The sequence below is a fragment of the Cryptomeria japonica genome, chromosome 5 (genome assembly GCF_030272615.1).
Source record: "Cryptomeria japonica chromosome 5, Sugi_1.0, whole genome shotgun sequence".
Lineage (NCBI taxonomy): Eukaryota > Viridiplantae > Streptophyta > Pinopsida > Cupressales > Cupressaceae > Cryptomeria > Cryptomeria japonica.
This window is the reverse complement of record NC_081409.1, coordinates 67,187,592-67,475,949: the sequence shown is the minus strand read 5'-3', so window position 1 is coordinate 67,475,949 and position 288,358 is coordinate 67,187,592.

Here is a 288,358-nt window from a genome sequence, read left to right as displayed (position 1 = left end):
ATGTAGGATGTTAAAACAATCTAAAACATCAAGATCTCATCATTGTCTGACTCAGTAGAGTTGCCCATTGAATAACTTATCCCTTTATTCATCATATTCTTTCCTGTGTCTTTACCGACTTCTTTATAATCTTCATATCATATTTCTTAAGATATGGCAACATCATACTGAATTAGAAAATCAATTTCTTGACATCAATGACAAAATAATAATATCAAGACAGTAAAACATCTTTAATCAGTTATGTCCATAATCATCAACAACCTTCTCAATATCCTTGTTATATTGCCAACAATCTCCCCCTTTGGCATTGATGGCAAAACCAATTGATTTGACCATTAAGAATTCGGATTGTTGTGATTCTGAAATGCTGAAATGCTCTCCCCCATACATCAGACTTCTCTTCTGGTTTTCTCTCAATCTGCTCAGGTCTTCTCCTCCTTGGGTAGGTCTTCTCCCCCTGGTAGTCTTCTCCCCCTTTAACAACAATGCCAAAAATAAAAGAACTAAAACATAAGTTGTTTCTGTAAGAAGTTATTCCCTGCTGTTGTGTATCAACTGAGTCTCGTTCAGAGCATTTGTTTACTATTCCTATCCCCTGTATCATTTTCTATATTATCTCAATATTGTTCCAATACACTTTTAGAAAAGCATTCTTAAAGTGTATCACTCCAGCATCAGCTCCCTAAAAGATATTCAATAGATATATCAAAGTGATGCTTTCACTGAACTTGTTCAATGAGTAAGAGATAGGGGTAGGACCCCTAACTTACTTCTGAGATATTCAAAAGTGTCCTTTGGTAGTGGCTTGGTGAAGATATCAGCTATTTGTTCCTTTGTGTTAACATATTCCAACACCACTTTCTTTTCATGAGCTTCTTCTCTAAGATAATGATATTTGATAGATATGTGCTTTGTCTTAGAGTTCATAACAGGGTTCTTTGAAATATTAATGGCACTAGTATTGTCACAGAATATAGTTACTGGCTCGGTAACTTTCTCATTTATACCTTCCAACAATTGTTTGATCCATGCAATGTTGGTACAATTAAGTGCTGCAACAACATATTCAGCTTCGGCTATTGACTGAGAAACACATCCTTGTTTCTTGCTAAGCCAACTCACTAGTCTTTCTCCTAAGAAGAAAGCTCCTCCACTTGTGCTTTTTCTGTCATCAATGTTGCCTGCCCAATCAGCATCAGTAAAGACTTTCAAATCAAAATCATTTCCTTTCTGATATACTAAACCATAATCTTCAGTGCCTTTCAAGTATCTGAAAATTCTTTTGATTGCTGTCATGTGTATTTCCTTAGGATCTGCAGAGAATCTTGCAACAATACCTACTGCATGTGCTATATTAGGCCTGTTGTGAACAACATATTGTAGTTTTCCAATCATGGATCGGTAGAGTGTCTCATCAACAGATGCAGATTCATCATTCTTTGATAGTTTGCAGTTTGTAGTCATAGGAGTACTTACTGGCTTTGAATCCTCCATTCCAAATTTCTTCAAGATTTCCTTTATGTATTTGGATTGAGTAATGAAAATTTCATTTTTCATTTGCAGTATCTATAAGCCTATAAAATACTTTATCTCACTGATTAATGATATCTCAAATTCTTTGCTCATTTCATTACCAAAGTTTTTGCATAAAGAGTCATTTCCACAAAATATAATATCATCAACAAATATGGCTGAGATTAGTATTCCATTTTCATCATTCTTCATGTACATGTTGCTGCTCTCACTTGTCCTTATAAAACCAATCTTAATCAAATAAGAGTGTAGTCTTTCATACCATGCTCTAGGTGCTTGTTTCAGACCATATAAAGCTTTGTTCAATTTACATACCTGATCTTTATTATTGTCTTCAACAAATCCTTTAGGTTGTTCAATGAAAACCTCTTCTTCTAATATTCCATTCAGAAATGCAGATTTGACATCCATTTGATATACCTTGAAATTTTTGAAAGCAGCATATGCCAACAATGTTCTAACTCCTTCAAGTCTGGCAATAGGTGCAAAAGTCTCACCATAATCAATTCCTTCTTCTTGGGCAAAACCTTTGCAAACCAATCTTGCTTTGTTCCGAATGACCTCTCCTTTCTCATTTAGCTTGTTTCTGAAGATCCACTTTGTACCGATTACATTTTTGTCCTTAGGTCTTGGGACTAGTGTCCATGTGTCATTCTTCTTGATTTGATCAATCTCTTCAGTCATAGCATTTATCCAATCTTCACTGTTGAATGCCTCTTTTACTATTCTTGGTTCAAATTCAGATATCAAACATGTGTTCTGTCTCAGTTTGTTCCTTGTCATCACTGGATCATCCTTATCTCCTATAATCTGACTTGGTGCATGATGTCTTCTGACATATTTGGCTAATACAGGCTCGGTAGGTTCTGTATGATCCTCTTCAATACTTGGTAACTGGATATCTTCCTCATTTCCTTCAACAGTTATCTCGGTAGGACTTTTCAGTTGCACATAGACAAATTCATCATAGTCTTCTGGTTCTGTGGAATCCCTGTCATCAATTCTTTCTGCAAATTCATCAATTTTCACATTTGCACTTTCTACTATTTTGTTAGATGATTTGATCAGACATTTAAATGCTTTTCTTCTAGAGGAATATCCTAGAAATGTTCCTTCTTCACTTTTCTGATCAAACTTCCCATTTCTATCATCTTTATGAACATAGCATTTGCTTCCAAAGATCTTAAAATAACTTACATTAGGTTTCTTGCCATACCAGATTTCATAAGGTGTCTTCAATTGAACTCGGTTCAAGGTGTAAACAACTGTGCTTATTGCTTCTCTCCAAAATTTTTGTGGAACCTTCTTCTCAATCATCAGTGTTCTAGCACAATCCACAATAGATCCATTTCTTCTTTCAGCTATTCCATTCTGCTGTGGAGTCCTCGGTCCAGAGACTTGTCTTTTAATACCATGATCATTGCAAAATAGGTTGAACTCATTAGATGTGAACTCTCCTCCTCTATCTGATCTAAGACATTTCAGTTGTCTTCCTGTTTCATTTTCAACTCTAGCCTTGTACCACTTAAACATTTGAAAAGCTTCTGATTTTTCTTTTAAAAACATTACTGACATCATCCTTGAATAATCATCCACAAATAATATGAAATACTTATCACCATAATAACTTTAAACTTTCATAGGACCACAAAGATCAGTGTGCACAAGATCTAAAATTCCCTTAGAAGTGTAGGACTTACTTGTAAAGCTGGATCTTGTCATCTTGCCCATTTGGCATCCTCGACACATAACATTCTCAGGTTTTTCAAGACTCGATAGACCTCTTACTCTGTGCTTCTTACTTATCTTGATCAGATTATCAAAATTAACATGACAAAACCTTTTATGCTATAACCAGGTGTTATCAATCTTTGCATGCAAGCACTTGTTGTGAGTAGAGTCAAGGTGAAATGTATTACCTTTTGTTTGTGTCCCAGTAGCAGCTAACTTTCCATTTTTGTCATGAACTTTGACAATTCCTTTCTGAAATTCTATTCGGTAACCTGTGTTGTTTAGCTGTAATACACTCAACAAATTATATTTCAAACCTTCAACCCAATAAACATCATTGCATCTTTCTTTATCAAGAAGTGTTATGGATCCTTTACCTCTTACCGGACATGGTGCATCATTACCAAATCTAACATAGCCTCCATCATAATCTTCTAACATAACAAACTTGTGTTTATCTCCTGTCATATGATGTGAGCATCCACTATCTATAATCCAAGAATCATTAGTGTTTATGTGAGATATTAGGGCTTTTTATTCATACCTTTCTTCATTTGATCCATCCTTGATAGCCACATAAACAACTTCCTCTGTATCAGTCTCATCTGATTTATCATCTTCAGATTCCTCATCAGCAATTAAGTAGATCGTTCTATCTCTTCTTCTGAAGTCTCGGTGACCTCTGTAATGATTATCTTTCTGTCTGTCATCTCAGTAATCTCTCTTTTCAGTGAAATCTTTGTCAGGACAGTTAGAAGCCATGTGTCCAATCTTATCACAATTGAAACATTTCAAGGGTAGTTTTCCCTTATACTTACCTTTGCCTCTTGGTAACCTTTTGGCCAATAGTGCTTCAAACTCTTCTTGCTTTTTTATTTCTTCACATAGTTTGTGTACCTCCTCCATGTTCTTCCGAAATCTTTCACTTGCTCCACTATGATCTCCTCCAGAGTACGTATACTTTCTTTCATTGTAATCATTAGATTCATTTAGATGAAAAGAACTAAATGCAGATTCAACTTTATTTACCGATGACCCACTGTTATCAAAATTACTTAACTCAAATGCATGTAGCTTACCAATAGTAGCATCCAAGGAAACTAGCATATTAGGTATAGACCTCAATTCATTGATTGCAGAGACTCGAATTGCATAAGCAGGTAGAAGGGTTCTTAACAACTTACTTGTCACATCCTTTTCTTCAACAATTCCTCCTACTCCCTTGATTTGATTTACAATCTCCTTTAGTCTTGTACTATATTGGGTTATGTTCTCACCTTCATTCATCCTCATAGATTCAATTTGTCCTCTTAGACTATCAACTTTTTCTCTTTGAACATGTTCATCTCCTCCATATACAAATATGAGCTTAGTCCACATAGCCTTCGCATCATTGTAGCCTTCTAGATCATTAAACTCAGAATCAGTCAATGCAGATGTTATTTCAATCATTGCTTGAATGTGTTCTTGCTTTGCCTTTATCTCTTCCATAGTCAATGGATAGGTGCTCGGTGTAACAAAATCATTCTCCAGATAGTATATAGCATATTCTCCAATTCCTGATAGATGTAGCTTCATCCTTTTCTACCATGTAGAGAAACTTGACTTATTCAGCTTGGGTGAATCCCTCTTATACATCTTTGGATCTTTAACTCAAGTGCCTTTAAACTTTCCTTTCAGAGTCCAAAGCTCTGATACCAATTGATAGTTCTGATACTTAATATAAGTACAGATCCAATAGCCAACAAGATGAGGGGGGGGGGTGAATCATACAAACTTAATCATCAATGAAATCATCAGATTCAACCTCGGTAACATATATCAGTCATAGAATAAAAACTGTCAAACATGCAAACTCAAAAGCATATGAACAATATAAGCCTCATAACACCAGATTTAATGTGGAAACCCAAATAGGGAAAAACCACTATGGGATTTCAGACCCACTAAGAAATATACTCTTCTAGAGTATGCTTGGTTAAAAGCCAATCCTGTTAAAGATTACAAAACACATTGCTAGATGTGACCCGGTTAAGGGATTTCCCTCAGATCTATTAGGACCTTCACTTTGTTAGAAGTGACCTTCTCAAAGGATTTCAAACACTCATTTAGAATGTCACCTTGTTAGAGGATTTACTTATAAGACTGTTAAGTCCACTCGGTTAAGAGATTTCCTGTTACTTTCACAAGCTAACAGTAATACAATCTATCTGCAACTTTACATCTAAAATGCTAAAGCAGATTCTTATTTGTTCAACACAATCTAGACATAGAACTAATCTTGTCTATCTGCTGGGCATCAATACTCTATTATTCCAACAGGTCTTCAAGCTTCTGTGCTCGGTGATCACTATGTAGCATCCCTGTGCATACACTTGCCTGCATACACTGTTTATCAACAGTTCCTTATTTATAAACAATCATCTAACCGCTTAATCTCCTTGATCACATTTCCTATGATCAATCATAGCCATCAGATCTTCAATCTTGTCTAGGTTCATTGTATCTTACGATCTGAAAAATGTTTTACCCTGCCTCGAAACTTGCACAATCATCTTGGAACTTGTGTTAGGGTAATGCGGTTCAATCTGAGTTGTAGATCTTCTTGCCGACTTTCCATTGCCTTAGATTTGTTAACAAACTTCTTCCATAGCTTGCCAATCATTGATCCGCTCCACTCATCAGCTTCTTTCATTAAATATCACATGTAAACATTTAATGCATTATGTTATAGCTCGGTTACAACTCGGTGAATACTAAACTTTCTCGATAGACATTCTGTCTTCATTAACCGACTACAATAACCTTAGGGTTTACCGACTAGGTTCCTTAAGGTTTACCAACTAGGTTCTTTGCCTGATAACATAGTGTAGTATTAACCTTTACATTTTACAACATATGTAGGATGTTAAAACAATCTAAAACATCAAGATCTCATCATTGTCTGACTCGATAGAGTTGCCCATTGAATAACTTATCCCTTTATTCATCATACTCTTTCCTGTGTCTTTACCGACTTCTTTATAATCTTCATATCATATTTCTTAAGATATGGCAACATCATACTGAATTAGAAAATCAATTTCTTGACATCAATGACAAAATAATAATATCAAGACAGCAAAATACCTTTAATCAGTTATGTCCATAATCATCAACAACCTTCTCAATATCCTTGTTATATTGCCAACAACCCAGGCATAGGAGATGCTATCTTTTGTAGTTCAACACTTCTCTGGATTGTAGTATGGATTTCTATGTAGTCAGTGAGGCTCCTTTTGTGATGAGCTGTGCACTCTAGGCTGTTGGCCTTCCTGCAAGTGCAGGCCCCTCAATTGCAATTCACATACTTACTGTAAAAGTATTATTTGACTATGGGTAGGCTTCCCACCGTGGTTTTTCCCTTTACCAGGTTTTCCACATATAAATCTTGGTGTCATGTGGATGGTATTTATTCTATGATTATTGTTTATGCTTAATTGTTTAAACTGTTATTCTGGTATTAATGTTTTCGGTTCCGATATTAAAGTTTTAATTGCCAATGGTTCTAGTAATCAGTGACAACTGATTCACCCCCCCCCATCTCAGTTGTCTTCCGATTATTTGAGCTATCTAACATGGGTTCCCCCCCTTAAGATGTCAACATAGGGCTATGTTGGCATCTTAAGGGGGGGCCACCCAGATTTCTCCCTGTGTACCATATTGTACTATATTTTTGCATGTCTTAAACGGGGTGTTCATTCTCAGAACTGGAGTAAATAAACTCTTAGAGTGAGATGCTTCACACCCAAAACCAAATGCAACATTGATATATGTCTTAAGTCGGGTTACACATCATTGAAAACAAAGTAAAAAATCTTACACAAGATGTCCTTGAAAATAGGCATGTATCTGTTTCAATCAGGGTTACACATTCTTGAAATGAGAGGAAATTCTTAGAGTGAGATGATCCCGAAGCCAAAGATTCACCCCTTGGAATTTACGCATTCACCACTCGGCATTTGCATTTACATTACATGTCTTAAACATGTTGATGCACACTTGAAACTATAGGAAACAAACTCTTAAACGAGGTGCCATATACTTGAAACTAGACATCACTTGCACACACGTACGCGGATGAGTGGAACTAGCTAAAAATAGCTAGACTGTTCCTACTCTCCTCTCCAGCATGAATCACCTAGATAAAAATTTCTAGGGGCAAGGTATCTATTTCCTTTTTCATCATTCTTCTCATGGATCACCTAGAAAAACACATCTAGTGTGTATTAATGCTCCAACTTCTTCTTCTCATGAACTTGTAGCTTTGCTATTGATATTTCATGGATGATGCTTTCTTTACTCTTTTATGTGATCACTTGCATTCTTGAGATGACATTTTTCAATGATGATATTAGTGGTTGAGACATTTTTATATCGAGGTCTCTTTAGCTAGCTGAATTGAGGTCTTGTTTTGGTTCTTAGCATTTGTGTGTTGTGTGTCTTTTGTCTCTTTTGCCTTTGTTTGTCCTTTTGTCTTTATTTACTTGTTTTTTTTTGTCTTTCTTTTGCGTGCCCTTGCATATGTTTGAGTGAGTTAAGATCCTAATATTGCGGGCTTGGTTCCTCAAAATTAGAGATGTCTTATACTAGACTTGTTATTTTTCTCCTCAATGCTCCTCTTCTTCATCTATCTTTCATCTACTTTACCGTGAGCATTTGTGTAATCTCATACTCCTATTAATGTGGGGGATAAATATAGCATCCTACATTTTACTCCTTTTAATTTAGTCCACACTTTGGGTCCTCACCTTAGTGTGTGTCCCCCAATTCTTAACTAAGGTTTGATTATTCTTATACCATGCAAATTTGGCCTTGTCTTCACTTCATTCACTACATGGCCCCTTGTCTCGGCCCCAAAATAGGTTAGGACTAGAGAATGGTGCTTTAGTCCTCATTGGAACTAGAGTGCCACGCTTTGGTCCCCCTTAATTGGGCCCCTATTTGACCCCCTCTTGCATTCTCAAATTTGGGAGGGAAACCCCTCCCTGTGTTGGCTTATGCTAAAAAAATAATACATTTCTTGACAAGAAAGTATATAAGGAGGTTTCCCCCTCTCATTTGAGGACATCATAAGCATATAGGGGCAAAATTATAATCATCAAGAATTCAAGCATTGGAGTGTTCATCATCAAGCATGTCTAGAGGTCTTCAAGGTTGTATTATTCATTCATTAATTGTGGAGAAACATTACATCATTCATATGCAAGTATGTGTGTGTGATTAGAGTTTTGTCATGTGCATGTCATTCATACAACATATGTGATTACATTTAAGAAACAAAGCATCATTATTAGTCACTGCATATATGAGGTATATCTTTCTATTATTTATTTCAGTATTTTCCATATTTCAATCAAGGTTAATTCCTAAACCAGGGTTTGACTTAGGCAAACCCCTATTCCCAACCTATTTCCCTTTCTTTCCGTGTGAATGAAGTAGGTATGGAGATGGGATCTTCATAATAGGCATTATTTATAGTGACGAATCAATCCCACTTTGGTGTGCAAAAAGTTCAGAGGACTTGAGCGATGGGCATTTTGGTCTCTACATTTTTGGAGATTTTTTAGGGATCAAATTCGAATCTTCTTATATTGCTCATATCTAGGTGTGTGCCTCAATCCAATGATTTTAGCTTAATGTTTCTGCATTTTTACCTTCATTTTAAGCATTTAACCCTAATTTCAGCAATTCAACTCACAAAAGATTTCAAACAAATTCAGCACTTTGCATCCAATTAGTATTTAGTCCTTATCATTATGGATTTGTGACTAAATCTATTGGATCTCACCCATGTTTTGAATGTAATGGTAAATTAGTGGTTTTCATACATCTTATGGTGGAAATCCTAATTTTTCACCATGACACTTGGATTAAGTACATTTAAGAATTATAGTGAGTTCGCATTGCAATAGAAAAAAAATAATTTTTTTGGTTACCTTGTATTTTTTTTTTATTGCAAGTATCTTGTATCCTTTTAGGGATTAGGATGATGTGGGACTTTGATTTCCTTCAAATTAATGGCTTTTACCACATCAATTCCAATATTTAAAAAAAAAATAGTGGGAGCTCCTGATTAAGCCACATCAACTTTACATCCAATGACCCATGCTAATTTTAATAGTCATAGATAGATTTACCATTGACAAATATTGTCATTTGATCCAAGCACACTCTTGCACATCTTTATGCATTGGCTTAGTATTGATCATTTCATCTAATACAACAACATTCTCTTGTGTACTCATAGTTTTGAGGCACATGGTTTTATATTACCACTTGATTATTTTGTGTGAGCTTGATTCTATAAAAGCAAAACCATGTTTAATGGTTTATGCTGGTTGGTTGGTTGTTTAGCTTGGTTGCCATTTATATTGAGCTCTCTTGTTAAGTGCATATGTGAAGCATGTAATGGGATGTGTGGTAACATGGTTGGACACATGGCAAATTTATTGACCCCAACAATTACTTTTCAGTACTAAGTTTTCCAATATTAAATATTTTTCCATGTGAAACCCACACATTAAATATCTAACCAACATCGCTTACAAATTTACAAGTGAAACCTAAATAAATATTTAATGTGTTTAAACATGCTACTAAAGATGCACCACAAATAAAAATTATTTTGCATAATCAAAATATTTTTTTCTTGTGCAGTGCATGCAATAAATTTTTCCTAGCATTCTCTCATTTGTTGTATACATCATCAGAGGGTTGATTGATGAAATTAATAAACATAGCCATCCATGAGACCACATAAATATTTAACATGGTCTCATGCAGCGTAAATGTACCTACACTAACATTCAAGATGTCCACCATGTCAAGCACATCATGCAACATGTCACCTATGAAATAAAGGGAACACATCAAGGTGAAGATGCATCAATCCAATAAATAAAATAAAAAATTACAAGCGATAATAAGGCTCCAAACTATTTCCAAATGAAAAAAACCTACATACTAGAATTAACAACCATAAAAAATGCTAATCCATCCAATCATCTATACCTCAAAGGTATACAAATATCAATATAAATTATGCTAGATCAGATACATTTCCAACCCATAAATTACAACCATAAGTTCCATGCATAAAAAATTGTCCATGAAGAACATACACATCTAAGAATTCACACTACATAGGTAATGTCAAATCTTAAAAAATAGATAATAGCATATTGAGTCTATAAAAGTTAATCTTATACCAAGGTATGTATAATAATCAAACTATGTAGCAACAAAGAATAATACAATGATATAACCATGCAACCAAAACTATTGCATACTCTCCCTCAACATGTACCATAAATATTTAAATACTACCACACTAAAACATGTGAACATGAACCTCAAAGAAGTAGACATTGAACAAAGAGAGAAAATAGGAAATGTTTAAAATCTCTTCAATATTGTCATTCTTCAACTTTGCATCATATTTTATCATACAAGAGTTAAAAAACATGGGAGATCTCCTTTCACAAGCACAATTATGACTCTTATACCACTTGTTAGGAATACTATGCTAGGTTAATCAAACCATTTCCTACATAAACCCATGAGGTTAAAGCATGCATACAAGTTTATAGGATAACCATATTGCAAAGATAAAAAATATAATTGAAGATTACTCAAGGTATACCCTAGGAAAACCCTTGAGAGGGAAAAAAAACACCGTCCAAAAGCATCCAAACTCAATGCATTATTCAATAATAAAAATATTATATTACACTCACAAAGTCTCCTTGAATAATATAAAACATCAAAGTCCTCCTATGCATTCTCTATGAGTCCAGGCTTGTACCCACACATACCATGCTATGTTTCACATATGCACTCAACAAAATGACTCAATACAAATGACAACCAATCTAAATGACCAATCAACCAACCTTAAGCACTAAGAATGCATTTGATTTTATAAAATTAACATCACACAAAATAATCAAGTGGTAAGGTACAACCATGTGCTTCAAAACCACAAGTTCACAAAACCATTGACCCCAAAATTTACATTTTAACACTTAGTTTCACAAGATTATGGAAATTGTGGACCAAAGCCAAGAGCCTAAAGCATGGAGAGAATAAAAGGTGACTCATGTAGTTGTAGGCCTTGGATTTTTTTTAGGCTTTTGCTTGACAATGTCAAGGCCACTCTAGGAGGACCTAACCACCTTGTTGGCTACCATAGAGGACTTAGTTGCCTTCTTGGCTACTAGTTGTTAATTTAGGCCTAAATAAACTATAAGGATCTTTCGCACCTTCTCAAAACCATCCATGATATTTAAAAATATTTTTCTATGTTAGACCACTTTATTTAATTACTTCGAGTGTATTTTTAATGGGAATGTAATTATTTATGTTTACAAAAGGTTTCTAGGTCTAACCTATAGGATGAAAGCTAAAAAAAATGAGTGGCTTTCTTATGGTTCTACTAACATCCTTTTTAGTCATAGGCCTCCATCAACCAAGGTAAACTTTAAGAGGTGGCCCCTATAAAATTATATAGATATCTTGGTGAAATTTCTATGTAGAGACAAAATCCTTTTGGTGGTTTTGTTGTAAAATTTACCGAAATGATAGAGTGGGTGGTTGTTTTACATTAAAATATTAAATTAATAATAAATGGTAGGTGATTGAAAAATCAAAAGTAATTCTTATTTTTAATTAATTTGGTGATTGAGGACCTAATTTTTTTAACAAAATATTAATTAAGGTGATAAAAAAAGACCAATTTTTTTATAATTTTACAATTGACATGATAAATAAAAGCTAATTTTTTAATTTATTTTTAATTGAGTTGATAAATTGAGCCTAAATTTATTATAAACTTTTAACTAAGGTGGTGAATTAATGTTGCATTACTCATAAAATTTTAAATGAGGTGACAAATTTAGCCTACATTTTAATAAATTTACAATTAAGAGGTTGAATTAAAACCTGTTAATGAAAATTTGTAATTGTTGTAAATTTACAAGTTAAGCGACAAACTATTAAAAAAAAAAACATTTGTACATATCTTACATACTATCCTTTTCACTTAATGTAAACAAACACCTTGAGAATTATAAATATTTTGATTTAATTTAACATTATTTGAGTGAAAATACTATTTTTTTGAATTAATAAATTTTTGTTTAAGTTAGTTGTGAAAAGATAATTGTCATCATGAATAACATTTTCATTAAATTTAGAAAATTAAAAAATATTGTATAAGTGACTTTTAAGATATGTATTAACATTATTTGGGCTTAGATAATGATTTATTGGGTCTATTTCATATAATTCACAAAGCATTTGCAATGTTTTCATTTTGACCCCTAACATGTGGAAATTTTAAAATTTATAGATATTTGATTGAGTGAAATTACATTATTTTGTATTAATTCTCTTAAAATAGAAATTGACATAATAATGTTTATTGGTGAAGATATAACGTAGGACTTCCTTTCTGAAAAGTTCAACAAAATCCCAATTTGGGTTCGGCTTCCTTATCTTCCTATCCATTTATGGGTTGATTCTCTCTTTGAGGAAATCGATGATGCTATAGGGAGTTTCATTATGGTGGATAATGAATCCTATGAGCTTTATCACACTACTTTTGCTTGCATTCTAGTGGAGCTTCATGTGTCTAAGGGACTACCAGCTGAGATTGTCATTAACTCCTCTTTTGGTAGCTAGGTCCCAACTTTGGATTATGAGGGTATTCCTTTCAGGTGTCAAAAATGATTTAAAGGCGGCCATGGAGTTGGGAATTGTGGGCTTGAGAAGAAAAATGTTCCAGCTTCATGGTGGTCGGGGGCCTCTTACATGCATTATACGGTTAAGAAATCTCTGTGCTCTTCTAATGATTTGTTGGATGTTGGGGTTTTGAAGGGTGATTCGGATGCCATTGAGGATGGCTCAATGATTAAAAATGTTGGGATATAGGATGCTACTATCTCTTCTGCTGAAAAAAGTTTGTTGTCTCTTATCCTGCCAACATCTTCTCTGTGTGTTGTTACTTCTCCTGTCCCATTTGCTGATGGTGGCCATGCACCTACGATGGTCATAGCTCCCTCTCCTCTCGCTCCTTCTTCCAATCTGGGCTCTTTGGATTGGTCTGTTGCAGCAACTAAAGTTGAAGAGGGTTGGATTACTCTAAAGGGGAAACATTCAAAGACATTCAAGCCTTCTTTCGATATGAGTCTTCATTCCCATAAGGCTAGTTGTAAATCTTGAGGGCCCTCGTAGTGGGTTGTTTGGGCTGTTTTTTTTTCCCTGTCTTAGGATGGGTTGTCTGTTGTCTTTCGGGGTAGACTCTTTTTTTTGGTTGTGGCTCTCTCTTATTTGTTGAGAAGTCAAGTTCTTGATTTGTAAAGGTTTTGGGTCCCTTCAAAACCTGTTTTTCACTTAATAAAAAACGTAGGACTTCCATCCAAATAATTTACTCCTAGTAATATTGCCTCCTGTTTATCTAACATCATGGATATAATTCAAGATGAAGGTTTGGTCAAATTCAAATTCCTAGCTCTAGATAAAAAAATTAATGTTGTTCTGGAAGATTATGGTAGGGATGATATATGTGGGATTTTGATGATTACTTTCCAATGGAGTAGGTTCAAAAACTATCTATTACAACTTTTATCCTCTAGTCTACTAGGGATGACATTCACCATGAGCTATTGGATGTTTACTAAACTACTCTCCATTACAAAAAAGGATATTTGCACTTGTTGTGTGGAAAAATCAAAGATGGTGATGAGTGAGGTCTGCTTTCTATGTAGCCTAACTTAAGCTAGGGTAGGTCTTTGAAAATTTTGATGTACTTTTTAGATGTCTTTCCTTTTTGTGTTCAAACTTCTATTTTTAAATGGCTCCAAATTTTACTAGAGCTTTTTGTTTTCAAATTCTAGTATAAATGATGCGACTTTTTAAAGTCAATTTATTCTAATAAATTTTAATTGATAAGCTAATTAAAGCTTATAGTAATTTAAATTTCTAATTGTAGAAATCAATTAAAGTGTAAATTAATATGAATTTGTAAATTATGTGTTATATTATTTTAAATAAAATATTTACATACATCTTATATAAAAAAATTGTGATATTTTATGTGAAAAGATAGCCTTGAACATCATTAACATTTTAATTTAATTTAGAAATACTTAAGTATAAAGATGGCATTTGTCATCAATAACATTTTCATATAACTAAGCACAATAGAAGTATTGCACAAATGGAATTTAAGATATGCATTAATATTATTTAGATATCTATAATATATAATTACTATGTGCTAAATTAAATAAAAATGGTAGTAATTATTAAGGTTGTTCTTTCACTCAAAATACCATATGGATTTCATTTAAGATAGTTGGTGCAAAAATATCATCTATGGAATTATTTAATAAAGAGGTAACTCATTGCATCCTTGCACTTGAACCATTATAATATTTTTTGAACCATTATAATATTTTCCCACATTTTCTCTCTTTATTTGGTGGAAATATCATTGTTATCTACAAATATTGGCCTTGAGACCATGAAGATGTTCTCTTGTGTGTTATTCATAAAGAGATGGTTTTCCAAGGACCCACCCAGCAAATCCACTTACATATTATCTCTCCTTCATAAAAGATAACAATGGCCATTAAAGAGGTCAATTGTACATCAATTAACTACAACTTGGTATCAAGAGTCATGTAAGTTCTAAGGTAGCATCTTATTTCCTATTCAATTTTCTATGAATTACTCAATCCATGGTAGCAATTGCACTGATTGTAGATATATTTTTCTATCCATTATTTAGACTTGGCTTGTATGTATGTCATGTACCTTTCCCAAAAATAGCATTTACTATTTTTAGTAAGTTTAGTTATCCAAAAAGTAAATTAGGAGTTACAGATAAATTGAGAAATAATATCCTTTGTGGTTAAATAATAAAATTAGAATTAATGGAAAACTAATAAATGATATTTCAAATGAGGATTTCAATTCAACAATTACTTAACCTTTATGAGGTCCAATCACAAGTCGAATAAATGGCATCCCTCATCGGAAATTTGAATTGAAATAGTAAGATACTTGGAGTGGTAGTTTCCAATCTTGATTTGCAAGATCCTCTTCCATTTTTCATGGGAGTTTAGGCCCAAAGATGCATTTTGAATGTTTTCGCGTTAAGTAAGATTGCAGTTTTTATTTCAAACATTACATGTGTACACATTTTATTTCTATTTCTTTTGGATAAAAAAAAATTTCTCATGTGGTTTTCTCCTTTTCTCCAATTCCGAGAGATTGCATTGGTTTATTCATGGGTACCTCATCAAGCCTTGTATCCTTGACCCATCCATTCATGCTTTCATCATTAGCCTTTTAGCTTCTCCCTAAGTTAATCTTAAGGGGGGCATTGGAATAATTAGAATAACTACCTAATTAATAATATCTAAAATTTAAGTCTTTTTATTACTTCATTACACTTAAGTTAAACTTAGGAGATAATATTTTTTATTAGATTGAGCTACATATAGAACATGTTGTCTCATTGCATAGGATGTAGACACTTGTCATAGGTTGATTTAATCTTCACCTAGTGTTTGGATCTAGGGTTTGTATCTCTTTTCTATAAGGATTTGATAATTCAATGTAATCATTTTTTATGGTTTGTGCATTAATATAATTATTAGATTGTTGAGAAAATCTATCTTTCTTGATATCCATTTGTGACAAGTATTTTGATTATAAGTGATTATTGGGACTTGTGGGGTTAGATGAGCAATTCCAATAGGAAAGCTTTGAAAATGTGAGGCAATTAGAGTATAGACCTAAAAACATTAAATAATGAAGCCTTAAACCTTAAGTGAAACCCTTAATTGTTGTAAGATTATACAAGTAACAAAAAAAATTAGATAATTTTGGAAATGATTGAAGATAAATCTTTAGTGATATAGATGCTCTAGAGTGGCGATGTAGATTTATATTTCTTATAGTGCTCCAAATCAAAAGATTCCTATATTGATTCTCTTTTTAATGCATAAGATTTTTAATGATTTTTGAATGATAAATTAATGAACATTAAATGCATTAAAATATAAGTGCCAGTGAGAAGTAAAATTGATACATTATTTCAATTTTTAAATCTTAAGGGCTAGTTCTATGTAATGTAAGATTTTCCATAACACAAGATTAATTGAGGAAAAAGGTGTTGTAATTTTGATTCAACATGAATAATGAATATCTAGACATGGGGAGAACAATGCAAATGCATATGAATATATGTGAATATAGATAAAACATGATTAAAAATATATGAGAGAGATTGAGGAAGAGTAGATTGAAGAAGATCCCAATTTTATACAGTTGTGTATCATTTGTAAATTCCTAGTTATATCAAACCATTCCATCAATATGGACCCAAAACCAAATGGGAAATGGGATAAGTATGCAAATTTCACCATTGCAATAAACTCTTCTTTATATTTTTCTTTTTTTTTTAGCTTGCATTAATATATAATTTGATATTAGTAAACAACAAAATATTTTGTGGTTATATTTTAAATGTTAGGAATTGTTGTATAGCTAAATTGATTTTAAAAATTGTTTCTTACTTATCATTCATAAATATCTATAATCATTATTATTAATTAAACTTAAATTATACATTATCTAAAAAATATGATATTTTGTTTGTTGAAGGCTTTTTTTTGTTTTTGTTGTTGATGAACACAACTTTATTGCATTTTGTAAACTGAAAAAATAATATCATACTATTCACAAAAAAAAGTGGGCGATTAAAGACATACTCCCAAAATCTAAGTGGAACCCAAAATCCAAAACAAAAGATGAAAAAAGTCTAAACAAGGTCAAATCGAAACCTCAAGAAACAACAAAGTTGCTAAAAAGTGAGACCAACACCATCAAAGAGAGGATCACGGTCTTCTGATTTACAATCAATGACAACACCATTTTACTTTAGAACTATATTATCTACTATCTACATACATGAACACATAAATAAGTAAAATAAAAATATATATTTATTTTATTTTATATATTTTATTTCCATATTTAGTCTGTATTATATTGAGAGATGTGGCAAACATTTTGACGTTACAATTCCCTGCCCTCTCTTATCTTGACATGACTTAATGCCTATTGTCGTTTGCCCAATATCTTTGGCTCAAAAGCGCAACATTAAAGAAGAAATATTCTGGATCTGCATGACTTTAAATTTCTGTTGTCTCTTGCTCTACACTCTTATTTACTCTCTCTGCAAGCCAGCCTTTCAAAACTATCATTAGCCATTCAATTCTGATGTCTCAAAAATACGTGTCCTTTAAAAAGTACAACAAGCTCCTGAAGGATTTAAATCTGCCAGATGGATGTTAAATCTACTTTTCTTAATGGCATCCTTGAGGAAGAAGTGTACATAGAACAACCAGATGGATTTTCTTTAACTGAAGATAAAGATATGGTTTGCAAGTTACATAAGGCATTGTATGGAAGGAATCAGGCACCAAGGGCATGGTTTGAAAGATTGCATGCACACCTGATCAAGATAGGATTCCAACATACCAGTGAGGATAGTATCATATATCTTAAGACTGATGGAGACAGAGTGTTGATATCTAAAGTATTTGTAGATGATAGAATTTTTGGAGGTGATGATGATTTATATATGGAATTTTCTGAGGAGATGAAGAAAGAATTTGAGATGTCTCTTATTGGTGAGATTAAGTTTGTCATTGGGTTGCAGGTCCAGGAATTGGATGGTCGAATATTTATCCATCAGAGTAAGTATGTAAAGGAAGTGTTGAAAACATTTGGCATGGAGGATTGTAAACCAGTTGGTACTCTAATGGTGACAGGTTGTAAACTATCTAAACAAGATGATTCACTCTCTGTTGATGAAAAAGAATATAGGTCCATGATTGGTAATTTGCGTTATGTTGTTCATAGTAGGCCTGATATTGCACATGATGTTGGTTTGGTTGCTACATTTCAGAAGGATCCCAAGCAGACTCAATTGGTAGCGGTGAAAAGGATATTCTGGTACTTGAAAGGAACAATAGATTATGGTTTATGGTATCCTTATAAAAATGATTTTTCTTTGGAAGTCTTTAGTGATGCAGATTGGGCAGACAATATTGATGATCGAAAAAGCACTATGGGTGGGGCTTTTCTTCTTGGAGGTAGATTGGTTGCTTGGACAAGTAAGAAGCAAACATGTGTATCACAATCAACAACAGAGGCAGAGTATGTTGCAACATTATTGAATTGCATGTAGGCAATCTGGATGAGACATGTATTAGAAGGTTTTAAACATGATATGTCTAAACCGGTAACTATTTATTGTGACAATACAAGTGCAATTAATATTTCAAAAAATCATGTGTTACATGCAAGGACAAAGCACATAGAATTGAAATATCATTTTCTAAGGAAGAGAGTGTACAAGAGAGACAAGTCAGAATGGAGTATGTGACAAGCAAAGAGTAACTAGCAGACATTTTCACAAAACCATTACCAAAGACTACCTTTGAGTACCTCAGAGGTAAATTAGGGGTCGGACCCCTACATAAGAAGAACTAAGATGTAGAAGATGCATCAATCCAGTGGGCTAATTGAATATTTTTCATTGAGGATTGATGAAAGGGTGGCTACTTCACAGAGGGAGCAACATTCTTACTCCTTCCAATATTGCCACTAGTGCAAAGGTTTCTCCATAGTCTTCTCCTTCTTCTTGTGCATAGCCTTTGCATACCAACCTTGCTTTATTCCTCACAACCTTGCCTTCTTCATTCAACTTGTTTCTAAAGACCCATTTAGTGTCGATCACATTCTTGTCTTCTGGTCTAGGAACAAGTATCCATGTCTTGTTCTTCTCTATCCGATCCTATTCCTCATTCATTGCATTAATCCAATCATCATCCGTCAATTCCTCTCTTACTGTTTTAGGATCTATATTTGAAATTAGACAGGAGTTTTCTCTGATTTTCCTTGTTGTTTGTATAGCAGCATTTTTATCTTCTATAATTTATTCTTCTGAATGATTCAGTCTGACATATCTTGGTATTACCGGTTTCAATGTTGTGCCTTCTACTTCATGTTCTTCATCTTCTTCATTGCTCTCTTCATTTACTAGTTGAGCACCTATTTCTGCATTTTCACACTCATCATTATTTTGTACTTCCAGTTCAATGAACACAATTTTTTCCTAATCTTTCTCAGGTATAGATCTGTTGGTCTTATTAGATTTCTCAGAGAGTTCATTTACCTTCACATTTGCATTCTCAATGATCCTTTTTGTTCTCTTTTTATAACATTTGAAAGCCTTACTCTTTGTAGAGTAACCAAGAAAATACCTTCATCACACTTTGCATCAAAGTTTCCAGTGTAATCATCACGTTTAATGAAATGTCTACTCCCAAAATTTTTAAAGTAAATTACATTAGGATTATTTACATGCCATAATTCATAAGGTGTTTTGTTGTTACCTCTCTTGACAAGTACCTGATTCAAAGTGTCGACAGCAGTTCTAACTGATTCTCTCCAAAACATTTTCGGTACTTCACCTTAAATCAACATGGTTCTAGCAACTTCAACAATTTTTCTATTCATTCTCTATGTTATCCCATTCTATTGTGGAGTTCTCAGAGCTGAGATCTGCCTCTTTATTCCCTATTCATCACAAAACTTCACAAACTCATCAAAAGTAAATTCTCCTCCCTAGTTAGATCTCAAACATTTCAAATTCTTCCCAGTTTCTTTCTCAACTAAAGCTTTGAATGCTTTGAATTTACTGAATGCCTCAGACTTTTCATTTAGAAAAGTTACCCACATCAGCTTGGAAAAATCATTAGTGAAAATAATGAAAATCTATCACCAAAATAGCTCTTAGTCCTCATAGGACCACAAAGATCAGTATGAACCAAATCTAGAATATTTTCTGAAGAGAAAGACTTACTCTTGGAAGATACAGAAGTCATCTTACCCATCTGATAATCCTTACATAATACATTACCTAGTTTAACAAACAGGGGCAAACCTCTCACAACACTTGATTTACTAACCTTTATCAAATTATCAAAATTAACATGACAAAACCTCTTGTTCCATAACCAGTTGTCTTCAATCTTTGCCACCAAACAAATATTCACATTAGTATTCAGATGAAATAGATTACCTCTTGTCCGCTTTCCAGTAGCAATCAATTCTTCATTACTTCCAAGAATCCTGTACATTCCACTTTTAAATTCTAGAAGATATCCCTTATCATTTAATTTACCAACACTCAAAAGGTTATGTTTTAATCCATCAACCCAAAAGACATCATCTTCATTGCTTTTTCCATTTAATGAAATAGTTTCTTTACCTTAATCATGCAAGGTGTGTTGTTACCAAATCTTACCACACCACCATCAAATTCTTCAAGGGATAAGAACTTGTTTCTATCACTGGTCATGTGGTGTGAGAAACCATTATCTATTATCCATTCATCACTACTATCCATGTAAGACACCAATGCCTTTTCATCATCTAGATCTTCCTTCACAGCAACAAACACTATCTCCTCCTTATCATCATCTTCTGATTCTTCATCAGTTACTCCTTCATCAACTACAACATAGCAATGTTTATGTCCTTTTCCTTTGAATTTCCTGAACTTTTATTTTCTATCACCATTAGGACAATTTGCATCAATGTGTCCAGTCTTATTGCAGGAAAAATACTTCAAGGGTAATTTACCTTTATACTTACCGATGCCTCTAGGAAATATTTTAGCCAATAGTGCCTCAAGTTCCATCAGATGATCTTCATTATCATCCTCAGCTTTGCTACTGCCATGACTAGACCTGCAGTCAAGATTATGACAGATATCCTTTCATTTCCTAACAGATGTACCGGTTACAGAAGTTTAAAAGAATATTCAGATGGTTTTAAAACACTATTATCAAAATTTTTTAACTCAAACGCAATCAACTTTCCAATAAGAGAATCAACAGTGACTTTATATTTAGAGATAGATCTTAGTTCTTGAGTTGCAGAAACTCTAATAGCATACTATGGTAGGAGAGTTCTAATCATTTTACTAACAACAATATCATCATCAATCTTACCTCCAACACTCTTAATGGCACCTACAACTTCTTTAATCCTTTGACCATATTGTGCAATGTTCTCACCATCAGCCATTTTCATGTCATCAAATTTGCCTCTTAAACTTTCTTCTTTTTCTCTTTGAACATGTTCATCTCCTCTATAAATCAATTCTAATTTCTCCCATACCTCAAATGTAGTTTATAATCCATGAACATATATATACTTAGAATCAAATAAGGTACTTACAATTGCTTCCAAGGCTTGAATTTTTTCTTGTTCTTTATGCTCATTCGGTGTCAAGGGGTTGTTAGTAGGAGCAACATACTTAGTTAACACATGATTCCAATATTGAGCACCCAATCCTTTAATGTATATCTTCATCCAGTCTTTCCATATCCGGTAGTTTTCCTTGGTAAACTTGGGACCCTCCTTCTTCATCATCTTTCTTCAGGATCTTTCCCTCAAGCTGTTAAGCTTTCTGCACACAGAGCACCAAAGCTCTAATACCAATTGTTAATCTTAGAGGATCCGGTTAATACTGAGAGGGGGGTGAATCAATATTAACAATAATTTCAAACTCAAAACTTGAACTTATTCAACTTCTTCAGATCAAACATAAACCAATAATAAACTCCTTACCATTACTGATATTCACTAATAACCAACTGTTAAACCGGTTTATCAAATTAGCTCATTAAGTGTTCATCAATATGCAATTGGTACCCACAAAAATTGTGCACTCTTTCGGAATGCACCATGTTAGGAGCCTAGCCTAGTTAGAAGCTTACAATGATGCCTTTTTAGGAGTAGACCCTTTTAGGAATCACCTGGTTAAGGGATTTAGATGATGAGTCCTGTTAGGAGCTTTTAACTGTTAGGCTAAACCTCACAAGAGGATTTAACACTCTGATATAGAGCTACCCGCTTAAGGGATTTACAATGTAAGGCATGTTAGGACCTACCCAGTTAAGGGATTTTGACTACTGCTATTGTTAGAGAACAATATTGAATGATTTGGGTACAACACTTCACTGCTTGCTTGATCAGATCTAATTAAGCTCCAAATCTGCTACTCTCTAGCAGATCTCATACTTTGGTTTGGCTTCACACTTTTCTCAAAACCACTAACACAACAAACATCAACTGTATCAACATAAATAACCTTTTCAACTTATTCAGTTACAAAACCCTAAGAATTACAACATAGATCATCACAGATCTTTTACAACTCATTACAGATCACTATTGATCATCATATGGAACATTACAATCAATTATAATCAATTATAACCGTTGAATGATCATCACATCTCAATCTGATACAAAGTCATACCCTTAAAACACTCTGCTAAGCACTTTGCATATTCCCAAGAAATTCGCTCTCCAAATGTGCCAAAACATCTTTCAAACACTTCACACGGTTTGTGCTATGTCATCACCAATATTTTAAATTGATGTAGATCTCTGCCAAACCAAAAATCATTATCGGTTAAGATAATTCTTTATCGGTCCTTAAACCCTTCTTAAACCCTAGGAAAAATACAACAAAAATCATAAACATGATTTACGATAACCAAAACATGATGCGGTTCCGGTCAGACACATATTACAATGATACAAGCTCACATTCCAAACCGCAATAATTCAATCATCACCAATCGCCAGATCAAATCAAAACATTCCTCGTTTACCGGTTAAGGTCCTAATTCGATAGACCAAAAAGACTTAGATGACAAAATACAACATAGTAAACATAAGTTGCCATCAATGACAACACAAATAACTGATCAAAGTCATCCAATCATGGAATCTCAATCTCTTCATCACAATGAAATCACAAATAGTCCTTTATCGGTTCAATCACCATTCTTCATTTGCATTAGTTATGCCAATCATGCCAACAACAAATATCAATAGAAATTATACTCGATCAGTTACATTTCCAACCCATAAATTACAACCACAAACTTCGTTCATAAAATTTATCCATGAAGAACATACACATCCAAGAACTTGCATAGAATATCGATTCTATTAATCAAAACTTCTACAAAGGTGTGGGTAGCAACAAATAATAATACAATGATCCAACCATGCAACCAAAACTATTGCTTACTCTCTCTCAACATGTACCATAACTCTCCAAATTCTACCACACTAAAACATTCAAACATGAATATCCATGAATTAGCCATTGCAAAGAGAGAAAATAGGAAATGTTTAAAATCTCTTCAATATTTCCATGCTTCTACTTTGCATCATATTTTCTCATACAAGAGTTAAAAAACATAGGAGATCACCTTCCACAAGCACAAATACATGACTCTTATACCACTTGGTAGGAATACTATGCTAGGTTAATCAAACCATTTCCTACATAAACCCACGAGGTTAAAGAATGCATATGATTTTATAGGATAACCATAATGTAAAGATAAAAATATAACTCAAGATTACACAAGGTATACTCTAGGAAAACCCTTAAGAGGGAAAAAATCACCTTTCAAAAGCATCCAAACTCAATGCATTATTCAATAATAAATATATTATCATACACTTACAAAGACTTCGTAAATGCTTCTAAAACATCAAGCTCCTCCTTTGCATTTTCCATGAGTCCAAGCATGTAACCACACATACCATGCCATGCTTCACATATGCACTCAACAAGATAGTTCAATACACATGACAACCAATCCAAACAACCAATCAACCAGCCTCAAGCACTAAACATGTGTTCAATTTTATATAATTAACATCAAATAAAATAATCAAGTGGTATGGAATGTGCACCAAGATAGTGAACAAAAAAGTGGCCACTCACCAAAAAAAACCCAAAAATGCATGTAACACATTTAGACTATTAGATTTTTCAAATAACCCAAACGCATTCCAGTTTTGAAAATCTGAGCCTTAACGCGTAGGGGGGTTTAAAATTAAAACCTCGTATGTGTTAAAATTAAAATAAAATCTTGATTAGGTTTTTAAAACAAAAGTAACCTAGTCACATTTTTATAATTATAAATTTAAAAAAAAAACCGTTTGGGTCATTCTAAACTGTGGCCACAATGATTTTCCTCAAAACCCTTCCAAAAAAAGTGATCGAAACTTGTACTTGTTCTTCTTGTTATCAACAATTAATCATGCTACAAAATTGCATGGGTAAGTCATCATTCCTTTTTCATATTTTTAGTTGTTTTTTATTTAAAATTTCTTTGTTTTTGATTAATTTTGTTTTATTTTTAAAAATTGTTATAAGATGCTCAAAACAATGCCCCTAAACAAAATTTGCCTTCTGATAACCCTAAATAAAACCTGGATGATATCCCTTAAATGGGAAACCCTCTGAATCCTCCAATACACCCTTCTCAAAATACATAATAGGAATTATTAGGTCATCTAGTACAAAATATAATGATCATATCTCAATTAGTGTCTAGGCTGAAGGCCTAAAAACATCATCACCATACACCCCTTGCCACAGCCTTAGAAACAATGATGACACCTGTGTAGATAAAACTTCCAACCATGTAATTGATTAGAAAACATATCGGGATTCATGTCACAACTATTATGCAAATGGTCTGACGTGTGATGAAGTAAAAAATAAAGAAATAAGCAAAGCACAAATATGTGCTCTTTTCATTGATCCCTGAACCAATGAGACTCTACCTCTTAAATCAAAGAGGTTTCCTATACATTGGTGTAATCATGCGCCTATGAAAACTGATTTTTGGGATAGGTGGTAGATGGTCTTTGACCAACCTCCTTGCAATAGTTTTGAGGTACCTTCATATTTTTTGAGAAAACTATATTGTGAGTTCATCCTTAATCGAATACTCCGTTATTTTGTGTAATAGATGAAAAATTAAGGTTTCACAAGTTATGGTTTGTAAACTAGGAAATGATCTAAATCTCACATGCATTACATTAAAAGGAGGATGAACTCAATAGATCCAACCTCAATTCTATTAAAAAAAGGGTTGAATGTTGTTAGAGTCTTATTTCCTTTTATTTGAGTTGAAAATGTAATTGAAAGGATGTAAATTAAATGCCAAATCTAGGGTAAGAAGGTACGTGCATGAACTAGCAACTTGGATTGGTTATGCTAACTGGTAGTAAAATAGAAACTTTACAACAGGTAAAAAAATCGATAGGTAATTTAACTATGCACCTGTAGTCAAAATATGAAGTTGAATTGATAGGACTAGGGTGCCCAGTGCCTTGGTCTTCTAAGATGCTATCGGAGAATTTGGAATGTAAAATTGTCTTGAATCCACCTATGAAATATAATACATAATATTGAGGACCATAAAACCCCATTTCCCTAGTCCTGGGACAGGGGTACCCTAACGGCCTAGGCCAAAAAATCAGGTCCAAATTCTAGTAACAAGTCTGTACTAGGCTCTCGATGTTGTTCAAGGTCTTTCAATTTTGTTGGGTACTTGTAGTTGCACACAAGGGGAAAAAAAGAATAGGGTTGTGTATGGTGGTTTGCCTTAGGTTGAACCTTTGGTTTAGAATTAACCCTAGTTGAAATAGAAATTGAATGGGAAAAGATTGCCTTTTGAGGGAAAGGCTAGATCTCTAATTGAAATGCTTGAATGTAGATGATTATACCTTCAATAGGTGGTGCAATGCTCTTAGGATAAGTCCTCCATGTGTTGATGCAATAACATGATAAATCATGTAAAATCCATCATGAAATCATAGATAAAATATAACATCAAGATGCCTTGATGTAATTTTCTGCTCCTTGAATCAAATTTGCTCTTAAGGAAGAACGATTTCTCTTCAATTGATGATAATGCTAGCATAGTATAAGATGATAAAAATGAATTGAAAGGGAATATGCCTTATATAGGGATTTCATAAGTAAAATCACCTTTAGGTTCCTTATGTTCCAAAACCATATCCTTCATTGCTTCCATCCATCTTGGGTCCTTACATCTCTCCATCCACCACTTTGTCACCTCAACTAATTCCTAAGAAAGATCAACAAAGGCACATATCTTTAAATTCTTTCCAACATTTTCCCTCCATCATCCCATCCATAAAACCTCCAAGTCATCCATCCTCATACACCCATACCATTTCAATTGGAAGAAATTTGGATGCCAAATCTAAAATCCATAAAGACATAAATCCACAAAAATTCAAGGATCAACATGTCTCCTCAAAAAGACATGCTCAAGAAAAGAAAAATATGATCCAAAAGAAAGAAAAATTCAAAATCCTACAAAGGCCCAAAAAGACAAAATCAAAAAACTATGTATTCCCAAACCACTCATAGAAGAAATGCATCACAAAGAAAAATCCAAATCGGTATCCAAACTTGATAATCCAAAATATCTCTCCACTCATAAGTCCTTCAATAGTCAATCTAACAATCCTCCATCTTCAAAATCCATTTTGGGTCCTTATGTCCCAAAAACCACCATCCCAAGTCCATCATCCCCTTCATGTATTTTGGGTTGTCATGTCCCAAAATCCACACTTTATCCACCATCTAATTCAAAACCCTCCCTTCCACAACTTCGCCGCCCTTCAAGGTGTGTGCCAATGTTGATCTTCCCAACATCCCCATCCATTATCCAACATCCATTTTCTATAATCCCATTCCTTTAATTAAATATTTTACATAAACCATTATCCCCCTCCATCTTCCATCTATTCTATCTCCACATCTATTTCTAGCAACATCTATTCAAGCATACCTCTAGTTATCTTGGTTCAATATAGCACATCTTCAAGGGATACAATCAATGTAACTAGACTATTGAGTCCTTCCGTCATCTCCCTTTCATCCATCCACTACCTTTTACATCCCCCTATCCACATCCTCATCCTAACTCGTATCCATCCAAACTATTTCGAAGAAAAAAATGTAAAGAGAAAAAAAATCCATCCAATGGTGAAAACCACTTCTTGTGGCACCTTGGGTAAGTATCATGATGGAAACTTGGTAAAAAAGAATCGTGTGTAATCCCCTCATCCTCTTGCACTCTACACTTGGGAGAAAGCTTCATCCATGTCATCCTACCATCCACATCTTCCATATCCTTTATCCACTATCCACATCCTATCTAAGCTCATTCTCCTTTCCTATCTTTGATCTTGACTATCCTATCCATATCCTCCATCTCATATCCCTCATCCTATCCAAATGCTTCTTCCATTCATACCTTTGATCTTGATCAATATAAAGGCAAAATAATATCCATGCATGCTTTGGAAAATGCAAGCCTTAATTCCTCCACCATTTGTACCCCTTACCCATTATCTTTTCATCTCATACATCTTTATCCACCATTCTTAATTGCACTATCTTCTAATGTTTGGGCATTGCTCTCCTTTACAATGTAGTACTTGGATCTCCATTCTCCTATCTTTCATCCTTTAGTCCTCCATCACCTATGACTATCCATTTACTTGATCCATCTATCTCCTACCCAAGGAATCTCTCCATCCATTCCATCCTTTTACCAAGCCTTGGTTCTTCGGCCCCTGTCATTGGTCACACTCCCTTTATCCTATATCCCCAATATAATCCCAACATATCCCTCCCATCTTATGCAATTTATTTGTGATCCCCATCGTACTGTACTTCCCATCTATCTGAGCTTTTATCCCATCACACTAGGGTTTTCTCATCTATCTGAGCTTATATTGACTTGTGTGTAATCCAAACACCTATCCATGATGTATTAACCAAATCCAAGAAGAGATCCTCTTGACTAGAATCTGTAGAAACTTAAAAATAATTATTTTAATTATTTTTTAATTCCTCACATGATTAATTAATTAATTATGTTAATTAAAATTCTTCTCAATATTAATTAAATATAATTAATATTGTCACTATAGCATATGATTGATTTATTTAATAAATCAATCCCTTTCTTTATTCTTCTAAAAAATCAAATCCTCACAAATCTTCCTCTTAGCTATTTCAATTAATTAGTTAACCTACATGATTCCTACAAATCATCTTTTTAATTCATCATTAACCTAATAAATTCTTCTAGAAACTCCCTAAACTCACTTAACATTATTCTTTTAGTCAAATTCTCCTACAAATATAAATCCCACCTAACATTTCCTCTAATTCCCCTCCTAATGAGTCGTTAATGGCTAATCATCATGATTAGCCACAAAGTCAACTCTTTGTCCTTTCATCCAGCCACTAGCTTTAAATGCTCTTTTTCTAGATGAATGTAAGATTTTCGAAATCTTACATTCCTCTAGGCATTTCCCTCTCCCAAGGAATTTTTAATTCCTTTTTATTCTTCTAATCCCCATAATATCCATTTTTGGAGAATTTTTAATTCCTCCAATGCATCTTGTAGAGTGTGGAGATACGAAATGCCTTTAAGGCATATTTCTTGGTCTCCACACCCTTTCTTGGACCTTGTGTGACCTCACAAGTAAATCTTAGCCTTTCATCTCGAATTCATCCTAGCCATCCGTTTTCCTCTCCTCTTCCTATAAAATAGGGTTCCATCCCTTCATTCAAGACATCTTGAAATTTAGTAAGCTTATGCTGCCCTTTTGAGCCTAGGAAATCATCTTGGCAACTTGATCATCTCATCCTTATCATTTGTACACAATATTGGAGAGCCATCCACATCTAGCAATCAAAGGAGCACATCAAGTGGAGCATTAGCAAAGGGCGCCTTCACTTCATCAAGCTCAATCCGAAGGAGAAGGTAAAATAGCAAGGTGAAATGGTCTTTTTTATGATATTTTAGCATTCTGCATGTTTATTTCGTTATGTTTTGATCAGTTTACCTTTCAAATCTATTTTTCCCTCTTCATTTTGGCACGCCCAGTGGGACTCACGTCCCTAAGAACTAATGTTATTGTTTTTTTTAAAGGTTTTTGTGAGTTGTGAGATGCAGGTTCCAAAATAGCGCGATGGTAGAAAAAATAAAAAATAAAAAAATATATATATCTTTTTCGTAGGTTCCAGAATCGTGGCTCTGCATTTCTGTACGATAGCTCCTCCTTATTCTGTTCTGTTTCTTTCTTTTTTTTTTCCATTTCTATTGCAGCACGACAGCTCTGTTATCTGATTTGTTATTTGATTTGTTGTCTGTTCTGTTTTAGTATAATCTGTGCGAAAGTAGGAGAGTATGCTCTTGTCTATATAGACAATCAGAAATCCAGACTTTTCACTTTTCTATTCTGTTTAGCACGACTGTATGCTCTGACCGCAGGAAAGTGTGAAAATAGGAGAGTATGCTCTTGTCTATCTAGACAATCAAAAATCCGGACCTTTGACACTTTTCTATCTGTGTAGTGCTACTGTCTGTTTTGTTAATCTGTCTGAAAATTGTAGGCGCTAACTGTAGTCTGCATTTAATTTATTTATTTCCTGTTATCTGCTCTGTTTAAATATAATCTGTCCACCTGCAAGAAAGTGTGAAAGTAGGAGAGTATGCTCTTGTCTATCTGGACAATCAGAAATCCGGACCTTTGACATTTTTATTCTATTCTGTTTAGTGCGACAATTTGCTCTATTAAATCTAGAGTTTCTGTCTACTCTGTTAAATCTAGGGTTTTTGTTTTGTTAAATTTAGGATTTCTGCTCTATTAAATCTAGGGTTTCTGTCTGCTCTGTTAAATCTAGGGTTTCTGTTTTGTTAAATTTAGGGTTTCTGTTCTGTTAAATTTAGGGTTTCTGTTCCGTTAAATCTAGGGTTTTAAAAAAGAGAGTAAATTTTTTTCTATTTTTTCACCATATCTTCTTTATCTTGACTCCATTTCCCTTCAAACTTCACCATATTCTCTACATTGCCATTTTCCACATTTTCTTCCTTGGAGGCCTTATCTCAAAAATCCACTTTTTGAAGCCCAAAATCTCATATTTATCTATTTTTAGGGTTTGCCATAACTTCTTCCCTTTTCATCCAATCACCTCCAAATTTTTCCCATATTATCCATCTTCAACTTTTGCTTCTTTGTCCCTCTTGGACAAATTTTCCCATTCCTTCATCTCTCCTCCAAAATCCCCATTTTTTTCACTTGCATATCCATTAGAAAGTGGTAAAAACCTAGTCAAACCCCATTTACCCATCAAAGCTTTCTTCAAATCCACATTTGTCATTAGTAAAAAAGTTTTTATTCATGTTTTTCTATTTATTCCCAAAAAATTAAAAAAATTAATATTTTTGTCATTTTGTTGATTTTTTGCAGGACGCTTGTTGAAGGCTATTTTTTCCAAACTACTAATCAAGTTGTTTTGCAGGACACTTTTTGAAGACTCCATTTTTCAAACTACTAATCAAGTGGTTTTGCAGGTTGCCTAGCTGATTCAACCAAATATTGTGCATTTATTTAAATTAGGCACCTAGATATTTAATTAAAATGGAATGAACCATTGTCTTATGTGTCTTTAAGAAAAGCGTAAAGGTAGGAAAGTATGCTCTCGTCTTATTAGATGATCAGAAATCTAGACCCTCCAACCTTTTCTTGTTTGATTGTGTGTTTATCTCTAGCGGGTCTGCCCTCCCAACTTGCTCTTTGAGAAGGTAAGAGGGGAACGACCCAAGTGAGTACACCCGGACCTAGGGTTCCCAACTCACTATAATAAATAGGCCATTGACTACGAAAGGGTTAATGGTTGGGGTTATATGAGAGTTCACTCTCACATTGGGTGCTTAGTAGGATCCTAGAGATCTCAATCATGCTTGCGTGACTACTAAGTTCTTGGTGCTTCGTTGGGCTATAGGCCTCAATTGCGCTTGTGCAACTTTGAAGGGTAGCTCCTAACAGGAAGACTTACTAAACACCTTGTTCATAGTGGCCAAAAACCCTCTAGTCATTGGTGCAGGAGGTCGGACCTCTGAAGCAACCCATATTCTTACAGCCCTTAGTAGAGACACAAAGTTCACCATGAGGAGTTTTCATGGGAATTGATGCTTGGCTGCCCCGAGAAGTGAGTGCCATGGAGGGGAGCCAGTGGGGTCAAGCATCTAAGTGTCCGCTCTGGGTAAGCGTAGATGGGAAACCAATTGGGATTCAATGACTATTGTCCTTACCAGCCTTAAGAATGTTGTATATGAGCATGAGTGTCTTTGAGATAATATGCATTTAATCATTGTGTTTGCTTTGTTTGATACATACTTGCCAAGAGTAGACTAAAAACACATCACTATCCCCAAAAAACTTTGCAAAAATATTTGTCAAGACACAAACAAATTGTCCAAGTTATTACCCACACCAAGTTCAAAATTGCGTCAAAACTCCATCCTTCCCATTTTTCATAAGCCTAAGAGAGAAGCTAAGATTTTATCCTCTACGTCAACATTCAAGTTTGTCCCTTGAAACACCTACTATCATCCAAATCAGGGTGGTCATATCCCTTCATACAACTTTCCATTTAAATAGATCCTTCATGTTCATGTCAAAGACAACCTAGTCATCAAGTTTTCTTCTAAACCATCACTACCATACCTTCTTCATCAATCATCCTCAAATTTCTTATGTCCTTTCATCCTCAAATTTCTTAAGTCCTTTCATCACAAATTTCTTAAGTTCTTTCATCCACAAATTTCTTAAGTCCTTTCATCCTCAAATTTCTTAAGTCCTTTCATCACAAATTTCTTAAGTCCTTTCATCACAAATTTCTTAAGTCCTTTCATCCTCAAATTTCTTAATTCTTTTCATCCTCAAATTTCTTAAGTCCTTTCATCACAAATTTCTTAAGTTCTTTCATCCACAAATTTCTTAAGTCCTTTCATCACAAATTTCTTAAGTCCTTTCATCCTCAAATTTCTTAAGTCTTTTCATCACAAATTTCTTAATTCTTTTCATCCTCAAATTTCTTAAGTTCTTTCATCCACAAATTTCTTAAGTCCTTTCATCCTCAAATTTCTTAAGTCCTTTCATCACAAATTTCTTAAGTCCTTTCATCCTCAAATTTCTTAAGTCCTTTCATCACAAATTTCTTAAGTCCTTTCATCCTCAAATTTCTTAATTCTTTTTATCCTCAAATTTCTTAAGTCCTTTCATCACAAATTTCTTAAGTCCTTTCATCCACAAATTTCTTAAGTCCTTTCATCACAAATTTCCTAAGTCCTTTCATCCTCAAGTTGCTTAAGTCTTTTCATCACAAATTTCTTAATTCTTTTCATCCTCAAATTTCTTAAGTTCTGTCATCCACAAATTTCTTAAGTCCTTTCATCCTCAAATTTCTTAAGTCCTTTCATCACAAATTTCTTAAGTCCTTTCATCACAAATTTCTTAATTCTTTTCATCCTCAAATTTTTTAAGTCCTTTCATCACAAATTTCTTAAGTCCTTTCATCCTCAAATTTCTTAAGTCCTTTCATCACAAATTTCTTAAGTCCTTTCATTCTCAAATTTCTTAAGTCCTTTCATCACAAGTTTCTAAAATCCTTCCATCACAAAATTTTCTAAGTCATTTCATCACATTTTTCCTAAGTCTTTTCATCACAAATATCGTGTATGGTCACAAATTGATCCCAAAAGAAAAAGATGGCTGATCAACAATATGGCATGCCAGACATTGGTGTCCTATATGAAGATCCCACGCAAGATCATACACAAAGTGGGCAACCAAGCGATCAAGATCAAAGCCAAAATCTTGACATGGTTAACCAAGATGAACTTTGTCTGGAAGTGCAAACTTTCCTAGCGGATTCTTATAACCAAGAGATGATAGAAAAGTTTATTAAACACAATCCTACTGCACTTCTGAAAACTCTTCTTGAACATGGAGCTCAACTTCCACCTGAATTTAATAGATCCGCTCTTGTCCAACAACCACAAGGAGACCTCGCTCCCACACAAAGTGCTGCACCTACTATTCAAACTCAATCAATTGCAGCCCCATCAATCATCGAAGCCCAATCAATGCCACCCGCGACACCTCCCACCACGATCTCCATCCCACCTTCTTCCTCCTTACCATCCATACCACTATCAAATCCAATCTCATCCATTCTCCAACAAACTTCTATACCACCTCCTTCTATTCAACCACATATTTCTATTCCACAAACTTCCCTTTCTCCCAACAATATCGCAAATTTTATCCAGACCGCATTCAATCCCATCACAACAGTTGGCAGATCACAACCAACTATCACACGAACCCCAGCAACATCGCTCATCACATCCCACATTCCCACTTCCTCATCATATCAATATATTGGTGGTGGTGCACCTTCTTTAGTTCATCCAATGCTTGGGGCAGATACAATTCATCAATATCAAAGTCCATAACAAGACCTCATCAAGGAAATTCAAGACATGAAGAATATCATCAAAAACATGAAAGAAAAGACTAATAAAAGGAAAGCTTACTAATTCGAAGAGTTTTGCCCTTGTCCTTATGACCCATCTATATCAGTTGCACCGTATCCCCCAGGATTTGAGATCCCTAAATTCACCAAGTATGAAGGCAAAGGAGACCCCCGCGACCATGTCCGCGAATTCCACATCTTATGCCAAGAAGTCTCCTATAGTGACCTTTATCTTCGTAGACTCTTTCCCAAGAGTCTCACGGGAGACGCCCTGGCATGGTTCTCATCTTTACCACGAGGTTCCATTGTCTCTTTTCCAAACTTGGCAGAAAAATTTGTGGCCCACTATGCATACAACATGGGTAATGATGTTTCTATGATGGACCTATGTAATACAAAACAAAGGCCTGGAGAAACCTTCGCCAATTTCCTACAAAGATGGCGACATCTTATCAAAAAATTCCAGTGGGACATGCCAGAACAACATCAAATTGAACTATTTCAAAAGAACTTGGTGCCTGAACTTTCAAGACCTTTAATATCTCAATGTATCAAATCCTTCCAAAAATTGACCGATAAGGGCCTTGCCCTCGAACGTGTCTTGTTGGAGGAAGGAACCTTGAAACATTACCAGAAGTCATCACAAAGTTCTTCCTCTTATCATAACGACAAGCCAAAATTCTGGGCTAAAAATAAAAACATGGTCAATGATGGTGTAACTCATGTGAAGAGGGTCCAAACCATGGCCACTCCCCCAAAATCCACCACCAATATTCATCAATTCAACAATCAAAATAATTCAAATCAATCTCAAAATCCTCACAACAATGTCTCAATCCAAGGACGACCACCTCGATCGAATAACAGGACTCCAAGAGATTTCACTCCTCTTGCTGAGCCTATTTGAAGTGGTGTTTCAAAAACTTGTCCAAGCAGGTATAGTGGTTTTTCCAATCACTCCCTCGTTTGATCCCAATCAAACTAAACCAAGATGGTATAATGAAAATGAGTATTGTGAATACCATCGTATCAAGGGACATGATACATGAAAGTGTATGAAACTGAAGATCTACATACAAGATCTCATTGATAGAGGTGAGATTGAGGTAGCAAATGCAAAACCTGGTAATAACAATGACAAACTCAAAATGTACCAAGAACCCTTCCCAAAGCATGATAAAGGAAAAGGCTCATCATCTAACGTAATGGATTATGACTATGCTAATCACGTAACCGGTTTTGATTTTTTAGTAAGTCGCATTGAACCTGCAGACAATCATGTCAATGTCATAACCATCCAAGGAGTTAATCCTCCTTCTTCCCAAAGCAGACCAAACCCGGCTAGAATAGTCATTCAAGGTGCCACGCCTTCCACCTCCCATTTCTAGAATGACTATAATGCAACTACACGCTGAGAAAGAGTCACCATCCAAGGAGTTCCTCCCCCACCAAAACCTCCACCCATGTCTTCCACCCGCCGATATGACCTCCTTGATCAACTTGGGAAGACACCCGTGCAGATCTCCATTTTGGAACTTCTCAAGACTTCTCCAGTCCATAAAGAAATTTTGGAACAAGCCCTTCTCCAATCACGCGTTCCTGATAACATCAATGCCACCCAATTTCAAACCCTCATTGGAAACCTTGTTGCCCAACAACACATTGTATTTAACTCCAAAGATACTCCCGCAGATGAGGACCATAACAAACCTTTGCACATCAAAGCTCTCATCCACAAGCACAAGGTCAAACGAATCCTGATAGACAGTGGATCCGGGCTTAATCTGTGTACATACAAATTGATAAAACAATTGGGACTTTCTGAGGATCTGATAGACATATCAGGAAGGATCATAATAAAGGCATATGATGATGCAGAAAGAATTTCAAAGGGCATGATCACCTTACCTCTTCAAGTGGGCCCCATTACAATTGAAACCCCTTGCCAAGTACTAGATCTTGATCTCCCCTACAACATTCTCCTCGGGAGGCCATGGATTCATTCCTTGCAGGCCGTGCCCTCCACCTATCACCAATGCATCAAATTCCCCTATAATGGAAGACTGATCACTATCAAAGGTGATCCCCAACCTTTTCAATATTCCAACTATTAGAGGGGAAGCATCTGTATCATTGCCCACTAAGTAGACCTTCGCCAACACTTCCATTTGACACATCAAATGTTGCCTCCACATCATCCCAACCAAATAATCAAATCAAGATCTTGGATAATGGTTGTGGAGAATACAAATTGGAGGACATTGTATTAATAGGAAACCTCCCTCTCTCTCCTAAGTCATTTGGCAAACCAAAAGAGCTAAAAAAGGACCCGAAACTAGTCATGCAATGCCAAAGAACCACCTTCCAGCAATGGGGCCCACTTGATAATGAGAACCTCAAAGCAAATATCTCTTCATGGCTGTACCGGGAAGAGGACGATGATCCAACAAGAATATCCAAAGAAATGTATCCAAAAGCATTTGCCATAGTTGAAAAAATGGGTTACAAAGGACACGGTCTGGGACTAGAGGAGAAAGGAAGAAAAGCACCCATAAATCCTATCTCCTATAGATACAACAGAGGCTTGGGGTACACCTCGGTGCCTAAGATTACTATCGCTGGTGCCCCTTCTAGTCCTTCTTTGGATATCGAAAGCGCTGACGAAGAGGAATTCCATGAAATGCCTTATGAATACGAGAAAGATACCTTCTTTGATGCTTACATCAATACCATCACCCCCGTAACCCCTCCCACTTCACAAGAGCTACATCTTGTCCATCCTGAACTCATTGACTGGGGCCAACGAGACAAACCCAATTTAGATATTTGCGTCGACGATAATGCTCTCATTGCTCTCCTAACAACGTAAAATATGGAAGATGGTAATAGAATTGAGGGTATTCAACTACATGAAAAGGGATACTTTGGTAGTCAAGTCAATGCCCTTATCCACAAAAAAGATAATAAAAGAAAAAGATATGATTTCCTAGGTGAAAACCTCCCTGAGGCCCCTTTGGATGAACAAGAAATAAAAACAAAGGGCATATCTGAAAGTAAAAACTTGGAAAAGGCACTTGATGATGAGGGATTTGACCTCCCTACCATTGGTTACCTTCCACAGGACAAATCAAATTTGTTGATAGAAGAAACAGACAGCATCAACATGGGCACTGAAGTCATTCCAAAAAATGTGCTCATTGCCAAATCCCTCACCGAAATCGAGAAACAGGACTTCATCAACTTCCTTACAGAGGTTAAAATCAATTTTGCATGGTCCTATTCCGATATGCCAGGGTTGGATCTTGCCTTGGTGGTTCACAATCTCGCCATCCGCCCAGATGCAAAACCTGTAAAACAAAAACTCTGCAAAATGCACCCGCATATTGCTCTCTTGGTCAAGGCAGAACTTCAAAAGTTGTTAGACGCAGAATTTATCAAACCCATAGACTATGCTGAATGGGTCTCCAACATTGTGCCTCTTGGCAAACCTGCTGGGGGCATCCGCATTTGCACAGATTTTCGAGATCTAAATATAGCTTGTCCTAAAGACGATTTCCTGCTCCCAAACATAGATATGATTGTGGATCTTACAGCAGGACATGAAATGCTATCGCTAATGGATGGGTTTTTTGGATACAACCAAATCAGGGTAGCAGATGAGGATTAGCATAAAACCGCATTCACAACACCATGGGGTACTTTCTGTTACCGGGTCATGCCTTTTGGCCTTAAAAATGCTGGAGCAACATATCAACGGGCCATGACAACAATTTTTCATGGCCTCTTGCACAAAATTATGGAGGACTATGTGGATGATCTACTAGGCAAATCCAAGACAAGACAAGAGCACATCCCTATTCTAAAACAGATTTTTGAAAGATTGGAAAAATACAAGCTGCACCTAAATCCTAAAAAGTGTGTGTTTGGCGTCACATCGGGAAAACTACTAGGATTCATTGTTTCCCGCAGAGGCATTGAGGTTGATCCTGCAAAAGTAAAAGCTATTATGGAAATGCCTCCGCCAAAAACTCTCAGACAACTACGCAGTCTCCAAGGAAAACTCCAGTCTGTCAGGCGTTTCATTTCACAGCTAGCCGACAAGTGCCATCCATTTGCACATTTGTTACGTAAAGACACAAAATTCAAATGGGATTGCCTCTGTCAAAAGGCCTTTGAAAAATTAAAAGAATATCTAGCATCACCTCTAGTTTTGATGCCACCTACGCCTGGAAAACCCCTCATTTTGTACATATGTGCTACTACAGTGGCATTGGGGGCATTGCTGGCGCAAACAGATAATCAAGGGAAGGAACACGCCATTTACTACATCAGTCGGACGCTAGTAGGATATGAACTCAACTACACTCCCATTGAAAGAGCATGTTTGGCATTAGTATTCAACACACAGAAACTACGACACTATATGCTAAACAACAAGACAAAATTAATTGCTAAAATTGATCCACTTAAATATCTCCTGTCAAAAGCTGCTCTCATTGGCAGAATGGCTAAATGGGTCATGCTCTTAAGAGAGTTTGACATTGAATATGTGGACAGAAAGGAAATCAAGGGACAAGTCATTGCAGATCAACTGGTTGAAGCTCCACTTCCAGGTGACCATCCTCTTCTCACAGAATTACCAGATGAGTTCATTATGACTGTTACCACATCCTCCACATGGAAATTGTATTTTGATGGCTCCTACACTCAAAATGGATCGGGGGCAGGAATATTATTGGTCACACCTCAAGGAGATGGCATCCCCAAATCATATAAGATAGCCTTTGCATGTACTAATAACATAGCAGAATATGAGGCCCTCATCACAGGTTTACGCTTGGCTATCCATTGGAAAATAAAGGAATTACAAGTCTATGGCGATTCCCAGCTTGTCATAAAACAAGTCAATGATGAATACCAGACAAAAGATGATAAACTCCTTCCCTACCATACCATGGTTGAAGATCTTAAGCAACATTCATGGCAATCAAGTTTGATCAAATCCCACGAACAAACAATAGGGCTGCAGATGCAATGGCCACCATTGGCTCCCTCCTTCAAATGCCAGCACATAGTCAGAAGTGCGAGTTCTTAATCGAGCAATTGTTTATACCGGCATACGACCTACCAGAATCTGAAATGGTGTGTGTTCTCGTTGGTCTAGAGTCCCCTTGGTACCAAGAAACCTTCGCTTTCCTCAAAGACAACACCATTCCCCCACATCTCACCAAAACCCAACAACAAACTTTCATCCGCCGATGCGCCCGTTACACCATCCTTGCAAACACCTTGTTCAGAAGGCATTTTGATGGTTCCCTCCTAAGGTGTTTAGATAAACAAGAATCCAAATGGGCATTACACGAAGTACATGAGGGCATCTATGGGGCACACTCAAGTGGACTCACATTGGCTAAATTTTTTTTGAGAACAGGATACTATTGGCCTAAAATAGAAGAAGATGCATACAACTATGTGAAGAAATGCATCCCTTGCCAGCAACATGGTGACAAGATTCATGCACCATCACAAGAATTGCAACCATTCATTACACCATGACCCTTCTCGCAGTGGGGGCTCGATCTCATTGGGAAAATCCACCCTTCATCTTCCAACGGACATAAATTCATTATCACCGCCACCGAATACTTCACCAAGTGGGTAGAGGCTATCCCTCTTACTTTCACCACCGGTAAGCAAATATCCAAATTCATCTTGAACTACCTAATCTGCCGATATGACATCCCAAAAGTTATCATCACAGATAATGGTAAACAATTTAAAAACCAGGATGTCAAAGAACTCTACCAAAAATTCAACATCCAACACTGCTTCTCCACTCCATATTATCCCCAAGGTAATGGCCAAGCTGAGGTTTCTAATAAAACCCTAATAAAAATCCTCAAAAAGATAGTCAATGAAGCGGGCCATGATTGGCACCTCCAGATCCATCCTGCATTGTGGGCCTACCACACCTCCATCCGCACCCCCACAGGTGCCACTCCTTATTCCCTAGTATTTGGTTCTGAAGCTATCATTCCCCTTGAGATCGAGATCCCCTCTCTAAGGGTATCGCTGCAAAACATCCTACTAGAGGAAGAATACAGAATTGCCCGCTTACAAGAGCTAGAATTGTTAGATGAAAGGCGCCTCAAGGCCTTGAATCATCTCCGGGTATATCAAAACCGTATGCGCATGAGTTATCATAAAAAAGTCAGAACCCGAGAATTCCAAGTTGGTGATCTTGTCCTCATGGAGAATTAGAAAAATCTACAAGAACGAGAAAAGAAAGGCAAGTTCGAGCCTAACTGGCTTGGATCATATGTAATTACAGCAAAATATGGATCAAGAGCTTATCAGTTGGCTACTCCTGAAGGCGATCCTTTGGATGATCCGATGAATATCATGCACCTCAAAAGGTTGTATGCTTAGTCCTCAGAAAGTCTTAAATTGTCAAAAAAAATAAAAATAAATAAATAAATAAATAAAAAAAGAGATCCTGAAAAAATTGTCACTTTGGTACAAACCTAGCAAACAGGCACCTTATGATACAAAAAAAAAGTAAAGAAGAAAAAAAATCAGAAAAAAAAAAGAAAAGAAAGAAAAACAATTCGTGGCACTATGGGCAAGTATCTTGGTGAAAACCTCTGTGCGGGTGCCAAGGTAAATAACTGGATCCACTGTCTATCAGGTCGATACTACAAATCATCTGCCATCCAGCCCACCCATGCACAACATTCCTTCTTTTCCGCCTCCCAATAAAACATGCGTATGATGATGAGTCTTCGCCTAAGTCATGAACAAGAAATGTCCCAGTGAAACTAAGCTTTCATGCCTCTGTATAAGCTTCAAGAAGTCTTGAGAAACAATCCCAAGTCCATCCTAGTTCTACTCTTGGCAAGAGGTATCATTTAGTCGCAAGGAAGAGACTTGTTAGATTTTTGTTAGATTTTTTTCATATAGGCTTGCATCTTTTGCCCTACAAATGCCATTATTTACGACTGCCTGGGTTCTTCCATATCCAGGTATGTTCTGATAGGTGCTTACTGGGGCATATTTCATAGTATGGCATGTTTCAGATCCTTCTTGTATAAACCGGTGACTTGGTACTAGTGTTTATCAACACTTACCTTCTCGTATACAAGAGGTATCGGTGTGTTTGAGGGTTTCCTTGCACAAAACCCACAACTTTGGATTAGTGTTTCTTAACACTTGCATCGTTGTGTGCAAGAAATTCCTGTTTGTCTACAGAGTCAGTCCACGCCCTAGGTTTCTCATGGCATCCTGATTTCTATAAGAAGTGGTGCAAGTCACTCAGGGCAACATCAAACTAGGTTGGCTTTCCACATTTGTTGTGCACAAAATCTCACCATCATTCCATCAAATCCTAAACTCAATAATCTCATGGAGTTCTCAATTGCTCCCATTTTCCTCTGCGGTCTCGCATCTCTTATTCTTCTTTCCAAATACCTCACGACTACTTCATATATCTTCCTCATTTATCCCTTCCACCCTAATTTTTCTTCTTCTATTTTTTTTTCCTCACATAATCAATTCTGATTCTAATCATGTCTTAAACAGGATGAATCCTTCCTGAAACCAGACGTTGTAATCTGATCATGTCTTATACAGGATGAATCCTTCCTGAAACCAGACATTGTGATCTGATCATGTCTTATACAGGATGAATCCTTCCTAAAACCAAACGTTGTGATCTGATCATGTCTTATACAGGATGAATCCTTCTTGAAACCAGACGAGCTGATCATGTCTTATACAGGATGAATCCTTCCTGAAACCAAATGCTCTGATCATGTCTTATACAGGATGAATCCTTCCTGAAACCAGACATTCGTTGTGATCGATCATGTCTTATACAGGATGAATCCTTCCTGAAACCAGACATTGTGATCGATCATGTCTTATACAGGATGAATCCTTCCTAAAACCAGATGCTCTTATCATGTCTTATACACGATGAATCCTTTCTAAAACCAGACGTTGTGATCAATCATGTCTTATATAGGATGAATCCTTCCTGAAACCAGACACTTTGATCATCTTTGTCTTATATAGGATGAATTCTTCTTGAAACCAGACTGAATCTAGATCTTATCAATCGAATCAAATCAAATCTATCAGGATATCAATTTCGCAAAACTCCAAAGATCAAATACCTCACTTGATCTCTCGAGGGGGCATCACCATACCGTAATTTATAAATCAAGAGCTGGGGCATCCTATCAAACCAATATCAACATCAAAACAAGATTATTCTTTGAATCAATGCATCATCACACCTCGCTTCAAAGAGGGGCAAAATGTAGACACTTAAAAATAATTATTTTAATTATTTTTTAATTCCTCACATAATTAATTAATTAATTATGTAATTAAAATTCTTCTCAATATTAATTAAATATAATTAATATTGTCACTATATCATATGATTGATTTATTTAATAAATCAATCCCTTTCTTTATTCTTCTAAAAAATCAAATCCTCACAAATCTTCCTCTTAGCTAATTAATTTCAATTAATTAGTTAACCTACATGATTCCTACAAATCATCTTCTTAATTCATCATTAACCTAATAAATTCTTCTAGAAACTCCCTAAACTCACTTAACATTATTCTTTTAGTCAAATTCTCCTACAAATATAAATCCCACCTAACATTTCCTCTAATTCCCCTCCTAATGAGTCGTTAATGGCTAATCATCATGATTAGCCACAAAGTCAACTCTTTGTCCTTTCATCCAGCCACTAGCTTTAAATGCTCTTTTTCTAGATGAATGTAAGATTTTCGAAATCTTACATTCCTCTAGGCATTTCCCTCTCCCAAGGAATTTTAATTCCTTTTTATTCTTCTAATCCCCATAATATCCATTTTTGGAGAATTTTTAATTCCTCCAATGCATCTTGTAGAGTGTGGAGATAGGAAATGCCTTTAAGGCATATTTCTTGGTCTCCACACCCTCTCTTGGACCTTGTGTGACCTCACAAGTAAATCTTAGCCTTTCATCTCGAATTCATCCTAGCCATCCGTTTTCCTCTCCTCTTCCAATAAAATAGGGTTCCATCCCTTCATTCAAGTCATCTTGAAATTCAGTAAGCTTATACTGCCCTTTTGAGCTCAGGAAATCATCTTGGCAACTTGATCATCTCATCCTTATCATTCATCCTTATCATTTGTGCACAATATTGGAGAGCCATCCACATCCAGCAATCAAAGGAGCACATCAAGTGGAGCATTATCAAAGGGAGCCTTCACTTCATCAAGCTCAATCCGAAGGAGAAGGTAAAATAGCAAGGTGAAATGGTCTTTTTTATGATATTTTAGCATTCTGCATGTTTATTTCGTTATGTTTTGATTAGTTTACCTTTCAAATCTATTTTTCCCTCTTCAGAATCTCTCCCTGTCAGCTTATCTATTGCCTCCCATCAATCTATCCACATCCCACCCATTGGGATGCATCCTTCCCATGTTTGGTAGTTTATCCAAATCCATCTTCCTACTCTTCGAGATGTATCCTTCCCATGTTTGGCTTCCTATCCAAATCCACATCCTACTCTTGGAAAAATATATTAGCATGGATATCAATTGGCCATGTGCATTTTGTTTGCATGATTGAGATCTTTGCTTTGATTTTTATCTTGAGTCCCAAGACTATACCTATTTAGGGCTTCCTTGATCATCCTATATCTCAATATGTCTTGGTTGGTGTATAATGGGACATAGTTTTGTGGTATGACGTGTTTGATGGTTTCTCTTGTATGATCCAATAGTCTTGCATCTACAAGATCATTAGTGTTTGTGAACCTGTGTGCATTGAGATACCTATTGTTTAAGAGTCTAGTCCACACATCAGATATTCACAACATCCCGACTTCTATAGTTAGTGGTGTAGATAGTCCATTGCAAAATCAAAACTAGGTTTGCTCTCCACATATACACAACAATAAATCCCATCCACTTACCTCATTTCATCCATTCATCCATTTATTTTTGAGACTCCAATTCATTCATTCCCCTTCATCATCCTTATCCGTTTTACATTCTCTCTGTTAGGTCCCGGAGACAACTGAGAGGGGGGGTGAATCAGCTGTCTAATAAATTCAAATCAAAAACTTATTAACCAACTTAATGCTTAATACCGGTAAACTAGTTAAGTATGTCGGTAGACAGTGTTAACAGTAAATTGCTATACCGGTAAGGATTAATGCATGAAACATAAACATAAAGTCATCCACAACACATGACACCAATATTTGTATGTGGAAACCTTGTAAGGGGAAAAACCACGGTGGGAAACCTTACCCACAATCAGATGATACTACTGCAGATAGTAAGTGTACATAAATGGGATCTGCACATACAAAAAGGCCAACAGCCTAGAGCTCACTGCTCAATCACAAAATGGGAGTCACACTGACTACAGTTGGATGGTTAAATCCAATAAGAATGTACTGCACAAAATAGCATCTTCATATGCTGGATTCAGTACCGGTGTAATGCTGATATGCTTCTACAAAAACCTAACTTCACCTTTAAATGATGTCTTCATGTGTATCCCTGCTTGATCTCGCATATACCTTCACTTAATTCTTTTTCGCATTCCACACTTGATCTTACAAATAAGATCTTACATTTATACCATACCCTAAGACCAATTTAGTAGGTCGGCTCTACAAGATATTGCAACAAAACATTTTACAAACAATATAATATCCGATGCAATAACTGATTAAACATGTCGGCTTAATGCATTTACAACAATAATAAATCATCTCCATAGTGTGCCATGCTAATCTGGAAAAGATAAACCTGCCTGTGTAACCCTAGATAACCTAGACCTATTTACCGGTAAAAGAAAATATGCAAATATGAATATACCAATGATTAATTCTTCAAAACAAAGTGTCCACATGATGTCTTCGACATTACCAAGTGTCTTCCATATCATTCCAGGTACCGATGAATAATATATCTTGCCAGTGAACCATATAACAGTAACTGTTTGCATAGTTTACTTGCTTGCCGGTGAATGTTGCTGGATCTTCAGAGTAGGTGTTGACATCAATGACAAAACCATACCAAAATACCAACAATCTCCCCGTTTGGCATTGATAGCAACACAAGATGGAAAAACCATCAAAGTGCCAAAACAAAAATGCCAAATACAAAAACCAACAATCTCCATTTCTCCCCTTGGGAGTAACATGCGTTTATGCAAAGATTTATTTTCAATATCAATCTCTCATACTAATTTCTCATACCAATCTCTCCTTAAATGTGTTTTTCAAAATCTCTCCCCAAAAAGATAAAAGATATTTTTTTTCCATAGATATCTCTCCCCCTTTGACATCAAATGTCAAAGTCACAAAAAATATCAAGTTCATACAAAATACCAACCAATTCAATATACCAACTACTCCCCCTGAGAAGTAGCTTCCTCATCAAATACCGAAATAAAATATTTGTCTATTTAATTATGTCGGTTGATGACAATCATCAACTGTCTAAGTCTTACCAATGGTGGTATGACTCCAAACTGATCTCTGCGATACTCAAAAGTCTCCTTAGGCAAAGGTTATGTGAAAATATCTGCAAGCTATTCTTTAGTATTCACATAAACCAGTTTTATCTCCTTTTCTTCAACTTTTTCCCTTAAAAAATTCAGTTTGATAGAAACATGTTTTGTTTTAGAATGTAATACCAGATTCTTAGATATATCAATTGACACAGTGTTATCACAGTATATAGTAATGGGTTCCTTGCATTTTACCTTTATGTCCTTCAACATTTGTTTAAGCCATAATACCTGTGTACAGTTAGTTGCTCCTGCAACATATTCTGATTCTGCTGATGATAAAGATGTACAACTCTATTTCTTACTTAACCAAGAAACTAATCTTTTTCCAAGAAATAATGCTCCTCTAGTGGTGCTCTTTCTATCATCTATATCTCCTACCCAATTTGCATTTGTGTATGCACATAGATCAAAATTGTCATCTTTAGGATACCATAATCCAAGATTTGTTGTGCCTTGTAAGTACCGAAAAATCTTTTTTACTGTTGTTTCATGATTTTCCCTAGGATTACTCTGAAATCTAGAAACAATACATACTGCATTCATAATATCAGGCCTAGTTTGTGTCAAATACAGTAAACCTCCTATCATAGATTTGTATCTAGTTGGATTAACAGGTGTAGATTCATCCCTTTGAGATAATTTGTCATTTGTAGTCATAGGTGTGCTTACCAGTTTAGAGTTCTCCATCCCAAATTTCTTTAGTAATTCTTTCAAGTACTTGGATTGACTCAAAAATATACCTTCATTAGTCTGAGAAATCAGCAAACCTAAAAAGAATTTTATTTCTCCAATCATAGATGTTTCAAATTCTTGCTGCATTTCAAGAGAAAATTCCTTACATAATCCATCTTCTCCTCCAAAGATTATATCATCAACAAATACTTCAATAATCAAGATGTCATCATTAGTTATTTTGTAATATAAATTGCTATCTGCATTTCCTTTAGTAAAACCAATCTTCAAAAGATACTTATCCAACCTTTCATACCAAGCTCTTGGGGCTTGTTTCAATCCATACAGAGCTTTTCTTAACTTGCAAACCATATCATTGTCATTTGTCAAAGAAAATCCATCAGGTTGTTCAATATATACTTCTTCAAGATCTTTGTTAAAAAATGCACATTTAATATCCATTTGATAAACTTTGTAGTCCTTGTGAGCTGCAAAAGCCAAGAATAATCTAACTGCCTCAATTCTAGCTACTGGTGCAAAGGTTTCATTGTAATCAACTCCTTCTTTCTGAGAATATCCCTTACACACTAGTCTTGCTTTATTTCTGACAACCTTACCATCTTCATTAAGTTTGTTTCTAAATACTCATTTGGTTTCAATTACATTTTTATCTTTAGGTCGGGGAACTAATGTCCAAGTATTATTTTTCTCAATTTGTCCTAATTCTTCTTCCATAGTTTTAATCCAAAATTTATCTTCACATGCCTCATTAATAGATGATGGTTCAATTTGAGAAATAAGACATACCTCTTCATTTGCCAATCTTCCTCTTCTCATAACTCCTTTAAATTTGTTTCCAATTATTTGGTCCTCAGAATGATTCAATCTTACATACCGGGGTGTCTTAGTTTGCTGTTGATCTTCAATTATTGTGGAATCTTCTGATGATACTGGGGTAACTGGATCTTCATTATGTACCGGTGGATTCAGTATAGGTACATTTGTCACAATTTTTGTTGCCGGTTCAGAGTCTATATACCTTGAAGTTCCTCTGAATTGTTCATCAATCTTTACATTTGTACTCTCAACAATTTTCTGCAATCTTTTATTAAAACATCTATATGCCTTGCTCTTAAATGAATAACCAAGAAATATTCCTTCATCACTTCTAGGATCAAATTTGCCAATATACTCATCTCTTCTAATATAACATTTACTTCCAAAAATTTTGAAATATTTAAGAGTAGGAGTGTTACCTGTATATGGTGAAAATGGATAACAATAATAACAATATTGAAAGGCTAAATGAATTCAACCACCAAACCCTAGCCTAACAATGAACAAAGATCCACCATAACATATGGAGATTACCTAAGATAATGCAAATAACTCAAAATCACAAAGATTATACCATCACATGTCCAATAGGGTTTTGATCTCCATTCTTCCTATCTCCATTGATCTTGCTTGATATATTTGCTCTCAGATTTTTGTATGCACAAGAGCTCAACAAAGAACGGAATGTGGTTGCAAGTAGGATCGTAGTGTAGCCAAGTACTCCAAAATCAGTCATTAGGGTTTGACAATGAAGAAAGCATCTCCTTAAATAGAAGACACAATAGGAAATGGAGGGTTAAGATTGAGAGGTGTAAAAAGAGAGGTCGGCTAGGATTAGAGGGTAGGTAAAAGAAATACCAAAATAATGAAAGAGGTAGGTAGTGTATGAATTAAGAGATGAATGACATGTGTCATGTGTAGAAAAAGATAATGAATTAATTAAATAAATAAAGATTTATTTAATTAATAGAAGAAATAAGACAATTAAATAAATAAAATATTTATTTAATTTAGGAAAGGGATAATTTAAATAAATAAATGTATTTATTTAAATGAGAAATAAGGCTAGAAGAGGATAAATAAATTAATTAAATAAATAAAAATTTATTTAATTAATAGAAGAATTAGGCTTAGATAATTAAATAAATAAAATATTTATTTAATTAGACATGACAATTTTGAGTGTCTACATTTTGCCCCTCTTTGAGACAATGTGGCTTGTCGCGTTGTTTCAAAGAAGATAAGATGAACTGATACAGAGTTGCCCCAAGATAAGAATTATATGCCCCCTCGATAAGAAAGACGGGATAGAATGGACTGATCGGATAAAGTGACAAAGTCACGGGATAAGGAAGACTGACTTGGGAAATGAGAGCTAGGGCAATCTATAAGATAGACCACGGGGGAAAATACATCCTCATTGTCATCTACACCGTCACAAGAGCATAGTGCAAAGCGAAAATAAAGCAGCAACAGTCAGCAGCGATGGCTTTTGTTCACAGATTCGACCGTGTTCGTCGATTCCAGCGACCAGCAGATGCAGGAGAGCCGGTAAGTACCCGAAAACCTCCTTGTGCTTTCACGCATTTCAATTTTTGTCATTAATGCTCAATAGGTAGCAATAAATGCGCTAGGAATAGGGTAGTGAAAAAATGCAAAAACGTAGAACCGCGTCTGTGTCAGTGCTAGGCGCATCTGTGTCCAACAGGCGCGTCTGTGTCGGGTCCAGGCGCGTCTATGCCTGGGACCGCGTTTGTGATGAATGCGGGCGCGTTTGCAAATTTCAGACGCGTTTGTGCCCTTTTAGGGGCGTGTATGTTCCCTGGCCGCGTTTATGAAGGATTTAGGCACGTATGTGTTTAGAAAGCGCGTCTGTGTTGCAGAAGCACGTTTGTGCAGTCTATAAGCGCGTTTATGAGTTTAAAGCGCGTTTGTGTGTCAAAAATGCATGGTTTTGGTCTTTTAGGTCAAATCGACAGTTCTGTGATGAACATACGCTGTCGATTGGATAAGTTGCTGAGAGGATGCACTCAAGCAGGTCCTCTAGGAAGACTAGGATAGATCAAGGCACTTTGTGATGAACAGGGAGCACGAAGATAGGCAGCACTTTGTGATGAACAAGGAGTGCGAATGTGAGTAACATTTTGTGATGAACAGAGAATGTCACACACGTAGTACTTTGTGATGAACAGGGAGCACTACTAGGATAGATAGCAACACTTTGTGATGAACAGAGAGTGTTACTTAAGATAGATAACCAAATGCATTTAGATAGCAAGTAGCATTATGTGATAAACAGTGAATGCCACGATAACTGATATGATTGATTGGTTGACTGCAGGAGTATCTGCCTATGCTGGAGTCACGGGAGAGATTCCTGTCGACACAGAGATTGCGACCAGAGTTGTTGATTCAGGACAGGATTGCTATTGAGGAGATGGGTTTCAGACATATGCTATATGTGCCCGAGTTTCGGGCAAACATGGGTTTGTTGACTGCACTGGCGGAGAGATGGCACTCCGAGACTTGCACGTTTCACTTACCTATGGGGGAGATGACAGTGACGCTCGAGGATGTCTATAGGATACTGCACATACCGATCGATGGAGAGTTGATTCCATATGATCGAGATGGAGACAGGGAGGCGCTGAGACGGGTATTCCAGGATCTCGGGTTGGAGATGAGAGCAGGTCACGTGGCATGGGATACCATGACCGCGACAGGTTTAGCGTTACCAGCTGTTATTGGAGGAGCCATCAGTGGTTTCTTGTGTCCGGACAGGGCGACACGGGGGTTGGCAGTGGGCTGGGGAGGAGCACTGGAGATACTGGTGATTGAGCACACCAGATATGCATGGGGGCCATGCGTCTTGGCACATTTGTACTATGAGCTGCATCAGTTTGTCTATCACAGATCAGTAGGACTGGGTTGCGGAGTGACTCTGTTACAGGTGTGGGCATATGAGCACCTTCCTATCACACGGCCTATTCATTTTAGGGGCAGAGGACATGGGCGGAGCTTTGTACATTTGTATGATATGATTACGTCACAGCCTCGGATTGGTCGACTGGAGCACTGGAGGCGTGTTATAGATGATATTGACATAGTCATCTGGAGGCCGTACCTGGGGTGCGAGGAGTGGGAGGACAATGCCGTGGAGCTGCCCTATACATTCAGGAGCAGGTATCTGATTGGGCAGACGCCCTATATTTTGGAGAGGCAGTTGGTTGACAGCGTTGGCAGGCAGTTCGGTCGGATTCAGAGGATGCCACGAGGCTCGGGCATGTATGCCCGTACAGTCAGAGATCAGACATAGTTCGGACCGCTGTTATCGTATGATCAGGCCATGACACAGATGACAGAGATGATGCCACTACCTTGGGATATGTGGCCAGAGGTGGAGGATGTAGGGATGGATGCAGAGTATGCTGCGTATTGGGCAGAGTATCCATTTCCGAGGTTGACAGATCCTGGAGAGCTGCTGGAGGGAGAGGTTGGAGGGGATGATGATGATGATGGTGGAGGGGATGGAGGTAGGGGCCGACGGAGGCGGAGGGGAGTAGTGGGGGAGAGGCGGGTGGCACCTTGGAGGGAGGGAGGATAGGAGGGAGCAGCCCAGGTGGTGAGGGGTCAAGGTGGATTGCCCCTGCAGGTACCAGCAGCACAGGGACAGAGGCAGGGACAGGTGCAGAGACAGGTGCCAGTACAAGCACAGGTACAGGTTCCCTGGCATGTACAGAGACAGGCACCAGTTCAGGCACCTAGACAGGTACAGGGGGAGGCACAGGTGCAGGCACCTGTAGAGGAGGAGCCACAGGCAGAGGCTGAGGGTGGAGATCCTGAGGAGGATGAGCTGCTAGAGCTGAGAGAGATCTGCCAGGGCCAGGCAGATGAGATCCAGGAGTTGGAGCGGGAGAGGGATCGCCTCAGGATCAGGCTCCGAGATACAGAGCGAGAGAGGGACCAGGCCCTCCAGCGATATACTGAGGCCGAGACAGCTCTGAGGAAGGGAGGCAGGCGGCAGAGGACGCAGGGGCAGGCTACGCATATGTGCTGCGAGCCGGGGAGGAGATTGGGTACTGGAGGGACCTCTACTATGGTGTAGTGCCAGCGGATCAGCGGGCGAGGAGCTTCCATAGACCATCGCGTACAGCGATGGCTACGGGAGGGAGTCGTAAGAGGCAGGCATCTAGTGGTGGGGTCATGGGTCCTCCATCACCACCAGACAGGCAGGGTGATCCCGGAGTAGGTCCATCTACAGCTCAGCGTCCATCGAGGCCAGGCGGCTCCGAGGGAGGGAGTTCATCATAGCCATAGAGGGCTCCCTTGTATCAGTATTTGTACCATTTTTGTATTGTAGACACCCTCGGGTGATTTTGTAGCCATATGGTTTTTGACATCATTGTATCATGACACTTTTGATTATATATGAGATGATTCATCATTTTTTTGCGGCAGCTATATGCATGTGTACATTATGTGATGAGATGTTCTTATGTGATGCTTATGATATGGATGCAAATATGATGCAATGCAATATATTTTTGTTCTTTTATGTTGTATATGTGATGCATGATGCAAATGTGAATGTATGTAATGCAAATGAATATGAAAATGCAAATGATTATTTACATAATGAAAATGTGAGATGTGCTAACATGTGTTGTATGCAGGATGTGATGCAATTGTGATATCTATATGTATGTATGAAATGCTTATATGTGGTGATGTAGGTGTAACTATATGAAATGCAAATGTTTTTGGTGTGTCATTATACTCAGTCATGTGATAGCGGGCTACGCGGACTCGAGAAGGATGATGGAAGTCAATCAAGAAAGGGGGGATGAAAGACAGAAGATATGAAAGTGAAAGAGCTTCTTGTGCGTTATCATCATTGAGCTTTATTATGGCAAGATAGGTTATGACAATCAAGGCATTTGTTCGGCCCAGAAAGTCATTGTACCTGTTTGCATGGAGATAAGACAGTCACAAACAAGGAATGCCCCAGTTCATACTAGACTCACAGTGTCCTCATATCCTTGGACAAGTCATAGCATTACTAAAAGACAATCCACAGACATCAAATGCAAATAGGTGACGATACCCCATCCTCGCCTTTCTAATCAAAGACATCCTGGAGATAGAATCTCTAGTCAGAGACATCCTGGAAAAAGCTAAAAGACATGTCACCAAAAAGATGAAATCAAAAGAAAACCAAGACTCGACACCAACATCCACTGTAGTCCTCAAGTTTAGTGTCTCTTGTCACTTGTATAAGTCTTATTTGATTGTGGTCACAATGTTCACTTTCACAAAAAGGATAGATAGCACTGAACCATATGTTGTCTGAGTCTGTTGAAAGATTTGATTTTGTTGAAGCCCATTGTTGCTGCTGTGTCTCATCTGAAACTGACTGAATCCATGAAACTAATACTTTATTGCGGAGAAGATGAAACTTTATTGCGGATCTGTGATGCAAATGTTGCTTTATTGCGGATTGTGTGCGGATAGACTGAAGGAAGCTGGAAAAAACTATACTCCTCGAAACATGTGATGTTCTCAGTTCCACACCCATTACTAGACGTAGGATTTGACCGTAGTCACAGATAGGATCTGATTTATTATGGATGGAAAGGGAGTGAAAAGGGAGGGTTATGGATGGCTAACCAATCTTAGGTAGATCAATAACAAGCCATGATGGGAATGGGTAAGTTTATTGTGAACGAATAGGTTGTGAGTGTGTGCAAAGTGAAGGATGAAAGAGAATCCTGAAGGAGGGAGGAGCAAAGTCTCTACGCATGGCGCTGGTGACCCAGTTTTCACCATGGTACTTGCCCAGGGCGCCACCGAAGTGGTTTTCACCGTTGGACGAAATTATTTCTCTTTACTTTTTTCGATTTTTCAAATTTTTTTTTTTTTTTTTTTTTTTTTGATTTTTCAGTTTTTTTTGTTGTCACAAGGCGCCTGTTTGCCAGGTTTTCACCAAGTGATGATTTTTTTTGTTTTATAATTTTTTTTGTATTTTTGAATTAGGATGTTCCAAAGAGCTTATGTGTAGAACCTGCGAAGGTGCATGCTGTTGATAGGATCCTCCAAGGGTTCACCTTCTGTAGTTGAGAGCTGATATGCCCCAAATCCATATACCGCTGTGATGATGTAAGGACCAAGCCAGTTTGGTTTGAACTTGCCCTTCTTATCTTTGTCTTGCTGATTCTTGGGGTTCTCTCTGAGGACTAAGTCACCTACTTCAAATGTGCGAGGCTTAACTTTATGATTGTAACTGCGACTCATTCTTTGTTGGTAAGCCTTGAGATGATTAAAAGCAGTGTGTCTTCGTTCCTCCAGCAGTTCTAGTTCTTGTAAGCGAGAGACCCTGTAGTCTTCATCGTTGATTATGTTTCTCAAGGAGACCCTTAGAGAAGGTAACTCGACCTCAATAGGCAAGATGGCTTCAGCGCCGTAGACAAGTGAGTAGGGTGTAGCTCCTGTAGGTGTGCGAACACTTGTGCGGTAGGCCCAAAGTGCAGGATTAAGTTGGATATGCCAGTTACGGCCAGTGTCATCGACTGTCTTTTTAAGGATTTTAAGAATTGTTTTGTTAGACGCCTCAGCTTGGCCATTACCTTGGGGGTAATATGGTGTGGAGAAATGATGAGAGATATGGAAGCGCTCACAGAGTTCACGAACATCCTGATTTTTGAAGGGACGCCCGTTATCAGTAATAATGAAAGTAGGAATCCCGTATCGACAAATGATGTAGTTCAAAATGAAGGTAGCGATTTGTTTCCCAGTAACTTGTGTGAGAGGCACAGCTTCAATCCACTTTGTGAAATACTTTGTGGCTGTGATAATGAATTTATGACCATTGGAAGAAGGAGGGTGAATCTTGCCTATGAGATCGAGTCCCCACTGACAAAAAGGCCAAGGAGATGCAAGTGGTTGTAGTTCTTGTGCTGGTGCATGTATGAGGTCTCCATGAATTTGACACTGCTTACACTTCTTGACAAACTGATATGAGTCTTTTTCCATAGTAGGCCAGTAGTATCCAATCCTGATGAGTTTCTTGGCCAAGGTAGGACCACTAGTATGCGGACCGCATATCCCTTCATGCACTTCTCATAACGCAATCTGAGCTTCGTCACTCTCTAAACATCTAAGAAGGGTGCCATCTAGACCTCGTCGGTATAGGATATCAGCTAGAATGACGTATCGAGAGGATTGGCGAATGAAAGTGCGGCGTTGATTGTTCGATAGATCGGGAGGTAAGATATTGTCGCGAAGGTATGTGAATATGGAACCATATAATTGGGATTCAGGACCAACAACACATATCATTTCTGTAGGAGTGATCTCATATGAAGGAATCAACAAGTTATCTACCAGGAACTCATAGCAGGTCTCATTTTGCGACAGATCAATCAGCGAAGCAATTGTAGCCATGGCATCTGCAGCGCGATTCTGTTCTCTTGGTATCTACTCAAACTCTATCTTTGTGAAGTGTTGTTTTAAATCATCGACCAGTTGTTTGTAAGGCATTAGTTTTTCATCTTTTGTTTGGTAATCATCGGTTGCTTGCCGGATGACTAGTTGAGAGTCCCCAAAAACACGAAGTTCCTGGATCTTCCATTGAACTGCAATTCTTAATCTAGTTGTTAATGCCTCATATTCCGCTATATTGTTGGTGCAAGGAAATGATAAGCGGTATGACTTTGGTATAGAATCGCCTTGAGGAGTTATAAAGAGTATACCCGCTCCTGCCCCGTGCTGTGTATATGAGTCGTCAAAATATAATTGCCATGGCTTTGCAGGTGATATTGTTAGAATGGACTCATCTGGAAATTCTGACTGTAGAGGAACATCATCTATCATGGGAGCATCTGCTAATTGATCTGCAATTGCTTGTCCTTTTATAGCTTTTCTGTCTACATATTCGATGTCAAATTCACTCAGGATCATTACCCACTTGGCCAGCCGCCCAGTAAGCGTAGCTTTGTTGAGAAGATATTTTAGTGGATCAATTTGGCAATCAACTTAGTCTTGTGAGTGAGCATATAATGTCGTAATTTTTGTGAAGCAAAGACCACAGCGAGACATGCACGTTTGATTGGTGTGTAGTTTAGCTCATATCCCACCAATGTGCGACTGATATAGTATATTGCCTTTTCCTTGCCGTCAGCAACTTGTTGTGCTAGGAGTGCCCCCAATGCCATTGGAGTAGCTGATATGTAGAGTAGCAAAGGTTGATCTGGAATTGGTGGCATCAAAACTGGCGGATTCAAAAGATAGTCTTTGAGCGTCTGAAAAGCCTGTTGACAGTTCTCATCCCATTTGAACTTGATATTTTTATGTAGCAGGTGCTGAAAAGGATTACACTTATCTGCAAGTTGTGCTATGAATCTTCGTATGGACTGGAGTCTCCCTTGTAAAGATCGAAGTTGACTAATATTCTTGGGTGGCGGCATGTCCAAGATAGCCTTGACTTTCGCTGGATCGGCCTCGATTCCTCTTTTAGACACAATGAATCCTAGGAGCTTCCCAGAGGTTACTCCAAAGACACATTTCTTTGGATTTAGTCTTACCTTGTATTTTTCCAGCTGATCAAAGACAATTCCAAGTATGTCCAAGTGTGTATCTCTGTCTATTGATTTTCCCAAAAGATCGTCAACATAATCTTCCACGGTTATGTGCATGAGATCATGAAAGATAGTAGTCATCGCTCTTTGATAAGTAGCACCTGCATTTTTCAGCCCAAAGGGCATGACATTCTAACAGAAGGTTCCCCATGGACAAGTGAATGATGTTTTATGTTGATCTTCAGGGGCAATCCTGATTTGATTATATCCAGAAAATCCGTCCATTAAAGATAACATTTCATGACCTGCTGTGAGATCAACGATCAAGTCAATGTTTGGTAATGGGAAATCGTCCTTTGGACAAGCTTTGTTGATATCTCTGAAGTCTGTACATATTCGGATACTGCGATCTGGTTTACTGACAGGTACTAAATTGGAAATCCATTCGGGATAATCAATTGGGCGTATGAATCCGACATCCAATAATTTCTCCAGCTCTGCTTTGACTAGTAATGCCACTTGTGGGTGCATTTTCCTTAATTTCTGCTTTACTGGCTTTGCCCCCGGTTTGACTGTCAAATGATGCATTACCAAATCCAGATCCAATCCAGGCATATCAGCGTATGACCATGCAAAGTTGATTTGTCGTTCCTTAAAGAAGCTTATGAATTTTGCCTTTTCGGACTCTGTCAAAGATTGAGCTAAGAATATGATGTGTGGAACTTCTTTCATACCAATGTTTGTCTTTATAGTTTCCTCTATCAACATGGATGACTTTTCCTCATATGACGCTGGGAGAATGTCGAGCCTTCCATCTTCGGGTGCCTCAGAGAGGTTTTCACCCTCAGATACGTCCTTTCTTTTTACTTTTTTGGAGTCAGATAGCGCCACAGTGTGGTTTTCGCCATAAGACCCTTGTTTTGTTCTTATTTTCATATTTTTGCAACTAGAAGGCCCGACACCCTCACCGAAGTATGCCATGTTGTTGAGTTCTATGGTGTATCCTTCCTTATGGTCTCCAAGGGGAAGATCATCTCGAATGCCAAGATAGTCGACAATAGCTTTGTCATCTTGAAATGCATCAAATTGTGCTGGTCCTTCATGATCCCAGTCAATGAGTTGGGGGTGAACAAGGGGAAGGTCATTAGTGTTTTCAGAATTTGCTGGACAAAGAGTGAAGATGTGGTTATATTCAGGTATGTCAAGGCAATCGTCGAGGTCATCGATGGCACTCTCCTCATCAGTTTCGATCGTGAGTGAATCCAAATTGTCATCACTAGTAGCGCCTTCTGGGACAGGTGTCCTCATCCTATGCGATTTCAACCTAGGACCTTGAAACGAAGACTGTGCGGGATCCTTATGGGTTGGTTCTTGACCAACTCTGAACTTTTTGTAAAATTCCTCCTCCTCTGTAGGTTCATCTGGCTCTCTGAATGTCTCGGTGAGCTCATAGTCGTTGGAGGATTTATCTGAACCCCATTCCCACTCATTAGAATCTGTGGAATAATAATCCTCTTGTTGAACTTCGGCCACTTTGATTCGCCATGCCTCTTTTGTTCTTTTATTGTGAATCTTGGAATTCAGAAAACCAAGTCCCTTGGAGCATTCCCTTCTTGCAGTTAGCTCAGGTTGTAAGGGCTCCATGATACCTTCTTTGCGTAACCCGAGAGGGCTTTTCCCATCATACCCAAATCTTTGCAGAATTTTGAAGCCTTTGCCATAGTTCTCACAGGGTATAATAATTTGATCTTGTGTGTCCTCTTCAATGTCTCTATAGAGCATTTTATATAAATTTTCTTCTTCTAGTTCGCCCCATCTTTGAAAGATGGTAGGATCCCATTTGAGTATCATGATGGAGATTTGCTTGTTAGGATGTGGCCTCCCATATTCTTTTGGAGAGCTCATGACTTGTCGTAAAAACATTGTCTGATTCAAAGTGTATTCTCCCATGCCTTTGTCTTGAAACTTGCCTCTAAGTTCACCTTGTTTGGATGTCAAGGGTTTTAATGACTCAGGATCAATGTAAGTCGAAGAAGGAGTAGCCTCACGATTACTGGGAATGATAGTCTTAGTATGTGATCTCAAGTTATTGCAATATATGAACGGATTTGGATCACCGTTGACTGTTACCTCGACTTCATTATGAGGAAACTTAATGCATTGATGGTATGTTGATGGGACTGCCCTCATTTCATGAATCCAAGGACATCCTAGCAATATGTTATATGTGAGATCCAGGTCTAGGACTTGACAAACCACATCCTTTGTGACTGGCCCTATTCTTAGCGGTAAGGTAACTGTGCCCTTGGATGAATGCTCTTCATCATCATAAGCCTTGATGGTGATTTGGTTTGTAGAATTCACAGCTTTATCAGAATATCCCAATTGTCTGATGGTGCTCAATGTACAAATATTTAGACCTGCTCCTCCATCTATCAGGACTCGCTTTATTCGATGTTTATGTATGAAAGCTTCAACGTGTAAAGGTGCATTATGTGGCTGACTTATGGAGGCATCATCGGCTTCTGTGAACGTAAGGGAATGTGGAATGGAAAGGTATCCCACCATGGCTTGAAACTGGTCCACGTTCAGATCAGTAGGAATGGTAGTGTCTCTCAAGATTTTTTCAAGGATAGCTTTATGTGCAGGGGATATACGTAAGAGCTCAAGAATGGAGATGAGCGCGGGTGTCTTCCCTAACTGTTCTACAAGGTCGTACTCAGGCTTGATTGATAAAGGATTGGTATTCTTAGTGGAGGCACCTGGCAACGTGATCTTACCTCGACGGGTTGTAACATGACATTCAGAGGTAGATTCAAACGAAGATCCAACACCCTTTAGGACAATCTTGGGTCTCTGAGAAGGATTCTCAGGATTTTTGTTCTTGATAGTAATAGTAGAAATATGATTGTCCATTGAGATGTGATTGATAGTGGAATCATAATTGTAAGGTGCTCTAGTGTAATTGGCTTGATCATCTGTGACTTCGCCTTTTCCTTTGTCATGTTTTGGGAATGGTTCCTTAAACACCTCATGTTCTTGGTTAGATGAATGTCCCTCAATCTCAATATCACCTCTATCAATGAGATCTTGCACAATGTTTTTCAATCGATGGCAATTACCTGTTTTATGACCCTTACTCTTATGAAACTCACAATACTTATCATCATTCCACCAATTTGGTTTGACCTTTGGTTCATATGGAGGAAAATCTGGAACTGTGATCACTTTGTTTGCCACAAGCTTTTTGAATACTGATTCAAGTGGTTCTCCCAATGGAGTGTACTTCCTTCGTGGTTTAGAAGTTGTTTGAATGTTCACTTGATTGTTGGTAGAACTTGATCCAGAAAAAACAAACTTGGGTCTCACTGTGTTGGCATCAACAACACCATCATTAACTGTGTTCTTATTCTTGTTCCAAAATTTTGGTTTGTCCTTTCCTTTAAAGTCCTCTTTGTTTTCTTTGAATAGTTTGATAACTCCTTGTTCAATTAAGACTTTTTCTGTTGCTAGGCCCTTTTCAATAACATCCTTGAATGTAGACAAACAAGCTTTCCTGAGATCATATCCAATAGCCTTGTTAACATTTTGTGTGAACATTTCTACCATTTGTTTTTGTGGGATTTCACAAGAGCATCTGCTAGCTAGGTTTCTCCATCTTTGTAAAAATGTTGCAAAAGATTCTCCTTCCTTTTGTTTCATATTGCACAAGGTAGTAACTGAGACATCTGTTTCAATGTTGTAAGAGAAATGCTGAATGAATGCCTCTGCCAAGTCGCCCCATGACTTAATACCAGGAGGTAATTGAGAAAACCATTCCATAGCTTGATCGCCTAAGCTCTGTGGGAACAACCTCATCAAGTATGTTTCTTCTGCCGCTACCTCAATGCAAGCTGTGAAGAATTGTCTTATATGTGCCTTGGGGTCTCCTCTCCCTCTATATTTATCAAATTTTGGCGTCACAAAGTGTGCAGGAAATGGAGGCATTGGAATACTCTTATCAAAGGGATAAGGACATATATCTCTCATAGTGTATGTAGGTTTTGATGTACTCATGTCCTCCATTTTCTTTTGTAGATCCCTAATTTGTTGCTCCAAATTATTCTTGGGAGGAGATTGATTTCTTGTAGCATACCCCATGTTTGAAATGCCCATTTGAGGAGGAGCTTGTTGCATGTATGGATGATACTGATCGTAGACATGTCCATATGGAGGTCTATATTGTTGCGACATGTATGGAGCACTTGGCATAACTTCTTGTTGAGGGACCCCATATCTATTTTGTGCATATATACCATATTCAATAGGCCTTTCATTTTCCATTGTGTTGCCCCCAATTTTGACATGAGGTCTCCTTGTGTCAAAATTTTGAGGATGTCCTTGAGTATCCACTTGTTTTGATTGATCCATACCTTGAGCATGTGTTTGAGCATAGGCCTCCATGATGGTCTTTGAGTGTAAGTATCATATGTTTGAGCTTGTGTATGTGGGATTGCTGGCTTTTGAAGCAAAACTGATGGTGACTCAGGCATCATATTCGGTCCTCTATTTCCTCCACTATTTGGTATCCTTTGATCCATGTTGGGTTGAATTTGTTGTGAGGGTCGACTTTCTATAAGTTGAGATAAGTCAAAATCATGCGGTATTTTAGCTCCACTTTGTGCCATCATGTGTAAAAAGTATTGACAATCTCTCCTCATTATCTCTTCAACCAATCTATTGAAATGAGGATTCATTATGGATTCTTCTATGTCTGCTGATAGTATTGAAGAGTTGTCCACATTGTCATTGTGTGTAGTATTGTTGTTTATAGTGTTTGTGCTTTCCACATTTGGATTATGTCTATAAACATTCATGTCTGGTAATGTAGTGTGCTCAGGATTGTAGAATAGATCATTGTCATACTCATAAGAACTCATGTTTACGGATTCTTGAGCTTCTTTAGCTATTCTCCTAGATTTTTGAAGGCGGGTTTCAACCATGAACTAGGTGTTTGACCAATATGTGAGAGACTAGATGAAAAATGACAAGAGTATGGAAGACCAAGAGTTGTATGGAGTGTAAATGAATCTTAAGGTGTACTTGCAATGTCCAAAGTGTAAGACCAAGTATGTAAGTAGTAGAGTAGGTGTGACTTCCAAAGAGAGGATCCTTTCTCTTGATGAAGTAAGCTGACCTTGACTCTAAGTAAGACCAAATGAGACCCAAAGGTAAGAAACCTTGATGAGGGACCACTTAGCAAAGTGTAGTAGTATGTAGTGTGTTGACAAAGTATGATGAGGACAAGCAAGTGACCTTTTGACTCAAGTTCTGACAAGTATGAATGTAAAATGAGATGTGAAGCAATGATGGACTGTATGAAACCTTAGAACAAGCTAAATGCTAGATGAAACCTGAAGAGACAACCTAGGAAGCTCAAGTATTCTGAAACTGATTTTCTTTTGTTTGCTGGACTGTTAAAGTTTTCAATTCCTGACACAGACGCCTCTGTATACTTCACAGACGTGATTCCCAGACACAGACGCTTCTCTGTTTGACACAGACGCTGTTGAAAACACAGACGCTATTCTGTACTTCACAAACGCGCTTATATGATGCAGACGCGGTTAAAACAGACACAGACGCGTTTCTGTAACCTTAGTGCAATTTTTTCGATCTGTGAAGTTGTTTTGTTGTGACCAAATCCGACTGTTTGACTGCTTTTCGTGACAAGAGGACACAATGTTGATGACTCAATGTTTGCAAACTGTTTAGACTCCAAAAGTGTGTTGTTTGATGTAAAAAGTTTTGCATACACTTGAAGACACAAAAGACACAATGTTTTGTTGTTTTGTCTTGAATGTTTGAGTGTTTAGCATAAGACAAGCACAAATCTTAAGGCTGGCCAAGACAATAGTTGTTGATCCCACATAGGGTTTTACCCCCGAGGCTACGCTATTCAGAGCGGATACTTAGATGCTTGACCTCACTGGCTCCACCCTCAGCACCCACTTCTCGGGTCAGCCAAGCATCAGTCCCCATGAAAACTCCCCATGGTGAACTTTGTATCTCTACTAAGAACCGTATGTGTGTGGGCCGCTACCAGAGGTCCGACCTTCTGCCTCAACAACTAGAAGGATTTGGGCTTCTAAAACAAAAAGGTGCTAGTAAGGGCATCCGCTCCTGTGGCCATACATGCGGCACTTTCAGCTCTGTAAATACAGAAGGCTCCCAGCCGGTAGGGGTTACGCCCTACAAATGATCAAATAAATTTGATCAAACGGGTTTATGGGGAGACATAGTGTCGGTATGAACTAATCAGCACACGTTATCCATAGTTTTCACCATGAATACATTTGATTATAGTGGCTTGGAAGAAGATAGCTTTTCTTTTGCTACCACTTGGGTCGTTCTCTTCTCACTAGTAGTCCTAATGACCACACGGGAAGACAGGCCCTCTAAAGATTAAACAAAAAGAGCCTATTGCTCAAGACACAAAAGACAATGATTCAATTTTAGTGCACCAAAGGAAGTGTTTGCTAATCTATGAAAACAAGGCACACAACAAAACTACAAAACCCTAGCTAAGGCCCTGCAAGAAAGATTTATTAGTAGTTTGGATTGTTTCAAATGATCACCCCTTCCTACAAGCACACAAGTTAGGTAAATTTTAGATCCAAAAGACTTTGTGAAATAGGGGCCTTCAACAATGCGTTTTGTTGACCAATTCAAAGACTTGATTCATCATAAAAAAAGACCACTTGTAAAATTTTAAGAGATTTCCAGAAATGTAAGAAAATCCAAACAATTTGCTAATTTGCTCCAAAAATTAATTTTTTATGAAAAATCATAAAAAATTCATATAAAATACAAAATCGATCCAAAAAATCTCAAATTTTTATTGAAAAGTATTGATGGTCTTCCAAACCTGCACAAAAAATTTCCATCAACAAATCCAAGCAGTTTGTGAGATATGAGTAAAATAATGCAAAACCCTAATTTTCAAAGATCTGATTTTTGAAGAATGATTTTGCATCAAATTTAAAATCAAAAAGAACATATCCTGTGTATAATTCTGAGATATTTCCAAAAATGTAAGAAAATCCGAAAAATTCTCTAATTTTCTCTCAAAATTAATTTTTTATGAAAAATCATAAAAAATTCATATAAAATGCAAAATCGATCCAAAAAATCTGAAATTTTTATTGAATCTTTCTGATCCTTTTCTTGACTTGAAAAAATTTTTTTATGTCAAAATTCAAAGCCGTTTGTGAGATCTGATCAAAATAAAGAAAAACCCTAATTTTTAAGGATCCGACTTTTATGGAAATATTTTGCATCAAAATTAAAATCACAAAGAACAGATCCTGTGTATAATTATGAAAGATTTCTAAAAATGTAAGAAAATCCGAAAAATTCTCTCATTTGCTCTCAAAATTAATTTTTTATGAAAAATCATAAAAAATTCATAGAAAATGAAAATTTGCTCCAAAAATTCTAAATTTTGGATTGAGAGCTCTTGATACTTTCTTCAACCTGCAAAAACATTTTGGTGCAAAATTTCTTAGCCATTTATGAGATATGATCGAATCTCTCCAAGATCTTGATTTTGTGTCCAAAACCCTAGCTGCACAAGGTTATTCTCCAAATTGTTTTACAAAACAGCAATATAGGGTTAGAAAAATCTGCAAAAAAACATAGATTTAAGAAAAATCCATGTCCCACCGGGCGTGCCAAAATGTTTATGGTGAAAATGGATAACAATAATAACAATATTGAAAGGCTAAATGAATTCAACCACCAAACCCTAGCCTAACAATGAACAAAGATCCACCATAACATATGGAGATTACCTAAGACAATGCAAATAACTCAAAATCACAAAGATTATACCATCACATGTCCAACAGGGTTTTGATCTCCATTCTTCCTATCTCCATTGATCTTGCTTGATATATTTGCTCTCAGATTTTTGTATGCACAAGAGCTCAACAAAGAACGGAATGTGGTTGCAAGTAGGATCGTAGTGTAGCCAAGTACTCCAAAATCAGTCATTAGGGTTTGACAATGAAAAAAGCATCTCCTTAAATAGAAGACACAATAGGAAATGGAGGGTTAAGATTGAGAGGTGTAAAAAGAGAGGTCGGCTAGGATTAGAGGGTAGGTAAAAGAAATACCAAAATAATGAAAGAGGTAGGTAGTGTATGAATTAAGAGATGAATGACATGTGTCATGTGTAGAAAAAGATAATGAATTAATTAAATAAATAAAGATTTATTTAATTAATAGAAGAAATAGGACAATTAAATAAATAAAATATTTATTTAATTTAGGAAAGGGATAATTTAAATAAATAAATGTATTTATTTAAATGAGAAATAAGGCTAGAAGAGGATAAATGAATTAATTAAATAAATAAAAATTTATTTAATTAATAGAAGAATTAGGCTTAGATAATTAAATAAATAAAATATTTATTTAATTAGACATGACAATTTTGAGTGTCTACATTACCAAACCATAGTTAATGATGGGTCTTACCGGTTTCACCTTTGATGTGAACTTTATTGAATGTATAGACAGCAGTGCTAACTGCCTCTCTCCAATACACATGTGGTAGATTTGCTTCTGATAACATACTTCTAGCTGCATCCAAGATAGTTATGTTTTTCCTTTCAACAACTCCATTCTACTGTGGTGTCTGAGGTGCTGATAACTGTCTTCCGATTCCATTCACTTCACAGAATATATTAAAGTCCTTAGATGTGAATTCTCCTCCTTGATCTGATCTTAAACATTTGATTTTCTTACCGGTTTCATTTTCAACCATTGCTTTGAATAGTTTGAACTTTCCAAGTGCTTCTGATTTCTCTCTAAGAAAAGTAACCCAACACATTCTAAAATAATCATCAATAATTAGCATGAAATATCTATCACCTTGTAAGCTTCTAGTTCTAACTGGACCACATAAATCAGTGTGAATTAAATCAAGAGCATTATTGGATTTTTCTGGAATACTTTTGAAACTAGCTCTAACTTGTTTTCCAAATTGACATTCCTTACAAATTGTATTATGAGGTTTCACAATTTTAGGTAGATCTCTAACTGCCTTAGAAGTACTGATTTTTACCATGCAATCAAAGTTTACATGGCATAGTCTCTTATGCCACAACCAACTTTCATCTATATGTGCAATTAAGCATGCCTTTTCACTGTTATTCAAATGAAAGATATTGCCTCTAGTCTGATTACCGGTTGCAATTTCCAAACCAGTTCTATTCATGATTTTGCATTTTCCATTTTTAAATTGTAACTGAAATCCCTTCTCAACTAATTGACCAACACTTAAAAGGTTATGCTTTAATCCTTCAACATAGTAGACATTATTAGTGTTATGCTTACCATCAAGAGATATTGAACCTTTACCTTTGATTGAACATGCTTTGTCATCTCCAAATCTTACTAAACCTCCATTGTATTCTTGAAATTTCAAGAATTTACCTTTGTCTCCAGTCATATGATGTGAGCATCATGAGTCAATAATCCATTCATCCTTTGCTTCAACTTTAGCTGCTAGGGCTTGTTCTATCGATTGAGCAATAGGTGCCGGTTGATCTTCTATTATAGCAACAAAAACCCATCCATTTTCTGTTGGATCCTCATCATAATCATCAGTCACACCTTCATCAACAATGTAACAAGATTTATCTTTATTCTTTTTAAATCTGTATCTCTGATATTCAGGATTAGGCTTGTATGTTCTTCTAGCTTCTTCTCTTAGTCTAGCATGTCTATCAGGGAATCTTGAAGCCATATGACCAATCTTATTGCAGTTAAAACATTTAAAGGGTGCTTTACCTTCATACTTCCAATTGGACCTTTTGGCATTTTCCTTGCAAATAGTGCTTCAAGTTCTTCAAGCTCTTCATTCTCCTTTCTGGATTCTTCAAGTTCTCTTGCATAAAAGGCTCTCTAGTCTGATTTGTCAAATGATGGAGCAGATGATGTTGATGCTTTAAAGGCCAAATCAGTCTTTATAGTAGCAACAGGATCAAATTCCTCAATTTCAAAGATTGAAAGTTTTCCAATCAATGTATCCCTAGTTACTGATGTATTAGGCATTGTTCTTAACTCATTTATAGCAGTAACCTTCATTTTATATGCCGGTGGCAAACCTCTTAAGATTTTTGAAACAATTTCATCCTCACTCAAGGTTCCTGCACAACATTTCATACCCAAAACAATCTCATTTACTCTTTCCATAAAAGCAGAAATCCTTTCATCTTCTTCCATTTTCAGATGTTCATACCTAACTCGGAAGCTTTCAAGTTTTGCAATTTTGACTGTGGAATCTCCTTCATTCAGTGTTTCCAAGTGATCCCAAATAGCTTTAGCAATAGAGCTATATGATAATCCCATGATTTGTTGATTTGATAATGTGCTCAAAAGTGCTTCTCTTGCTTTGCAATCATTCTCTTCATCTTTGGCTAAAGTAGTTGGAGCAGTTTGACCAGCTACAACAGTAGTATAACCATTCTTAGTAACTTCCCAGATGTCTTTACCAATGCAATTCAAATGTGTCTCCATTCTGATCTTCCATATCCCATAGTTGGTTCCATCAAGTTTATGACTGTCCTTCCTGAAATAGTTAGTAGACATTAGATCTCCTCAAGTTGTTAAACTTCTGCAAAAGAGGACTAGGCTCTGATACCAATTGTTAGGTCCCGGAGACAACTGAGAGGCGGGGTGAATCAGTTGTCTAATAAATTCAAATCAAAAACTTATTAACCAATTTAATGCTTAATACCGGTAACTAGTTAAGTATCCTGGTAGACAATGTTAACAGTAAATTGCTATACCGGTAAGGATTAATGCATGAAATATAAACATAAAGTCATCCACAACAAATGACACCAATATTTGTACGTGGAAACCCTGTAAGGGGAAAAACCACAGTGGGAAACCTTACCTATAATAAGATGATACTACTGCAGATAGTAAGTGTACATAAATGGGGTCTGCACCTGTAGAAAGGCCAACAGCCTAGAGCTCACTTCTCAATCACAAAATGGGAGTCACATTGACTATAGTTGGATGGTTAAATCCAATAAGAATGTACTGCACAAAATAGCATCTTCATATGCTAGATTCAGTACCAGTGTAATGCTGATATGCTTCTACAAAAACCTAACTTCACCTTCAAATGATGTCTTCATGTATATCCCTGCTTGATCTCGCATATACCTTCACTTAATTCTTTTTCCCATTCCACACTTGATCTTACAAATAAGATCTTACATTTATACCATGCCCTAAGACCAATTTTAGTAGGTCGGCTCTACAAGATATTACAATAAAAAATTTACAAACAATATAATATCCGATGGAATAACCGATTAAACACGTCGACTTAATGCATTTACAACAATAATAAATCATCTCCATAGCATGCCATGCTGATCTGGAAAAGATAAACCTGTCGGTGTAACCCTAGATAACCTGGACCTATTTGCCGGTAAAAACAAATATGCAAATATGAATATACCAATGATTAATTCTTCAAAACAAAGTGTCCACATGATGTCTTCAACATTACCAAGTGTCTTCCATATCATTCCAGGTACCAGTGAACAATATATCCTGCCGGTGAACCATATACCAGTAACTGTTTGCACAGTTTACTTGCTTGCTGGTGAATGTTGTTGGATCTTCAAAGTAGGTGTTGACATCAATGACAAAACCATACCAAAATACCAACACTTTCATCCTCAATCTTCTAGTCCTCTAATCTATTTTGAGAGCACACTCATGTTCTTAGAACCTGCATGACATACCACAATCTTCTCATCATCCTTCCTCATCTCACTTATGACTGGGGCATTAGGCTACTAGTCCTTAACCTTTCCATCCACTATGTTTTATTCTTCTTTGATATAACATCACTTCATGACGCTATATCAAAGAGGGGAAAAATATAGACGTCTAAAATTAATTAAATTAATATGTAATTAATTTAAGCCATTCTAAATAATTAATTAATTTAATTATGTTTATCCTTATTCTTCTTTAAATTAATTAAATCAAATTTAATTAATTTTATCACTATAGCCTCATAATTAATTCATCAAAATTAATTATGCCTTATTCTTCAAAATCATCCCAACCTTCTTTATTTCTTCCAAAACCTTATTAGTTAATTAATTTTAATTAACAAAGCTAATTACTTGATTCCTACAAATCACTTTCTCTTATCTTCATATAGCCTAATTAATTCCTCTGTAATCATGCTTATCATTATCCTCCAATTTTATATTTCTCCACTCATTATCTCCCCTCATGTCTCATCCTCCTAACTTGCCCACTTGCATCATAATCCCTCATTAAGCCACCTAATCAATCCCCTAATCATTTTCACATCCCTAATCACTTTGATTAGGGATGAGTCAACTCTTTTCCATAAATGGCTTTCCCATCTCATCTTCCAACCTTAAATGCTACCCAATTTTGTCCTTCCAAGGAATTTCAAATTTCATGAGTCTCCCCATGCCTCCTCTTCCCAAGGAATTTTTAATTCTTTTTCTCATTTAGTCTTCCCACACATCTCTTCTTTTGGAATTTTTAATTCCTCCTCCCTTGCCCCAGGGAATTTAATATTCATTTTCTCTTCCCAATGTACTTGGGGAACTCTTCCCCGTGTACTTGAGAGGTGTGGAGGGAAGAAATTCCTTTATGACATATCTCTTGGATCCCACACCTTGTCCTCTCAATCCTCTCCCACTCTTTCTTTAAATCTTAACCCTTCATTCCAAATCAATCTTGGCCCTCCATTTTGGCCTCCTCCAATCTATAAATTGGAGTCTCCTCTCCTCACAAACCATCCATTTTCATCATAATCTTTTGTTGTATGTTTGATCCCATATCCACCTTTCATGCATTGTCTTGCTATCCATTTGAGAATCAAAATCCTTCATCATATTATCATAATGCCAAAATCTTGCCTCATCTAAGACAACCCATCTAATCATCACTCATCAGATTCAAATCCAATCCAATCTTGTTGTGTAGTGCAGAGCAATCCAATCTTGTTGTGTAGTAGAGAGCAATCCACAATCCCTCGTCCAAGGAGAAAATCAAGTGGAGCAACAAGGGTGCATATTCCACTTCATCAAACTCAATCAAAGGAAGAGTAGAAGCTAAGGTATAATGATTTGTTTGTGCATTTGAATGCTTTATTTATGTTTTATTTAATTTGTGCACAAACCATTAGGCATTAGATTTCCCCCTCTTCAATCCTACTTTACCACATTCAAAACATTTGAATGGTAATTTCCCTTTGTACTTGCCTGTTCCTCTTTTTAATCTCCTTACAAAGGTGGCCTCTCCATGGTCAATCTAAGAATCTTCCACCTCAATAGCCTTGAAAGTTTCTTCTCTCTTTGATATATCACCTTTTCCTATTCTCATTTCATATACAGAAAGAGATCTAAAAAAATAATCCATATAAAGTTTATCTATATCCTTAGCTTCTTCGATAGCAGAGACTTCTGAGTCATACTAGGTGGGTAGAGATCTTAACACCTTCTTCATGATCACATCATACTTAACCTATTCACCGAGTCCTCTAATAGCATTGACAACTTCATCCACTTTGAGCAAATACTCCACAATTTGTTCTTCTTCCTTCATCTTCAATTCTTTAAATTGAGCTCTATAAATCTACAATTTTATTTTCTTAACTATGCCATCACCTTCATAGATATTGTGAAGTTTGTCCCAAATCTCCTTTGTGGTTTTACAGTGCAATACCTTGACAAATTCTCAATTTGATAATCCACACAATATGGTGTTCTTTGCTTTTGTATTGTTCTCATATTCCTTATTCTCATCTAGAGTAGATGGAGGATTGTTAGGAGGTGTATACCCAATCACAATTGACTACTAAATATCAAATCCTAGAGAAGAAATGTAGGATTCCATTTTGATCATGGTCCCTTGTTAGATGAAGCTCCTACATTACTAGGCATGTGTTTGAAGACCAAGATATTCCTTGAGCAGTTAAGATTGTACCAAGGAACCTTGCTCATATACCAATTATTGAACACACAAATACACTGAGAAGGAGGTGATGAATTAGCGTATACTTTTGTAGCGTCGTAAATTGTACGCACTTGCTAGGCTGGTACAATTTCACACCTAGTTTAGCACCCGCCTTGGCGCATTTTGCATTTTGCATTGCATTTCCCCTTTAGTACTTAATTAATTAAATTAATTAGGTCTAGGGTCTTATTTTATCATCTCCCATATTATAAAGTTGGGCCCTTTTCATTAAAGTGTTCCCCTTTCATTTTATTCTTCCAATACATCATTTAATCAAAAACCCTGATTAGGTCCTATTTTGAACTTGGGGGCTTGATTTCGGGGGTCAAAACATCTCGAAATCACTTGTCACTTCGGGATTCTCTCTAAAATCATCATATCCGACGACCCTGAAAATTTGGTGAAAATTTGTCGGGACCATGGCGCCCGGAGTGCAACATGGTCCCGGACATTTTTCCCGAAATTTTAGGAGCGCGATCCAATCATAAAATAAAGCTTAACCCCAAGAAATTGGCAGGATATTCAATCTCTAGGTCGGCCAAAATACGAATTTATGATCTAGGGTTTCCTACATAAGAGCTCTCTTTCTTCATTTGAAGGGATCCGATTTTTGTTTTGAGGAACCTCATATGCAACGAAAGAGAAGATCTTTGAAGACTTCAACAACATTCAACATTCCTCTATCAAGCACTTATCAAATTCATTCATCCACTTAGGGCTTGGAAGACATTGAAGAACAATAGGAAATTACCGACTGAAGATTGGCTTGTACTCCTCCCTTGAGGGTTGGGTATGATTTCATGTTGTTTTCATGTCTTTGCATAAGCTTCAATATATGCTTTATTCATGCTTTAGATCACTTTGCATCTTGATTTAGAGCATTTACATTATCATTTACAAGCAATTAGGGTTTACTTTCTAGGTTGCTCTAGTTTGCTTTCTTGCATTTTAGGACCTTGCACACACACTAGGTCTGCACACACAAATACATTTTACAATACAACTTGGCTATTCGTGGAGGTGGAAATCACCGAAGCGGGGGTTTGACTAAGGCAAAACCCTATATAGCCGCCCAAACACCTTTTCAGATATAAGTGCAGGTTTCAGAATTCGGACGACACCGCAAGTTGCAGATCCGGAAGAAGCAGACTGAGACCGACCTTCCCACCAAATCTCAGAGCAAAAGGCCAGGACAGGGGCATGGGGCGCCCTGGTCCTGCCAGGACAGGGGTGCTGGGCGCCCTGGTCCCTGGGACAGGGGCACTGGGCGCCCTGGTCCTCCTGACAGACAGCAAGTTTCAGCATTTTGACAGCTTTTTCAGGTTGCAAAATAGCAGTTTTCGGAGCAGTTTCAGGGGCAGAATCAGGACAGTGGCGCCCGCGCCCCCGTCCCAAACATTTTTAGTCAGATTTTAACTCGGGGTACACATTTGCATTCTTGTCTTGTCCTTGTGTTTACAGCTTTCCATTGTTTAAGTTCAATTCTGCAATCTTGTTATTAGTTCATACTTGCACTTTGGGGTTAGGGATTGAACTTGCATCATTTCATCTTTCAATTGCAACAAAGGAATAGAAATCCTAATAGGTAGCCCGTGGCTCTCTCTTCCACAAGAAGAAGTAGCCAATTGTGTGATACCTCTAGGCTCTTTCGTATTCCACAAATGTGTGATTGAAAGTGAGATTAGGGCATGTTTGCTTAGTGTCACTTTTTCCCCACACATTTTGGTGAACCCGACGTGAACTCCAATCTTCTCTAATTCTGATTTATGTTTTCAAATTTGAGTGTTTATGCTATTTCAAATTCAAATTTGTATTTACAAGTTTTAATTTCTTGCAAGATTCAAAAATTTAGAGGAAATTTTTGCTAAAACCCTAATTTTTCAATTCAAAGTTGAACTTGTGGATAGCTCAATTGGGATCAATAATTTCAAATCTGATTTAGGAACTCATTTGAATCATAAATTTCATTTTCGTAATCTACATTCTAAGTTCTTGCATTGGTTAAACATTTCCTTCTATTTTGCATGTGTTATCATTTGAAAAAGGAAAATTGTTGTCATGATGCATTCATTTCATAGATGTGATAATGGGTTAGCTTCCCTTGTTTCAATTTTTCCTTCTCCTAAAGAACCTCCCCCTATCTATAACAACATTTTAGTGCCTAAAATAGTTTCTACCAATCCCTTTGAGACTCTCCCATTCTCTAAGGATGAAGACTTTAAGAGTGATCTTGACAATTCTCCTAAAATGTGCCCTTCCTATTTAGCTATCCTAGAGGAAGAGAATGATATCATAAACACCTTTCTTAATTTTACTTCACCTTCCCTACATTATGCCTCTCTAAGTGAAAAGGTATTGATGGACATTGACTTATTTTCTCCTAAAGTTGGTCCTTCCAATGGGGGCATGTTAGTGCAACAAGAGGTTATGAACACTTCTTTCAAAGATCTCCTTCCTAGGCATGAATCTTTGGAGAAATATGTTCATGTTCCTCCTAAAAAACACTCCCTTCATGAGGATCCTTTTGTGCAAGAAGATGACATTATCCCTACATTTCCTAGTGATGGCATTTCCTTTTCCAACAAAATTCCCACTAGAGATGATGAATTAATGATAAATGCTTACCCTTCTCCTAAAGTTTGTCTTACCCATAAGCATCCCTTAGAGAAAGAAGATGAAATAATAAGCAATTTCCTTAATTCTCTCTCCCCTAAAGATCATATTGAACATATTTTGAGGAAAGAGGATGAGTTTAACACATCTATTGATGCTTTCCCTCCTAAGGATGAGGAATTAATAAACAATGTTATCTCCTCTCCCAAAATTGACAATACTTCAAACATTCCTTTCAACAACTTCACTATTTGGGATGAACCATTAGAAGAAGGTGAAGATTATTCTCTACCCCATGAGAGAACCCTAGCCAAAGGGGATGAAATCAAGATTGAAAACTCCCTTGATAGTTTCTCACCTTCCTTGAATCTCAATTATTCTCCCTCTAAAAATAAAGCATCTCTCTCTCCTCAACTTGGTTCTACTCATGAGGATACCCTAGTTCAAAGCAAGATGGTTAACATCTCTTTCAAAGATCTCCCTCTCAAAAGTGAGACTTTAGAGAGTAATGTTGATCCTTCTCCTAGAGAGTTTATTCCCCATGTAGATCCTTTGATGATAGAGGATGATATGACCTTTCCTATTATTACTTTTCCTACTAGAACATCAATGCCTACCCCTTGTCTCTCTCCTAAAATTGATTTAATCCGTGATGAGATTTTAGTGCAAGAGAAGACTATCAATAATTCTTCCAACACTTTTGTTCATTCCTCTAAACCATCCTCAATCAATTTGATACATGTGAATGAAACACCTAACAAAACTCTCTTCACTGTCCAAGGTGCTTGTCCTTCTCAAAATTCTCAACCTTTAATAAGCCTATCTTAGTGGTTCAAGGTGGTTATGCTAATGATTCTTTTTGCACTCCTAACAAACCTATTATTACTGTGCAAGGAGGTTATTCTAAGAGCCCTTATGAGTATGCTAAGCAACTGACTAGAGAGAGTTATCATGCGGTTGCCCATACTTATAATACTAGAAATAATAGGCAGCCTAATCTTCCTCCTGTTACTCCTGTGTCTCTTCCTCCTTCCCAACCTATTCTTCCTCAAGCTCCACATATTTCACAAGTGCTTAGTAAGGACTATGATCTTATTGAACAACTTAAAACTACACCTGCTAAGATATCCCTTTGGGATTTGATCCAAACTTCTTCCGCTCATCATGGAATGTTACAAGATGCCTTGAAAGATTTGAATGTTCCTCCACCTAATACATCTAGTAATATAGTGTCTTTGGTTAACTCTGTGATGAATCCTAAAGCTCAAATTGTGTTTACTCAAGATGAGTTGCCTACTAGTGAAATTCAACATCAATATGATCCCTTGATGATTGTGGTTATCATAAATGACACTGCTACAAGACGAACACTGGTAGATAATGGCTCTGGCCTTAATGTGTGTAGCATTAATCTATTGCATAAGATGAATGTGGATACATCCCTTATTGAGCCTGACTCTCATCCCATTCGAGGCTTTGATAATGTGGCTAAGTCTTCATTAGGTATTATCACCTTACCCATCACAGTGGGACCTGTTACTTTGCCTACTCCTATCCATGTTATGTTGGGAAATCTAACATACAACTTGTTATTAGGGAGACCTTGGATTCACGGTATGCAAGTTGTCCCCTCTACATTGCATAGACAAGTTAAATTTATTTATAATAATAAGACATATACCTTGATAGGTGATACTAATTTTCAAACTTGTTTGCAAACATCTACTTCCAAAGGGAGTTCTTCTAAGCCTTCCTCTTCTAGTGATGACTCGTTAAACAAGATACCTATGGATGAATCATCACCCTCTGATAATCAAAATTCTTTGGATGGGTATGAAGTTCCTGAAGAATATTCTTCTCAACTTGAATCTATACATGAAAAGGCTTTTGATCCTGAGAAGGTTCTCATAGAAGACGATTGGGGATCTCTTGATTTCAATCCCACCTTTGTAGGTGAGTATAGGGTTCCTCCTAGAGAGCTTAAAGTTAAAAAGAAGGAAGAAACTAGAGATCAATCAGTCTTACCTGAACCTATGAGCAATAATTTTGTGGCCGCTTCTCAAACTTCTTCTCCTCACACCTCTAATTATGAAGAGTTTGATTCTTTGTCTTATGAAAAACCACCTTCTCTTCCTGAAATGGCTGATCGTTATGGTCGTGGTTTTCGCATTTTTGCTAAGCATGGGTATCATGGAAATGGTTGTGGCGCTCATGAACAAGGGATAAAAGTTCCTCTAGAGACTAATTTTCACAATTATGCCTTTGGACTCGGCTATAATCCCTGCAAACGTACCAAAGCATCTAAAAGACCATCTCTCAATGTGAATGCTATATTTAGTAGTGATGATGATCTCACTTCAACTAAATCATCTTCTACTTCTATCAACTCTCATTCCCCTCATAAGGAAATCTTGGCAATGAACAAATCTCTTTATGAATCCCCTCAAATTTCTAAATCCACTTATGAATCTTTATCTCCTATTCATCATAAAGTCCTTTTCCCCAGGGATAAGGCTCTAATAAATTATACTCATCCCTCTTCTAAGATTTCTTGTGACTTTTCTTCTTCAATTTTTATCACTTTATACATGTTTTTGATCTCACTTATAGTTGAGCATTTAACATGTCATATTCAAATACCTCATTTAGTCTATCATGTCTTTAAATAACATTAATGGCTATTATGTTGCTCATCATTATGTGACATTGGTAGCTCATTTACTGGGGGCTCATTGTCATTCATGATGGTACAATTTCAAGTGCAATCATATTTTTTGAAGCAACATAATAGCCTAATTTTCTTGTTCCTATGGGGACAAGAGTGATTTCATATATCTCTTCTTTTGCTTATGTCCAAATCTCTCCCTAGAAGATTGTGTAAGTCCTTCTCATTGAGGCAATGATCTTTCCTTATTTTGATCTAAGGATCCATTTTTTCCTATTTTGTGGATGGTGTGAACTTTATTACTTGATGTTATTCCTTGGAGGCATTTGTTGTTGTTTGTTCAAGGATTCTCTCTTACAAGAGGTGTAAGTCCTTGACTACAACCTCTTTTGCAGTTGGTAAAATACATCGATAATGAATTCACCCTTCCAATTGGGTTAAAAAGAGCGTCATCCTTCATTAAGAATCACTTTCACCTTGCAAAAGAAGGAAGTATTGCATTCTTATTCTCTTCTTTGTCTTATTCTAGAAGATGTTATATTTGTCTAAGACAATTCCTCTCAGGGATAGGTGTCTTTTGTACAAAGATCTCTTCTCCTCTAAGGATCTCCTTTACACATACTACAAGATATCCCTTTTCAACTATCTTATCCTTGCTTAAAGAGTGCAAAACTCTCTTGCTTGGATCTATGACATTGTTGCATTTTTGGGGTATCTTCTTTTGTGATGAAGGTAGGTATCCTTGTTCTACTTTACTTATGACATAAACATTACACTTTTTGAGCAATGGGTCATTCTTGGAACCAGAGCACAGACTCTTAGAGCGAGATGTCTCCATTTTTCTTTTATGCAAGGTGATTATTCTCGGAACCAGAGCACAGACTCTTAGAGCGAGATGTCATTCTTTTGTACTATACATATACAGGTTGTAGCATACTCAGGCATAGACTCCTATGAGGTGCTTCTAACCTCACTTACACACACATGCACGAGGTTGAGTGGAACTAGCGGCATAAGGCTAGACTTTCTCACTCTCCTCCCTTACATGGATCACCTAGACAGACTCTAGGGGCTAGTTTTCCATGTCCTTTGTCCCATGGATCACCTAGACAAGATCTAGGGGTGAGAAGTCCATGTTTTCTCTCTCACTATTCTTCTCATGGATCACCAATGTGTGTATTCATGCTTTTTTCCTTTCTTTTCTTCTCTTTGCATTTTGTTTCCATTTACATCCTTCATCTTGTGTTAGAGAACTCTCAAACCCTTGCACTCTTTGTTGTGTTGGAATTGAGATTTAGTCCTCTTTCTTACCAAATGACTCTCCATTAGTTTTTGATCTCATATCAAATCTTCTTGTAAGCATTTGTCATCAATATTCTTTAACAATTCGAAGTGGTAAACATGATACCCTGTTTCAACTCACTAAAATTAGCAAGCCGAAACAGGGGGGGGCATATAGCTACCCTCGAATTTTCATCACCTTCCTTAGTAAGCATTAGGTGATTTTGTGATCTACCGTGTGTTTTGTAGGGTGCGGTTCCTAACTGTGTACTGCAGATACCACTGGGGGCTTCGTTCGACAGACTTATGGATATATCCTTTTTCAAATAATGTTTACTTTTCTGTACTTTAGCTTGCATATGCACGTAGTGTTCATATGACCGCTAAAGTGGGGGCTAAATGTAGCGTCGTAAATTGTACGCACTTGCTAGGGTGGTACAATTTCACACCTAGTTTAGCACCCGCCTTGGCGCATTTTGCATTTTGCATTGCATTTCCCCTTTAGCACTTAATTAATTAAATTAATTAGGTCTAGGGTCTTATTTTATCATCTCCCATATCATAAACTTGGGCCCTTTTCATTAAAGTGTGCCCCTTTCATTTTATTCTTCCAATACATCATTTAATCAAAAACCCTGATTAGGTCCTATTTTGAACTTGGGGGCTTGATTTCGGGGGTCAAAACATCTCGAAATCACCTGTAACTTCAGGATTCTCTCTAAAATCATCATATCTGATGGCCCTGAAAATTTGGTGAAAAGTTGTCAGGACCATGGTGCCCGGAGTGCAACATGGTCCCGAACATTTTTCCCAAAATTTTAGGAGCACGATCCAATCATAAAATAAAGCTTAACCCCAAGAAATTGGCGGGATATTCAATCTCTAGGTCGGCCAAAATACGAATTTACGATCTAGGGTTTCCTACATAAGAGCTCTCTTTCTTCATTTGAAGGGATCCGATTTTTGTTTTGAGGAACCTCATATGCAGCGAAAGAGAAGATCTTTGAAGACTTCAACAACATTCAACATTCCTCTATCAAGCACTTATCAAATTCATTCATCCACTTAGGGCTTGGAAGACATTGAAGAACAATAGGAAATTACCGACTGAAGATTGGCTTGTACTCCTCCCTTGAGGGTTGGGTATGATTTCATGTTGTTTTCATGTCTTTGCATAAGCTTCAATATATCCTTTATTCATGCTTTAGATCACTTTGCATCTTGATTTAGAGCATTTACATTATCATTTACAAGCAATTAGGGTTTACTTTCTAGGTTGCTCTAGTTTGCTTTCTTGCATTTTAGAACCTTGCACACACACTAGGTCTGCACACACAATACATTTTACAATACAACTTGGCTATTCGTGGAGGTGGAAATCACCAAAGTGGGGGTTTGACTAAGGCAAAACCCTATATAGCCACCCAAACACCTTTTCAGATATAAGTGCAGGTTTCGGAATTCGGACGACACCGCAAGTTGCAGATCCAGAAGAAGCAGACTGAGACCGACCTTCCCACCAAATCTCATAGCAAAAGGCCAGGACAGGGGCATGGGGCGCCCTGGTCCTGCCAGGACAGGGGCGTTGGGCGCACTGGTCCCTGGGACAGGGGCGCTGGGCACCCTGGTCCTCCTGACAGACAACAAGTTTCAGCATTTTGACAGCTTTTTCAAGTTGCAAAACAGCAGTTTTCGGAGCAGTTTCAGGGGCAGAATCAGGACAGTGGCGCCCGCGCCCCCGTCCCGAACATTTTCAGTCAGATTTTAACTCCAGGTACGCATTTGCATTCTTGTCTTGTCCTTGTGTTTACAGCTTTCCATTGTTTAAGTTCAATTCTGCAATCTTGTTTTTCGTTCATACTTGCACTTTGGGGTTAGGGATTGAACTTGCATCATTTCATCTTTCAATTGCAACAAAGGAATAGAAATCCTAATAGGTAGCCCGTGGCTCTCTCTTCCACAAGAAGAAGTAGCCAATCGTGTGATACCTCTAGGCTCTTTCGTATTCCACAAATGTGTGATTGAAAGTGAGATTAGGGCATGTTTTCTTAGTGTCACTTTTTCCCCACACAACTTTAATACTTCTAAAACCTCTTTTCAGAAATCACAAGTAATTAACCATATAATGTACAGTAACATGAAGATCAATAATGCATCACATAACGCCAGGGTATACATGGAAAACCCAAGATGGGAAAAACCACGGTGAGAAAATGCTTCTTGGAGCTACTGTCCAAATCCAGCCTCATAAATGTATCAATTGATTACAATTAATTTGAAGGCACCAACCTTTAGGAGACACCAATCCCCTAGATTTTATGGACACCAATCCAAAGGAGCACCAACCCTTGCAGTTTATGGACACCAATCTAAAGTAGCACCAACCCCTACAATAGCTTACTTCATAATTTGGGACACCAATTCCTTTACAATCACTTGATTTGAAGGCACCAACCTTCAGGAGACACCAATCCACTATACTAACATATAAGGCTACAATATTGATGTAATAAAAGAAAAATGAATAAATATGAACCTCTGTAGTTCTTCTTTACCTCTTCATAAGTTTGGTTCACACTCTTTCAACTCTACAACTGACTCTCTTCTCAGTCCAACAACCACACAAAATGTGCCAATTTATATCTTATTTGTATGCTATGTTTTCACCTTGATAAGGCTAACCAAAACATAGTTCATCACACATAAAATAGAACATAGTTTGCATCCTTATCATATACCATGATCTATATAACTTTCTATGCTGCATTAGGATCACTCACTGAATTGGTTTGCATTCTTGTTCTCATAATAACAACATAGAGAATGTACCCCATTTTGTAATTATCCAATTGCATTCAATAGATAGTTGTTTAAGTCAATTTGTGCAATTTCCCAGAATGTTCTGTTATCATGCCAAAACAAGTTCTTCTCAATATTTAAATTTGGACCATTGATCCTCATGATTTGACTAAAAATATTTGGTCATTATTGTCATCGTGGTGATTCCATGGGCCACGTCACATTACTGTCAACATAATTTCCTTGGGTCTTTATCTATGTCACATTGTTAGGGACTCATGGCTATGGGCCACAACATCATGACATGACATTAGCATACATCATCAAAACCTGTGAGCCAACACTTTCATCACTTCTTTGGACACTTGGCAATTGATTGCTTCATCGCAAGCATTTCTAGGTTACATCACTTCTCCATGCAACACTACACTATCTTCTATCCTTATATCTCTATGGACCCCAACACAGCATGTGGCAGACTCACCACATCGCAGGCTAACACTCCACTGTTATTGAGCTAAATAGCGAGGATGCGGCTCAGCTATTACTATGATAATTTACGGTTGATTTCAACATCACATCCTCCTCTGCTGATCAACCAAAATCATTATGATCATGCGCCTGCAATTCATCACAGCATCACAACCTTAGTTGGCGGCCTGTCCTGACTGATGCGATCTCACGCCTAACACTTCTTAAAACCTCTATGCGCACTCCAAAATGAGGGCAAAAAGCATGTGTGCCATTATACACTTAACCAATACTCATCGATCTATATAGATACTTGATATCGTCATTGTACTACCAATGTGGCATAAATAGTCAAAACCATTGCACACATAGTCTGTTTCTTTTGTACACAATCTTTGTACTTTGCCTGAATGTCTCAAAGACATCTCTATCATGTCGACCCATCTCAATCTTGATTCCTTCCATCAACACATATTCTTTTGACATCATGTTTGTCTTCTCTGTCCAAATGCAACCTCCATGCTTTCTTGAACTTGCTCTCAAATTGTTCAACATAAACACAAACACGGATCTCATACACATCCACTCTGTCAACTTAGACTGCATCATCTCTGTCAAGTAGCACTTCATCTCTCTGACACTCATCTTTTCTATCAACAAGGCAATATGTTGACATCAATGAAAATCCAATGCCAACAATTAGTCTTTGACAAATGAGAAAGAGTTGCAAAACCATAAAATGATTAGCAAAAATTTAAATAAAATTGACCAATATAGAGACAACAAAGGACAAGCACAAATGTCAAAATGTTTGCCCAGATGATAGGATAGAGACGTCGATGCAAAGGTGCAAACATTGATTCAGTTGTTGCAGAGAAACAATTAGTCTTCAAATTCAAAATTTTGCTACATTTTTTTTCAAGAAAAACTAGAAACCTACAAATAAACAAGAATCAGAAAGCTAAAGATTGAAATATTTTTGTGATTTTTATAATGTTATATGTGATTTTTTTTATTTTACTGCTAAAAACTAGAAATCTGTACACAAAAAATGTTAGGCAAAGGCGTCAAAACTCCTATGCGCAGATGGTGATAGAGAGGCGTACACGTCATTCTACGGATGTAGATGATAGGATTCAGAACCTGCAAAATACTGTTAAATTTTAAAAAAGCAAGGCAGAGACGTCAATTCTATAGCAGAGGTGTCAAAAAGAAATCGTAGATGTTGATGTGAGGCAGAGACGTTGAATTAAGGCCTGTGCAAAGCTTCACAAGAAACTCACAAAAAATTTTAAATTGAGGGACTATGGGTCCCACCGAACGTGTCAAAATGAAGAGAGAAAAAGGGGGAAATGTTAATTGCATATATTAAAGCACAAAACATAATGAAACATCAAAACAAGCAACCTTTATACCTTCTTCTCACCTCCTTTGATTTAGTAGGAAGTGGAAATGTGCCCTTGATGTCCACTTGATTTTCTCCTTAGGATGAGGGATGTGGATTTCTCTCCACTACACAACAAGTGATGATATTTGTATAATGTGATGGATGAGGGACTATGGGTGTCAATATTTGGGCTTGGTATGGATGCGATGGATGATTCTTGGATTCAAAAGAGCAACATGATAATATGAATGAGATGGATATCATTGTGGAGGGTGGAAACTCTAATTTATAGATTGGAGGGGCCCAAAATGGATGGCCAAGATTGAAGAGGAATGGAGGGTTAGGATTGGAAGTGAGTAGGATAGGATTTGAGACGACAAGTGGGAGATCCAAGAGATTTTCCATAAAAGAATTTCTTGTCTCCACACTTCTCAAGTACATGGAGAAGAGTTCCCCAAGTACCTTAAAAAGAGAGGAAAGAAATTTAAAATTCCTTGGGAGAGGACAAGCGGAATTAAAAATTCCCAAGAAAGAGGAAGCATGGGGAGAATAAAGAATAAAGGAATTAATACTTCCTTAGGAGAGAAGGCATGGGGAGATGCAAGAGATTTGACATTCCTTGGATAAAATTTAAGGTTGGAGGATGAGATGGGAAAGCCATTTATGGCAAAGAGTTGACCCATCCCTAATCAAGATGATTAGGGATGTGCAAATGATTAAGGGAGATGAGAAGGGGGATTAATGAGGGGTTATGGGAGAAGGTAAGCGAGTTAGGAGGATGGGATATGAGGAGAGAGAATGAGTGGGGGAATATAAAATTGGAGGAAATGGTATTCATGATTAGGCGAGAATTAATTAGGCTAAGTGATGGGGTTGGTGATTTGTTGGAATCAATGTATTGGCTAATTAATTAGGATTAATTAGTCAATTAGGATTTAGAAGAAATATATTGGCTAAAGATGATAATTGAAATATTTTTAGAAGAATGGGATATAATTAATTTTGATAAATTAATTATAAGGCTATAGTGATAAAATTAATTAAAATATAATTACTGACATATAATTATGCAAAAAGGCTAAATTAATTAAATATTAAAATTTTATTAATTTTAGGTGTCTACAAATTACCACTCACAAAAATGATAGGTGGTAGAAGGCACACACCCAAAGTCTAAATGGAACCCAAGTCCAAAACAAAAGATGAGAAAGTATAAGAAATATCAAGCCCAAACATCAAGAAATGACTTATTTGTTAGGTGAGAATAGTAATGCTATTGAGAGGGGAGTTCCCAATATCTAGTTTACTCTATTTATTAATGGGTTGGAACCATCATCAATTAGTTCCTGGAATAATGAAGAATACCAATTTACTTTAAAACTATTTTATAAATTTACTACCTACATACAAGAACACACAAATTTTAATTCTTACTTAATACATATCATCATATATTTAACTGTTGGCATATATATTCATTTTGTTTTATATTGATATATTATATTTATGTATTTAATTTGTATTTTATTGGGAGATATGTGGCAAACATTGTGACACTACAATCCCATGCTCTCTTATCTTGACATGACTTAAACTCTTGTTGCCGCTTGCTCGATATCTCGGGCTTTGAACATCACTATTAAATATTCTCGTTGTTGAGAAATATTTTCCTTCCTCTCACATTGTAACGCCCACTTCCCTCCACTATTCTATTATTTTTAGCTTCTAAAAACATACACCATAATTTCCCTTTCTACTGTTACAAAAATAATTAATTAAAGATTCTAATTATCATCATAAACATGCAAGACAATAACTTATTTAAGGGATTCAATAAATATGTTATTTTATAATAATATAATTAGTAAACCAGGGTTATGACATTCTTCTCCTTGATAAATTGTATCATCTCATTACATCAAAATAATATACACTAGAGTCATCATTATATCAAATGCAGTGCTTGGACAAGATTTCATGCTCAAATTTATCATACCTTACTATTTGAATATATTGATCAGGGTGTATGTGGGATTGATTTACCTCAATCTAGTCAAGTAATATAGCATAAAGAATTGAAGAGACAAGAATGAGGCTTGCAGATTATGCAAGATCTTTTGGGGTACCGTTTGTGTGTCAAGCAATAGCAAGTAAATGGGAGGATGTAGGACCAGAATGTATTTCTTTGGAAGATGATCAAATTTTGATTGTAAATTGCATTTATAGGGTGAGAAATCTAATGGATAAAACATTGAATGTGGAGAGCCTAAAAACCATTGTGTTGAGCAAGATTAAAAGAATGAACCCTTACATTTTTGTTGAAGGTGTTGTGAATTGTTCATACAGTGCACCATTTTTATCACATTGTTCGAGGAGGCACTTTTTCACTATTATGCTCTATTTGTAGCATAGAATCTTGTCTTATCTATGCTTTTATTCTATATCTTTAATGTTTTATCCTTTGAGAATCATGGCTTGAATGTTTTATCCTTTAATCGTCTTCTACACCTTTTTCCCCCTTTCACTCCTCCTCGATCACCTGTAGGCTTAAGATGTTTTTGGGGAATTCAGATATATCTTTTAGGGATGCATAAAAGCATATTATAAGAGGCTCTTTATTTTCCTTTCAATGAAAAATAACACTAGGAGAAGAAATCTAGATGAGAAAAATTCCATAGAAACATTTCTTGTGGTTTAGGGAGACTTCTTCTTTGCAGTTACAAAAACCTGATACTTAAGAACATAATTGCCAATCATGTCTAGAATTGCTTCTAAAAGGATGTTTTATTATTACAATTGATGCAAAAGTACATATGTTATCTCTATTTGTATGTGGGAGGATGATCTCTCAAATGTGGCACCCTTGTTTTTTTTGTTGAAGTAACAAGCAAATGGTTTCATAAAAGAATATGATAATATCAAAAACATATTGCTACCAAACTAGACTAGAGTCCTAACCAAGTAACCAAATATGTGAGAGAATGCATCCATTTGGAAAGCCAAGTTGTATGTCACTTAAGCTAAATCTATTTCATACTTTTTACATTTTTACATATCTCACAAACTTTATTTTCCCATGTTTGTATTCTAGCTTAAACCACCTATCTCTGGGTATGTGCAGGATCATGGTGTGCCAAAACAGGCCCTTAAGTGGCAATGAAATTTCAAAAAATCAGAGTTATGCAACTTGACATGAAAAATTTAATAAGTTATGAATATTATTTTTAAAATATGTAAGAAGAGAATCTATAGAAAATTGAATGTAGTTTCTAAGCTACTAGTTATTTTTTGAAAAAAAAAATCCTATTTGATGAAAATTTCAAATTTCAATGCAGTGGTACAAAAATTTCAGGAAAAAGATAAGAAGTAGGTGTATGTCTGACCACCCTAATCACAATAAAAACATAATATTTTTTTATAAGATTTATAATATAAGTATTAGACTCATGTACGGATGTGACACATATTTTTTTATAAAGTAAATTATTATTTATGAATTTTTTACTATAGCTTTTCAGAAATTCAGAAACTCCTACGTCTGACCACCTTAACTTGGTAAAAACCTTATGAAATTCAATTTTTTTTAATTTTTCCCTATAGTAGACGAAGCATAGGATGTGACGCATGTTTCAGATTCAAAAAATGTTACGCGGTTTGAAAGTTATGAGTATTTTTCAATCAGTCTATCAATCAGGACTTTTGTCAGAATTCAATTAGAAAAATAAATAATAATTATTTATTAAAGTCGAAATAAGACAAGCCTTATATTGTTGGAAAGCTAAGAATGTCCTTAAAAAACCCTTTTCGTTTTATCAATTTTGGCTATAAAAAAAGTCGTCAGCCACCAATGTAAAGTCTGGAAAATCAAAGAATACTGAAAAACACATTTTTTTAGTTGACTTTCCAGGCTTGTCACTTCCAAGCCAAATCCCAAAGCAAACCCGAACCAAAATATGGAGGGAAAAATTTATGTTTTAAAATCGGATATCTGATTTTTGAAAAAATTAAAAAATATATTTTAGTAAATTGGGCATAACTTTTGCGTTTTATATCAAAATTTTGATTTTTTATAGGCATTGGAAAGGTAATTAAGAGCTCTATGATATGTAATAGGTATATTTTCAATTATTTATTTTAAAAAATAATTATAATTCATTTAAATTCATCCTTCATTTTTAAAACATAAAAAACTCATGACTTTTTCATATGATTTCCCTATTGCATGAATTTTTATAACAATCATCTCAAAATAAACTAAATAAGTAATTAATTAATAATAGAAAATTTATGAATTTTATTGAGTTCGATAAATTTTGATGAACCATGTTATCTATGTTTGTTCTTTTCTCCACCTCTCTCTCCTAAACCTATCACTCCACCTATTTGTTTCTTCCTCCCTCTCTTTTGTCCATATTCATATATCTCTCTCTAGACCTATATCTCTAACTATCAATGAATACCTCATTAAATCTCTCAAGCTCTACAAGGTGCTTATATTTCTACCTCTTCATAAGTTCCTCCTCTATTTCACTCTCTCTTCCCTAAGATCTAGACTAGTCTCTCTGCATTTCCTTCTCATCTCCAGCAACAAAATTCAGAGGGGACAAGGAGAGGTGTAGGGAAGTATCAAAAAAAGGAGAGGGGGAGAGAGGTGAGAAGGAGAGATTAATTGGGGGGAAGAGAGAGTGTGTGAGAGAGAGCTATAGGTAATTAGGTGGAAGGCGAAGAGAGGGAGGGAGGGGGTGATTTGGGTGAAGAGAGAATGAGAGGGAGAGTTTGAGATTGTGTATGGTGAAAATGGATAAGAACAATATTGAAAGACTAAATGAATTCAACCACAAAACCCTAGCCTAACAACAACAAAGATCCACCATAACATATGAAGATTACCTAAGACAATGCAAATCAAATGAAATCACAAAGATTATACCATCACATGTCCAATAGGGTTTGGATCTCCATTATTCCTATCTCCATTGATCTTGCTTGATATATTTGCTCTCAGATTTTATGTGCACAAGAGCTCAACAAAGAACGGAATGTGGTTGCAAGTAGGATCGCATATGTTCAAAAGCGTAGTGTAGTCAAGTAGTCAACGGGCTAAATGCATAGTGAGTTAGTCAGGGTGCATAGATTGATTAGGGTTGATAATGAAGGAAGCATCTCCTTATATAGAAGACACTATAAGAAGTGGAGGGATAAGATTGAGAGGTGTAAAAGAGGTCGGCTATGATTAGAGAGTAGGTAAAGAAAATAATAAAATAATGAAAGGGGTAGGTAGTGTAGGAATTAAGAGATAAATGACATGTGTCATAGGTAGAAAAGGCTAATGAATTAATTAAATAAATAAAGATTTAATTAAGTAATAGAAGAAGTGGGATCAATTAAATAAATAAGATATTTATTTAATTTAGGAAAAAGGGTAATTTAAATAAATAAATGTATTTATTTAAATGAGAAATAAGGCTAGAAGAGGATAAATGAATTAATTAAATAAATAAAGATTTATTTAATTAATAGAAGAATTAGGCTAAAGTAATTAAATAAATTAAACATTTATTTTATTAGACATGACAATTTTAGGTGTCTACATTTTGCCCCTCTTTGAGACAATGCAACTTGTCGTGTTGTTTCAAAGAAGATAATATGAACTAATACAAAGTTGCCCCAAGATGGGAATGATATGCCCCCTCGAGAGATTGGATGGAAATGTCTGGAAAGATTGCAGACAATCTCTCGATAAGAAAGAAAGGCTAGATTGGACTGACAAGATAGAATAGAGTGACAGAGTCACAGGATAATAAAGACTGACTCGGGAGATGAGGGCTAGGGCTAGGGCAGTCTATAAAATAGACCATGAGGGGAATACATCCTCATTGTCATCCACACATCCAAGAGATCAGAGTGCAGAGAGAGAATAGAGCAGCAGTAGTCAGCAGTGATGGCATTGGTTCACAGATTCGATCGCGTTTGCCGATTTCAGAGGCCAGCAAATGCAAGAGAGCCGGTAAGTACCACAAAACCTCCTTGTACTTTGTTGTAATAAATGTTGTCATAAATGCATGTTAGGTAGAGCATTAAATGCATGTTAGAATATGTCAAACAAGGTCAAAAAATGCCTAGGCGCGTCTATGCAATATGTAAGCAGGTTTATGTAATGAAGACGCGTTTATGTCTTCTAGGTCAAATTGGCAATTTTGTAATGAACATACGTTGTTGATTGGATAAGCTGCTGAGAGGATACACTCAAGCAGGTCCTCTAGGGAAGACTAGGATAGATCAAGGCACTTTGTGATGAACAGTGAGTACCAAGACATAGTACTTTGTGATGAATAGGGAGTACTAAAAGAGAGCAACACTTTGTGATGAACAGGGAGTGCAAAACACGTAGTACTTTGTGATGAACAGTGAGTGCCACTAGAAAAAAATAGCAACACTTTGTGATGAACAGTGAGTGTCACTAGGATAGAAGAAACACTTTGTGATGAACAGTGAGTGTCACTAGGATAGAAGCAACACTTTGTGATGAACAGGGAATGCCACTATGACTGACATGTTCAGTTTGCTTGACTATAGGAGTACCTACCTATGCTGGAGTCACGAGAGAGATTCCCGTCGACTCAGAGATTACGACCAGAGTTGACATTCGAGGAAAGGGTAGCGATTGAGGTTAGGGGCTTGCAACATATTCTGTATGTGCTTGAGTTTCAGGTGAACATGGGATTGCTGACTACACTGGCTGAGAGATGGCACTCAGAGACTTGTACTTTCCATTTGCCGATGGGTGAGATGACAGTCACCTTGGAGGATGTGTACAGGATATTGAGGATATCGATTGACGGGGAGCTAATACCCTATGATCAAGATGGAGACAAGGAGGCCCTGAGACGAGTGTTCCAGGATCCAGGATTGGAGATGAGGGCTAGACACATGGCATGGGACATGATGACATAGACAGGATTGGCGCTAGCAGCGGTGCTGGTAGGAGTGATCAGTGGGTTCATGTGTATCAGTTTTGTACCATTTTGTATGATGATGTAGACACCTTCGGGTGATTGTAGCCATATGATTTTGACATTATTGTATCATGACACTTATGATTTTGAGATATATGAGATGATTCATCTTTGCGGTAGCTATATGCATGTGTATCTATGTGATGAGATATGGATGCAAATATGTACATGAGGAAATGCAATATTTTTGTTCTTTTATGTTTTATATGTTATGCATATGTGAATGTGAATGTATGAAATGCAGATGGATATGACGATGCAAATAACTATTTACATGGTGAGAATATAAAATGTCCTAATATGTGTTGTGTGCAGGATGTGATGTGATTGTGATATCTATATGTATGTATGAAATGAGATATGTGGTAATGCAGGTGCAACTACATGAAATGTAAATGTTTTTGGTGTGTCATTATACTCAGTCATGTGATAGCAGGCTACACAGACTCAAGAAGGATGATGGAAGTCAATCAAGAAAGGGGGATGGAAGATAGAAGATATGAAAGTGAAAGAGCTTCTTGTGCGTTATCATCATTGAGCTTTATTATGGCAAGTAGGTTATGACAATCGAAACATATGTTTGACCCAGAAAGTCATTGTACCTGTTTGCATGGAGATCAGACAGTCTCAAACAAGGAATGCCCAAGTTCACACTAGACTCTTAGTGTCCTCATATCCTTGGACAAGTCATAGCATTACTAAGAGACAATCCACAGACAACAAAAGAAAAATAGGTGACGATACCCCATCCTCACCTTTCTAGTCAAAGACATCCTGGAGATAGAATCTCTAGTCAGAGACATCCTAGAAAAGCTAAAAGACATGTCACCAAAAAGATGAAATCAAAATAAAACCAAGACTCAACACCAACATCCACTGTAGTCCTCAAGTTTAGTGTCTCTTGTCACTTGTATAAGTCGTATTTGATTGTGGTCACAATGTTTATTTTCACAAAAGGATAGATAGCACTGAACCATATGTTGTTTGAGTCTGTTGAAATATTTGATTTGTTGAAGCCTATTGTTGCTGCTGTATCTCATCTAAAATTGACTGAATCCATGAAACTGATACTTTATTGTGGATTGGCGATGCAAATGTTTCGTTATTGCAAATTGTGTGCGGATGGACTGAAGAAAACTGGAAGAAACTGTAATCCTCGAAACATGTGATGCTCTCAGTTCCACACCCATCACTAGACGTAGGATTTGCCTTAGCCACAGATACGATTTGATTTATTATGGATGAAAGGGATGAAAAGGAATGTTTATTATGAATGGTGAACTAATCTTGGGTAGATCAATAACAAGCCATGATGGGAATGTGTAAGTTTATTATGAATGAATGGGTTGTGAGTGTGTGCAAAGTGAAGGATGAAATGGAATCCTGAAGGAGGGAGGAGCAATATCCCTACACATGGCATTAGTGACCCGGTTTTCACCATGGTACTTGCCCAGGGTGCCACCGAAGTGGTTTTCACCGTTGGATGAAATGTTTTTCTTTTTGTTTTTCAATTATTTTTTTTGTGTCACAAGGCGCCTGTTTACCAGGTTTTCACCAAGTAGCAATTTTTTTATGTTTTATGTTTTATGATTTTCTTTTTTTTTTGTATTTTGAATTTTTGAATTTATTTTTTTATTTTTTTATTTTGGTATTTTTGAAATTTTTGACTTTTTTTGTATTTTTGAATTAGGATACTCTGAAGAGCTATGTGTAAAACCTATGAAGGTGCATACTATTGATAGGATCCTCTAAATGTTCACCCTCTATGGTTGAGAGTTGATATGCACCAGATCCATATGCTACCGTGATGATGTATGGACCAAGCTAGTTTGGTTTGAATTTGCCCTTCTTCTCTCTGTCTTGCTGATTTTTAGGATTTTCTCTGAGAACCAAGGCACCCACCTCAAATGTGTGAGGCTTGACCTTATGATTGTAATTGCAATGTTCCTTGATTGAATGATGTGTAACTCGAGTGACTGTCTTCCTTGATGAAGAAACTGAGATAGATTGCTAGTGTGTAGACTACATAGGCTCGTATGCGTGTCACCTGAAGAAGTTTGGGCATCACTAATAACAAAGTCCTTCAAGGAAGCTCCATTAAAGGTCCATGATGTATCACTAGAAGGGAAAGGATGTGTGGAACAAGTGGATGAGTTATGAAGGCTTATGATTGTGAAAAGAAGTGAAAGTAGGATAGCATGATGGAGACTTAGGATCAACAAGTGTTCTTTTTTACTTGAAATTTTAGAACTTTTGCCCCCAGTTATTTTGATATTAGGGGAGATCATCTCTTGTTCTTTTTCTTTCATAGGATTTTTATCCTTGACCTTGATTTTTTCAGAGTCCAATAGCTTTTGATTTGGATTAGGACTAAAGGACTTTTCTTTATTATTGACTTTTAGATTTTTCTTTACAAAGCTTGATTTTTGATCCCCAATTAGTAAGGGCTTTTGTGATTCTTGTTGATCCAAGTCTGGGAGAGGAGTAGAAATGGAATGAGTGGATGAAATGGTAAGGCAATGTGAGTTCTCAAGAGGGTTGGCGATACACTCAATAGATTCTTCGTTGGAACCACTCTTAGGACTATTGATATCAAGAGATGCTTGCACCACTAGAGGAGATTTACATTCAGACTTAGTAGCCACAACACTAGATGGTTCATACCCAATTCCTTGGCATTGCAAATTTTTTGTAGACTGTTCCTGTTGACTGAATGTCTTAGGAGATAGTGGGAGTTGATCAACATGAAGATATACTCACCACATCCCATGTCTTTAATATTGAACTTTTTTTTGAGCTCTACTTGCTTTGATGTAGAAGGTTTCAAGGATTCTGGATCCACATATGCTAATGAAGGAATAGCTTCTCGATTGACTGGAATTATTATTTTTGATCTAGGTTGCAGGTTATTGCAATATATGAATGGATTTGGGTCAGCTTTGACAGTCACTTCAACTCCATTGTGTGGAAACTTGATGCATCGATGATATGTTGATGGTATTGTGTTCATCTCATGAATCCATGGACGTCCTAGCAATATGTTGTATGTGAGATCCAAGTCTAGGACTTGACAACCACATCTTTTGTAACTGGCCCAACCCTGAGAGGTAAGGTGACTATGCCTTTGGATGAATGCTCTTCATCATCATATGCCTTGATGGTAATTTTGTTTGTAGAATTCCCAGCTTTATCAGAATATCCCAATTGTTTAATAGTGCTCAATGTATAAATGTCTATACTTGCTCCTCCATCTATCAAGACTCATTTTATTCGATGTTTGTGTAGGAAGGATTCAATGTGTAAAGGTGCATTATGTGGCTGACTTACGGAGGCATCATCAGCTTTTGTGAATGTAAGGGAGTGTGGAATGGAAAGGTATCCCACCATGGCTTGAAATTGGTCCACGTTCAGATCAGTTTGGACAACAGTGTCTCTCAAGATTTTGTCAAGAATAGCTTTATGTGCGGGGGATATGTGTAAGAGCTCAAGGATGGAGATGAGCATGGGTGTCTTCCCTAACTATTCTACAAGGTCATACTCAGGCTTGGTCGATGAGGAAGTGGCATTTTTAGCTGGAGCACCTTGCAAAGTGAATTTATCTCGACGAGTTGTAACATTACATTCAGAGGTAGGTTCGGAAGAAGATCCAATGCCTTTTAGGACAATCTTGGGTCTTTGGGTAGAATTCTCAGGCGTTTTGTCCTTCATGATAATGGTAGAGACATAATTGTCCATCGAAATGTGATTGATAGCTGAATCATAGTTATAGGATGCTCTGGTATAGTTGGTTTGCTCATTTGTGGCTCTAGCTTTTCCCTTGTCATGTTTTGGGAATGGTTCCTTAAACATTTCATGTTCTTGATTGGATGAGTGTCCTTCAATCTCAATGTCACCTCTATCAATGAGATCTTGTATGATGTTCTTCAGTCGATGGCAATTTTCTATTTTATGACCTTTTCTCTTATGAAACTCATAATACTCTTCATCATTCCACCAATTTGGTTTAACCTTTGGTTCATATGGAGGAAAATCTGGAACTGTGATTACTTTGTTTGCCACTAGCTTTTTGAAAACAGACTCAAGTGGTTCTCCCAATGGAGTGTACTTCCTTCGTGATTTGGAAGTTGTTTGAGTATTCACTTGGTTGTTTGTAGAGCTTGATCCAGAAAAAATGATTTTGGGTCATACTGTATTGGCATCAACAACACCATCATTGACTGTGTTCTTGTTTTTATTCCAAAATCTTAGCTTGTTTTTTCCTTTATAATCCTCTTTGTTTTCTTTGAATATTTTGACAATGCCTTGCTCAATTAGGACCTTCTCTATTGCTAAGCCTTTTTCAATGACGTCCTTGAAGGTGGACAAACAAGATTTTCTCAGGTCATAACCAATATCCTTGTTAACATTCTGGATGAACATCTCTACCATTTGTTTTTGTGGAATTTCACAAGAGCATCTCCTGGCTAGATTCCTCCATCTTTGTAAAAATGATGAAAAAGATTCTTCGTCCTTTTGTTTGGTGTTGCACAAAGTAGTGACTGATTTGTTTGTCTCTATGTTGTAGGAGAAATGTTGGATAAATGCCTCTGCTAAGTCACCCCATGACTTAATTCTAGGTGGGAGTTGAGAGAACCATTCCATAGCTTGATCACCTAAGCTCTGTGGGAATAATCTCATCAAATACGTCTCTTCTCCTGCTACCTCAATGCAAGTTGTGAAAAACTATCTTATGTGTGCCTTAGGATCCCCTTTTCCTCTATACTTATCAAACTTAGGTGTCACAAAGTGTGTAGGAAATGGAGGCATTTGAATGCTTTTGTCAAATGGATAGGGACATATGTCTCTCATTGTGTAAGTTGGCTTTGGTGTATTTACGTCCTCCATTTTCTTTTGTAAGTCCTTGATTTGTTGCTCCAAATTTTTCTTTGGTGGAGACCGACTTCTTGGACCATACCCCATGCTTGAGGCACCAATTGGAGGAGGAGCATGTTGCATATATGGATGATATTGATCATACACATGTTCATATGGAGGAGGTCTATAATGATGTTGCGTATATGGACCACTTGGTATAGAGTCATGTTGAGGAATGACATATCTGCTTTGTCCATGTATACCATACTCTATAGGCATGTCATGAGTTTGTTCTAGTGTGTTGGCCCCAAATTTGACACAGGGTTTCCTTGTGTCCAAATTTTGAGCATGCCTTTGAGTATCCAATTGTTTTGGTGGTTGATCCTTAGCATTAGCATGTGATTGAGCATATTTTTCTGCATAAGACTTCCATAATGGTCTGCGAAGGTGAGTATCATATGCTTGACCATGTGTGTATGGGACCTCTAGTTTTTGAAACAAAGATGATGGTGATTCAGGCACCATATGTGGTCCTCTATTGCCTCCACTATTAGGCCTCCTTTGATCCATGTTGAGGTGAGTTTGTTGCAAAGGTCGATTTTCCATTATTTGAGACATGTTAAAATCATGAGGTATCTTGGCTCCACTTTGTGCCATCACCTGTAAGAAATATTGTCTATCTCTCCTCATTATTTCCTCAACCAATCGATTGAAACGAGGATCCATAATGGAGTCTGCCACTTCTGCTGAATGTATTGAAATGTTGTCCATATTGTCATTGTGTGTATCATTGTTGTTTGTAGTGTCAATGTTTTCAACATTTAGAATGTTTCTATAGGCATCCATGTCAGGTAATGTAGTATGATCAGAATTGAAAAAGATATCATTGTCATACTCATAGGAGCTCATGTTTGTGGACTCTTGAGCCTCTTTAGTTTCTCTCCTATATTTTTGGGAACAAGTTTCAACCATGAACTAGGTATTGACCGAGATGTTTGAGACTAGATGAAAATGGAAAGATATGAAAGACCAAGAGTTGGATGGAATGTAAATGAATCTAAGGTGTACTTGCAATGTCCAAAGTGTAAGACCAAGTATGTATGTAGTAGAGTAGGTGTGGCTTCCAAAGAGAGGATAGTTTCTCTTGATGAGGTAAATTGACCTTGACTCTAAGTAAGACCAAATGAGACCCAAAGGTGATAGACCTTGATGAGGGACCACTTAGCAAAATGTTGTTGTATGTAGTGTGTTGACAAAGTATGATGAGGACAAGCAAGTGACCTTTTGACTCAAGTTTAGACAAATGTGAATGTAATGTAAGGTGTAAACCAATGATGGACTTTGTGAGACCCAAAGACAGGTTGAATTCTAGATGAAAACCTGAAGAGATAGCTTAGGAAGCTCAAGAATTATGAAACTGATTGCTCTTGTTTGTTGGACTGTAAATTTTTCCAATTTGTGAAGTTGTTGTGACCAAATCTGAATGTTTGACTGGTTTTCGTGACAAGAGGACACAATGTTGATGAGGACTCAATGTTTGCAAGTGTTTAGACTCAAAATGACTCCAAGAAAAGTGTGTTGTTTGATGTAAGAATGTTTTGCATACACTTGAAGACACAAAAGACACAATGTTTTGCTATTTGGTCTTGAATGTTTGATTGTTCAAAATAAGACAAGCACAATTCTTATGGTTGGCCAGGACAATAGTTGTTGATCCCACATGGAGTTTTACCCCTGAGGCTACGCTATTTAGAGCAGATACTTAGATGCTTGACCTCACTGGCTCCACCCTCGGCACTCACTTCTCAGGTCAGCCAAGCATCAGTCCCCATGAAAGCTCCCCGAGAGGCCGGCTATGATTAGAGGGTAGGTAAAGAAAATAATAAAATAATGAAAGGGGTAGGTAGTGTAGGAATTAAGAGATGAATGACATGTGTCATATGTAGAAAAGGCTAATGAATTAATTAAATAAATAAAGATTTAATTAATTAATCGAAGAAGTGGGATCAATTAAATAAATAAGATATTTATTTAATTTAGGAAAAAGGGCAATTTAAATAAATAAATGTATTTATTTAAATGAGAAATAAGGCTAGAAGAGGATAAATGAATTAATTAAATAAATAAAGATTTATTTAATTAATAGAAGAATTAGGCTAAAGTAATTAAATAAATTAAACATTTATTTAATTAGACATGAAAATTTTAGGTGTCTACAGAGATTATTAGGGGGTAGGAGGAGAGGGGGAGAGGGGAAAGTATCAACAAAGAGAGAAGAGAGATGGGGATAGAGGTGAAGAGAGACATAGAGAGTAATTATGGGTTGGGTAGAGGGGGAGAGGGAAGTATTTATAAACCCATAGGAGGAGAGAGGTGATCGAGGGTAAATGAGGAAAAGAAATAATGTGAGAGAGAATATGGTGTCCTAAAGGGTCATATGGTGTCTCGTGAACCTTTAGGACACCATATGACACCTTAGGACACCATATGATGTTGTTATAAGTCTTATGGTGTCCTAAGGGGTCATATGGTGTTCTATGAGCCTTTAGGACACCATATGGTGTCATTAGGGGTCGTATGGTGTGTTAAGGGGTCATATGGTATCCTATGACCCCTTAGGACACCATATGACCCCTTAGGTATTGTTAGGGGTCATATTGTGTCTGAACAGGTCATATGGTGTCTTTGGGGGTTGTATGGTGTGTTAAGGGGTCATATTGTTTCCTAAGGGGTCACAAGACATCGTATGACCCCTTAGACATCATATGATCCATTAGGATTTTTTAGGGCTCATACTATGTCCTAAGAGGTCATAGGGTGTCCCATGACCCTTTAGGACACCATATGACCCCTTAGGACATCATATGGTGTCATTATGGGTCTTATGGTGTCCTAAGGGGTCATATGGTGTTCTATAACCCCTTAGGACACCATATGACCCCTTAGGACATTATATGACCCCTTAGAATACCATACGATACCTTGGGACACCATATAATGTCACAAGGAGTTGTATGGTGTCCTAAGGGGTCATATGGTGTCCTATGAACCCTTAGACACTATATGACCCATTAGGTGTCATCAGGGGTCTTATTGTGTCCTAATGGGTCATATGGTGTCGTATGACCCCTTAGGACACCATATGCTTGGAGACTATATGGTGCTATGGGCCGTATGGTGTCCTATGACACCTTAGGACACCATATGACCCCTTAGGATACCATTTAGTGTCGTTATGTGTCGTATGATTTTCTATGACCCCTTAGGTGTCATTAGGGTTTATTTTATGTCCTAAGGGGTTGTATTATGTCCTAAGGGGTCATACGGTGTCCTATGATCCCTTAGAACACTATATGATGTCATTAGGGGTCATATTATGTCCTAAGGGGTCATATTGTGTCTTATGACCCCTTAGGACACCACATCGTGACGTTATGGGTTGTATGGTGTTCTAAGGGGTCATATGGTGTTCTATGACCCCTTAGGACACCATTTTTATATTGTTATGGGTTGTATGGTCTCCTAAGGGGTCATATGGTGTCCTATGACCCCTTAGGACACCATATGGTTTCATTATGCGTCTTATCATTTCCTAAGGGGTCATATGGTGTTATATGACCCCTTAAGACATTGTATGGTGTCATTAAGGGTTGTATGGTGTGCTAAGGGGTCATATGGTGTCCTATGACCCTTTATAACACCATATGACCCCTTAGGTATCGTTAGGCATCATTTTATGTCGTTAGGGGTCATATGACCCCTTAGGACACAATATGACCCCTTAGGTGTTGTTAGGGGTCATATTGTGTCCTAACGGGTCATATAGTGTCCTACGACCCGTTAGGACACCATATGGTGTTGTTTGGGATTGTATGGTGTGCTAAGGGGTCATATCATGTCCTAAAGATTCCTAGGACATCATATAACCTCTCAGAACACCATATGACCCCTTAGATATCGTTAGGGGTCATATTATGTCCTAGGGGGTCATATGGTGTCTCATGACACCATATGACCCCTTAAGACACCATATCGTGTTGTTATGGGTCTTCTTGTGTTCTAAGAGTTCATATGGTGTTCTAAGGGGTCATATGATTTTATATGACCCCTTAGGATACCATATGACACCTTAGGACACCATATGGTATCGTAAAGGGTCGTATGGTGTTCTAAGGGGTCATATGGTTTTGTATGACCCCTTAGGACACTATATAACATCGTTAGAGGTCATATTGTGTCTTATGACCCCTTAGGACACCACATGGTGTTGTTATGGGTTGTATGGTGTTCTAAGGGGTCATATGGTGTTCTATGACCCTCTAGGACATCATATTATGTTGTTATGGGTTGTATGGTCTCCTAAGGAGTCATATAGTGTCCTATGACCCCTTAGGACACCATATGACCCCTTAGGACACAATATGGTGTCATTATGTGTCGTATGGTGTCCTAAGGGGTCATATGGTGTTATATGACCCCTTAGCATACCATATGATCTCTTAGGACACCATATGGTGTTTCTAGGGGTCGTATGGAGTGCTAAGGGGTCATATGGTGTCCTATGACCCCTTAGCACATAATATGACCCCTGAAGACACCATATAGTGTCGTTAGGGTTCATATGATGTCCTATGACCCCATACGACACAATATGACCCATTAGGTGTTGTTAGGGGTCATATTGTGTCCTAACGGGTCATATGGTGTCGTACGACCCCTTAGGACACCATATGGTGTCGTTAGGGGTTGTATGGTGTGCTAAAGGGTCATATTGTGTCCTAAAGGTTCCTAGGACATCATATAACCCCTTAGGACACCATATGACCCCTTAGGTATTGTTAGGGGTCATATTGTGTCCTAAGGAGTCATATGGTGTCTCATGACACCATATGACCTCTTAGGACATCATATCATGTGGTTATGGGTCTTCTTGTGTTCTAAGGGGTCATATGGTGTTATATGACTCATTAAGATACCATATGACCCCTTAGGAAACCATATGGTGTCGTAAAGGGTGGTATGGTGTCGCAAGGGGTCGTATGGTGTCCTAAGGGGTCATATGGTGTCTTATGACCCCTTAGGACACTATATGATGTTGTTAGGGGTCATATTATGTCATAAGGGGTAATATTGTGTCTTATGACCCCTTAAGACACCACATGGTGTCGTTATGGGTCGTATAGTGTTCTAAAGCGTCATATGGTGTTCTATTACCCTCTAAGACACTATATTATGTTGTTATGGGTTGTATAGTCCTCTAAGGGGTCATATGGTGTCCTATTACCCCTTAGGACACCATATAGTGTCATTATGCATTGTATGGTGTCCTAAGGGGTCATATGGTGTTCTATGACCACTTAGGACACCATATGACTCCTTAGGACACCATATGATTTCATTTGGTGTCATATGCTGTGCTAAGGGGTCAAATGGTGTCCTATGACTCCTTAAGACACCACATGGTGTCGTTATGGGTTGTATGGTGTTCTAAGGGGTCATATGGTGTTCTATGATTGTCTAAGACACCATATCACGTTGTTATGGGTTGTATGGTCCTCTAAGGGGGTCACATGGTGTCCTATGACCCCTTAGGACACCATATAGTGTCATTATGCATCATATGGTGTCCTAAGGGGTCATATGGTGTTCTATGACCCCTTAGGACACCATATGACTCCTTAGGAAACCATTTGGTGTCATTAGGGGTCATATGGTGTGCTCAGGGGTCAAATGGTGTCCTATGACCCTTTAGAACACCATATGCCCCCTTAGGTATCGTTAGGTATCATTTTGTGTCGTTAGGGGTCATATGGTGTCCTATGACCCCTTAGGACATAATATGACCCCTTAAGACACCATATAATGTTGTTAGGGGTCATATGATGTCCTATGACCCATTACAACACAATATGACCCCTTAGGTGTTGTTAGGGGTCATATTGTGTCCTAACGGGTCATATGGTGTCCTATGACCCCTTAGGACACCATATGGTGTCGGTAGGGGTTCTATGGTGTGCCATGGGGTCATATTGTGTCCTAAAGGTTCCTAGGACATCATATAACCCCTTAGGACACCATATGACCCCTTAGGACACCATATCATGTTGTTATGGGTTTTCTTATGTTATAAGGGGTCATATATTGTTATATGATCTCTTAGGATATGATATGACCCCTTAGGTGTTGTTAGGGGTCATATTGTGTCCTAACGGGTTATATGGTGCCCAACGACCCCTTAGGACACCATATGGTGTCATTAGGGGTTGTATGGTGTGCTAATGGGTCACATTGTGTCCTAAAGGTTCCTAGGACATCATATAACCCTTTAGGACACCATATGACCCCTTAGGTATTGTTAGGGGTCATATTGTTTCCTAAGGGGTCATATGGTGTCTCATGACACTATATGACCCCTTAGGACACCATATCATGTCATTATGGGTCTTCTTGTGTTCTAAGGGGTCATATGGTGTTATATGACCCCTTAGGATACCATATTCCCCCTTAGGACACCATATAGTGTCATAAAGGGTGGTATGATGTTGTATGGTGTCCTAAGGGGTCATATGGTGTCCTATGACCCATTGGGACACTATATGACATCGTTAAGGGTCATATTATGTCCTAAGGGGTAATATTGTGTCTTATGACCCCTTAAGACACTAGATGGCATCGTTATGGGTCTTATGGTGTTCTAAGGGGTCATATGGTGTTCTATGACCCTCTAGGACACCATTTTATGTTGTTATAGGTCATATGGTCTCCTAAGGGATCATATGGTGTCCTATGACCCCTTAGGACACCATATAGTATCAGTGTGCATCGTATGGTGTCTCAAGGGGTCATATGGTGTTCTATGACCCCTTAGGATACCATATGGTGTCATTAGGGGTTGTATGGTGTGCTAAGGGGTCGTATGGTGTCCTATGACCCCTTAGAACACCATATTGATCCCTTAGGTATTGTTAGGTGTCATTTTGTGTCGTTACAAGTCATATGGTCTCCTATGAACCCTTAGGACACAATATGACCCCTTAAGACACCATATAGTGTCGTTAGGGGTCATATGGTGTCCTATGACCCCTTAGGACAAACTATGACCCCTTAGGTGTTGTTAGGGGTCATATTGTGTCCTAACGGCTCATATGATGTCCTACGGCCCCTTAGGACACCATATGGTGTCATTAGGGGTTGTATGGTGTGCCAAGGGGTCATATTATGTCTTAAAGGTTCCTAGGACAACATATAACCCCTTAGGACACCATATGACCCCTTAGGTATCGCTAGGGGTCATATTGTGTCCTAAGGGGTCATATGGTGTCTCCTGACACCATATGACCCGTAAGGACACCATATCGTATCGTTATGGGTATTCTTGTGTTATAAAGGGTCATATGGTGTTATATGACCCCTTAGGACACCATATGGTGTCGTAAGGGATCGCATGGTGTTATAAGGGGTCATATGGTGTCCTATGACCCCTTAGGTGTTGTCATGGGTCGTATTGTGTCCTAATTGGTCATATGATGTTCTTTGACCCCTTAAGACACCATATGACCCCTTGGGACACTATATGGTGCTATGGGTCGTATGGTGTCTTAAGGGGCCATATGGTGTCCTATGACCCCTTAGGACACCATATGACCCCACATTGTGTCATTAGGGGTTGTATAGTGTCCTAAGGGGTCATTTGGCATCTTATGACCCATTAGGACACCATATGGTGTCATTAGGGGTCTTATTGTGTCTTAAGGGGTCATATGGTGTTTTATGACCCCTTATGACACCATATGACCCCTTAGGAGACCATATGGTGTCATTAGGGGTCATATTGTGTCCTAAGGGGTCATATGATGTTCTATGACCCCTTAGGACACGATATAACCCCTTAGGAGACCATATATACTAATTTTCAAATAAGGAGAGATATAAGGGTGAAGAGAGATGAAAAACTAAAGAGAGGGAAAAGAACTAAAGGACAAGGACATAAATAGAGATATAGATATTAAGGAGTATGAAGTGAGAGGGAGAAAAACTAAAGGACAAGGATGGATAGAAAGAGGTAGACACATCTAGATATTGAAAAGGAGAGAGGAAGATAGAGATAAAAAATGAAGATAAAGGGAGAGGGAGGTGAATAGATATAGAGAAAGAGAGAGGTAAAGACAAAGATAAATATATGAAGAGATGGAGAAAAATGGATAGAGAGGGGTAAAAAGAGAGATAAGAAAGGAAGAGATAGAGAGATATAAAGGAAAAGAAATATCGATAGACAAAGATATATAGATAGTGCAAGAGAGTGAGAAAGAGAGATAGGGATAGATAGAGAGGGAGAGAGAAAAAGAGGAAGATATAGAGATATATAAAGGCACTATAGAGAAGGATGTGGGGAGAGAGAAAAAGATATATAAAGATGGAGTAAATAAAGAGATAAAAGTAGAGAAAGGGAAATATACTTCAAGAGGGCCATAGAGGAAGAGACAGAGAAGTAGATTAATCATGTATAGAGGAATATATATAAAGATAAAGGAACATATAAAAATAGAGATTGGTAGGGAAAGAGATGGAGATGTGAAGATGGAGATAGAGATAGATATGGATAGAACGTGATAGAGAAAGTAAGACAAATGGAGGGAGAGATGGAGTGAATAAGTGAGATTTAGAGATAATGAGATATAAATATACATGAAGATATCTATCTATAGGGATAGAGAGAGAGAGAGGGGACAAGATAGGGAGAGAAAGGAGGTGATAGAGACAAGTAATATATAAGTATAGGTAGGATAAGGTAAAGGAGGGAGATAAATAGAGAGAAGAGAGATTATTAGAGAGAATTATAGAAATAAGGAGTGACAATGATGGAGTGGGAGAGGGAGAGATATGAATAGAAAGATGGAGATATATACAGAGATGCATGTAACTTGGGAATTTATTTATCTACATGGAATGAGAAAATAAGTGACATAAGTAGAGAAGAAGGAGATATATAAAATATATTATATAATTATAGATAGACAAGTGATAGATAAAGGAGGTGATAGGAAAAAAAATGAGACTTTGTATGCCAAATTTGTGAGTATTTAAAGTTTTAAAATTAAAGGACTAACTTTAAATGATTATAATTAATTTTTGGTCTATAATATCATCAAAATACCTCATCCATTTGATAGGTCTATGAATTACCTTTCCAACACCTATAAAAAATCAAAATTTCGATAAGAAACGCAAAAGTTATGCCCATTTTACTAAACTATATTTTTTATATTGATAAAATCGGATATCCGATTTGAAAAGTATCATATCACAATAGTGGCATCACAATGGTGACATCACAAATCGGATATCCGATTTGGTTTGGTATTACCAAACCAAATTTAAATTTAGCCCGACCCAAAAAAAAAGTCAAAGCGGATTTTGGCGTGTTTGGAAAGGTTGAAAACACATTTTTTTCTACATTACCACTTTTTGGCCCCCCATGATCTTGCACATACCCTTCTTTCTTATTTTAGTATATTTCCATCCTACAGGGAAAACTCATCTACAAGAGCATCAAAATTAGAGTGATATAGATCTTTGCACATACCATGTAATGCTATCTTCAATCGAACGACACAAGACCACCAAGGATATTTCATCCTCCAAAGATAAATGTATTTAATGTACCCAACTCAAATAACATAATGATCCAAATCTTAAATTGTATTTAAAATTGCAAAACTTTTAGCATATATTACTATCGACATTACCATTGTACCTCCATTTGGTGCAAGCGCTAGTGAAACTTAAATACATTGCCTAAAAAATATAATATTTTATTCATTTGAATTATTTTTAATGAATAAGACCTTACTATTTGTAAACTAAAAAGATAAAAAATAATATATAGCTCACAAAAAATGATGGGTGGTAGAAGGCATACACCCAAAGTCTAAGAGGAACTCAAGTCCAAAACAAAAGATGAGAAAAGTATAAGCAAGGTCAAGCCCAAACATCAAGAAACAATGCATTCGCTAAGCGACAAGAGTAATGCTATCAAGAAAAAAGTTCCCAATATTTAGTTTACTCTATTTATTAATTGGATGGAGCCATCATCAACTAGTTCCCGATCATCGAGAATACCAAATTACTTTAGAACTATTTTATTTACTACCTACTAATTAGAAACAAATTTGAACCTACTGATTAGAAACAAATTTCAAATATCAAAAAAATATTTTCATATTTTTTCTAGTTTTTTCTACATGTTGTAATTGGGTATTTTGAAGGCCTTCGGGGCATTTTCAACCCTTGGAAATTTGGCCTGTCCTTTAGAATGTTGTCGTAGGCACATTCTTTTAGGACTTTGCCTTCAACTCTTGGAGACCTTTCGAATGAGTTAAACGGCTCGCAATTTCGAGTCCTGAGTAGAAAGTTATGTCTAGTTAAAGTTAGGATAAAATTTCATATAGTTTTTTGAAAATTTCGTAGTTCTAGATTTTATTATGTAATAAACAAATATGACTATTGAGTTTCGATTCTCAAGGGGTTTTGGTGACCCTTAGAATCTCATGAACTGTTATATGTTGGATTTTCGAATTGAATGGATTACTTTTTGACTTGCTTCAATTCTTGTGTTTACCTTGTGAATGATGGGTTTGCTTGTCCTATAGTTAAATTGCTAATCTGCTAAACTAGCTTTCGATGTTTTCATAGTTTTTCGTAAAACTATCCTATAGTTAAATTGCTAATTGCTTTATAGTTTTTCGTAAACCTATCCTATTGTTAAATTGCTTTTCAGATGTTTTAATATATTGGTTAACCTCCTCCTCATACAAATATATGTCTACTCTGATTGGTGCTTTAATATATTGGTTAACCTTCTTTACATACATTATATGTCTACTCTGATTGTTCCTCAACCTTGGCTTCAATATATATAAACGACGTATTTCATACAACAAAATCAATCATAACATGGTCCCCCTCTCATAAATTTGGGGGCAATCTTCCACCTTTAATAACTGTTATTTATGAACACACACTGGAGGCTTCAAGCCAATATCACTCACCCTCGAACATTTGGCAAGTCAAATGATGTTATACCATCCTTTCATTCTTATATTTAATCTTTGATTTCTAGTTTATTTAGAGAATGGGCTATTTTTTGAGTCTCCACTCAATGCCAAGGGCAATAATTTAAAATATTTTTGTATATTTGACTAACGTGATTTTGTGTTTATCAATATTACAACAACACCAGACTTGTTGCAGAATGTTTGAAAGACTCGATTTTTAACCTAAATATTCAAGGCGTTTAGCAAGTAGAACCATATTGTCAGCCTATATAAAAGTAATATAATAATCCATTTGCTCAGAATAAACTCTACTTGTCCTCCTATTTGTAGATGTTTTCTAGTCTCTATTTAGATATGTCAGGGTAGGGGATAGATGAAAACTTATTTTAACTTTTTTATTGCACTGAATTTCTTTTGATCAATACTAGTCAATTTAAAGCTTGAAAACAACTAGCTCATATAATCTAAAAAGGTGAAATGGATGCTTGATTATATGCATAGTGCAACCAAGAGCCATGTAAGAACGCAACCAGAAGATAAGTTATTCGATATATCCATAGTACTCATGATCTAACGTCTAAGAAAAATTGATGTTTTGTTTGCATATCAAATGAAGTTCTAGTGAAAACAAGGGAAGGATATGCCTAGTGTTCCCATTGATGGCAACTTGTGCCCATCACAATCAATAGATAATCTTAGCAATTTACAGATTTCTTCCTGCTAAGGGATTCAAAATAATGTCAGTATTTTGATCTAGAAGGAATCTTTGTACTATGCATTTAGAGATTTACAAGCTGAAAAAGAAAAAGATGTATTATGAAAGTTGAAACAATTGAACTCACATGTAAAATCCTTCTCTTCTATTAGATTAAGACAAAAAGACAAATGTATATAATATTCGTTCATGATGTTAATAGTTCAAAATATTATACTTCTATACAAACAATGAAAAAATTTAACAAAATACATTATATAATGTTAATGTTAAATTTCATTTATGTCTTCTCCTATTTACCTATCGGCTTATCCCTTGCACCTATGGCTCCTATGGCTGCAAGTGCTAGTTTGTATTTGATTGGAAGATATGTGGCAAACATTGTGACAGTACGATGTCATGCTCTCTCTTATGTTGACATAGACTTAAATTCCAATTGTCGCATGCCCGATTTCTTGGGCTCTGATGGGCACCATTAAATATTCTCGTTGTTGAGAAATTTTTTGGAACTGCATGGTTTAAAATTACTGTTGTCTTTTGCCCTAAACTCTATCTGCAAGCCAGCCTTTCAAAATTATTGTTAGCCCTTCAATTCTAATGTCTGATAAATACGCGCCCTTAGTTATTTGGCCTTATTTGAGTACGACAAGCTCGTGAATAATTTGCTCAGATTTTATCTCTTTATAGCAACTTTTTGTGTTTTAAAAATAGTTCCGAACTGGGTAAAAAGCTCTATGGCTACGACTGCAGTACTAAAACAGAAGAGTTCCTCTTTTTCTCTATGGAAATTATACCCAACTCTCTGCAGATCAGAGGATAAGGATGTAGTTGAAGCAAAAACTAGTCACAATGTTTGCCACAGATCTCTCAATCACTCTGGTATGATTTGTATTTTATGCTTCTCTTCAACAGTTTTTTATATTGATATATTGATATGAATTGTTTTTAGATTTTACTGTGTGAGAAAAAGAACTTACAGAAAAGTTTAGAAACAATTCATCCCGATATTGTTTCTATTTTATTTTTCTCTTCAACTTCTTTTTTCACATATATCATTTGCACAGTTTATAATATTGGTATGAATTGTTTCTGGATTTCAATGTGCCAGTCAAATTTAGAAACAATTAGTTGTGCTATAGTTTTCATTTTATGTTTCTCGTCAATATATTTCTCTTTCTCTGTACTAGAAAAAGAACTTCCACAATTAAATTCAGAAACAATTCATTATTCAACATCTTTTTTAGCAGATATATCATTTCCACAATTTATGATATGGATATAAATTGTTTCTGAATTTCAATCTGAGAGAAAAAGAACTTACACAGTCAAATCTACAAACAATTCATTCTGATATAATTTACATTTTATGTTTCTCTACAATATTTTTGACAGATACATCATTTCCATAATTCATGATATTGATATTAATTATTTCTGAATTTCACTATTAAAAAACATACACAATTAAATCCAAAAACAATTCATCTCGATAGTTTTTTTTTCTGACAGAATTCAACCAACTCTTCATTGGCAGTGATTGCAACAGAGCTACCTCGTGGCAACTCATCTCGAACTAACTCTTCATTGGCAGTGATTGCAACAGAGCTACCTCGTGGCAATTCATCTCGCAAAATAGTAGAGATGATACTCAAATCAAGCTGGTTCAAGCCTCCAAAAATAAAGAATGTGAAAGTTGAAAGAGTTGTCAAGATAAATCACAGAGAAGACATTCTATGCAGATTTGAAGAATACAGAGAAATGACCAAGAGAAAAGCTGGTAAGGAATGTAGCCGTTGTATGGCTGATGGGAATGAAATGCTGAGATTTCATGGCTCCTCCATCATGTGTTCTCTGAATGTTATCAATGGAGTAGTGGAGCTTTGTTCATTAAAGGGTTGCAATGTCTGCAAAATTCTTAGAACTCTGTTCTACTACAAGCGTAGAACAAGTTTAAGTGTTTTATACACTACAGCTAGTAGTAGACTAGCTCATGATTGTATTCATATCCACAGTCATGATGATGCAGGTTCCACCATTGCTGTGAAAAGGAGGGTTATGCTGGTTTGTAGAGTGATAGCAGGGCACTTACATAACCATGAGTCATGTTGGATGCAGGTGGGGATTCATTCACATTGTATGACAGAAGAAGCATATTATTCAAATGTTAGAGCTTTTCTGCCCCGCTTTCTCATTGTATATTCCCTTAGAGAGTGATATCAGACATGATTCATTTTCAATAATGTGAGAAAGATGGGCTCATGTATCACCATTGCTGTAATAAAAATGTTTGCAAGTTATCTTGTGAGAGTGTTCTTTTCCTCTTGCTTTTATTTTTAGTGGCCATAGATTTGACTTGTATAGAGGTTTGGACACTAGAAAATATTTGGACCCTCGAAAGATCTGGCCTAGTTTTGGTTTGGAACCTAGAAAATATTGCAAGTAAAATTGTCTTGTATTGCAACATGACCCCTTCTCCTAATTATTGCAGGAATAATAGTTCAATTTTGCTTCAATTTGATATATATTTTTACAATCACATTTTAGAAATGAGTCCAACAACTAAAATTGATATCTGAAAAACAATTATATTATGTTAGTTTAAAGAATGACAATTTTGGTAGAACATGCATGCTATGGTGCTCAATTATAGGTAAAAGCCTATAAAGGTTTAGAGTTTCCACATCATCATCAAAGATAGTTGAGAATACAAGGATAAGTTCTTGTTGTATTGATGAAACGTTTGATTAAAGAGAAATAATTTTACATAAATAAAGACATCATTAATAGTTTGATGATTACGAAGTATATCTTACATAGTGTATTAGATTATATGATGTTTTATTAAATGGGGATTCAAGTGTATAGTTTTTTAGTCAAATTTGTTGATCCCTATTTCATGAGTAATGGTTCACACAAACACAACTCTCATTAAAAAAATGAATGGTCCACTTGATACTCATAAAAGTTATCCACCAAAAACTTTTTTTACTCAAAGCACTCTTAATAATAAAATTAGAATAAAAAATAAAATCAATGCACAACACCTTCTTTCACAAATGACACATATTCTAATAATAAACAAGTTACTCGAGCCATCTATTTAACCAGCATTATTTCAATCAAATTTGATTACAGAGACTAGTGTTCTAGCATAATGATCTACATTGTATGGTTTTCCTTTAGTATGCTCCCATGTTTATTGTTATGCCTTTTATGTTTTCCTTATTGCAATTTCAAGGTCATTGCATTAATTTTGTCTTTAGTCTAATGTTCGGATAGATTAAGGTTAGTGATATTGTTTTGATATATATCTTATAAACTTTTATAAGAATAAAAAGGAGATGGTACTAAATAAGTAAAAAATTATAATCATAATTTAAAAATATTAACATTTTATGTAAATGTTTTTATAGATATTTATTTTGAGTATTCATGGTATGAAAATTGTAGATTAATTATTAATGCTAATTGTATCCTCACATAATAATATTTGACTACTTGGATAATACATTTAAGAATTATAGTGAATTTTCACTACAATAGAAAAAAAAAACTATTTTTTTGTGTTACCTTGTATATTTTACTTATTACGAGTATCTTGGATCCTTTGAGGGATTAGGATGATGTGTTCCATTGATTTCTTTTAAATTAATGGCTTTCAAGAGTTTATCACATCAATTCCAAGTTTTTATTACGAATTAGTGGGAGCTATTGATTAAGTCACATCAACTTAACATCCAATGACCCATGATAATTTTAATTATCACGGAGAAGTTTGCTATTGACTCTAAATTTTAGTTTCGAAACAAAGAGCCTTATGGGAAATTCAGTGATGGAGGACTTATTGCGATAAATTCACTGAATGACCTCCGGATTTAAGAAGCCGACTCTTCCTTGTGATTGGGGAAGAGGGGAAGAAGAAACTTAAAGCAAAATGATCTAGACTATTTAGGTGATGCGCCAGAGAATTTTGGGAAAAACATAAACAGTATATAAAACCTAGAAACATCCAGTTTTAAAGCTCATTCAATAATCCATATATCTAAACAGAACCATAAACAAGACACAACCAAGATTCCTTTTAACATAAAGAAACATACATCATGCATCCACCAAATAACAAGTGCAAAACATAGTTTAATCGACAGAGTATTAGACATATATCTCCAAAGTCATCAGAATTGTAAGAATGCACAGAAAACTATTACAACATACTGAAAACAGATATCACAGAGGTCGTAGGCACAATTTGATTATCCTTTCCTTAGAAAACAACAACAGCTAAAAGGCTAAAAAATTTCTATCTAGAATACTTAATTGTCCTTTTTCATAAAAAGTTCTGAACCCCTAAAATAGGAAAGAAAACCCCATAAATAGAGCTCCCAGCTCGGCTAACAGTCCAAAGCATCCGCCATCCTCCCACAACTGCTTCTGAGCAGAAAAAATCATCGTGGCATCCTGCAGGAACACACTGAGCAAAACCGCTTCCGAGGTTGTTGCCTCCACCTTGTCGTATCATCTCCATACTTGCCCGAACAGAAAATATTTTGACGTGAATCGCAGCTAGAGAGATAGTACACCATGGGTAACACATGGTAACTCTGAGGACATCCAAAAAGGAACGTCTAAATAGAAAAAGGATGGGCAGTGCAGAGACGCCATGTGTCCCTATCTTCGCGCGATGTAGAGTGGGGTCCAACAGGATGCATAGACATCAAAACCTGAGCCATTTGGCAAATCCACGTTGCCCCTAACCTCAAACAGAAAAAGAAAGCCATCAGGAATAACGTTGAAAAGACACATGGCCTGTACGGTGAGCGTGGCTGGGAAGTCAAAAGAAAGGGTGCCGCCTGATTAAAATGCTGCCTACGGACAACGCCAAAATAATGTTAACATTTCTTGGTGACTAAAAGGGGACATTCTGCCTATAGAATGCTAGAACCCAAAAATGTTTGTTCGAAGACAAGACTTCATGTTAGAATAGGTCGGAGAAAATCAAAGACCTGCTGTAATGGAGTCCATTCTTCCTTGGAGGGCAGTGTTTGTGCTTCTAGACTCTGATAATGTTGATCTAGACAAATTATCTCATTGAATGGCAAGCCTACCAGTTCTTCATGGACTAGTTTCAGGAGCGTGTAGAGCTAGGCAAGGGGGTGCAAGAGATGCTCAACCTTTTCCGCAAAGATGGGATTGTTCAACCGCTGGAGGAAAGTTCTATCCCACTACAATTTCTTGACCTGATCTAAAATCTGCTCAACTTCTAGCATAGAACCATCTGCGAGGAAAGGAGAAGGTAGGCCTAACGAAACAAACCTCTCTACATGCTGCTTGATGTCTGGGATGAAGATCTGCAATGGCTCTAGTGTCACTGATACGTGCATGATCACTCTATGGTGGTTGATGAAAGCATTAGTTTTCTTGATAAGTTGTCAGTGGACTTCTATTCCCTTCACTCTCAACTCTTCATATACAACATCTGGATTAGGTCCTGAGCCACAAGGATCTTGGGACCAATGACAACCATAGAACTATTGACGAGGGCTCTCGCTTTGGCGCATAGGTATTGCGCTTCTCTGATGAACCTCAGCACGGATTGTAATGAGGGGTTGCACTTCTTAATTCTTTCCCAATGGGAAACATACAATTCCAATAGGATTGGAGAAAAGTCTTGAGAAACCTACATGGGGGGAGGAATACTTAGCAATCGTGAGACTTCCTCACTCTTTGTCATTATTTCATATTGTAGCTCCCTGCACCTATCTTTCTCGATGGCCACTTGGCTTTCCAGAGCGAGGACCCTAGAACTTCCATCCTGCACAGCCTGTTGGAGTTGCGATATACGATCTTGTCCTTGTTGTAACAAAACCTCTGCATCTAGAAATTCTCTCTCGGCTCGCTCTATGCCATTGTCTTTTTCATGCAACTCTGTTTCAAATCTCGCTTTCTCCTCCGAAAGAATGACATATGCGTCGCTCAGTTGTCGTGTGTACTCTTCTTTTAGACAAATCTCCTCATGCAGTTGTGCTTGCACTTGGGTGGCATCTCTAAAAGTTGCCTTTAGCTGTTGGATCTCTCGGTCCTTTTCCTACAGTTCCTTCAAAGCTACATTTTTTGTTGTCTCCTGGCCCTTCAATTGAGAACTCACATTATGAAGGGTGTCCTATAGCTTTCCTTTCTCTGAATTAGCCTATGTCAGCAATCCTTGCAGGGGATTCATCTCGGCATTCCGAGCTTTATCTTCTTTTCTCTGTTGGGCCAGAGATTCTTGGAGGTTCATATTCTTCGTTTGCAACTTCTCCAGGTGACAACTCTTTTTGGTGAAGTCTAAAGACACGGCCTTTGAATTTTCCTCCATCATTTCAACTTTGTTGGATGCTCTAGCATTTAGGAGGTTGACGCCAATAGCATGCAAAGTGTAATCGTTGGGTCTTATTTGGGCTTCCAGATTATCAACCTTGGGGAACATATTTTCAAAGAAAGGATAATCTTCTTCCTCGCTAAAATGTGTCTATAGGTGTGGATGGGTCGGCCTGGTACCTTCCTTTTCTTTCTGTTTCCCAATCCTGCCAATGCAGGTGGTCTTGGAATAGGCAACCTATTGCTGGAAATCATCCGGGTTGGCAATAACTTGGCCTGCAAAAGCAGCATCAAGGGGAACTGCAAAGGGAAACTGGGAAATGGGGCCACCAAAAGTAGTTTGGATAGGTTGTGCAAGTGTGGCTGGAGAAAACAATGGGACAAAAGGAGAGGCTCCTGGGGGGAACGGATCCGTAGATGCTGCTTTGACATTCTAGGGAGGAGTGGACTCTCCAAAACCAAGCCTACGCGAGATAGTGGCTACTTCAGACATCTGCGAAGAAAATGCTACGGGGACAAAAATAGAGGTCGGGAATGGAATAGAGGCCTGAACCGTGGAAGTCACCAACCGCTGAGGATTTGAGGGAAACCTTGGGGCTCGAGGAGATGAACTCTTCTTTGTGGAACTCAGATACTACCTTTTACTAGGAGGGAGGTCATGCGCCTATTTCTCAGCTTGTCTCTTGCTAGCCTTGGCACAGGGCTTGCGAGCAGAACCAGTGAGAGGAAGAAGGATCTGGGGTGTAGGATCTAGCTCTTTGATACTTATAACCTCTACGCCTTGTCGCTGGGCCACCTCGGGAGATGAGTACCCACGTGAGGAACTATCACCCATCTCTTCATCAGATTTATTGTGCTAACACCATTCTAGCTCGAAACGTTCGTCAAAGGGGGTGTTCCCGATGTTAGCCGTAAGCTGACATACTTCTTGCCAGTAGATCCAAAAATCCTCCCTCATCTTTCTAGGCGAGGAATCTATAGTCATGGCTTCTAGCATTGCCCAGGGAATGGGCTTTGCTAGGTTATAATTCTGCATGGTTGTGTAGAAGCTCAACCATGGGGGCCGCTTTAGGATGGAAAAATCGTTGAGACCCACATACAAACTTGGGTCATTCGCTTGTGGATTTGTGCGACCATCCCATGAGATTCGAGGCTTGTGTTTCACTACATTCTTTCTTCTGCTAAGACACCCATCCGGGTCGTAACTCCAATGATCATCAATCATCACTAGGCCGAGTTGCACCAGCTTGGATGTCAAGACTTCCTCACTCTTGTTTCTCTGGACTAGAGTAATGGGACCAATTGTCTTGTGGTCTTCAATGATGGAGGTGTCATGCTTTCCCGCCCCGATGGCTCTCTCAATTCTTACTAATTGTCGCGCAATTTCTAGAGCAAGGGTTCTCTCAGTCACATAGATAGGTAAGCAGAATGGTTCCTCAGAGAAACCATGCACTTGGACGAAAGAGAAATCGCTACCTATGAACCAGCCGCAGGGGGGCATTCATTACACATCCAGTTCATTTGAATCTGAGAGAAGCAGGCAAGCGGTTCATTAGGGATTGAACCAAAATCCCTAAGGACAGGAGTTAAGAAATAGTCAGAAAATTGATATGCATCATAGGAAGCTAGTAGAATGGGTGTCCAAGATGACACCGACATCTGGTTCCCTTACTCGTCGCAGATAGCCAACCGCATGTGTTCGCTGAAGAAGGCTTCATTATGGTGCAAGAACAGATGGACCAGGACCGAGGTGAATTTGAACCGCCACAACTGCTGAAATTTTGATAGCTTGCTTATCATGGCCTTGGCTATGAAAATAGAGAAATCAAAATCAAAAGACTCCCTCTGTTTACAGCATTTGAAAAGGAAACCCATCATAGCGGCCCCGATTTCCCAGTCATTTTTGTGACCGCATAGCCATGCAAGAGTAGATGAGATATCTTTTATTTCATCATGCTTCAGGTCATTGAAGGACAAATGGATCCTCAGAAGCCCACAGGATAGACTCAGATTAAGGACACTCTGGCAAAAAGATAAGGCATCCCTTCTAGTGTTCCAAAATGGAACAGCACATCATAGCCCTTATGGCTTCTAGGGAGATCACTACTCTTAAGGACGAGTCATTGATCGAGCAAGAAATGCGGTCGAACCTATCGGTGCACATGATCGCAAACTCTGGACAGTAAGGAACCATAGGGACCACAAATTGGGGTGCACCATTGCTCCAGAATCGAGCCACCATGGATTGTGGCTCTGCTTTGTGATGCAACATTCTACTGCATGCAGCCTCCCTGAGGCTTTTGGGTTGTTTGTGGAGCTCGGGCTCAGTAACATTTTCAAAAGAATCAATTACAACGGACGTATTGCGGGCAATTTTCTTTGGCCTAACCTTGGTTTTCAGATAATCCGCCCTAGGTGGCATGGCATGGGAAGAATAGGAGACTCTTCGAAAACATCAACCCACAGTCTCCCTCAAGTAGCACCTGAGGAAGAAGCCTCAGCTTCCATTTTCTACAAGAGGGCTTTTCTCTGTCAACCTTTCAAAATAAAATGGACACTTAGGTTATAGAAAGAGCAATAAGATGATCATTGGGTGACCCACTTCCTTTAGTGCATTGCGTGCCTAGATTTTCGTGATAGGGGACGCTTAAAAGCAAGTGTCCGTTTACATGCATGCCAACTCATTTTGTAGTTGCAATTAACCATGAAAAGGACAAGCGTCGTCATTCACGATTTCCAAAGAAAATTATTTAGCCCGCCAGTAATTAAAGCCACTTGAGACGAAAATCTCAGTCGGACGAATCTCCTCTCTTACCAAGAAAATCGACAGCCAGTGGGGTTTGCACAAGCTAAGACAGTCCTGCAGGAGTTGTGTTTTAAAACACGATGTACCTACACATGTGCATGGCATTTGTTTGCATCACCTCTTTCTTCAAGGTACCAGACAGGACATTGCCAATTCTAAATCAGACCTCGCTCTATCATGCAAATTAATTAAACATGATAGGAGCATTGGAAATCAGGAGCATTGGCGTATTTGTCACTTGTCACCCTGAACTGGGAACTTGTTATAAATATTTCTTTTCAGACATTCTTTTGTGTAGGTTCTGCTTCGACGACGAGGTTTCTTCAGGATATGGATACTCCTATTAGACTCATCAGTAGCAAATCTCAAGTCGCTTTCCTTGGCAACATTTATGACCGGAGGCTGCAGATGATGACAAGGCGGAAGAATCCCCTGATTGTTGCTGCTATCAAATGGGTGCTTGGTGAGGATTTTATAGATAACATGGACCAATGCCATGTGAACACGGACATTTGTTCGCATTTTGTTGCTTTGCTGTTGGATTCTTGATTGGCTGGTCTATTGACCTCGTAGATTACCAAGGCACTCTTCTCCCAAGACTATATGGGAGGGCTGGAAGATGTGGTGGCATACTACGTCCCTTTCAGGGGTCTTCCTCTAGCATCGGATCTGAGGTGCTTTATTTTTTCCGACGAGGAGGTGACTTGCCACCCGCTTATCGACGGTCTAAGGATGATGACACTATCAGCCCACCATTTTTTAGCAAAGCTCTCTACGGAGTTCCTCCTTCGTGTCCATCTTATGATTCCTACTCCAGATGGTACCGAATGGTACTCCGATTTCTAGGATACATTTTCCAGTGGGTCTTAACGTTGTACATTCAACCGAATCTGGTTGTTATCTCCATGGGTGGTGTCCCTGGTGGCACTTCTGACTATGAGTGATCAAAGGGAGAGGATACTTTAGATGATAGTGGAGACCCTAACTTTTAGATGGAGGATGATGAAGATGGAGAGAGTCTTTGAGAAAATGGCAGCCTGTTGCTGAGGGCTTTCATCTTGCAACTTTTGAGGAAGGCCAGGGGCCTATCCATGAATTGTATAACAACAAAACACCCATAATATAATGATTTTTCTTTTCTCTTGTTTAATTATGGCATATCTTGTGATTTCATTTTGCCTGCTTGGGAAATATGACTAGGAATAATTAAATAAATAAGGCGCACAAAAGCATTATTTACATTATATACATTTAGAGAGAAAATTCTAATGAAAAGGCTTAAGATGGAACCCGTTAACCGGGATCCAGAGAGAGTCCTCTTACATATCCTCAAGGTTGAATGAATTGAAACCTTTGCAACTTATGATGCGGAAAGGTCCCTCCCATAATCCATCGAACTTAGCATGCTAACCGAGCTTGGTTGCTCTTTCATTATACTTTAACACGAGGTCACCTTGTTTGAAACCCAGGTCAGAACTCTTTTTGCTATAGAACCACCTCTTGATAGTTTGCTGACAGTTCTGGAGAGTCGTGAAAGCCACTTCTCTAGCCTCTTCTAGTTCCATAATCTCCACCAATCTTATGTCCATAGGACCATTTTATTCTACTTCGATGGACTTGAGTAACGGTAAGGCTGGAATTTACAAGTAAATGGGAAAAAGTGCATCCTCACCATAGACCAGCTTGCAGGGGGAGTTCTTCAAGACCTGCTTGGGCGTTATCTGGTCAGCCCATAACATGCTCCTCAAGTGGTGGTGTCACTCCCTCTTGTACTTCAATCCTATCATTTTAAAGAGTCTAATAAGATTTTTATTAGTGAACTCGGTGAGCCCATTTCGCGATAAATAGTAGTTAGAGGAGGTTTTTAGGTAAATACCTTTGCTGAGGGAAAATTGGGTGATTCGTGAACCCATGAATGCACGCGTTATCTGATATTATGGTCTTTGGTGGACCATATCAGCACCTCGATCTTTGATGAATTCTTTAAGGGAACAGCTTCTAACCATCTGGTGAAGTAGTCGGTAGCAGTCAGGATCCACTTATGTCTGGTCAAGCTCGGGGGATAGAACATCCCTATAAAGTGGAGTCCCCATTGAGCAAAGGGTTGCTCCACCATTATGGGTCTAAGTGGCATTGCCACCTTTTTACATTTGAAACTCCTGTAAGATCTTGCCAACCTGGCATTGGCTCACATAGCGGAGTAGGACTCCATCAAAATTTCTTTTGAAAAGTATGTCATCCACCAAGTAGAAGTCGTTGTTCTGAAGCCTACAAAATCTCTTCTTTTCAGGGGGAAGATCTTTGGGGAATCTCCTCGTCTTCATGAAGTGTTTTTGGGCCTCCATCTAGCATGTCTTTGATGGCTCAAAGGTAACCATCACAACTCCTTATGTGGCCTTCTTCATTTTCTCGGGGTTGGCACTCCTGGGCTATATATTCGCACAAGCCTTTGTCACGGATTATTTTGGTCGTTCTGACGTCAATATCGTACTCTAGGATTTTAGTGATCCAGTTTTCCCTTTTTCTCGGTGATGTCACCTTCCATGATGTATTCTTTGACCGCTAGATGAGCAACATACACTGTAGTCTTATTGCAGGAGATGAAGTGCCTGAATTTTTCAGGCCCTTGACCACGGCCAAAGCTTATTTTTCAACGAATTTATACTTCACCTCGTATTCCTTCAGGTTGTTTGAATGAAAGGCTATAGGGTTCTCACTCCCCTTTTCTGCGTCTTTCTGGGTCAGGACCATAGCAATGCTATAGTGACTAGAGAAAACATACATTATGAAGTCTTTGGACATATTTGGGTTGGATAGCACAGGAGCTGAACAGATAGCCTCTTTGATCTTCTCAAAAGCTTTCTTAGCTTCGAGAGTCCATTTGAAATGTGTTTCCTTCTTGAGCATCAAGATGATAGGCCTTATCATCCCCGCAAAATCATAAATGAAGCGGCTGACAAAGTTAATCTTTCCTAAGAAAGACTAGACCCCCTTTTTATTCCTAGGGAGGGGAAACTCTTTTATTGCTTTAACTCAATCAGGGTCGATGGAGACCCCTTCCTTTGACACTATATGTCCTATTAGTTTCCCTTGAGGGACTCCGAAGATACATTTTTTTGGGTTTAAAGAGAATCCCAAATTCTAAACATTTTTGGAACACCAGCTCGAGATGATCAAAATGATCTTATTTGTTCTTTGAGAACACCATTAAGTCATCCAAATATATGAGGATGATCTTGTTGATGAGCTCCTTAAAGGCCAAGTCCATAGCTCTTTGAAAATTTGCACCGACATTTGACAACCCAAAAAGCATTTTTGGTAGGTGAATATTCCCCATTTGGTTGTGAAAGTCATCTTGTGTTGATCCTCTAGCTTCACCAAGACTTGATTGTAACCCAAGAAACCATCTAGCATTGAGAACATCTCTGATCCTAGCACCATGCTTAGCAATTGTTCTATTGATGGTAAAGGGTAGTGATCTTGTAAAGACACCTGGTTTAAGTCTCTGAAGTCCATGCAAAGCTAAATGTCTCTGTTCTTCTTCCTAACTGGTACCACGTTGGATACCCAGGTGTTGTGCTTGATGGGGTAGATGATTCTGGATTCTATCATATTTTTTATCTCTTGGGCCATGAGGGATTTGATCTTCAGATTGACTGGTCTCTGCTTTTGTTAGACCGGTTTGGCTCCATCAATGAGCTCGATGGTGTGTTGAATGATGTTGGGATTGTAACCTTTCAAATCTTCATAGAACCATTGCAGTACACCCATATATTCATCACAATATCGGGTCAATCTTTTTCAACCTTCTGGAGGAACCTCCTTCCCGACCTTGAGCATCCTTCCACCTCCTACCAGCATTTCGGTATAGTCTCCTTTATCGGTTGTAAGCTTTCGCTTATCATTTTTGGCATCATCATGATCAAACAAATTTTCTAGGGTGATCAACCCATTAGGAAGCTTGTTGGATCTCAACTGGATGATTTGGTTCCCATAAGCCTCTTTCACCTTATTTTGCAGTTGATCTACGAAATCCCCTGAGTTTTAAATGAACATGGTGATCTTCTCATCACTTTCAAAGGCTTATCAATGAGTGTTGTTATCAAGAATAGCTGGTCGAACAACCACACAGACTGTTTGGGAATTGGCAAGCAGGTCCGTTGCAGGGTCAAATTGCGATCCAATGGTGGCCATCTGGTCAGCCACAACATTTTCTTTTCGAGGAACTCTCTAGATATTGAAAGCATGGAAACTTTCAATCAGATCCCACATTCTGTGACTGTAGGATCTCATGCAGACATGTTTGGCACTAGAGATTCCTCAGACCTAGTGCACCACTAGCTTTGAATCACCCAACACTTTCAAATATTTGATACCCATCCTCTCCACCAAGATCAAACCCTGGATCAGTCCTTCATAGTCTACTTCATTATTTGAGCATGTGAATTATAGACGAAAAGACTTTAGAATCCGTTCACCTGAGGGTGAAGTGAGGCAAATCCCAGTTGCTAAACCTACTTTGCATCTTACACCATCAAAGTGCAGGGTCCGGAGTGCGGAGGACAACTCCTCTTCGGAAAATGGTTCCTTGATAACTTTAGGGATGACCTGGTTTTTGTCAAAGATGCAGTAAGTACCTAGGTCGATGGCATGGTAATTGGAGTATGGATCAGAGTCTATGAATTCATTTAAGAAAATCTCCTGATCGGGTGGAATGTCCTTGGTCACTTCTTCATCCTCCAGGAGCTCTATGGTTTTCCTTCTTCGTTTGAGATGGAAGTATGAGTGGGTTCAAAATTGACCATGGCCTGATCTGCTATGTGTTCAGTGTGGAGGGGTTATGAAAGGATTTTGAGTTTGGCACCGCACTAAGTGTGGAGGATAAGGTGGTACCAATCTAAGGACAAGTAGCCTCCTATTTTGGCGGTAAAATCTCAGGAAAGACAGAGCCCAAAAACAAGCGGGATGTCGATGAATACCACTTCTTGGGGGACGGTGACACTAGGACATGCGAATAATGTCAGCGAAAGATTCTTGATAAGACCTATAGTTTGGACTTTATTCTCGTCTAACTATATAACACCCCTATTTAAAGGCTCATATTTGATATTCAAGACCTCAGTGATTTGCTTAGGCGTGACATTGGTGCTGGCACCAGAATCTATCATAGAATTATGTAAGAGCTTATCCCCGACTATGAGGGTCGGGTAGAAAGGGTTTACTTTGTGCTTACCTTCCATTTGACACTTAGGAGGCGTGGCTTCATTAGTTATCATGGGTGGAGCGCATGGTCTGTCCATAGAGGGTGGAAACCTTTCCTCATTGATCTGTAGAGATTTGGTGGCATTCCCGGTTGCACTTTTCCCGATATCAGACAAGGCCTCTTTCAGTTGATTCTTTTTCTCTAGGATACTGAGGAGATCCCATAAGGAGATGTTGGTTGGAGCTTTCTTCAGTTATTCCACCACGTCTAGTATTGTTGGCATCGACGCTTTTGGCTCGCTTAGTTTATAGTTAATAAACTCTTTCCTTGGGTACGTGGAAGCAACCATGGGTTGTTCAGGAACTTTATCTATAGACATTCTTCCTGGGGTGTTTGTGTTTTCCCCAGTGAAGCACCTTTTTGAGCGGAGGTTATAATCTGATTGCATGATGGGGGACCCTTCCCTTGAGGTAGTTGCGCCATTGGTGAGTACGGCATCTTCGTCCTCCATCCAAGAGAATACTATGTGGTCTGGAGCTATCTCTACCTCTTGTTGCATCGACATACCCTGCATTTGGGCAATGAGAAATGCGTTATCCATGTCAGGAGACGCATAGGTTGACTCATCTAGTGTCATGACTAAGCTTCATTACTCTGCAATATTTTGCTGCAAATTACCTCTCATACAATTTCTGGGAGCGTGAGCATTATTGCATGGAAAACACCAAGAGTTAGTGTCATCCGCTAGATTATTTTGCCCCATTGTCAATTCCTTATTGGTGCTGGGGTAAACGGTCTACAAAGGATTGGGGACCAGGACTATTTGACCATTTATTTGGGTGGATTTATCAGCACGGTTGTTTGCATACTGGTTTTGATGGTACGAGGGTCTATTCCCTTGGAAATTTTGTTGGAAAGGGGGTCTAGCGAGTGAGATCTGGGCCCTTTTTAGATTGGCAATCTCATTGGAGAAGGTTCTCAACAAATTCTTCATGTCTCTGACTTCTGCAGCCAAAGACGACTATGGAGAGGCATATGCTTGTTGGGGGCCAGGGTACATATACATGGATTGAGGAGCAAATGTGTTGGGTGCTGCCTCCTTAGGGGCTTGGTTAGACAGCTTGGGAAAGACTGGGATGAGGGGGCGTGGCACGAGCTTCCCTGCATCGATCAAGTTATTCTCTTCTTGGACCGCTATCTCAAAAGCTTGCAGGAGGGTATTGCCTCCTAGCAACTAGATCATTATTGATATGTCAGAATTGAAGGCCTTCAGGTAAAAGACGAACGCCATATCCATAGGAGGGCAGCCGGATGAAGGAATTCTTTGCCAGGTCCTCTGAAATCTTAAATTGAATTCTGCCAATGCTTCTTGGGGGGCTCTTTTTATTGTAATCAACTGGTGCATCAACAATGATCTATCACCTTTGTAAGAGAACCTTTGAAAGAAACGGTCGCCTAGCTGGTCCCAGTCCGCTATAGTATTCGGACCCAGGGATTTGTACCAATCTAAATCTCTTCCTTTGAAAGAGGCCATGAGTAGTCTCAAGGCTACATGTTTCTCCTTGATATCGTCGATGGTTCAGACATTGGCTATGTCTTGTAGGTGTCCCCCGAGGGTTTTTTGACATTCTCCAGTAAATTTCGGGATGACTTTTAGCACGACCAAGGGAATTGGTCCTCATACAATAGGTGGAGTGGGGGGAATGAGAGGGCTTCTGTTATTCCATGTCATAAAATTTCTAAGAGCAACTTGTGCCATTACTATAAGGGCAGCTACAGGAAAGGTAGGTAAGCTCTGGGAAGAAGAGGCTATAGCCAAATGGACGTTTACCAAGGGTTGTAGGAGTAGACTGGGATTTAGGGTTGTTTGACTCCTAGTAATGGGCCTATGACTCATAAACTAACTTAGGCTTTTCAAAATTATGGTCCCACCGGGCATGCCAGAAAAAGAAATGTTGACTCTAAATTTTACTTTCGAAGCAAACAACCTTATGGGAAATTCAGTGACAGAGGACCTATTGTGCTAAATTCATTGAATGACCTCTGGATTTAAGAGTCGGCTCTTCCTTGTGATTGGGGAAAAGGGGAAGAACAAACATAAAGAAAAATGATCTATACTATTTAGGTGATGTGCTAGAGCATTTTGGGAAAAACATAAACAACATATAAAACCTAGAAACATCCAGTTTTAAAGCCCATTCAACAATCTATATATCTAAACAGAACCATAAACAAGACAAACAAGATTCCTTTTAACATAAAGAAACATACATCATGTATCCACTAGATAACAAGTACAAAACATAGTTTAATCGACAGAGTATTAGACATATATCTCAAAAGTCATCAGAATTATAAGAATGCACAGAAAACTATTACAACATACTGAAAATAGATATCACAGAGGTCATAGGCACAATTTGATTATCCTTTCCTTAGAAAACAATAACAACTAAAAGGCTAAAAAATTGCTATCTAGAATACTTAATTGTCCTTTTTCATAAAAACTTTTGAACCCCTAAAACAGGAAGGAAAACCCCATAAATGGAGCTCTCGGCTTGGCTAACAGTCCAAAGCATCTGCCATCCTCCCGCAACTGCTTCTGAGCAGAAAAAACCATTGTGGCATCATCCAAGAACACACCCAGGAAAACCTCTTCTGAGGTTGTTGCCTCCACCTTGTCGTATCATCTCCATACCTGCCCGAACAGAAAATATTTTGATGTGAATCACAACCAGAGAGACAGGTCACCACAGGTAACATGCGGCAGCTCCGAGGACATCCGAAAATGAATGTCTAAATAGAAAAAAGGACAGGCAGCATGGAGATGCCATGTGTCTCTATCTTCGCGTGATGCAGAGTGGGGTCCAACAAGATGCACAATCATCAAAACCTGATACATTTGGCTAATATGTGTTGCCCCTAACCTCAAATAGAAAAAGAAAGCCATCAGGAACAACACTGAAAAAATACCTAGCCTGTACGATGAGTGCAGTTGGGAAGTCAAAAGAAAGGGTGCCACCCGATTAAAATGCCGCCTACGGACAACCCCAAAATAAAGTTAACGTTTACCATTGATAAATTTTACAATTTGATCTAAGCACACTCTTGCACATCTTTATGTATTGGCTTAATATCATTTCTTCTAAAACTATAACATTCTTGTGTGCTTATATAGCCACAAGATGTCTCCTACATAGATGACTATCTAGTGATGACTACCTATATAAGCATCAAATTGAACAAAACTATGCCTCTCGGCACAAATAATGCATGCATGCACCTTACAAATGTACCTTGAATCTTTTAGGAATATTATACCACTATTATACCATGTTGAAAAGACCATTTTTTGCATAACCCTATGAGATGAAAGCATGTACATGAGCTTATAGAAGAATCATAATGCAAATATCAAAGGCACATCACAACAATATATACAATATCTTAAAATATTTGAGAAGAAATAATTGAGCCACCATTTAATGTTGGTCACAAATCACATGCACTCCGATCAACAAATGATTGAAGATCAAAATAGTGGAATTGAGAAAGAAATTTGAATGAAGCTATCACCGAAATAGTAAATTTAATAGGAGAGTAGAATATAGAAAAATAAGGGTATATACATTTTAAGAGGTACATTAATTCCTACTACCCATAAAAGGTGGGAGGTTTTAGCTACTTGTCAAATGCAATAACATGTGGCATAATCATCTTAGGTGAAAACAAAAAAGTAGTTATGATAGGTAGCACAAAAAGCCAAAAGAGGGTGAACACCCAACTACCCCATAACATACTTAGGTAAGAATAAAAATAGTGGTTATATGAGGTGGTACAATGAGCTAAAAGAGGGTGTGTAACTCAACTACCCAAGTGTGGGAGAGTGACACATGTAGCTGATGTATTTCGCCATGTATCCCCATATTAACCACTTTAATAAATCTTTAAAAAAAAACATAAATAATAGGTTTAGGAAAAATTAAATGCTCCCTAATATAATAAAAATAAAAAACCTACACTAACACCCTTCCTTAAGTGTAGCTTAGGTGGGTGAAAAAATGGTTCCCAACAAATAAAGCCATGTTAGGTTGCCCACATATGTATAGAGACCTCCCTCAAAAGAAGAAGCCACCCCAATGAGAGAAATATCCCCCCTAATAGAGAGAGGTTATATCGACCCAAAGTATAGAGAGAGAGAGAGGACTAAGAAGCCCCCTCTTGAAAGTAGATGCCTGTCACGTCCCTAGGAAAAAATCATAGATGAAAGAACTTGCTTTCAATGAAGTGTTTGGTGAAATGTTTGCAGATTGCTCTAATGTAGAACAATACTTAAGGTAAATGATGCCTTCTCAAATTAGCTATCAAATGTAATGCATATGTATCTCAATATGTTTTATCCTTTGGTGATGAATTAGATTTTTTGAGATATGTAACACACTTAGATTGTGATAAAAGATGACCATAGGCTTTCTAAATGTATGTTGAACTTTATATGAATATTTTGAATCCAAATAGCCTTTGTGGTGGCATTAACTAGTCCTCGATACTCAAGCTCTTTCAATAAAAGAGTGATTGTAGACTACTTGCACAACCAATGAATTGGACAAAAACCAAGTGAGAAGCAATACCCTAAAGAAGACTTGTAATCCTAAGAATTGTCTTCCCAAACTGAATTTGTGTGTCCCACCAAGTCAATATCCACACATATTGCATGCTAAATCTCATATTTGTGAGTACTCTGAATGTAGTGGAGGATCTACTTAGCTACTTTACAATAGTACGATTTTTATTTTAAATGTAATATGGAAGTTTTATTTAACATTCTTCAAGTTGAGGCAAATTTTGAAACAATTGGTATTGTTTCCAAGAAGGTTTATCTCAACAAATCAAAGGTAAAAGAGGTAATTATTTCTAAGTTGTGTAATTGTTTGTTGGTGTGAATAAGATTATTTTCTAACTAGTTCATAGATAGAGCCTATTCATATTGTTTAGTTTACTTAGGATATATTAGTTGTCACGTGTAACTTATCATTTAATATTATTCATGTTAGCTTTCCTAGGTGTCATTCTAGATAGAGATGAGTCATAGGTCATTATTTAATATTAATTTCATAATGCATCATGCATTTAATATTTAAATCAAGGAAGTTGCATTTCTACCTCATCAACTTGCCTTTATAAGCAAGGCTCATTTGTACATTGTAGATATCAATTTCATCTCAATCATTTCATTTCAATCTCTATTATTCATTCAAGGCCATGTTGCAACAATTTCTTGTGATTGGTTTATTTCTTGATTGATCCATGAAATTTGCAACTTTGTCGTGGGCTCTTGATCTTTCCAACATGATATTAGATCTTTGGCCAAACAAAATTCCATCATATTGAAAACTTGAAAGTTTGATAGATCTATTAGAGGTGAAAAAATTGCCCCATAAGGTCAATTCGTAGAAAAAGTTGCTCAATCCTGTTGGCGTAGCGACTATATACACGATGAGATCCCTCTCAACCAACAGTACGTGCTTTTGGTGTGATGGCAAAATCTACATGGTATCAGAGCGCAGGTCATCGATTCGAGTCCCTCGAGCCCTAGACCCTTCATCCGCGTAAGCTTGGCTTATCGACGTGGTACGTAGTGGGTATGAATCCTACATGGTACGTGGTTGTATCCGGCTCTATCGTGTGGGGGGTGTTGGCGTAGCGACTATATACACGATGAGATCCCTCTCAACCAACAGTACGTGCTTTTGGTGTGATGGCAAAATCTACAAATCCAACATATTTTTGCGATAAATTGGTCTACTTTGAGCTAGGTACGATTAATTGGCATTTGAAAATTCTTTGAATTTTCAGAAGTCGCCTCAATCTAAGCTTCCATTGTACTTGTTTATGGCGATACTATTATTTGGAGGCGTTTTCCTTCTTCTATCCGAAGCACATTGTTTATCAAAGGTATCTTCATTTTCATTGCTCACTCCAAGTTTGTGGTCGCGCATCGATTTGTTTTTGGCTACATTTGGTGATTACAATCCATTATTCTCAGTTGTAGTGTATCCTCTGCGCATTACATTTGTGAGGTGGTCCCTTGATTAGGATTCACATATCTCTTTGTAGCTGCATCATTCTATTTTGCTATGCTGATACATATTAAAAATTTGAGGTCATATCATATTGCGTGGCTTTGTTTGTTGTATTGTTGGTTTGTCTAAGGAAAATACTAATCAAATACGGGTTGCATTGGTGGTGGTTCAAAGATATATTGTTCTTGGGTTGTGTTATCATCTTGGCTCAAGGCGATATAAGTAAAAGCATCCAACACATTCGATCATTGTGTCTGAGCTGACATGATTGAAGATAATGATTTGTTTAAGGCGGAGTAGAAAGGTGATCTACTTGATCTGACTGCACATTCTCACTGCCTGCGATATTGATCATCTTCAACTAGTATTGGTTAGAGTGTACATGACAAAGTGCGATGCAAATGCTATGATATATTTATTGTAGACAGCGTCTCTTTATCTCAGGTTTTATGGGTACACTCCAAACCATTTTCGCAAACCCTTCTGCAGAGAAAATATATTGTTGGCACATCGTGACAAGCATATCAATTCTGACCGAGGCAACATATTGATCTACCTTGATTTGATCAACGCCTCTCGACGCCGACATATCATCTCAACATAACTAGCCTTTGGCCTATCCCTATCCGGCCTACCTACCACCATTTTTGCACCAAATCAAGTTTCTTTATTTTAGCCCAAAAGGCTATTTTTTACATCCAGGGAGTTTTGTGATCAATTTCGTTTTGTTATTTTTTCCATTTTGCTAGCTCACATGGGTCAGCTAGGATTTGAGGTTCTCACTCCTTTCAATTATTATACATAGAAGTTGAGGATGTAACGATTACTTTGGTCAAAGGGATTAGGGTCTTATTGCTTACATTTTATTCACGTTTGAAATTTAGTCTTACCTAGTAATTTTTTAGTCCAGTAAATTGTTTTGAGTCACTTGAAGGGTTTGTTGGAAGTTGGAGTCAGTTCTTGAAGTCATGTCGCTCTCGAATAAGTCAATTGTTGTATATGGTGAAAAGTGGATAGTGAAAACAATAATATTGAAAGACTAACAAGGATTCAACCACAAAACCCTATTCTAACAATAGAAGCAATCCACCATGCAAAAATGAATATACCTAAGACCATGTAAATCAACAAAAATAAACCAAATATACCATTCACATGTCTAGTAGGGTTTCAATCTCCATTTCTTCCTATCTCCATTGATCTTCTTTGATATATTTGTTCTCAAATTTTATGTGTGCACAAGAACTCAACAAAGAACGAAAATGTGGTTGATAGCTTGGTTGCAAGAAGGCTTGATTGCATCGTTAGGGTTGATAATGAGAAAGAATCCTCTTATATAGAAGAGACTATAGTAAATGAAGGGATAAGATTAAGAGGTGTAGCGATAAATGGTCGGCTAAGATTAGAGGGTAGGTAGAGGAAATAATTAAATAATGAGAGGGTAGGTAGTGTAAGAATTAAGAGATGAATGACATGTGTCATGGGTAGAAAAGACTAATGAATTAATTAAACAAATAAATATTTATTTAATTAATAGAGGAAGTGGGATCAATTAAATAAATAAAATATTTATTTAATTTAGAAAAAGGACAATTTAAATAAATAAAAGTATTTATTTAAATGAGGAAATGCTTAAAAGAGGATTAAAGAATTCATTAAATAAATAAGAATTTATTTAATTAATAGAAGAATTACGATAAAATAATTAAATAAATAAAATATTTATTTAATTAGACAGGACAATTTTAGGTGTCTACATTTTGCCCCTCTTTGAGACAATGTAGCTTGTCATGTTGGCTCAAAGAAGATAAGATAAACTGATACAAAATTGCTTCATGATGAGAATGATATGCCCCCTCGAGAGATTGGATGAAAATGATTGAAAGGGTTGTAGACAATCTCTCAATAAGAAAGAAAGACTAGACAAGGCTGACAAGATAAAGTGACAAGGTTAAATAGAAAAAGATTAACACAAGGAAGAATTGACACAAGAGACTAGGGCTAAGCAACCTATAATATGGAGCCACAAGGAAAACATCCCCATTTGCATCCACACACCTAAGAGATCAGAGTGCAAAGAGAGAGCTTAGAGCAGTCAGCGACGATGGATAGAGTTCACAGGTTCGATTGAGTCTGGGGATATCAAAGACCAGACGACGTGGGTGAGTCGGTAAGTACCTCAAAGCCACTTTGTACATTTTTGCATTTATTATTGTCATTAATGCATTTTAGAGTAGATAAACAAAAATGCAAAATCAGTATTTTTACTAAAAACGCGTCTAGGTTGGTGTCAGGCACATCTATGATGGATAATCACATTTAGGTTAGTTTTAGTCGTGTTTGTGAATGTAATCATGTCTATGTTCAGTACTAATACGTCTATGTATGGAAAACATGTATGTGTCATGATGGCACGTTTGTGTAGGGCAGTGATGCGTCTGTGTTGTTCAGGTGCGTCTAGGGCAAGAAATCATGTTTAGGTTGATAAAAACCACGTCTACGTTGTAAGAATGTGTTTGTCTCTAAGGGGGCATAAGTCGACAGTTCTATGATGAACATATGTCGTCGATTGGATAAGCTGCTAAGAGGATACACTTAGGTAGGTGCCACAAAGAAGACAAAACTGTGAGATAGGCTAAAATTAACAATTCTGTGATGAACATACATTGCCAATTGGATAAGCTGCTGAGAGGATTCACTCGAGCGGGGCCTCTAGATAGAATCAAGTGCAATCTGATGAACATATACGCTAGGATGCAGTGCCATGTGATAGACATAAGCACTAGGATAGGAATAGCACTATGTGAGAGACATGAGTACCACTAGGATTGACATGATTGGTTTGATTGGATGCAGGAGTACTCGCCCCAGATAGAGTCGTGGCAGAGATTCCATGTGACACAAAAATTGTGACCAAATTTGATCTTTGAGGAGACGGCAGTTGTTGAGGGTATGGGTTTGAGACATATAATGTATCTTCCTGAGATTCGGGTGAACATGGGACTACTGACTTCTCTAACAGAGAGATGGCACTCAGAGACTTGTTTGTTTTAATTGTCGACTAGTGAGATGTCAGTCATATTAGAGGATGTCTATAGGATTTTAAGGATACCAATCCACGGCGAGCTGGTGTCGTATGACAGAGAGGGAGACAAGGATGCAATGAGATGAGTCTTTGGAGACATAGAGATGGAGATGAGATCAAGTCATCTCATCTAGGATGTCATGCTAGCTACTAGGCACAAACTACCAACAGTATTTAGAGGGGTGATTAGTGGGTGCACCTATGTCCAGACAGGGTAACACGAGGTATGGCTATTGGTTGGGGGAGGACTCTAGAGACACTAGTGACAGAGCACACTAGGTATGCATGGGGTCCATGCATATTAGCACATTTATATCATGAGCTTCACCAGTTTGTGTATCTCGATGGTTGCAGGTGTTGTTGCAGGGTTACTCTATAGCAGGTATGGTCATATGAGCACATCGCAGTGACGAGGCTAGTACACTTCAGAGGGAGAGGTCATGGATAGTGTTATGCTCACTTGTACAGTATGATCACTTCCTAGCCACAGATTGGGAAGGTGGACTATTGGAGACGGGTGATAGATGATATAGATAGTGTCATATGGAGACCCTATCTAGATTGCGAGGATTGGGAGGAGGATGCCACAGAGCTTCCTTATGTATTCAGTAGAAGGTACTTGATTGAGAAGAAACATTATATCTTGGACAAGCATCTAATTGACAGGGTATGCAAAGAGTTTGGATGGCAATAGAGGATGTCTCGGGGTTTAGGAGAGTTTTCACAAATAGTGCGAGAGAAGGCTCACTGGGGGCCGATTTTGTCTTATGATGTTGTAGTGACATAGTTTGAGCAGATGGTTCTAATGCCTTGGGATATACTAAGGGATTTTGTTGATGGAGGTAAAGACACAGAGTATGATGTGTATTTTGCAGCACATCCAATACCCAGGTTGACAGATCTAGATGAGCCTGTGGCGACAGAGGATGATGATGATGAGGATGATGATGACATGGGTGGTGGGAGATGGAGGAGGCGGAGGAGAGGAGAAGTGAGGAGGGTGGTGAGGGGCAGAGGTGGACAGAGGGATGTTGGGGAGAGAGATGCTAGAGAGAGGGCTGAGGAGAGATAGGATCCATAGGTAGGGAGACCACCGAGACCACCAAGGGGTAGAGGAGGATAGGTGTTACAGGTTGGTGGATAGGTACAAAGACAGGTACCAAGGAGAGATGTGCCAGGATAGGTACAGGGACAGGCTGGATAGGAGGGTTCTTAGGGTGGGTGATAGCAAGGCTACCTAGTTTACCACCAATTAGGTTTCTTTGATGGTTTGCTTCTATCCCTTTCTAGATTCCAAGAGTACCCCTCTAGACTTCTAAGGGCTTCCCTACCATTTATTTGCTTAACTCACCTTCCTCAAGCTCACAAAGTAAGCTTGTTCACTAAATCCTTGCAGGGGTGAAGGACACACACATTCTTTCTCTCTTTACAAAACCGCCCATCTTGTTTGGTTTAGCAAAATTTTCCCCTTTGGTTACACAATCTCTCAATTTCAGGCTTGTAGCCTTCTAGATCTTCTTTCAATTCTCAACAGTTTCCTTCCCCTGCAAGTTATCTCCTTCAAATAATTGAAACCTAGCCGGACTATCACCAAGCTCGCCTAGGCTCAGTATGTAGAAATGGCAATTGCCATTTCCTGGTCTCTTTCTAATGAAAACCTATTGTACATATCTACTCTGCTTGACAATCTCCAATGATCTAGTGGAGTTTCAAGTCAAAGCCATATGATTATTGAAAACATGGAACAAAAACTGAAAGGGAAAGGTTTAATTATAGATCCCGAATTTATTCACGGGTTCAACTAGAAACTCACAAAACAGAGAAAAGAAACATTTACATTAACAACATATGTGAACTTAAAGATTCTAAAAGATTATTTGCAATTCACGAACAACAATTCGACTCTAAACTGAAAACTAGAAAATAGACTTCTCTTTTGCTATTCAGAAAAATAGGATTGTTCTCCGAGGCCATCAACCTCTTACAGATGCCCATTGGGTCTTTTTATACATTCCATCCTATGTTCGGAACTCCTCCTATTGGACGAGATAAATCTTGTTACCAATGGTTTTCCATTTGTAACTATTTCATAGGTTCCATCGGAACATCGGGGTAACATCCAAACAAGGTTACCAATGTTTGATGACAACCTCCAACACTTCGCACTCCCTATTGGGTCTTCGGTGTAACATCAAAATGGGGCTACCAATGACCGATGACTACACACACCACTTTGCACTTTCCATCGGGTCATCAGGGAGACTTCAAAACCTGTCTTTTGATGGCCGATGACAACTTTCCGCGCTCCGCACTTCCTATCAGGTCATGGGGAAGACTCCAAAACCTGACTTCTGGTGGTCGATGACGACTTGGCAAGCAAGCCGGTCTCATCGGGTCATCGGTGTAGCGTGAAACTACTCTCGCCGATCTCTGATACTCCATCCAGCAAACGCACTCCAAGCCAATACTTTCTCATTGGGACGTTGGGGTAACTTGAAACTACTTCGTCCGATACCTGATGGCTCCACTCCATGCCTATGCTTTCTCATTGGGTTGTCGAGGTAACATGAAACTACTCCCCGATACCCGATAATAATACTCCGAGCACTGACGACTTATCGGGTCATCGGGGTAAGTGTGAACCACTCTTGCTGATACCCGATACAACCACTCCAACTCAGGCAACCTCATCAGGGTAAGACTTGTCAATCGGGGTAGGTCTTGTCGATAAGGAAAATTTCAAAAACTGTAAAGAAACAACCAAACAAATGGACTAGAGCCAGTCCTTATGTATTTACATGACCACTGGAAGGTCTCACAACCCAAAATTGGTTAAGGGAATTTCAACCCTTAGGTTCTTTTGCACTAGTGGGGATGAGGAGGAGGATGAGCTGATAGCACTGCGAGGGATTGCAGCAGGACTGGCTGATGAGATCGAGGATCTCGAGAGAGCCATGACTCGATTGAGGAGACAACTAGCAAATATGTAGAGGGAGAGGGACCAAGCCATCCATTGATACATTGAGGCTGAGGAGGCACTGAGGGCAGGTAGGAGAGTAGTGGAGGACACAAGGGCCGACTATGCATATATGTCCTATGGGCAGGGGAGGAGATAGCCTACTGGAGAGACCTATACTATGTAGTTGTTCCTCCAAAGCTGAGGGCTAGGTGTTTCAAGAGAACCTTTAGAACTACTACTACAGGGGGAGGGGGAAAACGATGGGCATCTAGTGGTGGAGTTATGGGTCCACCTGCACCACTAGGAGGGAGAGACAGAGGAGATGATCCTGGAGCAGGACCTTTGAGGGCTCAGATTCCTTTGAGACTAGCTAGATCCAAGGGAGGGTCTTCATCATAGCTCTCTTGGATCCTATTTTGTATCAGTTTTTGTATGATGATGTAGATACCTTTGAGTGATTTTGTAGCCTTATATGATATTGACATCATTGTATCATGACACTTATTATTTTTTTGATATATATATGAGATAACTCATTCCTTGTGGCAGCTATATGCATGTGTACCTATTTGTTTCTTTTATATGTTGATGATGATGTAGTTTATGTATGCATGTTCCTATAATGGTTCTATGATGCTTACGATGATGATTATAATGGTTATGATCTTATATGATGACCTTATGTTATGAATGCAAATATGTATATGATGATATGCAATATGTTTTTGTTCTTTTATGTTTTTATAATGAGAACGCAAATATGGATGTACTATATGGTTATGATTAGATGCATGATGAAATGTATGATAATGATAACCAATGATATGATTATTTATAGGATAAGATGCATGGTGTGTTATTAGTTTTGCATTTTATGTTGCATATGAGAATGCAGATGGTAACCAATGATATATACAAGATGTGATGTGATTATGATATCTATATGTATGTATGAAATGAGATATGCTATCATGTGATGATGCAGGTGCAATCTACATGAAATACAAATATTTTTTTAGTGTGTCATTATACTCAATCATGTGATAGCGGGCTACATGGACTCAAGGAAGGACGAGGGAGGTCCATCACGAAAGGGGGATGGAATGTAGAAGATATGGAAATGAAAGAGAGTCTTGTGTTTTATCATCATTGAGATTTATTATGGAAAATGGGTTATGACAATCAAAGTATGTGTTCGACCTAGAGTCATTGTACTCATTTGCACGGAGATCAGATAGTTGCAAACAAGGAATGCCCTAGTTCACACTAGACTCATAGTGTCCTCATATCCTTGGACAAGTCATACCATTACTAAGAGACAATCCACAAATAACAAAACAATAGGTGAGCATATCCCATCCTCGCCTTTCTAGTCAAAGACATCCTAGAGATTTAATCTCTAGTCAGAGACATCCTGGAAAAGCTAAAAGACATGTAACCTTAAAAGATGAAATCAAAAGAAAACCAAGACTTGACACCAACATACAATGAAATCTTCAAGTTGTTTGTGTTTCTTGCCACATGTTAACATGTTTGATTTGGTCACAATGTTGTCATCCTGATAAAGGATAGATCATACTGAAAAACATGTTGTCAACGTCTGCTGAAAGATTTGATTTGTTGAAAGCCCGTTGTTGCTTGTGCCTCATCTGAAACTGACTAAATCTATGAAACTGATACTTTATTGTGAAAAAGATCAGAACTTTATTGTAGATTGGCGATGCAAGTGACTTTCTTTATTGCAGATTGTGCGCGAAAAGGTGGAATCAAAAGATGATGCTCCTCAAAACATGTGATGCTCAGGGTACCACTTTCATCACTAGATTTAGGATTTAATGCCCCAGTTATAGATTGGACCTGATTTATTATGGAAGGAAATGGGTGAAAAGGAAGGTTTATTATGACTGGCTAACCAATCTTAGGTAGATCAATAACAAGCCATGATGGGAATGGGTAAATTTATTAGGGAGGTGTAGGTTGTGAGTGTGTGCAAAGTGAAAGGATAAGATTGAATCCTAAAGGAGGGAGGAGCAATTTCTCTACACATGGTGTTGCTAACCCAGTTTTCACCATGGTACTTGCCCAAGGTGCCACCGAAGTGGTTTTCACCATTGGACGGATTTATTTCTTTTATTTTTTTGATTTTTTTTCAATTTTTTTTGTGTCACAAGGCACCTATTTGCCAGGTTTTCACCAAGTAACAATTATTTATTTTTATAATTTTTTTGTATTTTTTTTATTTTTAATATTAGGATATTTTGAAGATCTATGTGCAAAACTTGTGAAGGTGCATGTTATCGATAGGATTTTCCAAAGGTTCTCCATTTGGTGTTGAGAGTTGATATGCACTTGATCCATAAACTGTTGTGATGACATAAGGACCAAGACAATTGGGCTCAAATTTTCCTTTCTTCTCTTTGTCTTGCTGATTTTTAGGATTTTCTCTCAAAACCAAGTCACCTACCTCAAATGTGTGAGGCTTTACCTTATCATTGCAGCTGTGTTGTTCCTTGACTGAATGATGTGTAGCTTGAGTGACTATCTTCCTTGATAAGGGAACTGAGATAGAATTATCTGATGCAGGAGCATCCCTGGTCGATGAGCAATCTAGCATCAACCAAAAATATTTCCTTTCACTTTTATTCTTGTTTAGTTCATTGTGCAGTTTTATGTGTTCTTACCGATTGGTACCGGTAGTTGCTTGTTTGTCGTGGTAGATCTTATTTTTAGTTTCTAGGCCGGTTCATGTGCTTAATTCCATATTTTCAGTTCATTTGGGTTCTTTTCCGGTCAATTATCGCTTCCGGTTGACTGTTTTGGGGTTCTAGGACAGTTCTTGTGCTTACCGGTTGGTTTTCCTTCGTTATTGGCGTGTGGATCTATTTTGGGTCTTGTTCGATGTTCTTTGGTGTGTGGTTGACCTTCCTGTTGAACCACACTTCATGGTTTTTATTTTCCAGAAAGATTTCTTTAATTCTTAGGAGCGACCTAGTTACACATTTCATTTTCCTACATTAGTAAATGTAATCTTATGAGGGCGACCCGGATATATTCTGGTGGGTATAAATATGATATTATGTAATCATTTGTAGGGGCAGAGGAAGTACAATTGAGATTAAGGATTGAGATTCACATTTTGTGATCCGGTTGATTCTTAGAGTCCCGGTTGGATTGTATCTGGCTTGAGGCCTACATGTAACCAGATAACTACCAGATGTTCTTTGATGATAATATGATGATAACCAGATGGTTGTCAAAATTTATCAATCAATAATATGATCTGTTTATGTAATCTTGTTATTTTTTCTTGTTGTTTTCATTGTGTTACTCTTGCTGCATAAGTCGATTGATTCTATTTAAGGGTTTTACCGGTTATGGCTGCATCAAGTGGTATCAGAGCTAGTTATGGACTGGCTGGTGGAAGAATTGTTTGCGAACATTGAGGCATTCCTTTGGGTGGATAGATCATGAATTGGAGACAAGTTGTGCATGTGTTCAATAGATCACCGAGGGGAGGCAATTGAAACCGGTAGTCAGATCGCCGACTTGAGGTAATTCACTGGAGTGGAAGAGGAGATGTCGACTAGAAGGACAAACCCCCGGAGGGTAGAGAAGATGATGGAAGACTTCAAAAATGGAGTGAGGAATGAAATCCAAAACGCTTTGGCTGGTTTGTGGAGGAACCCTGAATTTGAGGATGAATATGAAGAAGCTGGTGAAGAGCTTGAAGAAGTTGAAGGACTAGAAGATGAAAGAGAGGAAAGATTCCTGAGAGCAGTGGTGCAAGAGAGTAAGGTTCATAAAGTTGAAGTCTCCAACATTTTCAGAACGCTGAACCTGAATGATCTGACTGATTGGATCAGAGAGTTGGAGGACTATTTCGAGTTTGAGGATGTCAAGGACCCACAAAGATCCTAGTTGGTATAGACTAAGTTGAAAGGGCATGTTGCCTTATGGTGGAAAGAATTGCAAAAAGATAGAGTGGAGAATGGTGGATTGAAGATCACCCGGTGGAGACAGATGGTTGCAAGATTGAAGGCCAAGTTCATACTAGGAGACTATGAATTGGAGTTGTTAAAGAAGTTACAGAACCTGAAACAGAGAAACATGAATGCAAAGGAATATACTGAGGAATTATACAAGGTGGTGATTAGATCTAGACAAAGAGAGATGGACAGAGAAAAGGTGGTGACGTATATAAATGGACTTGCTTTTAAGATTTAGGATGAAATGAGTATGTTGAGGATTTCCACAGTTGAGGAAGTTTACTAGTATGCTTTGAAGGATGGGGAGAAGATGAGAAGAAGACAACCGAATAGAGGGAAGGAGAAATTCAAGGGACAGATGAGTGACAATATGAAGAAACCGGTTGAGGAAGACGAATCAAAACCTAAGTGGAGTAAAGAACCGGAACAAAAGATACAGAGGAAAGGCACTAGTAGTACTGGTAGATAATTTCCTGACAAATGTTTCAAGTGTGGAGAAACCAGACATAGATTCTATGAATGTAAACAGGGAATGTCAAGAAGTTGTGTAGCATATGAGGAACCAAAAGGTGAAGGTATCAGATCTGAATGTGCACTGGATCAAGGAGAATCCCTTATGTCCAGAAGAAAGGATAGTAGATCTACTCAAAGGAATAGTCTTTTTCAGAGTGTGTGCAGGAGGTAAGTGTTGCAAGGTTATTGTAGATAGTGTAAGTACTGACGATTTGGTATCTGAGGATATGGTTGTGAAGCTTGGATTGAAGAGGCTTGAGAATCCTTGTTCTTATGAGTAAATTTGGTTGCAAGATGATCAAAATATAGAAGTAAAGGAGTAGTGTTTGGTAAATTTTAATATTGGGACTTTCAGGGATGTGGTTTTGTGTGATGTTGTATCTATGAGTGCTTGTCATGTCTTGTTGGGAAAACCTTGGCAATTTGATAGAGGAGCTATTTATGACTGTAGAAGAAACCTAGTCACTATTGAGAAGGATGGGCAGAAGTTCACATTGATTTATTTGAAGGAGGAAGAGGAGGTGAAGAATTTGAACCTTGAGAAATCGTTTGTTGAGGTTATACCAGAGGTTGACTTGAGTTTGAAGAAAGATCTGATAGAACTAGTTGCAGAGGTTATACCGGAGGGTGACATGAGTTTGCAGAAGGATCTGACAGTTGATCCTGATGGATAGATGGAACTAGATGACAGAGAGCTTATGGTGATGAACCGGATGAAGCCTTGTGGCAGAACCAAATCAGAGTTGCAGAAGAAAGAGAGAAGTAAACAAAGACAATGTGCAAATCTGAAGCAAAGGAAGAGAAACAAAGAGAGTCAGGAGTTAGAGAAACCAGTTGAGGCATTGGAGGAGCTAAAGCAGAGGTTGGTAGATAAAGAAGATGTTTGAATCATAAATGAGCATGGGGTCTTTATTCCGAATCATTTTAGATGTACATGAGTTGCCTCTCATGGAACATCTTTTTCTACCTAGGTTGTCTGATGCAAGAGAATCCCCAGTCGATGAGAAATCTTGCATCAACCAAAAATATTTCCTTTCACTTTTGTTCTTGTTTAGTTCATTGTGCAGTTTTTTGTGTTCTTATCGGTTGGTACCGGTAGTTGCTTGTTTTTTGTGGTAGATCTTATTTTCGATTTCCAAGCTAGTTCATGTGCTTAATTCCATATTTTCAATTCATTTGGGTTCTTTTCCGGTCATTTATCACTTCCGGTTGACTGTTTCTGGGTCCAGGATAATTCTTGTGCTTATCAATTGGTTTTCCTTCATTAGCGACATGATTCTTGGCATGTGGATCTATTTTGGGTTTTGTTTGATGTTCTTTGGTGTGTGGCCAACCTTCGTGTTGAACCACACTTCATGGTTGTTATTTTTTGGAAAGATTTCTTTAATTCTTAGGGCCGACCTAGTTACACGTTTCATTTTCCTATATTGGTAAATGTAATCTTATGAGGGCGACCCGGATATGTTCCGATGGGTATAAATATGATATTATGTAATCATTTGTAGGGGCAGAGGAATTAGAATTGAGATTAAGGATTGAGATTCGCATTTTGTGATATGGTTGATTCTTAGAGTCCTGGTTGGATTGTATCTGGCTTGAGGCCTGCATGTAACCGGATAACTAGTGGATGTTCTTTGATGATTAAGTATGATGACAACTGGATGGTTTCCTAAAGTTCTAAAGCAATAATATGATTTGTGTATGTAATCTTGTTATGTTTTCTTGCTACTTTCGTTGCGTTACCCTTGTTGCATAAGTCGGTTGATTCTCTTTGAGGGTTTTACCGGTTATGGCTGCATCACTTGATAAGGGAATTGAGATAGAATTACTAGCGTGTGGACTATGCAAGCCCATATGCATGTCACCTAAAGAAGTTTGGGCATCCTTGATAACAAACTCCCTCGAGGAAGCTCCATTAAAGGTCCATGATGTATCGCTCAAAGGGAAAGGATTTGCAGGACAAGTGGATGAGTGATGAAGGCTTATGACTGCGAAAAGAAGTGAAAGTATCATGACATGAGATTGATGTCGCTTCAATCTGAGCTTCCATTGTACCTATGTATGGTGATACTATTCTTTGGAGGCATTTTCCTGCCTCTATCCGAAGCACATTGTTTATCAAAGGCATCTTCATTTTCATTGTTCACTCCAAGTTTGTAGTTGGCATCGATTTGTTTTTGGCTACATTTGGTAATTACTATCCATTATTCTCAGTTATAGTGTATCCTCTGTGCATTCCATTTGTGAGGTGGTCACTTGATTAGGGTTCACATATCTCTTTGTAGCTGCATCATTCTATTTTGCTAAGTTGATACATATTAAAAATTTGAGGTGATATCATATTGTGTGGCTTTGTTTGTTGAATTGTTGCTTTGTCCAAGGAAAATATTAATAAAAAACGTGTTGCATTTGTGGTGGTTCAATGATATATTGTTCTTGGGTTGTGTTATTATCTTGGCTCGAGGCGATATAAGTTAAAGCCTCCAACCCATTCGATCATTGTGTCTGAGCTAACAACATTAGAAATAATGATTTGTTTAAGGTGGAGTATATATCTATTGATAAAGGTGATACTTGATCTAACTTCACATTATCAATGGTTGTGATATTGATCATCTTCATCTAGTATTGGTTAGAGTGTACATGACAAAGTGAACTCCAAATACTATGATATATTTATTCAGAAAAGTGTCTTTATCTCAGGTTTTATGGGTTCAGTCCAAACAATTTTTGCAAACACTTTTTGCACAGGAAATATATTGTTCGCACATCATGACAAGCATATCATTTCTGACCGAGGCAACACATTGATCTTTTACATCAGGGAGTTTTGTGATCAATTTCTTTCACTTATTTTTTCTATTTTGCTAGATTTGTGTTGCGCCTCGCATGGGTTGAGTTTCTCACTCCTCCCAATTATTACACATAGAAGGTTAGGGTGCAGCGATTATTTTGGACAAAGGGATTAGGGTCTTGTTGCCTACATTTTATTCATGTTTCAAATTTGAGTCAAGTGAAATTATTTTTTGTCACTTGAAGTTTTTGTCAGAAGTTGGAGTCAATTTTTGCAGTCATGTCGCTCTCCAACAAGTTAGTTGTAATTAGTATGTTCCTTATTTCTTTTGAAAATCTCTTAGTTTATCCTGCCCCGATGTCCCGTTTCAAATTTTGTCAAGTCCTCGTCTTTATCAATTTATACTTTTACGGTCTTGAGATCAAGTTATATCCCAAGTGTTGATGTCCAATTGAACAAATGGAACTAAGTTTTATCTTGTCTTCATTAAAAATACATATCTTTCATTGTTTCATCTTCAGTGTTGCTCTTTGACAGTCCAAGTGGAACTGGTTGATTAAGTCTTTCGTTTGTCAATATTTGGTGTTTGAAGTTGAAGTTGGTGATTGCTCTATTTTTGCTGAGTTCTTTGCTACAAATGATGGTTCAAGGTAGCAGGTTAGCCTCTGACAAAACAAGTAAAACTCTCGTTTATAAAAGCAAATGATGAAAAGAAGAAAATTCCAAGAAATATTTCAAGAGAGAGAGAGGTGGAGAAGAAATTAAGTTCATGAACAAATGAAGTTTGACAAAGTAAATTGATCTTTCTATTATAAAGTTTAAAGGAGATAAGAAGAAGAAAAGTGAGAAACTGTGCCTATAAAAACTTGTTCCAAAACCCTTATCGGCGACTGAAAGAAAAAGTTGAACTTTCTTTATAAAGATAAAATGAAGGAAAGGAAAGAGTAAAGTGAATGAGGCGCTCAAAGAAGCTTATTCTGAAAGCAGAAGAAGAGCCATATAAAGAGATTTGAATTGTTTTAAAAGTAGGGTTCAACGGTAATATTGGTGGAAGTAATTGAAGAGAGAATTGAATGCAGAGGTCAAGGTACTTACAAAGTAAATGCCAAGGCATGAATTACAAAATCTTTTCCATTTAAGTGTTGTTAGTTGCGATCATTTGAAGTCAAAAGAAACAAACTAAAAGTGGGGAAGCTAGCACATGAACATCTCAACTACACAGTGCCATTGTTCACAAGGTTAGTTATAAAATCTGAATTGCTTTGTTCAATAGTGAATTTCCAATTCCCAAAAGCTAGGGAAAATTCTCTAGGGTTGTGGCATTGTAATCGTGTTGTGATTGAAGAAAACTGTGTGGGTTGAAAACAATTTGGGGAAAGATGAAGTTTAAATATACAGGCTATGATTATTTGAATGGGCATGATTGTGCTTTACCTGAGATTGGAGATACAAAACTAGGTCATGTTAACCTAGATGATTTCTAGAGGAGAATTGAGAACCCTAACCAATGCCCTATCACTCAAAAGTTGATAGAAAGTGGATTGTTGCAAGTTGTTGTGTTCCCCATTTATGTGCAATGCCTGGATTTAGTGATGAAATGCATAAATAGATATGATCCCGAAACTAGAGAATTCAAGACAAAAAACAATCAGGTGTTGGTGACTTTGGATAGGGCAATAGTTCAAAATTTCTTTCGACTCCCAAATAGAGCTGAATATTCAGATTGTAATTTCACCCTCTCCCAATGTGAATTTAATACTAGGAAAAAGGTATACAAGGACTAAATTGCCCAAGAACATACATAAATCATTCCTCAGTTGTGAAATTGCAGACATCATCATCTTATTACGTAGGCTGAGAGAAGATGAGATGACTACTGATATGGCTGAGTGGATGTTTTTTCTTCGTTCAAGTGATATGTGTAGACAAATCATTTTTAGATTCGATATATTATCAATGACCATTTTCACACTGAAATCAACTTCTTTAAGTTGAACAAGTTTTTCTATATGACCTCTTACTTATTTTATGCACTAGCTTGTACTAGAGAGTGGCCAAAATTAGAGTCAATAGCAGAACTTGATGAAAATACTCAAATATATGATTTCTATCCTAGCATCCAATTACAGAACAACTATGCCAAATATCAGAGGGTTAATGATGTATTTATTATGAATTTGGTTAGAGAGATACAAGGGCATCCAGAGATGAGGATATCTTCAAAAGCAAATTAATTGATTAAAGTGTATGGAAGCTACATCATTCAATTTCAAACTTTCACCTACATTAGAGTTGGAGCATTAGAGTTGGAGGATTTGATGGCCTCCCATTGAAATTGCCAAGGTATACAAATGACAGATTTGTGATGATAGAGCTTTATAAGAAAATTAGAGAGGTGAACAAAAGGTGTAGTGTAAAGAAGAAAATTATTATACATTTCCAATTAAGTTGGGGTTGCATTTTGATCCTAAGGGATTTGTGAAGAATAATCTATACCTAGACCCATCTTACAATCATGTGTATCAATTGGAGGACTATTGGGAAAATTGTTTTAATAATTTTGAGGTCAAAAAAAGACATTGATCTAGAATGACCATGCAACTAGTGCAAGATTATCAAATTCAACTAGATATGTTGCAAGTATAGTTGAAGATGGATTAGACCTTGTTGATCCTATGGGTAAGTGCACAAAGATGGTGGTCAAAAAGGGCGGTATAAGTGGACACTTTTTTTTCTAAGATCAGGTGAACCTGAACTTAGAGGCAAAATTTGAAAGTCATCCACTCAAAATATGAAGATAATCAAACAACAAATATTGTAGTACTTTGAATCTAGTTTCCAAATTGCTTAACTTTTTCAAAATTCGATAAGATTAAGGGGGTCAAATTCTTTACGCACGAAAAACTGACCCTGTTTTTTTCTTAAAAACATAACATAGTGTCTGACGTGCGCATAAAAAAAGTCATAGTTAAATTTAGTATTTTGACAGATCCTTTGACAGAAAGATAGTTAAGAGTGAGCACTAGAAGATGTGTATTTTTTTGTAATTTTTTGTCGAGTATTTTTTTTTTAATGATTTTTCCAATTGAGCACATCCTGAAAATTCGGTACCTGTTCGTGCACGAAGCATAAGTTGCAATAAACAAATTGAAAATACAATTTATTTATTTTTTAAATTGAAAATAATCAAGTGCACTACAATAATATATAAAGTTTTTCAAATTTGGATACGTATATCAAAAGTTATTCAAAAAATGGTGCACCTATGTCTGTGAGAACTATGGAGACACTAGTAAAAGAAATTCAATAATAATATGTTATTGTTGTTCAAATTGAAAAAAAATTATATGGTTAGAAATCTCAGAAGATGGGTGAAAATATGGTGGCAATTTTAGAAATACCCACTTTATGAAGTGTAAACCTTATGATGACAAAGTTGATAAACCAAGTTGATAAAATAAAACACGTCAAAAATGAGAGAAATGGAAGGAAATCAAACTTCCAATCCGTAGCTTTGTCATCCAAGCCTATTTCCAAGCCTAAAAATTCAAAAGCGCGTACGGGGTACTTATGGTTTAAAAAACGCGTACGGGGTATTTATAGTGTAAGAAGCGTGTACGCGCGTGTTTCCCATTAAACAGCACGTACGCGCTATCTTTACTATAAACAACGCGTACGCGCTATTGTATAATATTATATTCTATGTATAATATGTGTATATTCATATAATATATGTAATATATAATATGTGTATAATATGACATTGTATATATAATATGTTTATATACATATAATATATTAAACATATATATACACATGTAAGTGTATCGTCTCTCCCTCTCAAACGCATACAAGGTCTCTCTCTCTCTCTCTCTCTCTCTCTCTCTCTCTCTCTCTCTCTCCCTCCCTTCCTCCATACCCCATCCCTCTTTCTCTTCTTCTCTCCCTCCATACCCCACTGCAGCTGTGTTTGCACTTCTATAGAAGTAAGTGAATTTATTTCTTATCTGCAACTTCCTCTTTGATTTTTATCATGTATTCTCTCGCTCCCTCTACCTCTCCCTTCCCCCCACGTTCTCTCCCTCTCTCCCCCTCTCCCCTCTCCTCTCCCTCTCTCTCTCTCTCTCTCTCTCTCTCCTGCCCCCTCTTACCTCCCTCTCTCCCTCCCTCTACCTCTCCCTTCCCCCCATGTTCTCTCTCTCTCTCTCTCTCTCTCTCTCCCTCTCTCTCTCTCTCTCTCTCCTTCCCTCTCTCTCTCCATCTCTCTCTCTCTCTCTCTCTCCCTCTCTCTACCTCCCTCCCTCCCTCTCCCTTCCCTCCCCCCTCTTCTCTCCCTCTCTCCCTCCCTCTACCTCTCCCTTTCCCCCATGTTCTCTCCCTCTCTCCCTCTCCCCTCTCCTCTCCCTCTCTCTCCCTCTCCCCTCTCCTCTCCCTCTCTCTCTCTCTTTCCCTCTCCCCTCCCCTCTCCCTCTCTCTCCCTCTCCCACCCCCCCTCATCTCTCTCTCTCTCTCTGTCTATCTCTCTCTCTCCCACCCTCTCTCTCTCTCTCTCTCTCTCTCTCTCTCTCTCTCTCTCTCTCTCTCCCTACTTCCCTCTCTCCCTCTCTCCATCTCTCTCCCTCTCCCCTCTCCTCTCCTTCTCTCTCCCTTCCCCCCCTCTTCTCTCCCTCTCTCCCTCTCCCTTCCTCCATACCCCTTCCATAACTTTTTTAAGGCTTATTAGCGCGTACGCGGTACTTTTTACTCATAAGCACGTACGCGGTACTTATTACTCATAAGCTGAGAATACCATTGGTCTTGCCAACATTTTATGGCCTAGTAGCACATATGCAGTTATCTTGATGTAGTGCGTACGTGGTTTATAGACATAGTTTTAGTTGCCCAAGAGCCTCAACGGCCTCAAAATAAGTTTTTGAGGTCGTTGAAGGCCCCACTGGAACTGTGTCTGCACTTCTATCACTATTGTATACATAAAAGTAAGTGAATTTTTTGTTTTTTGCATGATTTCAAATGATTGAATTGTTGTTTTTATTAGTTTTTTGTTTTTGCATGGTTTCAAATGATTAAATTGTGATTGTTCAATAGTTTGATTCCAAAAAATAGTGATGAGATGCATACTTATGGTTATTTATTTATTTTTGAACTTTTCTGTACATATATATGTAATATGATTCTATTTAGGTCAACCGATCTCAACCATGGGAAAGAACAAGCGAGGAACGATGGAACAACGAGAGGCTCTAAAGGAAAGACAAAGGCAGCGTATGAAGAAATTGCATGACATAAGAACAATGGGAGAAGAAGGTATGTCAACCTCAACATCTCAATTCAATTTACCAAATGAATATAATGCACCTAATGCAATTGAAGAAGAAACATTTGATAATTTACCATTTCAACCTAATGCAATTGAAGAAGAAACATTTGATAATTTACCGTTTGAACCTAATGCAATTGAAGAAGATACCGCATTGAATAATCAATTAAATGATGAACATATTACACCTTCTCTACTTGATGAATTGAATGTACATAATGCACCGATGTTAACACCTCCTAGAATCATTCGTAGGAAACCAAAGTATCTAATTGACATTGATGAGAATATATTGAAGTCAATGCCCAATAAAATGAATGAACAAACTTGTAGGAGAATGGTTAAAAGAATATGGCAAAACTATTTTAAAAACTTAAATCAAACCGCAAGATGTCAATTAATTGTTCAAATGATTAAAAATTTGAATTTTAGAGAGACAATGAAAATTCTAGGCCTAAGATCATCTGAAAGTAACAGTGAAAGAACTATTGTTAGAAATCTATTCGATGCATATCAATCTATTGGTTCAAAATCACTTAGTAAAGATTCTAATGCTACTCGAAGTGTCATTACATCAACCATAATGAGCAAGAAAATAAAAAAAGATTGTTTGATAAGCAAAACAAGTAAGTCATTGAACGTTAGTAGAACAACATTAAGTAAAGCATGAAAGAGGTGAGAACAAATAGAGGAACCTAACAATAATTCTCTTTGGGCATTCTCGGGTAGACTACCATGCAAAGACAAGGTTGTTGTAGATGCATTAAAAACATTAATTGAAAATTTTTGGCATGACAACACAAGAGTATCACCCAACCAAAGAGATGTTGTTAGAAGGCGAATTGGGTCTAAAAATTGTGAGCCACATGCGAAACACTATTTGGCTATGACTCAAACTAAATTTTATGAAAGATTCCTTCAAAAGTTTCCTAAAATAAAAATTTCTCAAAGATTTTTTGAAATGGAAAAACCTTTTTACGTGTTGTTGTAGGATGCATATTCAATTTTAAATGCATTATGATATTTTTTGTCATATTTGTTCTACTTTGCACACTAACGATGTTTTGCAGGAATGTAATATACAAGCACCTCCTAAGTCAGCAAGAGAATTTATTTCAAGTGTGTTATGTAATAGACATGATGGTTGCATTTATTATAAGATGCCTTGTTTGGAAGGTTCTTGTGCTATATGTGGTGGTTTGCAACGTTTACCAAGATGCATACATTTGGAGAGCACACATGAAATTGGTACGAAACTAGTTTCTTTTGGAAAATACAAGACAATCACATATGGAGTTAAAGATGGAAAAGATTTGAAGAGATGTGAGCTAGTGAAAAATGATATATGTGTAGCTCAATTTATGAAAATGTTTCAAGAGAAACTAGTTTATGAGTACATAATGCATACACATAGACCTCAATGGTTAGATGAGCAATTCAAGTTGTGTAAGGACACATTTCCTCTTGGCACCATTGTCTCTATCGTTGATTTTGCTGAAAATTATATTCTACAACCTCAAAATGAAGTGCAATCCATGTATTATCACTCTACCATTGATGTTCCTGTTGTCGTGACAGGAACATGGCTTCAGAGATACCCTATCAAGAATTCTGATGTTTGGTTGTTCGTGGACTTTGAAACACATAGACATATTCTTCATTTCTCTAACCTTGTTGTTGCAACAAATATTCATTTGATGAAGTGTCGTGATAGACCTCATAACAAGATTTTATGGAAAGTTCGTGAATCTGACCATGAGGCAATACTTGACACAATACGGGTTAGAGTCGATCCTGAAGGCTCACTTGATTGATTCTATGGTTCAGAGTAGAATGATTTTGAGAATTTTGTATAAATCGTCAACGAGTTGTTCTATATTCATTTTTTGTATATATAAATGCCCATGAGCTGATTTTTACATGTTTAGGGGCATAATTTTGTATATTTAAGTGGTAATGAGTTGATTTGTACATATGTACATGCCAAATTTTGTATATTAAAATGGCGATGAGTTGAATCGCACATATTGTAATGCCAAATTTTGTATAAAAGCCCATGAGATGATTTGTATATTAAAATGGCGATGAGCTGAATCGCATATATTGTAATACCAAATTTTGTATAAAAGCCCATGAGATTATTTGTAAGACAATTTTTTGTATAATCAGATAGCTAAGAGCTGATTTGAATAATATGGGTATGTGCAGGATCATGGTGTGCCAAAACAGGCCCTTAAGTGGCAATGAAATTTCAGAAAAATCAAAGTTAAGCAACTTGACATGAAAATTTGAATAAGTTGTGAACATTATTTTTAAAATATGTAAGAAGAGAATATATAGAAAATTGAATGTAGTTTCTAAGCTACTAGTTGTTTTTCGGAAAAAAAAAATCCTATTTGATGAAAATTTCAAATTTCAATGCAGTGGTACTAAAATTTCAGGAAAAAAATAAGAAGTAGACGTATGTATGACCACCCTAATCACAATCAAATCTTAATATTCTTTTATAATATTTATAATATAAGTATTAGACTCATGTCCGGATGTGACACATTTTTTTTAAAATTTTTTTATGAATTAAATAATTACTTATGATTTTTTTACTACAGCTTTTCAAAAATTCAGAAACTCCTACATCTGACCACCTTAACTTGGTCAAAACCTTATGAATTTTTTTTTTTTTTAATTTTTCCCAATAGTAGACGAAGCATAGGATGTGACGCATGTTTCGGTTTCAAAAAATGTTATACTGTTTGAAAGTTATGAGTGTTTTTCAATCAGTATATCAATCAGGACTATTGTCAGAATTCAATTAGAAAATAAACAATAATTATTTACTAAAGTCGAAATAAGACAAGCCTTATATTGTTGGAAAGTGGGAATGTCTTTAAAAAACCCTTTTCGTTTTATCAATTTTGGCTACAAAAAAAGTCGTCAGCCACCAGTGTAAAGTCTAGAAAACCAGGGAATACTGAAAAACATGTTTTTTCAGTTGACTTTCTAGGCTTGTAACTTCCAAGCCTAATACCAAAGCATTACCGAGCCGAAATTTGAAATTTGAAAATTTGAGTACAAAAGTTGGATATCGGATAAAATCGGATATCCGATATCCGATTTTTGTAAAAAAACTTGCGATCCCCGATGAATTTCCCTTTGCCGCCATTTATGAAGTAAACTGCCACATGGCAGAAATCCGATATCCGATTAAATCGGATATTGGATTTTATTAGTCATATTTTAAAGAGGGAGAGAAGGAGAGGGAGAGAGGGAGAAAGAGAGAGAGAGAGAGAGACAGAGAGAGACAGAGAGAGACAGAGACAGAGACAGAGACAGAGGAGGAGGAGAGGGACAGAGAGAGAGAGAGAGAGAGGGGGGGAGAGAGGGAGAGGGAGAGAGAGAGGGGGGGAGAGGGGGAGAGAGAGAGAGGGGGAGAGGGGGAGAGAGAGAGAGGGAGAGAGAGAGGAGGAGAGGAGAGAGGGAGAGAGAGAGAGGTAGAGGGAGAGAGAGAGAGAGAGAGAGAGAGAGAGAGAGAGAGAGAGAGAGAGAGAAGGAAGGAGAGGGGGAGAGAGGGAGAGAGAAGGAAGGAGAGACAGAGATAGAGACAGAGACAAAGAGAGACCATATGACCCCTAACGACATAATTTGGTGTCTTAAGGGGACCTATGGTGTCGTTAGGGGTCATATGGTGTCTTGGGACACCATAGGACCCCTTAAGACACCAAATCATGTCATTAGGGGTCATATTGTGTCTTACGACCCATAACTATGACCCCTAACGATAGTTATGTGATATGGTATCCCATGAACCCTTATGACCTCTCAAGACACCATATGACCCCTAATGATACCATATTGGGTCGCTTTGGGTCATATTATGTCCTAAGGGGTCATATTGTGGTCTATGACCCCTTAGGACACCATATGACCCCTAACAACATTATTTGGTGTCTTAAGGGGTCATATGGTGTCGTTAGGGGTCATATGGTGTCCGTAAGGGTCATATGGTATCTTGGGACACCATAGGACCCCTTAGGACACAATATGACCCAAAGCGACCCAATATGGTGTCATTAGGGGTCATATGGTGTCCTAAGAGGTCATTAGGGTTCATGGGACACCATATGACCCCTATGGACACCATATGACCCCTTAACACACCAAATCATGTTGTTAGGGGTCATATTGTGTCCTAAGGGGTCTTATGGTGTCTTGTCCTAAGGGTCTTATGGTGTCCCAAGACACCATATGACCCCTAACGACACCATAAGACCCCTTAAGACACCAAATCATGTCGTTAGGGGTCATATTGTGTCTTACGGGGTTGTAGGACACAATATGACCCCTAAAAAAACAATTTGGTGTCTTAAGGGGTCTTATGGTGTCACAAAACGCCATATGATCCCTAACGACACCATAGGACCCCTTAAGACACCAAATCATAACATTAGGGGTCATATTGTGTCTTACGGTGTCGTAGGACACAATATGACCCCTAACGACATAATTTGGTGTCTTAAGGGGTCTGATGGTGTCGTTAGGGGTCATATGGTGTCCCATGAACCCTTATGACCTCTTAGGACACCATATGACCCCTAATGACACCATATTCGGTCTCTTTGGGTCATATTGTGTCGTTAGGGGTCATATTGTGTCTTAAGGGGTCCTATGGTGTCCCAAGACACCATATGACCCCTAACAACACCATTTGACCCCTTAAGACACCAAATCATGTCGTTAGGGGTCATATTGTGTCCTACGACCCTGTACGACACAATATGATCCCTAATGATATTATTTGGTGTCTTAAGGGGTCCTATGGTGTCGTTAGGGGTCATATGGTGTCCATAGGGGTCATATGGTGTCTTGGGACACCATAGGACCCCTTAAGACACCATATGACCCCTAATGACACCATATTGGGTCTCTTTGGGTCATATTGTGTTGTTAGGGGTCATATTGTGTCTTAAGGGGTCCTATGGTGTCCCAAGACACCATAGGACCCCTTAAGACACCATATAACCCCTAATGACACCATATTGGGTCGCTTTGGGTCATATTGTGTCGTTAGGGATCATATTATGTCTTAAGGGGTCCTATGGTGTCCCAAGACACCATATGACCCCTATGGACACCATATGACCCCTAACGACACCATAGGACCCCTTAAGACACCGAATCATGTCGTTAGGGGTCATATTGTGTCCTACGACCCCGTACGACACAATATGATCCCTAACGATATAATTTGGTGTCTTAAGGGGTCCTATGGTGTCGTTAGGGGTCATATGGTGTCCATAGGGGTCATATGGTGTCTTAGGACACCATAGGACCCCTTAAGACACCATATGACCCCTAATGACACCATATTGGGTCCCTTTGGGTCATATTGTGTCATTAGGGGTCATATTGTGTCTTAAGGGGTCCTATGGTGTCCCAAGACACTATATGACCCCTATGGACACCATAGGACCCCTTAAGACACCAAATAAGATCGTTAGGGATCATATTATGTCGTACGGGGTCGTAGGACACAATATGACCCCTAACGACATGATTTTGTGTCTTAAGGGGTCCTATGCTATCGTTAGGGGTCATATGGTGTCTTGGGACACCGTAGGACCCCTTAATACACAATATGACCCCTTAGGACACAATATGACCCAAGGCGACCCAATATGGTGTCATTAGGGGTCATATGCTATCCTAAGAGGTCATAAGGGTTCATGGGACACCATATGACCCCTATGGACAACATATGACCCCTAACGACACCATCGGACCCCTTAAGACACCAAATCATGTCATTAGGGGTCATATTGTGTCCTAAGGGGTCCTATGGTGTCCCAAGACACCATATGACCCCTAACCACACCATAGGACCCCTTAAGACACCAAATCATGTCGTTAGGGGTCATATTGTGTCTTATCGTGTCATAGGACACAATATGACCCCTAACGAAACAATTTGGTGTCTTAAGGGATCTTATGATGTCACAAGACACCATATGATCCCTAACGACGCCATAGGACCCCTTAAGACACCAAATCATAACATTAGGGGTCATATTGTGTTTTACGGAGTCGTAGGACACAATATGACCCCTAACGACATGATTTGGTGTCTTAAGGGTTCCGATGGTGTCGTTAGGTGTCATATGGTGTCCCATGAACCCTTATGACCTCTTAGGACACCATATGACCCCTAATGACACCATATTGGGTCGCTTTGGGTCATATTGTGTCATTAGGGGTTATATTGAGTCTTAAGGTGTCCTATGGTGTTTCAAGACACCATATGACCCCTATGGACACCATATGACCTCTTACGACACCATATGACCCCTTAAGACACCAAATCATGTCGTTAGGGATCATATTGTGTCCTACGACCTCGTACGACACAATATGATCCCTAACAATATTATTTGGTGTCTTAAGGGGTCCTATGGTGTCGTTAGGGGTCATATGGTGTCCATAGGGGTCATATGGTGTCTTGGGACACCATAGGACACCTTAAGACACCATATGACCCCTAATGACACCATATTGGGTCGCTTTGGGTCATATTGTGTCGTTAGGGGTCATATTGTGTCTTAAGGGGTTCTATGGTGTCCCAAGACACTATATGACCCCTATGGACAACATATGACCCCTAACGACACCATAGGACCCCTTAAGACCAAATCATGTCATTAGGGGTCATATTGTGTCCTACAACTCCATACAACACAATATGATCCCTAACGATATGATTTGGTGTCTTAAGGGGTCCTATGGTGTCGTTAGAGGTCATATGGTGTCCATAGGGGTCATTTGGTGTCTTGGGACACCATAGGACCCCTTAAGACACCATATGACCCCTAATGACACCATATTGGGTCGCTTTGGGTCATATTGTGTCGTTAGGGGTCATATTGTGTCTTAAGGGGTCCTATGGTGTCCCAAGAAACCATATGACCCCTATGGAAACCATATGACCCCTATGGACACCATATGACCCCTAACGACACCATAGGACCCCTTAAGACACCAAATCATGTCGTTAGGGGTCATATTGTGTCCTACGACCCCGTACGACACAATATGATCCTTAACGATATGATTTGGTGTCTTAAGGGGTCCTATGGTGTTGTTAGGGGTCATATGGTGTCCATAGGGGTCATATGGTGTCTTGGGACACCATAGGACCCCTTAAGACACCATATGACCCCTAATGACACCATATTGGGTTGCTTTGGGTCATATTGTGTCGTTAGGGGTCATATTGTGTCTTGAGGGGTCCTATTGTGTCCCAAGACACCATATGACCCCTACGGACACCACATGACCCCTAACGACACCATATGACCCCTTAAGACACCAAATCATGTCGTTAGGGGTCATATTGTGTCCTACAACCTTGTACGACACAATATGATCCCTAACGATATTATTTGGTGTCTTAAGGTGTCCTATGGTGTCGGTAGGGGTCATATGGTGTCCATAGGGGTCATATGGTGTCTTGAGATACCATAGGACCCCTTAAGACAAAATATGACCCCTAATGACACCATATTGGGTCGCTTTGGGTCATATTGTGTCGTTAGGGGTCATATTGTGTCTTAAGGGGTCCTATGGTGTCCCAAGACACCATATGACCCCTATGGACACCATATGACCCCTAACGACACCATAGGACCCCTTAAGACACCAAATCATGTCGTTAGGGGTCATATTGTGTCCTACGGGGTCGTAGGACACAATATGACCCCTAACGACATGATTTGGTGTCTTAAGGGGTCCTATGGTGTCGTTAGGGGTCATATGGTGTCCATAGGGGTCATATGGTGTCTTGGGACACCATAGGACCCCTTAAGACACAATATGACCCGTTAGGACACAATATGACCCAAAGCGACCCAATATGGTGTCATTAGGGGTCATATGGTGTCCTAAGAGGTCATAAGGGTTCATGGGACACCATATGACCCCTATGGACACCATATGACCCCTAACGACACCATCGGACCCCTTAAGACCCCAAATCATGTCGTTAGGGGTCATATTATGTCCTAAGGGGTCCTATGGTGTCCCAAGACACCATATGAGCCCTATGGACACCATATGACCCCTAACGACACCATAAGACCCCTTAAGACACCAAATCATGTTGTTAGGGGTCATATTGCGTCTTATAGGGTTGTAGGACACAATATGACCCCTAATGACACAATTTGGTGTCTTAAGGGGTCTTATGGTGTCACAAGACACCATATGATCCCTAACGACACCACAGGACCCCTTAAGACACCAAATTGTGTCATTTGTTAAGGTTCCCATAGATACTGAGAGGGGGGGGTGAATCAGTATCTGACCGGTAATGAGATTTTCTTAAAACTGAATATGCAGGAGATAAAGTAACAGTATACCGGTATGCAAGAATTAATGCAAATAATAGAATCAAAAACATCCACATGAAAAGAACACCATAACACAAGATGTTTAACAAGGAAACCCGGTGTGGGAAAAACCTCGGTGGGATTTGTGACCCACAATATTCACTTATTGGCGAATAAGAGAATATTACTTACAATAGGGGCCTACACATGCAGGAAGGCCAACTGCCTAGAGCTCACTGCTCAATAAGAAGTCACACTGACTTACAATGAGGGTTTACAAAAATCCAATATTCTGTACTACTTTACAATAGCATCTTCAATGCCAGATTCAGTACCGGTTCTTGCTCTATTCTTTACATATACCCCTTAATGAGGGTTCTTGCTCTATTCTTTACATTTTCCTTAATTCTTATATATCCTATATCAAATGTCTACAATGATCTCTTTTATATATAAGAGTCATTTTACAATTTGCCAAGTTGGCTTATAATAATAAACAAAATATTATGTATCAAAAATCCTGTTAGCCTCAGTGCCAGTATACATGTTCTTTTCTGTGCCGGTGTACATCTTCTGTGCCGGTGCTGGTGTAGATTGATTTTGTTGATGCTGGTGCACTGTCTTGTTTGAGTAATGCTTTGCCGATATAATGTCTTGTCAGTGCTATAGGATTGCAAGGTTGTCGTCAATGAAAAAACCTTCAATCACACACAATGTCTCATTGGAGTGTCCATATGCCAACAATCTCCCCCTTTGGCATTGATGGCAACACTCATGAGAAATTTCAAAAAGATATCCAAAAATGTTACCAAAAATGTGAGAGCTCCCCTTGAGCATGTGATCCCTGTGTTTTGAATTTTCTCATCTACTACTCCCCCTTTGGCATCAATGACAAAGGTTACTAGATTTTGTAGTTGTACCAATTCATAACCTCAACCTTGTAGTTGGGTAGTTATTATCTGAAGAATATCTCCCAAAATTAAGTTTATGCCATCCATAAGCTTCTTGCTCTCCTTTATTGCTATCTCAGTTATGTATACTATACCGGTGAGATGCTGCAAGTGCTCTGCCGATGTTTTGCTACCCTGTGTTAGTGCCTCTGAGATTTCCTTCCGCAGAGATGCTAAATAGTCCAATCTTGGACTTACTTTAGATCTCAAGAATTTTTCCTTGTTTATTATTTTTTCTTTCTCTCTTTCTAATTTGAGCAATTCTTCCTCAAAATTTTTTATCTTTTCCTCAAAAACTAATAATGTATCGGGTGAGTTAACAAAATTATCAGCAAGTTTATTGATCTCTTCCTGTACCTTGCTCATCTTTTTGTCTACATCCATGGTCAAAAAGTTTATCTTGCAGGTGTCTTTGTACAGAGTTTTGTACTCTTTCAATAAATTGCACAGTTCCGGTAGAAGTGTGTCAAATTCCCAGTTACACTTCTTTATTCGTTCCTCAAAGAATTTTTGTTTCTCTTTTTCTACACTTTCCTTTATAGTTTTTACCTTTGTTTGCTCAAAATTTCCAGAAATATATTTACAAAGTGTATCCAACTGGCCTAAAGAATCTTTATTGTCTATATTACAATTAGGAGCTATTGATTTCAAAACTGGAATTGAATCATCTATCGCTTTATAAGCTTGTGAGCTATAATCAGTTATTTTCTTGATAGATTCGAGCAATACCTCTATTACATTTGATGGTGACCCAACAAACTGAGTGTCGGTGGAAGTGACCATGCTAGTATTGACCTCTGGTAGGTCTGTTTGTGTCTCCATCTCTTTAAGCACTGGTTTTCCTGCATCATTTCTTACCGGTGGCATCTGTTCTGGAGCCTTTAGCTCTGTTGGTTTCTCTATTTGTGTTCCAAATTCCATCTTTTTCTCTGAATCTATTGTTGGTTGCTCTTTGTTTCCTATTGCCGATTGCTCTTTGTTTTCTGATTTATCTGTTGTATCCTTATCTACCACTATGTTGATTTTATGAGTATCAACATTCACAGTATATAAGACTTCAAGATTAGGATTATTATCCTCTGTGTCCATGCTCTCGGCTGTCAGTTGATCTTCTGCAGTTGTTGTTTTTACCGATGGAGTATTTAAAGGAGGTGGGGGTAAGTTGTCTCTAATCTTGATACTTGGTGGTCCACCAACTTTACCTTTCCCTTTGTCCTTTTGATATACCAGAATGGGCTTGGGATTCCTATATTCTTCTTGTTTTTCTTTTTCAACCAAGAATGCATCCCAACCATCTTCTGTTTCCTTTCAAACTTCAGTAACTCTACCTGCCATTAGTGATATTTACTGGTGTGCAGTGGAAAAAACTGTCTGGTTGGCCTGAGCTATTAGATCATCAATTTCCTTAGGTGAGTTGACCGGGTATACTGCAAGTAATTTTTCTATTTTAATTTTCTTATCCAACTCAACTATTCCTTGCCTTCTGGCCTCAAGTCTTTTATATAATTCATCAGGAATTTCATTTAGGACTTGCATCAAAAACTTTTTATACATGTCCATGTGTAATATAACACTCTCCTCGACTTGTCCTTTCTCATCATCTGATAGGGTGTCATAGATTTTCCCTATGTTTTTCAATTTACCTTCCTCTGTGATCTCATTCAGTAATATGTCAAAAGGGGCCAAGTTAGTGTTTGTCTTCTTCTTCTTTTTGGGGGTCAGCTTTTTCTTAGGTGTGGCTTTCTTGACCGGAGACCTCACAGCTTGTTGCTTTTGTCTTGTCCTTCTAGGTGAAGGAGTGGTTACCGTGAGGGGTCTCTTTTCCTAACAACTCTTTTGAAAGTTGCTGGCATATCTCCTTCTGAGGAAGTATCTACCGGTGATAGATGAGTTTCAGGTTGTTGGGCTACCAACTCTTCTTCTGTTATGTCGGTTTTCTTTAATACATCTTCCTTTATGCTTTTTACTTGTTTGGATCCTTTCCTCACAAATGCCTCAACCTTTTTCACTCTCTTTTTAAATTGAATTTGACTTTCGATGGTCTCAGCACTACCAAATACTTCTTCCTTTGGTTCATTGGGGGCTTCTAGAAGTGCTTTGGCATAAGTTTCCACTATGTGGTCATCTGTTTCATACCCCATCTCTGTAACCCAGATTGTTCTTGGGATGACTGCTTCCATCCATATCTCATCCTTTTTTATTACAAAACATATATCATCCTTATATTTGTTGACAATTTCTTGTGATAGTCTGATTCTTTTATTCATTCTGACTTGTAGTGCTTGAAAATACTCATTGATATTCTTTTCTCTGTTTTCACCCATGTTGTTGAATAAGTTAGACAATTGTTTTCCTACCGGTATGTTGAATCCAAAATCCTTGTAGCCTATACCGGGAGCTTGTTTGGTTATATGTAGCATTAAGCATACAAGTAAATTTCCAAATCTAAAGGTTCCTTTCTTATCCTTCTTGATTTTTGCTAAATTGTCAATTAACTCATCCTTTAACCATTCACAGATATCAATTTTTATATTGTCCTTAACCATGTCATAAGCACTCTTTATGCATAAACTGGAAACTGAGTTAAGCCTATTAGCATGAGTTGCTTTTTAACCTAGAATCATGCTAACAAATCTAACATTTGTATCGGTCACATCATTAACCCTCAATGATCTCTTGTCGGATGTTGCACCAGTTAAGTTTGTTACCAAGTCATTGGAGACCTTCTTGGTTTTGTTGGGTCTGTTACCGGTGGAAGGTAACCCTGTTACTGCTTTCACAACTACCTTTGTAATTTTATGCACTGAGTCAAGCCAAAAGAATGAACCATGTACCCTACTCAAAACTATCCTAACCACTTCCTTGGGAAATTCAGGAATGCCGAGGATTTCAGTGAATCCTAGGGTTTCAATAATTTTATGTTCAGGTTTCACATTCCTAGAGTTGTCACATATAACAAACTTATACATGTTTTTGATTTCTTCATCACCTAATTCCTCTATTTTGCAATGAATATACATTCTAGGGTCTTCTGCATAAACAACACCTTTTGGAATTTTTGAAAAAGCACCTGTGTTGTCATCTTTCTTAGCTACCTCGGGAACTAGCTGAAATACGAGCCTCGGTCATTTTATAACCTCGATTACTGTAGGGTTTTCTATGAATTCAGGTGCAGAGGAGGATGCCATGATGATAAATACCTTTTTCTGCCTCTGGATGGATTGATTGCTGAAGTGCTTTGCCTCTTTTCTCGGAATGCCTTAGCTCGAAAATCTTCGCACTCTCTGAAAGTTTGAATTCATGGTGAAATGAAATGGAGCCAAAAACCTTATTTTATAAAGTCTTTTCTGCTACCTACCACATTAATTGCTTGCCGGTAATGAAGGATTTTCAACTTCTTTTCTCTAACCGAGGGAATAATAGCACATGTGTCATTTGATTGCCAAACCCTCAAGATAATTTTCTTCAATTTGATGAAGAACATCTTGTCGGTGGAGCATTGCTCTGTCCTGCTGGTGAAGCATTTGTTGGTTCTATCAGTGGAGGAGTAACCCCAATATTTAGATCACCTTTTCTAATCCATTGCTTTGAAAATTCATGCTTAACCTCTTCAACCTTTTCTTTACCTTTCAAGCTAGTACTTCTGTTATCTACCGGTGTACCTTTACTTCTACAAAATTTAGCAATATGACCAATCTTGTTACATGCATAACAAGTTACATTATTTTTCTAAATAGCTTTCCCATAACCTATGCCGGTTTGTGTTCTGCATTTATTTGATAAATGACCAAATCTTCCACAAACATAACATCTTACATTCATTCTGCAATTTTCAGAGTTATGACCAATTTTGTTGCATTTGGTGCATTGACCGGTGAGAGGATTGATGTTCTGATAATTCCTAGATCTACATTCATTTGCCCTATGACCATATTTATTACAGTTAAATCATTTTCCATTGAATTTGTAAGTATAAGAAGGTCTTACCGGTTTACTATGATCCTGGGTATTTGCAGTACCGGAGCTTTCTCCAACTTCAAATCCAATTCCAGAAGTGTCACCTTTGGGTTTTTAATTCTTCAATAAGGTACCAAGTTCTTTTGAGCTTTTCTTGAATTTTTCTTTGTGTTGATTTGCAGTTTCCAATTCTCTTTCCAAGATTTCTTTGTGTCTCATTAGTTCATTCGAGTCATTCTGAGTATGCATCAGATATGTCTTCAACATGTCATTTTCATAGCTAAGTCTTGTGTTCTCATTTGCTGCATCACTTAATCTTCTGGTCAATTCTTCTTCATTCTTCTTTCTGTCCTCAATTTCTTTGCAAAATCTCATAGTCATATCCTACATTTCATTTTTTGTTGTCATGATCTCTTGTTTCAATTTTCTTATCATATCATTTAGTGATTCCTTTTCATCATTCTCATTTTGCAGTTTTTCACAAAGTTCTCTTCTCTTGTTTCTTGTAACAGTAATATTTTCTTGAAGTGCCTGAATAATGTCCTGAGCTACTTTTAAATCATCCTCTAATTTGATATTTTTCAACTTCTTTGCATCATAGTCAGTAAGAGCTCCTTCAAGTTGCTTCATCAGATTTTCCATCTTTACCGGTGTCAAGATCTTCCTCAAGTTGTTAGGCTTCTGAAAATAGAGGACCAGGCTCTAATACCAATTTTTAGGGTTCCCACAGATACTGAGAGGGGGGGGGTGAATCAGTATCTGATCGGTAATGAGATTTTCTTAAAACTGAATATGCAGGACATAAAGTAACAGTATACCGGTATGCAAGAATTAATGCAAATAACAGAATCAAAAACATCCACATGAAAAGAACACCATAACACAAGATGTTTAACGAGGAAACTCGGTGTGGGAAAAACCTCGGTGGGATTTGTAACCCACAATATTCACTTACTGGCCAATAAGAGAATATTACTTACAATAGGAGCCTGCACATGCAGGAAGGCCAACTGCCTAGAGCTCAGTGCTCAATAAGAAGACACACTGACTTACAATGAGGATTTACACAAATCCAATATTTTGTACTGCTTTACAATAGCATCTTCAATGCCAGATTCAGTACCGGTTCTTGCTCTGTTCTTTACATATACCCTTGACCTACAATTCACACATTAGGTCTGCCTTATAATTTATTTATGCTTCCTATCCATATCCTACAAATGTCTACAATGATCTCTTTTATATACAAGAGTCATTTTACAATTTGCCAAGTCAGCTTATAATAATAAACAAAATATTACATATCAAAAATCTTATCGGCCTCAATGCCGATATACATGTTCTTTTCTGTGCCGGTGTAGATCTTCTGTGCCGGTGCCGATCTTCTGTGCCGGTGCCGGTGTAGATTGATTTTGCTGATGCTGGTGCACTGTCTTGTTTGAGAAATGCTTTGCTGGTATAATGTCTTGCCGGTGCCATAGGATTGCAAGGTTGCCATCAATGACAAAACCTTCAATCCCAAACAATGTCTCATTGGAGTGTCCATATGCCAACATTGTTAGGGGTCATATTGTGTCCTATGACCTCGTAAGACACAATATGACCCCTAATGACATGATTTGGTGTCTTAAGGGGTCCTATGGTGTCGTTAGGGGTCATATGGTGTCCATAGGGGTCATATGGTGTCTTGGGACACCATAGGACCCCTTAGGACACAATATGACCCCTAACGACATGATTTGGTGTCTTAAGGGGTCTGATGGTGTTGTTAGGGGTCATATGGTGTCCCATGAACCCTTATGACCTCTTAGGACACCATATGACCCCTAATGACACCATATTGGGTTGCTTTGGGTCACATTGTGTCCTAAGGGGTCATATTGTGTCTTAAGGGGTCCTATGGTGTCCCAAGACACCATATGACCCCTAACAACACCATAGGACCCCTTAAGACACCAAATCATGTCGTTAGGGGTCATATTGTGTCCTACGACCCCGTACGACACAATATGATCCCTAACAATATTATTTGGTGTCTTAAGCAGTCCTATGGTGTCGTTAGGGGTCATATGGTGTCCATAGGGGTCATATGGTGTCTTGGGACACCATAGGACCCCTTAAGACACAATATGACCCCTAACGACACAATATGACCCAAAGCGACCCAATATGGTTTCATTAGGGGTCATATGGTGTCTTAAGGGGTCATATGGTGTCCCAAGACACCATATGACCCCTATGGACACCATATGACCCCTAACGACACCATAGGACCCCTTAAGACACCAAATAATATTGTGTTGTACAGGGTTGTAGGACACAATATGACCCCTAACGACATGATTTGGTGTCCTAAGGGGTCCTATGGTGTCATTAGGGGTCATATGGTGTCTTGGGACACCATAGGACCCCTTAAGACACAATATGACCCCTAACGACACAATATGACCCAAAGAGACCCAATATGGTGTCATTAGGGGTCATATGGTGTCCTAAGAGGTCATAAGGGTTCATGGGACACCATATGACCCCTAACGACACCATCGGACCCCTTGAGACACCAAATCATGTCGTTAGGGGTCATATTGTGTCTCTCTCTCTCTCCCTCTCCTCCTCTCTCTCTCTCTCTCTCTCGCTCTCTCTCTCTCCCTCTCCTCTCTCTCTCTCTCTCCCTCTCCTCCTCTTTCTCTATCTCTCTTTCTTTCCCTCTTTCCCCCTCTCCCTCTCTCTCTCTCTCCCTCTCCCTCTCCTCCTCTATCTCTCTCTCTCTCTCTCTCTCTCTCTCTCTCTCTCTCTCTCTCCCTCTCCTCCTCTCTCTCTCTCCCTCTCTCCCTCTCTCTCTCTCTCTCTCTCTCTCTCTCTCTCTCTCTCTCTCTCTCCCTCTCTCTCCCTCTCCTTCTCTCTCTCTCTCTCTCTCTCTCTCTCTCTCTCTCTCTCTCTCTCTCTCTCCCTCTCCTCCCCCCCTCTCTCTCTCTCTCTCTCTCTCTCTCTCTCTCTCTCTCTCTCTCTCTCTCTCTCTCTCTCTCTCTCTCCCTCTCCTCCTCCTCTCTCTCTCTCTAAAATATGACCAATAAAATCCGATATTCGATTTAATCGGATTTCAGATTTCTGCCATGTGGCAGTTTAGTTCATAAATGATGGCAACGGGAATTTTTTTGGGGGACCACATATTTTTGTACTAAAATCGGATATTGGATTTTATCAAATATCCAATTTTGGTACTAAAAACCAAATAAAAAAGGGTTTGTGGGTCATTCTGTTAATTCTAAGGGCTGACAGTCTGGGTCCTATGTTTTCTATTGACGATCACGGGGTTGCAGACAGCTAGAGACAAATTAGTGCTTTTGGGAGATTCTTAAAGTGAAAACTTACATTGTCAATCACGAAGGAGCATATGTGTGGAGGGAAATGGGGAGTAGTAGTCGTTGGAAGTCTAAACACAAAAGAAAACTTTCAAATGACCAAGTTGAAGTGTATAGAGAAAGAGATAGAGAACGTCATAGGAGGAGAAGACAAGGTATGTTAAATATTGCTAATGTTACTTCAATTGAAGAGGAAATTGAAATTGAAAATGTGCCACAAGTTATTGAAAATGAAAATGTAGATTTTGAAAGTGAAAATATTGAAAATTTTGAAAATGTTGAAAGTGATAATGAAAATGCTCAACATGTGGAAAATGTGCCACAAGTTATTGAAAATGAAAATGAAGATTTTGAAAGTGAAAATATTGAAAATTTTGAAAATGTTGAAAGTGATAATGAAAATGCCCAACATGTGGAAAATGTGCCACAAGTTATTGAAAATGAAAATGTAGATTTTGAAAGTGAAAATATTGAAAATTTTGAAAATGTTGAAAGTGATAATGAAAATGCTCAACATGTGGAAAATTTTGACATAGGAGGTGAAAATGTGGAAAACTTTAACATTGAAGGTGGAATTGCCTCACCAAGTGAACCATATGTAACACCTAATTACTTTAGAAATGAAGACCCTCTCATGGATGAAAGACAAATTCCAAATCCAAGACCTTCAAGAACCCCAAAATGGTTATTTGAAATCGATGAGAACATTATTGCGAATCTTGAAGGCAAGAGGTCAACAAGAACCGTTCGGTTGTGGGCTACAAAAATTTTCAACCAAAATTTTAGCAATAAGACATTGACTGAGCAATGCCAACTCTTTGTTCAATTGCTAAAGATGATAAAGATGAGACCATTGCTAAACAAATTGAATATTTGTATGAACAAGAAAACGGAGAGAAATTCTATTATTGCAAAAAATCTATTTGACGCTCGCAATTCTATTGGAAAGAATACCAAAGAAAGAGATAAGAGATCCGCTCGAAGAGTGATTACAACCTCCTTAGTAAGCCATCAATTGAGGAAGGCTTGTCAAATGAGACAAACTTGTGTTGATTTTAACATAAACCGTAAAACTTTGGATAGAGCACTTGCACGAAGACAAAGACTTGACGATCCACTTCAACAAGATACATGGGCATTTGGTGGGAGGCTTCCACATGTTGATAGAAAGTTGACTGACAATGTGAAGGAAGAGATTCAACAGTTTTGGCACTCTAATTCTAGAGTGTCACCCAGTGTAAAGGACGTTTTGAAATTAAGAATCGGCAACCGAGACCGCACACCACATCCCAAACATTTCTTGGAATCAAGCCAAACAATGTTGTACAAAAAAATTTGTGAATTACATCCAACTTTGCAAATATCACAAAGGGCCTTTGAATCTTTGAAACCATTTTATTGTGTTCCTCTTAAGATTCGCAATACCTATTGTTGCAAGTACCATGTGGAGTTTTCAATGTACCGTGAACTTTTATGTCATATTCGTTCTACGATGCATACTAATGAGATGTTTTAGGTGTGTGGTGCAATGTTATTTCTGAGATCATCAAGAGACTTGCAAGATCTATTTTTATGCCCTAGAGATGATGGCTGCTATTTCTATAGAAATTATTGTTTGAATGAGAAGTGCTCAGAATGCGGTGGGTTGTCAAAGTTTGTTTCATGTTTTCATGAGGGCAGTGAACACGAGTTTGGAAATAATTATGTTGAGAAAAAAAGATATGAGACAGTGAAATATACTATGAAGAGTGGAGGTGAAGGTTCTAGATGCGAATTAGTCTCAAGAGAAGTGAGTATTGCTGATTTTATTTTGGATTTTAAGGAAAATCTTTTCTACAAGTATGCAAGGCACACCCATAGGTCTCAGTGGTTGGATCAACAGTTCAGGATGTGTAAGAACTCTTTCCCATTTGGCACTATTGTATCGGTGGTTGATTTTGCAGAGAACTATACATTGCAACCATAGAATGAGGTACAATCTCAGTACTACAATTCAGTCCAGATTGCTATTTTTGATCACATTACATATAGACATGCTCTTGATAGTACAAAAGAGGACAAGAAGATAATCAAGGAGTATCATTTTTATATGAGCGATGATAGATCACACTCCTCCGAGTATGTGCAACATTCTTTCAAGAATTTTTTTGAGTTCTTGCATGAGAAAGATATTGCAATTGACTAACATATAATATGGTCAGCTAACTGCATGGGTCAATTCAAGAATGCGCGTATGTTTTATTGGTTGAGTAGAATGCATGTGGAGAGGCGTATACCTCATATTTGGTGTTTTTTTTAGGCGGGGCATGGGAAGGGAGAGCATGATGGAGCAGGTGCATTTTTGAAGAGAGCTCTAGTTAAGGAGCAATTGAGGATTTCAGGTGCAAATTTATCTGATGCACGTTCTATTGTTGATTGGTGTAGTTCAGCATTGTCACATGGAGGTACTCTTGATTCAGCAGTGAGCAGATTCTTTTGGTTGGTTGAGGAGGGAACAATGGGAGATAGATTGGATTGTCAAACAATTAAAGATTCTTCAAAGATGCATTCATTTCTCAGCTCAGATGCAAGTACATGGACCATTTGGACACGAGCATTGGCTTGTTTTTGTCAGAGTTATCTTCGGTGTGATTGGGATCAGTGCGAGTCAAGTGAGTGGGTTGATACGTGGGTTCCCCACTATCTAACTCCTTTATCTCAAACAATATCCTTGTCAAACGATGACATGGAAAGTTCACTTGAGTATGATCGTCTATCAAATCTTGTACAACCAGGACATGTTTTTGCAGTTGTTGCACCGCAAGGGAATGAAGAGAGATCAGAATATTGGTTGGCACGATGTGTACAGGGAAAACAAAAGCTAACACAACCAGTGACAGATGATGATGGGTTCACATATCCTACAGGTTCAGTTGTTGTTGTGGGAACTTGGTTGTGAACATACATGATTAGAAAGAATGGCATACCTGCATTTGAAGACTATGAGAGACACAAAACCATTATAATGTATTCACACCTTATTATAGCTACAAATGTCAAGTTGTTGAAGCATCAAGCAAAACCAAAGACCAAAGAGCTATGGACAGTGACTATTGCTGATCATGAAGCAATACTGGATACTCTTAAACAAAGAGATGACCCTTCAGGCACACTTGAGTAGTAGGTCTTTAATGGTGCCTTATTTTTTTATCATGCATTTCATTTCAAACAATGATCATTAAACCTTAATGTTCAAGTTTATTACGTGTATATTAAGGATGTGTTCAAAATGTACGTCTATTGATGAACGTTTTTTTTTGGCAACATGGTTTTTGCATGCACATAGCGAGTACACTCGATATAATTGGAAGGGACGCATTTTTGCAACACGACTTATTATCATGCATTTGATGAGCTTTACAATTTTTGTTATTAGAGAACACTATTTGATAATTTTTTATGATATAATTATCACATAACCTTTATGCTCATGAAGGTATTTTTTGATGATATACAACAGTATCACATTATGATTTTTGCATCAACATAGTGGGTTTTGTTGATATAATTCGAAGGGATGTATTTTTATGGTATATGATCCCACCTTTTCATTTATTATCATGTATTTCAGTTGAAGTGATTATCATAAATCCGTTATGTTCATCCATGCATTTTATGTGTAGACTAACAATTCTTAAAAATACAGGTTCATGCTAGATCATTCGTTGTTGACGAGACCCTCTCTTGGTGATGGTACATATTCATTTGTGCATTAATGAGATTAAATTGTGGGTCTTGTTGTATTTATTATCATGAAGATGATTCAAATGCATGTGGCTAGGACACATTTACAGTGGATCAAATTGTCATGACAGATGATCTATTGAATCAAACATTTGACATTGATAGTCAGGTAAATAGGTTAATGTTGGGCCTTCAACATCAACACCTACTAGTCAAAGTGGTCATTGAACTTTCACTCAAGTAACCTTGTCTATTTTTATTCATTAATGGTTTATAAAATAAAGTCAGTTAGATTTTGGCAATTGAATAACATTGTTTCATTTCAGATGCTGACATCAAATGCACCTAATATTCTCTCCACAATGGAGCATGGTGTTCTCTAGCAGTAGCATCTTTGATGCTTTTGACAGTAGTATGAGTCAGATTAATAAATTTCTAATTTGATGCTTCCCACAGGGCTTTGCAACTTCAGATTGTGAGTGTGCCCCTGTTACAAATGAATTGTACTTTAATCGACATAGATGGTCTATGATGGCTTTTTTGTAAGACTATATGGTTTTATTACATATATTGTACTTTAATCAACATATAACAATATCCAAGTGGTGGTTGGCATGAGCTTGAATATGGTAAGTTGTATGCATCTTGAAGTTGAATATGATATGTTGTATACATCTTGAAGTTGAACTTTGAATAGACTTTGTCAGCATTTGATGAATCATAAATGTCATTTTATTATTAATCTTGTGAGTGTGAGGTGTAGGAATAAATATCAATTACTTTGAAAGTCATGGATGGCTGTCCTCATATGATAACCACCAGATGGTTGTGCCTTATGAAGAAAAGCTGAACAGATAATAACTAATTGAGAACATCAATTCAAATCCATAATCTAGAGGATACTAATAACAGATCTTTGTATATTTATTTTTTCTAATAATGAAACAGGTACAACTGTATTGAGATAAAATGAAGCTTTTCTCTCATATGAAGATGTCACATTGGCAAATTGGTCTTTATTATAATACACAAGACATAAGTAAAATCAAAATGCTCTCAGGGTACAGTTTTGGACTTGAACCATATTGCATAAATCTCAAGGCTTCAACTTGATTATCATTAAAGGTTTCTGATTGTTTACAAAATATCCCTTCATGGATGTCACATGCATAGGGTATGACCCCGAGCGTCGGATCGAGTGTGGGAGGGGGGGGAAAGCAGGAGCATGTGTAGGGTAATTATGCCTAACTAGACATGTTGGAGCCGACGGTTCATCATCGCGACGAGCTGAACGAGAAATCGACCAGGCAACAACATTCCATTGAGTGAGACTGACGATTTTTTTGCCAACCGAAAAATTGCTTCCCTAATAAAATCATAGGGCAACTTGCAATACCGAGATAGGCTTTTGTAGGGACCCCTCTCATGGCCCCATAGGTTCAAACGGATCGTTCGTAGGTGCCACAGATTTCGAGTTAGGGCTCGTCAAAGTTTGACAATTTTGAGCACTTAGGGCGCTCAAGGGACGACGCCGGTAGGGTATGACCCCAAGCGTTCGATCGAGTGGGGGGGAAAAACAAGAGCATGCGTAGGGTAATTATGCCTAACTGGACATGTTGGAGCTGACGGTTCATCATCGCGACGAGCTGAACGAGAAATCAACCAGGCGACAACATTCCATTGAGTGAGACTGACAATTTTTTCACCAACCAAAAAATTGCTGCCCTAATAAAACCGTAGGGTAACTTGAAATACTGAGATAGGCTTTTGTAGGGACCCCTCTCATGGCCCCGTAGGTTCAAACGGATCTTTTGCAGGTGCCACAGATTCTAAGTTAGGGCCCGTCAAAGTTTGACAATTTTGAGCACCTAGGGCGCTCAAGGGATAACGCCGGTAGGGTATGACCCCGAGCATTCGATCGAGTGGGGGGGAAAAATAGGAGCATGCATAGGGTCATTATGCCTAACTAGACATGTCAGAGCCGACGGTTCATCATCGCGACGAGCTGAACGAGAAATTGACCAGGCGACAACATTCCATTGAGTGAGACTAATGATTTTTTCGCCAACCGAAAAATTGCTACCCTAATAAAATCGTAGGGAAACTTGAAATACTGAGATAGGATTTCGTAGGGACCCCTCTCATGGCCCCATAGGTTCAAACAGATCATTCACAGGTGCCACAGATTCTGAGTTAGGGCCCATCAAAGTTTGACAATTTTGAGCACCTAGGGCGCTCAAGGGATGACGCCGGTAGGGTATGACCCTGAGCGTTCGATCGAGTGGGGGGGCAAAAAAGGAGCATGCATAGGGTAATTATGCCTAACTGGACATGTCAGAGCTGACAGTTCGTCATCGCGATGAGCTGAACAAGAAATCGACCAGGCGACAACAATCCATTGAGTGAGACTGATGATTTTTTTGCCAACCAAAAAATTGCTGCCCTAATAAAACCGTAGGGAAAATTGAAATACCGAGATAGGCTTTTGTAGGGACCCCTCTCATGGCCCCATAGGTTCAAACGGATCATTCACAGGTGCCACAGATTCTGAGTTAGGGCCCGTCAAAGTTTGATAATTTTGAGCACTTAGGGCGCTCAAGGGACGACGCTGGTAGGGTATGACCCCGAGCGTTTGATCGAGTGGGGGGGAAAAATAGGAGCATGTGTAGGGTAATTATGCCTAACTGGACATGTCGAAGCTGACGGTTCGTCATCGCGACGAGCTGAACGAGAAATCGACCAGGCGACAACATTCCATTGAGTGAGACTGGCGATTTTTTCGCCAACCGAAAAATTGCTGCCCTAATAAAACCGTAGGGCAAATTGAAATACCGAGATAGGATTTTGTAGGGACCCCTCTCATGGCCCCGTAGGTTCAAATAGATTAGTCACAGGTGCCACAGATTCCGAGTTAAGGCCTGTCAAAGTTTGACAATTTTGAGCACTTAGGGCACTCAAGGGATGACGTCGGTAGGGTATGACCCCGAGCGTTCGATCGAGTGGGAGGGAAAAATAGGAGCATGCATAGGGTAATTATGCCTAACTGGACATGTCGGAGCTGACAGTTCGTCATCGCGACAAGCTGAACGAGAAGACCAGGCGACAACATTCCATTGACTGAGACTGATGATTTTTTCGCCAACCAAAAAATTGCTGCCCTAATAAAACTGTAGGGAAACTTGAAATATTGAGATAGGATTTTGTAGGGACCCCTCTCATGGCCCCGTAGGTTCAAAAAAATCATTTGCAGGTGCCACAGATTCCGAGTTAGGGCCCGTCAAAGTTTGACAATTTTGAGCACTTAGGGTGCTCAAGGGACAACACCGGTAGGGTATGACCCCGAGCGTTCGATCGTGTGGGGGGGAAAAATAGGAGCATGCGTAGGGTAATTATGCCTAACTGGACATGTCCAAGCCAACGGTTCATCATTGCGATGAGCTGAACGAGAAATTGGCCATGCGACAACATTCCATTGAGTGAGACTGACGATTTTTTGCCAACCGAAAAATTGCTGCCCTAATAAAACCGTAGGGAAACTTGAAAAACCGAGATAGGTTTTTGTAGGGACCCCTCTCGTGGCCCCGTAGGTTCAACCAGATCATTCAAAGGTGCCACGGATTCTGAGTTAGGGCCCGTCAAAGTTTGACAATTTTGAGCACTTAGGGCGCTCAAGGGACGACGTCGGTAGGGTATGACCCCGAGCGTTCGATCGAGTGGGGGGGGCAAAATAGGAGCATGCGTAGGGTATTGTTCATTAAATGAATTGTATTGTTTATGAATTGTATTGTTCATTGAATGAATTTTATTGTATTGTTGATTAAATGAATTGTATTGTTCATTAAATAAATTGTATTGTATTTTTCATTAAATGAATTATATTGTTCATTAAATGAATTATATTGTTCATTATAAAAACAACACTTACGATGAAATGAAATGAATTGTATTGTTCATTAAATAGCCATTATTAACCATTGTTAATTATTGGAATGAAGATTAAATATTTCCATGATAACACGACACACAGATGAGTAAGAATTTATATGATCGAATATCAACTTCTGTATATATAAAAATGTCGAATGATTACAAATGTATGTCCATACACAAATATGGCATAAACACCAACTGAAACAAAATGTATGTCTAAATACATGAATGTATGTCCATATACAAAATATACATGCCAACTAGACATGTAAGCATCCCAAAACTATCTATAACATCCTAAGCTACTGATGGATCATCAAAATTGATCCTCTTCACCGCACTGCTCGGCTCTGAAGGATCCTACACAAGAAAAACAAACCACGATTAATATTAGTTATATTATATAATTCACATTCGAAAAGTTAACATAAAAATGAACTATTTAATTGAACTATTCATGTTTACCCCATCTCCACGTTTTCTCTTCAGCTTTGCAGGACTCTTGATGTATGTCTTCGGTAGAGGAGGTATGTTTTGAATATTTTCATAAACAACCTACATATGTTTAGAAACATGACATTGATACAAGTTAGCATATAATTGTCACTGATAATAACAAATTATATCTACTAATCAAAAAATAAAATAAACACACATCTACTCGAGGCATCTCTTCTTCTTCTTCAGGTATACTGGGTGTAGTCATCAAGGATGTGAAGCCAAGGATTCTCTATATATATACACAACAAGTATATGAAACTATCAATCTATGTCTAGACATGTATAATCACTATAAGTTATTTAAACTATTCATTCAATCATATTTGCATTCAATTACCTTTCCCTTGTCTCCAATTGCACTACCAGATCCTAGATCACACTGCACCACACTTGTGCTGCTTGTGCCCTACAAGAGTAAAATAAGATATACATGCAAGTTACTACATAATCTAATTAATACAAATATAAATGATGAGCATGTATGTACAATAAAATACAAATGACTAGGTGCAATAACATATGTACCGTCAAGCTATCGAGGCCAAATGAAATGGCCGACAAGGTGCCCTCCTGAATTTGTCTCAACTCATCCTCGGTCATCAACTATTAAATAGACCATGTAAATAAAAATTAGTACTTAATATTATCTAATTTATAAATATTTAATTAAAATATAACATGAACTATGAAAACACAAATCTTACCAATACATCATCAATGTTTGATGACGGTGCCTCCTCGCCTCTAGCATGTGAGAACTCCCTGGCGTATCCTCTAGTCTGTGTAATAACCTCTGGTGCATCATGCACCTCGTAATCTACACTGTCCATAGCAGGATCAATGGGTTGTCCAACTGGACCCAAGCATACGTGCCCACACATGACACAACTATGTGGCACGCATATGTGTGGAGCCGAGGATGATGTGTCAGCACCACCCGATGCACCGCTACCATCAAAAGTAGGCCGAGCTACTGACGTAGCCTAAGAAACCAAAAGGCTACTCAAAGAGTGAATAGCCGATATGGTCCGTGAAGCCACCTCACAAATGATATCAGGATGCTGAACTGCAGGTGGGGGGACATATGGGCCCCAGACTACTCTGACTGCCCCAGGTCTATTTTGGGACATACCTAAACCTACACCCTGGAAAGGTTGGATGTCAAAGTAGTTCACATGTTTCTGTAAAACAAACTCAACATACAATTTTTTTATGAAATAGAAGGGGATATCAAGATTATTGTTGGGTGGTTTGTCAAAAACCATCCACCAACGATCCCAAAAGTTTTTCACAATCCCATCATTTGTGCACCATTTGATAGAAAGTTTTTTTGGGGGGGATCTATAGGCTGACCAGTACGGGGATTGACAAACAATGAGGCGATTTCGGCTTTGGATATCTCAAGATCCTTGATATCCTTATACGATAAGCCATCTGCATATTTTTTCTTCATAGAATCTCACCACAAAAGGGCGGAATCATGCTCCTCAGTCATGGTTTCCATACTTTTTACGATCGATGTGAGAGGATCAAACAATGGGTTTAGATGAGGGATCCTACAATATACTTCTGCAATCCCCCTCAATTCATTCAAATTTTCCCCCTCAATTCATTCAAATTTTGTGCAATCAAATCTTGAATTGAGGGGGGGTTTGGCAAATGAGGGTTTGGTTGTTGCAGTTGTGGTTGGTCAGTGTTTTCATTTTTATCTCCCATTTTTAACCTAATTGAATGTAAACAATTAAATTTAGTTAACAAATTTAAACAATTAGGTATTTGATTTTTAAAAAACCTAGTTTTCATGAAAAAAAACCATATTTTCAATGAAAAATCAAATAAACATTCACAAAAAATACAAAAAATGAATGAAAATGATTCAAAACGATAAAATTCTTACCTCTAAATCAATTTTTTAGCAATTTTTTGTCAAAAAATCGGATATCGGATGGAGCGGATATCAGATTTTGACAAATTTGCGCGACCCGTGAGTTAAAAATGACTCACGGGACTGTCATTGTCTAAATATAAAAGTCTCAGAAAATCGGATATCTGATTTCAACACTTAAATTATTTTTAAATAACATATATAATATAATAATATATTATATAATATATTATTATATTATATAATACGTATTGTATTATATTATATATATTATAATATAATATAATATAATATAATATAATATTATATTATATTATACTATATTATATTATATATTATATAATATTGTATTATATATAATATAATATAATATAATATTATATTATATAATATAATATTATGTTATATTATATTATAATATAATATTATATTATATAATATAATATTATGTTATATTATATTATAATATAATATAATATAATATTATATTATATTATATTATAATATATAATATAATACAATATTATATAATATATAATATAATTTAATATTATATTATATATAATATAATACGTATTATATAATACATAACATATAATATATATTTTAAATTAAAATTATAAATAAAAATCGGATATCTGATTTACATAGGTAATTACCAGGCCAAGGTGTCCTGACACCCAGGCCAAGCAAAAAGTCAACACGGATTTTCGTGTCTTTAGGCGAGTGAGGAAGGCTATTTTTTTCACATCGCCACTTTTTGGCCCCCCTTGATCCTGCACTAACCCATATGTGACAATGTTTTGTGACTATTTTGTGTGTCAATGTTTTGTGACTATGTTTTGAGTATATGTGATGTGTCCCTGGTCAATCATGAGCATTCTTGATTCTTATATAATCATGGATAACTATTTGAGTCATTATTGGGTCATAGGGGTGATAGATTGAGACTAGATACAATCTGAGCAAAAATTGTCATTGTTGTCAAAAAAATTGTCATTGTTGTCAAAAAAGTTGTCAAGCAACTTCTACATTGCATCAGTAGGGTATGACTCTCGACGTTCTGGTTCTTTGGGATGCATGACAGGGGCATGCCTAGCGTAAACATGCCCACCCAGACATGCTTGTGATGTCGGTTTGTGCACACGAGGAACATAATCAATTCTAGCCAATCTTGCAACTTTTCCTTGCAAGCAACTGACGATTTTTTGAGCAGGCAAAAAAAATGCTACTAATTGAAAATGGCTTTGAGCCGTCAAAAACCAAGATAGGCCATTATAGAGGAGCCTCACGCGACCCCACAGGATCAAGAAGATCGATCGTATGTGTCGTGGATTGGAAGAAACAGTCCGTCAAATTTTCATAATTTTTTGGACTTAGGGCACTTGAGAGATCTCACCGGTAGGGTATGACTCTCGACGTTCTAGTGCTTTGGGATGCATGACAGGGGCATGCCTAGCATAAACATGCCCACCCGAACACGCTCGCGATGTCGATTTGTGCACATGAGGAACAAAATCAATTCTAGCCAATCTTGCAACTTTTCCTTGTAAGCAACTGATGGTTTTTTGAGCAGTCAAAAAAATGCTACTAATTGAAAATGGCTTCGATTCATCAAAAACTGAGATAGGCCATTGTAGAGGAGCCTCACATGAGCCCACAGGATCAAGAAGATTGACCGTATGTGTCGTGGATCGGAAGAAACAGTCCGTCAAATTTTCACAATTTTTTGGACTCAGGGCACTTGAGAGATCTCACCGGTAGGGTATGACTCTCGATGTTCTGGTGCTTTGGGATGCACGACAGGGGCATGCCTATCGTAAACATGCCCACCCAGACGCGCTCGCAATTTGTGCACATGAGGAACAGAATCAATTCTAGCCAATCTTGCATCTTTTCCTTGTAAGCAACTGATGGTTTTTTGAGCAGGCGAAAAAATGCTACTAATTGAAAATGGCTTCGAGTCATCAAAAACTGAGATAGGCAATTGTAGAGGAGCCTCACATGACCCCACGGGATCAAGAAGATTGACCGTATGTGTCGTGGATCGGAAGAAACAGTCCGTCAACTTTTGACAATTTCTTGGACTCAGGGCACTTGAAAGATCTCACCGGTAGGGTATGACTCTCAATGTTCTGGTGCTTTGGGATGCACGACAGGAGCATGCCTAGCGTAAAAATTCCCACCCAGACGCGCTCGTGATGTCGGTTTGTGCACATGAGGAACAAAATCAATTCTAGCCAATCTTGCAACTTTTCCTTGCAAGCAACTGACGGTTTTTTGAGCAGGTAAAAAAATGCTACTAATTGAAAATGTCTTTGATTCATCAAAAACCAAGATAGGCCATTGTAGAGGAGCCTCACGTGACCCCACGGGATCAAGTAGATCGACCGTATGTGTCGTGGATTGGAAGAAACAGTCCGTCAAATTTTGATAATTTTTTAGACTTAGGGCACTTGAGAGATCTCACCGGTAGGGTATGACTCTCGATGTTCTGGTGCTTTGGGATGCATGACAGGGGCATGCCTAGCGTAAACATGCCCACCTGGATGTGCTCGCAATGTCGGTTTGTGCACATGAGGAACAAAATCAATTCTAGCCAATCTTGCAACTTTTCCTTGCAAGTAACTGACGGTTTTTTGAGCAGGTGAGAAAATGCTACTAATTGAAAATGGCTTCGAGTCATCGAAAACTGAGATAGGCCATTGTAGAGGAGCCTCATGCGACCCCACGGGATCAAGAAGATCGACTGTATGTGTTGTGGATACAGTCCATCAAATTTTGACAATTTTTTGGACTCAGGGCACTTGAGAGATCTCACCGGTAGGGTATGACTCTTGACGTTCTGGTGCTTTGGGATGCACAACAGGGACATGCCTAGTGTAAACATGCCCACCCGGATGCGCTCACGATGTCGGTTTGTGCACACGAGGAATAGAATCAATTCTAGCCAATCTTGCAACTTTTTCTTGCAAGCAACTGCCGATTTTTTGAGCAGGCAAAAAAATGCTACTAATTGAAAATGGCTTCGAGGCGTCAAAAGCCGAGATAGGCCATTATAGAGGAGCCTCACATGACCCCATGGGATCAAACAGATTGACTATATGTATCGTGGATTGGAAGAAATAGTCCATCAAATTTTGACAATTTTTTGGACTTAGGGCACTTGAGAGATCTCACTGGTAGGGTATGACTCTCGATGTTCTGGTGCTTTGGGATGCATGACAAGAGCATGCCTAGTGTAAACATGCCCACCCAGACACACTCGCGACGTTGGTTTGTGCACATGAGGAATAAAATTTGACCATTGCGAGTGTGAGGGTGCTCTCGCACCAAACACATTGTTGTTTAAATTCATATTGTCGATGTAGCATCGTAAATTGTACGCACTTGCTAGGGTGGTACAATTTCACACCTAGTTTAGCACCCGCCTTGGCGCATTTTGCATTTTGCATTGCATTTCCCCTTTAGCACTTAATTAATTAAATTAATTAGGTCTAAGGTCCTATTTTATCATCTCCCATATCATAAAGTTGGGCCCTCTTCATTAAAGTGTGCCCCTTTCATTTTATCCTTCCAATACATCATTTAATCAAAAACCCTAATTAGGTCCTATTTTGAACTTGGGGGCTTGATTTCAGGGGTCAAAACATCTCAAAATCACCTGTAACTTCAGGATTCTCTCTAAAATCATCATATCTAACGGCCCTATAAATTTGGTGAAAAGTTGTCGGGACCATGGCACCCGGAGTGCACACGGTCCTGGACTTTTTTCCCGAAATTTTAGGAGCACAATCCAATCATAAAATAAAGCTTAACCCCAAGAAATTGGCAGGAGATTTAATCTCTAGGTCGGCCAAAAGTTGAAATTAAGACCTAGGGTTTCATATATAAGAGTTCTCTTTCTTCATTTGAAAGGATCCAATTTTTTGGTTTCAAGGACCTTCTATGCAGCGAAAGAGCAGATCTTTGAAGAATTCAACAACATTCAACATCCATCCATCAAGCATCTATCAATTTCATTCATCCATTTAGGGCTTTGGAGACATTGAAGAGCAATAGGGGATTACCGATTGAAGATTGGCTTGTACCCCTCCCTTGGGGTTGGGTATGATTTCATGTTGTTTTCATGTCTTTGCATAAGCCTCATTATATCATTTGTATTCATGCTTTAGATCACTTTGCATCTTGATTTGGAGCATTTACATTATCATTTACAAGCAATTAGGGTTTACTTTCTAGGTTGCTCTAGTTTGCTTACTTGCATTTTAGGATCTTGCACACACACTACTTTTACAATACCACTTGGCTATTCGTGGAGGTGGAAATCACCAAAGCGGGGGTTTGACTAAGGCAAAACCCTATATAGCCGCCCACCATACCTTTTCAGATATAAGTGCAGGTTTCGGGATTCGGACGACGCCGCAAGTTGCAGATCCGATGGAAGCAAACGGAGACTGAACTTCACACCAAATTCCAGCCCAGAAATCTAGGACAGGGGCGTGGGGCGCCCTGGTCCTACCAAGACAGGGGCGCTGGGCGCCCCTGTCCTTCTGTCAGACAGCAAGTTTCAGCATTTCCGACAGCTTTTCAGGTTGCAAAACAGCAGTTTCAGGAGCAGTTTCAGGAGCAGAATCAGGACAGTGGCGCCCGCACCCCCGTCCCAAACATTTTCACTCAGATTTTAACTCCGAGTACATATCTGCATTCTTATCTTGTCCTTGTGTTTACAACTTTCCATTGTTTAATCTCAATTCTGCAATCTTGTTACTAGTTCATACTTACACTTTAGGGTTAATAGTTGAACTTGCATCATTCTATCTATCATTTGCAACAAAGGAATAGAAATCCTAATAGGTAGCCCGTGGCTCTCTCTTCCACAAAAAGAAGTAGCCAATTGTGTGATACCTCTAGGCTCTTTCCTATTCCACATGTGTGTGATTGAAAGTGAAATTAGGGCATGTTTGCTTAGTGTCACTTTTTCCCCCACACAGTCGATTTTTGCTATTTATATTCATATTGTTAATTACATATGCAAATATTCATTTAAATTTATAAAAGGGCAGCCACCAAATACAACTAATACACAATAATGAACTGAATACAAGGAGTTTTGTACGATTAATTCAACATTTTAGAAATTTTATCAAATCATATTCCATGATTGCAATGCTTTATATCATATATTTTTGTTGTTTATATTCATATTGTTGATTACATATACAAATATTCATTTAAATTTATAAAAGGACTACCACAAAATACAACGAATACAAAATAATGAACTCATTACACATTTATTGGATCGAATATCGATATTTATATATATAAAAAAAAGGCATGTCTGCCAAGTCAATACAAGTATTACAAAAATATGGCATATGCCATGTCCAAATCGATATACAATAAAAATGTAGAATATATCTACATGTATTGGTCATTCTATGACCAAAACTAACACTATATGATCCTAAACTTTTGGTGGATCATCAAAATCAAGCCTCTTCGGTGCAGTACGCGGCTCTGTAGATGGCTGCAAAACCATAATTCAAAAGCCAAGTTAGAATTATTTTGTAGAAAATAGTTCACAATTGACATCATAACCATGCATTTAACTTTAATTCCTTTGCAATTGAAATGTAGATTACCTCATCGGCTGATCCAGGAGATAATATCTTCGCTCTCCTCTCCTTGTCACTCTTAGGAGTTTTCTTGAAGACATACTTAAATGGCCACGTTATGGTCATACCACGAACAAGTCTATTGTAGATTAAATGTACAATTAATACAATGTACTAACATAAATATATCAAAAACACTTAAAAGCTATAATATAGAGAACAATGACATACCTGTGCCTCAGATGCTTCTCCAATGGACTAAGGATGGCTCACCATCGATGTAGAAATGGTCGCTATTACCTATACAAAAAATGTACAAAGATTAAATACAATTAATATAATAATAAGTATTGAAGGTTGAAAACAATTAATTTTACATATCAAACAAAAGTGTACCAGATCCTGATATGCTTCTCCAGTGCAAGGAGGAGGGTTCGCCATTGACGAAATAGGTATGGATATTTGCTGTATGAAAAAAATATAAGATTATAATATATCACAAGTTCACATGTACGCATGCATATAATCATGAAATCAAGAAAATAAAGTAGAGATACATAGCTCCACCCTCTCTTGATTCATGGGCGAATCAGGTGCATTCAACATATCCACAAAGCTCAATGGTCGTTGTACATGTAAAATAGACAAAAAAACACTAATCAATCTACAAACCCCAACTAATACTTGATTTCAACATTTTCAAACAATTGTACAACTAAAAATGTGTTCAATTACCTTCTTCACACGTTTTGGCGTCTTCGAGATATTCTTTTTCTTCGGACAAGCCCTAGACGCAGAGGGGGTGCCCTAAAAACAGAAAATTAACATGAGATATTAGTACAAATAATAAATTAAACATAATTTTAAAAATCTAAAATGAAATGACTTGCATATTCCATCAAAACAATACATAAAAAGAGTTGTACAAAATATGATACCGTATAGCCTTGTAGGCCAAAATCGATCGCCGACAGCATGATGTCATCAATCTAGGACATTTCGTCCCCTGTCAACACCTACAAACCAGAAATTGGACCAAGCAATAAAGATAGTTAGTATATCTTGTATTTTTTTGAATTCAAAGTGTACTATTCTATTTTAACATGTTATAAAATTTATACCTTAGGCGTCGAAGTTGCAGCTGTGGTAACTGGGGGAGGTGTATGGGATACCACTACTGCATCCTGAAATGCATATTATTTGTCTCAATTTAAATCGATGTATAAATAAAAATTCATTTATGTAATTATAAAATTAAAGTGATTGATAAATAAAATGTTATAAATTCAAATCAACACATCTGTGTCGGTGGCTCATGGGCAAACACCATGTCCATCAACTCATCTGTCAGTGCGACATCCTCAACCATGTGAGCCTGACATCTACAACCGCAAATCGTGCATAGATGATATGAGTGTCCATCTGCACTAGCTGCATCATCTATCCCCAAGCAACTGACACACATATGCTCGATGGGCTCTCTGTCGCCCTCTAACGGCTCATCATCCAATACAATAGGGTGTGCTAATGATGTCCCATGCTAGATGATGGCACCAGTCAATGTTGTGGCTGCCTAAAGAGTCTGTAGCTCCATCGACTCTTTCAGCTCTAATGGGACAGCCTGATGCCCTTGGGTTTGGGTGCTAGGGGGCAGCGACTCTCTGCAGCTAATCGCCTATGGGCTCTAGGTCTATCTTGGGCAGAGCCACCACCTCTACCATGAAACTCATGTCAAAATAATTTGGGCACACATTGAGCACAAACTCACAATATATTTTTCTCAAAAAATATAATGGCACCTCATAATTATTACAAGGTGGATCGTCAAAGACCATCCACCTCTACCAAAAAAGATTCTTCATCTGCACATTGTTACACCAATGTATGGGAAACCTCTTTGCATTAGGAGGTAATGACTGACCAGTTTTGGGGTCAACAAAAAGGGCACATATTTGTTGTTTAGAAATATTTTTGTTTTTAACTCCATCGTATGATAGCCCATTGGCATAGAATTGACGACACCTATCCCTAAAGCTTCCCCATTTGGTAATTTTTGTAGAAACAGCTATGGCACCACTAGCTAATGTTTCTAGGCTAGTGGCGAGGGATTGATGATGGTCAAGTTCAGAAGTTTTCAATTTTACAATCAGTCTATTGATTTTGGATGTATTTTTCCCTAACTGATTAATTAATTCTTCCCGTGTTTCGGCTATGCGGTCAAAAGGAGGAATTGGGGGTTGTTCTTGTGTTTTTTCAAGAGGTGCATTTGGTTGTTCTTGTGGGTTTTCAGGAGGTGCATTTGGTTGTTCTTGTTCTGGATTAGAAGAATCTGGTTTTTGAAACAAAAAATGAAAAAACCTAATCAAAATTAATGAAATTAAATTCAAAATGTAAAACAAATTGCATAAACCAGAAAGAAAGACAAAAAAAAACAAAAACTAACCTTGATCCATAGCCTGAGGACAAATTTCGCACCCCATTAGCAGTTTAGGTTAGAAAATGGGAAAAAAAGAAAGTCAAAAATGCGCTTTTTGGGTAAATGAGAACCCAGTTTTTTTAAAAAACTTTTTTCATCAGGCACCGCATATGCGGTTTTACTAGGATTATTAGCGCGTACGCACTCATTTTCCTATAAGCAATGTGTACACGCTAATTTTCCTAGGTGTAGCGCGTATGCGCTTAGTTTCCTAAGCTCAACGCGTACATGCTACCTTTTCTAGGCTTGAGAAGAACAAACCTAAGCACGTACGTGGGAATTTGAAATTTTAAAACTGTGTACACGCTGCCTATTTTTCCAAGTTTTTTTTGGGTGGTGTCCACTTTTCTGACCACCATCTTTGTGCACATGCCCCTATGTATGTTCAAGATCGGTCTCAGCCTTTGGAGGAGATAGATTGGAGTTGGATGAAGGAGTCTGATGTTGAATAGAGAACAATCGAGGTAATAAGAAGGACTATGATGTGGATAACAAAGAAGAAAGGAACTGACACTAGATCCATTACTGCTTCTAAAAAGAACTCAGATGGGTGAACAAGCTCTACAAACCCAAATCCTCCCACTGTTACTACCATAACTTCTATCACTTCAGTTCCACCATCAGGTAATCAAAGAGGAAGTATTGGAGATGAACCACCAAAGAAGAATAATGAACCCAAGAAAACATGTCGAGATCTCTCTGCCCCTAACGCAAGAGATAAGGGACTAGAGAAAGACAAGAAGGCAGGTGAACAAGGAAATGATGGAAATGATCAAATGCAAGCTCTAGATGATAAAGGAAATAAGACCATGAAAGATAAAAAACAAATTAAAGGTGTGAGTAGTACACCCAAGGGTCCTTTCCCTCTCTCAGCTCAAAACATTGATAAGACTCCACCTGTTATGAGGACTTTGTTTCTTAGTTGTGATTCTTTACAAAGTGTAATGAAGACTTTGTCTTCACCCTCATGGCTAGAGACCTCTTTGTCTAATAAGAGGAAATTAGAACCAATAAGGAAACCTGCTAAGGATATGGTGTCACAGATCTTGCAGTCACCACCTTCTCTCAAATCAAAGAAGTTGAAGGTTACCTAAAGGATTGTAGAAGACAAAAATTCAGATCACTTATTCTTAGATATAGCTCAGGTAATACATAGGTAGATCCAAGAAAGTCTACAGTAGGAGACTTCAATCTCACAAGGATTGATATTGGCCTTCTACCTAGGATGGAGAACCTCATAACTTCCAATTGTTTACAACTAAAGTAACAAAGAGGGTTGAGAAGGAAAATATGGACAAAGAGAGCTTGAAGGCTTTAGGTGGTGATTTGTTTGATTGTTTGAGGTTATGGTTCAACCTCTCAACACCTCAAGATGCTAATTCATCCATCATTCTAAATTATTTGGCAGATGCAAACAAAGAATTGATAAATAAGTTGCAAATGGATAGCCACTTTGGAAATGTAGCCAAGGATGGATTAAGAAGTTGAGGGAAAAAGGGCTACCATTTATTGAAAACCAATGTAAATCATACAATGATCTCATCTTGGCAAGGAACAATGTAACCTCTGAGATCATTATTTCTAAAATGGAAGAGTCTAGACATAAAGAAGAAAGAAGGTTGAAACAAAAAATTGTTGATATGGGGTTGGATGTGGTAGCCAACAGACAAATTCTTGGAAAGAAATATTGCTGAGAACAGTATATTTTTTAAAGAGGCCAACAAAATAGTGACATGGGTAATCACAGAGTTTAGAGACATTGATTGTGAGCTTAAAAGAAGAGACAACTCTGGCATTGCATTGATAGAGCAATTGAAATTAGAGTTTCAAAACAAAATCGATACATTACTTGACCCAAGCACATATGGAGAAGATAAACATGATGAGTTGGCTCAAATTGATGTCTCATTGATATGGTGTGTTAACCACCACAAGCCATTTGTCACTAAGGCTAAAGAGATAAGGAGAAATAAGTCATTTTTGGCACTAAGGATGCAAAATTTTGTCATTCCTAAAGACAGTGAGATGGCAGATGTTGTAAAGGTGTTATAAGGAATAGTTACAACCACTACCATCTATTCAACAATAATCAATGCCACAAACTATTTAATCATAGGAACCATCATCGCAACAATAGGTGTCTGTGCAACAAGAGCAAGGAGTTCAACCATCGCCAGTTGTTCAACTTAGAGATTTTGGCGTTGCTCCCTAAGATGCCACTTCATCATTCTTTAACTATAATGTATCTATGGGACAAAGACATTTTTCTTGATTTTCTATTGGCTTTGTAATGGAATTGTATAAAAGGGGATAGGTTATCCTATAGATGACATTGTGAATTTTTGTTCCCCCTCATCCTTTGAGGCTTGAGTGAGACACAACTGAGATTTTGTTGATCATTTTATAATTTTAGTTAATTTCTTAAGTTGGAATGTCTTTGTGCACTTGGGTTGTACAAACTCATGTATTTTTGAAACTTTGATTTCATAATTGAAGAAAGTTATGCTCTTTGTGGTAGAATTTATTTCCCATGAGTTAATTTAAATTCTTAGAAATTGGTATTGCTTCTAAGTTGTTATCTCTTTGTCTAGTTGTAGTAGATAATCTTTGAGTTAGCACTGCATTCTGGAAATATCCTCATGAACTTTTTTGAAAAATCTAATCAAATAATTTTTTTATTCCCCATTTTTATTAAATTATTTAGCTATTCACATCTTTGTCTTGGTGAAGATAAGATGTTAATACCTTTCCTACTTTCTACTCAAAAGAATACCCCCATATTTTAGTTTAGTTATTAGAGCCTTCAAGTAGATCTTGTGAAGGGAATTGTACCTTTGTTAAAAATTTAGAGGGAAGTCACTTGCCAAGCTCATGTTGATTTACCCAATTGTTGCTTGATTACATTGGTCTTCTTGAGGGTATAGGGTCAGATTAGTGAATCAAATATAAAGACCAATTCGTTAACCAATAGATTTTTGGCGACTCTGCTAGGAAGGACACGTGTTCATACTTTGAAGACTAGTTGTCATGCTATTTTGTAAATATGGTTCTTTTTCATGAGAATGTTTTTCTTGTTGTCTAGTTTGGTCTAGATTGGCTGCATGTTGAACAAGAAGATATCCTTTCTTAGTTGAATACTCTTGCCTAGAACCATTGAAGTAACATTGTTGAGTACATGTGGGTTAACCTTGTGCTAGAATAAGAACAACAACAATTCCAACAACTTGTGGTTTTTTTTGAGAGGGTTGTTGAAAGGTTTCTTGTTGTGATTATTCAAAGGAATCCTAGAAATTTGAGAAGATAAAATCTTTGATTCCACACTGGAAACTAGAAGGTTTACAAGAACTGAGCATAGAAGAGGTCTAGTCGACCCTACCTCTGAAGATATGTAGAAAGCCATTTTTCTCACATTCTACCTATAAGAAGGGATAGTCCATTAGGCCACCTCCTTTAGCTAGAAAATTTATCTAGTCCCCAACATGTAAAGTCTTGTTGTTGCACGGTGTAAAGCTTCACACTACTATAAATTTATTTCCAACATTGGCCCAACTAGTACTATGGGGTGCAACTATTGGTCCTCTTAATTTGGGAGCTAATTTGAATGATCTACCTAAAGGCTCAAGGAAGAACTTGCTGAATTTTAGAGGAGACAACAAAGTTTCAACAAATGAACATGTGGCTACCTTTTTCGCTGCATGTGGAGTCTTGGGAGGGAAACATGAAGATATTGTTGTTAGGTTGTTTTTTGAATCATTGGTCAAAGATGTTGTGGAATGTTTTTATCACCTACCAATAAGTTAAATCACATCTTGGGTTACAATGAAGACTCAGTTTGAGTCTAGATCAGAGATTACTTTAGTGGCAAATATTCGTCAATGGTGAATTTTTCACGTCAGTGACCTGGGAAATGGCGAATATTTTGTACCAACTAGGGGTGCCCATGTCACCAGAACATTATCATTTTCCATAAAATTCACCTTATGCTTTATGTAATTAAATGTTTCTATGCAAAGATTTCACCAATACAATATATGGTGGACACACGATAAATTTAATTTTTTCGCCTACACTCTTCGAGGTTGCCTTAATAGACGACCATAATTCACCTATAGGCATGTGAAGATTTGTTAGCGAGGAGTACCCAATTCACCCGACATTTTTCTGACGCTTGTCTCCATTCACCCCAACTTTCGCCAACTATATTGTATTTGCCAATTATTTAGACGACCTATAATTGCCTCGAAAATTACATAAGTTATGTTATAGTTATGTGGGATTCGCCAAATATTTGTATAATATATAAAATTCCCGAGGAATTCACCATATAAGGACTGGTATAAATACATGCAAAGATCAGATCTATCTCAACACAATCTAGTGGGTTCTAGGCCCTAAATTCTGATCAATAGCAAAGTTTCAGACCAAGGAAAATCATTGTTGTTGACTGCATTGGCGACTGCTAGTGACCTAAAGGTGAGTGATCATATTTTTGAAGTGTTATAATGTTATTCTAAATTTATCTATATTTGTTTGCATTGTTGAGTTCATTTTTATTCAGTGGTGACCCGTCAGTGACAAGTGGTTAGCGGGGACATTCAGACCTCAGACATCTATATTGTAGGTCGTAGGGCCAATGAAACATATATTATACTTTATAGTCTATTATTGCTTCTTCAACAAATTGATATTTTTTTGGTAGCCTTTATTTCATTGGAGATGTCGAATAGAAAGAAGGGTAGGAAACCTGAATGTGTGGAAGGCCATGAGAAGCCAGAAAAAGCAGGACATTATCTTCATACTTTGGCTTTGGAAAATATTGTGGTGAAAATAAGGAAGGTACATCATCACAAGTACAAGTACAAAATTTGCAACCTACACTGCATGTTGAAGACGACGGTGAACCTAATATCTCAGATCAGGATGATCTTGAAGAAGATTATCTGGTAGATGTCCAAGTTAGCTGGAATGATACAATCAAAAAAGGATTGGGAGTGGGATATGTCAGTGAGGAATTTTCAAATTAATTGGGCATCAAAGTATCCATTCATTGAACCAGTTGAGAATCCAATTGAAGGAAAGCCTCCAATAAAATGCAGGTGTAAGATTTGCACTTGGAAACATAACAAGGAAATTAGGTTGCAGCTAAAATTTGACACCATAGAAAAGCATATAGGTAAAGTTTATAAAAAACAAATGATAGATGGAGTTGAAAAATCAGTGATAAGATGGAAAAAAAAGGAGGAAGTAAGCATGTGAGGAATGCCAAAGAGTATTATTTTCATGAGAAAATACAAACGAAGCCTGCTGAAGTTAAAGGTTCTATAGAACCTAGTTTTGGAAAAGCAACGCAAATAGAACAACTAGGAAAAGTTGTTCAATTATGCTGGCATTATGTGAACCAGTATGAGGACATGATGACATTGTATGTTGTCATTGATGTCAATATGCTAAAGAGGAGAGAACCAGTATGTTACCAAGAACCGGTATATGTGAGAACCGATATAACACTGTGAATTGGTATAACACTATGAACTGGCATTTGTGCCAAAGTGAAGTGGTGTGTTTGTTTAAGGTGAACTGGTATGTGGTTATGGGAACCGGCACATGGAAGCTTTGTATGACTACCGGTTGGTAGTCTCAACTTCAGGGTTTTCGGTTGAAGTGCTTCAAGCCTGTGTGGCTCAACCGGTGACTCTGTGTGATGAGTTAGCATTGTAACAAAGAACAGATCATGTTGCCATGTCAGCCTTATGCGCATGAAGGATCTTGCATGAAGGAGATTGTTCCTATCTACCTTGGGAATGTGCGAAGTCTGTAAATGGTGATAACGCGTGAAGGGTTATCAGCCGCCATGAAATCGGTCGAAAATGAACGATGCAGAACGTCTTGAGATTGGTTCAAGACTATTGCATTTAATGAAATATGCTCAATGGTCAGGATTGAACCATTTGAATTGCTTAACCTAACAGGTTTAGGGTTTAGGGTTTATGCTACCGACCTATCTGTTTCCTATAAGGTCGATGTTGTGTTTCTTTTTGTTGTTGTTGGCAAAAGTTGTGTGTGTGTATCCAAGTGAAGGGATACATGATTCTTGCCAGACCAGAAGAGAGAAGTAATACATGTAGAGTGTAAGTGCAGAAGATGAAGAGGAGCTAAAGTGGATTTGCATTGGCATTGAGTGTTGTTACCAGATCATTGTAATACTTGTTGATCTCTAACCACTTCAACAGTTGGGAAATCCCTTAACAAGGTAGCTTTAACCGGCTTTTTGTAAATCCTTTAACAGGGTGACTCAAAACCATTGAGTTCTTGAAATCCTCTAACAAGGTAACCTTTAACAGGGTTTAACCCTTAATCGGGTATTCTAGTCATCCATTAACCGGCTGATCCCTAACAGGATCGATTCCTAATAGAACCTATTGTATCAGTCTTTAACCGGACAAGGCTCCTAATGGAGCGGACTTCTAAAGAGTTCAAAAATAGCTTGTGGGTATTCATCCCCACTGTGGTTTTTCCCAGTTGGGTTTCCACGTGAAAAATCTGTGTGTCATGTGTGATGTTATTCATGTGATGGTTTGAGTAATTTGTGTCTGAAGGTAAATCATGTTGATCTAGTTGTTTATATATCTTTTGATGATATATTACCTATTCATGCACTAGGGTGAAATGGAAATGAAATATTAGATTGTATGAGAAGATAAGTGTCAACCGGTTTATGCTTGTCTCAGTCATTCTGGGCTTTGTCGGTTGTACTCTATTTAAGACTCGAGTTACTGTTTGTCTACCTATGCACAGTGTCTGCTGACAAACCAGTTTTAGGCTTGTGTTTTTGTCTGTACTGATTCACCCCCCCCCTCTCAGTACCGGTTTGGTACTATCCATTCATCATTGAGTTATCAATTGGTATCAGAGCATCCTCTAGGTCCTCTGTGTTATAAGCTTAACCGCTTGAGGTAAAGATCTCAGTCTAATGCTGAAGAGGGAAGGTCCAAAGTTCAATAGAGAAAATTTTAGTATATGGAAAGATGGAATGAAGATATACATCAGAAGCATGGGTGCTCAACACTAGAGCTATGTTGAGGATGCCTATGTTTCCCCTACCGGTACTCTCATCGATGACCAAAAGAGAGAGATGCAAGAGAATGGGCAAGTCATGGAAGCCCTCATTAGTAGTTTATCTGACATTGAGTTTATTGATGTCCAAGATAAGGTAAATCCCAAGGAGTTATGGGATACTCTTGAAAATATCTATGGCGGTGATGAGCATGTAAAACAAGCTAAGGAAGAAAGCCTTAGAGGGAAGTTTGAAGACATGTGGATGGTTGAAGGTGAGACCATTCAACAGTATGGAATAAGAATCAAAATAGTTGTCGGAGATATCAAGAGTGCAGGTGGTAAAATGGAAGATTCCACTGTGGTAAGCAAAGTCTTGAGATCCTTATTACCGGTCTATGCAATAAGGGTTGCTACTATTCAGGAGTTGAGATCAATAGACAAGTCTAAGGTATCCCTAGACTCCATCATTGCAAAGTTGACAACCTATGAGCTAAATAGTTTTGATGGCGGTGTTCAAAAGACTGAATCAACTTTTAAAGCTTCTGTTGTACCATCCAGAAAAGGAAAAGAAGTTAGCACTAGTGGTGAACCAAGACAGAGTAGATAAATGGATGATGAGGAGATTCTAATGGCATTTCAAGCTCTTCTTGCTAGGAAACTTCCTAAAGGAACTGGTAAATACAGAGGTAAGCTCCCTTTGAAATGCTTTTCTTGTAACCGAATATGACATATTGTTGTAAACTGTCCTAATGGTGACAACAAGGACAAACCAGAAAGGTTCAAGAAATTCAAAGGAGGAAACCAGAGAAACTATTTTGTGGCAGTTGATGAAGGTGTCACAGATGAGGAATCAGAAGATGAAGAAAATGAAGATATTGTGTTTGTTGTTGTCAAGGAAGATGTGTCAGACAAGAAGGCTCTTGTCTCTCGCTTTGATAATTCCAATGAGTGTATCATTGACAGTGGTTGTTCTCACCATATGATTGGTGACCGGAGCAAGTTTCTATCCTTGGAAGAGTATGATGGTGGTGTGGTTCGCTTTGGTAATGATGCACCATGTATGGTCAAAGGCAAAGGGTCCATCTCTCTGAATGGAAAGAGTAGTGCTGACAATGTGTATTGGGTTGATGGTCTAAGACACAACCTTCTAAGTGTTGCCCAGCTGAATGACAGTGGTCTCACTCTGGAATTCGAGAATGGAGTGTGCAAAATCAAAGGAAAGAATGGTGAATTGGTGGCCACCGGTATGCAAACCAAAGATAACCTATTTCAGCTGAATGCAAATATAAGTACATTTCTTATGGCTAAATTTGATGATAGCTGGATATGGCATAGGAGACTCTGCCATGTAAACTTTGATAACATTGTGAAGGCCAGTAAGATCAAGGTAGTTAGAGGGTTGTCGGTGCTGAGAAAACCAGAAAATACCTTGTGCAGAGAGTGTCAACTGGGGAAAATGTCTTCCTCAAACTTTAAAGGTAAACCTTTCACTGCTAACAATTTGCTTGATCTTGTGCATGCTGATTTGTGTGGTCCTATGAAAACTAGGAGTGTGCAGGGTGATAGGTACTTCATGATTCTCACTTATGACTGCTCAAGAATCATGTGGGTCACATTCATGAAAGATAAGTCTGAAGCTTTTGTAAAGTTCAAAGCTTTCAGAGCATTAGTGGAGAAGGAAAGCGGTAAAAGGATCAAGTGCCTGAGAACTGATCAAGGAGTGGAATTCACTTCCGGTGAATTCAACAAGTACTGTGAAGAACATGGCATCAAGAGGCAACTGTTTGCCCCCCGGACTCCATAGCAGAATGGCCTAGCAGAGAGGAATAACCAGACTATGGTTGAAGCAGCTAGAACTATGTTGATTCAAGGAAAGGTAGCTCACACCTTTTGGAGAGAAGCGATGAGCACTGCAGTCTACACAATGAACCGGGTACTCATCAAGAAAGGTAAGGATAAAACTCCTTATGAGTATTGGACCGGTAAGACACCCATGGTTAGCTACTTTAGAGTGTTTGGTAGCAAATGTTACATCAAGAGGAGCAAACACCAGAGCAAATTTGATGTGAAATGTGATGAGGGAATATTCCTAAGGTATTCCACCAAGAGCAAAGCTCTCAAGTGTTTCAATAACAGCACTCAGAGAATTATGGAAATCATAAATGTAAGAGTTGATGAAACCTCTGAGAAAACTAAGGAGACTGGCAGTGAGCAAGTGGTAATTGAACTGGTTGCAACCTTCTGGGAACCGGTTGCTAGTCAACCAAGTACCAGTAATAGTGTTACTACACTGGTAAATGTAGATGCTGATACTAATGGAGATGAGGATGAAGAAAAAAAGAAAGAGGAATCTATTAAGACCATTCCTTGGTATGTCAAGTTGAATCATGATCCTAAGTAGATCATAAGAGAGAAGGATGCAAGAATTCTTACAAGAAGAAAGGTCAAAGAAAACTCATGTATGATCTCTGAATTTGAGCCTAAATCATTCAAAGAGGCACACACAGATGAAGACTGGATCAAGGCAATGGAAGAGGAACTTGACCAAATAGGGAAAAATGGTACATGGTCTTTGGTACCCAGACCGGAACATAAAAATGTCATTGGCACCAAATGGGTTTTCAGAAATAAGTTGAATGAGGATGGCACAGTGATTAGAAACAAAGCCAGACTGGTGTGCAAGGGATATGCCCAAGAAGAAGGAGAAGACTATGGAGAAACCTTTGCTCTTGTAGCCAGATTGGAAGGAGTTCGTATGCTTCTTGCATATGCAGCTTTTAAAGGATTCAAAGTATATCAAATGGATGTAAAATCTACATTCCTGTAGCGTCATAAATTGTACGCACTTGCTAAAGTGGTACAATTTCACACCTAGTTTAGCACCCGCCTTGGTGCATTTTGCATCTTGCATTGCATTTCCCCTTCATCACTTAGTTAATTAAATTAATTAGGTCTAAGGTTCTATTTTATCATCTCCTATATCATAAAGTTGGGCCCTTTCATTAAAGTGTGCCCCTTTCAATTTATTCCTCCAATACATCATTTAATCAAAAACCCTAATTAGGTCCTATTTTGAACTTGGGGGCTTGATTTCGAGGGTCAAAACTATCATATCCGACGGCCCTGAAAATTTGGTGAAAAGTTGTCGGGACCATGGCGCCCGGAGTGCACACGGTCCCGGACATTTTTCCCAAAATTTTAGGAGCGCGATCTAATCATAAAATAAAGCTTAACCCCAAGAAATTGGCAGGAGATTCAATCTCTAGGTCGGCCAAAAGACGAAATTATGACCTAGGGTTTCATATATAAGAGCTCTCTTTCTTCATTTGAAAGGATCCGATTTTTGTTTTCAGGAACCTCATATGCAGCGAAAGAGCAGATCTTTGAAGACTTCAACAACATTCAACATTCCTCTATCAAGCATTTATCAATTTCATTCATCCATTTAGGGTTTGGAAGACATTGAAGAACAATAGGAGATTACCGACTGAAGATTGGCTTGTACTCCTCCCTTGAGGGTTGGGTATGATTTCATGTTGTTTTCATGTCTTTGCATAAGCTTCAATATATCCTTTATTCGTGCTTTAGATCACTTTGCATCTTGATTTAGAGCATTTACATTATCATTTACAAGCAATTAGGGTTTACTTTCTAGGTTGCTCTAGTTTGCTTTCTTGCATTTTAGGACCTTGCACACACACTAGGTCTGCACACACAATACATTTTACAATACAACTTGGCTATTCATGGAGGTGGAAATCACCGAAGCGGGGGTTTGACTAAGGCAAAACCCTATATAGCCGCCCACCATACCCTTTTCAGATATAAGTGCAGGTTTCAGAATTCGAACGACGCCGCAAGTTACAGATCCAGAAGAAGTAGACGGAGACCGAAGAACACACCAAATCTCAGAGCAAAAGACTAGGACAGGGGTGTGGGGTGCCCTGGTCCTGCCAGGATAGGGGCGCTAGGCGCCCTGGTCCCTGGGACAGGGGCGCTGGGCGCCCTGGTCCTCCTGACAGACAACATTTTCAGCATTTTGACAGCTTTTCCAGAGTGTAAAATAGCAGTTTCCGGAGCAGTTTCAGGGGCAGAATCAGGACAGTGGCGCCCGCGCCCCCGTCCCGAACATTTTCAGTCAGATTTTAACTCTGGGTACACATTTGCATTCTTGTCTTGTCCTTGTGTTTACAGCTTTCCATTGTTTAAGTTCAATTCTGCAATCTTGTTATTAGTTCATACTTGCACTTTGGGGTTAGGGATTGAACTTGCATCATTTGATCTTCCAATTGCAACAAAGGAATAGAAATCCTAATAGGTAGCCTGTGGCTCTCTCTTCCACAAGAAGAAGTAGCCAATTGTGTGATACCTCTAGGCTCTTTCGTATTCCACAAATGTGTGATTGAGAGTGAGATTAGGGCATGTTTGCTTAGTGTCACTTTTTCTCCTACCCAATTCCTAAATGGTGTACTTGAAGAGGAAGTGTATATAGAGCAACCAGATGGGTTTGCCCTATCTGAAGAGAGTGACATGGTGTGTAGGCAACATAAAGCCTTATATGGTCTAAAGTAGGCACCTAGAGCATGGTATGAATGTCTGCATTCCCATCTTGTGAAGATTGGATTTGAGAGAACAAGCGAAGATAGAAATATCTACTTGAAGTCTGAAGGAGATCAGATCCTGACTTGTGAGGTATTTGCTGATGATATTATATTTGGTGGAGATGACAAGATGAGTCATGAGTTTGCAGATGAGATGAAGAAAGAGTTTGAGATGTCACTCATAGGGGAGATTAAGTTCTTCATTGGACTACAGATTCAATAGATGAAAGATGGAATCTTTATCACTCAGTCCAAGTATGTCAAAGAGGTGTTGAAGACCTTTGGCATGGAAGATAGCAAACCGGTTGGTACACCAATGTTGACCGGTTGTAAACTATCCAAAGAGGATGACTCAGCATTGGTTGATGAGAAGGAATATCGATCAATGATTGGTAAGTTGCATTATGTAGTGCATAGCAAACCAGATATTGCACATGTAGTTGGCATTACTGCAAGGTTCTAGAAAAGTACAAGAGAATCCCACTTGGTTGCAGTCAAGCGGATTCTTAGGTATTTGAAGGGAACTATTGATTATGGATTGTGGTATCCATATAGCAAGGATTTCAACTTGAAAGTATTCACAAATGCTGATTGGGCAGGTAATGTGGATGACCGGAAGAGCACAACTGGTGGTGCATTCTTTCTTGGTGGTAGACTAGTCTCATGGATGAGTAAGAAGCAGAGTTGTATCTCTCAGTCTACAGGAAAATCAGAGTATGTTGTAGCTTTCATGAATTGCACTCAGACAATTTGGATGAAGCATGTATTAAATGGCTTCAAAGTTCCTGTATCTGAACCAGTAAGTATATTTTGTAATAATACTAGTGCAATTAACATCTCCAAGAATCCAGTTTTACATTCTAGAACCAAGCACTTTGAGCTTAAGTATCATTTCTTGATGGAAAAGGTTCAGAACAAAGAGATTGCACTGGAACATGTTTCTAGTAAGGAGCAGTTAGTAGACATATTCACCAAGCCTCTCCCAAAGGCTACATTTATGTACTTAAGAGGTGAATTAGGGGTGTTGCCCCTTCAGGAGGTGAACTAAAGGTATATGCTCCACATCAATCAGGTATTGCATAGTCAAATTTTTTTTGGATTGATGTGTTGAAGGATGCTACTCCTCAGGGGGGGCAACATAATGGAACAGGGAATCTTGTGCCTCCACTTTGGCATTATTATCAAAGGGGGAGAAGAAGAGAAGCAAAGAAGATATCTACAGAAATTGGGGGAGAAGATGTGAAGCGGAGAGATATCTTTGTATATTTCCATCAATGCCAAAGGGGGAGATTGTTGGCATTATGTGAATCGGTATGAGGACATGATGACATTGTATGTTGTCATTGATGTCAATATGCTGAAGAGGAGAGAACCGGTATATGTGAGAACCGTATGTTACCAAGAACCAGTATATGTGAGAATCGGTATAACACTGTGAACCGACATTTGTGCAAAAAGTAAAGCGGTGTGTTTGTTTAAGGTGAACCGACATGTGTTTATGGGAACCGACACATGGAATCTTTGTATGACTACCGGTTGGTAGTCTCAACTTCAAGGTTTTTGGTTGAAGTGCTTCAAGCCTGTGTGGCTCAACCGGTGACTTTGTGTGATGAGTTAGCATTGTAACGAAGAACAGATCATGTTGCCACGTCAGCCTTGTGCGCGTGAAGGATCTTGCATGAAGGAGATTGTTCCTATCTACCTCAAGAATGTGTGAAGTCTGTAAATGGTGATAATGCATGAAGGGTTATCAGCCGCCATGAAATCGGTGGAAAACGAATGATGGAGAATGTCTTGAGATTGGTTCAAGACTGTTGCATTTAATGAAATGTGCTCAATGATTAGGATTGAATCATTTGAATTGCTTAACCTAACAGGTTTAGGGTTTAGGGTTTAGGGTTTATGCTACTGACCTATCTATTTCCTATAAGGTCAATGTTGTGTTTCTTTCTATTGTTGTTGCCAAAATTTGTGTGTGTGTATCCAAGTGAAGGGAGACATGATTCATGCTAGACCAGAAGAGAAGTAATACCTGCAGAGTGTAAGTGCAGAAGCTAAAGAGGAGCTAAAGCGGATCTGCATTAGCATTGAGTGATGCTACCAGATCATTGTAATACATGTTGATCTCTAACCACTTCAACAGTTGGGAAATCTCTTAACAGGGTAGCTTTAACCGGCTTGTTGTAAATCCTTTAACGGGGTGACTCAAAACCATTGAGTTCTTGAAATGTTCTAACAAGGTAACCTTTAGCAGGGTTTAACCCTTAACCAGGTATTCTAGCCATCCCTTAACCGGGTTATCCCTAATAGGATTGGTTCCTAACAGAACCTATTGTATCAGTCTTTAATCGAACAAGGCTCCTAACAGAGTGGACTTCTAAAGAGTTCAAAAACAGCTTGTGGGTATTCATCCCCACTGTGGTTTTTCCCAGTTGGGTTTCCACGTGAAAAATCTATGTGTCATGTGTGATGTTATTCATGTGATGGTTTGAGTAATTTGTGTCTGAAGGTAAATCATGTTGATCTAGCTATTTATATATCTTTTGACAATAGATTACATGTTCATGCACTAGGGTGAAATGGAAATGAAATATTAGGTTGTATGAGAAGATAAGTGTCAACCGGTTTATGCTTGTCTCAGTCATTCTGGGCTTTGCTGATTGTACTCTATTTAAGACCAGAGTTACTGTTTGTCTGCCTATGCACAGTTTCTGCTGACAAACTAGTTTTAGGCTTGTGTTTTTGTCTGTACTAATTCACCCCCCCCCCCCTCAGTACCGGTTTGGTACTATCCATTCATCATTGAGTTATCAAATTAAGCATTGTTTTTTATATTTTGAGTAGAGGATAGGCTATGACATATTTCCCATCAATTAGTGGTTTATTAAACTTTTTAAAAGTTCCTAATAATCCTAATAGACACTGGTCAATAAACAGTGGATGGGAATGGGCAAGTTGTCTTGTTGAGGTTGAAAAAGATGTAAAGGAAAAAATAAGAGAGTCAAACTTTATTGCATTTTGTTTAGACGAAGTTACAGTAGTAGACAATACTTCATGGGTATGCATGCATGTTTATACTATACAGAATCATGCTCACCAACCTCATCTACTATCTGTTGCTAAAATGAAGGAGAGTGCGACAGCGGAAAATTTATTTTAGCTAGTAAAGACAAGTTTAATTGAATATGGAGGTATGGATGACATGATGGTTGCCAAAAAATTAGTGTGTGTTGGAGAAGATGGAGCTTCAGTAATGCAAGGTCACAAGAACGGTCTTTGTACAAAGATTGAAACTTCATTTGCACCGTACATTACTGCAATTCACTGCATGGCTCACAGAATGAATCTAGCTTTTGGAATTGTGAGCAAGTAAGCTTCCGTAAAAAAAATTAAAATTTTAATCAGAGAGCTCTACTCACACTTCTGTTGAAGTCCCAAGCGGTTTATGGAATTTCAACACTTTACTAATGGAATAACTGATGGGAACAAGCTTCTCAAGGATAATGATACCAAATGGATCTCTTTGGATGGTCCAGCACATCGATTTTTTTCAAAATATCCATCCTTGATTGGGTTATTTCACACAACTCGCGATTAATCAGAGCAACCGAAATTTCCTGATCTTCTTCAGAGGTTAAGTAATCTAGAGACACACTCTTAACTTTAGTAGCTCTTTTGCCCATGCTAGAGGAAATAAGGAATATTATGAAGGTTGCCCAAAAAAGAGCTCTGTATATTGCAGAATATGCTACGTTGCATAAGATGACATGCATGACCCTTGACAATCTCTATCAAAATCAACCAACACTATCTGATGAAAAATTTGCTAAGTGGCAGACACTCACAGATTTGAACAATCCTGATAAATTTTTATAAATCGGCGCAAATGGGGAGGTATGTGCCAATGTGCAGGGAGTTGAGATACCAATGCACTTCTATGCCATGGTCAACCCCAAGGAACCAAGAAAGCGCCCCAAGAAGCAACTAGCAAGAGTTACAAGGGAAGATTTCGACAAGATTGTTGAGACTGTAACTACTTCTGTGAAGAAAATTGCCTATGATCTTTCCTCACAAATTAGAAGCAGATTCCCTCCTGACAACCTACTCGAAGCCATGTCTATTGTGTTTCCTCAATATTGGAGCCTCAACAATGTAGCTAATTTTCGAAGTAAGCTACTGACTTTGATAAAAACAATTTTGCATATCCAGAGAATTGAATGGAATAACTATAAATTGAATATTAGATGAAAATTTTCTTCGAGACCAATCATCTCATTTTGCATACACTATGAGAGAACAATATGGCACAATGGAGAACCCTTGTGAAGAGGGATCAGTAACAAGGCTTTGGAAATATATAGCTAAGAACGCAACATTGTGTGATTCAATGCTAGAATATTTGAAGCTTGTTGATTTATGTCTTACCATGATATTGGGTTCGGTGGAAGATGAGAGAGTTTTCAGTGCTTTGGGGTTCTTAAAATCAAAGCTAAGAAACAAACTAGACAAAAATTTGAAAAATTACTTGAGGCTCTATACATCTAGGTATGATGTCCACACTTTTCCTTATGATAGGGCACTGCAAATCTGGAGGTCCAAATGTGAAAGAAGAAGTTTGGGCAACGCTTCAAACCAAAGTTCCACTGGGACTATTGACTCATGTACTGGACCTACTGGTAGCATTGAGATGCAGTTCAATGAAGGTATGCAAACTCAGAGTGAAGAAACCACAGACAAGAATCAAGAAAGCTCTGAATTTGATGAGGATGAATGGCAACTATAAGAGATTGGTATTTATTAATCTTATTATTGTATCTCATCATTCATATTTCAAAAGCATATTATTATGGTTGATAACTTGATGATATTTTATGACTCTGTTAACTTTTTGCAGTCAGAATTTAATATTGATTTGTAATTGTATTTTTCAACTTTCTATTTCCAGATTTAAAATAGCATAATAAAAGACCATAATGTGTTTATTGATACAAATATGTTTATTTATACATGTTTGAGAACTTAGATTTTTATTAATTATTTCAAAATATAGCCATATGATACAATGCATTCAATAGTAATATACCAATATGTGTGATTCTCCATGCAAAAGTCAATACAAAGTTTCAGAACCCTTTGCAAATGACCCTGAATTCCCTTTTACAGAAACAAGGGAGCAACAACAACTTCTATGTGATTCTTCAATGTCCATGCAAAAGTCAATACAAAGTTTCAAAACCCTTTGCAAATGACCCTAAATTCCCTTTTATAGAAACAAGGGAGCAACAACAACTTCAGGCTGAATTGCAACATGTGAAGACTCAACATCAAAATCACAAACTCGGCACAGATTTACATGGCCATCACAGACCGGATTAGCAATTTAAAACTGCTACATGTCTGATGTCTCTTGTTCAAAAAACATAGTTCAAAATTAAATATTATTTCAAGCAATGCCAAATTCCAAATAGAAAAAACATAAAACCTTGAAATTAAGAGTAAAATAAGAAAATTGTGCACTACATACTATGATTCTTAAGATTTATATGCTAGTTTTTGTAGGGTGCTCCACTCTTTGTCTGATGGAAGGTCAATATTCTGTAAAATATGGAAAGTCAACTACAACTTTGTCAACATTCCATATTTAGAAGGCTGACTTGACATCACTGTTTCACCCAATACCGAATTCAGAGTTGTAAATGTTTGGATGAATTCTAGAAAGCTTTGGGGAGTTGTGTCCTTAGGAAGAAAGTCTAAATCAGACTTCATTTTTATCTCCATGTTTTTTTTGTAAGCTTCTTTTCCAATGAATTTATTTGATCAGTCAACGGTCTTAGGCAAACCAAGTTTAATCAAATTAGTTTTCTTTTCTTGTAGCTTCAATATATTTTTGCCCCATTTATCCATAACTTATAATGTTTCCCTTAGTTTATGGCATTTTTGTATGATAGATGATGTTTTAACTATGGCATCAATGCGACTCTTAATTCCCTTTGATGCCAAGTAGCTGTCACTAGTACTGTACACTACTTGCAGAATTTGTTTTGCCATATCCTCTTTTGAATAAACATGCATGCTCTTCTCAAAGTGCCCTTTTATTTCATATAAATTATTCTTAGACTTTCATTCAATTCAAACCATTCACACAACTTGTCACTCCTCTGCATTATTTGCTGCTAAAAGTTTTCTTGTATATACTTCGTTGTATTTTTCATATTATCTTTCAATCTATCCTCCAAAGTTTTAATTTTATCATTTGCATTGCCCAGGTCTTCTTTCATTTGTGCACATTTCTTTCTTTCTTCCTCTACTTCCTCTTGCAAATGTTTTTCTTTTTCCTTCTCATGATCCAATAGGTCCTATATTTTTCTTATTTAGGCAGTAGCAGACTCATAACTTTTGTATAATTTATTAAAACTGGCTCTTTCCTCATCAATTTTTTTACTGCTTTTAGCCAGTTTTTCTCTTAGGTCCTTCAATTCTGCATACATCTTCTCCTGCTTTGCAATTTATACTGCAGAGCCCAAATTTTTAATCCTTTTATGTAAATCATTGTACTTGATCTCTGTTGCTTTCCTCTTTGATTTTTTTCGTTTGCCAGGTCTGCCTGTAACTTTTCTATTTGTTTCTCCAATTTATTTTTTTCACTCTCCACCTTTAGTAGTGAAGTGTAGACCACTTCGTTAGTCCTTTTTGAAACACTAATTTTGTCCACATTATGTACTTTGGAAAAATCCATTTGGAGGGTGCTAACTTTAAATTCAGAGGGATCTATCTGACTGTCTGGTGGATTTTTATATTTAGTTGGGGGCATAACAACCATGAAATCCATCATATCTTTGTGTGGGTCATATGTTGGAAATACCCTATTCCTTGCAGGTTGTTCATCTAAAACTTTAGTCAAGGCAACCCTATGAAATGCTCTCTTTTTTTCTTTATTTGCATTTGTTGTATGTTTAAATTTTTCATAGTAATCACGAAATTGAAAATTTGGGCTTGCTAGAGCAATTGAATGTTTGAAAGGTGACATATGAATAATAGAGGCTCTAGTTCCACTTATGCCTATGGTTTTAACTAATGTATTACTAGGATTACCAACAACCTTTCCTGATCTTGTCCCACTGACACTTTCATGTGTATTTTTCATAATATTTTTAGGTGTGTGATCTGAAGCTGTAAATGATTGATTTGTAGTGTCAGTGGCACTTGATATAGGATTCTGAATAGTATGAGTATCTACCACTAGTGGCCTCTTGTGAGAGAAATTTTGTTGTAGCTCTTGTCCAACACCAAGACAACTAGTATCAGTAGTAGTACCCATGCCAACCCCACCAATCACAGCGACACTTGAATGAACAATAATAGCAATACTATCCCCAAATTCCCCACCAGTGGCAGTGGCACTTGATTCACCACCAATGGGAATACCATGATGTGGTGCTGGTTGTGGATTTGAACCTGAAACAAATGTAGGTGAACCCTGAGGGTAATAAGTAGTACCTTTCTGTGATGAATCTGGACAATCAAGTCCAATGACTGGTTTAACAGGAGCTTTTGATTTTGAATCTGATGGAAGTTGTACCTCAAGTAAATACCAAATGCCTTCTCCTCTGGGACCTAGAGACCACCACCTTCAAAACCCATTTTTTCCATAATGTTTGCCCCTTTGCTATATTTTTCTTTCATGGACTCATTGACTCCACCTAATATTTTAGGGACTGTAGTAGTTGTTGGAGTGGGCTCAACCTCATACTCATAATCATCTTCACTCTTGTCATATGTTGTTGTGGGATGCTCCATATTCCACAATTTGTAAAACTCTTCATCCTCATCGATGGTCTCAAAATCTGCACTGGTCTTTGGTTCACTGAGATTCTTCCTCATAGTCCAAAAATGATTTATTTTGGTTTGAGTCCAATAACTCTCTTTACATTCTTGTAGAATTGATTTGGGAATAGATGTATTAGATGGATTAGCAGATTTTTGGTAGAAATTTTAGGACCTCCTATTTTGGATGCCCTGGCCCTCCTTTGTTGTCCTCTATGTGTGCACTGCCATAATTTGTGATGACATTTCTACTGTTGAAATGTTAATGTCAGCAGCAATTTTCTCCATCTCTTTTTTTACCTCATCCCAAGAGTCCATGTTTCTAAGATTTTCTAGCAATGGTTTACTTTCATGTTGACATAACGCTGAAGAGTTCCCATTTTTCTTAAGCCTTTCTTGAACTACACCAATTGGATCATACTACCAGAGACCCTCATCACCAAAGCTAAAAACTGTCAAAAAATCATGTGCCACATTGAATGTTTTACCCTCAATTGTGAACCCTCCACATGAGAAAGGCAAGGAACGAAATATGCTCTTCTTTTGTTGACCATGGAAATTCCTATCTATGCTCTCCAACTATCGTACATATTCCAATACAAATACCCTCTATGTCACATGTATTGGAAGTCTGTATGGTTTTATTGTTGATCCGTAAAACCTTAACACAATGAATTCTTCCATGAAGAACCAGTCAACCAATTGTATTTGACTTCCAAGTTGAATGCAATCTCTACAAGACACAGGAAAACTAGGCATTGGAATGCTTGTAATTTCATTATACATTGGTGCCAAAAAGAAGTCTACAAAATGGTTGTAGTTCTTTCTATTATCATGAATCCTTATCTTTGGTGTCCATTCATATATTGGACACTCTATTATGTTCCTAGTCTTCTCATCTTGATCTTATAGTTCACAATTTGAAGATTGTTGGTCTCGAATATTGCACGATACTTGGATAGAAGGAGATAGCACAAGTAGGATGAGAACCTACAATGTCTTACAGGAACCTTTTTTATTATTAGTAATTGTTTTTGCATGGATTGAACAATGTGCTCAATAAAATTATATCTTACTGGCTGACCTACACAATGGATATTATAAATCATTTCAAGAAGGCTTGCACCCACTTCCCTATCATTTTCCAATCCCAGGCAAAACGATAGCAAGGAAATAGTATCCCCAACCCATGGAACAAAAATGTTAGAATCATACGGAGGCTTATGATTATGATCCAACAGAGTGCCACGCTTTATTAGAGCTTTGATAAATGACTCTCTGCGACTTGGATCAAGACTCTCATAATTCTCCGTTGGCTTTCTTAGGTCAATTTGGACATTTGAGTTTTGTGCTTCAAACCCTAGGTTCAACAAATGAGCAAATTCTCCCACGTTTATGGATAGAATTTCCTCTTTTGTATTTTTATTGACAATTGCTTTTTTTATCTTCATCATAATTTTCGGTGCAGAGCATGACAAAATCAGGGCAAGGGAATACTTCAGGTAACACATGCTTCCGAATCCATCATCCCACGATGCGATTTTATTTGTTCTTTGTTTTAACATTGAGTTGAAAACAGTAAATTTTGCCCTGGACAGATCTGTTGCCTTACTAGACAATGCATATCTAATATCTATGATATGCTTTTCACCATGGATAGCAGGGTCATAAATATCATGGTATTCATCAGTGAAACCTGGTGTTTTAACCAGTTCGGTTAGGTACATTTTTTTTTCACTTGGCTTCCTGTTGAACTACTGCTTACTGTTTTCCCCATGGCTACTATTGTTAATAATTCAAAATAATGCTAGATACAAACCTGAAAATGCTAACCCTCAAATTGGACCACGAGATTAAAAAAAGTAAAAAAGGCGGGATGCGTTCTAGATTTTACCCAAAAATTCTATTTCACTAGATTGGCATAGATAGTCTTTGTTGCAACTTGCATTCCTCAATCTACTAGTTGTTTCTGAATCTCCCTCGATTTACTGGTTTGTCCATGAAATGAAATACGATTATGATTTATGAGTCACTCATTTTGAAAACTCTGAAAAGTACAAAAGTAATACTTAGGGCAAAATATCTAGAATCATGTTGTAAATTTATTAATTATTATTAATATCTATTTGTCATCGAAGGACAAAACATTCATTACTTCAATCTAAATTCTGAGGACATTAAATGTAAAATGTTCAATTCTGGGCGAAGTTCTCACAAATGTGTTCACTTCCCACTTTCAGGCCGAAATCCACCCTAAGTTGTTGATCTTTTCTCATCCAACTGACGATGGTACCTGTTGTTAGATGTCATGGGTCCCATGACTTTTGCCATTTTTTGGGCACATCACCACACTCGAGTCACTTTTCGGGACTGTTTCTTAAGTCTGTTTAATCATTTTAAACTTTTGCCTGAAAAAAGAGCTTTATAGACTTAATTATATTTAATTAAATTTAAAATGTTCAATTCTGGGCGAAGTTCTCACAAATGTGTTCACTTCCCTAAGTCATTGATCTTTTCTCATCCAACGGACAATGGTACCTGTTGTCAGATGTCGTGGGTCCTATGACTTTTGTCATTTTTCAGGCACGTCACCACACTCGAGTCACTTTTCGGCACTGTTTTTTAATTTTGTTTAATCATTTTAAACTTTTGTCCAAAAAAGAGCTTTATAGACTTAATTATATTTAATTAAATTTAAAACGTTCAATTCCAGGCAAAGTTCTCACAAATGTGTTCACTTCCCACATTCGAGTCGAAATCCACCCTAAGACGTTGATCTTTGCTCATCCAATGGACGATGGTACCTGTTGTCAGATGTCGTGGGTCCCATGACTTCTGCCATTTTTCAAGCACATCACCACACTCAAGTCACTTTTTGGGACTATTTTTTAAGTCTGTTTAATCATTTTAAACTTCTGCCAAAAAAAGAGATTTATAGACTTAATTATATTTAATTAAATTTTAAACGTTCAATTCTGGGCGAAGTTCTCACAAATGTGTTCACTTCCCACATTCGGGACAAAATCCACCCTAAGTCGTTGATCTTTTCTCATCCAACAGATGATGGTACCTGTTGTCAAATTACGTGGGTCCCATAATAAGAGACATTTAAAGATGTGCAATAGTTTGAGATAATTATAAAATATAATGTTAATATTTTTTGTAAAAATATAAAATTCAAAAATAGTATAGAACATGAAACTTAGTTTCTAGAATAATAAAAAATAACTAAATAAAAATATAAATTTTGATATGCAATTTGAAAGGTAAAAGTTTAATATAAAAAAGAAAACATTCAATATTAAATCTAAAATATTAATTTAAAGTTTAACAAAATTCTTTAAAAATATGTTTACGATATATAATTTTAAAAAATAGTTTTAAAATATATATAAAAGTTCAACATAAATTTAGTGTAATATAAATTTTAATTTAATTTAATTTAATAAATAAATAAAGACTAAAAATATATATAAAAGTTCAACATAAATTTAGTTTAAAATAAATTTTAATTTAATATAATATTAATTTAATTTAGTTCAAATTAATTTAATAAACAAATAAAGACTATAAAAAAATTATATGATTGTATTTACAGCAAAGTTTATAGCCTCTATGAAAAATCCACCCTAAGTCGTTGATCTAATTGAGTCTAATCATGTTGTCTAATTGAGTCTAGAACCTTGAATTTTCTAATGACCTTGGCCTTAAGTCTAATAATGTGGTGAATCTTATTGATAAACCTGCACCTCCTAAGGACCTATGCAATATGCATTACCTTTGATCCTAGTGAGACTATTGAAATTTGAAACACCAGATGGCCCACTAGAAGTCTATATATCACCTGCAAAGATCAAAGACATACTCTCATGAGGGGTTCTCATTGATGACTGATCCAACATGTATGGTGAATGTAATACTTAAGAATATCTTTATACTTTACAATTGCATTAAGTAACATATTGATATGATAAATTTGATTTAGCGGTTAAGATCTTTGATGGTTTCTCTTGTCCTACTATAGGTTCTATTACTCTTCCCGTTGAGGTTGGTACTAAGTGCTTAGATGTCATTTTTGATATCATTCCTAAATCCCACTTCAGATCAATTTTGTGTGAAGTTGGGACATCCTTTCCCTTGGTTCTCTTCCATGAAAGCGATCCCATCTACCCTTCATAAATGTCTCAAATTTTTTCATTATGACAAAATCTTAACTATAAATCATAGCATGTACCCAGTACCAACCCACGCATGCACTAGTTCAAAACTTCAACAACAAGTAAGTTGGACTTTTAGTTTTAATTCACTTGTTTTTCATGAGATAAACATCTTTTTTTATATATTTATAAAATTATAATCAACCATAATCAATGTACAAATAATTAATGGAACGAATTGAATTTTTTTTTTAAATATTAAATATAGAGGAAGAAGCATTACATAAAAAAGATCAAAGTATTAACTTTATTTCCATTGTTTAACAAAATATTGAAATAACGTAGCTCATAGACAAAAAGCATTTGAAAAACTTTCATTAATAAAAATGAAATAGAAATCATTTTTATATCCATAAGACTCTAAGAGGCAAACTGAAACAAACTGGAATTTGAAAAATTATCATTAATATTTATGCTTTGGAAATTTACAATTTTTACATGTTTGAGACTTGAGTCCCTCAAAAACTTTAAAACCAAAATGAGTGAGCCACTGAGCCTGTGAGGTTTTGAGGACATAGGCAAAAAAATAACTACTAGGGGGTCGGGGCTGTTAGAGTAATCGAGTCTTTACTTGATTAATTAGCCGACATTTGTTTAATTAATTAAGTTCCCCTTTATCTCTTTTACACTTAAGCTAACATTAGGTGCATAATTATTAAATCTTTTATTAATTATTATGTGCAAGCCTAGGGTTTTCCCTTTTAGGGTCTCTTGACCTATTAAAGGTTAATTCTTTTCTTTGTATCATGAATTCTATTACACATTTTTGGTGAAAACAGAGCTCTCATCTTTTTTGAGCATTTTCCTATGTTTTAGTTTTTCTCTATTGCTTCCTTACTTCTCCTTGTAACAGGTTTATTTAGCTTGCAGAGATCATTTGGGCTCTTGTGGTGTTGTATTTATCAACTCTCACATGGTATCAAAGCTTCAGATCTACAACTACCTATTCTTGTTTTGAGTATTTTGCATTGGAAGCAGATCTGGGGTTTTTTCAGAAGTTTTTTTGTGCACCTAGGGATAGGCCTTTTTTCTGAGCACTTTGGGCCTAAACAGACCTCACCATCATGCTCAGAAGGCCCAAAAAACCCTATGGTCATATAAAATTTGACCTATTTTATCACCTGAGCCTCTGGGGCTATATTTTTTCTCTGTACTAGGATGTACGGCCCTAGCACGTAGTTCGAGAAATTTTTTAAAAAAAATTGCCTTTTTACGGCATGCAAGCCAAAAATTGATTTTTTGAAAAAAATAAAAAAAAAACAAATCAAAAATCAAAAGTTTTTTTGTTTTAAAAAAAAAAATCATTTTTTTGGGGGGGGGTTTATCCCACGATACGCAAGGTACCGTGGGGTCCCCTGGCTCTACCGCCCGCCGCCTCCCAGTCGTCGCCACCCCCTGTGCTTCCCGGTCACCGCTCTGCCACCGGAGCGCCACCCATGGGCCACCTCCATCGGCCCTGCCACCAGACAACCTCCCTCTTGCCTTTTTAGGGGGGGGTTGGTTTTTTTGCCATAACTTGGGCAAACAGAGTCATTTTTTCGAAAATGAATAGGTGTCGGAAAGCTGGTTTCAAGCCGGACCTCGTGGTATTGGAATTTTTTCCAATTTTTGAATTTTTTCCAATTTTTCTATTTTATTGTACTTTTTCCAATCAAAGTGGGGTCTCTTTTTTGCACTTCCCGGGCCATAGAATGAGCATCCAAACTCCATTTTTCAAAAACTTTATATTGTTGGAAATCTTGTTTTGTGTACTTTCCAGTCATATGAGTTTTCTTTCTGATTCTGCTCCAGGAATATGTTATTCAGTTTTTTTCTTTTCAGCACTCTGGAAAATATCTTGGATGTTTTAGGTCCTAGGATCTCTTTCTCTGAGTAGGATGTCTCAGTTTTGGTTGTTCTTTTTGTTTCTCATCTTCTTATCATTGTAGCAGTTTCTTTTTGCAAACGCACTGAGATAAATTGCCATCATGCATTGTTTACTTGGAATCTTGCACATCTATTGTACATGCACTGCTTATAAAGTGCCATGGGGGGATTGATGTTTGTCTTTTGTTTGCCATCTATCGTTGTCCAATGAGTGTTCCTTCCATGACATTCGCCTCATGATGTGTGTCAAGTGAGTGTTCCTTCCACGATACTATGTACTTTCTTTGCACCTTCGATGTTCCTGGTTCTTCATCTTGCACTTCTTGTTGGCCATTATTTTCAATGTACCTATCCCTCTCCCTTTTCAGCATTATGGGGAGGTTTGTCCTGTTGGTTCTAATGCTTCCATGGTTTGATTGATCAACTCTTCAGGCTTTGGTGTTTCATGTCATCTGTATCTTTGAGTTTAGTTGTTTGCCATCTGATTCAAGTAGTGTCATTTGAGGGCACTCATGCAGATTATAGTCTTCTCTACTTGGTCATGTTCTATTTCAGAGGAGCTTCTTCAAATCAGCAGTTACTCTTCGACAGTGTTTGCATCTATTTCATGCTTCAGTGGTGTTATTTTCCATCTCTTCTTGGAGTAGAGTTTTTTCCCATGTGGTTTTCTCTATTTCTCTATTTCATAGAGATTTCATTGTATTTGGGCACCTGGTCAGGCCTTGTTGTCGAGACCCATCTTTCTTGCTTTCAGTAGTTGTTCTAGGTTTTAGGTTCTCCCTAAGTCTAGCTTAAAGGGGGGGAGGTGTTAGAGTAATCGGGTCTTTACTTGATTAATTAAATGACATTTGTTTAATTAATTAAGTTCCCCTTTATCTCTTTTACACTTAAGCTAACATTAGGTGCATAATAATTAAATCTTTTATTAATTATTATATGTAAGCCTAGGGTTTTCCCTTTTAAGGTTTCTTGACCTATTAAAGGTTAATTATTTTCTTTGTATCATGGATTATATTACACATTTTTGGTGAATACAGAGCTCTCATCTTTTTGAAGCATTTTCCTATGTTTTAGTTTTTCTTTGTTGCTTCCTTGCTTCTCCTTGTAACAGGTTTATTCATCTTGCATAGATCATTTGGGCTCCTGTGGTGTTGTATTTCTCAACTCTCACAGGGTCTAGGGCACAGGTAGTGGATGGTTACAACTTTACCCTAAGAATCTGGCCCTCCTTCCATGTAGAATTCTACAGACAACATAAGCTGAGAGAATTCTTCAAGCCACATGTAGTTTGGAAATTCATCTAGGAGCAACCATTTCCGGAGAAAGTCCCTGCCAAACGACACCCATTTCTTGTGATGCGTCAACTGCTCTGCATTCAAGTTCAGAAGAAAGAAATGGTTGCCTGGCCACTGGCACTATTTGGTCAAGGAGGAGAAGCTTGGATAATTCACTCGCCCAAGGGATCCCCACCCCTACTTTTGCAAGGACAATAACAGTAATGTCATCTCCAAGGAAGTCTTCCTTAAACACCTTCCTCAATAGCATCAACATATCCACCTTGTCTCCTCCGAGGTCTAGAAGAGATGCCCCAAGAACCGAGATGTAATGTCCATGTTAACACGGTATCTATTTTTATTTTGCAGAAACTCTCTGCCCAGCACCATCCGCACAGCCTCATTGGCGAATGACCCAACCTCCTTGCATACTGATTGGAGGGTTGGGTCTCTAACGGAGCCCAGAAAGGCCCTCTGGTCCTCTGCAGAAATGCTTCTCAAGCAGATGGGAGTGTCTATCTTGAGAAATCAGATTAACAAATTAAACAACCTGAGCCTATAAACCTAAACCAGAGGCAAAATTTAAATACCGTGAACTCCGACGATTTATCTACCAAATGGCAAAGGCTAATTGAAGATGAAAGAAGCAGAGATCGTATATAAATAGTTGAATCTCTTGATTGTAATAATTACTTCTCTAACCGTATTAATTGCTTTAAATTTTTTTAAATCTTTCGTATATCTGCAAATATTTCCCATAAATGCACTAGTGTGTGAAATTGGAAACAGCTATAAACCAGTACCAAGTTGGCAAGTACCACATTGGAAGTCGTGGGGACATAGTGGATTGCAGTTAGTGAATAGATATATTAAATGACCAAAATTATCAATCGTGACATTTGATACGTGTTTATTGAATCCAATTCCATTCCGGGCATTTTCTGGTGAGCTATGTTCTCTTCAGAAAATTGGGCCGAAATAAAGCTTCATCCATTGATCTACGATCATCAAACGGTTTAAAATCATTGATGGATTTTACGTATGTGTCACCCTTCACGTGTCAAAGAGGTTGCGCTTATTGATACATCGTGCAAAGTCTAAACTCAATGTGATGTACTAATGTGATGTGATGTGCCTTGTCTATTAATAGCAATGAATTCATGAAATCGCCAATAAATTATATATTTTTTCATAAATAACAAAATATTCACCAAAACAAATTAAATAATTTTCAAGCGGTGGATAAAAATCGCCAATACAATTATATATGTGTTCCTTTTACCAAAAAATATTTGCCTCCTACAACATATATTTTCTCCATAGAACAAGGTATTATTCGCCAGAAATTTATGGAATTTTCGTACCCTAGAAAAAAATCGCCAATACAAAATATTTTTTTTCCCTATTTTGAAAAAAAAATTCGCCATCAATATGAAAATTTCCCCCCAAAAATAATGTCTGATTCGCTAGGATTTTACACAGTTGCACAGGGGGTGGTTTCTTAACGTTATCCCTGGTCTAGATTCAAAAATGTTGAAGATGAGCACACACTATTGGCATAACTCACTCAAATAAAGAAAGAAGTTCATGAACCCATGAGAGAGTCTATTGTCGAGTTTAATATAATTGTGAACAAATTTCCACAACATAAGAGGCCCACCCCTGATAATAATTTAAAGGATAAAAATTTAATGTGTTGCAATGTTTGAAGTTTCCCTATCCAAATTATTTTTAAATATACATTTTATTCCTATTCTGACCTAATAGCTTCAATGACATATACGTAATTTCATAGGAGAAAATTCAACATACTTATTAAAGGTTATGAAACTATTGTCGGAATCAATGAACATTGAGAGGGGGGTGAATCAGTGTTCGACAATTTGCAAACTTGATAAACTGATTCTTAAACCATCGGATTCATAAGAAAGAAAGTAAAGTGTAGAAATATAAACAAATCAACCACACAACCATAACATCAAAACATTTCAGACCCCGCCTCTGAATAGTTTGTTGTTTCTGTTCCAAACAAAGTGGTTGATATGACTGTTGCTAGCCTTTCTATGACATTAGTAGGATGATTCTCTGGCTTTAGGCCTAACATTGATGATGTTAGGAATTTCATAAGGAGAAAATGGCTTGTTAAAGGACAAGTGGAAGTGGCAGCGCTGTCTAGAGGGTTTTTTACTTTCGCTTTCAACTCTGAAGAAGACATGAATAAAGCTCTCTGTGAAGGCCCTTGGATGTTTGGCAAGTCATCCCTGGCTCTTCAGAAATGGGCACCGAATCTCATCCTCGACGAATCCTTCTTTGTTTCTACGCTAGTCTGGATGCCCCTCTCGGGTCTTCTATTGGAACACTGGAATGAGGAAGTTTTCAAAGGCATTGCGAAATCCTTTGGAGAACTCTTGTCGATCGACCCAATGACGGCGGCTAAATCAAGGTTAGTCTTTGCTCGCATCTGTGTAAATGTTAATCAAATGACAGATATGCCTCAATCCATAGACATTATTTCTAAACTTGGAAAATGGTCCCAAGCTATTGAATATGAATCTCTACCGTTTTCTTGTTTCCACTGCAAAAAATTGGGGCATTGGGCTAAATCATGTCCGCTCAAGAAAAACAAGGAAAACAAGACTGATAGCAACAACAAGAACAAAAAGACCTGGAAAATGATAAATAAAAAAGGAGACTCATCAACAACTGAGTGTAACCAAAATAAGGATATAATGGATCTTATGAATGGAGCCAAGAGGAATGGGAGTAGTAGTAATGACCAACAAGATTGTGTTTGCTCCAATGACCAATCAGAGAGCTCTAAAGAAGTAGAGCAAGGAATTGAGTTGAACAATAAAAAAAACCTAGAGGACCAGGAGACTGGATCTGTTAGTCAGGAGAAGGAAGAATCCATTCTGGACCAGGAAGCTGGATTAGTGAGTCAGGAGAAGGAAGAGACCATTCCAGCCTTTTCACTCTCAAAACTGGTTGAGGAAAACTTTAATGAAGCTCAAGACCCTTCTGATATTGAGCCTTTACTGCTTTTAACCAATGGAAGCCCAAAGCCTCTCCTCTGTAAAACCCCTTCTCAAAGTGTGGATTTGCTGGATGGGAATCTTCGGATATTTGGATCGAGAGAAGGAAAATCGAACAAGGAGGAATTCAATGGAGGAATCTCAACTAGAAGCAAGATCAAGAAAAAGGTAGATGTTGGAAGTTAGAGCAAAAAGCAGGGAAGGCCATCCCTAAAACATCAAAGGGAACAGGAAAGCTGGAAGAACCATGCTGATGGAACACAGTGTTCCATTGAGTCAGCCCTATCCCTAGTTAAAGTATGAAGATAATATCTTGGAATATTAGAGGGTTGAACGCCCCTCATAAGTAGGATGTGTTATGGAACATCATTAGAGATCATAAACCGGATGTGGTCCTTGTTCAGGAAACCAAGATGTCTAAAGAAAAAGTTGAAAAGATTTGAATTTTCAAATAAAATGGAGTCATAGGATCTAACTCAGAGGGAGCTTCTGGAGGAACTACGATTTTTTTGGAACCAAAAAACCATTACTAGAAAGGAAATCATCTCTGCTTCTAATAGGATCTCTATTCAGCTTGAGCATATTAAGGACAACTTTGTTTGGGTGTTATCTAATGTCTATGCACCTAATACCAAATCCAAGAGAGCTAAATATTGGAAAAGCCTTGCAGCTGACAGACTCCAGTTTGCTGATCAAAGCTGGATTATTATGGGAGACTTCAATACCCCGCTCAAAGATGAAGAGAAGATGGGAGGTATCCCTTTACAACTTGATGGGAAACAAGACCTCATGGACTTCATTAATGACCAAGCTCTCATTGATGTGGATCTCCAGGGCATCAATTTTACTTGGACCAATAGAAGAACCGGAGCTGATCTGATTCAAGTCAAGCTTGATAGATCTTTAATTTCTCCTGACTGGCTTTCTAAGTATAGTTGTTCCCTTGCTTCTATTATCAAAATTGGTTCAGACCATTACCCCATCTCCTTTACTACCAACTCTTTTTCAGCAAAGAGAAACTTCCCTTTCAAATTTGAAAAAGCTTGGCTCTCCCATCCTTCTCTGGAAGCTTGCATTGCTGAATGGTGGAACTCTGAAGTGGAGGGTAAGGCTCTTTTTAGAATTGCCAAAAAGCTCAATATCATAAAAGCCAAAATTAAAACCTGGAACAAAGAGATTTTTGGGGACATATTCAAGAACAAAATTCAAGTCAAAGCTGAAATAAAGTATGTTCAGGATAGAATCCAAGAGGTGGGGTTGACCGAAGATCTTAGGATGGCTGAAAATAATCTTTTATCTAAATACCACTCCATCATTTCTAATGAAGAGACTTTTTAGAGACAAAGATCCAGAGCCTTGTTCCTGAAGGAAGGTGATAAAAATACCCGCTTCTTTCACTTAACTGCTCTTAAGCATAAGGTAGCCAACAAAATATCCAGACTAAATTGTAATAAAGGCATCCTAATAGAGGACTGCGACATTAGGAAGGAAGCTCTCGATCATTTCAGCACCTTGTTGGGTGATGTGGATAACCTAGATATCAGCAAGCAAAACACCCTTTTACAAGCTATCTCTCCTATCCTATCGGAAGCTGACAACCACCTTTTATCCCATATTCTCTCTAATCTGGAAATTAGAAAGGTGGTGTTCTCCTTTCAGGGTGATAAATCCCCTGGTCCGGACGGCTTCCCCATGTTTTTCTTCCAAAATTTCTAGCACATAGTGGAGGCTGACATATGCAATGGTGTTAAGGAATTCTTTGGCTCCAAAAGACTTCTTAAGGAACTGAACACCACCTTCATTGTCCTAATCCCAAAGATCCCCGGTGCTGATTCTCTTAACAAGTTTAGACCCATCAGCTTGTGTAACTCTGTCTACAAGATCTTATCCAAGGTTCTAACTTCCAGGTTATTGGAAATTCTTCCAAGGATTATATCTGTCCAGCAGAATGGCTTTGTCCCCAGAAGACAGATTTTGGACTCCATTATTTCCTTTCATGAAAATATCCACTCCCTGAAAGTGGCGAATAACCAGGGATTCTTCCTAAAGTTAGACATGGCTAAAGCTTTTGATAGAGTGAACTAGTAGTTTCTCCTTAGGATCATGAAAGCGTTTGGTTTTAGTGACAAAGTTATTCAGCTCTGCTCTCAACTCATGGAAACTTCCTCCTCTGATGTTATTGTCAATGGCTCCCCATCCAGTTTCTTCAAAAGCTCTAGAGGTCTCAGACACGGGGACCCCATATCCCCTATCCTGTTCACCATTCTTTTTGAATGCCTGGGTAGATTCATCCTTAAAAATGTGGAAGATGGCAATCTTAAGGGTCTGAAACCTTCTTCATCCAATTTTGTTTGCTCTCATGAACAATTCATTGATGAGTCTATTACCATGGGGGAAGCCACCATCTTGGAAGCTAAAAATATGAAGATTATTCTAAATACTTATGAATCTGCCTCTGGCCAAAAAATCAACTGGGATAAAAGCTCTCTATTTTTCATTAATACCCTGGTCCAAAGGCAACTAAGGATTGGCAGGATTCTTGGCTGCAACATCTCTGAGTTTCCCTCTACCTATTTGGGGCTTCCTCTGTGTCTCAAGCCTGAGGATTCCTTCTGGAACAAGCTAATTGACAGAATTAACTTGAAACTTGTTGGCTGGAAAGGGGTTGTCCTAAGTCAAGTAGGTAAAATCACTCTGCTCAAAGCCACTCTCCAAAATCTTCCTGTGTATCTTCTTAGCTTGTTCAAAATCCCCTCATAGTTTGCAAAAGCCATTGAAAGAATCCAAAAAAAGTTCCTTTGGTCGAGAGTGGAAGTTAAAAATAGAATTCCCCTTATTGCCTGGAATAAAATTTGTTCCCCTAATGCCTCAGGTGGGATGAGCTTAAGGAACATTGGTTCTATGAATAAAGCTTTATTAGCCAAACAAATATGGAGATTCAAAGGGGAGGAAAGAGAATGGAACTCTATCTGGAAAAACAAATATCTCTATATGCAACCTTCTAAGGAAGAATTCTTTGACAACTCTTTTAATGTTGAAGGATCCGCCATATGGAATGTTGTGCAATCAGCTAAAAGCTGGGCTATTGCTAGCAGAACTTGGAACCTTGGGGATGGGAAGAGAATAAGATTTTGGGAAGATAGATGGATCCTGGATAAACCTCTAGAGTAAATCCCAATCCTTAAAGATTGGAAAGACCGATTCAAAAGCAGGTATGGTAAAATGGTAAGAGATTACTGGAGAAATGGGAACTAGATTGATTTTAGCCATCAGTGTCCGGGACTCAAGTTCCTTCAAATTGCTCTCTCTACTAAAATCCCTAGAGACAACAAAGATGACAGATTGATATGGAGGGAAACTCTAGATGGGAAATACTCTGTTTCCTCTGCTATGGCTATACACAATGTCCCGATGGAAGAAATTTCCATCTGGGCTAAAGTCTGGAACAAGAAGATAGTTCCTAAGGTCAATATCTTCTTCTAGATTTTCATCCAAAATAAGGTATTAACCCTAGACAATATTCATAAAAGAGGTATTATTTTTTCTAATAGGTGTTCTGTTTGCTGCAGGGAAGAAGAGATAGCTTGCCATATTCTCAATCAATGCACTTTTAGCCAGGATATCTGGAAAATCATCCTTACCAGGTGGAACCTGAGCTGGGTCTTCCCGAACTCTCTTGGTGACACCTGGCTTCAATGGAGTTGCCCTAATTCTAATCCTAAAATTGTGGAGACTTGGAAACTTACTCTGCTGATTGTTATCTGGAATATCTGGAAAGAGCGCAACAACAAGATTTTTAGGGATAAAAGGGCTATTCCTGAAGTGGTTGCAGATAAAATCTTTAGGAGTATTTTTGAATGCCTCTACTACACTGATCAGGGACCTACTGCTAAAGATGATTTTAAAGACGGGTGGAACCTTTCTACCACTACTACTAGCAAGGAGACTAGAAGAGAAGGTCTAGTCTAGTGTTTTCCCCCGCAGGGATGGATTAAGGCTAACTTTGATGGGGCTTCTAAAGGGAATCTGGGTAAAGCTGGATATGGGGGCATTGTTAGGAATTTTGCTGGAAGTTGTCTCAAGGCGGTGGCTGGTCCTCTGGGGAATCAAACTAGCCATTTTGTTGAAGCCTCTGCCGCCTTTATTACCTTAATTATATCCAAAAATCTAAATTATGATAAAATATTGCTTGAGGGAGATTCACTTAATATTATTAAGTTCTTACAAGGGGAATCGGAGCCTTCCTGGTCTATTGAAAATATCATCATGAAAGCTAGGGAGATCATTGCCAGTTTCAAAGAAATTATTATTCAACATGCCTTCAGAGAGCAAAACAATGTTGTGGATTGTTTAGCGAATACTAGAGTTAACTCTGAGTCTCAAATGATTTGGCATGAGGAGGATCTCAATTTAAATATCAAAGAGTTCCTTAGAAAGGACCGTTATATGGGGAGAGAAGGACAATTTAATCATGACAAGTAAAAACCATCATTTATGTCTAGTTGGAAAGGCCATCATTACTTGGCATTGCGGCAGATCTTCTATTATCTCTAATAAATTGCCGCAAGCTTTGTGGGTTACTCAGTTCAAAAACTTGAGCAACATCGAGAAAGAAGGTTATAATTTGCAGAGAAACAGAGCAGATAGCCTGTATCCGAAGATGGGAGGACACCTAAGGCGGGAAGAACCAGACAACACGTCGACCTAGAAAGAGATGCCAAAAGTCTGGGCGAAATTGGAGAAGGGCTCTCTTACCAGCTTCATGGAGAAGCTTGAAGACTATGACAAAGGTAGGGTTAACTTAGCCATTTCCAAGATTTCCAAAAATTGGTCTAATGGCTCTTTTAAACTTTATGGAGTTAAGTTTAAGCTGGACACTGGGCTCATTTCCACTATGACCGAAATGCCCCACACTGGGCTTAATTTGTTTCGAGACCTTAAAGTCTCCAACAACGTGGTTAACCTATTCCCATGGAAAGAGAAAGAGAGGGCTAAAATTGGCAAGGCTACTGGGGGCTACTACGAAGCTGCAAACATCAAGAGGTTGTGGGACTGGGTTCTTAATGTAATTATGGAGTACATCACGGTTGAAGGTCATTTCTCCAGGGCCCACACCTACCACTTCGTGCTCTTAAACCATTTCAAACACGACAAAAAGGTATCCCTGCCCTACTACCTTTTTCGGTCCCTCTCCAGGTCCCTCAACAAACGCAGGATTAACCCTTTCAGCCCGATTCTCCACTGCGGGCTTCTGCTGCTCATCTATGAGCATTGCAAAACCATCGCCCTGCTGGAAAATAAGAGGATTTCCGCCTCTCTGGGCAAGAGAAAGATGGAAGAGGGAGAAACTAGCAAGGAGAAGGTGTCCTCCAGCAAAAAAGGGAAGTGTCCCTTGGTTGGAAACAGAGGACATTGTTAAGGAAAGCAGCGAAATGGAGACGGACGACTCCAATAGTGAAGACAGCTGGAAAGACGAGGAGCTGGGTAACGAGGAAGAAAGTGGCGATAATGAGCCTAGTCAAGAAAGCCCTATCCTTAGCGAATGCCCTAGTAAGGACAACAACCATCTGATAGAAGAAGCAGATCCCAAGGATAATGAGGAAACCGGAGTGAATTTTGAGAAGGAAATGAATAAAGACTCTGAGAAGGACCTGACTGAGGATAGGGATAGCAAGGACAAGGAAAGTGTTGGTAAAGGGCTTATCCTAGATAACCTTAAGAAACTCTCTGAGGCTAGAATGGATTTTGATAGATGGACCTATGAGACCCTAAAAAACCTGGAAAAGAAAGGGATAAATACGGATGAAAAGAGGGAGGATGAAAACAGAGAGCAGATTAATTGAAAGCAGGAAATGGAGAATAAGGTAAAATAGTTGGAAGAGGGAAAAGAAGCGATGAAAAATCTGATGGGAGTTATCCCAAGTATCCTCTTTGTTGTCACTAAAAACCTGGAGGACATCGTCAAGGTCTTTGATCATACCTGCACTCCTAAACCGGTCGTGCATCTTGACCTGGAGGAAGAGACCATCCAGACTGGAAGCGGTGATGCTACTCTGGTGGGCGGTACTGCGAAGAGAACCAGGGCCAGTATCAAGAAAGTTGTGGCTGCTTAAGCAAAAGATCCCCCTAACTTCAAAGACAACATCAAAGAGTTGTATGAAATCAGCAACACCCTGGCTAAAGCCCTAGAAAAAATCTAAATGCTTTTTTGGGTTTTCTTCAGTTTTTTGCTGGCTTTTTGTTGTTCTGTTCTTTTCTGTTTCTCGTAGCTTTGTTGTTTAAGTTCTGCTTGTAAAGGGTTTCGAGGCCCCTTCAAAACCTGCTTTTTCCTTAATCAAAAACATCAAAAGTTTTACATGGAAACTTAGAAAGGGAAAAAGCACGGTGGGATTTGCTGGCAATTGACACTCATCTGGTGGTTTTTGGTGGTTTTCAGTGATTGATTATTAGTTTAGGGTTGTCATTGATGACAACACTTCTTAGAGATTTGATCTGGTGGTCATGATTATCCTTATCCGGAAGTGGGTGTTAATTGGTAGTTGATTAACCGGTATTTCAGGCACTTTTGGGTCTGGAAGCTTTTTGGTGACTACAGTGAATTGACGTGTGTTTGGGATGATTGGGCTGACATAGACACATAATTTTGTTATTGTTTTGGTGATCCATATTTATCTTTTTTGATCTAATCAAGCTGACATGTGAATACACGTTACATCTTCAAGCCGACATGGTAAATGATCTATTGTAAGGTTGTCGGTATATAAGTTTGGTGTGGATGATCTTTTTGATGTGTTGTACGAATGTATGCAAATGAGAGTTTATCAAGAATCCATTTTGGTGCAGTTTCACATGCGTATTCTTGATCCGGTAGCTGACTAACATAGAAAACAGGGCATAACAGAGTAGAAACAGAGTAGGTGCTCTAATCAGTATATTTGGTACTCAACCAGAACGTGTACCCATAACACATAGATTTTTCACGTGGAAATCCAAATGGGAAAAACTACGGTGGGAATAAATACCCACAAGCTATTTGTGAGCTCTTTTGAAGTTCGCTCTGTTAGAAGCCTAGTCTGGTTAAAGAATATACAATAAAGGTCCTGTTAGGAACCGATCATGTTAGGGATCACCCGGTTAACGGATGGGTATATACCCTGTTAAAGGTTGAAACCCTATTAGGAGTTACCACACTAGAGGATTTAAATAACTCAATAACCTTGAGCCACCTGGTTAGAGGATTTACAACAAATCCTGTTAAAGCTACCCGGTCAAGGGATTTACCTTCTATTGAAATGGTTAGAAGATAACAAGTGAAACACCGATCTGATAACAACACTTCTTGCTAAGGCAGATCCTTTTCAGTTCCTCTCTTCTGCAATCACACTCTGTAGATTCCTCACTCTGGTTCGACAAGTATCAAATCTCCAACACGCAGACAAAAATATAACTTTTTCCAACCACTGTAATAACAAAACTCATTGACCTTATAGACAACAACTAGGTCGGTAGCATAAACCCTAAACCCTAAATATTTCAAGTTTACACTTACAAGCGGTCCAATCACGACCATCCAAACACATTACATAGAATGAAACGATCTAAAACAAATCTCAAGACATTATCCATTGTCCAATTTTCACCACATCTGAAAATTAATAAGCCATCACGCGCTCTTCACACACTGCTAAGAAAAATGCTCATTCCTGAGGTAGGCATTCAATGCATTCAATCTTCACGCGCAAGAACCACAAATAAATTCTTCACGTGCACACAACTGACGTGGTATCTCGATCCTTATCCTTATTCCTTAACTAACTAGTTACAAAACATCATCGGTTGCACCACACAAGCCAAACCGATAACCCTAGAGCTAAACTAAGACTACCAACCGGTAGTCACACTTAGTGAACCCCAACATCAGTCCACTCCATCCCGATTGACCATAATTGCTTCTGATCTTCATGTCAGTTCACCTACTTGAGCACTTATTGACATCAATGACAACATACATTATTACCGCTTCATCATATGCCAACATCCTGATCATACAGTTTTGGTTGCGATGAAGGGTGTAGTTGATTCAATGATTAACATAGCTTACTTTGCAATTCCAGCTTCCGGTGTTGATTCTAGTACAATATTCAAGGTCTGATATTTGGTGATTCCAGAATAACAAAACTATCTTTAGGTTTGATGATGTAACGTGTGTTGCAGAATTGTTGGGATCATTTTGGTGATTGTTGGTGAGTTTGAGTTCATGTCGACATGCATGAATCCTGTTATCATATTGTTTAGGTCTAGATATGCATTTGTGGACAGATTGAGCCGACATCTTAATACACATTTCATATTTTGCAATTTTGAGAAGCCAACTTGGTTGAGACCTATTTTGTTGATGTAGATATATAATGCCGATCCAGATGATCATTTTGTGTTGTTATTGAATGTGTAATGTGAGAATATTTAAGTATGAAGTGCAAAGAGCATCAGAATATAGATTTGGTGCTCCGGTAAATGACTATGCAGGTGAACAAGATAGAAAGACAGAGTAATATCAAACAGTGATATTGTGCTTAATCAAAATCAACCTTTGGCATTTGTAGATGCTATATTCCAGTTCAGACATTATAATTACTCCTATATCTCATTTGTAGGACAATGAATCCTCTAGGTTTATTGCCCTCTCATGTAATTGAGCAGTGAGCTCTAGGCAGTGTGCTTGAATGCAAGTGCATTGCATTTTGTAATATTATCATATTCCTAATCAAAGTATAATAATATTGTGGGTACTCAATCCCACCAAGGTTTTTCCCTTTCTGGCTTTCCACGTAAAAATTCTGGTGTTATGGTTGTGTGGTTGATTTGTTTATATTTTTGCACTTTACTTTCTTTCTTATGCATATGGTGGTTTAAGAATCAATTTATCAAGTTTGCAAATTGTGGAACACTTATTCACCCCCCTCTCAGTGTTCATTGATTCCAACAATTGGTATTAGAGCTTAGTGTTCCTTGGAAGAAGTTTAACAGCTTGAGGAAGATCCAGAAGATTGAATCAATGGACTCCGGTTTGCAGAGACATCTTAGTGTGGCACTTGAAGATCTAGATGCAGCAAGAAAAGAAGTAAGCTCCCTGAAAAGAAATCCAAATGTAGTAGAAGACTTCATTGAGACATTGAATGATCAAGTGAGCACTTCTAGAGAAAAGAGAAAGCAACTAATGGACAAACTCAAGGAGAAAGAAGAGTAAAGCATTGATAATCAAGTCCTACAAGAAAAGACAAATGAATGTGAGAAGTTGGCTAGAGATAATGTAATCTTGAAGAATGAAATTCAATCCATTGTAATGAAGCTAACAAAGGAGATTGAAGATGGAAAGAAGAATGAAGAAACCCTAACTCAGTCATTGAAGGATAGATCAGATGAATGTTGCAGATTAACATATGAGAATGATCAGTTGAAACTTGAATTGGTGCAATGCAAGAATGATGGACAAGAACTTGAAAGGCAGATCATAATTCTGAGAGATGAGCTTTCTAATGCTAATGAGTACAAAGAAAAATTCAAAGACATTTCAACCCAATTAGATGAGATGTTGGAAAGTCAGAGACATGGGAAAGATATGCGAGGACATGGACTTGAGAAAGGAGAATCCTACAATTCTAGACAAAGTAATCATCGGAAGAACAAGAAACCTCTGTTAAGACAACCTAATGCCTATAAATTCAATGGTAAATGTTTTGTTTGTGGTTTTAGTGTCATAAAATTGTGACCCTAGCAGTTTACGATTGCATTAGGGTCCTCATGCATACGAACTTGAATCCACTAGAGACCAGAGAATGCTCGGCTTGTGAAAACTACTTCTTCCTTGGCCTCTGCATCACTTTGTCTGCACTCTGCCCTAGAGAAAGGGATAGGACAGGGGCATGGTGCCCTTGTCCTCCCAGGAAAGGGGCATGGCCCTACCCTATTTTGGGGTAGGAACTTTCTAGAGCAAGCATTGTGGGTTGTGCAGTGAGCAGGAAATCTCCCCGATGTCGGCCCGTGATGAAATTCAAATCCTTCAAACATGTATTTAAGGGGCATCTCATTTGCATAAGTTCAATAGGTGGGAGAGGTCAAAATTGGATATGTTCAAGAGATCAACCATTCTTTTCTAGCATTGAGCATTCTCAAGTCTCCCTTCAAGGCTAGGTGTTGCATTCAAATCAAGGATTCAACCATTGAAGAGGAGATTTCCCTCAATATTAAATTCCACACAAATATTTCTTTCAACATTGCTACTACAACCTCCCTTGAGGTGATTTACAATTCAGCCTTTCATTTACATCCTACTTGCAAGTACTTTCTTTCATTACTTGGTTAATTCCAAAACTGGGGTTTGACCTAAAGGAAAACTCCCAATCCCAACACATTTCCCTCTCTTTTTTGTGTGTAGGTTGCAGGTGTGCAGTTGTACTTTCAAGTTAGGGCTTCATTTGCAGAGGCAAAAAAACCCTTTTCATTTCACAGATTTCTCAGAGGACCGTGTACATTCCCACCATGGTCCAGACAACTTTTTGTCAAATTTGTAGGGCAACTTCGTCTTGACATTTTACTACCAAATCCAGGTGCACAACTTCATCCCATATTCATATCTCAAGTTATAATCGATTCTTTGTCACTTGTGCACTACATAATTCAATCAATTTACTTTCTAAATCAAACAAAGGAATAAGGAGACCATCATAACATCCTTAATTCATTTAGAATTCAATCTATCTTCTTTGTGTGGAGATTAGATCTAGTGAATTGCCCCTTATCTCCCTAATGTAATGGAGAAAAGCACTTGAAGGATAATCAATAGTGAAACTCTCATCTCTCTTTGAGGGAAAGGGTTAGTTTTCCTCTTGATCTATCACTCGTCATTTTCCCACCATTACAGTGGTAGAATTGATCATATGGCAAGTCAATGCAGAAATAAGATGATCAATAATGGTCTTACCTTTACCGGTCAATGTTTCAAATGCAACAACTTTGTTCATAAGTCAAATATGTGCATAATCATGAATAATTTTTAAAATAAGAGATGCTATTCTTGTGGAGTGTTTGGGCACATTTCTAACCAATGTAGGATGAGACCAAATCAGATGAATTTTAGGCCTATGGAAAGAAATGTTGTCTACCATGCATGCAACAAACTTGGTCATATAGCAAAATATTGCAAAAGTAAGAGCATGAGTAACAATGGTCCGATGAACAAGAATAATTTAGATGAAAAAGGAAAAGAAAAGGTGGAAGAATCAGAGATCAACATAAGAAGATGTGGATTAAGAAAGAAGATTCGACTATTCAAAATGGCTCCACACCTGATTCTGATGTGGGAACCTTATTCGGTAACTAGGGCATTTTGGCCTTAGGGGGAGTTTTTTATGCAAAATCTTTAAGACCCCCTCTTTGAGATCTATAATCTGCTGCGGAAGATTACAAAAGATCGAGATCAGATATGCAGATGATATCCAGAAGAATTACTGACAATTTAAGATTCTGGTGGAAAATTTTATTAAAAGTAAGGTATCTAGAAAGCTTTAGGGTTAAGAATTTATTGCAAATAAAATTTAGGTCTTTGAAAGATAAAAATGGATTCTACTATTTATTTTTTACATTGCGAACGAGAGAAAAGAGCAGAGTAGCAGAGCAAAAGAGATATAGTAGCGAAATCCGAGCTTGTAGTGATTCAACAGAGACTCCTTGCATCCCATTGTGAATGAAAAGGTATTTATATTTTCTTGAAGCTATCAGTTCTTACCCTAAATTTCAAAATGGCATCAGCATCCGGCATAGCAACCCCTTTTGTTCTCAAAATCACTGAAAGAGCTAGGCTTGTATTCAAGAAACATTCGTTTAAGTCATTTGAAGACAATCTGAATGGTGTGTTTTCCTCTGTACCATACAAAGTGTTGCACAATGAAAATATTAGGGCATACATACATTGCAAAATTGAGGAATTAGGTAATTCGGACATGTTATCTCTATATGCTAAGCACATGGTTGATGGTTTGGGGAATTTGAAATCAGATTTCAAGAATTTGGAGGATAAGGGTTTCATTCATTTTGTACACTTCCCAGTATTTGATGAGCCCGGATGGGTGAGGTATATTCTAAGCCGAATTCATGATGAATTTTTTATGGCTGGACAAACCCCACAAGATTACAAAGAAAGCCAGTCAAGTAGTAACCTGTTTGAATGCAACCGGTGAAGTTCTTGGACTCTAGAATGTGAAGAATACCACTATAATCGAGGTAACTGGTTCCAAGCATGACACTTGGTCAATGACCATTAGTGACATTGTATAATTTGATGTGATATTTACTTCAATGGTTACTGGTTACAAGGTTTATTATTCAAGCAAACAAAATTTAGTATTCGGTATTGCTATTTATGCATCTTATCAGATGCTCAAAGAAAATAATTGTGACTTGTGTGCAATGTTTCTTAGCGAGCTAATGATCAATATAAAGAAGATCAAACAAGACAAGAAGCATGTGTTTAAATTTGGTTCCTTGATCATTTGTTTGGCACTGTATTTCTTGAATGAGATTTTTGGTATTGGAAAGGTTCAATGGGCTTATCATAAACCGGTGGCAACTCAAATTAAGGAAGGCTTGCAGGGTTTGGGTGATGCAGTTGTAGAGAAATCTTCCTTATGGGGTTACTTTAAGACATTTGAAGAGCTGATGCAAGGCAGATAAAGAATTCCAAAGGCTATTGTTGAAAAGTATGAAAATACAATTTGCTTCATGGTGGATAAGGATCAATGTCACATGGAAGCAGCTAAGCCTAGGACGGTTTGGATTCTGCCTATGGGATATGAGGTGGATGAGATTACTCTTGACACCTATGCTCAACACCTCCTTAGTTGCCGGTGGATGAAAAGGAGGAAATATTTGGCACATACAAGGAAAAAGACTTGGATCTGCATAAGAAATTCATTGTCCAGTTTGAAGAGAAAGGTTAGAAAGGAAGTAGAATATCTTGCAGAACAGATGGGCATAACCAAAGAAGTTGTGTAGAGGGCCAAAGAGCGGAATATATTGAAGGAGGAAGACATGGTGAAGCCTAAGACTAAACCGGTTTCTACTCCTCCCAAGAAGATCAAGGCTAAATCAAGTAAGTCTGCATCTACCTCTGTTGTGCAGAAGGAAGTCTATTCACCTAAGCCATAGTCATCATCAATCGGTGGAGTTGAGAAGAGGAAGAAGCATAATACCCACAAAGAATATGTTGCAGCCCCTACAGAAGAGGAAGCAAAATCTGATGAGGTTGTGTATGAGGTAAAGAAGACTGCTAAGGTCTATGCAAGTGTAGTAAGAAAGCCCCTATCCGGTGAAGCTCAACCTGCCAAGAAGCCTAAAGAACAAAGCGAGCCATCTGGTAAGGCCAGAGCAAGCAAAAAGAAGAAATTAGAACTAGGTGAGGCTCTCAAGTCAGGAAAATTGGAAGGTAATTATGTAGTTGTTCCTCCAAAGACAATAAATGAAATAATTGATGAAGTCATAAAATAGGGAAACTTGAAAAATCTACTTGTATATTATGAAAATTTTGACGATAAAGATCAAAGAGCAATTGAAGAGGTTGTTGTACAATATATGAACATTTTCAATAAAGAATTGATAGAGTTATCATCCATGACTCCTAAGGAATTATATGACATTTTAGATGCTCGAAGACATACAGCTAGTCTAAAGCATGAAAGATTAAAAGAATATACCTTGGTAAATCCATGTCTTGTTGCATCCAAGGATGAAATAAAAAGAATTTTGGAACTTGCCAAAGAAAAATTCTAGAGCAAACACAGGGTAAATAAAATAATGTTTGAAAAAGTTGTTAAAGAAACAAAGGGTATATTGAAGACAATTTTGAAACAAAATCATTATTAGACCAATCTAGAGAACGATGATTCCCAAAAGAAATCAAGCAAAGACACTTCTATCCCGACAGTTCACATTCAGTCAAAGGTTCCTCATGAGCAAGAAGATCAACCATCTGTGCAGATTGATCCAATAGAACAAGTAGTTATAGATGATACTACTGATAACCAAGTAGTTGGAGACTTTGGTGAAGTTGTGCAATATCCTTCGGTATTAGAAGTTCATTTTGAGCATGCAACTGAGGAGCTTGAGATTGGAAATGATAGTGCGGAGAACGAGAAAGGAGAAGAGAAGGTTGATAAGGCTCTGGTAACTATGGAAAGAGCCACTATATCTGACAAAGGGAAGCAGATTGCTATAGATGAAGAAGCCTTTTCCCATGGACCGATTGATTTGAGCACTCTATCTCCCATTCAAACATTGAAGTTAGTCATCCTTTCCCAAATCAAAGTGAGTGAGGACTTATTAAAGTCTCAATCAGAAGACAAGGAGATTATATCTTTGGCAACCGATGTTTAGGGAAAATTTTGCCTTCCTATAAGCAGGATTCTAGTGACACACCCTCTGGTAAGCTAAAGGGTATGTTACATGTAGTTGAAAGTAATTTTGAGTCTTTAGAAAAAGCAGTAGATAAAAAAGTTTTGAATAGATTTAATGCTATGAGATTGCAATCCTTTTTGAAAATGGTAGAAGATGATAGGGCAGTTTTGCAATATTCAATTAAGAGTATTGAGGGTGCCTTAGATGAAGGTGATAAGATCTATAAGTCATGTTTGTCAAAATTTACTTTAGACATTGACAAAAAGATTAAGGAATACGAAGGGCAGTTAGCTGCAATTTCATAATCTTTTGCCCCTCGCTCAATTTTTGCCAGTAGTCTTGAAGCTCAAGTTATGGATTTAATTGACAAAATCAAGAGATTGCATTAGTAAAGGGATGAAATTATAAGAAGAGTAGGTGAATTGAAGAGCCTTATTACTCCCCAGTTAGACACTTTACTTGGCATCCAACAGGATGTGGTGAGTGCTTTGGGTAAGGTTGTACCCTCGGACCTCAAAGGTGTAGAAATACATGCCTATATGTTCAGTGCCTTAATAAATGTTTTGGTTTGTTTTCTGAGAGGATGGAATGAGTATCTAAAGTTCTTGAAGACAACTTATGTATTTTCAAATTTTTGTAAGTCATTGTATATATCCTTCATAAGTTTTGGTGGATTCCTACCTTTTACATTGATGTCAAAAGGGGAGAGAGTGCGGTGAAAAAGGATGCAATTTTTTAGGGGGAGTTAGTGGTACAAATCTTGCAATTATTTTTGGAGTTTTGCAGTATTGAGTGTAAAATTTATTTTTCACAGTGTTGCCATCAATGCCAAAGGGGGGAATTATTGGCAAGAGACATTGTTCTGGTAATGTTTGATGCATGGAGATTGCTTAGGGGTTGTTATTGATGAGAACTCAGTCTGGTTATCATATCCGGTTCATGTAGATTTGATCTACCAGAAGTCATATTGTCTTAAGGCATGAGTCTAGGAGGTGGAACTCAAATACCAGTAGAATGTGAGCACAATATGCATATTCATTTAGCAAAACTCATTCCAAGCCATACCATTTTGGTTGTGGTGAAGGGTGTAGTTGATTGGATGATTGAGGCAACTTACTTTGCAATTCCAACCTTCAGTGTCTTCTAGTGCAATATTCAAGGTCTGGTATCTGGTGATTCAAAAAGAACAAATCTATCTTTGGGTTTGATGATGTAACGTGTGATGCAAAATTGTTGGGATGATTTCAGTGATTCTTGATGAGTTCAAGGAGTTTGTGCCAATGTGTATGAAGCCTGTTATCATATTGTTTAGGTCCGAATATGCATTTATGGATGAATTGAGCTGACATGTTTCATGTTTTGCAGTTTTGAGAAGTCGGCTTAGTTGAGACCTATTTTGTTGATGCGGGTATATAGTGTCGATTCAGATGGTCATTTTGTGTTGTTATTGAATGTGTAATGTGTGAATATTGAAGTATAAAAGTGCAAAGAGCATCAAAATGCAAATTTGGTGCTCCGGTAAATGACTGTGGAGGTGAACAAGGTAGAAAGACAGAGTAATATCATACAGTCATATTGTGCTTAATCGAAACTGACCTTTGGCATTTGTAGATGCTATATTCTAGTTTAGACATTGTAATTACTCTTATATCTCATTTGTAGGATAGTGAGTCCTCCGAGGTTATTGACCTCTCATGTAATTGAGCAATGAGCTCTAGACAACATGCTTGAATGTAAGTGCATTTCATTTTGTAATATTATCATACTCCTGATCAAAGTATAATAATATTGTGGGTACTCAATCCTATTGGAATTAGGGATCACTGAGAGGGGGGGTGAATCAGTGATATACCAAATAATAGATTTTCAAACTTAACTTTCAACCACCGGATGCAAACACTTAAAACTGAAATGCAGAAACATGAAACAAACAACCATATGATCATAACACCAGTATTTTTACGTGGAAACCCAAATGGGAAAAACCACGGTGGGATTTGAACCCACAATATTATTCCACTATAGTCGGTGGAAAAATAATATTACAAAATAATGGGAATGCACATGCATTCAGGCACGCTGCCTAGAGCTCACTGCACAATTATAATAAACTAGAAGGCTACATTCCTCAGGGAAGTCTCACTGTGTGTGGTTTTGATTAAGTTAGACATGAATGCATTGTTAAATGGTTGTGGTATTATTGGTACAGCTCATGCATGATTATATCAGTAAAGTAGTTATCAAGATTTGAAATCTATTGAATGTTGTCTGAAGTATTTTTGTTTAAACGGTATAACTATGGTTAAGTTCAGTGGTGATGACAATCGGTCAGATGTGTTTTGATATGACAAAGTGTTGAAGCATTTTTTGTGTGTACTGATTCACCACCCCACCCCCCTCTCAGTACCGGTTAGGACCTTAGTAGTTCATCATTATTCATCACGGGAATGAGTTGTGCTTAATGAATCTGCATACTGTGCTCACATTCAGTCGGTATCTAAGTTCCACCTTCCAGACTCATGTCTTAAGACAATATGACTTTCAGTAGATCAAATCTACATGAACTAGATAGAATAACTAAACTGAGTTGTCATCTATCATTTCAGTCAAGATAGGAGAATAGAAGATAGGTACCAATGATTGAAGACTAAGGAATCTCCAAATAAAAGAGGAGACAAGATAAAGTATTTCATTGCATGCACAACCTTATATTCAATAACTATAAATAAAATAGAAACATTGTTAGTAAAAAAAGTTATAGTACAATGAATTATTACAATTCAGTTCATTTCATTGTACCCCTAATGGAGTGAATTGCATTGTCTTGCATCATCCATGGACTCCCTTGAGGAAAGCAGCACAAATTTATTATCATTTTATAGGTCTTTGGTGAGATATTAACAAGGTAATCAAATGACTTATCAATGGGAAATTTTTTGAATGTATTTGCATCTTCTATCCTTCATGAAAGTAATGTTGCTCCAATAAAAATAGGAAAAAGAGTGACAAAATATACAAGTTGTAGTATCTCGATAATGTTCTAGTTACTAGCTTGCATTTCTAAATAAATACCCTATCATGTGCATGCATATTAGGATTTTTTATATAAGCATTTGAAATGTGAAATAATATGTTGTTTCAATATTTGAAGGGGAAAATAAATTATCTAATTAATATGATAAGGGTAGGTATTGGGGTTTGTTAAGCATGCATAATAGGGGATGATGTGTTAATAAATGACATTCCTAACCCTCTATGTATCACCTTTCATAAGTCAACTGAAAGAAATTTTATTCGCTAAGTAGTCTTGTGAGGGTCATGAAGCTATCTTTTTTCTACACTACACAATCTTCTATTATGTCAAAGCTTCGTAATCTTTTAAATCAAACCTTTTTACAAAATTACATATTTGTCATAACTCTTCTAGGTTTTTTCATCAAGACTTAAATATATGGTTTCCAAATCAAAATTGGTTGAGTTAGATATAGGTAGGGGCAATACCCTTGGTTGCTTGGATAAACTAATAAGAGGACATAATCTATATAAGGTACTTAGTTAAAATAGGGAGGTCCTAATCTTTAATATATTTATAAACTAATTTCAAACATTTACAATTATTAGTCGATAGGCTAGTATTACATGGGCTTTGCCCACCGGGAGTGTCTCATGCTTCTCGAAAAATTATTAATCGTTTTTGTTGAATTGATGTGGAAAAACTTTAACATAGGAAATTATTAATTGTGTGGTTTTTCTTGTATACGAATAAATAGAGCAAGATTATTTCTTTCTTAAATAAAAAATAATTATACCGAGAGGCATCTACAATGACATCAAGATGTTAGTAAACAAAAATTCATTTTTGAAATAATTTGACATGCAAATGGCGGGTAAATGCATGAAATATGTTATGTTTCAGTTTTTGTGGAGGTGTTATTTCATTACTCCAAATAAAATAGAACCCTCCTCACTTGTGTCCAACTAGAATCATAGCTTTTTGCATGGAGCAATTTAATGGATTTGTATTCTTGGTGTTTAGTATTTTAGAAGAACATTTATTTTAGGGATGATTCTTTTCTATTATATATCTCTTGGCATATTTTACATATATTTTTTAAATATAAGTATACTAGTTAGTTTTTTCTTGTATACGAATACATAGAGCAAGATTATTTCTTTCATAAATAAAAAATAATTAGTTATTCAGTTAATGATGGAGTATGGAAGTATGCGGTTATTTTTAATGTGAAAATATTAGTTAATTTGTCGGGTCCATATCTTTGAAATAAAATGTTATAAGTGTAAAATATTTATTGTAAAGTTAGTTAGATAAAATAATTAGCTTAATGTAAAATTTAATTTGTAACTATGTAAATTAATTATAATTCATATTAATAAAATAATATTAATTTTTAATATATAGTATAAACATTACAATGAAAATATACACTTTTCTTAAAGGTAATACTTAATTCAATTTAAAAATTTATATTAAATACTTATAAGCAATTTTGTCTTAGGGACTTTTGAAAAGCATAATAAATTTTTGGCACGTATGTTTTTTATTTATGATAATTTGACAAATCAAAATTAATTCTAATTCTAATTTTAATTTAAACGATTTGAAAATTATTTCACAACAAAAAATGATTATAAAATTCATAAAATTATTCGATTAAAGCATTACCATCTTTTATGAATTGAATTATAATCCTCTAATGTACATATTAAATAATATTTATCAATATCGAATAATATGTACCATCTTTTAATTGTACTTAGGGTTAAGATTAAGGATAACTTAAGATTAGGGTTAAAGGTTAGTTAAAATTAAGGTTTCCATTCTAAGATAGAGCTTAGGCTCGGGTTAGGGTTAGGATTAGTATTATGATCAGGGTTTGGTTAGGGTTAGAGTTAGTCTTATTTAAAATTAATTTAATTTTTACAATAAAAATATAAAAAATAATATTTTTTAGCTTGAAATTATTGTACAAATTTCTAAGTTCATTATTTTGTTTAAAACAAATAATAAACAATCTACAACTATTTTAAAGTTTGAAATTATATAATATTTTATATATTCATCTTTACAATATGTGAATTATCTTACTACTTTATTTTTTATGCATCATAATTTAGATTATTATCTTATATCTTTAGAGTTCAATTTGTATAGAAGTTGGTGTTCTTAAGATTTAAGTTACAGCTAGAGATAGTGTTTTATACTTTTGCAATCCTAATTATGATCATAATCTTGACCCTAACCCTTATCTTATTCCCAACCCTCAAACCAAATTCTAACTTTAAGCCAAATGCTAACCTTGATCCAGTTTCTAATCATAACTTTGAACTTAATCTTAACCAATCCCTAACTTTAACCCTAATTTTAACTCTAACTCTAACTCTAACCCTATACCTAACCTTAACACTAACTCTAACTCTAACAAAGAAGATATATCAATGATGAAGGATCTTAGGGGACTTATGAGTAGGATCTCAATTTCTAATCATAACTTTGAACTTAATCTTAACCAATCCCTAACTTTAAACCTAATTTTAACTTTAACTCTAACTCTAACTCTAACAAAGAAGATATATCAATGATGAAGGATCTTAGGGGACTTATCAGTAGGATCTCAACTATTGATATATTCTTATTGTGACATACTATAAATGATTATTACCCTCTTTTTTTTTATCATTCAATATATTATTTAATGTATATATTACTATCCACTTAACCATTACACCTCTTTTTAGTGCAAGTGCTAGTATCTTCTTCCATCTGAAATCCGATTAATTATCACATTCAATTTATTTAATAAATCTAATTCTCAAATTACTATTCCAATGCCAACTCTTAAACCTAAACTTATTGTTGCATTCATTTAGGTGGAATTAAATGCCTAAACAATTTACAATTTTCCCATAGGTGGTTGTACATGCTCCGTATTGGACTCCCTTCTTCCATCTCTCATGAAGGTCAACAACAGCTTGGTAATCCTTTCCCACAGCCTCTCTAGATAAGCATCTAATTCATCATCTGCTTCCTGCATATTTCTACGAGGAAATGAAAATACAAGCCCCTGCAATCTTTCAGAAACCACTCTGATCTCCTCCATAAAAAGTCTCCTTATCCTCTCATGCCCACCATTAACAACTTGAGCATTTTCATTCTCATCATCAATATCAATGGGAAAAATGGTAGGAAAATGAATAGCCAAAAATGGCACCTTATCACAGAAATTGTCCCCACTTTCCCTTAGAATCCAACGTTTACCTTGAGGGGGATAAAGAACAAAAAGTCTGATATACTTTTCAGGAAATGGGCAGTTGTAATATAAGTAATTTTTCCATCTGTTTTCCATCAACACTAACCCATGTGTGGTTTCTATATTGTCTGTAGATACTCCACAGTGATCTAGTGTTTCGCTCAAGTAGTCTACAATGTTTGCATAGATGATATTGCTACGAAGGTTTCTTCTAAAGTATGTTAGATCTGCCCACCCCTTTTCTGCTAATAATTCTTTGGCTTCTTTACGTTCAAGGTTTTGTTCAAATGGGATTTTTGAAGGGATATTTGGTATGATTTCTTAACTTCTTGCCAAAACTCATTGTGTTCATGTTCTGTGAAACCATCTTGAATGGTGCAGTCTAGAAGGAACACCCCAAACATTCTTTCTCACTTTGATTTTACTCAATGCAAAGCTTTTGATAAGCCCTCTGGTTTTCTTTTGTATCATTTATAAGGAGAAAAGGGTCGCCGAAAGGACACATCCTCTTGTTTTTGTTATTACTTATAATTAGTTAACTTGATCCGGTACATTTGTTTCACCATCAAATCGGCCATTCCTGAGCTTTTCATTCAAACTGAATCAGAGCATGAAGAATTCTGGGATGGAGGTTATGGAGCATAACATAAATCTCTCAGAAGAATTCCCTACGAGTTTATTCCAGAGTGGGAAGAAGCCAGAGAATTCTTAGCCAAAAAAGGGTGGGCAGCCATAACATATTACAGCAAAACTATTAAAGACAACCCTATATTTAAATCCATGGTTACCATCGCCAGAAATCAGGAGTCAAGTTCACAAGGCAAGGATAAGTTCATGATCACAAACTAGTCTTTTGAGTCTAGTCACCATTGTGCAGAATGCACTTTATCTATTTTGTGATAACAAAAGTGTACAATGGTTTGAAAATAGAAGTCAGGCCTCCTAAGATGATCTATGAAAATTCTATATCTTTTTTAGCGTACAAAATCTAAATGTTTTACTATTTATTGTTCCACTAATGATCTTTGATGAGAGAGAACATGAATATGAAAATCCTTAACTACTAGCAACTTTATGAATGAAGATTGTGTGCTAACAATTAATTTTTTGAAATCAATCAAATGAGAAAATGTTACCTCTATATAGTCGATGAGTGCCCTTAATTTTGTATTGTGTCTATATCATATCAAAGGTCAAGTTCACAAAGCGAGGATAAGTTTATGATCACAAACTAGTCTTTTGAGTCTAGTCTCTATTTGTGGGTCCAATGAGTCTAGTCATCATTGTGCACAATGAAATTTATCTATTTTGTGATCACAAAAGTGTATGATGGTTTGAAAATAGAAGTCAAGCCTCCTAAGATGATCTATGCAAATTCAATACCTCTTTTAGTGCACAAAATCCAAATGTTCACTATTTTTTGCTCCACTAATGCTCTTTCATGAGATAGATTGTGAATATGAAACTCTTTAACTTGTTGGCATTTTGATGATGTTTGAACATAGTTGTGATTGTCATTGATGGACACACACTTATTTGTTGTATGAGTTATTCTCAACTAGTAGTATGTGATGTATTGTTCAAACCGGTATTATATGCCAATGTATGCATAGCATTTGTTTGTAGAAGACTATCGGTATTTGCAGAAGGAGCTTACCAGTCAAAGCATGACCGAGGATCTCAAGAGGTACAAGGACCCCAAGCGACAACTAATCTTTTTTTTGGAATACTATGTTCGAGTTTACCAGTCTTTGTTTGTAAACCGGTAATCGATATACTTTGTTTTGTTAACCGGCAAACTTGTAAAGTGTGATGAGTTATCAACCACCGACACCAATGCGGTGATTCTGTGTTGTGTTACAAATTGTGTCTAGATGCACTGTACCTAGGAAATTGTAGTCTAATTTCATTGGACCGACATGAAATCTGATTCCTATATGAGGACATCATGTCTAGGGTTTTGAGAGGTGTGTAAGAAGATTAGGTTTTTGCATAAAGTATCTTGTGACAGAGATTGAACGTACAAAGGACAGAAGACTGAAGTAATGGTGCAATGCATTAACAAAGCGCAATCAAGGATCTAACTAAGCATTTTGTGCTACTTTGTAGATCACTTACTTGTTGATTACTAATCTCTTCGACAAGTCAGAAACCCTTAACCGGGTAGGCTCAGTTAAACCTGTTCTAAATCCTCTAACAAGGTGATTCACAGTTGTGGATCTAAAATCCTTTAACAGGACATATCTCCTAACAGATATCAGGATTCCTAACAGGATCGGTTCTGGTGAACAACATTGTAAGTCCTTAACCAGTCTGGTTGCTATTCTGTAGATAGTAGACTTGTGAGTTTTACTCACCGTGGTTTTTCCCATTTGGGTTTCCACATGAAAATATCTTGTGTTATGGTGATTGTGTTATTGTGGGTGAATGTTTTATTTTCTATTTGGCTTGTTTGTGTATTAACCGGTTTACTGTTGAAAGGGCTATATCGGTCCGCAGTAAAATTGCTTAAGTGTTTGGTAAGGATTTTGGGTATACTAATTCACCCAACCCCCTCTTAGTATTCATCAATTGGTATCAAAGCCAACTTTTCTTTAAGTCTAACCGCTTGAAAGGAGATATGGTGGAATATAGCATGAGGGAACTCACTCACCGTTTGGCTGAATCTGAGAGAGCCTATGATGAACTTAAGGTCAAGTATAAAGCCTCTTTATCCAAAAAAAGAGAACTTGCTGAGAAAATGCTGGAAATTGCTGAAAATAGCTCTTCCGATGAAACAGACATGGATGCCCTAGTCAAAGAAGTGGAGAAATTGAATAAGTCCAAAGCTAACCTAAGGAGGGAGCTGGAAGGACTAACCATTAGGATGAGTTAGAAATTGGAAAACTGAACAAAAGTTGAGGATCTAGTGAAGGACAAATAGCACGAGATCTTTAAGTTGAATCAAGAAATTGGTACCATTACCGCTTATCTGCAAGAAGGTAAGGAAGAGAAAGAAGAAATGCAAGAAGAACTCAATGCAACCATCTCTCAGAATGAAACCCTAATGAAGACCAATGAAGCTCTTTTCAAAGAACTTGCTGAAATGAAGGAGATACTTGCAAAATTCAACCTGATCTCTACAAAACTGGACCAACAGCTAGAATCAATGAAGCCATCAAGGGATACCACTGGACTTGGTTTCTCTGCACATGAGGAAGGTGAATCCTCTAGAACCAAGATTGATGCACCAAACGAGAAACCGGTACTTGAGAATAGCAGCAAAAGAAAAAGTAAGTCAAAGTTCAAACCTGTATACTTTAACTTTCATAAGGAAGGACATACTGCCAATGTATGTAGGAGCAAGACTTATAATAATTTCCCTTACATGCAAAACAATGTGTATAACCACAAGGCTAGAGCTAGTAGATGTAATAGTCATTGTTATGCATGCAACAAGTTTGGGCATAGATCTTTTGAGTGTAGATCGGTTATGAAAAACCCTGGAGGTTATATACTGAGATCAAAAGGAGTTGTCCAAGAACCTCTTATGAACCGGAACCCAAACCGGTATAGAACCTATAACCAATGGTCAAATAGTTATGGAGTGACAAATGGTTGGCATGCAACCTGTGTGATCTGTCGTGGTAGCGGTCACACTGCTATAACATGTAGGAGAAAGAATGGAAAGGTGAACACCGGACCATGGAGAGCACCTGGTATGGTATGTTATCATTGTCACAAACTGGGACATCTTGCCAGAGCATGCAGACTGAGACAGAATCCATCGGAAGACAAACCGGTCGACCCAGAAGGTAAAGGAAAGGTCGATGTTGAAACCGTTCAGGCAGATATGAATAAAACTTGGAAAAATAAATCTGAAGAGAAGCCACAAGATGTACCAGTTTCCGCACCTAGTGTGGAGACCCCTGAATCAGCAAATTGAGCTTCGAAAAGCTTAAGGGGGAACATATTGGTAACAATATTTCAGACCCCCAGAGTATATCGGTAAAGTGCTTTTATCGGTATTGGTTACCTGTCGACCCATAGAAGAAATAAAGTGGTAAAAGGTAAAATTAGGGTTTGTACCCTAATGGTAATGTATTTATTATGGTAGGTAGGAGCATGTATAAAGGCAATTCTTGTAGTCATTTTTACTTACCTATTTTCGAAGAAGTATTTGTCTAACTTGAGAAGCGCAACAAAAGCAATCAATCTTGCATTCGAAGAAATCCAGAAAGAAATCTTGTGCAAGACCCAATAGTCATTTCAAGTTATACAAAGTGGAGGTCAGAGTGGTAAAGAAATCTTTTGGAGAAGTGTGTTGTGCTCAACATCGACGAACCCTAGTTCGGAGTGAAAAGGTATTTTTCGTCAAATAACTCTTATCATTTAGAATTATTTAGACAAGGCTTCTACATCCAAAGTCTCTTCTAGTTCTTCCACACCTGAGGAGTCATATGAATCTCTTAGGAAGAAGTTGAAATACAATGCCCTATCTCAAATTCCTGTCGGAGTCATTATCGAAGGGGATGTTTCTGGTTATATTGACTGCAGACTAGAAGACCTAGGGTCTCTAATGATTCACTCCCAGTTGAGATTTTTTTGTGGAGAAGATAAGAAGATTAAACCAGAATACAACGTAATCGAGAAGAAGAAATTCCACAATGCAATATATTTTCTCGAGGAATTCACAGATCATATTGTAGATGGAGGAAATGGATTGAATACAAGATTCAATCTTCCAACATCCAACAATGGAGTACCTGCAAAACACACACATGCAAATTGAAATATAAACTAGAAACACACATGCATGTAACAAAATTCACTCCATTGCACTCCTATTCCTCAAGATTTCACATTTGATATATTTGCTCTCAGAAGCACTTATGCAAAAAGCTATGAGGAAATGGAGATTTGAGAATGCAAAGATAGTAGATAAGATGATAATGGACTGCAAACTGGCATAAGTTTGACGCATAAAGATGAGATGCTCAAATAAGAGAGAGGGGCTTGTTTAAATAGATTTTCTCCGGGCGAGTTCATGTTGTGGGATGAATATGGGATAATGCAAAATGAGTGGTATAGGGAAGATGAGTGGTAAATGGGAAATGGTAAGTGGGAAATGGTAAGTGATAGGAGGGGATATTTAAGGGTTTTATTAAACAAATAGATAAATGTATATAAGGTGAATGCATGAAGGCGTATAAATGAATATGATAAAATATTTTATTTAATAAATTGAATGGATAAATGATGAGATATTAATAATAATAATATAATAAAAGATGGAAATTATGAATAATGAATTATGGAGAAATAATAGTCTAATAATAAGGACTCGCTCGATGTTCAGAGAAATGTGAAATTAAATGAGGACAAATTAATGGAAATTTTTATGTGTCTACACATATAAGAATTATTCTTAGTAGGGTTTATGGTGACAAGATGTATCTTGATCGAACCCATGATATCACACTCGAGGCAATCCATGTCATGACCAATTTCTGCAATATTGGAGAAGTCCCTGTTCTTCGTAAGATCACAAAATCCAAAGTGTAAGAGCTCACTGGTTCTATGATAGACAAGTGGGCAATGACTATAAACAACATAAGAGATGACTTGGTGAAGTATGCATGCATGGTGATCGGGTATAGAGTATTCTATGCCAATGGGATGAATTATGTTCCTACAACTGCAATGCATGCCTCTTATTGAATGATCAAGGAAGATGCAGAGTGCGACTTGTGTACCTGCATGCAAAAATAACTCATGGAGAATTTGAAATCCATCAAAGAGGACAAGGCGCTAAGGTTCAAGTTCGGTCAACTACTTGTCGGGTTGTTTTTCTACTTTCAAGGGTATTTTTTGGGAGTTGGTGATGTTCAATGGTCAAGTGACATACTGGTTACAAGACAAATCAAGGAGAGTCTACAAGCAGTAGGGTCTACTTATCCAGAGACTCTGAATAGGTATTTTGATGAATTCAGATTAAAGATGAATCAGAGAACAAGGCTATCAGGTGACCTGGTTAAGAAGTATGAAGATGATATTTGTTTCACGATCAATGTGGATCATTGCATAATGGAATCAGTTGAGCCAAGAAAAGATGAATTTGAGCCTATGGACTATGAAGTGAATGATATACTCACTGGGTATGCCTCTACCCTACTTGCTTCACCACTTGATCCAAAGAATAAGAGGACCGGTACCTACTCTAAGAGGGTTAATCCTATTGAAGTACCGAAGCAGAGGAAGAAGAAAGTTGTGCCATCAGCATCGGCACCGGTTACATCTGCTACTAGTCCAAAAGTGACCAAGAGGTCACTAGCCAAGAAGAAACAAGAGGCTACTCCACCAAAGGTATTTGAGAGGAAGAGGACAACCAAGAATGAAGCACATGATTCAGAAGACACTGAACCGGAAGCTGAAACAAAGAATATGAGGGAATCAGGTAAGAAGCCCAAGCTAACAGGCAATGTACCTACAACCTCGACATCGGTAAATATACATGTTGCTTCTTACAAGCTTAAGACACATTATCAAAGGATTACAAAGAATATTAGAAGGAAAATTCTTGATGATCTTAACAATACTGAAAAGCAGGAGGTAGAGCAAGAACTCATTAAGTATTTATATGATAATGATCGATCTCCAATCGACATTAAACATATAGTTTCTAATTATTTGTATGATTCTTTGGACAATAAATGGCACATTGTCATTGAAAAGGAGCAAACAATTAGGGAGCAAATTCTTGCTCAATATTTCCCAGATGCTTCCAATTCTAAATTATTTGAGATTCTTGATTGGTACAAAAGGATCTTTTTCATGAGAGAGAGAAGACTTCAGTTACTTGGAGGTAAAATCTCTGGAGTAGAAAAGGACACTCATCTACAGGCTCAAAAAGTTGTCAAGATGCAAAAGGTATCTGAAGCAAATCTACATGTCGAGCAAGTGTCTTCCCAATCAAAACCGAATGAAACCTTCAATGATCGGGGAGAAAGAGTAAATGAGAAAAATGACCCTATCGATGTGGATGCATTAGATGATGAAGGTACTAAACCAGAGGTAGCTGGGAAGGAGAAAGCAGATAAGGAGAAAGCTAAAAAAGAGAAAGCAGAGAAGGAAAAAGTGGAGAAGGAGAAAGAGAAGAAAGAAAAAGCAGAGAAAGAGAAAGTGGAGAAGGAGAAAGTAGGAAAGGAGAAAGTGGAGAAGGAGAAAGAGAAAGCAGAAAAGGAGAAATTGGAGAAGGAGAAAGAGAAAGAGAAAGCAGAGAAAGAGAAAATGGAGAAGGAGAAACCGGAGAAGGAGAAGGAGAAAGTGGAGAAGGAGAAGGAGAAAGCAAAAAAGGAGAAAGCGGAAACAAAGGAGAAAGAGAAGGCTAACAAGGAGGCCAAGGAGAAAGAAGAGAAGGAGAAGAAGACACAAGATGAGATCAAAGCAAAGGAAGGTGGACAGACTTCTGATACTCCCAAGGCAACCGAAGATCAAGGTCAAGCTAAACAGCCTGATCCCACCAGTCACAATGAATTGACTCTTGCCTGTCTCACCAAATCTGTAGATGAAAATGAGCTACTTAGAAGTATTCAACTTGCTCAATAAAGATTGGAGGAACTAAGAAAGAAGAAATAAAAAGATGTTATTCAACTTGTTGTTGATACTCTTTCAACCTTAGTCCCCAATATTGATCTTTCCAGTACCGACTCTTCACTGGCCTAGTTGAAGCTTCTATGCACAATAGTGGGTGATCAAGTACAATCATTGGAAGATGTTGCCCAGGATACTGCAGAGAAAAGGCATTCAAAGGCACTAACAGTTGCATTGGTGAAGCAATTTAACGAAGATAGAGCCAAGTTGATCCATCAGAGAGATGATATCAGTCTAGCAATGGTTGAAGGACATAAACTTTTGAGCAAAATCTGGTAGCCCAATCTATTATGTGATGATGCCATGAAGAAGAAAGGTCAAATTCAATTGGAATTAAAGTAGTATATAGATAACTTCAAAGTGCCATATGATTCCTTCATGGTGTATGGGCAAATTGTACAGACTCACAGACAACAAATTGCCAGGATTGATTCAGGGATCTGCAAGCGGCCTCAAGATCTACAGAAGCTTCAGCTGCTTTTATTACCTAAGTTGTAGATTCTTCAGAAGTGCTTTCTGAACATGGATGCCATTATTGTCACTCAGGAATTGAGCACTATTGATGCCATGGAGGAGTTAGCATTCCAGATGAAGACTCGGAGTAAAATTGTTGCCTCACTCCTAGATACTTGGTCTACAAACATGAAGGAATTTCTGAAAAACTTTATTCATTTTTGAAAAGTTTTACTCATTTTTGTCATAAACATATACTTTGTTTTCATGTTATGCAATATGAGTTTGGTTCATCTCTGTGGCATGTTTGCATTACTTTTTCATTGTTGGCAAAGGGGGAGTGGTATTGATTGAAGATTTTATGCAAATGGAAGTAGTGCATGCTTGAAATTTTGGCAAAGGAAGTAGTGTATATACTTAGGGGGAGTAATTTTGAATATCGCATCATTTTTGTTTCGTAAGCACTTAGATGTCAAATTTTCCTAAGTGTTGCCATCAATGCCAAAGGGGGAGATTGTTGGCATTTTGATGATGTTTGCACATAGTTGTGATTGTCATTGATGGACACACACTTATTTATTGTATGAGTTATTCTCAATTGGTAGTATGTGATGTATTGTTCAAACCGGTATTATATGCCAATGTATGCATAGTCTTTGTTTGTAGAAGACTATCAATGTTGTAGAAGGAGCTTACCGGTCAAAGCATGACCAAGGATCTCAAGTGGTACAAGGACTTCAAGCGGTACGAGGACCCCAAGTGACAGCCAATCTTTTTTTTGGAACACTATGTTCCAATTTACTAGTCTTTGTTTGTAAACTGGTAATCGATATACTTTATTTTGTTAACCGACAAACTTTTAAAGTGTGATGAGTTATCATCCACTAACACTGATGCAGTGATTTTGTATTGTGTTATAAATTGTGTCTAGATGCAGTGTACTTAGGAAATTGTAGTCTAATCTCATTAGACCGACATGAAATCTTATTCCTATATGAGGACATCATGTCTAGGGTTTTGAGAGGTGTGTAAGAAGATTAGGTTTTTGCAGAAATTATCTTGCGATAGAGATTGAATGTGCAAAGAACATAAGACTGAAGTAATATTGTAATGCATTAACAAAGCACAATCAAGGATCTAACTAAGCATTTTGTGCTACTTTGTATATCACTTACTTGTTGATCTAAAATCCTTTAACAAGGTAGTCTTTAACAGGACTTATCTCCTAACAGAGATCAGGATTCCTAACAGGATCTGTTCTGGTGAAGAACATTGTAAGGCCTTAACCAGTCTGGTTGCTATTTTGCAGATAGTAGACTTGTGAGTTTTACTCACCGTGGTTTTTCCCATTTGTTTTTCCATGTCAAAATATTTTGTGTTATGGTGATTGTGTTATTGTGGGTGAATTCTTTTTTTGCTATTTGGCTTGTTTGTGTATTAACCGGTTTATTGTTGAAAGGGCTATACTGATCTGCAGTAAAACTACTTAAGTGTTTGGTAAGGATTTTGGGTATACTAATTCACACCCCCCCACCCTCTTAGTATTCATCATAACTCCTAGCACATGGCATCAAACTGTGTAAGCATGTGTTTGGTTGGCCCAAGGTTGGAAGATGAGTGGGGCTAGTTGGCTAATATTTGAATTAAAATTTTGGACTAATTGTTGGTTCACAGTTGTGGATCTAAAATCATTTAACAGTGTAGTCTTTAATAGGACTTATCTCCTAACTGAGATCGTGATTCCTAACAAGATTTGTTCTGGTGAAGAACATTGTAAGGCCTTAACCGGTCTGGTTGTTATTTTGGAGATAGTAGACTTGTGAGTTTTACTCACAGTAGTTTTTCCCATTTGGATTTCCACGTCAAAATATCTTATGTTATGGTGATTGTGTTATTGTGGGTGAATGATTTATTTTCTAGTTGGCTTGTTTGTGTATTAGCTGGTTTACAGTTGAAAGGCCTGTACCGGTCTACAATAAAACTGCTTAAGTGTTTGGTAAGGATTTTGGGTATACTAATTCAACCGCCCCCCCCCCTCTTAGTATTCACCATAACTCCTATCACATGGCAACAAAATGTGTAAGCATGTGTTTGGTTGGCTCAAGGTTGGAAGATGAGTGGGGATAGTTGGCTAATATTTGAATTAAAATTTTGGACTAATTGTATAGGAATGCCTTTGTTAATGGAGTGATAAAAAGGATAGGGACATGAACCTAACTTTGAACAATATTACATGTCATGTGTCACTATGTACATGTAAGAGATATTTCCTTAATATGAGAATAAAAGTGAAAGGGAAACAACATGGCTAAGCATTTTTTACCAAATTATATTTTTTTTCCATTTTAATGTGTGTAAATCAAAATGATAATGCAACTCAAGATATGTAGCACTCACAATAATACATGTAAAATAAATATTTAGATGTCAAATGATATCACTAGGAGGTCCATATAAAGTAATAGGCTTTACATGGATGTGATTAAGTGTTAGTATGTTCTTTGGCATGAACTCTCCATGAATCCTCCAAAACATAGAAAAAGTGTTTCATTAGTATCTTGTTGTTTTAAAATTAAATATTAGGTACTAATAAAAGGAATATGTTTGTTTTCTAGGAAATAGGAACAAAAAGAGATAAGAAAAGTTAATTTTTTTTCTATTTAAAAAAAAAATAAAAAATCATGTCTTTTGCATGGTATTTATGAAATTAGAAGGTACTACATAAAGTGCAAGAAATTTTATGCAATAATTTCCCATTTGATCACCACAGTGATCTTCTATATAGCACCTACCACTACTTCAAAACTTAAAATAAAAATATTAGTAGCAATGCATTCCCCCTCTTTAATTGATTGTATTTATAAGATGAAAGCATTGAAGTAGATCGATAATTGTGTAGGAGATTAAAATTAGTATAAATATTTAATCATGTATGCATGTAATCACATAAAGTAAATGCAATAATTAATGCATCATGTGATAATCATGTAAACACAATGAATAAAAAAGAGTAATCGCCTATGGGTTGGAGATGACATCAAGGAAGGTAACTTTCCCCCAAAACATGAGCAAGTAAAAATGATGATGTCTCTTTGAAAGGCATTAAAGTGTCATATATCTTCAATATGACATCCAAGAACATAATCACATATGCCTCAGCGTGTAAAATCCTAGGATGTAATAAAGAGAAGGATAATCCTTCACAATGTAAAAATGTAATCATAGAGGTGTAAATTATAAGGTACAGAGAAGGCATGATCACCTTCAACGTGAAATAGGTAAAGGTCAAAAACTACCAATATTGATCTAATCTCCTTATGGGATTTCAATATTAATCCCTATAAACATACAAATGGTATTTATATATTGATAAACTAATATGGGAGATGAAATCATCCATTTTCAAAGCCTTAAAAAAATTTTAAAAATAAAAAATTCAATGGTGCTAATGGGTAATGGAAACAAAGAAATCAATTGGTGTAGGAGAAGGATTTGGGAAAATTTATGAAAGCACCAAAAAATGGGGAGTCTAACTTTAAAGAGGACTGAAATGAGAAAAAGAAAACACAATTTTAAAGCATATTGATAAGGGTTTGATGGGAGAATTACAATTAACATAAGGGTGGAAAATAAGAATGTTTAAATGTAAAAGAAAGACTAAAGGTGATGGAAAAATAAATAAAAAGGTGGAGGCTAAATGGAAATAGATAAGGATAGTATAATTATAAAAATAAAATAAAAATGAACGTGGGTTGGTAGATGTTTTTAAGGAAATGGTGATAGAAATGGGAGGGTTACTCAAACTATCACATGGCAGTGGATAGGTAAAGGGTAAGAGAGAAAAATAGAATTAAATAAAAATAGAAATGAATGAAGATAGATGGAGAGAAGAGGTGAGAAGGAGTAGGTCAATATAAATATCAGAGAATTAGATGAATATTAATTCCTTGAGAAGAAGTGATGAAGTTTTTGTTGCAATAACATTTTGGCACCTAATAAAATTATCTCAAAGGTTAGGGATAAAACAATCTCCCATTATTTTAAAACTCTTTGGAGGTGTCATATATGGTTGAAGATATCCTAAACAATACAAACAACTCAAAAAAATCACTTTTACTATATAAAATAAAGAAAGGGTGATTGATCTAAAGGTATTGCTAAGGAAATGAGACAAAACTCCAATGGGATAAAACTCCTCTCCAAAAGAGAGAAATGAGAAGGATGAGATTTTCTAAAAAGATGTTCCATTAAGATAGGAACATGAAGATGAAGAACTCTTGAAGAATGTTGAAGCAATAAACTTTGCCAACAATGAACTAGTGTCTACTAGAATCAACGAAGCTCTAAAGAATGTAGATCAAGATAGGAGATAAAAAAACATTGTATGAGTGAACCTATAGTACCCTTCTCAACCATAAATGCATAGATGTAACAAAGGAAAAACACACGCTATGAAGTTGAAGATGAAGATAATATTATGATCAAGGAGGACAAAATAAATAGTGCACAAGTAAATTGTAAACACTCTGTACTAAAATATGTATGGCATTCTACATATGTAGTAGAATACCACAAAATATGATTAACTAAAATATTCCCCCCATAGGAGAGATAAAAAGGTTTCTTCATTCCTCCAATGAAACTAAGGTTTATGATGTTAGGAAAGATATATCGATCTTGCATTATATGATCGTATTTAAAATTATTTATTATTTTTATCCTTGCATGGGAAAGAGGGATTCACACTAAGTTAAGATGGAACCTTTGGTCACACGTTAAATACTTTATAATGTGTGTAAAATTTATAAAATCATCTAGTGTCATTAAAGAATTATAATATTTGGGGATTACTTGTGATAGATTCTATGATGCGTGTTATATTATGATTTTAGGGAGTTACATGATAGAATAAAAATTTCATCAACTTTATGATGCATGTTATGACACACCATGAAATAAGAAACTTACGTAAAGGCAGCATGTTGACTCATCATGAGAGCCAGGAATTGGAATTTATCATGGGCATTTGGGTGCCATTTTTTGGAGTAGTTTTATTCCATTGTTCATGGTTTGCTATTTATTGTAACTTGATTTGTATATTCTATATATTAGTACCTAGGGTGGAGATGTAGTATGGTGTGATTTTGCAAGGGGTTGTGCTACTATTTTTTGTAGATTTGTGTGGATTCTTCTCGTATGGATGTGTCCGTTGATAGATTTGTCACTTTCATTTTATACTCCCTTGCCCATATCAATGACAATATGACCAATAGTTGAGTCACGTGCAATAGTATTTGCAAGTGCTCTCTGCTTATTTTACAAGGTGCAGCTACCTTCAAAAGCTATGCAATGAATGAAAATAGGGTACACTTTTCACCATAAAGCAGAAAAGGTAAACTGACACCTACTCATAACCATGAAAGTAGATGTGAAAGATTGAACTTTAAATGAAGTGAATATAGATAAATAACACAAAGTTTATTTATACCACACCCACAGATGTTACCTAGGAAAAGAAGGAATAGCAGACTCTTTTCAAAAGATGATTTAATCTGAATTCAAATACATATATAGTTCATTATAGCAGAGTAACATTGAAGAGTAACTACAAAGAAAACAGGTCATTGTAGTTTAAAGAAAATAAATTAAAAATATTCAAATATTTAAAAATATCTTCTTTATTTCTTCATTGTTAGAATATGAGTTCACGGACTCATCTCTCTGTACAACAAGACTGTATCAAACGATAAGCTCCTTCCCCCCCCCCCCCCCCCTTTCTCTCCTCTCTTACTATTATTTTAAAACCCCTATTTATAACTAACATCCATTCACAATTTCAAAGTGATGGTTTCTAGGAAGGTAACAGTGTTGAAAAAGACCATTTCAAAAATTACCCTAAGCATTTAGCAAAACTCATCATAAACATTTTAAATACTAAACCCATACCATAAATGATCCTAATTTTCTACTTCATCAGGTACTGGATTCTTTCTTGCAATTTGATTTTCAATCTTCTCTGCCTTTGTCTCTTCTTCAATCAGCACCTAGAGAACCGCCGCAAATTCCTCTTCTTTTTGTATGCATTCTCAAGTAAAATTGGTCAAATCGAAGAGGATGTCCTCTTGTGTAGACTCGACATTAGGTTGTATCACTGGAGCTTTCCCTTTGAGCACCATCTTCCTTGTCATCAAAAAAGTTAATTACCAAGGTTTCTTCTCACAATTATTTCTTCTTGCAACTGTTGTTCATGATTTTCAGCCTGTTCCACAATTTTACCTAATAAGGAGATTATCTTTCTATATTCTATAAAATCGGTCCATTGTTTCCATGCAAGGGCATGCAACCCTTGGATAATATTCCTTTGTTCTCTATATGGCCAATTTAGGTTAGGATCAACAACTGACAACTGGTTATCACAAGGCAAAACCATTCTAACAAAGGAAATTCGTTATCAATGATAGTGTGCATTAATTTGGTCAGCTCAAAGGGTGGTGCATTAAATTTCATCTTCAAAGGTGACAATATCAAATGTTATGACATGTGCCACAACCTTTATGTGCCTTTCATCATTTAATCAATCATTAAAGAGGGTACTTGCAAATCTTCATTCAATTTTTTCCTTGGGTGTTGTGTAATGTACAACTACCACTTGACCTATGAGCTAATGGAGCATGTAAAAAAAAACTTGAAGTCTCTGATACCCTAACATCGGCCTCTAGGGGAGTATCGATCATCAGGAAGGATCGGGCATTTTGAATAGTGCATATTTTTTGTTGTCGCCCAATCACCCAATAGATAACGACTCCTCCTTTGGAATCACAACATCGGATCAAATTACAACTCAAGTACTTTTAAGGTTTTCACTCACCCAAGGGATCCCCACCCCTACTTGTACAAGGACGACAACAATAATGTCATCTCCAAGAAAGTATTACTTAAACACCTTCCTCAACAACATCAACAAATCCACCTTGTCTCCTCTGAGGTCCAGAAGAGACGCCAAGAACCAAGATGTAATGTATGTGTTAACACGGTATTTATTTTCATTCCTCATAAACTCTCTACCTAGCACCATCCGCACAGTCTCATTGTTGAACAACCCAACCTCCTTGTAGACTGATTGAAGGGTTGGGTCTCTAACGAAGCCCAGAAAGGCCCTCTAGTCCTCTGCAAAAATGCTTCTCAAGAGGATGGGAGTTTCTATCTTGAGAAATTAGATTAACAAATTAAATAACCTGGGCCTATAAACCTAAACCAAAGGCAAAATTTAAATACCGTGAGCTCCAACGATTTATCTACGAAATGGCAAAGGCTAATTGAAGATGAAAGAAGCAGAGATCGTATATAAATAGTTGAATCTCTTGATTGTAATAATTACTTCTCTAACCGTATTAATTGCTTTAAATTTTTTTAAATCTTTCGTATCTCTGCAAATATTTCCCATAAATGCACTAGTGTGCGAAATTGGAAACAGCTATAAACCAGTACCAAGTTGGCAAGTACCACATTGGAAGTCGTGGGGACATAGTGGATTGCAGTTAGTGGATAGATATATATTAAATGACCGAAATTATCGATCATGACATTTGATACATGTCCATTGAATCCAATTCCATTCCGAGCATTTTCTAGTGAGCTATGTTCTCTTCAAAAAATTGGGCTGAAATAAAACTTCAACCATTGATCTACAATCATCGAACGGTTCAAAATCATTGATGGATTTTAGGTATGTGTCACCCTTCACATGTCAAAGAGGTCGCGCTTATTGATACATTGTGCAGAGTCTGGGCTCAATGTGATGTACTGATGTGATGTGATGTGCCTTGTCTATTCATGGCAATGAATTCATGAAATCGCCAATAAATTATATATTTTTTCATAAATAACCAAATATTCGCCAAAATAAATTAAATAATTTTCAAGAGGTGGACAATTATTGCCAATACAATTATATATTTGTTCCTTTTAACAAAGATTGTTCGCCTCCTACAATATATATTTTCCCCATGGAACAAGGTATTATTCGCCAAAAATTTATGGAATTTACGTACCCTAGAAAAAAATCGCCAATACAAAATAATTTTTTTCCCTATTTTGAAAAAAAAATCGTCGTCAATATGAAAATTCCCCCCCAAAAAAAATGTCTGATTCACCAGGATTTTACACAATTGCCCGGGAGGTGGTTTCTTAAAGTTATCCCTAGTCTAGATTCAAAAATGTTGAAGATGAGCACACACAATTGTCATAACTCACTCAAATAAAGAAAGAAGTTCATGAACCCATGAGAGAGTCTATTGTCAAGTTTAATATAATTGTGAACAAATTTCCACAACCCAAGAGGCCCACTCCTGATAATAATTTATAAGATAAAAATTTAATGGGTTGCAATGTTTGAATTTTTCCTATCCAAATTATTTTCAAATATACATTTTATTCCTATTCTGACCTAATAGCTTCGATGACATATATGTAATTTCATACGAGAAAATTCAATATACTTATTAAAGGTTATGAAACTTTTGTTGGAATCAATGAACACTAAGAGGGGGGCTGAATCAGTGTTCCATAATTTGCAAACTTGATAAACTGGTTCTTAAACCACTGGATTCATAAGAAAGAAAGTAAAGTATAGAAATATAAACAAATCAACCACACAACCATAACATCAAATTTTTTATGTGGAAACATAGAAAGGGAAAAACCACGATGGAATTTGTTGGCAATTGACACTCATCTGGTGGTTTATGGTGGTTTTCAGCGATTGATTATTGGTTTAGGGTTGTCATTGATGGCAACTCTTCTTAGAGATCTGATCTGGTGGTCATGATTATCCTTATCCAGAAGTGGGTGTTAACTAGTAGTTGATTAACTAGTATTTCAGGCACTTTTGGGTCTGGATGCTTTCTGGTGACTGCAATGAATTGAAGCGCATTTGGGATAATTGGGCTGACATAGACACATCATTTTATTATTGTTTTGGTGATCCATATTTATCTTTTTCGATCCGATCAAGCTGACATGTGAATACACGTTACATTTTCAGGTCGATATGGTAAATGATCTATTGTGTGGTTGTCGATATATAAGTTTGGTGTGGATGATCTTTTTGATGTGTTGTGCGAATGTATGCAAATGAGAGGTTATCAAGAATCCATTTTGGCACAGTTTCACGTGCACATTCTTGATCAGGTAGCTGACTGAGACAGAAAATAGGGCATAACAGAGCAGAAACAGAGTAGGTGCTCCAATCAGTATATTTGGTACTCACCTGAAATGCGTCCAAGCATTGTAGATTCTATTTCAGAGTTTAATTATTGTAATTCATCACTGTATCAACTTTGTAAGTCAATGAGACTTCCCTGGGGATTGTAGCCTTCCAATTTATTGTAATTGTGCAGTGAGCTCTAGGCAGTGTGCCTGAATGCATGTGCACTCCCATTATTTTGTAATATTATTTTTCTACCGTCCATAGTGGAATAATATTGTGGGTTCAAATCCCACCGTAGTTTTTCCCATTTGGGTTTCCACGTAAAAATACCAGTGTTATGATCTTATGGTTGTTTGTTTCATGTTTCTGCATTTCAGTTTTAAGTGTTTGCATCCGATGGTTGAAAGTTAAGTTTGAAAATATAATATTTGGTATATCACTAATTCACCCCCCCCCCCCTCCCCTCAGTGATCCCTGATTCCAACAGGATTGAGTACCCACAATATTATTATACTTTGATCAGGAATATGATAATATTACAAAATGAAATGCACTTACATTCAACCACGTTGTCTAGAGCTCATTGCTCAATTACATGAGAGGTCAATAACACTGGAGTACTCACTATCCTACAAGTGAGATATAAGAGTAATTATAATGTCAGAACAAGAATATAGTATCTACAAATGCCAAAGGTCAGTTCTAATTAAGCACCATATGATTGTATGATATTACTCTATCTTTCTATGTTGTTCCCCTCCACAGTCATTTACCAGGGCACCAAATCTGCATTTTGATGCTCTTTTTACTTTTATACTTCAATATTCACACATTACACATTCAATAACAACACAAAATGATTATCTGAATCGATATTATATACCCGCATCAACAAAATAGGTCTCAACTAAGTAGGCTTCTCAAAACTGCAAAACATGAAACGCGTAGTAACATGTCAGCTCAATTTGTCCATAAATGTATATCCAAACCTAAACAATATGATAACAGGCTTCATACACATTGGCACAAACTCCTTGAACTCATCAAGAATCACCGAAAACATCCCAACAATTTTGTAACATAGGTTACATCATCAAACCCAAAGATAGCTTTGTTCTTCTGGAATTAGCAAATACCGGACCTTGAATATTGCACTAGAAGATACCGAAGGTTGGAATTGCAAAGTAAGTTGCCTCAATCATCCAATCAACTACACCCTTCACCACAACTAAAATTGTATGGCTTGGAATGAGTTGTGCTAAATGAAACTGCATATTGTGCTCACATTTTGGTGGTATCTAAGTTTCACATTCTAGACTCATGCCTTAAGATAATATGACTTCTGGTAGATCAAATCTACATGAACCGGATAGGATAACTAGACTGATTTCTCATCAATAACAACCCCTAAGCAATCTCCATGCATCAAACATTGCCGGAACAATGTCTCTTGCCAACAATTTCCCCCTTTGGCATTGATGGCAACACTGTGAAAAATAAATTGTACACTCAATACTGCAAAACTCCAAAAATAATTGCAAGATTTGTACCACTAACTCCCCCTAAAAAATTGCATCATTTTTCACCGCACTCTCTCCCCCTTTGACATCAATGTAAAAGGTAGGAATCCACCATAACTTATGAAGGATATATACAATGACTTACAAAAATTTGAAAATACATAAGTTGTCTTCAAGAACTTCAGATACTCATTCCATCCTCTCAGAAAAACAAACCAAAACATTTATTAAGGCACTGAATAGATAGGCATGTATTTCTACACCTTTGAGGTCCGAGGGTACAACCTTACCCAAAGCACTCAGCACATCCTGGTGGCTGCCAAGTAAAGTGTCTAACCAGGGAGTGATAAGGCTCCTCAATTCACCTACTCTTCTTATAATTTGATCCCTTTCCTGATGCAATCTCTTGATTTTGTCAATTAAATCCATAACTTGAGCTTCAATACTACTAGCAAAAACTAAGCGAGGGGCAAAAGATTGTGAAATTGCAGCTAACTGCCCTTCGTATTCCTTAATCTTTTTGTCAATGTCTAAAGTAAATTTTGACAAAATAAGACATGACTTATAGATCTTATCCCCTTCATCTAAGGCACCCTCAATACTCTTCACTGAATATTGCAAAATTGCCCTTTCATCTTCTACCGTTTTCAAAAAGGATTGCAATCTCATAGCATTAAATCTATTCAAAACTTTTTTATCTACCCCTTTTTCTAAAGACTCAAAATTACTTTCAACTACATGTAACATACCCTTTAGCTTACCAGAGGGTGTGTCCCTAGAATCCTGCTTATAGGAAGGCAATATTTTCTCTAAAACATCGATTGCCAAAGATATAACCTCCTTGTCTTCTGATTGAGACTTTAATAAGTCCTCACTCACTTTGATTTGGGAAAGGATGGCTAACTTCAATCCTTGAATGGGAGATAGAGTGCTCAAATCAACCAGTCCATGGGAAAAGGCTTCTTCATCTATAGAAATTTGCTTCCCTTTGTCAAATATAGTGGCTCTTTCCATAGTTACTAGAGCCTTATCAACCTTCTCTTCTCCTTTCTCCTTCTCCACACTATCATTTCCAATCTCAAGCTCCTCAGTTGCATGCTCAAAATGAACTTCTAATACCGGAGGATCTTGCACAACATCACTAAAGACTACTTGTTCTATTGGATCAATCTGCATAGATGGTTGATCTTCCTACTCATGCGGAACCTTTGGCTGAATGTGAAGTGTCAGGATAGAAGTGTCTTTGCTTGATTTATTTTGGGAATCATCCTTCTCTCAATTGATCTAATAATGATTTTCTTTCAAAATTGTCTTCAGTATACCCTTTGTTTCTTTAACAACTTTTTCAAACATTATTTTATTTACCCTGTGTTTGCTCTAGAATTTTTCTTTTGCAAGTTCCAAAATTCTTTTTATTTCATCCTTGGATGCAACAAGACATGAGTTTACCAAGGTATATTCTTTTAATCTTTCATGCTTTAGACTGGTTGTATGTCTCCGAGCATCTAAAATGTCATATAATTCCTTAGGAATCATGGATGACAACTCTATCAATTCTTTATTCAAAATGTTCATATACTGTACAATAACTTCTTCAATTGCTCTTTGATCTTTATCATCAAAATTTTCATAATATACAAGTAGATTTTTCAAATTTCCCTATTTTATCACTTCATAAATTATTTCATTTATTTTCTTTGGAGGAACAACTACATAATTACCTTCCAATTTTCCTGACTTGAGAGCCTCATCCAGATCTAATTTCTTATTTTTGCTTGCTCTAGCCTTATCGCATGGCTCGCTTTGTACTTTAGGCTTCTTGGCAGGTTGAGCTTCACCGGATAGGGGCTTTCTTACTACCCTTGCATAGACCTTAGCAATCTTCTTTACCTCATGCACAACCTCATCAGATTCAGTTTCCTCTTCTGCAGGGGCTGCAACATATTATTTGTGGGTATTATGCATCTTCTTCTTCTCAACTCCACCAGTTGATAATGATTGTGGCTTAGGTGAATGGACTTCCTTCTGCACAATAGAGGTAGATTCAAACTTACTCAATTTAGCCTTGATCTGCTTGGGAGAAGTAGAAAATGGTTTAGTCTTAGGCTTCACTATGTCTTCCTCCTTCAATATATTCTGGTCTTTAGCCCTCTGCCCAACTTCTTTGGTTATGCCCATCTATTCTACAAGATATTCTACTTCCTTTCTAACCTTTCTGTTCTTACTGGACAATGAATTTCTTATGTAGATCCAAGTCTTTTTCCTTGTATGTGCCAAATCTTTCCTCCTTTTCATCCATTGGCAACTGAGGAGGTGTTGAGCATAGGTATCAAGAGTAATCTCATTCACCTCATATCCCATAGGCAGAATCCAAACCGTCCTAGGCTCAGCTGCTTCCGTGTTACATTGATCCTTATCTACCATGAAGTAAATTGTATTCTCATACTTTTCAACATTAGCCTTTGTAATTATTTATCTACCTTGCATCAGCTCTTCAAATGTCTTAAAGTAACTCCATAAGGCAAATTTCTATGCAACTGCATCACCCAAACCCTGCAAGCCTTCGTTGATTTGATTTGCCACTGGTTTATCATAAGCCCATTGAAACTTTCCAATACCATAAATCTCATTCAAGAAATATAGTGCCAAACAAATGATCAAGGAACCAGATTTAAACACATGCTTCTTGTATTGTTTGATCTTCTTTATATTGATCATTAGCTCGCTAAGAAGCATTGCAAACAAGTCACACTTATTTTCTTTGAGCATCTGATAAGCTACAAAAATAGCTGTACGAAATACTGAATTTTGTTTTCTTGACTAATAAACCTTGTAACTAGTAACCATCGAAGTAAATCTCACATAAAATTGTACAATGTCACTAATGGTCATTAACAGACTGTCATGCTTGGAACCAGTTACCTACATTACAGTGGTGATCTTCACATTCTAGAGTCCAAGAACTTCATCGGTTGCATTCAAATAGGTTACTGCTTGAATGGATTTCTTTGTAATCTTGTGAGGTTTGTCCAACCATAAAAATTCATCGTGAATTCAGCTTAGAACATACCTCACCCATCCGAGCTCATCAAATACTAGAAAGTGTACAAAATGAATGAAACCCTTATCCTCCAAATTCTTGAAATCTGATTTAGAATTCCCCAAATCATCAACCATTTGCTTAGCATATAGAGATAACATGTATGAATCACCTAATTCCTCGATGTTGCAATGTATGTATGCCCTAATATCTTTATTGTGCAACACTTCGTATGGTACATAGGAAACGCACCATTTAGATCGTCTTCAAATGACTTAAACGAATGTTTCTTGAATACGAGCCTAGATCTTTCAGTGATTTTGACAACAAAAGGGGTTGCTACGTCGGATGATGATGTCATTTCCAAATTTAGGGTAAGAACTGATAGCTTCGAGAAAAGATAAATACCTTTTCATTCACAATGGGATGCAAGGAGCCTCTATTGAATTGCTACAAGCTCAGATTTTGGTGCTATATCTCTTTCACTCTGCTGCTCTTCTCTTTGCTCTCATTTGCAATGTAAAAAATAAATAGTAGAATCCATTTTTATATTTCAAAGACCTAACTTTTATTTGCAATAAATTCTTAACCCTAAAGCTTTCTGGATACCTTACTTTTCATGAAATTTTCCACCAGAATCTTAAATTGTTAGTAATTCTTCTGGATATCATCTGCATATCTGATATCGATCTTTTGTAATCTTCTGAAGCATATAGATCTCAGAGAGGGGGTCTTAAAGATTTTGCATAAAAAACTCCCCCTAAGGTCAAAATGCCCTAGTTACTGGATGAGGTTCCCACACCGAAATTAGGTGTGGAGCCATTTTCAACAGTTGAATTTTCTTTCTTAATCCACATCTTATTATGTTGATCTCTGATTCTTCCACCTTTTCTTTTCCTTTTTCATCAAAATTATTCTTGTTCACCGGACCATTGTTACTCATGCTCTTACTTCTGCAATATTTTGCTATATGACCAGTTTTGTTGCATGCATGGCAGACAACATTTCTTTTCATAGGCCTAAAATTCATATGTTTTGGTCTCATCCTACATTGGTTAGAAATGTGCCCAAACACTCCACAAGCATAGCATCTCTTATTTTGAAAATTGTTCATCATTATGCATATATTTGACTTATGACAAAAGTTGTTGCATTTGAAACATTAACCAGTAAAGGTAGGACCATTATTTATCATCTTATTTCTGCATTGACTTGCCATATGACCAATTTTACCACTATAATGGTGGGAAAATGATGAGTGATAGATCAAGAAGAAAACTAACCCTTTCCCTCAAAGAGATGAGAATTTCACTATTGATTATCCTTCAAGTACTTTTCTCCATTACATTAGGGAGATAAGGGGTAATTCACTAGATCCAATCTCCACTTAAAGATGATAGATTGAATTCTGAATGAATTAAGGATGTTATGATGGTCCCCTTATTCCTTTGTTTGATTTGGAAAGGAAATCGATTGAATTATGTAGTGCACAAGTGACAAACAATCAATTATAACTTGAGATTTGAATATGGAATGAAGTTGTGCACCTGGATTTGGCAGTAAAATGTCGAGACGAAGTTGCTCTACAAATTTGATGAAAAGTTGTCCGGACCGTGGCGGTAATGTACACGATCTTCCAAGAAATATGCGAAACGAAAAGGGTTTTTCCGCCTCTACAAATGAAGCCCAAATTTGAAAGTATAGCTGCACACCTGTAACCTATACATAGAAAAGAGAGGGAAATGTGTTGGGATTGGGGGTTTATATTTAGGTCAAACCCCAGTTTTGGAATTAACCAACTAATGAAAGAAAGTACTTGCAAGTAGATGTAAATGAAAGACTAAATTGTAAATCACCTCAAGGGAGGTTGTAGTAGCAATGTTGAAAGAAATGTTTGTGTGGAATTGAATGTTGAAGGAAATCTCCTCTTCAATGCTTGAATCCCTTATTTGAATGCAACACCTAGCCTTGAAGGGAGACTTGACAATGTTCAATGCTGGAAAAGAATTCTTAATCGCTTGAACATATCCAATTTCGACCTCTCCCACCTATTGACATTATGAAAATGAGAGGATGAATGCCCCTTAAATACATGTTTGGAGGATTTAAATTTCATCATGGGCCGACATCGGGGAGATTTCCTGCTCACTGCACAACCCACGATGCTTTCTCTAGAAAGGTCCTGCCCCAAAATAGGGTAGGGTCATGCCCCTATCCTGGGAGGACAAGGGAGCCACGCCCCTATCCTATCCCTTTCTCTAGGGCAGAGTGCAGATAGAGTGATGTGGAGGCCAAGGAAGAAGTAGTTTTCACAGGCCGAGCACTCTCTGGTCTCCGATCGGGCTAGAGGATTCGAGTTCGCATGCATGAGGACCCTAATGCAGTCATAAATTGCTAGGGTCACAATTTTATGATACTACAACCACAAAAAAATATTTACCATTAAATTTATAGGTATTAGGTTGTCTTAACAAAGGTTTCTTGTTCTTCTAATGATTACTTTGTCTAGAACTGTAGGATTCTCCTTTCTCAAATCCAAGTCCTCACATATCTTTCCCATGTCTTTGACTTTCTAGAATCTCATCTAATCGGGTTGAAATGTCTTTGAATTTTTCTTTGTACTCATTAGCATTAGAAATCTCATCTCTCATAATTATGATCTACCTTTCAAGTTCTTGTCCATCATTCTTGCATTGCACCAATTCAAGTTTCAACTAATCATTCTCATATGTCAATCTGTAACATACACCTGATCTATCCTTCAATGACTGAGTTAGAGTTTCTTCATTATTATTCCCGTCTTCAATCTCCTTTGTCGGCTTCATTACAATGGATTGCATTTCATTCTTCAAAACTACATTCTCTCTAGCTAGCTTCTCACATTCATTTGTTTTTTCTTGTAGGGCTTGATTATCAATGCTTTTCTATTCTTTCTCCTTGAGTTTGTGTGAGGCCCTACCCCGATTCAGTTTGACATTTTCAGTTATTTGCATATTGAGACTATTATGGATGCTTTATTTTATGCATTATGGACTTAGAACACATATGATACCATGATTTGGACCGCACTGACATTTGTTGATGTTTTATTTCATGCATGATGATTATGGAACCTTAGATATGTTACTAGAATAGAATTACATTATGATGGTGAATGTCATTTGCAGGATTTTATTTTGATGAAAGAAAAATGATGCATATTTATGAATGGTTCATTTTTGGGAAATTATGTTGGTTGCTTATGTGAAATTGAATGTGAAAACAAATGAGGAATTGAATTATTGTTGCTTAATGTATGAGTGTTTGATTTGCAATAGAATCCATGTATTTGATTATGAATAATTGTGAGTATTTGGAGTTACTAATGTGTTAATTGAGATGCGCAGGAAATTATCCATGTGACCATGGAATTTATGGAGAATCAAGCCTAGACCAATGTGCGTTTGTTAAGCCGGGAGTTGTCTATTTGGAGAGACAACACCCCTCCCCTTGTAATGTATTTTATTTGTGATGTGTATAATGCTTGAGTGTAAAAATTTAATTTATATGTAATTGTGTAATCCTTCAAGAGACCAATTTTCCATGTGTGATTTCATATTGTATTTTTGTTGTGTCACTTGACACATGTGCTGATTAAGTGTCATTAAGTTGACTTGTCTCTTGGAGGGAGTTTTGTTTCTACCAAAGCCATTCAAAAACATGAGTGTGGTCCCAAATTTGTCTTGGGTAGGGATTCATGGGAGTGGTCAACTCATGCTTGACCCGTAGGTAAACTTCAGTGGGGTTTCCAAAGGGTTTAATGGACTCCTAGGGTAAGTTTTTAGGCTTTTCCAAAGGTCCTAAGGGTATACCTATGGGTTAGGGGTGTTTTGCAACATGTGGCTTCTCCCATGTGACTATGAAGTCACTTCAAAAAGTGGTGTTTTCAAGATGCACGAAAATTGAACTTAGAAAGTTCTTACTAGGATAGTGAACCTTCCCCTTAGGAGTCAAACTCTCTTCCCCATCCTCTTCCACCTTTTTCCTTTCCAATTTTAGTAAAGTGCAAGAGTTTGGGAAGGGCAACCAATGGGAACTCACACCTCACCCAAGGAGTTGGGAAGTGTGTGAGAGGCCTTCTTAGGCAAGATTTTTCAAACTTAGTGAGTAATCACCCACTCTCCTTTCTTGGAGATTTTGGTTTTTTTTGAAAAGTTAGTAGGAGTTGGCATTTTTAGTGGAATTTTGGGAGAAAAGATAGTGGAAATTGGGCAGCTCATCCCCAACTAAAGTTAGCAAACCTTTTGGCAGAATTAGGTTGGTTACTCTCTTCTTTCTCTTATTATGTTGAAAATGATATTTTATGTTGTTTTGTTACAAGAAAAGAGTTGCTTGAAAGATTGTGTTTTTTTTTTTAAAGAAGTTCTTGTGTTGAAGTGAAATGTATGGTTTCCCTTTCTATGTGTTTGTTGTGTTTGTTGTTGTTTTGGGAGTATCCAAGATCTCCTATCCTTGGGAGGGTAGGAAGATCTTGGGGTGGAAGGAGTTGACAGCCATGGGTGAGAGGCTCTCCTTATGGAGAGTGTTCTCAAGGGAGTCCTTGGTGACCCTTGATGCATAGCCTTGTGTATGCATTTGGGGGTCATAAGGGGAGCATATATGGCCTTGAGCTTTTTTGGGGGGCATAAGGTTTGTGAAAGTATTTGGGTTGCATTTGTGTTTCCATGAGATGGCTAATGTAGTATTGTTTTGGCATGCATTCTCCCCATAGGTACATGGTCCACTTCCACCCATGGAAGAGTCACCATGAAAGTGGTGAATGTGAAACTTGGGAAAGGGAAATTTGTTTGTAAATGTGTTCCTATGTGTTTATAGTGGTCTTGCATGTTTGTAGCCCGTCTAGTGCTTGGTTCTCCAAGCTCGGGGGTGGCTTCTAGTAAGCCTAGGCTGGGAGGTGAGCTTCCCATGGTCAAAAATGTGTTTTGTTGCAGGTTGCATGGGATGGGAAAAGAAGGATTAAAGAGATATGTGGCTGTTTTATGTGCAGAAAAAGGTTAATTTGACATTGTATTCTCCTTAGGAGTTGTAAAGGGAAGAAAAAAAAAAGTGAGTTAGGTTGTGTTTATTTGCAAGAAAAGAAGAATTTATGTATTTAATATTAGCTTGTAAAAGGAAGAGCAAGTCATTGTGTGTTTATTTTCAAAAAGAAATGAAGCAATGTATTTCTATTTTCATAAAAAAAAGGGAAAATGTAGTTGTTATGATTTCAAAACCCCTTGTAACCATGCTCATTTGTATTTATATCTGTTAATGAAATACATGAAGTTTTCCCTATTTTAGTTGGTTGCATATGAAAGAAATAGAGTATTAGAATGTATGAAAATTTTTATGTTAACAAAAAAAAGAGTAGTAGATGTATTTTATTTTTCATGTATCCTGCAAATAAATGAAACTAGGTTGCTGTAAATTTAGATGAAACAGTCCATTATTTCTCTTTTTAAAACTGCAAAAGAAGTTTATTAAAAAGTTTATTTCATGTATGTAGTCTTTGCTAATTGGCTTGCAAAATAAGATGTATTCTCCCCATTTAATGCAGAAAATGAAACTTGTTACAGCAGTTTATTTCTTTCACAAAAAAAAATATGTAGCATTTAGTTTAGTATTTCAATGTCAAGGAAAGATTAAACATGTAGGAACTCCCTTAAAAATATATTGTTGGTATTCTTAAAAATATTACACCCATGAAGAGTCTATGTGAGTTATAGTTAAAAGTGGAAATAAAATATCAAATAAAATAAAGAGCAAAAAAAAAAAAAAAGAGATGAAATAAATATATTTTCTTTTAAACATGTCATCTCATTAGCTACAAATCAGGTATGCTGTTATTTTAAAAAATATATATATATATATATCTGTTCCAAAAAAAAGAGGAAGACTAACACACCGATTTAATATATATATATATATATATATATATATATATATATATATATATATATAAGTGTGTGTATTTATTTTATTATTTCTTTAAAAACAATATTTCTGCCAGTTCACAGAACATAAAACAGTAAGTGATGAGCCTTTCATTTCAATATATATATAACTATATTTAAATGTATATATATATATATATACATATATATATATATATATATATATATATATATATATAACTGTCGAACAGAGAAGAAGATCCATATTTTTGAATGCATAAACTTGAGTTTTTTTTAAAAAAAAAAAAACAAACTAAAACCCCGTATTATAACCTCTTCGCAGTAAGCTCAGCACAAAAGGAATAACACGCGCTCGTTGCGGGGGCCGCAGCGCCCGGGCTGCGGCGGCCGCAGCCTGCGGCGCCGCAGACTGCGGGCGGCGACGCCGCAGCCTGCGGGGAGCCGCAGCCTGCGGCGGCGCCGTCCGCAGCCGGCGGTGCCCCGCAGCGCCGGCCGGCCCTTCTCCCCCTCCGCTCCGCCCTTCGGGGTAATAACGCAGTGTAGTGTCAAACAAACGACGCGGGTTTGGAACGTTCGGCCTCTTCTCAGTCCGCGCCGCCTCCTTTGACCGCCGACCCCCTGCGCAAAACACACATTCTTTATTCAAAAAAAAAAGAGATGAAACTAAAGAGTCTACACACGCCCTAACCCTAACTCGGGTTAGGGCAAAAGTAATAAGCTTTTAGGGTTGTTTAAAAAAAAAGAAAGTGAGGGAAATTCAAACCCCTATATTCCTCTTGGAAACAAAAGACAAAAAAAATATAAAATAATAACTTTTGTATATGGTTAATTAAGGGATATATATATATATATATATATATATATATAAAATAAATAAATATGTATATATATATATATATATATATATATATATATATATATATATAAATATATAAACATATAGATTTAAAATTAAGTGTATAAGCATGTGAAATCATTTGTAAGAAAATGATAATTGTTAGGAACAGCCAAACAAATAAATTTGGTTAATGGTGACAAGAGAATGTTTTTTTTTTTAAAAAAAGGGGTGTATACATATGTAGATTTATTTATATATATATATATTTATATACATCAATATGGGTGTATATGAATATGTATTTATATATATAAGTAAATTCAAATTTTATTATAGACATCCGATAACCCCAAATTTGTAGTTGGCACCGTTATCTAGAGTTCATTTAAATTTTAATTAAGAAGCTTTAAAATTATTGAGACCTCAATTAGATAAGGTGATTTAAATTACCAGGATAAGTAAATTAGGAATCCTAGTGGATTAAGATAGATAAATAAGATTAACTTTAAAAAGCATATGGTCAAGAATAAATCGCCATTATGGGGATATTAGTTATTTATTAATGGAGCTTAGTGAATTTCCGTTTTGGGAGAAATGTAGTTCGTTGTTAACTTAGTTACTCTCCGCTCCCTAAATTGAATTTAATCACCTGAACGACTCAAACATAGTTATGACCTAACCCAAAATGCATTAATTAATTAAGTTATTCGCACGAAGATGCAATATTCCAATTTAGTTAGTCGGTAATTAGTTAAGTATTCTTAAAAAAAAATTTTCCCGTTCGTGCCCAAGAGTGGGCATGACATTTTGGTATCAGAGCAAGGTTGCCAACACTAGGGAACCTTACTCCATTACGTTTCACTACAATTATTTAATTAATTAAATTGTATTTAATTTTATTTTTAAACTAGCTAAATATTTCCTCCTAAAAATAGTTATTTATTTCATTTTATTTTATTCTCTTAAAAAGGATGCCTCCAGCTACGCGACAAGCTCGCAAACGTGGTAGAGGCCCTAGGCGTGCACGCATGTCACGCGGAGAGGTCATTAGGGAGGAATCGGTTCAGGAAGTGGACCGAGCAGCTCCTCCCGAGCAACCAGTTGACCCAAATCGAGACATCTTGGTAGCCCTTCAGAACCTGATTGGATTAGTGCAGGATAGGCTTCCAGTAGCAGACCATAATGTTGAGAACCAGAACTCAGGAAGTCATAGGACAGTGGAACGGGAACGGAGTAGGAGTCCACCTCCTAATCCCGTAGAGAGTCAGGCTGTGCATGAGCCCGAACCCATTCACCTACAAGCACCACCTCCAGCCGTAGCACCAGTGTATATTGAGAGGGCACGTAGAGATCCAGGGGATCTAATCAGAGAGGTTATGCGACTTCAACCACCATCATTTGGAGGATCTACCGATGGGGTAGAGGCAGAGGCATGGCTTTTAAGCCTAGATAGGTGCTTTGCATTGCGCTCTTATGAGAGCAATCTAAAAGCACGTGCAGCGGTTCACTTATTGCGAGGAACAGCCTCCACATGGTGGAGACAGGAAGAATATAAGTGTGGGTTAGAGATAGAGACCCTCACTTGGGAGATTTTCACAGAGAGATTCAGGGAGAGGTATTTGTCAGAACATTTCAGACAGCGTAGGGTGGATGAGTTTCATGATCTCCAGCAGAAGGGTATGTCAGTGACACAGTACGAGAACAAGTTCTTTGAGCTATTACCTTATGTAGACTACCTGAAAGATGAAAAGCTTCTCATCAACCGATTTATCAGAGGATTGAATTCCGGCATAGCAGGACCAGTGAGGATGGCCGCTCCAGGGAGCCTCCGGGTTGCCGTGGAGAAGGCTTTGATAGCTGAGGAGATTCAGGCCAGACCACATGACTCGAAGGATCGGTTTCAAAACCGTAATCCTTCACCACAGACTTATGGGTTTCAGAAACCCCATTGGAAAGGTAACAACAGGCACTCATCGGGGTTCTCCAAACCCCCTCCTCCGCAGCAGTCACAGCAAAACCAGAGGCAAAAGCCTCCGCAGAATCAGCAGGGCACAAAGCCCAAGCAGTGGCAGTCACAGGGTCAGAGGCGAGATCAGAGATCCCAGGCTCCTTACACACCTCCGGCTAGGACTCAGCAGTCCTCTAGAGGTGGGTACAGTGGTTCTAGTAGGACAGGGGGACAGTCTTTCTCCAGACCACAGGGAGTACAGTTTCAGGCACGAGGCCCTTGCTTCACATGTGGGGCCATGGGACACCTAGCGAGAGAGTGTCCCCAGGGTCAGTTGACAGGAAATCAGAGGATGGCAGCATCAGAGCCGACAGTTGGGGACATGGGCAAGTCCCACAGAGTCTTCGCAGCGGTTGACAACCGCCAGGCAGAGCATCAGGCCACGGTAATAGAGGTAGCAGGTATGATCAGTGGTAGCAGTATATCTATATTATTTGATTCAGGAGCTACTGATTCTTTTATATCTCCATTGGTTGTGGAGCGTTGCGGGCTAGTGGCAACTAGGCAAGAGGTCCGTTGGGAAGTGGAATTAGCTTCAGGGGCTAGAGTGTCAGTGGAATCAGAGGTTAAGGGATGTCAGCTTCAGATTGGCAATATCACCACCTTAGTAGACCTTAGAGTTACACCACTTGGATCATATGGCGTTGTACTTGGCATGGATTGGCTTTATGCCCACAGAGCCAAGATGGATTGTCGCCTGAAGAGGATCGAGTGTGAGGATGATCATGGCTCTCCTATAGTGATCACTAGAATTCAGAGACCCGTGTCTCTTCGTATGATCTCCGCCATGCAGCTTAAGCGGAGCATGCGAAAGGGATGTCAATTATTTGCCATCACCATTAGTGATAGGGAAGAAGAGGAGGAAAAAGAACCATCTATTGACGACCATCATATCCTTAGAGAATTTGCAGATGTTTTTCCTTCAGAGTTACCTGGTATGCCGCCCCGTAGAGAGATTGATTTTCATATAGACCTTGTTCCAGGAGCCGAACCAATTTCTAGAGCACCATATAGAATGACTACAAATGAGCTTAATGAGCTCAAGATTCAGCTTGAGGAACTCCTAGAGAAGGGCCACATTCGCCCTAGTGTATCCCCTTGGGGTGCACCAGTCATCTTCGTGAAGAAGAAAGATGGATCTCTCCGACTATGCATGGACTACCGTCAGTTGAACAAAGTAACCATCAAGAACCGATATCCATTGCCCAGGATCGATGATTTGTTTGACCAACTTCAAGGTGCCAAAGTATTTTCCAAGATTGATCTAAAATCAGGGTACCATCAGTTGAGAATAGTGGAAAGTGATATCCACAAGACCGCATTTCGCACTAGATATGGCCACTATGAGTTCACTGTGGTCCCATTCGGTCTTACGAATGCCCCAGCAGTTTTTATGAGTCTCATGAATGGAGTATTCCGTACATTCCTCGACCGCTTTGTGATTGTGTTTCTCGACGACATTTTGATATATTCACGGAATGAGGAGGAACATGAGGAGCACTTGAAACAGGTTTTGCAGTGTTTGAGGGAAAACCAGTTGTATGGCAGTTTGTCGAAGTGTGCTTTCTTTAAAACTGAGATCAAGTACCTTGGTCATGTTATATCTGGTGATGGGATCTCAGTGGACCCATCCAAGATCAGAGCCATTATGGATTGGCCAGAACCGAACAGTGTGACAGAGGTCAGGAGCTTCATGGGCTTAGCAGGTTATTACCGACGTTTTGTTGAGGGATTCTCTAGAGTTGCTCATCCTATCACTTCTCTTCAGCGCAAAGGGAAGAAGTTTGAGTGGACGGAGAAGTGCGAGAAGGCCTTTCAGGAGCTTAAAAAGGCACTTACTACCGCACCTATCCTTGTAGTACCGGATCCTTCAGCAGATTTCATGGTTTGCACAGATGCTTCCCTAGATGGTTTAGGAGCAGTACTTATGCAGAATGGCAGAGCTATAGCATTTGAGTCTAGGAAACTCAAGACTCACGAGCTTAATTACCCCACTCATGACCTTGAGTTAGCAGCCGTAGTGCATGCACTTGTGAGATGGAGACATTTCCTTTTGGGTCATCATTTTGAGTTGCACTCAGACCATCAGAGCCTTCAGTACATATTCACTCAGCCGAATCTTAATGCACGTCAGAGGAGATGGATGGAATTTTTGTGTGAGTATGATTTTGACGTTCACTACATCAAAGGGAAAGAAAATGTAGTTGCAGATGCTTTGAGTAGGAGACGTCACGAGGTATTCACCATGTCTATGAGCACGGATTTGAGGGATCGGATCATGCAGCGACTGCCAGAGGACAGATGGTATTTAGAGGTTTGCGAGGCTATTCGATCTCAGGAAACTTTGGAAGGGAAATATGTGGATTATTCCTTAGAGCCCGATGGTTTATTACGCCATAGAGGGCGCATCTATGTACCTTCTACCGGGGGATTGCGAGAGTTCATTATCACAGAGGCACATAGAGCTCCTTATGCAGCGCATCCCGGTGTCAAGAAGTTGCATGCAGATTTGAGAGAACTATATCATTGGCCAGGAATGCATCAGCTCATCGCCGAGTTGGTAGCCCGATGCCTTGAGTGTCAGAGAGTCAAGGCGGAGCACAGCCATCTAGGAGGGTTGCTCCAACCTCATGTTATACCAGAGTGGAAGTGGGACACTATATCCATGGATTTTATCATTGGTCTCCCTATGTCATCTCGCCGCCATGATGCCATCTTAGTGACGGTTGACAAGTTGACCAAAGTGGCTCACTTTTCACCAGTTCGTACCACCTTCACAGCACCAGCAGTAGCACAGGTGTTTTTGCGAGACATTGTCAGACTACATGGTGTACCACGTAAGATCATTTCCGACAGGGATTCCCTTTTTACTTCCTCTTTTTGGAAGGCGTTACAGGCAGCTATGGGTACCAAGCTCAACTTTAGTACAGCCTATCATCCGGAAACGGATGGCCAGACAGAGAGAGTTAATCAGGTGTTAGAGGATATGCTTCGCATGTATGTCATGGATCACCAGACCAGATGGGAGGAGTACCTTCCTTTAGTGGAGTTTGCCTATAACAATGGGCATCACACGTCCTTGGGGATGCCACCCTATCAGGCATTATATGGCAGGCCTTGTAGGACACCATTGAGTTGGGACCGCATAGAGGACAGAGTTGCTATTGGTCCAGAGATAGTTCGAGATATGGAGCAGCAGGTGGATTTGATTAGGCAGCGTCTTAGAGAGGCACAGGATAGACAGAAGAAATATGCAGATGCAAAGAGGGTTGATCGTAGCTACTCAGTTGGAGACAGAGTCTTCTTGAGAGTGCGACTGCATAAGAGTCCAATCCGTTATGGAAAGGGTTCTAAGCTTGCACCTCGATTTGTAGGACCATTTGAGATCCTTGAGAGGATAGGGCCAGTTGCCTACCGTCTAGCATTGCCACCTAGCCTGTCACGCATCCACGATGTGTTTCATGTTTCAGTTTTGAGGAAGTATATCTATGATGAGTCTCATATTCTAGATTGGGATGCCTTGCAGGTGGAGTCGGACGGGCAGCTAGCTTTGGAGCCCATTCGCATTTTGGCACGCCGGACGCTGAGCCTTCGAGGGCGAGAGCTGGACCAAGTTAGAGTCCAGTGGGATTGCTATGATGAGGTCACAGCCTCATGGGAGGATGCAGCACTTATGAGATCACAGTACCCCCACCTTTTTGATGAACTCCAGGAGGAAGTTCATGCCTAGAGGGGGAGGGTGTGAGGCCCTACCCCGATTCAGTTTGACATTTTCAGTTATTTGCATATTGAGACTATTATGGATGCTTTATTTTATGCATTATGGACTTAGAACACATATGATACCATGATTTGGACCGCACTGACATTTGTTGATGTTTTATTTCATGCATGATGATTATGGAACCTTAGATATGTTACTAGAATAGAATTACATTATGATGGTGAATGTCATTTGCAGGATTTTATTTTGATGAAAGAAAAATGATGCATATTTATGAATGGTTCATTTTTGGGAAATTATGTTGGTTGCTTATGTGAAATTGAATGTGAAAACAAATGAGGAATTGAATTATTGTTGCTTAATGTATGAGTGTTTGATTTGCAATAGAATCCATGTATTTGATTATGAATAATTGTGAGTATTTGGAGTTACTAATGTGTTAATTGAGATGCGCAGGAAATTATCCATGTGACCATGGAATTTATGGAGAATCAAGCCTAGACCAATGTGCGTTTGTTAAGCCGGGAGTTGTCTATTTGGAGAGACAACACCCCTCCCCTTGTAATGTATTTTATTTGTGATGTGTATAATGCTTGAGTGTAAAAATTTAATTTATATGTAATTGTGTAATCCTTCAAGAGACCAATTTTCCATGTGTGATTTCATATTGTATTTTTGTTGTGTCACTTGACACATGTGCTGATTAAGTGTCATTAAGTTGACTTGTCTCTTGGAGGGAGTTTTGTTTCTACCAAAGCCATTCAAAAACATGAGTGTGGTCCCAAATTTGTCTTGGGTAGGGATTCATGGGAGTGGTCAACTCATGCTTGACCCGTAGGTAAACTTCAGTGGGGTTTCCAAAGGGTTTAATGGACTCCTAGGGTAAGTTTTTAGGCTTTTCCAAAGGTCCTAAGGGTATACCTATGGGTTAGGGGTGTTTTGCAACATGTGGCTTCTCCCATGTGACTATGAAGTCACTTCAAAAAGTGGTGTTTTCAAGATGCACGAAAATTGAACTTAGAAAGTTCTTACTAGGATAGTGAACCTTCCCCTTAGGAGTCAAACTCTCTTCCCCATCCTCTTCCACCTTTTTCCTTTCCAATTTTAGTAAAGTGCAAGAGTTTGGGAAGGGCAACCAATGGGAACTCACACCTCACCCAAGGAGTTGGGAAGTGTGTGAGAGGCCTTCTTAGGCAAGATTTTTCAAACTTAGTGAGTAATCACCCACTCTCCTTTCTTGGAGATTTTGGTTTTTTTTGAAAAGTTAGTAGGAGTTGGCATTTTTAGTGGAATTTTGGGAGAAAAGATAGTGGAAATTGGGCAGCTCATCCCCAACTAAAGTTAGCAAACCTTTTGGCAGAATTAGGTTGGTTACTCTCTTCTTTCTCTTATTATGTTGAAAATGATATTTTATGTTGTTTTGTTACAAGAAAAGAGTTGCTTGAAAGATTGTGTTTTTTTTTTTAAAGAAGTTCTTGTGTTGAAGTGAAATGTATGGTTTCCCTTTCTATGTTTTTGTTGTGTTTGTTGTTGTTTTGGGAGTATCCAAGATCTCCTATCCTTGGGAGGGTAGGAAGATCTTGGGGTGGAAGGAGTTGACAGCCATGGGTGAGAGGCTCTCCTTATGGAGAGTGTTCTCAAGGGAGTCCTTGGTGACCCTTGATGCATAGCCTTGTGTATGCATTTGGGGGTCATAAGGGGAGCATATATGGCCTTGAGCCTTTTTGGGGGGCATAAGGTTTGTGAAAGTATTTGGGTTGCATTTGTGTTGCCATGAGATGGCTAATGTAGTATTGTTTTGGCATGCATTCTCCCCATAGGTACATGGTCCACTTCCACCCATGGAAGAGTCACCATGAAAGTGGTGAATGTGAAACTTGGGAAAGGGAAATTTGTTTGTAAATGTGTTCCTATGTGTTTATAGTGGTCTTGCATGTTTGTAGCCCGTCTAGTGCTTGGTTCTCCAAGCTCGGGGGTGGCTTCTAGTAAGCCTAGGCTGGGAGGTGAGCTTCCCATGGTCAAAAATGTGTTTTGTTGCAGGTTGCATGGGATGGGAAAAGAAGGATTAAAGAGATATGTGGCTGTTTTATGTGCAGAAAAAGGTTAATTTGACATTGTATTCTCCTTAGGAGTTGTAAAGGGAAGAAAAAAAAAAGTGAGTTAGGTTGTGTTTATTTGCAAGAAAAGAAGAATTTATGTATTTAATATTAGCTTGTAAAAGGAAGAGCAAGTCATTGTGTGTTTATTTTCAAAAAGAAATGAAGCAATGTATTTCTATTTTCATAAAAAAAAGGGAAAATGTAGTTGTTATGATTTCAAAACCCCTTGTAACCATGCTCATTTGTATTTATATCTGTTAATGAAATACATGAAGTTTTCCCTATTTTAGTTGGTTGCATATGAAAGAAATAGAGTATTAGAATGTATGAAAATTTTTATGTTAACAAAAAAAAGAGTAGTAGATGTATTTTATTTTTCATGTATCCTGCAAATAAATGAAACTAGGTTGCTGTGAATTTAGATGAAACAGTCCATTATTTCTCTTTTTAAAACTGCAAAAGAAGTTTATTAAAAAGTTTATTTCATGTATGTAGTCTTTGCTAATTGGCTTGCAAAATAAGATGTATTCTCCCCATTTAATGCAGAAAATGAAACTTGTTACAGCAGTTTATTTCTTTCACAAAAAAAAATATGTAGCATTTAGTTTAGTATTTCAATGTCAAGGAAAGATTAAACATGTAGGAACTCCCTTAAAAATATATTGTTGGTATTCTTAAAAATATTACACCCATGAAGAGTCTATGTGAGTTATAGTTAAAAGTGGAAATAAAATATCAAATAAAATAAAGAGCAAAAAAAAAAAAAAAGAGATGAAATAAATATATTTTCTTTTAAACATGTCATCTCATTAGCTACAAATCAGGTATGCTGTTATTTTAAAAAATATATATATATATATCTGTTCCAAAAAAAAGAGGAAGACTAACACACCGATTTAATATATATATATATATATATATATATATATATATATATATATATATAAGTGTGTGTATTTATTTAATTATTTCTTTAAAAACAATATTTCTGCCAGTTCACAGAACATAAAACAGTAAGTGATGAGCCTTTCATTTCAATATATATATAACTATATTTAAATGTATATATATATATATATATATATATATATATATATATATATATATATATATATATATATATATATATATATATATATATATATATATATATATATATATATATATATATATAACTGTCGAACAGAGAAGAAGATCCATATTTTTGAATGCATAAACTTGAGTTTTTAAAAAAAAAAAAAAAACAAACTAAAACCCCGTATTATAACCTCTTCGCAGTAAGCTCAGCACAAAAGGAATAACACGCGCTCGTTGCGGGGGCCGCAGCGCCCGGGCTGCGGCGGCCGCAGCCTGCGGCGGCGCAGACTGCGGGCGGCGACGCCGCAGCCTGCGGGGAGCCGCAGCCTGCGGCGGCGCCGTCCGCAGCCGGCGGTGCCCCGCAGCGCTGGCCGGCCCTTCTCCCCCTCCGCTCCGCCCTTCGGGGTAATAACGCAGTGTAGTGTCAAACAAACGACGCGGGTTTGGAACGTTCGGCCTCTTCTCAGTCCACGCCGCCTCCTTTGACCGCCGACCCCCTGCGCAAAACACACATTCTTTATTCAAAAAAAAAAGAGATGAAACTAAAGAGTCTACACACGCCCTAACCCTAACTCGGGTTAGGGCAAAAGTAATAAGCTTTTAGGGTTGTTTAAAAAAAAAGAAAGTGAGGGAAATTCAAACCCCTATATTCCTCTTGGAAACAAAAGACAAAAAAAATATAAAATAATAACTTTTGTATATGGTTAATTAAGGGATATATATATATATATATATATATATATATATATATATATATATATATATATATATATATATATATATATATATATATATATATATATATATATATAAAATAAATAAATATGTATATATATATATATATATATATATATATATATATATATATATATATATATATATATATATATAAGCATATAGATTTAAAATTAAGTGTATAAGCATGTGAAATCATTTGTAAGAAAATGATAATTGTTAGGAACAGCCAAACAAATAAATTTGGTTAATGGTGACAAGAGAATGTTTTTTTTTTAAAAAAAAGGGGTGTATACATATGTAGATTTATTTATATATATATATATTTATATACATCAATATGGGTGTATATGAATATGTATTTATATATATAAGTAAATTCAAATTTTATTATAGACATCCGATAACCCCAAATTTGTAGTTGGCACCGTTATCTAGAGTTCATTTAAATTTTAATTAAGAAGCTTTAAAATTATTGAGACCTCAATTAGATAAGGTGATTTAAATTACCAGGATAAGTAAATTAGGAATCCTAGTGGATTAAGATAGATAAATAAGATTAACTTTAAAAAGCATATGGTCAAGAATAAATCGCCATTATGGAGATATTAGTTATTTATTAATGGAGCTTAGTGAATTTCCGTTTTGGGAGAAATGTAGTTCGTTGTTAACTTAGTTACTCTCCTCTCCCTAAATTGAATTTAATCACCTGAACGACTCAAACATAGTTATGACCTAACCCAAAATGCATTAATTAATTAAGTTATTCGCACGAAGATGCAATATTCCAATTTAGTTAGTCGGTAATTAGTTAAGTATTCTTAAAAAAAAAAATTCCCGTTCGTGCCCAAGAGTGGGCATGACAGTTTGTCCATTAGATCCTTTCTCTTTTCTCTATAAGTGCTCACTTGATCTTTCAATGTCTCAATGAATTCTTCTACTGCATTTTAATTTATTTTTAGGGAGCTTACTTCTTTTCTTGTTGCATCTAGATCTTCAAGTGCCACACTAAGATTTCTTTACAAACCAGAGTCCATTGATTCAATCTTGTGGATCTTCCTCAAGCTGTTAGACTTCTTCCAAGGAAATAAGCTCTGATACCAATTGTTGGAATCAATGAACACTAAGAGGGGGGTGAATCAATATTCCACAATTTGCAAACTTGATAAACTGAATCTTAAACCACCAGATGCATAAGAAAGAAAGTAAAGTGCAAAAATATAAACAAATCAACCACACAACCATAACACCGGAATTTTTACATGGAAACCCAGAAAGAGCGTGGAAACCCAGAAAGGAAAAAACCACGGTGGGATTGAGTACCCACAATATTATTATACTTTGATCAAGAATATGATAATATTACAAAATGGAATGCACTTGCATTCAAGCACACTGCATAGAGCTCACTTCTTAATTACATAAGAGGGCAATAACCCTAGAGGATTCATTGTCCTATAAATGAGATATAGGAGTAATTACAATGTCTGAACTAGAATATAGCATCTACAAATGCCAAAGGTCAGTTCTGATTAAGCACAATATCATTGTCTGATATTATTCTATCTTTCTATCCTGTTCACCTGCACAGTCATTTACCGGAGCACCAAATATACATTCTAATGCTCTTTGCACTCCATAATTAAATATTTGCACATTACACATTCAATAACAACACAAAATGATCATCTGGATCGGGATTATATATCTGCGTCAACAAAATAGGTCTCAACCAAGTCGGCTTCTTAAAACTGCAAAATATGAAACGTGTAGTAACATGTCGGCTCAATCCGTCCACAAATGCATATTCGAACCTAAACAATATGATAACAAGATTCATTCACGTTGGCATGAACTCAAACTCACCAACAATCACCAAAATAATCCCAACAATTTTGCAACACACGTTACATCATCAAACCCAAAGATAGCTTTGTTCTTCTGGAATCACCAGATATCGGACTTTGAATCTTGCACTAGAATCGATACTGGAAGCTGGAATCGCAAAGTAAGCTATGTCAATCATCCAATCAACTACACCCTTCAACGCGATCAAAACTGTACGATCAGGATGTTGGCATATGATGAAGCGGTGATAGTGTATGTTTTCATTGATGTCAATAAGTGCTCAAGTAGGTGAACCGGTATGAAGATTGGAAGTAGTTATGGTAAACCGGGATGAAGTGAACCAATGTCAGGGTTCACTAATTGTGACTACCGATTGGTATTCTTAGATCAGCTCTAGGGTTACCGGTTTGGCTTGTGTGGTGCAATCGATGATGTTTTGTGACCAGTTAGTTAAGGAATAAGGATAAGGATTGAGATACCATGTCATTTGTGTGCACGTGAAGGATTTCTTTGTGGTTCTTGCACGTGAAGATTGAATGCATTGAATTCCTACCTCGGGAATGACCGTTTTTCTTAGCGGTGTGTGAAGAGCACGTGATGGGTTATTGATTTTCAGATGCGGTGAAGATTGGATGATGCAAAATGTCTTGAGATTTGTCTTAGATCATTTCATTCTATGTAATGTGTTTGGACGGTCAAGATTGGACCGCTTGTAAGTGTAAACTTGAAATATTTAGAGTTTAAGGTTTATGCTACCGACCTAGTTATTGTCTATAAGGTCGATGGGTTTTTTTATTGTAGTGGCTAGCAAAAGTTGTATTTGTGTCTGCGTGCTGGAGATTTGATACTTGTCAAACCAGAGTGATGAATCTATAGAGTGTGATTGCAGAAGAGAGGAACTGAAAAGAATCTGCCTTAGCAAGAAGTGTCGTTATCATATCAGTGTTTTACTTCTTGTCTTCTAACCATTTCAATAGAAGGTAAATCCCTTGACCAGGTAGCTTTAACAGGCTTTGTTGTAAATCCTCTAACTAGGTGGCTCAAGCTTATTGAGTTATTTAAATCCTCTAGCGAGGTAACTCCTAATAGGGTATATAGCCATCCCTTAACCGGGTGATCCCTAACAGGATCGGTTCCTAACGGGACCTTTATTGTAAAGTCTTTAACCGGACTAGGCTCCTAACAGAGTGGACTTCAAAAGAGTTCACAAATAGCTTGTGGGTATTCATTCCCACCGTGGTTTTTCTCATTTGGGTTTCCACATGAAAAATCTGTGTGTTATGGGTTGTGAGATTTTCATGTGATGATTGTGTGGCTTTGATTAAGTTAGATATGCATGCATTGTTAAATGGTTGTGGTATTATTGGTACAACTCATGCATGATTATATCAGTAAAGTAGTTATCAAGGTTTGAAATCTATTGAATGTTGTCTAAAGTATTTTTGTTTAACCGGTATAACTATGGTTAAGTTCAGTGGTGATGACAATCGGTCAACTGTGTTTTGATATGACAAAGTGTTGAAGCATTTTTTTTTGTATACCTATTCACCCCCCCCCCCCCCCTCTCAGTACCGGTTAGGACCTTAGCAGTTCATCATTATTCATCACGGGAATGAGTTGTGCTTAATGAATCTACATATTGTGCTCACATTCAGTCGGTATCTAAGTTCCACCGTCCAGACTCATGCCTTAAGATAATATGACTTTCGATAGATCAAATCTACATGAACTAGATAGAATAACTAGACTGAGTTGCCATCAATGACAACCCCTAAGAAATCTCCATGCATCAAACAGTATCGGAATAGTGTCTCTCGACAACAACAAAAAAAATACCATGTCTCTAAAATTGAAATATTATTTGACATCTATCATTTCAGTAAAAATACGAGAATAGAAGATAGGTACAAATGATTGAAGACTAAGGAATCTCCAAATAAAAGAGGAGATAAGATAAAGTATTTCATTACATGCACAACCTTATATTCAATAACTATAAATAAAATATAAACATTGTTAGTAAAAAAAGTTATAGTACAATGAATTATTACAATTCAGTTCATTTCATTGTACCCCTAATGGAGTGTGAATTGCATTGTCTTGCATCATCCATGGACTCCCTTGAGGAAAGCAGCACAAATTTATTATCATTTTATAGGTCTTTGGTGAGATATTAACAAGGTAATCAAATGACTTATCTATGGGAAAATTTTCGAATGTATTTGCACCTTCTATCCTTCATGAAAGTAATGTTGCTCCAATAAAAAATAGGAAAAAGAGTGACAAAATCTACAAGTTGTAGTATCTCGATAATATTCTAGTTACTAGCTTGCCACTTCTTAATCATATTGATTAATACCAAAAAATGAACTCAAAGTGTGATCATTGAAATACCCAATTGGCAAGTGGCTTTGCAAACCAATAGAAATACTTATGCCTCAGCTTCATAATATTATTATGTAATTTCTTCAATGTTGTGATGTTTATCTTCTTCTTATCCACATATTTGTGAACACAAAATGGGAAGACTCAATATTGTCACATGATCCCCTGGCAAAGGTTGACATGACAAGGCCTTATAAGGGAGGACAACACTTAACTTTTGATCTATCTACTCAAATAATTTGATTATGTGCAACCTCTACAAGATTCACCTCTAAAAAAATACCCTATCATGTGCGTGCATATTAGGTTTTTTTATATAAGCATTTGAAATGTGAAATAATATATTGTTTTAATATTTGAAGGGGAAAATAAATTATCTAATTAATATGATATGGGTAGGTATTGGGGTTTGTTAAGCATGCATAATAGGGGATGATGTGTTAATAAATGATATTCCTAACCCTCTATGTATCACCTTGCATAAGTCAACCAAAAGAAATTTTATTTGCTAAGTAGTCCTGTGAGGGTGATGAAGCTATCTTTTTTCTACACGACACAATCTTGTATTATGTCAAAGCTTCATAATCTTTTAAATCAAACCTTTTTACAAAATTACATATTTGTCATAACTCCTCTAGATTTTTTCATCAAGACTTAAATATATGGGTTCCAAATCAAAATTGGTTGAGTTAGATATAGGTAGGGGCAATACCCTTGGTTGCTTGGATAAACTAATAAGAGGACATAATCTATATAAGGTACTTAGTTAAAATAGGGAGGTATTTTAATTACAGTAGAGGGCCTACCTAAAATATAAATATGAAGGGAAAAAATTATATTAGGTGTGTTTATTGGTTCATGTATCATCTTAAGCGTATTGCATGGTTGGGAAGTATTTTCAATTTTGGGTTATAGCTATTGAACTAATCTACCCAATAACTTGACTAAAGAGAACATGATCCTCACCACACATCAAATCACTTTCATAAGTAGTAGAATTAGTTTTACCTTCATCTAAAAAAGGTCCTAATCTTTAATATATTTATAAACTAATTTCAAACATTTACAATTATTAGCCGATAGACTAGTATTACATGGGCTTTTCCCACCGGGAGTGTCTCACGCTTCCAGAAAAGTGAAAACCAGTTTTTCACTATTGGTGAAAAATTATTAGTCCTTGCCTATATAGGCAGGAGACTAATGTTTTCAGTTAACTATTTTAACATTCTTGGAAGCTGTGCCAAAAAAAAAATTTAATCTCATTTACTATAGTTTGGAGGAATTTATTTTTTAAAAGTATTTTTTTTGAGGTTTTTAACTTTTTTCTGATTGGTGCATTATATTTTTGCTGGGGTTTTAATTTGTTTTATTTATAAATTTGAAGAAAAAAGGTATGAAGACCAATCAAAAGTGAGAACTAAAATATTTTTATTAAAGCTTTCTAATGTTTTGGTGCTTATTATTGAAAAAAAGTTCTAGAGCATTCTGAAAGTGTTTTCCAAGGTTGTAATTTTTTCTAGGGCTTTCTAGATTTTCTAAGGGAAGCTTTCTCGGGTGAAATATTGATATCCATTAGACCAAACTGTGAAAGCAGAGTGAAGACCATGGTTCATTCATATTATCTACAAGACCATGGTTTCAATTTTGTTATTGCAGCCACTCCATGTCAATAGAATATAGATTATCATAGTATTTCTCGTCATCTGGAGTATAGTTATGTTTTTAGCATGAGCTTTGTCTACTCCACATCTCTCACAGTGCACAGGCTTGAGCTAGAGGTATTTTGTATTGTTACTTTGTCCATAAATCTATGATTCAGAATTATTTTTTATTTTTTAAAACACACAAATTCTAATTTTAACTTACAAACACCTATCTGTACCATTCTCTGCCTTCATTTGCCTTGTCCTCCCATATCTGGGTTCTTCTATGGAAAATACAACTCAGTTTTAATGTGTTACTCTGTTTTGATCTTTGTCTTAGTGCCATGGCTTGTGTTGCAGAATGCCCATTACATATTGCAGATGATCGCCCAAGAAAGCGCAAAAAGTTATTTTCACTATGGAATGTTCTTCCTTTCAATGATTAGGTCAATTTTTTTTACCCTCCTCTCCAACTTTATTTTGGGGTTTTCAGAGGTGAGAATAGCTTTTACCCTCTTTTGTTTTTAGTAGATGGCCCTTTAATTTGATGGGCAGATGAAATTGGAATATGGATTTTGTGTTTCTTTTGTTAATCAATAGAAGAAATGAATAAATGGTTGTGTGTAGGCCTAGCAAACACTAGTATTTAGTGGGCAAGGTGTATTGGCCCATAAAACTGCATCCTCTCCATGGCGTGATGATAAGAAAGATGGGCATTACATGTTTGAACTTGGAGATAATTTGATGCATTATGTCAAACAATTCTGCTGGTTTGTCTATGATTCATATTTATCATACATTTCTATCTCATTTTCAACCATAATATTTGATGAAATCCCCCCACCATTATACTTCGATGGATTTATATGCCCTGCCCCAAAGCTCCCATTTTGGTACAGGCAGGCAAGATGCTAGCAAAAAATTCAGCTTTACACCTGCCAATTGGATTTTCTTGAAATTATCTAAAGCATTTTCAACAAATTCTTTTTTTACATATTTGAGTTCGAAGGTTCTAGAGAACTTAGCACATAGCATTGGAGAAGATTTCACAAACTTGTAGCTATAAGAACTAGGTATGTACATATTCAAACTGTAGGTACAATATTCATTCTTTTGTGGCATGTAACCCTTACCATTACAGATGACTTCTCCTGCAACTATAATTACTTTGTTCTGGATGAGAAACATGGTATTCTAAAATGGGAATCTGATGAAAAACTACAATTTCTAATAAATAAAAAACAGATTTGCAAAGAAGATCTACTTTAGTTTAGCCTGCCACCTGTTTTCTATACATTAACAGTAAAATGGTAAATTTAGTCTTAAATTTCCTCTCTAAGAGAGAGACTTCTCCTTAGATGGTGCTTTTTTCAAAATTATCACAATCAGTTCCTAAGTTGGAGTACAATGCACTTCAAATTCTTAGTATCAAACTTTGGTTATGTGTGTTGTCTATGCGACTCCAAACAATAGGTGAGTCGTTGAGGGCATGTTTTCCTTGTAAAGTTATTTTTTGCTTGTTTTGGACCTTTTGGAATCTGTATCAATCTTGATCTAGAATCTAATTTGAAATAGATTTCTATCAAATTACTGAGTGCAAGGGCACATCATACAATTTATGTAACCACAAGAACTGTGTTCTTTTTATTCGTCTATGTTACAAATTTTCTATAGTTATTATGACCCAATATTGATTATATAAAAACAATATTTGTAGAAAGGAATAATGAATTTATATTGATGCCCATGAACGGCCAACTTAGATCCTTTGTACATAACAAGTATAACCAACAATGATAGCTAAATAATTTGGGAGCTCAGTAACCATTTCCTGGTTTTCAAAATATTTTGGCATGCTAAAAAAATTTAGAAACTACTAAGAAGGGGCCAGGAACCAACAGACATGTTTCTAGCAAAATTGGAAGCGCTTCTAAAGTTTTTAGTTTATTTTTAAGAGTCTTGAGAGAACTTTGATATCTATATTTTCAAAGTTTGCAGCTACTTGTTTTAATTGTTAGTGCAAATTAGGTATAGGAGTGCCATTTATCAACCTACATAAATTGGGTTAAATTTATTATAAAGTGCTAGTGAAGTTTCAAATATTATTTGGAAATCCATTTTTAACCTACAATTTTCTTACATTATTGCACTTGCCAATTAATCATGTTTTTCTCATAATTTGTGATTTTGGTAGCTTCCCATTTTTTGAGGTTATCATGAATGTTAAGGAGGATAAATGCATTCTTAAATTGACTGTACTTTATATACTTAATTAAAATACTAAATGGGAATATTTGCAAGAAATTAGGAATTTTGTTGTACCGAGGTATGGGCATTCTTTCTCATAATCTATCTGAATCCTTTAACTTCAATGATTTGGCACAGTTTGGTTCTAGTTGAAACTCAAAAGCTTGATAGACTTATAATTGAGACTGATATGCAAATGTTGGCCTCATTTTTAGCATGTGATCTTCTACTTCCCTGGATAATTGAAATCTTAGAATTTTTGTTAAGTTATATTTAGACTTTATGACTCCTTTTCAAATTGCAGAATTTTTTTTAAGTGCGGAGAGTATAATAAAGCAGTAAATAATAGCACTAGGATTTTTTTTAAGTGTAGAGAGTATAATAAAGCAGTAAATAACTGCACCAAACTGACTTCACATTCCTGCCACATAATTGTTGATCAGTCATCCTGGCATGGGTTGGATGAATGGGATACAAAAGAAATGGGGAACATATCTTAAAAAATTACAAGTTTTGGTAATCGTATGGATGGGAAAGGAGATTTGGTGCCACACTGCAATCAAAAGAGAGACCAAAGCATCCTTTCATCTTGAGGTAATCCTTTGTAGATTTCTTGGGTTTTCTTTCTAATTTATGAAATGAACTATAGAGGTGTATTGCAGAGCACAATATTGTCCTCCAATCCTTATCTTGATTTGCATGTCTTGGCTAGGTTATTAAATACATACAATCTTTACAAGAAAATGTCCAAAAGTATGAGGCGACAGAGCAAAGCTCGAACCACATTTTCCATTTTAATATTTTCTCATTGCATGAAGGATTTTGGCAAAAAGCTATGGAATTAGGCTTGACACCTGCCACTTGCATTTGCTTAAAAGTTTGTGAAATATTTTTAAGAAATCCATTATGTGCATATCCTAGAACCATATTGAGGCATCAGAAATTTTGCATTATTCATTGAATCTTTAGGACAGTGGATTTTATTAAAATGGATCTAAAATTTTTAGGATTAGATTTCACAATCGAAACAGAGAGCTGAATATCTTGTTGAGGCATTTTGTCGAACAAATTGTGTGCCTTGTCTATGCTGTCACATTTCACATACATGTCTAGCAGGGCAGTTACAAACATAACATCTAACAAATGTCACCCCCTTTATTTTTTAAAATCAATAAATACTTTGATTTTATGTCCAGTATGCACATTTTTCTTCAAGTTATTTTTTTTTCAAGTTACATTCAAAACACGCATAGTATTAGACACCATACTTTCCAAACTATAACTTTCTACTAGGTTTAATAACTCGTTCTTCAAACACTACAACCACTTATGATTTTAGCATTGAATTTCAGTTGTAAACTGTTTCTGAAATTATATTATATGAAAAGAAAAAGTTCCTACTATGTCAAATATAAGCTCACCCAAATTTAAAAATTTATCATATATAATATTATTTATTATATACATTTTTTTAACTTTATGCTACTTAATTGTTCTCAACACTTCACTGCATTGCTAGCATGTTTTCAGCTAAAGGCAGGGACTCATGCTGTCTCACAGCTCTTGTTAATCATTTTTGTTGTTGCCGACAAAATTGATGTGGAAAAACTTTAACATGGGAAATTATTAATCGTATGGTTTTTTCTTGTATACGAATACATAGAACAAGATTATTTCTTTCTTAAATAAAAAATAATTAGTTATTCAGTTAATGATGGAGTATAGAAGTATGGGGTTATTTTTAATGTGAAAATATTAGTTAATTTGTGGGGTCCATATCTTTGAAATAAAATGTTATAAGTGTAAAATATTTATTGTAAAGTTAGCTAGATAAAATAATTAGTTTAATGAAAAATTTAAATTGTAATTATGTAAATTAATTATAATTCATATAATATTAATTTTTAATATATAGTATAAACATTACAATGAAAATATACACTTTTCTTAAAGGTAATACTTAATTCAATTTAAAATTTTATATTAAATACTTATAAGCAATTTTGTCTTAGGGACTTTTGAAAAGCATAATAAATTTTTGGCACGTATGTTTTTTATTTATGATAATTTGACAAATCAAAATTAATTCTAATTCTAATTTTAATTTAAACGATTTGAAAATTATTTCACAACAAAAAATGATTATAAAATTCATAAAATTATTCTATTAAAGCATTACCATCTTTTATGAATTGAATAATAATACTCTAATGTACATATTAAATAATATTTATCAATATCGAATAATATGTACCATCTTTTAATTGTACTTAGGGTTAAGATTAAGGTTAACTTAAGATTAGGGTTAAAGGTTAGTTAAAATTAAGGTTTCCATTCTAAGATAGAGCTTAGGCTCAAGTTAGGGTTAGGATTGGTATTATGATCAAGATTTGATTTATAATAATATTTTTTTAGCTTGAAATTATTGTACAAATTTCTAAGTTCATTATTTTGTTTAAAACAAATAATAAACAATCTACAACTATTTTAAAGTTTGAAATTATATAATATTTTATATATTCATCTTTACAATATGTGAATTATCTTACTACTTTATTTGTTATGAATCGTAATTTAGATTATTATCTTATATCTTTAGAGTTCAATTAGTATAGAAGTTGGTGTTTTTAAGATTTAAATTACAGTTAGAGATAGTGTTTTATACTAGTGTTAAGATGTAATTAATGTTATGATTCTGCAATCCTAATTATGATCATAATCTTGACCCTAATCCTTATCTTATCCCCAACCCTCAAACCCAATTCTAACTTTAAGCCAAATGCTAACCTTGATTCAGTTTCTAATCATAACTTTGAACTTAATCTTAGCCAATCCCTAACTTTAACCCTAATTTTAACTTTAACTCTAACCCTAACCCTATACCTAACCTTAACACTAACCCTAACTCTAACAAAGAAGATATATCAATGATGAAGGATCTTAGGCAACTTATGAGTAGGATCTCAATTTCTAAACATAACTTTGAACTTAATCTTAGCCAATCCCTAACTTTAACCCTAGTTTTAACTTTAACTCTAACCCTAACTCTAACAAAGAAGATATATCAATGATGAAGGATCTTAGGGGACTTATCAGTAGGATCTCAACTATTGATATATTCTTATTGTTACATACTTTAAATGATTATTACCCTCTCTTTTTTTGTATCATTCAATATATTATTTAATGTATATATTACTATCCACTTAACCATTACACCTCTTTTTAGTGCAAGTGCTAGTATCTTCTTCCATCTGAAATCCGATTAATTATCACGTTCAATTTATTTAATAAATCTAATTCTCAAATTACTAATCCAATGCCAACTCTTAAACCTAAACTTATTGTCCCATTCATTTAGGTGGAATTAAATGCCTAAACAATTTACAATTCTCCCATAGGTGGTTGTACATGCTCCGTATTGGACTCCCTTCTTCCATCTCTCATGAAGGTCAACAACAGCTTGGTAATCCTTTCCCACAGCCTCTCTAGATAAGCATCTAATTCATCATCTGCTTCCTGCATATTTCTACGAGGAAATGAAAATACAAGCCCCTGCAATCTTTCAGAAACCACTCTGATCTCCTCCATAAAAAGTCTCCTTATCCTCTCATGCCCACCATTAACAACTTGAGCATTTTCATTCTCATCATCAATATCAATGGGAAAAATGGTAGGAAAATGAATAGCCAAAAACGGCACCTTATCACAGAAATTGTCCCCACTTTCCCTTAGAATCCAACGTTTACCTTGAGGGGGATAAAGAACAAAAAGTCTGATATACTTTTCAGGAAATGGGCAGTTGTAATATAAGTAATTTTTCCATCTGTTTTCCATCAACACTAACCCATGTGTGGTTTCTATATTGTCTGTAGATACTCCACAGTGATCTAGTGTTTCGCTCAAGTAGTCTACAATGTTTGCATAGATGATATTGCTACGAAGGTTTCTTCTAAAGTATGTTAGATCTGCCCACCCCTTTTCTGCTAATAATTCTTTGGCTTCTTTACGTTCAAGGTTATGTTCAAATGGGATTTTTTGAAGGGATATTTGGTATGATTTCTTAACTTCTTGCCAAAACTCATTGTGTTCATGTTCTGTGAAACCATCTTGAATGGTGCAGTCTAGAAGGAACACCCCAAACATTCTTTCTCACTTTGATTTTATTCAATGCAAATCTTTTGATAAGCCCTCTGGTTTTCTTTTGTATCATTTATAAGGAGAAAAGGGTCGCCGAAAGGACACATCCTCTTGTTTTTGTTATCACTTATAATTAGTTAACTTGATCCGCTACATTTTTTCCACCATCAAATCGGCCATTCCTGAGCTTTCATGCAAGTTAGACACCAAAGCCATTTAAAGTAGTAGATTTGTAAATTTATAATGTTTAAAACATATTTGAGGGTGATTATATATATCTTAATTATTAAATTAAAAATACAAATTGTATCGCAAACAGTTTTAATAGAATAGAACTGTCAATTTTTATTGTCATACAAAGAAATATGAACATAAACTTCATTCCTACATTACATAATAACAACAAAACTATCTCATGAATTGATTCAAAATTTTCATCCATAATCAGTATGATACTTTTTTTTTCAATCTCTAAGAAAAGTTAATTTTTTTTCTATTTAAAAAAAGAAAAAATCGTGTCTTTTGCATGGTATTCATGAAATTAAAAGGTACTACATAAAGTGCAAGAAATTTTATGCAATAATTTCCCATTTGATCATCACAATGATCTTCTATATAGCACCTACCACTACTTCAAAACTTAAAATAAAAATATTAGTAGCAATGCATTCTCCCTTTTTAATTGATTGTATTCATAAGATGAGAGCATTGAAGTAGATCAATAATTGTATAGGAGATTAAAATTAATATAAATATTTAATCATGTATGCATGTAATCACATAAAGTAAATGCAATAATTAATGCATCATGTGATAAGCATGTAAACCTAATGAATAAAAAAGAGTAAGCACCTATGGGTTGGAGATGACATCAAGGAAGGTAACTTTCCCCCAAAACATGAGAAAGTAAAAATGATGGTGTCTATTTAAAAGGCATTAAAGTGTCATATATCTTCAATATGGCATCCAAGAACATAATCACATATGTCTCAATGTATGATAAAGTATCAAATTTATAAAATCGTAGGATGTGATAAAGAGGGATTTGCACGAAGTTGAGATGGAACTTTTGGTCACACGTTAAATACTTTATAATGTGTGTAAAATTTGTAAGATCATCTAGTGTCATTAAAGAATTATAAGATTTGGGAATTACTTGTGATAGATTCTATGATGCATGTTATATTATGATTTTAGGGAGTTACATGATAGAATAAAAATTTCATCAACTTTATGATGCATGTTATGACACACCATGAAATAAGAAACTTACGTAAAAGTAGAATGTTGACTCATCATGAGAGCCAAGAATTGGAATTTATCATGGGTATTTGGGTGCCATTTTTTGGAGTATTTTTATTCCATTGTTCATGATTTGCTATTTATTGTAACTTGATTTGTATATTCTATATATTAGTACCTAGGGTGGAGATGTAGTATGGTGTGATTTTTCAAGGGGTTGTGCTACTATTTTTTGTAGATTTGTGTGGATTCTTCTCGTATGGATGTGTCAGTTAATAGATTTGTCACTTCCATTTTATACTCCCTTGCCCATATCAATGATAATATGACCAATAGTTGAGTCACATGCAACAGTATTTGCAAGTGCTCTCTACTTATTTTACAAGGTCCAGCTAACTTCAAAAGATATGCAATGAATGAAAACAGAGTACACTTTTCACTAGAAAGCAAAAAAGGTAAACTGACACCTACTCATAACCATGAAAGTATATGTGAAAGATTGAACTTAAAATAAAGTGATTATAGATAAATAACACAAAGTTTATTTATACCACACCCACAGATGTTACCTAGGAAAAGAAGGAATAGCAAACTCTTTTCAAAAGATTATTTAATCTAAATTCAAATACATATACAGTTCATTATAACAGAGTAACATTGAAGAGTAACTACAAAGAAAACAGTTCATTGCAGTTTAAAGAAAACAAATTAAAATTCCTCTTCATTCTGTATGCATTCTCAAGTAAAATTGGTCAAGTCGAAGAGGGTGTCCTCTTGTGTAGACCTGACATCGGGTTGTATCACTGGAGCTTTCTCTTTGAGCACCATCTTCCTTGTCATTAAAAAAAGTTAATTACCAAGGTTTCTTCTCACAATTATTTGTTCTTGCAACTGTTGTTCATGATTTTCAACATGTTCTGCAAATTTACCTAATAAGGAGATTCTCTTTCTATATTCTACAAAATCGGTCCATTGTTTCCATGCAAGGGCATGCAACCCTTGGATAATATTCCCTTGTTTGCTATATGGCCAATTTAGGTTAGGATCAACAACTGACAACTGGTTATCACAAGGCAAAACCACTCTAACAAAGGAAATTTATTATCAATGATAGTGCGCATTACTTCAATCAGCTCAAAGGGTGGTGCATTAAATTTCATCTACAAAGGTGACAATATCAAATGCCATTCAACACATGCCACAACCTTTATGTGTCTTTCATCGTTTAATCAACCATTAAAGAGGGTACTTAAAAATATTCATTCAATTTGTTCCTTGGGAGTTGTGTAATGTACGACTACCGCTTGACCTAGGAGCTGATGGAGCATGTAAAAAAAATTTGAAGTCTCGGGGAGTATCGGTCATCAGGAAGGATCAGGCATTTTGAATAGTGCAGATTTTTTGTTGTCACCCAATCACCCAATAGATAATGGTTCCTCCTTTGGAATCAATACATCGGGTCAAATTAGAACTCAAGGACTTTTAAGGTTTTACCGATAAAGGCATAACTGATAAAGAAGACCATTAACAAAATGAAAGCAGGGAATTTAAGTTTAAAAATGGAGGGGATACTAACAACTAGCTCTGATTGGGGACAAGGACTACTAAGGACAAAGCAAGGGACCCAAAATCTCAAGCAAGACTAGTGCATTATACATTGAGTTGCAGAGTCAGAAAGCATATAAGGAAGATATGGCATAAGCTAGAAATTAACAAGCTAAAACTGGAAGCGGACTCAAACCAAACTAAGCCTACAACACACCAAAACTATTTACAAATATGTATAGGAGTGTCCAGGTTGCTCATGTAAAACCATTGACAGGTTGGGAGAAATACCTATTGGTGTGAAAAAGTGGCTAGTAAGAAAAAGGCATCCTTCTCAACTGCCAGCATGCGACCACGATTGGAAAAGACCTAGAAATAATGTCTTGTAAAATCCCTTCAAATAAAACATGGAATCCAAAAAGCCACTCTACATTATAAACTTCTAGCTACAAAGCATTAACACCTTGTTGTGTAAGCTAATCTAAATCTACACCAAGAACACCAGCATCTTTAATGTGATTCTTTGAATGGTGAATCAGATCTCTGATAGGGAAGCCTACATAAAGAATTCTAGGATTATCTACAAGAACATTCTTATTCAAATTTGAACTCTTTGAATGTTTTCCCTCAAAGAATGCATCATCAAATTCATCTTCAAAACAAAAATATTCCAGTACGAGATGACTATTGAATTCTTCTAAGCATAGCTTGTCTTCACAATCTTCATCACTGCAATTGGATGCCTCTAAATTAAATTGAATGTGTTACATTATGTCAATGATCTCATTATCCCCAATTTGTTTCCTAGCATCTTTATGATTTTCCATACATTCAGGCTGCGACAGTTATTCATCATTATAGTTGCAAATGAATCGAAACAATTCATAATTCATTTGTATATAAGCATAAGAGACATCTCTTGGTTGCTCACTATTACACATTTCTTCTCTATGCTTGCTTCTTATGTTTGCCTAATTAAAATCATCTGTTGAAATGACATCAAAAGTAAAAGATTCAAAATCTAAAGCAAAAATATTTAACATGTCTTTGCTTAATTCTTCATCACACATGCTATCACAAGTTTGCTCAACAGAAGCTATAATTGGGCACGTCACCAATCCTTCTAGTTGTGTGACATGATTTTTTGCATCTCTAGAGGGATAAGCTTGATCAACATATAAATAATAAATTCTTGTAGCGTCAAAGGTGCAGGCTTCAATCACAAAAGATGCTTGAAAATATGTTTCATTTAAAACTATTAAACTCTGACAATAAGATATAGGAGATATTGGTTTTTCTCCCTTTGTAACAAGACTCCTTCGTAAAGGCTTCTTTCTTGGATTAAATTTTGGTTATGAAAGAACAATTCAGAATCTAGAACTTTCACAACACTTTTACTTATGCATTTTGTATATGTACGGTGAAAATGGATAGTGAGAACAACAATATTGAAAGACTAACAAAGATCCAGCCACAAAACCCTAGTCTAACAATGAAAATGATCCACCATACACAAATGAAGATACCTAAGATCATGCAAACAAACAAAATAAACCAAGATATACCATTCACATGTCAAGTAGGGTTTCATTCTCCATTCCTTCCTATCTCCATTGATTGTGTTTAATATATTTGCTCTCAAAATTTATGTGTACACAAGAGCTCAACAAAGAACAAATTGTGGTTGATAGTGTGATTGCAAGAAGGCTTGATTGCATAAGATTGATTTGATGATTAGGGTTGAAAAGGAAGAGGGCATCCTCTTATATAGAGAACACTGTAAGAAATGGAGGGATAAGATTAAGAGGTGTAAAGATAAATGGTCGACTAGGATTAAAGGGTAGGTAGAGGAAATAATTAAATGATAAAGGGGGTAGGTAAGAGATGAATGACATGTGTCATGGGTAGAAAAGGATAATGAATTAATTAAATAAATAAAGATTTATTTAATTAATAGAGGAAGTGGGACCGGTTTGGAATGGAGTGTGGGCCAAGGATTTCGATCCTTAGAAGTAGAAGGCGATCCTCAAATTGTCTTGAATGGGATAATCAAACAAAAATTCGAGAATTGGAAATTGGAGGCATGTCATCCCAAGATCCAAGGTTTATGTGATAGCTTAGACAGATATTCTTTCAAACACATATATGGAGAGGGCAACTCGGCGGTGGATTGGCTGGCAAACAGTGGAATTGATTGTGATGAACCAAAACAGCTATCTAATGTGGAGGAATTGTCGGATGGTCTGATTTCGGTCCTTGCTGCAGATAAAGCCGAGATTCCAAGATCTGGAATTGGATAACAGAGATCTTGTCTGAGATAGGAAGTGTGCATCGAGGATAGGCGATATGGTATTAGTAACATGATTGCACACAGTGCTCGAGGTCTATCAAATTACAGATTCTCCATTGATTGGGAAACTATTTTCGGGGGTCAACAGACTATGTGATTATATAGATGTTGAGGTGAGTGTGTGAAGCAATGCTTGTGTTTTGGCTGGATCGGGTGCTAAAAATGATTTCTGCAACGGAGGATATCAAAGGAAAATGCTTGAAGGTCTACAGAAGATATCTTCGACAAGGGATCGGATGGCATGGCTATAACCTTTAGGTCCCCATCGGTGGCCAAGGTATGATAAACTTTGGCGAAGTACGAATTGGAGACTCTTTGGCAGCAGGAACACATGGCACCCGAGCAGTTCCTCAAGATGCCTAGTAATTGCTACTCATCGAAAATAATATGTTTGCAGAATGAAAGATCCTATCAGGGTATGGTCAAAATGCACTTGATTGATATCTCAGATGTCTTTGATGGTATTGGCAGAGGGTGTTTCCCTCACAGCCAGTACGCAAAGTTTTACTGTCAGTCGGATCGCCTCAAGCTTCATTGAAAGAGGAGCATTGATGAAGGTCCACCGAGAACAGTATTCATTGAATCTATCAAGGATTCTTTTTCAATACTCAGAAGAATGGTGGATCATCTAGGAATTTTTTGTAAATGCAGCAAGATCGCCAGGTTGGAGGAAACGCCTGAAGAACAGGTGGAGCAGTTGTTTAAAAGGGCCAATGAGCAGGAGAAAGTCATGGTGGTAGACATTTTGGGCCCCGATTATTGGGTCAGGGGACATGTTCACGACGGTCGTCTGATGGAGGATTTGTTTCAGCCAATTATTCAGGTGTTGGGCCATCCCATCTCAGCCAATGGTATCCTACGCAGGACAATGGATGAAGGCATTTATCTTGAAGTTATGAGAGCCTTGGATGGAATAGTCTCTAGCCCAGCAAATGGTTGTATGCTGGGGTATTTTGGCTTGCAGGTAGAAGGGAAGAAGAAGAAGACGCAGAAGGCCTGGACCATTTTCAAGGCAGGTATTGTTAAGGAGAATAGCATGGAAAGGTTTGAAGCTCTCCTCCAGGAAAATGTTGATCTCTTTCCTGATGGAGTAGGGGATAGGTTGGTGGCTATGGGCAATGGGATTAAGTATTTGTATAATTGATCCATGTGGGATGTAGACAAAGGAGTTTATCTCCTTCTCTCTTTGTAAGGTTTTTTGAAGGAAATATAATGGGTATTGCCCCCTAGGCAGAACTTGATTAAAAAAAATAAATTAGAGGAAGTGGGATAAATTAAATTAAATTAAATATTTATTTAATTTAGGAAAAGGACAATTTAAATAAATAAAAGTATTTATTTAAATGAGGAAAGGCTTAGAAGAGGATAAATGAATGAATTAATTAATTACAAATTTATTTAATTAATAGAACTTAGGATAAAATAATTAAATAAATAATTAATAGAATATCTATTTAATTAGACAGGACAATTTTAGGTGTCTACATTTTGCCCCTCTTTGATGTAATGCAGCTTGTTGCATTGGCTCAAAGAAGCTAAGATAAACTGATACAAAGTTGCCCAAGATGGGAATTATATGCCCCCTCGAGAGATTGGATGATAATGTTTGAAAAAATCACAGACAATCTCTCGATAAGAAAGAAAGGCTATAAATGACTGACAAGATAGGGTAACAAGGTCATGTAGGAAAACGGCTGACTCAAGAGGAAACAACATAATCGTGTCTATGTCTTAAAAGGCCAAAATTGATAGTTTTGTGATGAACATACACTATCAACTGGATAAGATATTGAGAGGATTCACTAAAACAAGTTCCCGAAGGAAGACAAACTAAAAACAAGGCTAGAATTGACAATTCTATGATAATCATATGTTGCCAATTGGATAAGCTGTTGAGAGGATTCACTCAAACAGGTGCCCTAGGGAAGACAACTAAAAATAAGGCTAGAATAAATAATTATGTGATAAACATACGTTGCCAATTGGATAAGCTGTTGAGAGGATTCACTCAACAAGTGCCCTAAAACATGTAGGTTTGCTAAGCTGAGTATAGGATAAGTCATTGAATAGATAAAATCCGGCGAGTGCTCTGGCAAGATAGGATATAGTGCAATGTGACAAACATATACACTAGGATGCAACGCCATGTGATAGACATAAGCACTAGGATAAAGCTTGATGAGAAACACCATGTGATGGACATAGGTACCACTGAGCTAGGATAAGATAAAATAAGCAGCACTATGTGATGAACATGAGTACCACTAGGATTGACACAATTGATTTAATTGGATGCAGGAGTACTTACCCCAAATTGAGTCTAGAGAGAGATTCCCTGTGACATAATATTTACGAACATATTTGATTGTTGAGGACCACGTTGTGATCAAGGTGATGGGATTGAGACACATTATGTATATGCCTGAGATTTGGGCAAACACGAGACTGTTAACTGCTTTGGTGAAAAGATGGTCCCGGAGGGTCTACAAGAGGGGACAAACGAGATGATACAAGGGCTAGTCCTTTGGGAGCTCAGATTCCTTTGAGGCTAGCTGTATCCAAGAGAGGGTCTTCATCATAGCTCTCTTGGATCCATTTTGCATCAGTTTTTGTATGATGATGTAGACATCTTCGGGTGATTTTGTAGCCATATAAGATATTTTGACATCATTATAGCATGACACATTATTTTTTAATATATATATATATATATTGTTGGCAATATGGATGAATTGATTATGTGTTGCATTGATGTTTTGTCATTGATGTCAATCTAGTTGTTATGGTTGCCAACAGACAGGTTTTGGTTACCGGTAGAAGATCTTGTGTTACCGATAAGGTTTAAGGTTTAATTGGCAAAGCATTCACTGAGAAACCTTGACAAAATGCATAAGTGGTGTTGGTGCGGCTTCTAGATGGAATTCAGGATGTAGAAGGTGATCCCTAATCGTACCTCAAATGATTGGAGACATCGTTTTTGCGTGGTGGACCCAGATTAGGTTTGGTACCTATCTAGGTTATGGACCGGTATCATGTTAACATGTTCTCTACACATTACCAGGATTTTTTATGGATTGGTTATTGTTGTTTTGGTCTATAGCTAACATGTCATATCATTGTAATATGGATGTATGTAATGATCTTATTGTAATATCTTCTAGGTGGCTGACCTAATTGGTTTAGGCCTTAGGGTTTGTATAAATTGATGTAAGATCTCATTATAGATCATGGTATGGGAATGGAATAAGAATAGCAGTCGTAGAATGTGATATCATATGCGAAGGATATTTGGTCGATCATAGGTGATCGAATTGGGTTTAAGTAAGAGGTCAAAGGCCTTCGGGCTTGAGCTTAATCGGGACTGTAATCAAGCATGGTAGATGCTATCTCTAACAGTTCATTATTCTGGATTGTTGGCCAATTATCTTGAGGTGGTTATAACCTCTCTATAGTCAGTGAGACTCTTTTGTAATGAGCAATATTCTCTAGGCAGTGTGCCTTCCTATATGTGCAAGCCTCTCATTGTATCACATACTTTCTGCAGAAGTATCATCTGACTGTGGGTAGGCTTCCCACTATGGTTTATCCCTTTACCGGATTTTCCACATACAAATAATGGTGTTATGTGGTATGGTTGCATTGTGTTAATTCTTTGTTTCATTTTTAAGTTTTATTGCTTACCGGTATTTATTTCTGCTATTTCGGTATTCAATGTTTATGTGCTCTAGTTAAAGGTTATAAAGTGGTTTGATTGACATAATCTGTTAACAACTGCCCCCCCTCTCAGTTGTTCATCGGTTATCCTACCAATTGGTATCATAGCTTTGGTCCTCTTTTGTAGAAGCTCAACCGCTTGAGGTAGATCCTATGGCAACTAATACTTCTAATCCACCGACAATTATTTTTAGAAGAGAAATCCCTAAGCTTGATGGAACAAATTATGGGATAT